The 207,471-nt window shown below is 42.7% G+C and overlaps 1 protein-coding gene, 1 long non-coding RNA gene and 2 pseudogenes across 5 annotated transcripts; 3 read left to right on the top strand and 1 right to left on the bottom strand.

The window, feature by feature from the left end:
• Window positions 1-3,186: 3,186 nt before the first annotated feature.
• Window positions 3,187-181,334, bottom strand: FAM168A (family with sequence similarity 168 member A). Of its 4 annotated transcripts, XM_059708506.1 has the most exons (10): window positions 181,072-181,334; window positions 60,036-60,123; window positions 29,570-29,650; window positions 26,244-26,270; window positions 22,039-22,050; window positions 20,782-20,907; window positions 13,727-13,869; window positions 10,386-10,560; window positions 8,948-9,078; window positions 3,187-8,305 (listed from the first exon to the last, which is right to left on the bottom strand). In XM_059708506.1, exons 2-9 carry the CDS (start codon window positions 60,103-60,105, stop codon window positions 8,966-8,968), a joined length of 747 nt encoding a protein of 248 aa, XP_059564489.1. In that variant the 5' UTR covers window positions 60,106-60,123; window positions 181,072-181,334; the 3' UTR covers window positions 3,187-8,305; window positions 8,948-8,965. The 4 variants fall into 4 exon arrangements, with proteins under 4 accessions (XP_059564489.1, XP_059564490.1, XP_059564491.1 ...); XM_059708507.1 differs by lacking the exon at window positions 22,039-22,050 and having other exon boundaries at window positions 181,072-181,333; XM_059708508.1 differs by lacking the exons at window positions 22,039-22,050; window positions 26,244-26,270 and having other exon boundaries at window positions 181,072-181,330.
• On the top strand, window positions 27,283-29,061 carry LOC132240824 (uncharacterized). Its single transcript, XR_009454411.1, has 2 exons — window positions 27,283-28,678; window positions 28,899-29,061. It is a non-coding gene; the product is annotated as an uncharacterized LOC132240824 (long non-coding RNA).
• Window positions 108,813-109,118, top strand: LOC132241851 (cyclin-dependent kinase 2-associated protein 1-like; annotated as a pseudogene).
• On the top strand, window positions 120,836-121,153 carry LOC132242076 (large ribosomal subunit protein eL36-like; annotated as a pseudogene).
• Window positions 181,335-207,471: the final 26,137 nt, after the last annotated feature.

Here is a 207,471-nt window from a genome sequence, read left to right as displayed (position 1 = left end):
AAGCAGGTGAAGTTAATTTTAATATCAATAATGCATCCTATTTAACCCAGTATATGTCTAAAATATTTTCATTTCAGTATAGTCATTATAAAAATTGTGAATGAGCCACTAATACTTTTGCTTTGAAAGCTGGTGTTTTACGCTTAAACCACATCTTATGAACCAGTGTATTTCCAAGGCTCCGATAGCCACCTGTACTAGTGGCTAGTGGCTCTGTACTGGACACAGCTCTAGAGGAAGTGGAGCCTGGAAGACGATGTGGTAAGACATACTGGGAGCTGGGTAACGTGGAAGGGGAAGCGTGCGCCACAGAGAGGCAACAGCGTACGCACAGGCCAGCCATCAACAGAAATGAGGAGTTGGAGCGGCTGGAAGTAGAACCATCTTGCCAGGTGTGGAGACCGGGTGGGGTGGGCATTAGAAGGCAGCCCGCGGGCTCTCGGAAGCTATCAGCCGTATCCCAGGGACCCCAAGGAGCTCCTAAAGCATGTAGGAGGGGGACGGGCACGGTCAGCCTGTTCTTGGCGGGTGGGGGAGCTGCAGGAGCGCAGGTTCCACAAGGAAGCTGTTGCCAACATCCAGACTAGAGATGGTGGAGGCGGGGCTGCGTGGTGATAGAAACAGATGGGTCCGATAGGTTCCTAGGACAGACCGCCAGGGCTTGGTGATGGGATGCAGGTCAAGGGATTAGGGACAGCTGGGTGGGTAAAGAGGCGCAGTAGTCCTGAGTGTCCTGAGTCATCTGGAAGCACTCAGGTAGGCATCGCTACCAGCACCAGCCTGGGCCGGGGTGGGGGGGGGGATGTTCCAGGGAGAGGGCTCAGGGCACTGCTGGGCTGCTCCAGGGCACTGGCAAGGTGGAAGGAAAGCGGGAAAGTGCAGTACCCCAGAAGGGGAATGGGAGACGGTGGGGCACAGGCCAGGTGCTGCTGCTGCTGTGGAGTCAGGAAGAAGGCAGGGTCCGTGTTAGACCAGGAATGTGGCTGGCGTCATCTCAAGGGCATGGCGAGAGCAGGGCCAGGCTGAGTGGGCTGAGCTCCCTGCAGCAGCCTGACTGTGCCAGGCCATGGGTGGTGAGACCCTAAGATTCCAGGGAGAGAGCTAACAGGAAAGAGGCCCAGGAGTGTGGAGGGGACGCCTGTGGGCCTTTCTACTGGGCAGCAGCCTTGCAGGGCCTGGCCTGGCTGCTTCAGAGAAAGCGCTGCCCTTAAGGGGAGGCTGGTGGACATGCCCTGAGATTCCAGCTCTCCCCACCTCCTCTCACGGGGCTTCCCAGTGGGCAGGAAAGGAAGGGCACCTCTGCGGAGCCAGGGGACAAAGCTCTAGGAGAGGGAAGGAAGGAGACGGGGCTGGACAACAGGAGGAACTGTCTGGAGCACCAAAGGCTGTCAGACTCTGGGACAGGGTGTCCGTTGTGGGGGGCTGGCAGGCATCACCGTGCAGCCAAGGACGGTCCCTCCTTATTTGCCAGCTGTTGGCTGTATCTCAGGATCTAGCTTTTCAGTGTCTCTTCAGCCACCCAACTCCGTTCCACCTGGGACTCAGCCCCACCGGGTGAGGGTGAGGGTGAGGCCGCGGCCGTGCCTTCTAGATGCCCTCTCGCCTGGGGTGAGGCACATCCAGGATCAGCCAGGGTGGAGACTGAGAAAGGGCTTCCCAGGCCAGGTAAGGGACACTCCCACTTTGGTGCCAGGACCTGGGGTAACAAACACTGCTTCCCTCCAGACCCCCCAATTGTCTGCCTGCTAGAAGGTAAGAGGTGTGGCTGGGCCAGTTTCTTTCCCTGTCCTTCGGGGACGTTGAGGCCAGCTCCCAGGGGCGAAGAGGGCCTGAGCTCAGGGGGGGCTGTGTCTGAGGCTCCCGGCCTTCAGGAGCTCCTTCCCCAAACGCAGATGTATCAGACCCAGAATTTAGGGTCTTTTCTGGGCGAATGATCACAGTTTCTTTGCTTGCAAATATAACTCCCCTATGAGAAAGTCCTTGCTCTTCCGTTCCCAAATAGAGGCAGCACCCCATCCTCGCCCTCCCCCCTGGAAGCTCTCCTGGCTTGTCCCCTCTAAATCCTGATGGCCTTGCCAGCTGTTGAGCTCACGGCTGGCTCAGGCCACTGGCAGGGACGGGACCTGGAGGACAGGGTGGGTGCTGGGCTGACCGTTTCTTATCGACCCACACCCTTTCCTGCAGGGTCAGAATGTGGGTGCTGGGCCGTTCTCTGCCTCCCTGGCTGCTCTGGGCCCTCAGCCCTGCCACTGGGACCTGCAGCCAAGTTCCTGGGGAAAAGCCCCTTCCTGCCCTGGAGAGCGGCTGTGACAGCCTGGCACTGCCTGTGGGCAGAGGTGCTCACCAGGTGAGCACAGGAGGGGAAGCTGGGGACGGTGCAATGGCGGCAGAGTGAGGCTGTGGAAAAGGCGGAAGAGGTGTCTGAGTTGTAATACAGCCCAGTTAGCCAACCTGGGCCTGTTTTCTCTCCGGTGGAAGAGGTTGAGTGCTTGGAGGCTAGGAGAGCGTAGATCTGTGGGGGGCCAGGCCCTGGAAGGAAATGGTGGCCACAATGACCAGGAAGAGAAGCCCCGACCTGGACTGGGGTAGTGGCTTTGTCCAGAAGGGAGACAAGAGTGAAATGTTTAGGATGCAGAACTGCCAGCACTTGATGAACATTTGGATGGTGACCACGTACCTTCCTTGGTTTCCCACCTGACAGACTGGCCCTTTAAGCAAGTCAGGCATCGCCTCCTCTGGGGTGGTGCCTGGCATGTGGAGCTGACTACAGTGAGTTCAACTCTGCCTCCCTGGCTGTCACCGTGGTCAGGGTACTTACCCCCTGAGCCGCCCCTCTGAGGACAGGCCTAACAGGACTCACTTCCCATCATGTTGTGAGGATTCTGAGTTACCAGGCATCACGTGCGGCACCAGTCACGTAAGTGAGCACACATATGTCAGCCTTCATCATCCCTGGCTTCCCTGTGCTTCTGCAGGACACACCTTTGTCCAGGTGCTGATGGCCACTACCCAGCCGCTCAGCAGTGAGCCCAGGGCAGCCCCTGTGCCTGCAGGGAGATGCAGCACAGGTGTGGCCTGCCTGTGAGAACAAGTTTAGGACCAACTTGGGAAGAAGCCAGGGACTCACTGGCCAGGAGGTGGTCTGTGTCCCCTGCCCCAATAACCACCAGCCTGGTCACCCCCGACTTTTTTGGGAAACTTTTTTTTAATAGTTAATTGAATGTTCTACAGCTTACAGTAAATATCATAATTACAAATTCTTGGCTTCAATCTTTCAGAATGATCACTACCTGATCAAAACAAAACAAAATCCCCAAAGAATCCAAAACAAAACCAAACCAGATTTACACTTCATATACACAAGCGAGGCCATGGGGCTTTCCCATCTTTGCACTCCAGGCTGTGTTTTGAAAACACCTATAAGTTCTTTGATCAACTACTTGGAAGACACTGGTCAAAGGTTTATTATTATTATTTTAAATGTTTTTCCTTTTAAAATGTGAATTCCAATAAAATTTAAAAATCAGATTCCAACCTGTAGATTAAAATGAATTAAAAAATACAAAATCATATACAATACTCTCACAGGGATGTTACATGCCATGAGAACAGGTGATATGAAACAGGAGAGGGGGACAGGCCCTGGGCCTTTAAAGGTCATTACAACTCCAAGTTGCTAGAGGCCTGGTCTGGCCGCCCCTTGGTGAGGAGAAGCTCAAGTCCCACCCTAGGTGCACACCATCTGCTGACCCGCGAAGGTGGTCTCTGGGCAGTCCCACTCCTCCCGATTCTCAGGCTGGAGGAGGAAGGCTGGAGCCTGCAGGTGCTGGTCTTGCTGGGGTCCAGCTCAAAGATGATGTCACCCATTTGACTCCCAGGGGCTGGTACTTATCTGCAAAGCTGTTCTATCTGTTCTCTCCGGGAGGGAAAACACCCCTGTACCAGGAGCTGGAATGGGTAGGGTCTCACCGCCACGCAAGGAGCCTAGGGACTACGGGTGCCGCCGCAGGAGAGTGGGCGCTCTAGCTTCCCTTCAGGCTTTGGGACAGCCAGTCCTCACTCCCGCGCGTCTCACTTGGCCCCTGGGCTGGACGCAACAGCATGCAAGACAGGAAGTGCCCACCAGAGCTGAGCGAGTGGGAGCGAGTCTGGTTCGGGCGAGGCTGGCTATGGAATGTTGAAGCTGGCCTGCCAGGAATTTTGACGGCTGGGCCCTGGAACCAAGTAATGCCTAATTTCAGAAATGAGTTCTCTAGGAGGGGGCCATGGACAGGTGAAGGACAGACCCTGCAGCAGCCTGGCCTGCCCGTGGAGCCTGAGCTCTCAGGGGCTCAGGTGTGGAATCTGATGTTAGCCTGGCCGAGTTTCTACTGTGATCCTGCCTCCCGCCTGCCCACTCCACTGCCTGACCTAACCCCTCTGGATTGCTAAGCCTGGCACGTGGCTGAACACCACATCCCCTGCAGTGATGTGGTAGAATGCAGGATGGAAAAGCAGAGCTGCCACACACTTCCAACTGCAATCGAGGAGAAATGCCACGGTGAGATCCAAGTTATTCAGAGTGCTGTGCCCAAGACCCATGCCTTCTCGGCCCTCCCGCTCGGGCCATGGAGCAGAGCTGAGGAATCTGACATGCAGGGCTCCAGGCCTGGCTAAGCCAGGGCCTTGCTAAGACTGGCCTAGTCCTGTCTGCACACCACCTCCAGAACTTGGTGACCAAGAGGCCTGCCCTACTTTATGTCCCACGATTCACTTCTGGAGGCCACGCAGAACAAAGCAAGCTCCTCCAAAGAAGCACCCCCAGACCTCCAGAAGTAGATACCTCAAACTTGGAACAACTTGGGTGGCCAGAGGTAAGAGTTGGGTAAGGAGTCAGGACTCTGCACCGTCTCTAGGTCCTGGTCCTCAGCCCTGGGACAGACAGGAAGCCACCCCTTCCTCACCCTGCCACTCAGACCCGCAGGTGCCAGCAGGAAGAGCAGAGGATCTGAAGAGTTCAAGTGTTGGCTCTTTCTCTTGAGCTCTGTGACCTTTGGCAAGTCTTAAGACTTCTGAGACTTAGTTTTAAGATGAGTAATTTGGCAATCAATGTCAAAGTACTTTGTACATGAAAACACTCTGGACAGGTGTATGTCCTTGTTCAATATTTAGGGAAGGGGATATCACTTTAGGATCATTACCAGGAGAGAGAGAGGAGCAGCAATTGTCCTGTCTCATGGGGGAGACATTTTTAAAACATTTTCAAAATGTGGCAGATTGGGGGCACTCCAGCTTCCCAGGCCCCAAGCTACTGAGAGGGAGTCAAATAGAAGGGAGGTGGGGGTAAAAGGGTTGGCTGGTGACTGGAACCATCTATATACCCCCAATGCTGGCCACCAAGCTGTGGTACTGGGGAGAGGCAGTGGAGGGGGTGGAGAAGGATTTACACGCGGGGCCAGCAATGCAGTTCATTGTCATGTTAGCCTGGCCAGGCTTGTGGATCTCCATCAGAGCAAGAGAACGAGGCTCCAACACTCATACTATAAAAGGGGTGCTGGGCCTGGGCTCTTCAGACTACAGCCTTTCTGTGCCTTGGTGATGCCTTGGGGCCTGTCTTTGATCTTGAGTTACATACTAGGGCTAAGAGAGGGTGCAGAGCATAGATGCATCAGTCTGCAAGCCTGTGTACAAGTCAAACTGGAGGGAGAGAGAAAGCAGATAGACAAGTCACTTTGCTTTTCTGAGTTTGTTTCCTAAGTCAAATGGGAGGAATACTCTATTTCACAGGATTAAATCAGAGGATGGATGTGAAATTGTTTTGTGAGCTGCAAGGTACTAGACATTAGTTTTTACTTACTGGTGGAGAAAGAACGAAAGTAACAAGGTCATTCCTAAGTCTCCTCTTTTTTCCTTCCTCTCTGGTTCTACTGCAGCCCATCTGGATGCAGCAGGTTCGGGAAGCCAGTGTTCTGCTCACTTTGGGCAAGTTCCCTTTCCTTCTAGAACCAGCCTCCTCGTTTGTCTAGTGGTATGATAACTCTGACCATGTCGCTGTCTCAGGGCCAGTAAATTAAAGGCTGTGAAGTGCTCTGAAATCTATGAAGCACCTGATAGATAAATGCCAAGATTTCCTGTTACTATTATGATTATTTTGGCATTTTCCGAATATGTATGACATAATCTAAAACCATCTTCACCCTTACAAACCAGAGAGGAGGAGGAGGTATTCGCAAAAAAATGGATTAACACTGGGAAGCCTGGTTGTTTTAAAATGAAACTTCAGCCCCCGGGACAGACCACTCAGAACAGCTGGGCTTCTCCTTACGGGTCCTCCAGGTCCCTGGCAGGCCAAGAAGGTTGGCCCCAACTTCTGACTCTGGGCTGAGGGTGCGGATGGGCTTTGCCCTCCTGGCCCAAGGGTTTCTGATTTTTTTCCTGATTTAGGGAGTGATGGGAGGTAGCGATAGGGATAGGTCCACATTTGCATGAATTTAAATCGAAGAAGTTATTTAAAATCCCAAGTATTATCAATGATGCCACTCTGTACAGTAAAATGTCCTTGCCCCCACTAGGGGGGGCTGCTGGCCCAGCCAAGTGCTAGGTGCAGGGGAGCAAACCAGGCTCCTAGCTGAGACTAGCAGGGCCTCCTGACCCAGGGACCCCTCTTCTCCCAGGCCTCATCCTGGTCCTCCTCTTCTCTCAGGATGAGGCGCTACTGTCCTAAATGCATGGACCCTCCTTTCAGACAGCACACCTGCTCATTCTCCTAGGGCTGGAGACAGGTACAGGACATAAGTTCCGGGTGTCTTCACAGAATTTCCAAATGCTATTTCTTCATTTGCAATTTCTGTTCCTGCCATCTGCTCCCATGTAACCTCTGCCCAGTCTTCCCCCTGCCTTTGGAGTCTAGGGAGGAAAAGAACAGAAACAAAAACCCAGACAGATACTGTTCCAGAGCTCACCAGATGTGGGCACTGCTGACTTAATTTTTACAAAACCAAGCCAATCCATCCCTAGGTAAAATTTTTGTGAGCAACATGCCCCTAGGTAGAAAGGCTGCATTTAATGCTAATTTACTGCAAGATCTAGGGAAGTCCTTTCCTCTTTTTCAGGCCTCAGCTTCCTCATCAGTCAAATAGGGGAATGGATGAGATGATTGCTAAGGTCCCTTCAGTTCCATGAGTCTATGAAATGTTTATTGCTATTGCTTTTCCTTCACTATTCTGACCTTCAGAGCTGCCAGCACCCATCTGGAATGTGGTTCCTTCACTTTGGCCATGAGTGGCTAAAGGTAACCAAGAGCCTGGCCTGCCTGCCAGCCCCAAGGACAGATGGGTGAGCTCTGGCACTGGGAAGGGCAGAAGGAAGGGAGAGAAATGCCATAGGTTCCCATGCTAATCAGGAGCTGGCTCCTCATCAGAGTGGGTCCATGGGGGCTCAGGGGCCAAGGTCTGGGTTACACAGGGCACCTGGCCGTCCAAGGCTTTGGGAGGCTGGGAGCCCACCACCCTGCAGCTGCTTGGCAGGTCTGAGGTCAAAATCACCTTCTGAGGAAGTGCCAGGTCAGTTTACATCACTGTGCAAATCAGAGGGTCAGGCCCAGGCAATCTAGCCAGAGGCCTTACAAACCAAAGCCAGCAGGCAAGCACCTCTCTCCCTCTTCCCTCGCACAGTGCTCCCCACGCCCCCAAGTTCTCTCCCAAAAATCTGTTTTCCCCAGGTTCTCACCTGGGATATTAAGCTGCTATGAACACTCCTACCTAATCAGGTGTTTTGTTCTTGACCTGTTGCGATGGTTCTCAGAAGACATTTCATTTGTGTCAGGACATGGTAATGTCCTAAACTAATCTTGAGAAAAATAAAAAAAGGAAACAATCCCCCAAAGATGGAGCCTGCTCAACAGCTCTGAGTTCCCACCCTGGACCCAAGGGCTACATCTGTTAGGCTTTTCAAAGGAAATCGGAAATCGTGCCTTCAGCTGAACCACTGCAATAACCCCCACTCTCTACCTGCCGCTAGCCCGGGATCCCCGGGGAATGGACGCTTGGGGAAGGAAAGAAGAAGAGCAGAGAGGAAGTGCCTGGTCAGGTAGGAGGAGGGGTGAAGGTGGAAGGGCCGTGGCTAAGAGGAGGGTAGTGGGGAGAGGCAGGAGATTAGAAAAAGCAGCTTTTACATAAACCAAAAATAAAAATCAAAACCGCTAAAGATGCATAAAGTGACCCTTGCACTTCCGTTGTCTCTTCTTGCAAATAGAGGTGGTGCTGCTAGGGAACTGCTCCAGCACCTGTAAGACTTGAGTAGTTGCATACAATGTGTGACTCCAGATCTGGGGAGGAAGGGGAGAGCCGTTAGTGACAGTGGTGTTCCCAAGGCCACTTAGGAAGCCAGGGGACCGCCTCCCCTCCCCTCGGGAGCCCTCTGTGCTTTCCAGCAGAGCTGCCTGCTTCCTGTCCAGTGCAACAGCCCCTGGAGGACGTGGAGGGCAGAGCTGCTGACACCCCTGCCTGCCCCCTGCGGTTCACTGGCACTGCCTCAGAAGCTGCCAAGGGCAAGAGGAACGGGGGTGGGGGAGGTGGGGGGCGGGGGGTTGGCACTAGTCAGAGCCAACATCTGATTGGAGTAAGATTTCAGTTGAAGAATGGTGCCTACAGTTCAAAGAAGTGTGAAGACCGTATGGTAAAGAGTCTAGAATTTAGTACTAGAGGACTGGAGTTCAAGTCCCTGCTTCATTGTTACTGGTTAGGGATGCTGAACTATGTAGTTATCTGTACAACAGAGCTGATGGGATATGAGATAACATGTTAAGTACTTAGAATACATGTAAAGTGACACCATTATTAAGAGTGATATTACTGAACTGAAGCATGAAAGCAACTGGTAACTGTCCCTGCCCCACGACACCTGGGATTCTAAAGCAGTCCTAGTGTTCACTCACCCTCCTACCTCTCCCACCCCAGACCCCACTCACTTGGATGGGCTGCAGGCTTTACCAGTGTGGTGGCACATAGCTGTACGCAGGGGTCCCTTGGGCCCTGTATGTTGGCATGGAGACAGGGTGTGCCCCAATCGCAGTGTGCTGGGGTGCAGTCAGCAGGGTCCCTGAGCACCAGAGAGAGAAGAGCAAAGCTGATGAGGCCATCGTCTTTCACACAGCTGCTCCCCGCCTGGGGCCCCGCCTCCCCACCAGCTCATGAATGACCCCATCTTCCCCACCTGGCCCGGTTTCATCTTAGGAAAAGCTTTTCTGATGCTCCAGGGCAGAGCCTGTCCCTTCTCCAGTGGCCTCCTCTCTGCATGCTCCTGTCACTGCAGAAATACCTGAGGGGTAACTTGCTTATGTGGTTGTGCTTCCCACTAACCTAGTTTTTCCTAAAGGCAGGGCTCTGGTTTGAGCTATTGGTACCTGGTACCCAGGACCTGAACAAGGCTGGCACCGAGCAGCATTCAAAAGCTCCCTGATGTGATCTGGGGAATGAGAGGCCTCAATAACCGTTTCCACTTGGGGCAGAATAAAATCCCAAACTCTTACTTCCCACCCACTCGACTCCTTGTACTCTCTTCCCTCAGAAGGTGACAGCTGATTCTTTAGAAGTTGGGACTCTAAAAATCAGGCATAGCCCTCTTGTCTTCTCATCTCTTCTCTGGAGTATCAACTCCTCCTGACTTCCCTAAACCTGCTCTTCCTCTGGCTTCTCTTCCACCCCATCCTCCAGGCCCCTGAGGGGGGAGGTCTAATTTCTGAAATAAGCTAGAAATGGAAAATGGTCCTTCTGGACTCCTGCTTCTCCCATGCATTACAACTAATTATGAGACAGGTCCTTACGCTCCTGCCTGCTAAGTAACATTCCCCATGCTCTCCTTCCTGGAGCCATTGCTGTCATCAGGGTCCTCATATCATCTCTCCTCTGAACTACAGCCTCCCCGTCCTGTGAGCTTTAAGCCCCCACATCTAATCCTGCCTCCACCTTGCAGCCAGAGGGGATGTTTCAAGCCCATCTCTCCTCTGCCTAAGCCCCTTCTCCGATACCTACAGGTATTCTTCCCCACTTTATCTCTGCTGATTGCTCCAGCCACCCCTCTAACTTCACACCCCTATTTTCTAAGTGCTTTAGGCCATTTCCATTCTGTGAACACGCCATACTCATGGTCTTTCCGTTTGGACTGCCCTTTGCTCTTTCATTTCTCTGGCTAGCGTATATTCACCCTTAAAGGCCTAGTTCAATATGCCCTCTGAGATCTTCCTCCTCCCTGCAGACAGATTTACTAGTAGAGGGTCCCGCCTCTACTTCCCAGAAGCCCCGGCACAGGGTTCTCCTATGATGCTACGTTGATTCCATGACTGTTCCACTCTGTCACGAGTTCCTGGAGGAGGGAGATGAATCGACGCTGACAGAGATGGCCCTCACCTGCTGACATCGCCATGGTAGTGCCAGCCACCATGCCCATGGCCACGCCGTTGGTCCTGGGGGCAGCTACAGGTGCCGGGTAGATGGCGGAGGGAATGCTGTTGGGCTGGACGACCGTGGTGTGGTGGATGACATGGGGCTGGGCAGCGTACACCGGCTGTGTGTAGTAGGCTCCCTGGGGGAGAAGAGGCTGAGGTCACACAAGCTCTTAAAGGTGGGAGGGGTGTGGAGAGGAGGTGGGGGGAAGCCCATTCTTCCAGGCCCCAAGGGACGCACAGGCCAGGGACACGGGGTATGGGCCCGACTTGGGGCTCTGCTTCCGTCTCACTACATGATTACGGACAATGCAGTGCTGGGCTCAGCTTCTGGTCTGAAAAGTCAGGCTCCAACCCTGTCCCGCCTCGTTCCTAGGGCTGCGAGGATGATCTAGTGGGGTAATAGCTCTACTTCTGTAACACTGATTTGGCACTTTAAAATGTTTGTATTTTATTGCAATGTGCTCTATACGCTGCCTAACGTGTAAAGGCAGGGGCTGCACCAATGAGTGAAGAGGACGTGGGCGTGCTGGTGAACGCCAGCGCACTGTGCGCACACACGTGAAGGACGAGTGCCGTGGTTCCCAACGTGAAGCAGACGCCCCACAGGGGACAATCTGAGAATGAGTTATTAACAGTGAATTTTTGGCATTCCTTATGGTTCCAGAGGCCTCATATGCAGGATATAAACATGGATTGTGACATATTTATGCACTTCAGTTCTCTATTGTTTTGAAGCTTTATTTGCTGTTTTTCCATATCACTTTGTATTATTATTTTTTAAACAATTTCTTAGTGATTTCTTCCTCAGTACTTCAACTGTCCTTTCATTCTTTTTTCTCTTTCATGGATGCCATGTTCTTTGGAAGCTTGTTTAGACCAAGTTAATGGCCTTTCAGGCTTCCTCCCCGTGAATAGGAGTTCACTTTTTGGATAATAAGAATTATATGTTGGGGCCAGGGGGGCACCAGGATTTTAGAGACGCTTAGGTGGGGCGTGGCCAAAAAAAGGTTGGGACCCCTGGACCAGTGGAAGCGTCACACCGGTGCGAGTGCTGCCATTTTCCTGGAAGAGGGTCACAGGTGCAGAGCATTTCCCTAGATATCTCTTACCACCTATTCCCTTTAGGAACAAGGTTCAAATGCCTGGACCACATGGCTGCTTCCTCCTGCCACAGCCCACAGGCCTGCTGACCTTGTGGGGAGTAGGCAGGGCCCCTGGATCATCTGAATCCAGAGCTTCTCAAATGTTCCTACTAAATAATGACAAGAGCTTCAGAATGTGGTTTGTGACCCCAGAGGTCTGAGAGCAGAGTGCAAAGCAGCTTACCATAAACAAGAAACACTTATCTCAAGCCTATTGTTCTTTTTAAAGTTTTGCTTTTTACTCTAAATATAGCTGTTTTTTATATTTAAAAAGCTTTCTCCTTATTATTTAAACCTCATGTCAGCCCAGCCAGGTGGCTCAGTGGTTGAGCATCAACCCATAAACTAAGAAGTCACCAGTTCACTTCCCAGTCAGGGCACATGCCTGGGTTGTGGGCTTGATCCCCACTAGGAAGCATGTAGGAGGCAGCCAATAAATAGATATTTCTCTCTCATCCATGTTTCCATCTCTTTATCCCTCTCCCTTTCCCCTCTCTCTAAAATCAATAAAAACATTTTTTTTAAAAAGAGCCTCATGTAAAATTGTCACTCCAGAAAAATGTGCCCTGAGTGTGTTAAAGCCCCAGTCACTGTAGCATTGCCATCCCCTCAGAACACAACATTCTCTAGCTCAAGGAGCCCAGATGGGGCACTGAGGCACACAGAGTGATTTGTCCAAGGTCATACGGCCAACTGGTGGCAGAGCCTGCGCATTAATATGTCCTCCCCACTCAAGCTCACAGACTTTATCAAGGAAGAGTGGATGTGGGGGGTAGGGAGAAATGCCCAAGACATAAGGGTTCTCATCCTGACTCACCCAATAGGTGACCTCTCTGGGTCTTGGATTCCCCATCTATATCTATCTATCTATCTATCTATCTATCTATCTATCTATCTATCTATCTATGCCTAAGCGACCATCACAACTGAACGGATGACCGAATAGGCTGCCTGGGGCGACCAGGCCGGCAGCAGGGTGAGGGGCGACCAAACGACTAAGCAGCAGGCTGCGTGAGGTGACCAGGCCCATAGGGGGGGCAGTTGGGGGTGACCAGGATGGCGGGGGGGGCAATGAGGGGCAACCAGGCCAGCATGGGGGGCAGTATGGGGTGACCACGCTGGCACGGGAGCAGTTAGGGGCTACCAGGCAGGCGGGGGGAGGCAGTTGGGGGCAACTAGGCCAGCGGGGGCGGGGGGGGGGGAGGCAGTTAGGGGCAATCAGGCAGGCAGGCAGGTGAGCAGTTAGGAGCCAGTGGTCCCAGACCGTGAGAGGGATGTCCAACTGCTGGTGTAGGCCCGATCAGACATCCCCCAAAGGGTCCCAGATTGGAGAGGGTGCAGGCTGGGCTGAGGGGGACACCCCCCGCCCCCCGCACAAATTTCGTACACCGGGCCTCTAGTGTGTGTGTATGTGTATGTGTATATGTGTGTGTGTGTGTGTGTGTGTGTGTGTGTGTGTGTGTGTGTATGTATGTATAGATCAGGGGTCCTCAAACTTTTTAAACAGGGGGCCAGTTCACTGTCCCTCAGACCGTTGGAGGGCCAGAATATAGTTTAAAAAAAAGATATGTGTGTGTGTGTGTGTGTGTGTGTGTGTGTGTGTGTGTGTGTGTGTATAAAAGCCCAGCAACTGAACAACGGGACGACCAGAATGACCAGTTGACCAGTTGGTATGATGCGCACTGACCACCAGGAGGCAGATGCTTAATGCAGGAGCTGCTCCCTGGTGGTCAGTGTGCTCCCACAGCAGGAGCAGCTGCTCAGAGGGCAGGTCCACAGCTGCTCCGCTGACCAGGATGAGCAGCGCTCCCACAGTGTGCCGATCCCCACAGGCCATACCCCCACCAGTGCATGAATCCGTGTACCGGGCCTCTAGTTTGTATATAAAAAAGCAGCTGAGCTAGATCTCCAAGAGCCCTTGCCCATCTTGCATTCTGGGCTCCGTTAATCTAAGTGACTTTGTGTGTCACTCCCGGGGGCTGAGGTGGAGTGAGAGAATGTATAAACTGCAGCGATATTGTTTCTGTGATACAACAATGACAGCTGGGCAGAGCCAGGAGCTCTCCTTTCTTTTCTTTCTTACCTGCACCCACCCACCCACTCAGGCTGGTAGCTCCTTTACCTGGAGAAGAGGTGGGCCCAGGCTTCCACATACACCTACCTGGGCATACAGATTCTGCTGAGGATAGGCACTTCTGATGGGATACATGGCCGTCTGATAGGGGTTGGGTGATGGGGAGTAGGGGGGTGGAGCAGTATTGCTCTGGGTTGGTGGGACCTTGTATGGTGTCCCCGCAGTATATCCTGTACCAAGGCAATAAGAAAGACTTCCAATTAGTTGGCAGAACAGCATTGCTGGAAGGTAGCAGGTTCCAGTCACGACTCCCTAGACAAGAATGGGCTGAATCCAGGCTGGAAACACAGATGAGAACAGACAGAGAGCAGGGCTCCACTCAGAGAGCACTGTTCCCAGAGGCAGCTCCCTCAGTCCTGGTGCACAGGGATGCATGTGTAATTCTGGCATCTTTTACTTCTCTGGATCTTAGGGCTCTCATCTATAAAATAACAGATGGAAGTAATGATCTCTTAAAGGACCCTGGTAGCTCCAATGGTCTGGGATTCTGAGCTGCCTGCCATGAGAGGCAGGTGCACACAGATGGGGGACCCTCAACCTGCTCACTTCTTTTTTATACATAAATGCATAATAGTATAACTAACTTTTTGTTGTTGTTAATTTAAATTCTTGATTGTTTAATGTATTACATAACCTGCCCACTCTTTATTGCATTCTCTATCTTGCTGCTTTTCTGTCTCCTCACTAAGCACCCAGGGTATTTTCTGCTGTTTCTTTCTTGATTTCCCCCTTTCTCTTATTTCTTTTTCCCGTTGTAGCTCTCTCCCTCCACCATATTCCCCTTCCTCCGTGCCAAGTTTTAAGGTGAAAACTCCATACAGCCCAGCCAGCATGGCTCAGTGGTTGAGCATCGACCTATGAACCAGGAGGTCATGGTTCAATTCCCAGTCAGGGCATATTCCCAGTGTGGGCCATGCAAGAGGCAGCCGATCAATGATTCTCTCTCATCATTAATGTTTCTCTCTCTCTCTCTCCCTCTCCCTTCCTCCCTGAAATCAATAAAAAATAAAAGTAAAAATAAAAACCTCCATACAAAACACCATTCAAAGATCCTCACCTTGGGAGATGCTGAAAAACTTTGCTCTATAGAGCTGGTGTCTCCTCTCCCCCTGGGGCATGGGGCAGGGCTACCTCTGCCTGAAGGCCTGAAGTCAGGGTCACAAAGGTTCACAGTAATTTGGGACCCAGGCCACGTGGGTAACTCAGCAGGGCAGACAGAAGCTGGGGGGAGGCTGAGATCAGACCCTAAGAAACTCACCATCGCCCAACCAAACTGCTGCCCCAGGCTCTTTGGAGAAGAGACTCAGATTCTATGTTCACAGGACACACTTGAAACAGGCATCACTCAGGAACGAGAATCACAAATGAATGACTGGACTGAACTCAAGGATCTACATGAGATCCTGGGGCTTAGAGAAGGCAGGTCTTTATAGGAAGCTTTCCTCCTTTCTGAGCTGAAGGGACAGTGCCACATCGTCACAAATCTCGCTCAGTCCACATCACAGCTCTGGCTTGGTGCCCCCAATCGCAGATGAGTTGGCAGGATCTGGGAGGTGCTGTTTAGTTGCTACAATGGCACTATAAAATATGTCCTGTCCTCTTCCCAGAGTCATGTCATTTATCTTTCCTCCTGGAGATCCAGTTTGTTCCATGAGAAACCAATTTTGTGGTCAAATACACTTGGGAAATAAGTAGCAAAGAAGATGGAGGGGAAAGAATACATGAAAGAGAAGGGAGCATTGATAAGAACTGGAAACTAACTAGAAGGGGTGGTGTGAGCCAGCTGAGGGAGAAGTCTACAGCAGATTCCTCCAAGTTTCTAGATTGTGGAGCTAATCATGGAAGTGGACATAGGAGAAGCAGATATGTGGGGAAAACAGGAAGTTTATAGTAGCTTTGCAGACTTCTAGAAGCCATCTGAGGGGTACTTCAGCTTGGAGACAGACATTATCTTCTACAAAACAAGGTAGCTGGGCACATCCCAAGAGTACACAAGGGACTGTGGTTCTGAGGGATCTTAATCATTATTTTGCAAGAAAGGAAGAAAGCAGCAATGTAAAATAGAGATAAAAAGATTGGGGTTTTTCATTCCATGACCCTGAGAAGTTTTAGAATGACAAGATGAATTGTGAATCTCCAAAATAGGGATATGCAAGAGATTTTCCCAAATTTATTTTACCGCAGAATCTTTTATTCATACTATTACATTTAAATCAGGCAAACTGCAATTTTTGGTAATCATAGTCTGTTTCGGTAAATAAAGTTTACAGTAACACAGCCATGCCATTCATTTACATAGACTATGGCTGCTTTCCTGCTACAGTGGTAGTTATAAAAGAGACCATATGGCCTGAAAAATCTAAAACATTTATTATCTTGCTGACTCATGATTTAAAAGTGTAAAACAAGGTATGGGGAGTCCTGCCAGAGTGGAGAGCATCTCTCTTCCACAGGAGGGCAAGACACCCCCGAACCCTAAGATGCCTGTCTATGAAAGCTATCCAGCAGAGTAATGGTTGTTAGTCTAGAGCAGCGGTTCTCAACCTGTGGGTCGCGACCCCTTTGGGGGTCGAACAACCCTTTCACAGGGGTTGCCTAAGACCATCAGAAAACACATATATAATTACATATTGTTTTTGTGATTAATCACTATGCTTTAATTATGTTCAATTTGTAACAGTGAAAATACATCCTGCATATCACATATTTACATTACGATTCATAACAGTAGCAAAATTACAGTTATGAAGTAGCAACAAAAATAATTTTATGGTTGGGGGTCACCATAACATGAGGAACTGTATTAAAGGGTCATGGCATTAGGAAGGTTGAGAACCACTGGTCTAGAGCCAGAGAGACTGCCTGGGTCCAAATCCCAGCCCTGCTACTTAACAATTGTAGAATATATCAGTCTTCTCATCTGTAAAACAGGGTTGGGGGGGGGGGAGGTGTAATAATAGAACCTACTTGTAGGATTACTGTGGTAAGTACATTAATAAGTGCAAAGCCCTTAGAATAGTGCCTAATACATTAAAAGCACTTAATAAAAGTTAGCTATTCTTTTTCTCTCACTGTATAGAGAGATAGTGAGCTTCCTGTCCTGGAGGTATACAAGCAGAGACTGGTCTGAAAGACTACAGTAGACAGTAGTTAAACTATGGCTTCCTTGGCATGATCCAACTTGAAAAAGACTCCAGGATTCTAAGATTCTAAAATTTTACAGTCTAAAATGCCATCATTTTATGAGTCTTTAAAGTTAACAAGCCAACAATACTGGCGACTCTCCTTTACGCTTCCCGGAGAATCAGCTCTGGGATTTTGATCCCTGGGAAAGCCTGCACTTCCCCCTCTTCACCACAAGGACAACTACCTTACATAGTATTGAGATCATCCCTCTGAGGAAAATCAAATGGCTCCAAGAGATTGCAATAGAATTTGGTTTCCACATCTAAGAATAACCTTGTCTGAGTATGTTTCTCTTTTTCCATGTTATGAAATGAAGACACACACATACTCAGAATACAAATCAGTAGCCAAAACACCCTTGGCAGCCAAAATGCTGCTGCAGCAGAAGGCCTTGCCTGTTTGTCCAGACAGTCTGAGCAGGGAGAAGCAGAAGTGCATAGCTAAAGGAGGCCTCAGAGATCATCAGACCAACACACACGTCTCAGATGAGAGACTGAACATATGCTGAGCGAGCCTGACTGCTCGCAAGGACTCAGGACTCAGGGCTCTGTCTTCTGACCACAGTGGCTCTCAAGGGTGCTGACTTTATTATAGTCGGAGGCTACAGAAACTGCCCTGGGCCCTGTCAGGGAGTCAGGTTAATTCTTTTCTCAAGACATAGCCTCATTTGGATTAGATAATATTAGAGGGGCCTTCTGAGAGCTGACATTCTAAGTCTCTGAGTATTTCAGTGAAACTTTCATGAGGAAATCATTGCAGAGGACTTTCCACAACTGACTGGTGGTCCTGTTCATGCCTTGAGGATCACTGAAAAATCCCCTGGGCTGTGGCCTCAGCTACCTTGAACATCACCAAATTCAGGGTCATTGCTCTGTGCATCTAAATAAAAGCTGCTACTGGGCTTGATGGAAAAAAAACAAAACAAAACACACACACACACACACACACAACTAATGCATTTTGCTAAAATGAACACAGACTCAACTCACTCAAGGGTGGCCTGATTCTCCTTAAAGGAGTTCTACCTAAGTCTGAAGGTCAGAGAGTTAGGTCTTTGGAATGTTATGCCTTAAGGACATTATAGACTTGAATTCAATGCTCTTTGTTTCAGATGAAGAACCTGGAGCCCAGAGGGGCAGAGACATCCCGAAAACTGCACAGCAAATCAGTGCAGAGCTAGGCCCAGAGTTGAGGGTTTGCCATGCTCTGAGCAGAACTCCTCTCTGGAAGCCAATCTTGGGCATTTGGTATATTAACATTTGTGTCATCATTCTACTAACGGCAATATCGTGAGAGTAAAAAGGAATCTGACACTAGAAGTCCCAGCTTTGCCTTAAAAGAGGCTTATGACACCCTGTTCTTTCTCTCAGGTTCCTATCCATAATTTTAGGCTCCATCAAACAGGATAATAAAGAGAGTGTGTACACTAGCAAGTCCTCTTGTCAATCCTTTTGCACTGTCATAAATCTTATTCAGCTGTAGAGCCCCTACACCTTCAAAGGCATTGATCCTCACATCAAGGATGCGTCTTAGACTAATTGGTTTATTGACATTAGATTTATATGTCTGGACAAAGCTCTAGATCTGATTCTTGCCTTGACCCTCAAGTCTCCTTGGTAGATGAACAAGAGAGTGCTGAATAAGTAGGAGGGAGACCTAGTTACAAACAGGCTTAGCAAGTAACTAAATTTGTCAAAGTGCCCTGAATTTTCTGTGGCCTTAGAAGCCACAAAATCTGTGTGCTGGGAGGAACCCTGATGGGTGTGGGAGGACCAGTTAATCCCACCTCTATTTAAAAATTACACAGGTTCATACATTACTGGCTTAAAAGAGAGGGGACTATGATAAACTATGAGAGGGTAGTAGGATATAGCTACTGGACATTTCAATGGGACTGCAGGAAGATTTCAACATAGAAGGCAAGACCTTCTAATATTGAGACATTCTCACTGTGGAAAGGGTTGTCTCTGAAGGGAATGAGTACCCCATACCTGGAGATGTGTGAGCAATGGCTAGTGGGCCAACTATTGGTCAGGGCAACTAGGGAGGAGGTCCCTGCTGGAGTAGAGGATATTGAGTATGACAGAATCAGGAGTCTAAACAGCTAGAGGGAACCTTAAAGATGACCTAGTCCAGCCCCCTTATTTTGCAGTTGGAAAAACCAAGGTCCAAAATGTGGGAAGAATTATCCAAAGTTATACACAACCAAATCTAGAATCCAACTCTTTTGGTCTTCTACTTCAGGCTCTTTTTGCTGTACTACAGTAGGCATGTCTATAAGCATCTACATCCATACATGTAGATATGAGAGAGAATATATATGTATAAGCCACATATACATGGACATATATAATGCCACAGGTATCTGGAAAAATTTCCTGCTGCTGCCATCACTCTCTTAAAGAGTACAATTCATCTCATGAAAATAAAGTAATAGGGCTCTGGCTGGGTGGCTCAGTTGGTTGGAGCGTTGTCCCATACACCAAAAGATTGAAGGTTCAATTCCCAGTCAGAACACATACCTGGGATGCAGGTTCGATTCCCAGTCAGGGGTGTATGGGAGGCAACCAATTAATGTTTCCCTTCCCCCTCCCCCACTGTCCTCTCTCTCTCAAATCAATAAACATATCCCCGGGTGAAGATTAAAACAAAAACAAAAACAGTAGTAGCAACTTAACCATGGTGATACCTTTTTCTAGTTGTGCTGCTTACCAGTTGGATGGCAACAGGTATATTACCTGAGCCTCAGCTTTCAAACTGAGATAAAAATCCACCCAAATAATAGGATTACAGTGTAGATTAAATGAGAGGGTAATATGAAAGCACAGTTTCCAAAAGGTGAGAGCTATGTTACATATGAACCTCAGTTGATGTTGACATTTAGGAGCAATGATAACTAAGAAGAAATGACACTGGGTATTTTAAAGAAAAAGAACATACCATGTATTCTTCTGACCTACAGTCTTAATAGATTAATAAACCACTGAATCACACTATGGGGCCTAGTCTGCAACATCCCACTCAGTTCTTGCTCAGCCCCCTGCTAAACAACTTCAGACAGGCACTCACCACATCCCAGGCCAGCCATTCCTCTTTTGGGCAGCTCCAACATTTCTACTTACAAAGTGTCAAAATGCCACTAACTTCTCACCTTATATCCTCATTTTACACAGTGGAGCCATTTTGTGTTAAAAATCAGATGTGAAGGTAAAAACCATCAGTCACCTCACTGAGCCTCAAGATGAGTGAGACCAATCTGACTGGCCAGAGGGTTTCTGTCCTCCCTGAGGACTCCACGTCCATACTTTACTCCCACAGTGAAGCTTCCATGAGCATAGAATTTCTCAGGCAGAGGCAATCTGGCCCGAGGGATATTTAGCAACGTTTAGAGACATTTTTGATGGCTATAATGAGGGTTTGGTACTGGGATCCAATGGGGAGAGGTCAGGGGTGCAGCTAAGCACCCTACAATGCACAGGACAGCCCCTCAACAAGGGCGATCTGATCCAGATGTCCACAGCACCCGGTTGAGAACCCCTGTGCTAGCTTAGCTGGAGGAGCCCGCCCTGTCTAAAGGTCCACAGGCAGGTGTTCAAATGTCCCCTCTGTCCTTTCCCTTGAAACACAGTACCAGTCCTTCCCTCATCAAACTTGTTGGCCAGATGAGCACTTCCTTCTCCCTCCCTCACTGCTTTGTGTCTCCCCAGAGCTGGCTGCATGATCAAAGAGGATGACCTTTCCTATATGAGGAAGGCCAATTTTTTGTGTGGGTAAGAGAACCTCTTAAAATAGTGTCTTATAAATGTCACTTTTTAAAGTTCCCTTTCCTCTCTTCCTAAGAGACAAATCAGTCCCAACCAAGAGGAACAGGAAAGGAGGAGACAGGCTGTATTTACTGAAAGCCGCAGAGGATGCTTGGTAAGTTCGGTTCTCGGTCCCGGTGTCCACTGGGAGGTGGAAGGTGCCTTCAGTGCCACAGGAAGTCGAGTTCTGTGGCCAGGCCTGTTTCATCAGCAGAGTTGCTTAAGGGAAGACACAAGAATGGCATTAGGCAGAAATAAGAAGTGGGCACCACCAATCACAGACACAAAGTAAGGGTCTTGGGCTGGATGGAAACATGTAACTCAAGGGGCCTGTTCAGACACACAGGACGGTCCAGCCTTTCTGAGCTGGGTGGTGGTTGAGAGGAGTGTTAAAGTGAGCTTCCAAATGATGTGAACCCCAGGAAATCTGAGCTTATATTAAATTAGGAGAGTCCAAATTTTCTACACACTACCAAAACCACGAAGACACCTGTGAATACTGTCTCCTACTGTGTGGCACTCTGGCCTAAGGCCCTGGTCTATTCCTTAGCCACTTTCTCATGAATGTGTAGCAACTCGGAGCCTTTGATGACTGTCTATTGGGACAGATCAACTGAGTACTCTTTCTTTAAGCCTGAAATCTCATCTGGAGGTGTATTTAATAAGTTGCTTTCAAAGCTCTCTTTGAAATTAATTACCATATGACATGAACCTTGCAGGACTGCCATCTCTTCTAAAGGGATTGAGCTTTAGCAGCTTAGAGGGCCCATGTTGGCACTCCCTGCTAATACCTCCTATACACCCAGCCACGGCCAGACAGACAAATGGCTTGTACACCCGTTATACCTCCTGTTGAGGTGCTACTGGTGTCTCCCTCACTTTGAGATATCTCCTCGTGAATTAGAGATGATCTTTTGGGCCACTAAGAAAGTACATGTTGCCCGCTGGTGTGGCTCAGTAGTTGAACGTCAACCTATGAACCAGGAGGTTGAAATTCTATTCCCGGTCAGGGCACATGCCTGGGTTGTGGGCTCCATCCCCAGTAGGAGGCATGCAGGAGGCAGATGATCGATGATTCTCTCTCATTCTTGATGTTTCTATCTCTCTCTCTCCCCCTCTCCCGTCCTCTCTGAAATCAATATTTAAAAAAAAGAAAAAGAAAGAAAAAAGAAAAGAAAGTAAATGTCAAACCTGAGTAGGTGTGAAATAGAGATGAGGCCCAGTTTGAAAGAAATTTACAGAGACTTCCCAGGCTGACTCAAAGCTCAGCTTGAAAAATGTGAAGGATGATGCTTCATATGTTCTAGAAGTGGGAATAACTTAAAAAAAACACACACACAAAAAACTTACCTTCATGGTATCCTGTGGGGAAGGAGAGAGGAAATAGGGTTTCAAAGGGGGGAAATGCCTAACATTTTAGATATTTCCCTTGATATACTTTCAAATACTAGAGGAGAAACATTCTTGACACAAATTGCTACTTAGAGTAAAAATAATTATTTTAACAGTATCTCTTCTATTCAAATAAGGTCTTGGGAGTTATGCATATGGGTGTTTTAAAGAATATTAGAAGGAGGCGGGGCTGCACTGGCAACAGTCCGATATACTTGAAACATTTTAATAAGGGGCTAAGGTAAGACAGGATGTTATGAGAAGACAGTGTGCCTGTACACTCTAATTCCACCAGGATAAGGAGAGCCCACCTCCAGAGAGGTCCCATAACCCCCTGCCTGTCTGAGTAACTGGTAACGCCTCAGTTCCTTTGGTCATGAGATACTGGGCCCAGAGAAGGAAGTCAAGGACTGCTGTTTTTGCTGATCCAAGGCTATAAATCTGGCTGTTGTGGGCTGATCTTGAGCTTGCATTAATGGCCCGCAATATATACAGTAGATGCTGAGAAATGAGAAGAAAATCATGGGCAGGGAGGTGACACTAAAAGGAGAATTCTGGCCAAAGAAATGGAGACTCAGCAGAATCCCATGCAGAGTCCAGGGCCTTTGCTGGACATCAAGACATGGCTTTGCAGACAATGTAGGATGAGGGCAGTCAGTTTTAAATAATTCTCTTGGGTTTCTTTTTCTGGGATAGGGGTGAGTGGGGATTGGGGATTAATAAAGGATCCAATTAGTGCTGAAAAATCTTATCAAGATGTCTCTAAATTTAGAACCTGCCACTCCATGTGGCTGGATAGCTCTGCCCACCCAAAACACCTCCCTAAAAAGAAAAATCCTCACAGAGACTCTCAGGAGGCCTGAATTTGGCTGCAGAGAATTTGGAGGTCCAGTTCTGGTCCAGCTGTTTCCCCAAGTGGTGAATACTGTACCATAATTTTCATCATAAGCCAAAAGCCTGACATTAGCCTGAAGGACTGTGTGACAAAGTAAATAAATCAAAATTAACCAAAGAGTGACTGAGGCCTACTGCACTCAGCACTGAGGGGAGCGCCACGGTGGACAGGAACACACGTGGGTCATGGTCACTGCACACAGGTACTTATGGTTTAGCGGGGGATGCAACACAGCCACACGCCAACCAGAGAGTGAACAAGACAGCATTACACACAGTAAAATAATGTTTCAGATTAACCAGGAAAGAAGCAAGTGCGACTGTGCCTTTGATTATGTCTTTCCCAAGTGATCAAGTGAACCAAACTATACATGTTCCTGAAGAAGTGAATATCTTCTTCTGGTTTCATTATAAAGAAAACAAATACATTTCTTTATATTTTTAAATACTTAATAATTTAAATAACTGGATAAATAGAAAGACGAAAAACCAAAAAAGAATGTTAGCTGTCAACTTGGCTTCCTCATTCGTTGTGCCATATGATCTACCTCCTCCATGTACAAAGTAACCATTCTGTTGGTGAGTGGTTCAGAGCTCAGTTGTGGGATGAAGACAACCCAACTGAGCCTTTCAGAGGCATGGTAACAGAGGAGGTTGCTTTGACAGGCACGTTTGCTCCTGGATGCCATGAAAGTTACCAACTCCGAGAAAGGTTTCTATATTTAGAACCGGGTGGTAGTTAAATATAAGTGTATACATATGTCAAATATTACTGAGCTGTATATTTGAGACTCGTTGACTGTATATACTATAGTATATGTATTATTCCTCAATTTAAAAAGGAGAGAGCAAGAGTGAGAGAATGATAGAGAGAGAAACAGAGAGAGAACCCTTGGCAGTGAAGGGCCATGGCCCAGTCACAGCATGCTGCCCACATCCACGTGCTGGGTTGTTCACTTCCCTGGATACGGGGCCCTCGTGCCCTCTGACACTTGAACAGTCTGCTAAGCACACTCACAAGGAGGAGAGGCAGCAAGGGACCATCATCCTGAACAATGTAGTAAGTCAGGAAATCTGAATTCTAGCCTGGGCTGTGCCACTTATGAACTGTGAGACCTTGGGCAAGTCACAACCTTTCTAAACTTCCATTTTGTTGTCTTCTAAAATGGCAATAATAATAATTCCCTGATTACTTTCATAGTATTGATGCGAGGATCAAAAATAAAGTGTCATAGCCCTGGCCGGCGTGGCTCAGTGGATCATCTTGTGCACTGAAAGGTTGTCAGTTCCATTCCTGTTAGGGTACATGCCTGGAAGGCAGCCAATTTATGTTTCTCTCTCCCTCTCCCTTCCCCTTTCTCTATAAATCATTTTTTTAAATATTAAAAAAGTATAAAGTATCACCCAGTCTTACAGTTTCTAATCCTGATATCCGTTTACTCTTCTATCCCACAGAGCTCTAATTTAAGCTCTCATCATCTTTCACCTGAACTTCTGCAATTTCTTCCTCACTGTTCTGTTTGTTTTTAAACCTGCCAACTGTAATCTCCAAGCTATACCCAGAGTGCTATTTCTAAGACCTAAACCTAATTACAAACCCTTTTTTAAAAACATTCCACAGTTGTCCACTGCCTACAGGCTGAACTCTTTGTGTGGCATTCAAGGCCCTATATGATCTAGTCCTACGATCTCTCTAGACTCTCTCTTGTTCTCATTCTCGAACCCTGTACCGCCACACAAACTCGTTTGTCATTCCCAGAATGTGCCAAGGAACGTCACAGTTCTGTATTTTTGCCGACAATGGTCACCCTTCCTGGCCCAGTCTTTCCCTAAGTGCTAACTGATAAACATTTATTAATTCATCAATTATGAGCTAAAGACTCATCCATCTGTATTATGAGTCTTTTCTTTTCCCCACTCCTTGACCACAGCCTCCTCATAGATTCCATATGGTCCACTATTTTCCAGTCACTGTAATTCTTAGAAGCTGGCTTCTCTGTCTCTCCTACTAAACTGGGAGCTCCTTGAGAACAGGGTCCCTGTCTTACTGGTCTTTGTAGGTTCAAAGGACCAGCTTAGGGCCTGGACTAGAACTGTGGATGCTATAACTGGAGGCATGAGGGAGCATGAGAGCTTCTCCCACTTTTTATTGAGTGCTCTGTCCAAGTTCATACATCCTGAGGCAAACAAGTGACTCCCCATAAAGGATAGGAGAAACAAGTCTGTAACTAGCAAAACTGAAATAATAAAATTTTAAGAGGACCGGTTGTTAGCATTTAAACGGACCTTACGTGTCATCTGGAATAAAACACATTATCTATAGCCTGAAGACATTAGCAAATTGCCCAAGATCACACAGCACACAACAGTGGCAAAGAGAAATTTTCACAGCTCATCTTCTGAAAGATGCGCCACACACAAATTCAATATTCAGCACCCAAATCATTTAAGGGTATAAGTTGAGAAAGTGTGCAGAGATTTTACAAAATCACTGTCCTGAGCAGCCCAGGTGAGGGTGGTGAAAGTGGCAAGTCCCTCCCATGGTCCCTTCCTGTCTATGACAAAAAGGACCTAGTCAAGTTACACTGCTGGGACCCTCACAGGTGCCCATAAGTTCCTGTGGTGCCTGGGGCCTGGAGTCCACACTGCCCAGAGAACCCAGCTCTGTCCCTCGCTCATTTTGGCACACGTGACCCTCACCTCTCTCCATTCAGGAAAATGCCCTGAAAAAGATCCAGAGCTCAAGATCTGGGCAAAGGAAACAGATTTTATCTCAAGTCAACCAGGTCTTCAAACATGTCAGACTGCCAATGGAGATGAAGAATCTGATCTGGGGGCTGACTGTTTTTGTTTTGCTTTTGATTCTTATAGGCATAATCCAGGTACTCCTCCAAGAGGCTGCCTCAAAGCCAACAGAGGAGCCATAGCAGCCCAAAAATTTTGTTTCACTTGTTTGAACTTAGCAGCCAGTTACGGTAAAGGTTTCTGACCTGGGTCAGATGGGACTCCGGAGGTGAGGAAGGGGAGAGACGCCTTTTAGTGCCATGATCCTTCACTGCTGCCCTAGGGGACGGTTCATGTGTGTCTCCAACCCATGATTTTGCACCATCATACATGTTCCTGCATGCTTTAGGAACTGCTGCTGAGCCACCTGGGGGAGCCCAAGCCTAAGGGATGGGTTTGGGGAGGGCAGGAGAGGGGTTCTACTGTTGTTACGAGATAACACATTCATAGGCCATAATACATATGAGGAAAAATAGCTCTCCTACCATAAGCTGAATGCAGGAACTGAAACTCTGTTGGATAGAAATGTTAGTTGAAATTACCACTAAGAATCTGTGCAAAGTAGTATACATTGCAGTTATAAAAACAGACTTTGTCTCAAGTTAGCAGTTTACCCCAAGCTACACAAGAAACAGAGAGCGCAGAGGGTGCGAAGTGCCTCCACCTGGAGAGGAGTGACAGACTTGCCATCCAGAAAAGCCCACGGAGGGGCACCTCCTTGAATGCGATGGCATCTTCCAGCAGCTGACCCAGAAGCGGCCTGGATGTGAACAAGGCCAGGGTCCCACTCTTTGCCTGTCCATGCTAAGAGTAAATTTCAATTCCCCCAAGTACTGCAGAGGGACTTCATCCATGACAGAGATTATGTGCTAGAGGACATGAAGGTTCAGGGACAAAATCATCATTTTGGCCTCTGAAGAGCTCTCTGTAAAGCCCGAGAGAGCTACAGCCAATGCAAAGGCATTCCCCTCCCTGAGGCTTCCGGGGAAATGTGGTGCAGGAGGACGAGCACAGGCTGTGGGCTCAAACAGGTTGGGTTTGAATCCCAGCTCCACTGCTTTTTAGCTGAGCAGCTTTGGACAAGTTATTTAACTCCCTGAGCAAAACTGGAAACAAGAAGCGCTACCTTACAAGACTAAGGTAAAAATGAAAGCTTGTGACATGCCTTGCACAGTGTCTGGAAGATGACAGGTGTTCAGTAAACACAAATCCTTTCCCCAGGATCATCACATGTCAAATGGGAAAAATACACTTGCACTTTACAAGGCTGCTATGAAATCAAGTGAAACAATCAATGAAAATGACTTATAAACAGATTTCTTGTGAGATAGTATTTCATACTTATCTATATCCGTTATTCTACTTATCCTTTCCTTTCACTTTCAAGTCAGATTTCCATTAATATGACAATACAACACATCCTTTGGCCTCTAGATTCCGAAAACAAGTATCAGTTGGCTCCTGCCTCTTGGGGGGGGGGGGGGGGCGTGGGGGAAGAGTTCTTCAATAAGATCCCCGAAGTCATTAAGAGCTTGGGGGAAAAGCTCCAAGTACCTACACTGCCTTCAGACCACTGAAATGTTGCCCTGCATCCTGGACAGGTGACATATGAGGGTACTCAGAGCTGTGAAAAATAGCTCTCTCTAAAGCAACTTTTTGGTCTCCTTGAAGAAGCCGAGAGAAATTTAAGCCTGACAGCCTGGCTCCTTTGCAGGTTTCTATCCCACAGGCAACTCTCAGCATCACAGTGGCTGGCTCTGGCAGGAAGCTGAAAGTAACCCACACTGTCCTCTCTGTCCTTGAGCCAGTCAGTTCCCCTGCAGCAGGAGCTCCCCCACTGCAGTCAGCAGGCCTGGGGAGTGCAGATGCCAGCCTCCTGAATATGAAACAGACCAGGCAACCAGGATGCTATAACCCTGGTCTCCCCAGTTTGGGGCTTTCTGACACCATGAGCTAATCCCACCCTCTCTAATGGATTTTGTAGGTTTCTGAGAAAATGGTTTGGGTTGGTTTAGTCACAGCTTAGAAATATGTTGAATTTTCAAAATTGGGGAAAATCAAGTTTGATGAGGGCTGATACTTTGCTTTAAAATTAAAGTTTAATTGGTACTTTATATGTGCCAAGAGTTTTCCAATGTCTACTGCCTCCACCCCACCCCGTCTCAGCTCCCTCCATCTGCTCTCCCTTCCCTCTCTGGTCTGGCTGCTCTAGTCTAACCCTCAATTTTCTCTGGCCAGGTCCAAGTGTAATGTTGTGGTTAAGAGCACATGCAGGTGTGGTGGCAGGACGCCTGAGCTTGGGTCTTGGGCTGGTTTCCTGACTTCTAAAGTTTTAGTTTTCCCAGTTGGAAAAATGGGAATAACCTCAAGGGTTTATTGTGATATAAACCAAGTTAATATCCATAACGAGCTCAAAATAGTCCCTGGAGCATAGGAACCATTCAACAAATACTAGCTATTTATTCCCCATCCTCTACTTTCTTGCCAAACTAATCCTAAAACAATTCCACAATCTCTCACCAGAAGTTCTGAACATCATGAGAAAATACCCCAGGTCTGGGGAACAGAGTCTGGACAAATTCACGGCCTCCACCCTCAGCTGGGCCTCCAATGTTACACCCCTACTTCTTCAAGTCGCCATTGCTAGGCCCTATGTGAAGCCTCTCCCACACTTTTCATCTCAGGCAGACTGCTGTTCCCTTCTTTGCTTTTCTCCTCTTATTTGTAGCCCTTCTACAATACTCATCATGGTGCACAGCCAGGAATTTGTTTATATGCCAGCTCCCAAATGGACGGTAAGCCACTGAGCCAAAAATGGCATTCTTTTTTTCTACCCCAGTGTGGAAGACAATCAACAAATAAATTCTTGCTGAATAAATGAAGAGGAACTTACATTAAACCATCTATAACCCTGAGGTAGGTAGCACATTTCTTTTTTTTTTTTTTTTTTTTTAATTGATTTTTTACAGAGAGGAAGGGAGAGGGATAGAGAGTCAGAAACATCAATCAGCTGCCTCCTGCACACTGCATACTGGGGATGTGCCCGCAACCAAGGCACATGCCCCTGACCGGAATCGAACCTGGGACCCTTGAGTCCACAGGCCGACGCTCTATCCGCTGAGCCAAACCGGCCAGGGCAGGTAGCACATTTCTCAGATGTCAGGTAACTTGTCCAAGGCCTCACAACTAGTGAGTTGAGTAATCAGGATTCAAACCCAGGACTAACTGCAGAGCCCACACTCTTTCTCCTGCCCCTCAAGTGTTAAAGCACCAGCCAAGAATCCAAGGAGTGTTGGATCTTTATGATTTTTGAAAAACATGTTATTTGACGCAGCTTGAAAACCAGCTCTTTATCCCCTGGTGGCAAGTCTCTCACTCTCTTCCAAATCCACACACACTCAGAAAGTGTGTGTGTGTGTGTGTGAGAGAGAGAGAGAGAGAGAGAGAGAGAGAGAGAGAGAGAGAGAGAGTTCCTAATGACACCTTCAGAGGCAACTGAGCAAAGAATGGAATTGGACCTTGTTTGGGAGAGCAGGCAAGGTTCTGTGAGGAGGATGCATGTCTCAGATATTCCAACAGAGGAGAAATGGGTCAATCTTAAGCCCCAAGTAGAATGGAGGAGATTCTACTCCTGCCCCCACCCTAAGGCTGAACTGCCCAATTCCCAGAGGGAACTCCCAGGAGAATCATACTTATACAGGCTGAGCCCAGAGTAATTAAGAACAGGAAAAAGCCAGCAGGTGGGTCTGTTTTTCTCAATAGATCCCACCTCCTATCCCACTCGCCACTATTATCTCTACTTTCTTCTTACCTGGAGCGTAACTGGGGCTATTGGTGGGGTACAGGCTGGGGTTGTAGGCAGGGGCTGCTGCTGGGTAGGCTGTGGGGTAACCTACAAGGAGACAAGAAAAGCTCCATTTAGTTGGGCAAGAAGCAAAACATATTTCTGAGGAAACAGAATCCAGGTCCCAGGTTTGGCCTTCAGCCTCTTCACAGGCCATTTCAGACAGTATATGTGATTAGCTTTTACCCTCTCTAGAGAAAAGCCATCACACCACACTCCCATCGTATGCAGATTTTCCTGTCCATTAAAAAAACACACAACAGTATAAGAAATATATGTCTATATACTCACTGTAAAAATGTTCAAACAATATAGAAATGTATATGATAAGAAGTGTAAGTTTTCTGTTGTATTCTGGCTACAATATTCTTCTCCCTAGAGGTAATCACAGTTTGGCATCTATCCTTCCAGACTGTTTTCTATTTTTATATACATACTAGGGGCCCGGTGCACAAAATTCGTGCACTGGGTGTGTGTGGGGGGGGGGGGCGGGGGGAGTGTCCCTCAGCCCAGCCTGCCCCCTCTCACATACTGGGAGCCCTCAGGCGTTGACCCCCATCATCCTCGAATCGCAGGATCGGCCCCTTGCCCAGGCCTGACGCCTCTGGCCTAGGCGTCCGGCCCGGGCAGCGGGGACCCACAGCTGCAGCGGCCCCGCAATCGTGGGCTTCGCTTTAGGCCCAGGCAAGGGACCCCTAGCTCCTGGGACTGCCAGCTTCGACCGTGCCCAGCTCCCATCGCTGGCTCCACCCCTACTTCCTGTTATCACTGGCCAGGGCGGAAAAGGCACCTGATTCTCCGATCATGGCTCGGGGGCAGGGCTCTTAGCTCCCCCCTGGGTTTCCGATCACTGTCAGTGGCAGGGGGCTTCTTCCTGCTTTCCCTTTCGCCTCCCTGCATTGTGCCTACATATGCAAATTAACCGCCATCTTGTTGGCAGTTAACTGCCAATCTTAGTTGGCAGTTAATTTGCATATAGCCCTGATTAGCCAATGAAAAGGGTATCGTCCTACGCCAATTACCATTTTTCTCTTTTATTAGTGTAGATATTTAGTGGTATGCAGGTAAATACTTAACTGGCTCGAGGGGACTGAGGTGAAGCTCTGTTTTGTAGCATTTGTGAAGTTGCATAATAAAAATACCCCCACCTTGGCCAATTTCAAGCTACCAACATCACTGAACGAGTAGCTGGGAAGAGTTGCTCACAATTGGCTCTAGAGAACCTGCATACACCAGATGCAGCCCAACACTGTATATTTTATATCTGGTATAGGTGTTTTGTGTGTGTGTGTGTGGGGGGGGGGGTTGATAATTTTTATTGTGGTAAAATATATGTAACAAAATTTGTGATTTTAGCCATTTTGAGTGTATAATTCAGTGGTATTAATTATATTCACAATGTTGTGCAACTATCCCCATTATGTGTTTCTAAAACTTTTTAATCAACCCCAAATAGAAACTCTGCACCCATGAAGCAATAACTTGCCATTCCCTCTCCCTGTAGCCCCTTGTTAACCTCTAATCTACTTTCTGTCTCTATAAACAAAATCAAACACTACTTGTCCTTTTGTGTCTGGCTTCTTTCACTTAGCATAATGTTTTCAAAGTTTATTCATGTTGTAGCATGGATCAGAACTTCATTCCTTGTTATGGCTGAGTAATATTCCACTCTATGTATGGGCCACATTTTATTTATCCATTCATCTGTTGATGAACATGTGAGTTTTTTTCCTGCCCTTTGGCCATTGTGAACAATGCTGCTATGAACATTGGGATACAAGTCCTTGAGTCCTGTTTTCAGTTCTTTTGGGTATATGCCGAGGAGCAGAATTACTGGGCCATATGACGATTATATGCTTAGCTTTTTGAAGGAACCATCAAATTGTTTTTCACAGTGGCTGCACGATTTTACATTCCTGCAAGCAATGCATGAAGTTTCCAATTTCTCCACATCCTCATCAACACTAGTTACTTTTGATTACAGACATCCTAGTAGGTATAAAGTGGTATTCCAATGTGGTTTTTATTTGTATTTCTCTAATGCTTAATAATGTTGAGCATTTTTCCACATGCTTATTGGCATTTGTATATCTCCTTTGGAGAAGTATCTATTCAAAACATTTGCCAATTTTTAAATTTGGGTTATTTTGTTACTGAATTTATATATTTTGGATAGTAAACCCTTATCAGATATGTAATTTGCAAATATTTTCTCCCATTCCATGGGTTATCTTTTCACTTTCTTGATCATGCCTTTGATGCAAAATTTTTAAAATTTTGATGAAGTCCAATATACCATTTTTTCTTTTGTGCTCATGCTTTTGGTGTTATATCTAAGAATCCATCACCAAACCCAAGGTCATGGAGATTTAGCCTTATGTTTTCTTCAAAGAGTTTTATGGTTTGGGCTTTAATATTTAAACTAAAGGCCCGGTGCACAAAAATTTGTGCACTCGGGGGAGGGGGGGTCCCCTCAGCCCAGCCTGTGCCCTCTCGCAGTCTGGGACCCCTCGAGGGATGTCCACCTGCTGGCTTAGGCCCGCTCCCCCAGGGGATCGGGCCTAAGCTGGCAGTCAGACATCCCTCTGGCAGCCCAGGAGCCCTCAGGGGATGTCCACTTACCAGCGGGGACCGCCTAAGCTGCAGTCGGACATCCTTAGCGCTGCTGAGGAGGCAGGAGAGGCTCCCGCCATCACTGCTGTGCTGGCAGCCATCAGCCTGGCTTGTGGCTGAGCAGAGCTCCCCTTGTGGGAGCGCACTGACCACCAGGGGGCAGCTCCTGCATTGAGCGTCTGCCCCTGGTGATCAGTGTGTGTCATAGTGACCAGTCATTCCCAGTCGTTCTGCTGTTAGGGTCAATTTGCATATTACCCTTTTATTATATGCCTGGTGCATGGGTGGGGGCTGGCTGGTTTGCCCTGAAGGGTATTCCGGATCAAGGTGGGGATCCCACTGGGGTGCCTGGCCAGCCTGGGTGAGTGGCTGATGGCTGTTTGCAGGCTGGCCACAGCCCCTTCAGGATGGGGGTCCCACTGGGGTGCCTGGCCAGCCTGGGTGAGGGGCTGAGGGCTGTTTGCAGGCTGGTCAAGCCCCCCAGCAGGGACCCTCACCCCTTGAGGGTGTGGCCGGCCTGGGAGAGGAGCTGATGGCTGTTTTCAGGCTGGCCACAGCCCCTTCAGGGTGGGGGGTCCTGCTGGGGTGCCTGACCAGTCTGGGTGAGGAGCTGATTGCAGGCTGGCCACATCCCCTTCAGGGTGGGGATCCCTGCTGAGGTGCCTGGCCAGCCTGGGTAAGGGGCTGATGACTGTTTGCAGGCTGGCCACAGCCCCTTCAGGGTAGGGGTTCCTGCTGGGGTGCCTGGACAGTCTAAGTGAGGGACTGATGGCTGTTTGCAGGCTGGCCATGGCCCCCAGCCATCCAAGCTCCCAGTGGAGGCTGACTGGAAGCAGGTATCTGGGATTTATTTGTCTTCTATAATTGAAACTTTGTTGCCTTTAGTGGAGGCCACAGCCAGCCAGGGCAGGCAGGAAGCTTGGCTTCCTCCATCGCCGGGGCAACCAAGCCTCCTGCTTGCTCCAGCTCCGTGGCTGTCAGCCACCATCTTGGTTCAGTTAATTTGCATACAGTGGCTCTGATTGGCTGGTGGGCGTGGCTTGGGGTATAGGCAAGGTATGGTCAATTTGCATGTTTCTCTTTTATTAGATTAGATCATTGATCCATTTTTTGTATGAAGTGTGAAGTAGGGATATTAATTTTATATTCTGCCTTCTAACACTTTAACATTATAAATATACTAGAGGCCTGGTGCACAAAAATTTGTACACTGGCAGGGGGTGTGTGTGTCCCTCAGCCCCACTTGTGCCCTCTCACAGTCTGGGACCCCTCGAGAGATAATGACCTGCTGGCTTAGGCCTGCTCCCGGGTGGCAGAGGGCAGGCCCAATCCCTAGGTGCAGCCCCTGGTCGGGCTCAGAGCAGGGTCGATGGGGAGGTTGCGGTGCCACCCCATCACACACAGGGCAGGGCCGATCAGGGGGTTGGGGCGCTGCCCCCTGTCACACACAGAGCAGGGCCGATCAGGGGGTTAGGGCACTCCGCCCCATCACACACAGGGCAGGGCCCATTGGGGGGGTTGGGGCGCCGCATCCTGCCACACGCAGAGCAGGGCCGATCAGGGGGTTGGGGCGCCTTCCCCTGTCACGAACAGAGCAGGGCGGATAGGGAGGTTGCGGCCACGCCCCCTGTCACACACAGAGCCGCAGGGCGATCAGGGGGTTTGGGCGCTGCCCCCTGTCATGCTGCTCCAGGGGCCAGGAGGCCTCGCGGCTCCGCTGATCCCAGTGCTGGGAGGCCTTGCGGCTCCGCTTGACACAAGGGCAGTGAGGCCTTGCTGCTCCGCTGATCCCGGTGCTGGGAGGCCTCGCTGCTCTGCTGATCCAGGGGCTGGGAGGCTCTGCTGATCCCGGTGCCAGGAGGCCTCGCGGCTCCGCTGATCCCAGTGCCGGGGGGGCCCCGCGGCTCTGCTGATCCCGGGGTGTGAGGCCTCGCGGCTCCGCTGATCCCGGTGCTGGGAGGCATATTACCCTTTTACTATATAGGATAGAGGCCTGATGCACGGGTAGGGGCCGGCTGGTTTGCCCTGAAGGGTGTCCTGGATCAGGGTGGGGGTCCCGCTTGGGTGCCTGGCCAGCCTGGATGAGGGGATGATGGCTGTTTGCAGCTGGTCACACCCCCTTCATGGTGGGGGTCCCCACTGGGGTGCCTGGCCAGTCTGGGTGAGGGGCTAAGGGCCCTTTTCAGGCTGGCAGGTGACTGAAGCTCCCAACCTCTCCTTTTTTTCTATTTTTTAATTCTGGGATTTATTTACCTTCTATGGCTGTCACTGGAACTGAGAGCCGGCTTTAGCTCTGAGGCTCAGCTCCAGCTCTGAAACCTCGGCTGCTGATCTGGGTTTGTTTGGCTTCTATAACTGGAACACTGTTTCTGTTCCAGCTCCGAGGCCGGCAGGCTGAAAGCAGGTTTCTGGGGATTGTTTAGCTTCTATAATTGCAACAATGTTTCTTAGAGTTGCAGCTCAGAGGCCGGCAGCGGCAGGCGAGGAACCCTGGCTTCCTCTGTCACTGAAGCAAGCAAGCCTCCTGTTCGCTTCAGCTGCCTGGCTGCTGGCCGCCATCTTGGTTGGCAGTTAATTTGCATATCTCGCTGATTAGCCAATGGGAAGGGTAGTGAAGCTACAGTTAATTACCATGTTTCTCTATTATTAGATAGGATTCCCATGTAATTAAACATTATTCAAAAACATTTTAATATCTTTATAATATTCTATTATGTAGCTATAGCAATGGAATTAACCATTAACTATTTTTAGATGTTTAGGTTGTTTGCTACATTTCTTTATTATACATAAGCTATGAGAACCTAAATAAATCTTTAGCTGCACCTCTAATTATTTATTTAGGAACCAGTTCTAGAAATGAGATTTCTAGGTCAAAAGACAGCTATTTTTTTTTTAAAGTCAGCTATTTTTAAAGCTCATCCATTCAATAAATATCTGAGTCTCTATTCTATGCCAGACACTATGATCCCTGCCCTCATGGAGCTTAGATTCTAAGAGGGTGTGAGAGGCAGTGGATAAAATATAAACAAACACAGTCTTAAGCGCTATGAAAAAGAAAAAGGGCAGGATAAAGGGCATCAGAAGTGCAACGGTGCTGAGGGTGGGCATTGCAATATTAAATAGGGTAACCAGCATAAGACACATTGAGAAGGTAAGATTTCCATGAAGACTTGAAGGAAATAGAGTTAACCAAGCAGATTGCTGAAAAGAGAGCACTGCAAAGGAAATAGTCAGTGCAAAGGCCCTCAGTTCTGAGCATAGAGGAACAGCAAGGAGGCCAGTGTGGCTGAGTGGAATAAGCGAGGGGGGCAATGGTAGTAGTAAAAGAGTAGATAAAGTAGTAGAAGTTAGTTCATGTAGGGCCCTATAAGCTGTAAGAACTTCAATTTTTACTCTGCGTGAAATGAGAAGTCATCATGAGATACTGAGCAGAATTACAACATGATCTGGCTTATGTTTGAAAGGGTCATTTTGACTGCTGTGTTGAAAAGAGACTCTAAGAGGGGAAGCATAGAAGCCATTGTAAACATCTGTCATCAATAGAAGATGGGGCTCAGATCAGGGCTAGAGCAGAGAAGGTGATCAGAAGTGACATGCTAACAGTCTTCACATACTTTGTCACACTGCTTTCTAGAAAGACTATCAATCTACACTTGCACTAGCAACGCGTAAGTGCCTGTCTCACTGCTCTCTGTAGTTTTTAAATGTCATTGGTATTTTGACTAACCATGAAACGTTGGTCTTAAAAGTCAAAGATTAAATCCCTAAATCCTTAAAAGCTTCTTTGGGATTTGTAAATATTGAGCTTTAATAGTGTATCTTTGTTAATATACAAAGATATTATTAAAATCTTTCCCAGTTCCAAAGAAAATTAATCTCTCTTCCCCAGACCCCATTCATTTTCTGATTTCAGAACTGAGGTAGCCAACTTGTTGTCACTTAATTAGCAATGTGGAGGTCTGCCACTTCTCTAGAAGGAAGTCAGGGATTTAGGCTCTAGCTGGTTTGGCTCAGTGGATAGGGCATCGGCCTGCAGACTGAAGGGTTCCAGGTTCGATTCGGTCAAGGGCATGTACCTTAGTTGCAGGCCCTGGTTGGGACCACGTGGGAGGCAACTAATTGATGTGTCTCTCTCACATTGATGTTTCTCTCTCTCTGTCCCTCCTCCTCCCTTCCACTCTCTCTAAAAATCAATGTGAAAATATCCTCTGATGAGGATTGGGGGGAAAAAAAAGTCAGGGATTTTATCTGGGAACCAAAGTGATACAGTCTCATGCTTGGATTCTATTCAGGTTCATGTGAGAGATTGTGACTTTCCCTTTATGAGCAATTATAGGATCCTCCATCAAGTCTTCCAAGTGGGATTTTATTTCACTCACTTAAATTTGGCAGATAGCATAGAACAGAAATAGTAGGAGCTTTAACCCAATTCTCTTCATTTTATAGGTGACATCCTCAGGCCAGGGTAAAGGAATGGACTTAGGGTCACAGACTGCTAAGGTTAGAAGTACCTTAAAGGCCATTTGGTTCACCTTCACATATGGACTAGAGCCTCCTCTACACAACACACTCATGGGATCATTCATTCCAGCCTTTACATCTCTATTGAGAGTGAACGCCTTCCTTTCCTAAGACGCACCCTCCATTAGACTGCTCTGAATGAAAGTGACTTCTCATACTGCACAAACTCTACCTATAGCTTCTATTCTTTAGAAGAGAACACATTTGAAGACACTTGCATCCCCAATTAAGAACTTATTACACTGTACTTCAGTGGTTTGTTTATATTTCCTATCTTGCCCCCCTCCTTAAACTGTAAGCTCCTTGAAGGCACAGCTAAGTCTCATTTGTCTGTACACAATGGCTCTTGGTCAGTTCCTCCTTCTCACTTCCTGCCCGGTCAACACACTACCCCCAGCCTGGATTAGCAAGCATCTCAACTCAAATGCAGGCTGGGCAATAGTCTTGTGTGGCCAATAAAGAATGTCCTTCCCCTACCACCAACTTCCTCTGTCTAGCAAGGGCATCACAGGTAAGCTGGGCTTCCTCCCCACAACTTCGTTTTGTTTCGAATTTTTTGTTTCCTTGTCCCCAACTGATATTGCTCATCTTGCTGCTTCTGTTGAAGATGATGCTGGCATCTCTAGTGCCTTGCACAGATAAGGTAGAGAATAGGTACTCAATAAAGAGATTACCAGGGAGGTTGTATTCTGGAGCTATGAGAGGTTCAAAACAAAAGAAACAAATCGACAGGGTCCCTGGCCTTGAGAGGTCACTAACTAATGAAGGAGAAAGATAAGCAAACAGTCAGAATGCACTGTGCCAGGCACCTCTTTATCTGACTTAATCTTTATCCTAACTCTATGAAATACTTAGTTCCACTTTAGAGATGAGTGTATTGAAGCTTAGGCTTATCTTACACAACTAGCAGAGTGGAGATAGAACCCAGGCCTGATGAGTGAGAGATCAAGTCCATTCCTACCAACTTCCCTGCCTCTCCTCAAAACATAAGTCTCCTCAGCATAAGCCTCTGGATTTGGCTGCTGTTTTCTTTGCTAAGATTCTTTTATTTCAACTTCAAAACCTGGAAAATATGAAATTACTCTAGAGAATCAATCTGGTCAAAGATGGTTCAGTTAAAAAAAAAAAAAGGCTATTCTGTTCCCACTATCTTAATATAGGTTATGCTCGTGTTACTGAAAAGCATCACACAGGCACTGAATTACAGGGTTAGAAGCGGTACTAGAGGTGACTGAGTCCAATTTGCCACTCAGTACAGAAATACCCTTTGTAATGGCCCACATGGCTGGCCACATGGCCTCTGCCAGCACACCCTTCTAATGGCGGTGTGCCCAAGCCTCTCCAGGCAGTCAAAGCTCTTGCTGGAAAGCTCTGGAGTTTAAGAAATTCTTCAGTCTGAACTAAAAACCTACCTTATAAGGAATCTAACCCTGAACACCTTTGCAACCACTGGTCCTAGATCTACCCTCACAGAATACATCTCCCTATGCTCCAGGACAACCCTCCAGAGATATGAAGATCAGTTATTCCTCCTGAATTTTCTCTTGCACAAATTTAACAGACCCAATTCCTTCAACTGTTCCCCATTCTGACTGCCCACCTTTGTCAGACTTCCCTTAAAACAATGCCATTTTCCCCTGCCCTGTTCATTCTCCTACAGATGTGTTTTCCCCGATTTTTAAAAAATTGAACTGACATAAAACTCTGGTGATAGGTGATCAGTGATGGCCTAACGTGACTGTGACTTAATCCAGATTTCATCATCATCCATCAGCACAGTCTGCATCTTCTGTGCCACACATGGTGCTAGGTTGTTTACATAGAATCTTGTGGTCTAATGGAGGGAATAATATAGGTTATTTATATTATCCTTTAAGCAACATATATAATACATCATCAAATAATGTTTAGATGTTAGTGGAATGCTGAGGAGGGAGTGAAGAACAGGTCTGGGAGAGTTGGAAATGAAGGACTTCTCAGAAGAACAAACATTTTATTCTATTTTAAAAAATATCTTTATTGATTTCAGAGAGAAGGGAGAGGGAAAGAGAGATAGAAACATCAATGATGAGAAAGAATCATTGATTGGCTGCCCCTTGCATGTCCCCTAATGGGGATCAAGCCGGCAACCCAGGCATGTGCCCTTGACCAGAATCGAATCTGGGACCCTTCAGTCCGCAGATTGATGCTCTATCCACGGAGCCAAACCGGCTAGGGCAGAACAAACATTTTAGTTGGCCTTGAAATGAGTGACAGGAGTTTGTCAGAAGTTTGTGAGGGTGGGGACAAAGAAATACTAGTATATATTTGTTTCATGCATGAAGACATGAAAATGTATGCCATATTAGGGAAATGGCAAATAGTTCAGTATGTTGAAGTTTAGAGCATGATGGGGGGGGGGTAGGAAATGAAGATAAATGGATACATTGGGGATATATTGTGAAGAGATCTGAATTCCAGGCTAAGGGATGGAAATTATTAATAAATAACAGGAGTCGCCCTAACCGGTTTGGCTCAGTGGATAGAGTGTCAGCCTGTGGACTCAAGGGTCCCAGGTTCGATTCCGGCCAAGGGCATGTACCTTGGTTGCGGGCACATCCCCAGTAGGGACTGTGCAGGAGGCAGCTGATCGATGTTTCTCTCTCAATCGATGTTTCTAACTCTCTATCCCTCTCCATTCCTCTCTATAAAAATGTCAATAAAATATGTTTAATAAGTAAATAAATAAATAACAGGAGTCTATCGAAGGATTTTAAATTGGGGAGTTTACAAATACTACTCCAGCGGCCATATAAAAAGGGATCCAGAGTGGATGAGACCAGAGAAAGAGGGACCAGATAGGAAGTTACTGCAGTAGACCAAAGGCAAATCTAAAACAGTAACAACTGAATAAAGAGAGAGGGAACTACAAAGATGTTTAGGAGAAAGAGCCTATAAAAATTCATCCTGACAGCAAAATCTCATTTTTATTGCCATGAGCTAAAAGGCTTTGGAATAAGATGGAAATGTTCTAACTGCAGGGCTTATAGGCTTTCTTCTTCTTTTCTTTAATAGGCAGAAGTAAAGAAACTAAATTAAATGGACTCTTGAATTTATTCATTCCAGAAAAAAAGTCTGAATCTGAATTCCTCCTACCAGCTGGGGGCATGGCTGCTGAGAGTGCCCTGTGGAGAATACAGGTCAGCCAGGCAGGCAGTGGTTCTGTAGCACTGGTCTTACCTGCCCACCGGCCAGAACCTAAGGTAGCCTGCACACTGGAGTCAAAGCCCAACCACCCAGCCTCCCACTAGTGAGTCCCAGGGACCGTAAGGGTATAAGTGAAGCCCTGTTCTTAGGGCAAGGCAACTCCCCAAGGAACACAAAAGGGGGGAATATCAATTATGCTCCAGGATGTGTTGCATCTTGAGAGAGAATTTACCTGTCCAGATAAAAGACCAGCAATCTGTGGGTCATTCACCCTGGCTGAGCCCTGGGTGAGCCAGAAAGGCTGCTAAAACCAGAGTAATCTTAAACTTGATATGTCTTTAGTGTAAAAGCAATTCCAGGAGAAAAGTAAATATATATCATTACCAAAAACAAAAAGAATTTATTAGTAGTAAAAGCTAATAATAAAATTGCTCCTAGGTAAGTATATACGGCCAAGTGTGTGCTATTCCTCAGGGGGCAAATTCTTTTACAAATCTAAAAATATCCCCAAAGTTCCCTATCTGCCAGTATGGGAGAAATTTTAATGGAAAGCAGATGGTCTATTCTGTTTCAATCGCCACTCCAGGAGTATGCTGCTGCTGCTGCTGCTTTCCCTCCCCCACCACCCCCTTCACCCCATCTATAAGGCAGATGGGGAGATTCTCAGTACTTTACAGATTGTTTGGTCAATGACTCCTGCCCTCCTGCATTTTTCTTCTAAAAAGAGATAAAAGAGTAAGATGAAATTCTCCAAGTTGATTATTTGGTCCGTGAAGCCCTTTCCCTCCCAGGTCAATCCACTCTTTTATTCTGTTTAAAGAGATTTGGTAAAGGGAAGAATCCTGCTCAGATTCAATGAAACATATTGGGATACTTGGTTTTCTGTGAAAAAAGAAAAGAAAAGAAAGAAAAGAAAGAAAAGAAAGAAAAGAAAGAAAAGAAAGAAAAGAAAGAAAAGAAAGAAAGAAAGAAAGAAAGAAAGAAAGAAAGAAAGGAAGGAAGGAAGGAAGGAAGGAAGGAAGGAAGGAAGGAAGGAAGGAAGGAAGGAAGGAAGGAAGGAAGGAAGGAAGGAAGGAAGAAAAAAGAAAGAAAACGTAGATCGTCACCTCACATTTCTCCAATTCTAGAAAGACCAAAGACCTAAATATTTTTTAAAACACACAAAACTTTAAAACTATTAGGAAAAAATAGAAGAATATCAGTTTGATTTTTGGGATTAGAAAGTATTTCTTAGATGAGACCAAAAGGAAAAACCACAGAATGTTAATTTAATTCATGAAAATTTAAATCTGTATGACAAGATGCTATAACTAAAGTCAAAAACAAAAAAAACAATCACAGAGAAAAGAGATTTGTAACATGTTTAACAAAGGACTAATATCCAGAATACAGAATTCATATTAATCAATAATAAGGAAATGAAAATAAGCCAATAGCATGTAATCATGCAATTCACAGAATTAACTCAAATGACTAGGGAGGAGAAAAGGAAAAGATGTTCGACCACATTAGTAATCAGCAAAATGAAAGTAAAAGAAATGAAATAAAATTTCATACCAATCAGACTGAGCAAATTTTAAAATGTGACAATATCAAGTGCTGATCTGAAACAATGGGAATTAGTTAAAGCATTTTGAAGGGCAATTTTGCAATACCAAATAAAGACATACAACCTTGCAGTACTGTTTCTAAGTATATATGCTTGGAAAATTGAAATTTATAGGATGGGCAGGATTCTGTCAGAAATACTTTCTGTCAGGCAAAGATAAAAGGATTGGCATTCCCAAATAAAAATCTATAATAATAAAAGGGTAATATGCTAATTAGACGGGATGTCTTCCACATGTCCTTCCTGACGAAGCCGGGTCTGGAGGGAAGCCAGCCCGGGTCCCCAGTGCCTACAGGCAGCCAGAGGAGGGAAGCCCAGGTCCTGGGTGCCTGAGGGAAGCTGGTGCCCGGCAGCCTGGGGAAGGAAGACCTACTCTTGCACAAATTTTTGTGCATCGGGCATCTAGTAACAGTATAAGCAAGTCACAGACAGAAAAACCATTTGAGGAATGACCAGGCTTTTTTCCAAAGTGGCTATACCAGCAGTATATGAGAGTTTCAATTTCTACATATCCTTGCCAACACTTGTTAGTATCTGATCTTTTTTAAAAAAGATTTTTTATTGGTTTTTATAGAGAGAGGAAGGGAGAGAGAGAAACACCAATGTGAGAATGATACAACCATCAGCTACCTCCTGCATGGCCCCCAAAGGATCGAACTGGAAACCTCTCAGTACATGAAACCAACTGAGCCACATAGGCCAGGGCAGTATCTGACCTTTTGATGACAGCTATCCTAAGGGTGTAAAGTGGTATCTCGTTGTGGTTTTGATTTACATTTCCCTGATGACTATGATTTGTTATGTTGAACATCTTTTTATGTGTTTATTAGCCTTTTATATGTCTTCTTTGGAAAACTGTCTATTCAGATTCCTTTTAGTTGGGTTATTTGTCTTTTTATTATTAAGTTATAAAGTTCTTGATATATTCTAGATACAAGTTCTTTATCAGACAGATGATGTGCAAATATTTTATCCCATTCTGTGGGTTATCTTTTTGCTTTCTTGATGGTGTCTCTTGACACACAAAAGTTTTAAATTTTGATGAAGTCAAATTTATTTATTGTTTTCTTTGGTTGTTTGCACTATTAGTGTCACGACATTGCCAAATCTAAGGTCACACAAGACTTACTTCCAAGTTTTTTCTTAAAGAGTTTTAATAGCTTTAACTCTTACATGTAGTCTCTGATCTATTTTGAATTAAATTTTGCATATGATGTGAAGTATGGGCACTATTTCATTCTTTCATTTGTGGATATCCAATTGTCCCAGCACCATTTGTTGAAAAGACTATTTTCCCCCCACTGAATTATTTTTAGTATCCTTATTGAAAATCATCTACTGTAAATGCAAGGGTTTATTTCTGGGTACTCAATTCTATTCCATTAGTCCACATGTCTATCCCTATGCCAGAACCACACTGCCTTGATTACTGTAGCTTTTTAATAAGCTATGAAATTGGGATGTTCTCCAAGTTTGTTCTTTATCAAGATTGTTTGGGCTAGTATGGGTCCTTTAAGTTTCCATGTGAATTTTAGAAAAAGCTTGTCAAAATCTGCAAACAATCTTGCTGGGATATTGATAGGGATTGTGTTGAATCTGTAGATCAAATCTTTCAATCCATGAACATGGGAGGATTTTCCAATTATTTAGATCTTTAATTTATTTCAACAATGTTTTACAGTTTTCAGAGTATATGTTTTATACTTGTTTTGTTAAATGTATTCCTTTGATACTTTGATAAGTATTGTATTCATACCATTTGCAACGGCATGGATGGAACTGGAGAGCATTATGCTAAGTGAAATAAGCCAGTCAATGAAGGAAAAATACCACATGATCTCACTCATTCATGGATAATAGAGATCATTATAAACTTTTGAACAATAATAGATACAGAGGCAGAGCTGCGTCAAACAGACCGTCAAACTGCAGCGGGAAGGCCGGGGAGGGTTGGGGGGCAGGAGGGAGGGGGTTAAGAGATCAACCTAAGGACTTGTATGCATGCATATAAGCATAACCAATGGACATAAGACACTGGGGGATAGGGGAGGCTAGGGGACTGTCAAGGGCGGGGGGGGGGGGGAAGGACACATATGTAATACCCTTTGTAATACTTTAAGCAATAAAACAAAAACAAAAACAAAAACAACAAAAAACAAATTTTTCTCATGGACACAGACAACAGTATGGTGGTTACCGGAGGAGAAGGGTGTGGGGGACCATAAAGGATAAAGGGGGCCATATATGTGGTGATGAAAGATTTGACTTTGGGTTGGCATACAATGCAATATACAGATGATGTGACATATAAATGTACACTTGAAACCTATATAATTTTATTAACCAATGTCACCCCAATAAATTCAGTTAAAAATAAAAACAAATTCTTGATCCCCCCCCCAAAAAGTATTGTATTCATTTGATACTATAAATAAAATTTTCTTCATTTCATTTTTAGTATTACAACTATGTGGAAATACAATTGATTTCTGTTTTGTATATTGATACAAATTAATTTGTGTATACGCACAACTGTTTTTTTGTTTTGTATCCTGAACTGATTTATTAGTTCTATTATTTTGGTGTGTGTGGATTCCTCAGAATTTTCTATATGCAAGATCATGTCATCTACAAATACAGATAGTTTTACTTCTTCCTTTCCAATTTGGATGACTTTTTATTTCATTTTCTTGCTCAAATGCCTTCGTTAGAACCTCCAGTTCAGTGTTCAATAGAAGTGGTCAGACTTGCCTTGCCTTGTCCCCAATGTTTAGAGGAAAAGTATTCACGCTTTTTCTATTAAGTGTGATTACAGCCACAGGTTTCTCATTAATGTCCTTTTTCAGGCTAAGGAAACTCCCTTCTATGTGTAGCTTGTTGGGTTTTTGTTTGTTTCTTTGTTTAAATCACGAAAGGAAACTGGAGTTTGTCAAATGATTTTTCTGTGTGTATTGAAACGATTATGTGGTTTTTCTCCTTTACTCTTTTAATATGGTGTATTGCACTGACTGATTTTCCTATTCTAAATGGATCTTGCACTCCTGAGATAAATTCCAATTGGTCATAGTGTATAATATAATCCTATATAATAATAGACAAACATGGTAATTAACCATAATTTTGTTACCCTTCCAACTGGCTAATCAGCGAGATATGCAAATTAACTGCCAGCCAAGATGGTGGCAGGCAGCCAAGCAGCTGAAGCGAACAGGAGGCTTGCTTGCTCCAGTGACGGAGGAAGCCAAGGTTCCCCGCCTGCCGCTGCCAGCCTCTGAGCTGCAACTCTAAGAAACATTGTTGCAATTATAGAAGCTAAACAATCCCCAGAAACCTGCTTTCAACCAGCTTCCGCCTCAGGGCTTAGAGCGGCAGTGATGGCAACAGTGTTACAATTATAGAACCCAAATAAACCCAGATACCTGCTTTCAGCAGCCGAGGTCTCAGAGCTGGAGCTGAGCCTCAGAGCTAAAGTCAGCTCTCAGTTCCAGTGACAGCCATAGAAGATAAATAAATCCCAGAATAAAAAAAAAAGAAAGAAAAAAAGGAGAGGTTGGGAGCTTCAGTCACCCGCCAGCCTGAAAAGGGCCCTTAGCCCCTCACCCAGACTGGCCAGGCACCCCAGTGGGGACCCCCACCATGAAGGGGGTGTGACCAGCTGCAAACAGCCATCATCCCCTCATCCAGGCTGGCCAGGCACCCAAGCGGGACCCCCACCCTGATCCGGAACACCCTTCAGGGCAAACCAGCCGGCCCCTACCCGTGCACCAGGCCTCTATCCTATATAGTAAAAGGGTAATATGCCTCCCAGCACCGGGATCAGCGGAGCCGCGAGGCCTCCCAGCACTGGGATCAGCAGAGCTGCGAGGCCTCCTGGCCCCTGGAGCAGCGTGACAGGGGGCAGCGCCCAAACCCCCTGATCGCCCTGCGGCTCTGTGTGTGACAGGGGGCGGGGCCACAACCTCCCTATCCGCCCTGCTCTGTTCATGACAGGGGAAGGTGCCCCAACCCCCTGATCGGCCCTGCTCTGTGCCTGATAGGAGGGAGCTCCCCAAACCCCTGATCGGCCCTGCTCTGTGTGTGACAGGGTGCGGCGCACTAACCCCCCCCATGGGCCCTGCTCTGTGTGTGACGGGGTGGACCTGCAACCTCCCCATCGGCCCTGCCCTGAGTGTGACGGGGGGAGTGCCCCAACCCCCTGATCGGCCCTGCTCTGTGGGTGACAGGGGGTGGTGCCTCAACCCCCTGATCCACCCTGCTCTGTGCGTGACAGGGTACAGACCCCCAACCCCCCTGATGGGCCCTGCTCTGTGCATGACAGGGGGCAGCGCCGCAACCCCGATCGGCTGGCTCTGTATGTGACAGGGGTGGCGCCACAACCCCCTGATCTGCCCTGCTCTGTGCATGACAGGGGGTGGCGCCACAACCTCCCCATCGGCCCTGCCTTGAGTGTGACTGGGGGTGGCATCGCAACCTCCCAATCCGCCCTGCTCTGTGCATGACAGGGGGAGGCGCCCCAACTCCCCAATCAGCCCTGCTCTGAGCCCAACCAGGGGCTGCACCTAGGGATTGGGCCTGCCCTCTGCCACCCAGAAGCGGGCCTAAGCCAGCAGGTCGTTATCTCCCGAGGGGTCCCAGACTGTGAGAGGGCACAAGAGGGGCTGAGGGACACCCCCCGCCAGTGCACAAATTTTTGTGCACCGGGCCTCTAGTCCTTTCTATAAGTTACTAGTATTTGTATTTATTTGTTGAGAATTTTTTCATTTATATTCAAATGGGATAATGGTCTGCAGTTTTCTTTTCTTGTGATGTTTTCGTATCAGAGCAACATTAGCCTTACAGAATGAGTTAGAAAGTGTTCCCCCCTCTTCTATTTTTCTTTTAAGTCAGGTCCTTTATGTCCCAATTGCATTTTTTTAAAAATATATTTTTATTGAAATTTTACAGAGAGGAAGGGAGAGGGATAGAGAATTAGAAACATCAGTAAGAGAGAAACATCCATCAGCTGTCTCCTGCATACCCACTACTGGGGATGTGCCCACAACCAAGGTACATGCCCTTGACCAGAATCAAACCTGGGACCCTTCAGTCTGCAGGCCAATGCTCTATCCACTGAACCAAACCAGTTAGGGCTTGGTTCTATTTCTTAGAAGAATTTGTGAAAGACTAGTATTAATTCTTATTTAAATGTTTCTAATAACTTACCAATAAAGCTGTATGGTCCTGAGTTTTTCTTTGTGGGAAGTTGTTTATTTTTTATTACTAATTCTATTTGTTATAGGTCTATTCAGACTTCTGTTTCTTCATAAGTCAGTGTTGGTAGTTTGTGTCTTTCTAATAATTTGTCCATTTCACTTAGGAATCTAATTTGTTGTCATACAATTGGTAATCCCTTATAATCCTTTTTATTTTTATAAAGTCAGTAGTAATGTCTCTGGTATCATTCCTGAGTTCAGTAATTTGAGTCTTCTTTCTTTTTTTCTTGATCAGTCTGGATAAAAGTTGGTCAATTTTGTTGATCTTTTCACAGAACCAACCTTTGGTTTATTGATTTTCTCTATTGTTTTTATATTTTTTAATTTCATTGATTTCTGCTTTAATCTTTATTGCATTCCATTTACTTGCTTTAGGTTTAGTTTGCTCTGTTTTTCTCACTGTGTTATGGTAAAAGATTAGGTTGCTGAGTTAAAATCATTCTTCTTTTAAATGTAGGTATTTATAGCTATAAATTTTCTTCTAAGTACTACTTTAGCTACATCCCGTAAGTTTTGATATGTTATGTTTCATTCATCTCCAAATATTTTCTAATATCCCTTGTAATGTCTTCTTTGACCCATTGGTTATTTAAGAATGTGTAATTTACTTTCCACATAACTGAGTTTCTCAAATGTCTTTCTGTTATTGATTTCTAACTTCATTTTATGTTTTTATTGATTTTAAAGAGAGAGGAAGGGAGGAGAGGGAGAGGGGAAGAGAGAGAGAAAGACAGAGAGAGAGAGAGAGAGAGAGAGAGAGAGAGAGAGAGAGAGAGAGAGAGAGAGAAACATGGATGTGAGAAACATTGATAGGTTACCTTCCATGCACACCCTGACCAGGAATCGAACCTGCAACCTGGATATGTGCTCTGACCAGGAATCAATCCCATGACCTTTCAGTGTACAGGGCAATGTTCCAACTAACTGAGCCACAGTGGCCAAAGCTAAATGCATCTTTTCTTTTTTTTAATATATTTTTAATGATTTCAGGGAGGAAGGGAGAGGGAGGGAGAGAGATAGAAACCTCCATGATGAGAGAGAATCATGGATTGGCTGCCTCCTGCATGCCCCCTACTGGGGATTGAGCCTGCAACCCCGGCACGTGCCCTTGACCGGAATCAAACCCGGGACCCTTTGGTCCACAGGCCAGCGCTCTATCCACTGGGCCACACCGACCAGAGCTAAATGCATCTTTTTTTTATGCTCAAGTTGTTAGCACTCACTTTTACACGCATTTTATCATGAAGCCTGCATCCTTACAGCCTTTCTTTCCCAGTTGTGGGCTAAAGGCAAGGAATCAAACATTTTTGGAGTGTGTATATGTTAAACGTTAATACCTGAGTGACTGCCTTGAAACGTAAGCTAAGTATACAAGTAGTGCTCAATTCAATTAAAAATTCGCATGAACACTTAATGTGGTCTAGGTGCTAGAACACAATAACTGCAAAATGAAAGGGCATAATCCCTATCTTCTACGAATTCACCATCTAGAGACCAGCAAGTACAAAAGTAACTCTGGTACTAGGCCTCCTGGGTAAAGGCTATCACAGAAGGAGATACAAAGTGTTGTAGGAGAACAGGAAAAAGAATTTTAGCATTTACTTTTGTTTCCTGTCCCTCCAACCTGGTCTGGCTTTTGAAATGCAAGTTAGCTGTAAGAGAGACCTTAAGTAGAGAGTTATTTATGTCCAGGCATTTATCTCCCCCAATTGTTATAATTCAAACAAGTAACACTGTTGTGGACATGAGAGCAAGTGTCAAACTAAGACAAACTGTAATGTGTTACAGAAATACCACAAGTTCTTATTTATGGGCAGATCTACATTCAAATCTGAGTTCTTCTATTTATTAACTCTGTAACTTTGGGCAAATCACTTCAAATGTCTCAGTTCTAATGTTTTTAAAAATAGACACGCTCTGCCCTGGTCAGTGTGACTCAATCAGTTGGACCATCATCCCATACACCAAAAGGTTGCAGGTTTGATTCCCAGTCAGGGCACCTACGTAAGTTGTGGGTTCGATCACTAGTCAGGGCCCTTATGGGAGGCAACCAATCGATGTTTTTCTCAATCTTCCTAAATTCAATAAAAAAAAAACATATCCTAAGGTAAAAAAAAAAAAAAAAAGACAGTCATTAATCTATTGCTTGGTAAAGATTTTCTGAGTTCCTACTCTATGTCAGGATTAGTGCCTCTTTTTGTTTTTCTTATTTGTACATGGGTTGGCTAGGAGGGTAAGCAGGGCAGTTCTGAACTTGCTTTGTAGGTTCCCATCTAAACATTCCTATCAAGAGTCACGAGGAGTTTCCTATTCTGGCCCTTCTGTAGTAGTGATCCTAGTCCAGGAAGAACAGGGGCGCCCTAACTGGTTTGGTTCAGTGGATCGAGTGTCGGCCTGTGGACTGAAGGGTCCCAGGTTCGATTCCAGTTGGGAGCGTATGCCTTGGTTGCGGGCACCTCCCCAGTGGGGGGCGTGCAGGAGGTAACTGATCGATGTTTCTCTCCCATCGATGTTTTTGACTCTCTGTCCCTCTCCCTTCCTCTCTGTGGAAAATCAATAAAATATATTTTAAAAAAACAACAGGAGCTCTGAAGGCAGGCAAATGTGGATTCAGAAGTCAGTTGTACCACTTACCAGACATGAAATCTTAAGCAAGTCTCTTTACCTGAGCCTCAAGAATACAGGAATATCCTATACCGTAGGCTAAATAAATTAAAGAAATAGCATGCAAAATGCATAGCATAAGTATTTGGCACAGAGTGCTAACTATTTCAATAAATGTTAGTCCCCATCTCTACCCCTTTCATTAAAAGTTCCCTTTTGAAAATGGCTGTGTTTGCCCATGGATTTTAAGGCATTTAATGAAAAGTTTCTAGAGCTTCAATCATGTCCCTTACCTTCTTCCCTTTCCTCTCCCTAACAGGGCATGGCTCCAGGTGATTAGGCCTATTGCCATTTGGCCAATCACAAGCTGGACAAAAGCAAGCTCCTAGTGAGCATGGCTTTTTGTGGAAACACTAAATCAGTCACTGTGCTTTGAATACAGGTAATTTGTATACTGTTGTGTGCATATGTGTATTTATAATCTTTTGTGCACTGTAAAACATTCTTGTCCCTTTTAAAAATTTGTAAATAAAAGTGTCCCCAAGCTTTTGCATTTTTATTTCTCATTCACCTTCAGTCTATTATTTTTGCTTTGTGCTACTGGTTAACAGTGGAGGTTAAAGCAACCCAAATATCTACCAATAGGGCATTATCTGAAACAAATCTAATTTTAAGTGAGAAAACTGAGGCTCTAAGAGGTTAATTTACTTACAATTATATAAGTGACAGTTAAGATGGAAATCAGATCTATCTGATAAAGAAGAATAAATGTAGGGGAATGGTAAACTCTATTTCTATAAGTTATTTTATTTTTTACTCTTAACACTAAGGAGGCATCAGTAGATCTTTCTTTGTACAGTACAAATTATGCTGTACACTCTATTGGATTAAATTAGAAGGTGAACTGAATTATGGTTAACTCATTGCCTCATCACAACAGCTGAGTAATTAGATCAATCTAATTTTCTGAATTTTATTGCTTGTTTTATTATGGCCTATAATCAGTTAAAAGTTCAAGAATCTTACACAAAGACAACATGAAGAGGAAAGAATATCTCCTAACTCTGAGTAGCTGGATGATCCCAGGCAAATTACTTAACTACTCTGCACCCGTTTCCAAATCTGTAAAATGGGAATAGCATTATCTTGCCCTGTAATTAACAAGGTGTATTTAGTTCAGAAATCCCAGCACTAGGAAAAAGGGGGATTCCCCAAGGTTATAAGAAAATTACCTGAGAAACCACATGCTGGCCTCAGTGTTCCCAAGAACTCGGTGAAAGGCAAGACCATGCAATCTGTCTCTTAAGCCAGAGGAAGCCCAGGATAAATCCAGATTCCTCCTCCTCCCTCACTCCTCAAATACAATGTCAAGTCCTAACTTACTCACTCCTATTCCACAAATAGTCAATATCTACTGTATGCCAGACTCTGTTCTCTCTAAAAATGTCTCAAGCATGTCCTCTCCATCCCAAATACCACCCCTAGTTCAATACTGAACTATTTTAAGAGCCTTCTAACTTACCCTCTAACCGCCATTTTCTCTCTCTCTCCAATATATCTTCCTCACACAACCAGAGAAATCTTTCAAAAATGCAAACTGGTGGTCAAGTTCCAAACTAAGATAACAGTTGTTGCCAAGGATAAAGTTCCAAATTTTTCAGTATGCCCTCCAAGTCTGGCCACTATCCATGAAGATGTCCTATTTCCTTTCTTGACAATCCTGGCCTGGCACATTACACTTAACCAACACCAAATGCACAGCTGTTCTAGCATACTCCATTCCACTGCTCTGTTTCCATGTCACTGTTCAGGCTGTCCTCAATTATTCAATTGTCCTTTCCTTGCCTTTCACTTCATTTCCTTATCCTCCCTTGACCTTTCTCTCTCCAGGCTAGATTAGGGGTCCTTCTTAGCTGGCTTTTCTTATAATTCTTATCAAAGTATATTTCCATTTTTTTCAAATATTCATGCCCCAATTTGGTGTATCTAATATCAGTCCAATGATGACCTTCTAGTTGTGGTGTTCTTTGTTCTTACATGGCCCAGACAGGGGCTACTGCTTGGGTTCTCCCTGTCCAAACCTATTCTTTTCAATTTCCTCCCAACCCTAATCACCAAGTCTGTGGCTGATGCCATGTGTCTGACCAAGACAGACTCACCAGTTAACTACCATTTCTCTGCTGACTCAACTCCCAGAGCAGAAAAAGGAGCATAGAGCTTAGGTTCAGATCTCAGCTCTAATCCCAGTTTTGCCATTTCAAAATCTGTGAATTCAGGCAAGTTATTACTTCCATGGATTGAACTTCAGCTTCCTTTTATGTAAAACTAGAGGCCCGGTGCACGAAAATTCATGCACTTGGGGAGGTCTCTCAGCCCAGCCTGCACGCTCTCACAATCTGGGACCCCTCGGGTAGGGTCCAGTCTGATTGCAGCATGGCTCCGTTCCCACAGCTCCCTCCTGCTGCCGCACCACGGGCGGCTGGGGCCCACAGCTCCCTTCTTCCACCACCGCTCCGTGGGGGGCCGGGACCCAGGACTGACTCCCACAGCGGGCCGCGAGGACCCAGGACTGGCTCCCGCCATGGGCCGCCAGGACCTAGGACTGACTCCTGCCGTGGGCCGCCAGGACCCAGGACTGACTCCCGCCACGCTGACCGGGATCCTAGCTTGGTGTTTGGTCGTCTGTCCAGATGTTTAGGTCGTGATGGACCCTGGCTCTTTATATATTAGGATGGAATAATAGTTACTCTGCAGAGTTGAGATGATAATAATACAGTAATAAAAATATTGTTGCCGAAACCGGTTTGGCTCAGTGGATAGAGCGTCGGCTTGCGGACTGAAAGGTCCCAGGTTCGATTCCGGTCAAGGGCATGTACCTGGGTTGCGGGCACATCCCCAGTAGGAGATGTGCAGGAGGCAGCTGATCGATGTTTCTCTCTCATCGATGTTTCTAACTCTCTATCTCTCTCCCTTCCTCTCTGTAAAATATCAATAAAATATATTTAAAAAAATATATTGTTACTTAGTAGTATTTTGCTGATCCACTTTACATGGATCTTATTTAATCTTCTCACCTCCTTCATAAGGTAGGCTCTACTATTAACTTTATTTTATAGATGAAGAAAGCAACTAGAGAAGCTAATTAACTTGCCCAAGCCATTGTGATAGACCATGGGCTGGATAACCCCACACTCATCCCAACCCACTCTGCACTTTGACTACTGAGGTTGGAAAAATGAAATACTTTCTCAGCCTTCCTAGCACTTAGGAATAGCCAGGTGGCCTAGTTCTGACCAATGACATATACACAGAAGTCTCCTGTGGGAATTTTAGGAAAGCCTTACCTTCCTAGTAAAAGAATGAACATTACTGATGTTCCACTACAACCCTTTTTCCTACCTTGATCATAGACACGATGCCTACAGCTATAGCAGCATCTTAAATCAAGAGGGAAAAGTCAGGAGTCTGAGGACACTGGTCTTGAAATCACTGACCCAACAAATAAATACCACCTGCCATTGATCTCCAGACTTCTTTTTATATGAGAAAAATACATATGAGAAAAATATATAAATTTATTTGTTTAAATTACCATTAGTCAAGTCTTCAAGTAGTATCTTTAAGCACTTTATAAGTGATATACAGTAATCAAATAGAGCTAAGATTCAAAACTAGGCAGTCTCACCTATTAAATTATATGAGAAACACCACTAGATGTAGGGAATAGGTACTCAAATGATGAAAATAATTATAATAATATAAATTACTCAACCTTCCTCTTTGAGGCTCCAAGCTCATAGGCAAACTCAGGACTGTCAGCATCCTAAATCACAACATAGTTGCATCTTTTAAATACTGTACCCAGCCTCTTCTCTGCATTTCTAAAGTCAGTTCTCCCAGCTTAGAGTCAACACTAAGGAGGGATGAGGGAAGGAAGGTCTGGAGTCGGGTCTTGGCTATTAACCCCTTCCTATCTCATGGGACCACGAAGACTCCAGGCCTCCCACCATGCAGACGTAATATGACAGTTCAAGGAACTCAGCAAGAACTTACAATCATGACTGCACTTATGATGCAGTGAAGGCCTAAGCTTCTCTCTGACAGCTAGAGACTTTTGGAGGTAACAAGAAGTGTGGTTTTGAGCTTAAACAAGACCAAGGATTATTGATTTTTCTGCCTCTTTTCTGCTGAGAGCAGTAATAGCAAAATTTTGATTTAGACACTTAAATTCAAGTACCTCCCCTACCAGCTGAGCAATTTTCAAGTAATCATACTTTTGACCTCACCCAACATGAGTCCTTTAAAGCCCATTTTGGGGGCCAATTATTTGGTTTTCCTAAGATGTGCAAGGAAGAAGATAGGATTGTTGACCATCTTCTTGAAACTGTAGTTTCTATTCCTGTGTCCAGGGTTTAGAGCTGCCTACTTACAGACCTCTGAATCTATCTGAGAAAGGATCTTCCACTCCTATCATAGCTGACACATGTGTCATACCGAATACGTGGCTTCTGTTTCTAAAGCTGTTTGGAACTCAAAAGGTGTTTTCCATAGGAATTATGACATTCATGAAGGTAAGATTCCCAGACAAGCACATAGAATTGGGAGAGAAGAAAAAGCCTATTTATTGAACACTTACTAAGTAATACATATGAGCATCAGAATCATCTAGGGAGCTTATGAAAACACAGATTGCTGAGAACAACCTCCAGAGTCTCTGATTCAGTAGGTCTCGGGCAGGGCCCAAGGACGGCATTTCTAACAAATTCTTAGGCCTGGGACTACACTTTAGAAGCTATTGACTGCTATAAGGTATAAATCAGTCACTGAGACTTTGGAAACTCACAACTAGCCACCTTCAGATGTTGGAAAAGACTCTCCAACTCTAAGAAGAGATTCACAATACCATGAAATTAATCTTGCTTACAGTCTTTTAAAAACAAACAAACAAACAAACACACAAACAAACCCAAACAACCCTCTCCAACACTCCCTGCCCCTCCTCCCCTAAAAGCCAGTAGTGACAGGTTTCTTCGTGCTTCTCTTTAAGGACCAGATTCCAAATATTTCAGGACCCTGGGCAATGCCTGTGGGTCTTCAGAAGAGAAATTCTCTTAGGAGCTCCAGGCAACACACCCTGGAAGAAAGGACAAGCCTACAGTGGAGGTTCACCACTCTCCCTAAGTGTGTGCACAAACCACGTTATCTGCTACTAAGAAAAGAAAAATATTTAAAAGAATAATTCTCAAGGTTTGTCCAAAAGACAACTGTGCTCACGACAGTAATGATCAGGGGTGAATGGGTACAAGGATGGAGAAGAGAGAGGGGATGAGAATGTATACTAGGGGATGAGTAGAGAAACAAAAACAAACAGATAATTCTGAGATACCGGTAATGGCAGCTTAGGAGCTATCAATGGGATCCAGGTGGACTGAGACACTGATTCCTTAAGCTCTCAGGGTATCTGGGAAGGAAGTGAGGCACAGGGGCTCCTGGGCAGCTTGTGTTTTACCCAAAGTTCTCTACAAATATCATTTTCTGTGTGGAAGCCCTGGCTTACAGCTAACCGTGGATCACGGCTTTAGAGAACAAAAGCATTTATTCTAAACTCTGGGGTTACTTTGCCAGAGATTTATGGACTTCTGAAAAGGCTTCAGTATTAGGGGCCTAATCATTTATTCATTCAGCCAATCAATATTCACTGAGAGTTTACTTTGTGTTAGGCACTGAGGATACAGTGAGTGCCTGCAAGAGCAATGAGTGTTACAGAAACATAAACAATTATAAGGCACCAAATAATATAAACTAAATGTAACTTAGTGGTAAGAGCATGAAACATCCAAATTTAGACTTGGTTCTGGCTCTTCTGCTTTCTGGCTCTGTGACAGGAACAAGTCTTCCATTTTTCTTGATTTGTGTCCACATATATTAACACTTGGATAATAAGGATTAAGTAAAATAATGATGACACAGTTCTCAAACTGGCACAGGCACCCATAAGAGTACTAAACAATACAGGTACATGAAAGCCCTGAAATAAATATGCTGCACTTTTTTGGGATGTTAATAATAGAATTTTTAAGATAAGACAAATTTCAAATAAATTTTAACCTTGGAGAACCTACTCTGGACTATTCCCCCATCAATGCAGGAATGAATTCCTTCTCCTCTGATGTCAAATACACTTGGGTAGGAAACACTGTGCATGGCTGACGATGCATGCTCAACAAATAGCAACCATTACTTTAATAATAAATAGCTATTATTATTAACCCATCCACAGCAACAAACTTACTCTGCAGTGCACGGGCATAAGAGGGTGTCCTCTTTACCCAGGCATCCTTTGTTTCTAAGCTCTGGACTTCTTCAATTCCTGCCCCCAAACCCTATAATTACTTGGGAAGTGGAACTCCAGGTAGCAGGCTAATTCATAGCCTGAATGGGAAAGTGAAGGCAAGAGAGATATGGCTGGATTTGCCCAGTATCTTGCAGTCATTAGTAGCAGAACCAGACCTGGAACTAAGACCTCATGCTTCAAGCCCTAGTTTCATACTTGACTTCTCAGAAGCCTTTCTTGACATCAATCTCTGATAGAGTTGTGGCCTCTCCCCTAAATCCACCATGTTTCCACAGCAATCTGTACATCTATTTATTATGTTAGGTTCTTGGAATACAATGGCACATCCCTTTAAGATAACTCTTATCTTGGTGTACTATAATTATCTCCTTATAAGTGGAGTCCATGGAGGGATTGCTGGCCAGAAACAGGCTTCTAGCTCCTCTAAGGTGAGGCTCCCTAGTCCTAGAAATTGAAAAGATAATCCTCTTCCCTAGTTTATCACTGGGAGCTATGAAAGGAGCACTTTTTTTTTTCCTTTTAGATTTTTTTTTAATCTTTTTTTTTTTTAATCCTCATCTAAGGATATTTTTCCATTGATTTCTTAGAGAGAGTAGGAGAGAGAGGGAAAGGCAGAGAGAAATATTGATGTGAGAGGAACACATCAATTGGCTGATTCCTGCATGCACTCTGACCAGGGCCCAGGCTAGGGAGGATTCTGCAACCAAGGTGCCCTTGACCAGAATCGAACCCAGGACCCTTCGGTTCACAGGCCGATGCTCTACCCACTGAGCAAAACTGGCTAGGGCAAAGGAGCACATATTTTAAGACAGATCAGCTTGCTATAATAGAAAGTACATATAAAGACCCAAGTTCAAATTTTTCCTCATCCTTTAAAAGCTATACTATACACTGGTCAAGTCATATGACCTGAATTAAACTACCAGTTTCTTTAACTGTAAAGAAAGTGTACTACTGAGTGTATGATTAATAATATTATAATTAGGCCGAAACCGGTTTGGCTCAGTGGATAGAGCATTGGCCTGCGGACTGAAAGGTCCCAGGTTCGATTCCAGTCAAAGGCATGTACCTGGGTTGCGGGCACATCCCCAGTAGGAGATGTGCAGGAGGCAGCTGATCGATGTTTCTCTCTCATCGATGTTTCTAACTCTCTATCTCTCTCCCTTCCTCTCTGTAAAAAATCAATAAAATATATTTTTAAAAAAATAATATTATAATTAGTATATATATGAAGTACCTAAAATGTAATTGTCAAGTACTTTTTAACATAATCATTACTGTTACTAACAATAAATGTTTACTCTAATGTACTGTATTTGGCATTCCCACTTGGATCTTCTATATCCAGCAATGTGAAGGAAAAAATAACCTGAAAATTTGCCTACTACATAACACCTAGAAAAACTTGATCAAACAAATACTTTATGTTATCTAACAAATATAGGCAGAGTTAAGACTTTAAGAAAGACAAATATCTCAAGGAGTTAAAAATACAGAGGAAATTAAAAATCAGGCCCTCTCTTAGAGAGCTTGGACTGCTTCAGGAAGGTTTTCTGGTCTCGGCAATCCAAGGGCTTGCTTTTCAAGTCATAGAGTGTGGAACATGAGGCTGTGGGCCTTGGAGAGGCTCACTCGCTCTAATTCAAATTCCCCTGCATAAAGCTGGGACCTTAGAGAATATCATATTGTCAAAAATAAATAAATAAACTGGCTCAAAAGTACAAAGAGACAACAGGAAGCTTAGGTTAAAAAAGAAAATTTCCTTAAGAAGTTGAACCTTGGCCTCCACCCCGCACTCCTGAGCAGCTGGCAGGCACCAGAGATGCGGCTGGCTCAGCTTCGTTTCCTCTCCTTTTTCTCTCCATTTTCCTTCTCCTTCCCCAGAGGAGAAAACAAATAAAGAAGAGCAAATAGCCAAAAAAAAAAAGAAGAAGAAAAAAAAGAATATGAACCCTTGGTCTATGAAGATTGAATTTATTCTAGTTGTGTGTTTATACTACCTGTGTGGTCCTAGAATCTCCAGCAGAGAAATCAACTTAAAACACAGTTCCAGGCTGACAATATTTCTTGGTGATTAGTAGAAACAAAGGCAACCTGTCCTCTCTTCCTCCAGAGAAGTACTAATCACATTTAATTCTCATGACTACTCTATGAATTAGATGATACCATTCCCACTTAGAAAAGAAAAATTAAATTTAGGGAGGTTTAGCAACTTGCCTAAAGTCACCTCACTATTATGTAACAAAGCTGGGATTTGAACCTGGTTGTTGTTCATTCAATCGAAACACATTTACCTAGTTCTACTATGTGCCATGCAAAGACAGATCTATTCCCTATCCAATATACCACACTGCCTAATCTTCTTTGTGCAAACCATTAGATAAATGCAACTATTTTCTTCTTCCTCAAGTTTAGCAGTTCAGTAAGAATGAATGCAGTCAAGAGTCAAAGGAAACCCACAGGATTGCTCTGGGCTCTGTTTCCCAAAGCAGCTCAGTCCTTTTCTGGCAAAGGAACTTGGGCTGCTGAACACTCTGAACTGGAAAGGGAAACAGCAACAGGCTCCCTAAGCTAGTGAGGCATGGGGTTTTGCCCAATGGGCCCTTGTTACTGGAATTAATTTTATTAGAATAAATACACAGAAGTTCAAAGAGAAAATGTTTAACATTAAGGCAGACTTGGGATAATAAAGCTGTTGTGATAAACACAAACGTAAAACATTGAAAGTTAGTAACGACAGTTACAGTTACATCAGGCTCAACCTCCAAAATATTTCTGAATGTTATTTAGGAGCACTGAGAAAAATCCTGATTTACAAATAAGTAGCTGCAAATGTTAGCAGTATTTTAAAATTAATATGCATTCTTAGAAGCTTAAAGTAACACATTGATCATCTTGTATGTGTGCTTTATATAAATAGTTCTAAATATTTTTAAAATATAAGATAATATATTTGAGGAATTTCTGAAGCACCCTTAGTGCTCTCTCTTATAGGACAGTTGGAACGACCCAGGAGTTCCCTGAGATCCCTGCCACCAAGACCATTATTAATCTACTTTTTGAACTTCATTTCCCACTTTTCCCCTTTTCTACTCTTCACTCCAGCTAACCTCAAGTATTGACTATACCTTGAGCATACTTTCTTACTTCCATGTGTTTGTTCATACTGTTACCTTCACCTTCGACTTAAATTCATGATATTTTTGAAGGCTCATTATATGTTAAGCACCATGCTAGCAACTTAATATATATTTTCTCACTCACTTTCACTACCATACATCCAACCCATCTTTATTTATTTGTAAATCATAACAACCGTTATTAAGCACTTTGTACCAAATATATGCTGAGTGCTTTACACTAGCTCATTTAATCCTTACAGCAGCCTTATGAAATGAGAGCAATACTATTGCTCTCATTTTATAATGAAAACACTGAGGCTCTGGAAGGTAAAAAACTTGCCTAAGGCCAAGTAAGGGAGAGAATGCTTCCTGGAAAAGTGCTATCTGGGCCTCAAGCTGAATTCTTGAAGAATAAAGTGAAGCTGTCAGGAGACAACAGCATTCGAGACAGAGGGACAACACGCACAAAGGCAGAGAAGTAGGAAAACAGTTTGGTATGCTGTTCAGGGGGAAAAATAATCAGCCTTCACAATCAGCAGACCTGGGCTCAAATATCTATTTTTATTTTGTATTGTAGCCTCTTACTGTAACTATGACTTTCTCATCTGTGACATGGTGATGATAAGTACATTACAGAAATGCTTTAAGATTAAAGTGCCCAGTCCTGACCAGGTGACTCAATTGGTTGGAGCATCGTCCCATAAACCAAAAGGTTGCAGGTTCGATTCCTGGTCAGGGCACATACCTAGGTTGTGGGTTCAATCCCCAGTTGGGGCACATATTCGAGGCATTCGAGGCAACTGAGTTTCTCTCTCACATAGATGTTTCTCTTTCTCTCTCTAAAAACCCATAAAAACATATCCTCAGGAGAAGATTAAAAAGAAAGAAAGATTAAAGTGCCCAGCACAGGCCCAGGCCCATAGTAGGTACGCAATAAATGAATGTTACCTCCCTTCCTTTCCCTTAGCTGACAATTCAGTGAGCATTAGTCTCAATAATGTGCTTTCCATGTCCACTGGACGCCAGACATATCTCCCTTCTACAAGTTTGCAAGCTTTACCAAACAAACCTTCTGGAGGCAGAGTACACCAAAAGTCATTCAGCAATTTATTTGGCAATGCCCTTAACCATCATTTCTCAAAATGAGAGCCATTCTCATACCACTCACCTGTGTAAGCCATGTTCTTAGGGTTGCCATAAGGAGCCCCAGGCTGCACGGGGCTATACACAGGGTTCATTGTGGAAGACTGAGGATCCTACAGAAAAACAAAGAAAATAGCATTGATTATTAACTGTTCATTCTCCCTGACATCAGTTTCCTCCCTATAATCTAGAGTTTATAGTAGAAACAGGATTAAAACAAAAAGCCATTTGTTTGTAGTTGGCCTTCTGCTAGACACTTTTCCCAATATACAGATGAAGATATTAGGAAACAGATAACACTTGCCTAACTTCAACCCAGGCCATTGTCTCTCAGCTAGTACTGGTCCCACTATCACAGATGACTCTGTCACTAGCATGCTAACCCCTCTCTTGCTGTCAACATCCTGATGTAAAATCAATCAATTTAGCCTTTCTGAGGTCCATTTTAATTTTAAGGATGCTAGTCCAGGAGCTGGGAAAGGGTACACTTATATTCCCTAGGGGAGCCCGAGTGTCTGATGAACAGCACACAGACTTCTAGAAGGAAGAGTAGCAAGTGTCTCATCCACCCTTAGCATCTGCAGAGGACAAGATACTAGTTACTAACAGCTTTTTTTTGGGGGGGGGGGGAGAATTTATCACCATTGATCATTTTAATGCAAATAAGGAAACACAGCCACGATCTCTTTCAACATTTATTCAAGGGAAAGAAATAAACTTGGAAATTTGTGTGTAATAAGTACCACCTGCACAAGTGCTCTGTTAATTATCTTAATGAAGCACATTCTCCATTCTGATTAACGGAAAATCTGCTATTAAGCTCTATTAGCCAGCCAATTTGTCCCACCTTGTTTAGGGAACCATCTTTGAAACACAGGCCAACACATGTTTGAAAACGTACATATTATTTACACTTCATAAAAATGAAAAAATTCCCTCCTAACTAGGCTCACATGATAGATGGGCAGTTTTTTTTTTAGGTCATTAACTTTTCGAGTACTACCTCCAGATAGGAAACAGTCAAATGTTGAAGACAAGCAGTCAAAAGCTGGCTTAATAACAATTGCTCCGCAATTAATTAGTTTAGTTTGTCTGGGTTCTGTAATGAGAAGTGGAGAAAAGATGGGTTCCCAAGGAGAGGAAGCCAAGGAGGTCAAAGAGGAAAATGCCACTGGCCAATTTCTGAGGATGGAACTTCCTGAAATGTACCCAATGCCAATGTGCAGACCTGGCACCTCCCCGCCCCCCCTCCCCAGGGCATCAGACATTATACTACCACAAGTTGACAAACTGAAACTAAAACAATTTGATGGTGAAAGTTAGGAGACTTATATTTCAGCACAACTTAAGGAAAATATTCTTAAATCCAGAGTTATCCTAGGATACAGCCAAGTAACTCTCCCTAACTAAAAGCACTCTCTTGACAGGGTACTGAGAGAATTAAGAGAGGTCACAGATGTTAAAACAACATTACAAAACTATAAAGTTACATGCAGATGTAACTGATGATGGCAGTAATGTAGCAACACAGACTACCCATACACTTCCAATGCCTTGGATCTCTCCTCTATCCAACCAGTTCTCTGCTAAATAAGCCAGGAGAAGGACGACTGTTAATACGCTAAGCAGCACAACTGGCCCTGTAAACGTCTGAGCACTCTCCTACTGAAAAGACTCTATTTTGCTGATTGGACAAAGTATGGAATTGCTTTTCATACCCGAAGAAACTCATCAGCTTTGAAACGGGTCTCCTGCTGCTCCAAAACACGGGCCACGGTCTCAGGAGGAGATCATGCCTAGGCAGCACCCCACAACAGCATCAATTCCAATCCCAGCTAATGTCTGACAGAAATGGGTCTGCCAGGGGCTCAACATTTGGAATAATATGACAGCCACTTTGGGGGTGCTGCTTGCAAACAGACAGGGTTCCTGGCTTTCAAGGGAAGGTCAGCCTTTTACAACAGAATCCACACACTGTTAACAGTTTATGGGCCAGTTAAAAGTGAAAGGAAGATCACAAGCTCTGTGATCAGGCAGATTTAGGTTCAAATCCGGAACTGCCACATATCAAATGTGGGATCACAGGCAAGCCCACTGGCCTTTCTAAGCCTTGGTTTCCTCTAGCCCAGCCGTGGGCAAACTACGGCCCGCGGGCTGGATCCGGCCCGTTTGAAATGAATAAAACTAAAAAGAAAAAGAAAAAAAAAGACCGTACCCTTTTATGTAATGATATTTACTTTGAATTTATATTAGTTCACACAAACACTCCATCCATGCTTTTGTTCCGGCCTTCCGGTCCAGTTTAAGAACCCATTGTGGCCCTCGAGTCAAAAAGTTTGCCCACCCCTGGTCTAGCCCCAAAACAGAAAAAAAATAACGCATACTTTGTAGAGTTGTTGGAAGGTATTTTTTAAGACACGTTCCTTTACATATAGTAAAACTTACCCATTTTAGGTATACAGTTCTATAAGACTTGAAAAATGTATGCAGTTGTAAAAATGCCACTACAATCTATAATAATAAAAGCGTAATATGCTAATTAGGCCAGACAGCCGAATGTCCTTCCGGATGAAGCCGGGGCAGCGAGGGCTGAGGCAGCCGCCACAGTTACCAGGGCTGAGCCCCTTGCACGAATTTCGTGCATCAGGTCTCTAGTTAAGATATAAAGTATTATCATTGCTCCCAAAAGTTCTCTCATCTTGGTAGTCAATGTCCCAACCCCTGAGTCCCAGTCCGTGGCAATCACTGAGTGAAGCTGAGAAAAGGCAAGTGAACAACAATCCAAGTTCACAAAGCAAGTAAGAGACAAGTTCAAGACTAGCACCCCAAATGGATCAAAGACCTAAATGAGAGAGCTAAAAAAACAAAACTCTTGGAAGAAAGAAGAACATGTAGGCATAAACTTTCATGACCTTGAATTTGGAAATGGTTTCTTAGATATGATATCAATAGCACAAATAACCAAAGAGTGGCGAGGGGACAGGTAAACTAGATTCATCAAAACTAAAAACTTTTGTGCTTTAAAGAATAACATCAAGAAAGTGAAAAGACCACTCACAAAATGAATATTTTTGTAGATCATATATATATAATAAGAGATTTGCAACTAAAATATATATAAAGAACTCTTACCTCAATAATAAAAGGGCAAATAACCTGAGAGGAACCACAATCACATCAATTACAACTAAGCCCTAGTCCAGTGGTCGGCAAACTCATTAGTCAACAGAGCCAAATATCAACACTTCTTCAAAACAGACTCACCCAGGCCCAAAAACCAACTTCTGCGCATGGGCCACGAAGTTTCAATCGCACCATACGTGCACCCGCACGTGGTATTTTGTGGAAGAGCCACACTCAAGGGGCCAAAAAGCCGCATGTGGCTCACGAGCCACAGTTTGCCGATCACGGCCCTAGTCAGTTTGGCTTAGTAGAGAGCAACATACACAACAGGCAGACTCAGTGAGCACCAAAACCCCACTGAAGCAAGTCCTGATCCATAGGGGTGTCTCCTACAGAGCAGCTCTTCCACTGTAGTCGCAGCTGGTCCTCACAGCCAATTGGCCTGGAGATCAACTCCTCCTAGTGAGGCCAATAGCAATCAAGGCTCAATTACAACCAGACTTTGCACACAGCCCATACCTAGAGTGCCCAGCTCAGGTGACTGGGGAGGCTTAGCCACTGGGCCCTACAGGACACCTTCTACACAAGGCCACTAAGAATTTCAGCTCTACCTAATACACAGAAACAAACACAGGGAAGCAGTCAAAATGCGAAGACAAAGAAACATGTCACAAATGAAAGAAATGGAAGCAAGCAAACACTTTTTAAAACACTTTATTTTTACTTTATTTTGTTGATTTGAAAGAGAATGAGGAAGGGAGAGAGAAACATCAGTTTGTTGTTCCACCTCTTTATACATTGGTTGTTTCCTCTATGTGCTCTGATTGGGGATCAAACCCATAACCTTTGCATACTGAGATGATGCTCTAATCAACTGAGCTACTTAGCCAGGACTGAACATACATTTCTTCAATGAAGTTATATAAATGGCCAATAAGCACATGAAAAAATACAAATCAAAACCATGAGGCCCTGGCTGGATAGCTCAGTTGGTTAGAGCATCATCCTGATATGCCAAGATTGCAGGTTCAATTCCTGGTCAGGGCACATACAAGAAGCAACCAAGAAATCCTATATAATCAAAGCCTAATATGCAATTTGTCCGTTCGACTGGAAGTTCAACTGGGAGTTCAACCAGGGGGCAGGGCCAGCCGGACCCCACCCATGCACAAATTCGTGCACTGGGCCTCTAGTGCATAAATAAGCAGAACAACAGATCGATCTCTCTCTTTTTCAACCCCTTCCTTTCTCTCTCTCTCTCAAATCAATCAATAATTTTTTTAAAAATTTAAACCCATAATGAGATACCACTTTACATACACTAGGATGGCTATTATAAAAACACACAGAGAGATAACAAAAAAAAGAGTTGGCAAGGATGTGAAGAAATTGGAATCCTTAGACAATGCTTGTGGGAATGTAAAATAATAAAGGCACTTTGGAAAAAAGTCTGACTTCCTCAAATATGGTTACCATATGATCCAGCAATGCCACTCTTAGGTATATACCAAAGAAAAATGAACATGTATGTCCACACAAATGTTCATAGCAGAATTATTCATGATAGTCAAAAGGTGGAAACAATCAAATGTACAACAGATGAATGGATAAACGACATGTGGTATATCCATAAAATGAAGAATTTGGCAATAAAAAGGAATGAAGTATTGATACATGCTACAACATGATGAACCTTAAAAACATTATATTAAGTGAAAGAAGCCAGTCACAAAAGGCCACATATCATGTGATCCATTTATATGAAGTGTCCAAAATAGACAAATGTATAGAGACAGAAAGTAGTGATTGTCTAGATTAGTTCATGATACATGAAACCTAGTAACTTCCAAATCCACATCTTTCTCAAAGTCATTTAATACAATACTCACCTACACACACACCTATTTCCTGAACATTTCTTCCTGAACAACATAAGCAATTCAAACTCACCATGTCCAAAAGTAAGCTCACCATCTTTCTCCAAGCCCATTCTCCCACCCTATATTGCCTGTCTCAGAGTTACTGACAATCCATCCACCTAGCACCTGAGCCAAAACCCTGAAAGTCGTTCTCAATTCCTCCCCTTCTCTCATACCCAGTCAATCACCAAATCCTGACAACCCTACCTTTCTTCCTGCTACTGCCCACTAGGTCAAGTTTCATCATCTTTTGTCTGAACTATTACAACAGTCTCAAGGTCTTTTTCCCCCCATTCCAAACCACTCTAATTCATCCTTGCTATTCTTTATTAAAACATAGGTTGGATAACAGCATTACTCTCCTCAAAAGCCTTGGGAATAAAATCCACACTCCTTCACATGGTGTGAGGATCCTCTATGCTCTATCTGGATGGGGCTCAAGAATCTATGTATTTATGTTCCTAAGGAGTTTTGACATCCCAACAGTTTGACTTCCTGAGACTTTTTTCCCAAATGCCATTTATCTCACATAAGCTTGACAAAGAAATTAAGATACAGCAGTGAACAAGTACAAGAAAAATGCCTGTTTACATTCTAGTTGGGTGGGGGGGGGGGAGAAGGAAAAAATACTTTAAAAAGTAAAATATATTGGGATAACAGATGGCAATAAATACTATAGAGAAATCTCTGAGGGTGGAAAAAATACAAGGGGAGGGGATACAATATTAAATAAGATGGTTTGAGAAAGTGTCATTTAAGCAACGACCTGAATAAGTTGAAAGAGCAAGCCATGCAGGTCTCTGAAAGCAAACTGTCCAAGGAGAGAAAAAAGCAAATGCAAATGTGCTCTGAAGTGGAAGCATGTGTGAATGTGAAATATAGCATGGAGGCCAGTTTAGCTGGAGTGCAGTGAACAAAAGAGAAAAGAGTAGGCAGTGAGGTCAGATAGGTAACGAGGGCCAAATCATGCAGGCCCTTGTAAGCCAATATAAGGACTTTGGAATTTTTATTGTTTTGAGCAGAAGAGTGACAGGATTTGCCTTCATTTTTAAATGTGTATTTGTATATTTGTTTGTTTTTTTCTTTTTCTTTTATTTTTTTTAAAAAATATATTTTATTGATTTTTTACAGAGAGGAGGGGAGAGGAATAGAGAGTCAGAAACATCAATGAGAGAGAAATATCGATCAGCCGCCTCCTGCACACCCCCCACTGGGGATGTGCCCGCAACCAAGGTACATGCCCTTGACCGGAATCGAACCCGGGACCCTTCAGTCCGCAGGCCGACGCTCTATCCACTGAGCCAAACCGGTGCTGGCGTTTTTCTCTTTTGTTTTTATTTTCACTTCATTTTAAGATTACTTTGTTGAACTGACATCAGATGGCAGAAAGGCAAGAGCTGGGAAAACAGTGAGAATGCTATTGAAATAATCCAGATGAAAGATAATGGTGGCTTAAAGTGTCCAAAGAAGCCTCCCATGATAGCTCATCTTGGACAAAACAAGCAGTGGTGGGCCAGACGATGATGGTATGACGTGTAAAAAGGAAAACAGTCAGAGATACTCAATACTTCCTTCCAGATGGAGCTAGCTGGCTTTCATTCTCAGATTGTTCTGCAAGTGGCCTGCCTGCTGCCTTCAAAAACACCTGAACTATTTCTTTAAAGTCAATAGCAAAATCTATGAGCATAAAATGACATCAAATGATACTTAGAAATATCATATGCACAACAGGTTGCGGTATTTAAAATTAGTGTTGTAATTTGCAAGCTATTTTAAAGCTTTTCCAAAAAAATTTACCATTCACAAAGTGCTTATAGTTTACAATGAGATTCTAACACTATTTCAAACCTGATCCTTTAAAAAAAAAAATATATATATATATATATATATATATATATATATATATATATATATTATTGATTTTTTACAGAGAAGAAGGGAGAGGGATAGAGAGTTAGAAATATCGATGAGAGAGAGAGAAACATCGACTAGCTGCCTCCTGCACCCCCCACCCCCGGGGATGTGCCCCCAACCAAGGTACATGCCCTTGACCGGAATCAAACCTGGACCCTTCAGTCCGCAGGCCAACACTCTATCCACTGAGACAAACTGGCCAGGGCCAAACCTGATCCTTTGAAGTAAGTGATGCAAAGGTTAGTAATTTCATTTGACAGATGAAGAAATTAAAGCTCAAAGGTTTAATGTGTATTGGGATGGATACTGTAGAAAAAAGAGAAAGATAGTGTCTGCCCAAAGAAGGTTATGGTCTAGCTGGGAATTTTAAAGGTTAAATAACAGTAACAAGGCCAAAAATAATAAAAGGTCATAGAACTTCTGGAACACCTAAACTGCTTAGTAAACCCTCTCCCCAAAAAGCAACAATAAATTGTAAAACACAAACAAACAAAAAACCCCACAAGCATTTCAGATCTCTGAAAACTAGCTAAAAGCATATATCACATTGAAAAATGTTTATTCAAGGAAAGTTACTGAAGAATATTAAGAACAGTGAAAATCTGTGGAATTTTAGCCTGGGGCTGCCCATTTCCCCCAACTCCTGGTTTCCTAAGGGTAATTCCATCAGGCCAGGCCAGGCCAGGCCAAGAGAACAGTGCAGTCAGAGTGGGTTGAGGTTATTTCAAGCCAGGCATAAAAAATCTGCTCTGGATTGCCCAAAATAGTTGTCAAAAACAATAGAGGGACAATCTGAGGAACAATAGTAAATAATCCACGAAGGCCACTACTGAAGCTAACCTATAGTCATAATACTAGTTCGGGCAGGCAAAAGACCTGCAGATAAGTCAGAAAGACTTAAGAGAGAGTTCAGAGCCTAGCGGGTATTGCTCAGTGGTTGAGTGTTGACCCATGCACCAAGAGGTCTCCGATTTGATTCCTAGGTCATGGCACATACTGGGGTTGCGGGCTTGATCCCTGGTGGGGGCCATATAGGAGGCAGCAGATTGATGTTTCTCTCTCATGGATGTTAACATCTCCCTCTTCCTCTCCCTTCCTCTTTCTCTAAAAATTAATGAAAACATATTTTTAAAAAAGGAGTTCTGGGAACAAAACAGCTATAACAGGTCTTAATAAGACCTAGTGGTCTATAAGGCTAGACACTGCTAACAAGAAACTTGAGAGGGTCCTAGCTATCGACTAATAAGCCGATGTTAATGTAAGGCCTTGAGCATACTGAAAGTAAAGGCAGGTGAAGAACTGTAAATTGTCTGAACTTTGAATGCATTCCCTATAGGACAGACAGACCTATCAGCAGAGAGTGGAAGATTTCCTGGCCTAGGGTTTAAGTCAATCACTAATCTAGGTTTACCCAAGAGTGGCCTTTAGAAAGGCAAGTTTTAAAATTAAAATAATAATTTAAAATATGACCAGAATAAACTACTTGCATGTTAAATAATTTTATAAATGTGCATGGTTGTTTTTTTTTAAAAAAAAGATCAGAGACAAGAGCAGTCATACACTGCAGAGGAGACAGACATTATAGAATAGTCTAAGCAAGTCACTAAATAAGCAAAAAAGGCAGCAACAGCCCACCCCTGCCAGTGGGAGAAGAATCCGAATCAACTACATTCTATTACTTAAAATATGTAGTTTTCATGTCATATGCAAAGTGACAGCAAAGTGTGACCCATTTAGCAGGGAGATGGAGAGGAGACTATAGATATTGTCTCTAAGGAGGCCCAGATGTCAGAATCAGCAGACAAATATTTCAAAGCACCTATCTACACTAATAAAAGAGAAAAATGGTAATTGGCGTACGGCGCTACCCTTTTCATTGGCTAATCAGGGCTATATGCAAATTAACTGCCAACTGAGATGGCAGTTAACTGCCAACAAAGATGGCGGCTAATTTGCATATGCAGGCACAATGCAGGGAGGTGAAAGGGAAAGCAGGAAGAAGCCCCCTGCCACTGACAGTGATCGGAAACCCAGGGGGGAGCTAAGAGCTGGGGGGCAGGGCAAAGGTAGCCCTGGGGCCGCCTTTGCCCTGCCCCCCAGCCATGATCGGAGAATCAGGCGCCTTTGCCGCCCTGGCCAGTGATAGCAGGAAGTAGGGGTGGAGCCAGCGATGGGAGCTGAGCACGGTCGAAGCTGGCAGTCCCGGGAGCTAGGGGTCCCTTGCCTGGGCCTAAAGCGGAGCCCAGGATCGCGGGGCCGCTGCAGCTGCGGGTCCCCGCTGCCCGGGCCGGACGCCTAGGCCAGAGGTGTTAGGCCTGGGCAGGGGCAGAGCGGGAGATCGCGGGGAGCTGGGAGTCCCCTGCCCAGGCCTAATGCCTTGGCCAGAGGCGTTAGGCCTGGGCAGGGGCAGAGCCTACAACCGCGGGGAGCTGGGGGTCCCCTGCCCAGGCCTGACACCTCTGCCGGAGGCCTCAGGCCTGGTCAAGGGGCCGATCCGGTGATTGGTGATCGGAGGGTGATGAAGGTCAACTCCTCTGGCCGAGGCATCAGGCCTGGGCGGGGGGCTGGGGGTCCCCTGCCCAGGCCTGATGCCTGGGCCAGAGGCATCAGGCCTGGGTCGGGGGTGGAGCCGGGGATTGGAGGGGTATGATGGTCCCCTTGCCCAGGCCTGAAGCCTGGGTCAGAGGCGTCAGGCTTGGGCGGGGGGTGGAGCAAGCGATCAGAGGGAGATGGGGGTCCCCTGCCCAGGCATGATTCCTGGGCCAGAGGCCTCAGGCCTGGGCGGGGGTCAGAGCCAGTGATCAGGGGGAGATGGGGGTCCCCTGTCCAAGCCTGACACTTCTGGCGGAGGCATCAGGCCTGGGCAAGGGGCTGATCAGGCAATTGGAGGGTGATGGGGGTCTACGCCTCTGGCCGAGGCATCAGGCCTGGGCAAGGGGCAGAGCCAGCATCGGAGGGGTCTGGGGGTCCCCTGCCCAGGCCTGACGCCTGGGCCAGAGGCATCAGGCCTGGGCTGGGGGCAGAACCAGTGATGGGGGGAAATGAGGGTCCCCTGCCCAGGCCTGACACCTCTGTCAGAGGCGTCAGGCCTGGGCAAGGGGCCGATCCTGCAATTGGAGGGTGATGAGGGTCAACGCCTGAGGGCTCCCAGTACGTGAGAGGGGGCAGGCTGGGCTGAGGGACACTCCCCACCACCACACACCCAGTGCATGAATTTCGTGCACCGGGCCCCTAGTTATAAATAATGTTACAAAGAACTAAAGGAAACCAGATTTAAAGAATTACAGGCAAGTATGATGGCAATGACTTATCAAATAAAGACTATCAATAATTAGAAATTATAAAAATAAAAAAACAAATGGAAAAATTGTATTCTGAAATAAAACATTCAAGAGGGACTCAACAACATTTTTGAGCTGGCAGAAGAAAGAATCATCAAATGTGAAGCCAGATCTATATAGGTTATGCAATCTGAAAAACAAAAAGGAAAAAAAAGTCAAAGACCTATAAGCAAACCAATATACATTAATGGGAGTTCCAGAGAGAGGAAAAAAAGAAATGGGCAGAAAAAAATATTTGAAGACATAATGGCTAAAAGCTTCCCCAGTTTGATTAAACAAACAAACAAACATTAAACTACACACTCAAGACAGACAATGAACTCCAAGTTGGCTAAATACAAAAAGATCACATCTATAAACATCATAGTAAAAACTCTTGAAAGCCAAAGAGAAATTTTCAAAAATAAAAAAACAACTTATCAGATAAAAGGAATAACAATAAGATTAAAATTAACAGCTCACCTCTCATCAGAAATAACGGAGGCTAGAGGCAGTGGAATGATACAGAAAACATGTTGAAGGAAGAAAACCTGTCAACCAAAATTTATAACTCTAATAAAAACTATTGTTTAAAATTAAAGATAAAAACAAAGACATTCCCATATAAATAATGACTGAGATAATTCATTGCTGCCTTTCAAAATTATTAAAGTTGGCTGAAAGGAAATGGTACTGGAGAGTAATTCAAATCGACATAAAAGGAAAAGAAAGAGCATCAGAAAGGTGATTACAGAGGTAAATATAAAAGACTAGAGGCCCAGTGGATGAAATTTGTGCACGCCGGGGTGGGGTGGTGGTGTCCCTCCGCCCAGCCTGCACCCTCTCCAATCTGGGACCCCTCTAGGGATCGGGCCTAAATGGGCAGTCAGACATCCCTCTCACAATCCAGGGTTGCTGCCTCCCAACCGCTCGCCTGCCTGGCTGCCTCATTGCCCCCAACTGCCCTCCCCTGCAGGCCTGGTCCCTCCCAACTGCCCTCCCCTGCCGGCCATCTTGTGTCCACATGGGGCAGCCATCTTGTGTGTTGGAATGATGGTCAACTTGCATATTACCTCTTTATTATATAGGATAGTATAAATATTTTTCTCTTTTTTTCTCTTAACAGACTTAAAACACAACTATAAAACAGTAACTTTATATGGTTGCTCTCCCCAGTGTGGCTCAGTTGGTTGGAGTGTCATCCCATACACGAAAAGGTTGCAGGGTCAATTTCCAGTCAGGGCATATACCTAGGTTTCGGGTTCAATCCCTGGTCAGGTCTCTCTCTCTCCCTCTCTCTCTCTCTCTCTTTCTCTCTTTCTTTTTTCCTCTTTCTCTCCCTTTTCCTCTCTCTAAAATCAATAAGCATGTCCTCAAGGTGAAGATTAAAACTTTTTTTGAAAAGCTTAGATGGTCATATAATAGATAAAAATTTAATTTCTATAAAAACAAAAGCCCAAAGTCAAGGAGAATGGAGTTACACTAAAACGAAGTTTCTAGAACTTACTGAAAGAAAATTAGCTTGCATCTGAAGTAGACAGTATGTGAAGTAGATTGTAATAAATACATAATTTGTAATAAATCAAGACATATTTAATCACTAAAAAAATAACTTTTAAGACTTTATAAATATATCAACAATGCCAGCAAAAAACCACTGATACATGTTACAACGTAAGTTAATTTGAAAAATATTATGGTAAGTGAAAGAAGTCAAAGCAAAAGACCACATTTTGTATGGTACTATCCTATATAATAAAAGCCTAATATGCTAAGTGTCTGGTCATCCAGTCGGCCGTTCAACCAATCAAAGCATAATATGCTAATGATATGCTAAGGCCGCTCAACTGCTAGCAATCCAGAACCCCTCGGGGGATGTCGGAGAGCCGGTTTTGGCCCGATCCTGAGGGCCAGGCCAAGGGACCCCACTGGTGCATGAATTCCTGCACCGGGCCTGTAGTCCTATATCATAAAAGGCTAATATGCAAATTGTCCCCTTGGGAGTTTGACTGACTGGGAGTTCGACAACTCACTATGACATGTGCTGACCACCAGGGGGTGGTACGAAACGAATGAAGGCCCCAACCAGCAGCTGGCAGCCGGCAGCCAGGGAAAGGAAGGCCCTGGGTGGCAGCCAGTGGCCAGGGGAAGAAAGGTCCTGGGCAGCAGCCAGCAGCAGGGGAAGGAAGGCCCTGGCTGGCAGCTGGCAGTCAGGGAAAGGAAGGCTCCGGCCAGGCCTAAGGACCCTACCCGCGCATGAATTTCAAGCACTGGGCCTCTAGTTTTATATGAAATGTTCAGAAAATGCAAACCTATAGAGGCAAACAGTAGATATTTGATCATGTAGGACTTGGAGGAGGAATGGAGATGGACAGCAGATGGGGACAAGAGATTTCTTTAGGGTAATAAAAACTGGATTTTAGTGACAGTTGCACAACACTGTAAATTCATTAAAAAAATCACTGAAGTGTAGGCCTAGCCGGTTTGGCTAAGTGGATGCACCTAGCCGGTTCAGGCCCATAGACTGAAGGGTCCCAGGTTCGATTCCAATCAAGGGCATGTACTCAGTTGCAGGCTCAATCCTTGGCCTGCTCTGGGTGCATGCAGGAGGCAACCAATCAATGTGTCTCTCTCACATCAATGTTTATCACTCTCCTCCCTTCTACTTTCTCTAAAAATCAATGAGAAAATATCCTCGGGTGAAGATTAACAACAACAAAAAAATCATTAAATTGCATACTTAAAAGAGTAAATTTTATCATATGTAAATTATGTCCAAAAAGCTGTTAAAATATAAACTTGTGATTCAGTTAAGTAGTTACACATTTTTAAAAAATATATTTTATTGATTTTTTTACAGACAGGAAGGGAGAGGGATAGTGAGTTACAAACATCAATCAGCTGTCTCCTGCACACCTCACTGGGGATGTGCCACCAATCAAGGTACATGCCCTTGACCAGAATCAAACCTGGGACCCTTCAATCACAGGCCAATGCTCTATCCACTGAGCCAAACCGGTCAGGGCTAGTTACAAATTTTTTATGAGTTAAAAGGAATTAAGTCATTTCATTAATACTCTCATTCATACACATGAACTGATACCTTCCGTGCTATGCTCTCTCTAAAGTGTTACCGATTCAGCCCTAACTGGTTTGCCTCAGTGGATAGACCGTCGGCCTGTGGACTGAAGGGTCCCAGGTTCAATTCTGGTCAAGGGCATATACCTTGGTTCCGGGCACATCCCCAGTAGGGGGTGTGCAGGAGGCAGCTGATCAATGTTTCTTTCTCATCGATGTTTCTAACTCTCTATCCCTCTCCCTTCTTCTCTGTAAAAAATTAATAAAATGTATTTTTTTAAAATAATAATAAAATAAAGTGTTACAGATTCAGAGATAGCAGGACACAATGTCTGTTCCTGGGGTGTTTGAGAAAACAGATATAGAAACTTACATTTAGGAGCAATATAGTACTGTTATTATGCTGACTGCTAGAATTTAAAGAAAGACAACTAAAGGTCAGGTTGAGGGGGCGGGGGGGGGGGGGGGGTGTTATGACTGCCACTAGGTGGCAATATGTTTAGTTAAAGCCAACCTGTAGTTCTCTGACCACTGGTGGTCCGTGAGGTCCGAAAGATTGGCGACCACTGAGTTACAGGATTCCATTTCTCAACCTCTCGCAGTTAGATATGGCTATGTGATTATTTCTGTTTAATAAGATATAACTGAAATATGGTGTAGGACTTCTGCTTAAGAGCAGCTTAAAGAGAACAGTGTTAGCTGGGGTGGTGCCCTTCCTTCTCCTCTTACTCTTTTCTGGTATCTAGTACTAGGACATAATGATTAAAGATTAGCCTTCTTTTTCATGAAATGACCTTGAGAATGGAAGTCTCAAACTAAGGATGGTGGAAGGGGCCCTTGATTTTGTGAAGCAATCATTTGAGCTCTGGTCTACCTATCTCTATATTTTTAAATACTGTTATTTTAAATTTCTGTTATATACAGCTGAACCTAATCCTATGTAACTGGGAGGGGGAGCGATACAGAGGATTTCAAAAGCATGTGTCATTTGATCTGTTTTGAGGGAGAAGGGGAAGGAAAGGCCATTCGTGAAATTGTACCATGAGAAAGCAAGGCACATTCAGAGAATATGGAGTATAGAAAGGCTGGAACATAGACTCTGAGGGAAAACATGACAGTAATTATCACCCTGTCCCACTTCTTAATTATGTCCACTCAGCTCTTATGAAGGACCTCAGAGGCCAGATTGGGCATCGCTATAGGCCATTTTATGATCAAGGAGCTCTCTGAACTTTTCTGTAGTAAATACTCATTGCAGCTATAATTTGCTTGCCCGATTCTTTTCTTTCTGCTACATTTTAAGCACTATGAGGTGAAGGGACCGTATCTTTTATTCATCACTGCATTTCTAGAATTTAAAGGGCATGGTATAAAGCTGGGTGTTCAATAAACATTTGTTGAGTGGTTGAATTAATTAATGGGTAAATAAAGGAAACACTTTATTGGAACTCAACAGCTTAGTATCACATTAACTTTTTCTTACCAAACAAAATAAAGAGAACTCCATTTCAGTGGGGTTTCCCTCCTTAATTCTATCAGTATAATATGCAATGAAGCCCAGTTTTTATAAATGTGTGCTTCTTTATACTGTCTGCCATTTGTAATCAGACTGCACATTAGATTTCTGCATAACCCTATTATAAGTCGAGGAGCATCTGTATTCATTAAACCTCACAAGTACTTGACACTTACTATGTGTCATTTCTCTGCCCTTAGAGAACTTATTTTTTAGTGAGGAAACAGCTATGTGTACGTCTGACTAAAAGGAAGGTGCTATATTAAAATAAAGTGCTTGAAACAGAGAGAGGATGTCATTTTGCTTGGCAGAAGCTTTCATAATGTAATACTTTTATAGTTTGTAAGGATGGTGCAAGAGACAACAATTACTATTTTGCAGATAAGGAAGCATAATCAGAGAAGTTATATAAATTGTTCAAGGTCTTATAGTTAGTGGAAAGCCAGGGACTAAAATCTACAACTTCAGATCTGAAGTCTAGTGTCCTTTCCATGACATCATGCTGTTTCACAATCCAGATGCAATTACCTAAAATGGCTGTAATTTCAAAATAGCATTTTCCTGCCGTCATAATTTATAATCTAGCTATTTGATCTTCTTTAAATTCCCCTGAATACTCTCTTGCCTCTAAGTCTTTACACACGTTGTTCTCTCTGCCTAAAATACCACTTTTTCTATCATTCGGGGATTATTCCTCATCTCCCCTATCTCTAGGTCGGATAATTCCTACTCATCTTTCACACTTCCAACTGTAAAGCCCACGGAGAAGAAAGATTTGTCTTGAAGTCAGGAACACAGTTATGTGCTTGGAAAATATTTGCTGAATAAATTGATTGCATATCAATTTCATAATCACACAATACAATGACCTGAAATTAGCACATCTCTGAAGCAAAGTTATACTTTGCTGGAAATGGATTGCTGCAGGCAGACTTGCCATAACAGCCCAAGTTACAAAAAATAGTGATCCAGCATTTCTAGAAAGACTATAACTCACCAATCCTCACAGTCCCTCTTCAATGGTTGCTTATAAAAGGCTAGATTTGCAATGCAAATATATAAGCTTACTTTGTAAAATTTTAAATTCTTACATAAGGCCTGTGATACAGTATAAAAATACTAGTGCTCCTTTTCCAAAGTACAACTGCGATATTACTTATCACATCTAGCTGCAAAGAGCTAATTGGAAGGGGTCTATGGTCATGACATCCAACAGCTTTATTTATTTTTGTTTAGAAGAGAAAACTGAGGCACAGAGAAGGGAAAGGACTACCGTAGAAATACATGGCAAGTCAGGATCACAAACAAGGCCCTAAACAAAAAACAGGGCCTGACTTTAGACTGCAAACTTTCCATTGAATCACCTTGATACTATTCTCTGGACGGACAGATGAACAATTATATGGAAAGATAGATAAATGAACAAATTAGCTGTATGACAATGCAGTCCCAGTAAAACTCCTCTCCCTTCTGCTGGTCATTAGTCTTGATTGGCATTTTAAATCTATCTGTCATGGGACATAGACTACTAAGGGAATATAAAGTAATGTAGGTATTTATTGAAGGATCCATTGAATCAAAGTGGTCTACTAGAATGTTAGTTCTCTGAAGCAAACCCAGAAGTCCACCAGATTGGAAATTCTCAACATCAAGTTTATAGCACACAAAATCATCATCCCGCTCTAGCTGGTTTGGCTCAGTGGATAGAGCATTGGCCTGCAGACTGAAGGGTCCTGGGTTCGATTCTGGCTGGGGGCACATGCCCAGGTTAAGGGCTCGATCCCCAGTGGGGGGTGTGCAAGAGGCAGCCGATCGATGATTCTCTCTTATCACTGATATTTCTATCTCTTCCTCCCTCTCCCTTCCTCTCTGAAATCAGAATATGTTTTTTTTAAAAAATCATCATCCCCTTTCTTGTAGAAGCAACATATGCAAAGTACTACTGCCTAGCAACTTCGTATAATAATTAAGAACATAGGTTTTTTTGGGTCACAGCAGCTGTGAGGCCTTGGATAGCATACTTAATTTCAGTTCCCTTTGCTGTATTGTGGAAATACTAGTGGTAACCATATCCTAGATTGTTGGAAGTACTAAATGAGACAATGTATGTTTTGCAAGAGCAGATTACACACTTAACAAATGATGACCTTATCATTATTTCATCTGGGGAAACATCCTCATCACATGTGATTTTCAATGTCCCATACTTACAATGTCCATAGGGACATCCGGGACTTTGGAATATCACCTCCTCACGTCTGGGGTTCTAGAAGGGTAATTAGAGACCCTCAATAAGAGTAAGACTCTTGAGACTGTCTGCCATAGAAAAGCAATGATCTCCTCATCTATAAAATGGGAATACTATCATTTAATCTAAAGAACTGCTGTGAAGATAAATAGAAAGCCATGAAAGAATGAAGCAACAAAGTGACAGTCATGTCTGTGTTTTAGAATATTTCATGGGAAGATGTAGAATGGACTGTAGAAGAGAAACAGAAGGTCTGAAATAGAAAGGAAGAGCTGAAATAGAAAAGAAGAAAAAAATATAGAAAATATTTTGGAGTCAGAACTGATAGGATGTAGAATCTCTATATGCAGGGCTTGATTAGGGAAAAGAGAAAAAAAAAGGTTTCAGAAAGGAAAAAAAAAGTAAATGGTTTCAAGATTAAGCATTGAAAATGGCCTTCATTTTTTAACAAGCAGAGGCAAAGATGTCCAATGAACATCTGGAAAGATTAATCTGAGAGATGAAGACTGCTGTGAACGAACTACCCACCAACCATTATGTTTATTTGCTTAGAGGTTAGCAGAAGCAGTCCAGAAAGGGTATAAAGGCAGTACGGAATAATGAAACATGGATGAAAAATAACATAATAGTAGAATACACGGTCAGATGCAATTCAGAGCCAAGGAGGGCTCCCAGAACATGTCTTTAGAGCCTTACCTATTCCTTCCTTCCTTCCTTCCTTCCTTCCTTCCTTCCTTCCTTCCTTCCTTCCTTCCTTCCTTCCTTCCTTCCTTCCTTCCCTCCCTCCCTCCCTCCCTCCCTCCCTCCCTTCCTTCCTTCCTTCCTTCCACCCTCACTGAATTTTCTTTTATACCAGGCCCAGTACTAGCATCACAATATAAAGATATATACATGGGGGGAAAGAGGGATGTATGTAATACTTTCAACAAGAAAGATTTTCTTTAAAAAAGGATGGAAAAAAAGATATATACATGCCCTTAAGGACCTTGGAGTTAACAGAGAAGGAAAATGCATAGAGTCAAATAAAGACACCCATGTGCTACAGTAGAGCCCCAGGTCTAGAGAACATAACTCCATTCACCCCTTCTCCAGGATATCTTCCTTGAATATTATTATTGCCTAACATTTATGGAATGCTTACTATGAGCCAGGCATTTTTCTTAGAACTTTATATATGTTACTTCCTTTACTTTTCACAACGACCCTATAAAGTAGGTACTATTTATTATTCCCATTTTGCCAATGGAGGAACTGAACAGTCTTGCCTCTGATGAACTCTTTCCTCTAAACTCTTGTAATCCTCACAAAGCATTCAATATCATTACACAGTACTTTGTAGCTCTGGTTTTTAAAAAACACTCCTTGAGGACTATTTGTATCTTCAACCTCTTCTGTGAATGTCCCTTTTCTCTCACCACCTTCTTGCTCTAAGTAAAATGTTTCCTCTGCAACCTTCTCAAATTGGGGCTGGATTTCTTTCATTTTCTACTACTACTTGTACCCCATTGTTGCTTCCAAACCTACCTGCATACAAACATCCAGCTTTGAATCTGATATCATCATATTTTAGATCACCCCATCATCCTTCCTTGTAACCATTTACTTCCCCCAAATCACTCCTTCTTATGCTTTAAAGATTGTGGTTCCTAACAAACTCCAACACCATTCTTGGCATAATTCTTGGCAACTTCAACTATACAAATAATAGGTAAACATATTGCCCTAATAGTTACCTGACCTCCTCTCCTCTGTTGATCTTGATTTCCATCCTACCTCAGTTTCTCATTCCCATGGATATACACTTGACCTTGCCATTACCAATAACTGCCAATCTTCTGTAACCTCAATTCCAAATATCTCATTCTCCAACCACTATCTCTTATCTTTCCAGTACACAATACTGTAGTACCCCAACTCTAACAATCTTCCAGCCTATTAGGACATTCAATCTACTGATCCTATCTACATTTCATTTCCATCATCCTCATCTTATCTTCCCTTCCTAATCCTGGCTAGTTTAAATTCCTTGGTCAATTTTTATAAACACTCTCTTGGCCCTCTATACTTGTATTGGATTGATTAAACCACAGCTCTGGTAAAATCCAATTCACCATCTAATCTCTGCCTACATTGGCACAGGTCTTGGAAGGAAGAAAACATATATAACTATATTTACTAAAATTAAACTTTAAACTCATGATCACTATTTTCAAGTGGGTTCTAAATGCAACCTGACAATCATTCCGGATTTGCCAAGGTGATTTACTTTCCTAAACTATCTCATGCTTTCTCTGCTCGTAATCCTACTCTCACACCTAGTGACTTTGCCTATTTGTCTAAATAAAATTAATCATCCAGAAGAGAATTTCCACAAAATCCCACCATATTTACCTACCAAACTGCATCCATGCACATATACTCTAACTTCTCTCCTATTACCATGGACAACAGTCCACATCCAATCCTCCACTGATACACAAGATTCCACCTCCCACCAAATGAAGGGCATTGCTCTGGTCATTTCCCCCCTCTTTCTCCCACATTATCTGAATTTTCCTTTTCTTCAGGACTATTCCTGTTAACATACACTACTACTTGTCTAGTCAAATAAGTAAATAAACAAAATATTTCTTTTCTTTCTTCCTTTTTTTTTTTTTTAGAGAGAGAGAGGAAAAGAGAGAGGAAATATCAACTGGTTGCCTCCCACAGGTGCCCCAACCAGGGATCGAATCTGCAACCCACATATGTGCTCTGACTGGGAACCAAACCCACAATCTTCTGGCATATGGGACGCTTCCACCAAATGAACCATCCAGCCAAGGAACAAATTCTTTTTCTTTATTCCATCTAACATGCCAGCTACAAACCCACTTCTCTCCTTTCCTTCCTTCCCTTCACAACAAAACTATTAGAAAGAGCTTTTATAAAATGGGTAAAGCACCTCAATAGACACTTTTCCAAAGAGGACATACAGATGGCCAACAGACATGAAAAGATACTTAACATCAGAGAAATGCAAATTAAACTTCAATAAGATAGAATCTCACACCTGTCAGAATGGCTATCATCAAAAAATCAACAAACAAGTGCTGGTGAGGATGTGGAAAAAAGGGAACCCTCATGCACTGTTGAGATTATAAATTGGTGCAGCCACTATGGAAAACAGTATGGAGGTTCCTCAAAAAATTAAAAATAGAACTATCATATGATCCAGTAATTCCACTTCTGGGTATTTATCCAAAGAAAACCAAAATACCAATTCAAAAAGATATATGCACCCCTATGTTCACTGCAATCCTAATAATAGACAAACATGGTAATCGACCGTACCTTCACTACGCCTCCCACGGGCTAATCAGCACGATATGCAAATTAACCGCCAACAAAGATGGTGGCTAATTTGGCATACTGCAGGCAGGGCGGGACAGCACCATCCTGCCTGCCCCGCTGCCATCCGGGCCTGCTATTTGCCACCCGGGGTGGTGGGGTGGGACAGCGCCATCCCACCTGCCCTGCCGCCATCCGGGCCTGCTATCTGTGACCCGGGGTGGCAGGCGTCCCGTGTGCGACCTGGGGGCAGGTGGGGGCTCAGGCGAGGCAATTGGCATCGTTTGCCTTTGCCTTAGCCCTGCCCGCCCGCCAGAGACACAGGGCCCACTCCTGTGTGCGACCCGGGTGTAGGTGGGGGCTCAGGTGAAGGCAAGCGATGCCAATTGCCTTGCCTGAAGCCCCGCCCGCCCGAGATAGAGACAGAATTTGGCACCCCGCATCCCTCTGCGATTCCAAGACAGCGAGGGCTGCCTTCAGGCAGCAGCTCCAGGTCCCTCACCCCCACCCCAGGCCCGAGAACACAGTGCTGGGCAGGGGGCTGGTGCAGAAGTACCAGGGCAGAGTTGTTTCATTGTCTCGGTGAAGCTTGCAACTGACCCAAGGAGGAAACCCAAGAGGGGAAAGGCCGGGAGGCATGAATTGCCAGCACTTTAGCCACTTGAAAACAGCTCCACTTGGAATGTGAGGCGGTTATATGTTCAGCTGAGAAGTGAGGGGGCTGAACTCCACCATCGCTGGGCTCCTGTCAGTCCAAGGCCCAAGCGTCCACCATGACAAGGAAAGAACAGAGCGAGGGGCCCGGAGGAAGGGAGGACAATTGAAGAAAACCGTGTCTAGACTTTCCCCAGCCCTCTCCTTCTTTCTGCTGCCTACAAGAGCCCCAGGCCCGGCCACAGTTCTGTCTCCACCTTTTAGTCCCCTATTCTCCAACCTCAGAGGAAAGAAATAAGGAAGGAGTCTGTGCTGCCTTCAGAAAGTATCTCTATACCTGATCGGCCAGTTGCCTTCCACAAAGGGAGGCCAGACTGCGGCTTAGGCCCACTCCCCATAGGGCCATCAGTAGGACATCCTGTGAGGGCTTCCAGACTGTTAGAGGGGGCAGGCTGGATTGAGGGATGCCTCCCGAGTGCACAAATTTTTGTGCACCGGGCCTCCAGTATTATTTATAATAGCCAAGATATAGAAGCAACCTAAGTGTCCATCAATAGATCAATGGGTAAAGAAGATGTGGTACATATATACAATGGAATATTACTCATCCATAAAAAATAATGAAATCTTGCCATTTGTGACAAATAAATGGACCAAGAGGGTATTATACTAAGTGTAATAAGTCAGAAAAAGAAAATACCACGTGATTTCACTTACATGGGGAATCTAAACAACAAAATAAACAAACAAACAAAACAGAAATAAACTCATAGATACAGAGAAGTTAATGGCTGCCAGATGGGGTTGGGGGGGATGGGTGAAAAAGGTGATGTGATTAAGAAGTACCAATTGGCAGTTATAAAAATAGTCATGGGGCCAGCTGATGTGGCTCAGTTGGTTGGGCATCATCTAGTGCACCAAAAGGTTGCTGGTGTTCGATTTTCAATCAGGCCTGAAGGGGAGAGCAGCTGGGGGCAATCAGGCAGGCAGAGGCAGTTAGGCGTGATCAGGCTGGCAGGGGAGAGCAGTTAGGGACGATCAGGCAGGCAGAGGGGTTAGTGGCAATCAGGCAGGCAGGCAGAGGCAGTTAGGAGCAATCAGGCAAGCAGGCAGGTAAGCGGTTAGGAACCAGCGGTCCCAGATTGCGAGAGGGATGTCCGACTGCCAGTTTAGGCTCAATCCCTGTGGGACATTCTTCAAGGGGTCCCCAATTGGAGAGGGTGAAGACTGGGCTGAGGGACCCCCCCCCCCCCCCCGCATGAATTCCGCATGAATTTCGTGAACCGGGCCACTAGTATTATAATAACTATGTATAGTGTCAGATGAGTACTAGACTAATCACTTTGTCAGTTATATAAATGTCTAATCATTGTGTTGTACAACTGAAACTAATACAATAATATATGTTAACTGTAATTAAAAAATTTTTAAAGTATATATAAAAAATGTTCTACATCTGTGCTGTCTAATACAGTAGCTGTTAGCCACATGTGGCTACTGAGCACCTGAAATGTGGCTACTGGCTACTGTATTGAATAGCACAGGACTATAGCAATAGTTAGGAACCTAGATAATAAAGAGAGGCCAAGGTAAAAAACTCAAAGCAACTCCATTTAACTTTTTTCTCACATGTATCAATTCATTCTCACATGTTATACATTCATTCATGTAACAAATATTCATTGCTTACTATGTGCCAGGTACAACTGTAGGTATTGACAAAACAATAGTGAACAAAAAAAGACAAACAACCCTTTCCTCAAAAAGCTTATGTTCTAATGAGGCAATACAGTATAGTGATTAAAAGCAAGGACTCGAGTCAGAGAGCTTAGGTTGAGATTCTGGCCCCAATGCTAACCTCTTAGTGTTCTTTGAAAATCACTTAACCTCTCTATGCCTCAATTTTTAAAATCTATAAAATGGGAATCATAATAATAATACCACTTAATAGCATTTCTATAAGGATTAAATTAGTTAACATATGCAAAGTGCTCAGAACAGTGCCCAACATAAAAGAACTACCTGTTACTATTATTATTGTATTTTGTTATTATTGTGAGTAGGAGTAAGACAATTAACAAACAGCAAAAAATATGGCCAATTAGTGGTATGGCAGAAAAATAAATCAGGGTAAGGGAATACGGAATGCCATATAAGAATTAGAATTCTGAGAAGACAGTCAGGGAAAGCCTCAATAAAAAGATGACACCCGAGAAAATACCTCAAAGAGGATGAAAAGGAACAAACCACACATATATCTGGGGGAAATTTAATCCCCGTGAGGTACTTGGTATTACTAACACATTTTATAGATGGGATAGCTGAGGTTCAGACAAGGAACCTGTCCAAGGTCACATGACTTACAAATGAGAGTCTACTAGAGTCAACTCCAGGACTGTTGACTCCAATTCCTTCACTACTGGACTGTGTTTGATCTCCATTTCTTTCTTCTTTTTTTCTTTTAATATGTATTTTTTTTATTGATTTTTAAAGAGAGAAAGGGAGAGAGAGAGAAACATCAATGATGAGAGAGAATCATTTATCAGCTGCCTCCTGCATGCTCCCCACAGGGTATCAAGCCTGCAAAGCAGGCATGTGCCCTGACTGGGAATCGAACCATGACCTCCTGGTTCACAGGTCGATGCCCAACCACTGAATCACACCGGCCAGGCAACCTCCATTCCTTTCTGTAGTGAAACAAGACCAACAGATTCTTTTTACAACAGTTTCCTCTTCTGGCATTGAGATTTATAGATTCATTATGACTAGACAAGATGTCTGGATTAATAGGTTAAGCCTGTGGTCGGCAAACTGCGGCTTTCGAGCCACATGTGGCTCTTTGGCCCCTTGAGTGTGGCTCTTCCTAAGCCTTAAGAGTACCTTAATTAAGTTAATAACAATGTACCTACCTATATAGTTTAAGTTTAAAAAATTTGGCTCGCAAAAGAAATTTCAATCGTTGTACTGTTGATATTTGGCTCTGTTGACTAATGAGTTTGCCAACCACTGGGTTAAGCAAAGGAGTTAAAGGCACTGGCAATAACCCACCCTGCCCACTCTCACAGGCATTTTCACCCAATGCTTCCCAAGTAGCTGCACACCAGGACCCTCATGTTAACTGCAGGCTGTGCACAGAAAACAGGCATTTATCAAGACCAACAAGGCTCAAACACCAGGAAGGAGAGGTAAATTATACATCAGAAATAAAGGCCACTGTTTCCAACCAGGCCTCTGAGGGGGAAAAAGCTCTGCTAGATGTGCACTGTGGGAAAGCTATGATCAAAAATTAGGTTCAACTTATTGAACCTTTCTAATGTAAACCTGGTGCACGAGATCTATAGAAATAAGGAGAGAAAAAACAAACTTCCATAGGCTTACTTTATCAGTAAAAAACTCAGTGATTCAAAATACTTTCAATAATGTTTTCTCTGTATGTTTTACTTGTGCTCATAAAATCTCTGTGAAAACATTAGCAATTCATTCCAGAATAATAGCTAGTGTTGCCAGGAGAAGTAGTCCTCCCCTACAACTTATTAGAAATGTTGCTTCCGCTCTCTGGGCCCTACTTCACTCATCAGTTAGAAGCAGCAGCTAGATTAGATATTATTTAAAGGTTCTATCGTTAGCCCTTTATAGCACATTATAACTAGAGGCCCAGTACATGAAATTCATGCACTCGGGGTTGGGGGAGTCTCTCAGCCCGGCCTGCGCCCTCTTGCAGTTCGGCAGTTGGACATCCTTAGCGCTGCTGCGGAGGCGAGAGAGGCTCCCACCACCGCTGCTGCGCTCACCAGCCATGAGCCCAGCTCAGGGCTTCTGGCCAAGAGGCGCTCCCCCTGAGGGAGTACACTGACCACCAGGGGGCAGCTCCTACATTGAGCACCTGCCCCCTGGTGGTCACTGCACGTCATACCAAATGGTCATTCCGCCGTTTGGTCGATTTGCATATTAGCCTTTTATTATATAGGATAATGACACAGTACCCCTGCAACTGCAGACTTTGACCAAAAAATTCACTCAATTAACATTTATATAAATTAGGCATTGAAAACACAAACATACTAAATGACAAATCCATGAAGGTGTCACATACATATATTGCTTTTCCTATTCATATATAAATATTTCAGAATTGTGTTTCTATTTATAAAAAACTTGGCTCAAAATTCTGTAGTTTTATTAATTTTTTCTAATCATACTTAAGAGGGTTGCAGATCTTTTATTATATACTACTAGTGGCCCAGTGCACAAAATTCATGCACTGGCGGCGGGGGGGGGGAGGGGGGTTGTCCCTCAGCCTGGCCTGCACCCTCTCCAATCTGGGACCCCTTGGGGGATGTCTGACTGCCGGCAGTCAGACATCCCTCTCACAATCCAGGACTGCTGGCTCCTAACCTCTCACTTGCCTGCCTGCCTGATTGTCCCTAAGCACTCTGCCTGTCGGCCTGCTCGCCCCCAACTGCCCCCCCTGCTGGCATGCTCGCCCCCAACTTCCCCCCCTGCTGGCCTGCTTGCCCCCAACTGCCCATCCTCTGGCCGGCCTGATCACCCCCAATGCCCCACCCCACCGGCCTGATCACCCAAAACTGTCCTGCCCTCTTGGCCCCTAACCGCCTCTACCTTGGCCCCGCCACCATAGCTTTGTCCAGAAGAATGTCCAGAAGGTCTCCTGGAAGGTCTTCCAGTCTAATTAGCATATTACCCTTTTATTAGTATAGATAGAGGCCTGGTGCATGGGTGGGGGCCAGCTGGTTTGCTGTGAAGGGTGTCCTGGATCAAGGTGGAGGTTTCCTTGAGGGGCAGGGTGGCCTGGGCGAGGGGCCTGTGGTGGTTTGCAGGCCGGCCATGCCCCATTGGGGTGAGGGTCCTCACTGGGGGGGGGGGCGTGGCCAGCCTGGGTGAGGGGCTGAGGGCTGTTTTCAGGCTGGTCACACTCCCTTCAGGGTGGGGGTAACCACTGGGGTGCCTGGCCAGCCTGGGTGAGGGGCTGATGGCTGTTTGCAGGCTCACCACACCCCCCAGCGGGGACCCTGACCCCATGGGGGACGTGGCCAGCCTGGGTAAGGGGCTAAGGGTCTTCGGCGCTGGCCCAGGCGGGCAGGAAGCTTGGCTTCCTCCATCACCGGGGGCAAGCCAAGCCTCCTGCCCACTCCGGCTGGCTCCTTGGCCACTGCCATCTTCATCTTGCTAATTTGCATATTCCCTCCTGATTAGCTGTGTGGCATCGCAGAGGTACGGTCCATTTACATATTTGTCTGTTATTAGTGTAGCTGTTTAACAACCCCTCCCCCAAAGAAACTTCTCCCTATTAAATCATAGCTCACACTTATTTCCCCTTCTTTAAATCACTCATAGCCTAATCTACTCATTTAGGACTTTCCCCCATTAGTATATGATGGCATCTCTAATTCTATGCATGCTTTTTTGTTACACCCAATCAACCATTAGTTCCTTGAGAATACATCCAAGATCTTATTTTTCTTTGCATCTCCAGTAAGATTTATTATAATTTATTTATAATTCAAGACTAATTCAAAAGAATGTGAAGTAATATAAAATTAGAATATAAAAAGAAGACAGTTAAAATAAAAATGAATAAAAACCAGCTGGGACACAGATTCTAAATCAAATGATCAAAATTCACCTTCTATATCAGTCATTTATGTGCCATGTTATAACTGGCAAGTTATGGCCTCTCTAATCAGCTTACTCATCTGTAAGTAAACATACATTGCCATATCTCACAGAGAGCCAGTCAAGTACAAACATTAACAAAACCAGCCATGGAGCCAGAAACCATTGTTTGGATTGAAATCACAGCTCCATCACATATTAACTGTGTGATCTTGGGCACCTTAATTAATTTCTTCAGGTCTTAGTGTCTTCCTCTGTTCCAAATGATGATAATACAACTTTTACAACTGATATAAAAGTTAAATGAAAAAATATATGTAAAGCACTTAGTGTTGGACATATAATAAGTACTCAATAAAAAATAACCATTCATAGCAAGCATCATCTCCAGGTTGTTTATGAAAATGTGTTATATAAGTGGGGGAGGAGGCTCTAAAATTTAAAGTGCTATGAAATGTTTGGAATGCTTATTGCTATTACTCATATTGGCATTTTCTTTGACATTCTATGAAGCAAATTAATAAAAATGAGGAAAAAAACGTGTCCAAAGACAGTTGTCTTAAGCGATATTTTTCTAAATATAATTCCTTATAGCTCTGTCTTTTGCATTTCTGGCCTCCTTCCAAATATCTTTAATACTGCGTAAAGCAGGAGTGAAAATGCAATCTATGCCCTTACAGCTGATAGGAGAAATGAGGCCTGGGGGGTTTCTACCAAATTGGGGCAAAACAGCCATGTCCTTTGAGTCCTGCAGAATGCCTAGGAAGGAAGGAATAATTGCCAAGAAGGCCAGTTTAAATGGAGGCAGCTGGTTGGGTTTGGGGGTTATTTTCTCCGGTACTCCTAGAACACAGTGTGTCTCTGGGTCTATGCCTTGCTCGGCAGGATGACAGAAGGTACAGCCAAAACATAAAGGCAGCAGAGGAGATAAAAAGGACACAAGAAAAAAGCCAGTGTAGCATGATCACCAATAAGAACTATTTCGTGAGCCTGTGTTGAATAAGCCAATATGTGCACAGTCACTGTGATATAATTACTCTTTAATACATTATAATCTGTATACCTGAAAAATGTCAACCAATCTCCTAGGAACTATGCTAAAATTGCCAAGGCATTTTTGCTGATTTTACAGCAGTTTAGGAAAAAAATTATGAATCGCAAGTAAATGAAGTTACATATTCAAAAACTTAAGGAAACCTTTACTACATTTGTTTTCATCTTTGACATATATTGTTTGCTGACTGTATTATAAAATACTAGTAGAAAAAATATTTGAACAAAACATATAATGTTAAAATAGAGGGACACCCTTCTCCAATATCTTCCACAAAATCGTCATCTTCACAGCAAAATTGACATATTTAGCAATATCATCATCACTAATAAAAGCAGACTTAGAACTGGATGCCATTTTGAAGCTTTAGGGCTACAAAATCTGAGTAAACTTCATAAAATCATAGTACCTGTAAAAAATTAGGCAGATAAATGCCAGTGGTCAATTTTAGAACTACAAACATTCGGCATCATAAGTAATCTGCACTTAGGTGCCATCTGTCAATAAAGAGTGAACTACTAGCATCTAATAGTGACACTGCAGGAGGAGCGCGATAGTGCTCCTGGCACTCTTGGCGAAAGACAGGAGGAGCGCGATCGCGCTCCCCGGCACTCTAGGGGTTAAATCCTCAAATCTAGAATTCTAGGCTTTTTAAAACTATTCACAACCTCTACTCTCCAACACTCCACTTCGCCTCAACAATGCTCTAGACAAATTGAACAAGTGCTTGGCTTTTCTACCTTGTTTAAAGAGGAAGAGAAGTGTGTGCTCAACATTTTTCCACAAACCTTGTGTCATCCCTATAAATTCAAATCCTAACCATCTTTCAGGCCCAGCTCAAGACTCCCAATTTCAGGAAACTTTCTTTTAAAAGCCCACATTAAGCCCAGTTGTGTGGCTCAGTTGGTTGGAGCATCATCCTGTACACCAAAAAGGTTGCAAGTTTATTTCCTTGTCAGGGGACATACCTAGGTTTTGGGTTTGATCCCTGGTTGGGGTGCATATAGGAAACAACCGATTGATTTATCTCTCTCACATCAGTGTTCCTCTCTCCCTCCTTCCCTGCCACCTTCCTTCCCTCTCTAAAATCAATTTAAAAATACAGATTGCTCTGGGTACTTAGCAGAGGCAAGAGCATGTGATCACAGAAAATTTAGAGTGTAAGGCAAGCATGTCAAACTCGCAACTGGCGGGCTGCATAACTCCTTTATACGCTTGGTGTAAGGCACCTTCAAGGTCAGTCAGTGAGTCAGCATTTTATTTTTAAAACAAGGCTCTAGCAGGTTTGGCTCAGTAGATAAAGCCCAGCTCAGGCTTGTGGACTGAAGGGCCCCAGGTTCGATTCCAGCCAAAGGCGTGTAACCTGAGTTGTTGAATGTGTGGACACATTGGATGTGTTTCTCTCACTGTGTCTCTCCCCGTCCCTTCCACTGTCTAAAAATCAATGGAAAAATATCCTCATGTGAGGAGGAAGGCAGGAAGGCAGGAAGGCAGGAAGGCAGGAAGGCAGGAAGGCAGGAAGGCAGGAAGGCAGGAAGGCAGGAAGGAAGGAAGGAAGGAAGGAAGGAAGGAAGGAAGGAAGGAAGGAAGGAAGTAAACAATCTCTTCCCATCCCATCTCTACACCCTCACCCTTCATGCAGGTAGTCTAGAACCCAGATCACCTGAAAGGTTATGCTGTGTAACTTCCAAAGCTAAACCAAAATGGGCCATTCATCTTTTGCCTGGTTCTCTGAGATACTCCCTAAAGAGAAGGATCCTTCATTCTTTCAAGCTTTCAACAAATACTTATTATTAATTCCTACTAAATGTTAGGCTCTAGACCAGCCGTGGGCAAACTACGGCCCCCGGATCCGGCCCATTTAAAATGAATAAAACTAAAAAAAAAAAAAAAAAAAAAAAAGACCGTACCCTTTTATGTAATGATGATTACTTTGAATTTATATTAGTTCACACAAACACTCCATCCATGCTTTTGTTCTGGCCCTCCGGTCCAGTTTAAGAACCCATTGTGGCCCTCGAGTCAAAAAGTTTGCCCACCCCTGCTCTAGACATTTGTGTTAGGCACTGAGACTGCCATAATGAACCACTCAGCCACTGGACCTGTCCTCAGAGTTTATACTCTAGAGCAGCGGTCACCAACCTTTCAGACCTCACGGACCACCAGTGGTCCAAAGACCACCGGTTAACGACCGCTGTTCTAGAGGAGGAGAGATGAAGGGCAGGTAAGACAGACTAATACATCCTATAATTACAAAGTGTTAAGAGATGCTCATAAAGAAGCAAATGTAGAGATCTGCTCAAGAATGTCAAAATAGCCGAAACCGGTTTGGCTCAGTGGATAGAGCGTCGGCTTGCGGGCTGAAAGGTCCCAGGTTCGATTCCGGTCAAGGGCATGTACCTGGGTTGCGGGCACATCCCCAGTAGGAGATGTGCAAGAGGAAGCTGATCGATGTTTCTCTCTCATCAATGTTTCTAACTCTCTCTCTCCCTTCCTCTCTGTAAAAAAATCAATAAAATATATTAAAAAAAAAAAAAAGAATGTCAAAATAAGACAGAACAGTTCCAAGGTGATGACATTTAAACAAGCCAAAGGGAGGAGTAGTTAACCTTGCTGGAGGGAGGAGCAGAGAAATATTTTAGCAAAAGGAATAGCATGGGCAAAGCACTGAAGCAGAAAAGAACTTGATTTGCTCTCAGAGGAACTGAGAGACAAGAATATGGCCGGAACAAGGTGAATAAAGTGGAGAATGGCACAAAAACTGCAGCATAGACTTTGATCTATGAGTGGTTTAATCATAGATCAGTGAGTGTAGTGTATCAGTAGATTCACCTCTTAAACTTATAATTTAAATATTATTTTAAAACCAGACTTATATAGCTTCAGATATAAAACAAAAGAACTCAAGCAATAATGCTGATACTGAATACTGTATAACTAAATATAGTCACATAGCAAGCACATCATTAAAAAATGGAAATATTTCCAAGATAAAGGAACATATGAAGGCCTTCCTGTCCTTAACCTCTTTAAAATTCCAGGACAGAAAGACAGAATTGACTTTCTCATTGCCTAATTAATGGTGCATTTCATAAATCATACCTGATTTGAACTAGTTTCTTTAGCAGTCATCTCAAAATGTTTCATTGAAACCATACCCTTAAATAGGGAGAATGATCAAGCCTGTCACCAAGAGATGCTCAATCTAAAAAGAAGCAGCCCTTTATAGACTCCAGAGCAGAAAAGGGGCTCCTTACATACCCTGAACAAAGGCTTTGTCCTCTTATCAGATGTCAAGCTCATGATTTAAAAAAAGAGAGAGAGAGATTTTATACAGTATTTCACACTACTGTCAAATATCTGTCCCTGCACCCAAAGACAAATGAAATAATCAGCTGAAAAACACATTATAACTACTTATAACAAGCTTCTTTGGTCTAGAAGAATATCTCTTGCATTGGTTGAAACTAGTAAGTTCCAAGTTATAGATGAGGTGATAAAATTTTATTATGGTACAGCAGTTTCAAGAAACATACGTGCTATTACTTTAATAGTAAGATTGACTTTAGTCTTATAATTTGAATGGACTGGTGGCTTTTTCTGCTCGTGTAACCTAGTCTATGAATGTTGATTGCACTCTCAGAACCATAAAAGGAGTCCTTTGGCCTCCTCTCCAGGACAATCTGAATAACAGGCACCCTATTTTCTTGTCTGTACTGCTGTTGCAACACCTGTGGAACCCTCTAAAGCAGTGGTTCTCAACCTTCCTAATGCCGCGACCCTTTAATACAGTTCCTCGTGTTGTCATGACCCCCAACCGTAAAATTATTTTCGTTGCTACTTCATAACTGTAATGTTGCTACTGTTATGAATCATAATGTAAATATCTGATATGCAGGATGTATTTTCATTGTTACAAATTGAACATAATTAAAGCATAGCGATTAATCACAAAAACAATATGTAATTATATATGTGTTTTCTGATGGTCTTAGACGACCCCTGTGAAAGGGTCGTTCGACCCCCAGGTTGAGAACCGCTGCAAGGAACTGGTCCTCAGGAATAAGAGAGCACCTTCTGGTCATGAGCACTTGACCAGGCTAAGGGCCCCTCCCACCTTTTCCTTCCAACTGAGCCCAGGGTTGGCAGGAGACAAAAATAAAGCTCTGTTCTTCTTTTTGCTCATATTTAGTCATAACATTTTCTCTACTGAATAACAGAACTCTTGTTTTCATCTTTAGAAGTAGGAAATTAGTCTCCAACTGGATAAAATAACCCCACAGCAGCCTCACCAGGAAGAAAAGAAAATCAAGGGAGCTTGCAGCTAAAGCCTATGGACAAGACTGCTACAATGTTAATACTAGTAACAGTGGGGAAGGGGATAACCTAGTATTTGAAGTAAACCACTAGACCACTGACTCATCCTGAGGCCTTCACTCTGGGTTTGAATCTTGTAGTTGGCACTTTAGGCCAAAGAAAGATTATCCAGCACTAGACAATGGCATTCCTTACTGAAAATAAAATTCTCATGCATGATGGATGAAAGATAAATCATTTGCAGAAGTGACCCAAAGGACTATCTGTGGCACAGGAAATTTGGTAACACTAAAGTTCAACAAAGATGTCAAAAAGGGAATTCTCAAGGAAGCTGAAATTGCAGCTGAGAAAGGAAGCAATCCTATGTTACTAAAGGAGAGAGAAAAAAAAAAGTAATAAAGCAATAGCTTGCATTCAAGTTCTTCAACTCCCAAACCTAGGTTGTGAATTCCCTCTCTTATGACCCAGGATATTTTGTCAGGGGCTAACAACTGATTTTTAAACTGAAAAAAACATGGGTCCATTCAATTCCTATAAAAGATCTACCCTTAATCCATCAAAAGAAAAGAAAATGGACATGGCTGCCAAACTGGCATTTCAGAAAAGTTTTATGGTACTTTAGTACCCCAGCATCAGCCTGGGTCATTAGGACTCTTGTTTGCTATGCTAGGCACTTTTCGGTGTCCCAGATGCAGAGGCTGTAACAACCAATATAAAAATACGAAGAGGGGTCTGCTGGGAGCACTGGCTTTCACTCGCAGGAACATCACCAGCAAACACTCCGAGGCAGGTTGGGGCAGAAAGGGGCATTGGTGAGAATCAGAGAGCCAGAGTTGAAATGTCAGCTCCTCTAGCTATTCATTCTAAAACTTTAGGCCCCTAACTCTCTGGGTATTATTTCCATATATGGTAACTAGAGGCCCGGTGCACAAAATTCTTGCATGGGTGCAGTACCTAGGCCTGGCTGGTGATCAATGCACCAGTGTCTGGTATGGAAGGGCAGGTCATAGCTGACCTCTGGGCCCTGGGCAGCACCTGGGCCCCCAGGGCCCCGCGTGCCCCCCCTCCATATGAGTCATCACCCCCCCCCCCCACACACACACACACACACACAGCTCCCTCAGCACCTGGAAGCCGGGTGGCAGCAGGCCACTGGTTGCCATTTGCAGGGCAATTGGCAGGGCAAATGGGTCCCCACCCAGCTCCCTCAGCACCTGGGAACCGGGTGGCAGCCCCACCCACTACCCCCACCACTCGTCGCCATCTGCTGGGTGATTGGGCCTCCCTTGTATCTGCCTTGGCCTGGCACCGCCTGCTCACCTGCTCCACCATTCCATTCTTGTCGGGGCCCATCAGGGCCAGTAGCACCTCCACTGCCACCTTCTGCCAGCACCGCGTTGCCGACGCCCTCCATGTTCTACGCCACCCCCACTGGCCGCCCCCAGTGGTCAGTACACATCATAGCGAGCAGTCGAACTCCCAGTCGAGGGGACAATTTGCATATTAGGCTTTCATTATATAGGATAACCCTTTCCTTCATGTGTATACAGTAAGTTCTATAAGGCTTATAACAAAAAAGCAGCAGTCCCCTACCTGATGCCTGATATCTGCTTTCCAAAAGCAATCCTTTGAACTTTCAGATCTTTCTCTTAGTATTTATCTCTCTCTTTTTTTAAAAGGCTTACACTGGCTTTTTGTCCGTTTTAGTTACTATTTATCATCTTTTTGTTAAGAGAATTTGTTCTTTTATACCATAATCATCACCCCCACAATCACCCATACACATGTACACACACTTTCCTTTTACTAAATAATGCACACAACCATTTGGATAGAGCTAAAGGGCATTATGCTGAATGAAAAAAAAGGTCACACACTGCATGATTCTACTTATATAGTTATCTTGAAATGACAAAATTACACAAATGAAAAACAAATTAGTTGTCATCAGGAGTTAGGGATGAGGAAAGTGCTATGACCATAAAGGGATAGCATGTGGGAAATCGAATATTCTGTATTTTGACTACAGTGGTGTTTACACAAACCTATACATGTGGTAAAATAACACATTGTACCAATGTCATTTTCCTGGTTTGGATACTGTACTATAGTTACAAGATCTAACCACAGTTACAAGATCTAACCATTGGAGAAAATGAGATAAAGGACCTCCCTGTACTATTTTGCAACATCCTAAAAACTATAATTATTTCAAAATAAAATGTTTTTAAAAATTAATATTCAGTTTACATTATAATTTTCACATCTAAGCCATGTAGTATGACTGCCCTGCCTTTCTTGAACTAGAATTCTAGTTTTCCCTAGAACAGTTGCCTCATTTTTAATTTTCCTGGTTTTAATGTCCTTTCCCACAATTCATCTTCAAATTCTCCAAAATAACATTAAGGCTACTTTTTTTGTTTTGTTTTGCTAATCCTCGCCTGAGGATATTTTTCCATTGACTTTTGGGAGCATGGAAGAGAAGGGGGAAAAGAGAGAGAAAGATCGCTGTGAGAAAAACACATCGATTGGTTGACTCCTGCACAAGCCCAACCAGGGCCCGGGCCAGGGAGGAACCTGCAACCAAGGTACGTGCCCTTGACTGGAATTGAACCTGGGACCCTTTGGTCTGCAGGCCGATGCTCTATCCACTTATCCAAACTGGCTAGGGCAAGGCTCCTTTTAACATGGTCATATATATCAGATAATAATTGGTTTCATTTTATTTTTTCTGTAAAACATCTCTCTTGGAGACCTCCAACCTCTTGTTCTACTCTGGTAACCCTCTCTAGTCTCTAAACCTCCTGCATAGCCCTGGTCCTGGAATACACTTTAACCATCATTCTGGGATTTCTCTTGTCTCTTCTATATTGCATACCCACATTTCCTGGATTCCTACCTTCCTCTTTCTTTTCCATCTCATTATGATACATCAAACTACCAAGTTTCCTAAAATAGCATACATGGGGAATATTTTGAGAGGTCTCCCCCCACCATCACCACCACCACCACATTCACATTTGATTGTTAGTTTTGACAGGGTCTAGAATCCTAAACTGGAAATCATTTCTTTCCAGAATATAAGGCAATTCCTCCACTTTCTTCTAGCTTCCAATATTGCTCTTGAGAAGTCCAATGTCTTTGTATGTGATCTGTTAATTCTCTCTGGAAGCTTTTATGATATTCTCATTCTACCCAGTGTTCTGAAATTTCATGATGTTGTTTCTTTTGTTTTTATTCCTTGTATTGAGCACTTGATGAGGTTTTCAATCTAAACATACATGTACTTAAATTCTAGGAAATTATATTATTTCTTTGATGACTTCCTTCACTCTATAATCCAATATCTAATTACTGGGAGATCCAGAGATCTAAAAGAGAAAAACTAGAGGAATTGAAGAAAAGAAAAATTATTAAATCAGCCCAGCCAGCATGGCTCAGAGGTTGAGCATCAACCTATGAACCAGGAGGTCACAGTTTGATTCCCGGTCAGGGCACATGCCCAGGTTGCAGACTCGATCCCCAATGTGGGGTGTGCAGGAGGCAGCCGATCTATGATTCTCATTATTCATGTTTCTATCTCTCTCTCCCTCTCAGAAATAAACTTAAAAAAATATTTAAAAATAATTAAATCAACTCTTTTAAATTTAAATAAATCTGAAGCTTATAAATAAATCCTTTAACTTATTTCTTTCTTCTCCTATTTTCTACTTTGTTTTTATGCTTTCTTTATTTCTGACATATTTTTAAGTATCCAAAAGTTCTTTCTGGTTCTCTGATTCCTTTTTTTAAGAGCCCTATTATTATCTTTAATATATAATTTTACTGATTTCAGAGAGTAAGGGAGAGGGAAAGAGAGAGATAGAAACATCAATGATGAGAGAAAACATCGGCTGCCTCCTGCACGCCCCTAATGGGGATCGAGCCCACAACCCAGGCATATGCCCTTGACCAGAATCAAATTCGGGACCCTTCATTCCACAAGCCGAAACTCTGAGCCAAACCGGCTAGGGCTAAAAGGTCCTATTATTGTTTCATTTAGGCAAGATATTCTCTGATCTGAGGTTTGTTTTCTTTTTCTAATTTTCTTTTGCTTTCTATATGTCTCTCTTGTGCTCTCCCTTCCCCTTGCTCTCTTTTTGGGGAATGGAGTTCATTTTACCTGTTTTTATTTCTGTTATTCATATTAGAGGTTTTCCTTCCATATCAAATGATCTTCGCTTAGTATTTCACATTTAAGAATAAGGTACACACAGATACACTGTATAAGCAGCAGGCATGTTACCTTCTAGGCTTCACTCTAACAGGAGAGAATGTCAGCCCAGTTTTTTTATTGGGGAGGCCCTCAATGTCCGAGTCGGTTTTTCAGAGAGGAACCCTTCTATCTCCCCCCTGAGAGAATAAGCCCACCTATGTCTGGGTGCTAAGAACTGGATGGAGACTTTACTTATCCCTGTTTAGAATGTTACCTCTTCTACTCAAAGCTAAATTTGGTGGTCAAGTTTAGGGCCTCTCTGGTTTTATTTCTTTAGAGAACAGACCTCCAAAGTTCTGCTGAAATGAAGAACTTATATAACCTCTGAATTCCTGTTTTCAGCTCTACCTCTCATTCTAACATTCAAGATGCCAAAAAACTCCAATATCTAGGGTTTTCTAGGGTTCTGTACCACAAAATGGCTTTGTTTATGGTCATATTCCCTCAGTAGCCTTAGCTTTTCGGTTTCCCTAACCCACTAATTCATTCATCATTTGTGCCTCTTTTCCATCTTCTCCTACTCTCTTAGCCTTTGTGAGTTAATACTAGTTTTATTCCATTTAAATGGAGTTTTTAAAAGTAGGTATGATGTACATGTTAAATCCATCTTATTTTTAATCATAAGCCCGCTCATGAAGCTCTTCAAAGGACAAAAGACAGAAAGAATATGAAAGTTCTTGGAAAACTCATAAATATCCAGCAGTAGCATTAGTAGTAGCAATAGTGTGCTATTTTTTAAATAGTTACCCCAATATAAAAAAAACTTTTATCTTTGGTACTCTAGAGAAGTACCAAGTTTTATAAATAAAACATCAAAAATATTTGCAGCATATATATCAAAAGATGAATAACCTTAATATACTTAATAAGAGGATGACTCCCTCTGCCCGCACCCCCCAGCAAAAATGACAAAAGTCAAAGAACCTAGCAGAAAACGTGCAATAAATGATACAAAAAAAATTCACAGAACTTTAAATGACCAGTAAACATTAAAAAATGTTTTAACTTCACTAGTAATTAGGGAGATAAAAACTAAAGCAATGAGGCATTTATCTCTCACTGGATTGGCAAAAGTTGTAAAGAATGATAACATCCAGTGTTGACAAGGTGTGACACTGTTCCCAGTGATAAATAATCAAGAACCTAAAAATAAAAGGACTTTCTTGCTCTTTAATTCTAACGCTCCCCTTGACTCACTATGTGATTCTCAACAAGTCACCTCCCCTATCTGTGCCTCATTTTCTCATCAGTTAAAAAAAAAAGAAAAGAAAAGAAAAGAAAAGAAAAGAAAAGAAAAGAAAAGAGCCCTCACCAGTTTGGCTCAGTGGATAGAGCGTCGGCCTGCGGACTGAAGGGTCCCGGGTTCGATTCCAGTCAAGGGCATGTACCTCGGTTGCGGGCACATCCCCAGTGGGGGATGTGCAAGAGGCAGCTGATCGATGTTTCTCTCTCATCGATGTTTCTAACTCTCTATCCCTCTCCCTTCCTCTCTGTAAAAAATCAATAAAATATATTTTAAAAAAAAAGAACAAAACAAAAAATCATTAAGATTACCTGGCTTGCTTATCTTACAGAAGTGTTGTAAAGAAAAAGCCATGAAAGAACTTTGTAAACTTTATAGCTCAATACAATCCTGCAGCATTTATGAGAAGGAAAACCAGAATATTCTCAAAAATTAACTGCTTAGCCCTAGCTGGTGTTGCTCAGTGGTTGGAGCATCGGCATGCTTGGGGAGGGGTCACAGGTTTGCTTCTTGGCACCAGTCTGATGTAACACACTGATGTAACTCTCTTTCCCCTTCTTCCCCTCCCCCTCCTAGTTTCCACTCTCTCTGAAAAATCAATGGAAAAAATATCCTTGAGAGATGATTTTTAAAAAATTAACTGCTTATTGTTGGATAAACATCCTATAAAATAAACAGTTACTTTTTAAAAAAAAACTGCAGGAAGAGAATTAACAGGAAAAAATCTAGGTCTGGTTTTACAAAATAACTTTAAACAAGTCCTCCGATATCTGTATTTCAGCTTTTGAAGATCTCTAAGGATTCTGTAACTCTGTGACAAAAAGAGAAATGAAATCCCTGAAATGGAACAGCTGGAATTCAAACTTGCCAGTCTCTTGCCTGAAGAGGCTAAGTAGAGATCACAGGCCAGCTTTGCAGAGACATCTAGTTTACTGGTCCATAAAACATTTTTTTTACTGGCCAACCCTCCTTCTTGGCTTAGACTAAAGAAATAGCAAAAAAGAGATCTTTACTTATTTTTAGTGGGGTGGTTTGTTTTAGAGTCCTTTGTGTCTTTTGAGCAGAAATCTTTTATCAGATATGTGTTTTGGAAAAATTTTCTCCCAGTTTGTGGCTTGTCTTTTTATTTTCCAAACAAGTTCTTTTATAGAATAGTTGTTTAAGTTTATAAAGTCTAAATTATTAATTTATTTCATTAAACATCACAAGCACAACTATTTTTTAAAAAGAAGTAGCAAAGAATAGCTCAATCACACCTCTTTAAAGGCCTTTGACAAACCTTCCTCGGTCTCATATACAAAACAATGGACTCAGAAATACAAGCTACTGGAATTTTGAGCCACAACTCTGTCTTTGTACTCCTCTTTCTCTATAGAGAGCAAGTTGGAATAACACAATCAGCACTGCAGCTTGGGAAGGGAACTCTCAGGGGAAACGACTGCATAGTTTTCTCTGCAGACATGACAGTAGGAGAAAGAACACTACCAGATCAAGTAAAAATGTCTATAAAGGAAATGACAAGAGTTCTGCTGAAAGAATTAATGAGTATTTACCCATCCCACAGAAACTATCCTACCCTCAGGAGTCTTTTCCTTCAGGTCTACTAAAAACAGTAATGGCCACTCACTTATCACTCAGCATACACAAATACTACGTGCCAGGCACTCCAATAGACACTTCCATTTACATTAGCCAGTTTCTTTACAAACCAAACCTATTACTGAAGAATTATTGCCTCTGTTTTACAGATAAATAAAGATTCAGAGAAATTCAAAGACTTAGCCAAAATTATGGATCACTATTATTGTCATTCTTATTTATCATTATTCTCATAAAATGATGAGAAAATTGAGGTTCAGACAGTAACTATTAAGTTATTAAATAGCAGATGGGATTGTATCCAGTGGTTTTGCTCTTGAAGTCCATACTAATTCCACTACATTGCCTTTCTTGTTCAATGCTAAATCATAAAATGAAAATAAAATTTCAACTCTGAAGAGTATGCAGTTAAAAATAAATGATATGTACAGACTCTTTCTTCAGTTCCTTATAAAGAATAAATGTCGCCCTAACCGGTTTGGCTCAGTGGGTAGAGCGTCAGCCTGTGGACTCAAGGGTCCCAGGTTCGATTCCAGTCAAGGGCATGTACCTTGGTTGCAGGCACATCCCCAGTAGGGATTGTGCAGGAGGCAGCTGATCGATGTTTCTTTCTCATCAATGTTTTTAACTCTCTATCCCTCTCCCTTCCTCTCTGTAAAAAAAAAAAAAAAAAAAAAAAAATCAATAAAATATATTTTAAAAAAAAAGAATAAATGTCATCATTTATCAAAAGCAGGATAGCAGCAGCGTTTATTGCCAGGAAAATCAAAGGAGAAGGTAACTATCCCAAGAGTCAATGACAGTACCAACAGCAACTAAGGAGAGGTGACACTTATCCAAGGGCTTCTCACTGTCATAATGAAATCACACTCCCATGTCCGCCAATCTCAGCGGCCACCCCAGAGGATAATCACAAAATAACCCGCTGAATAATTTGATTAGGAAATCCTGATTTACTGGCCTCTTCAATGCTTTCAGTGGAAAACTTCTCTTTTAACAGTATCTGTTCCAGGCTATATGCAATACTCTGACCCTTCAAGCAATGAAATAGGGCATCAGGGTCCCCAACTCTGCCTGGCTGATGGCCTGAGAAAGGAATAACTGACTCTTAAGCCTAAATAATTTACTTAAAAGCTTTGTGGGCACTGGCCCAGGAGGAACAAACACACCAGCCTCATAAATTTGCTTCCTAATAATATTTAAGTGGTCTATCTAATTTCAGGCCCTAGAAATGGAAAGTACCCTATAAGGAGCAAGAGAGAAGCCTAATGTTGCAGGGAATGCATCAAAACTATGCTATGAAAAAACAACAACAAAAAAAACAACTTTGCTATGAGCTGCTTGTGTGGGATTTTTAAAAAAAGAGAGAGGGTAATACCCTGCTGCCAAATAGCAACGGTTTCCAAAATGGGGTTTCTGAGACTCAGACTACAACTGGCTTATTTTAAATGGCAATTATTAGCAAAAACTGTCCTTGCAAGTGCTGCTATTTTGCTCTGTTGTTACTTGCCCAGACGTGAATGGCCAGAAACAGAAATCAATTCTACAGATTTCTACTGCCATCAGCTAACAAAAAACTCTGTGCTTGCCCTCACAAGCTGGGAGAAAGGAAGAGGGTGTTGCCTTGTTCAAATTTTAGAACAGCCGCCCTGGCCGAGTGGCTCAGTTGGTTGGATAGTTGTTCCATATATCAAAAGGTTGCAGGTTTGGTTCCCAGTCAAGTGACATACCTAGGCTGTGGGTTTGATCCTGGTCTGGCGCATATAGGAGACAAGTGATCTCTGTTTCTCTCTCACATTGATGTCTCTGTCTGTCTCTGTCTCTCCTCTCCCCTTCCTGTCTCTCTAAAAATCAATAAAAACATCCCTGGACAGCGGAGCATCAGCTTATGGACTGAAGAGCCTCAGGTTCAATTCAGGTCAGGGTGCACTTAGGAGGCAAACAACCAATGTGTCGCTCTCACACTGATATTTCTCTCTCTGCGTCTCTCCTCCTCCCTTCCACTCTCTCTAGAAGACCAATGGGGAAAAATATCCTCAGGTGAGGATCAACAAAATAAATAAATAGAAATCAATAAAAACATATCCTCGGGGGAGGGTTAAAATATATATATTTCAGAACTAGCCAAACTTAAGCTAGCTTTGCCACTTACTAGCTGTATAACTTGGGTCAAGTCCTTCAACCTTTCTGGGCCTCAATTTTTCCATCTGTAAAATGGGGATAATACAATGGGCTGTTGGGATGAAATAAACGAAATTGTACAGGAGATACTATTACAAGAAAATGAACTAAATTTCTGAGGAATATATTTATGTGCGAAGTACCTACCCCAGATGTCATATTATCACACTTTAGGGGAGGAGATATAATTAATTTCACATGAATATTAACAAGAGAATGTTCTCACTGTCCTCACTCTAGCATCTAATGCAAGCTATATACAATGAAGGCACAAGACAAATGGCATTCAGTAAGGTTTTAACTGCTAGGGAGAATGCCTGGCCCCAATCCCTTCCAAGATAATCAGACTTAAGCCAACCTAGAGAAACACCTCAATTCCCCAACCTTGGAGAGACTTTTCTTCATTCAAACAATATTTACTGAGCAACTCTTTAGTACCAGGCCCCTTTGGGAACAATGCAGATACAAACAAATATGACACTATGTCAGCCACTACTGAGCTCATGGTGCAATGAGGAAGACAAATAGCAAAACAGATTATTACAATACATAAATTTTAAAATTTTGCCTTAAAGCTCTAAACCAGTGGTTCTCAACTTTCCTAATGCCACAACCCTTTAATACAGTTCCTCATGTTGTCGTGACCCCCAACCGTAAAATTATTTTTGTTGCTAGTTCATAACTGTAATGTTGCTACTGTTATGAATCGTAATGTAAATATCTGATATGCAGGATGTATTTTCATTGTTACAAATTGAACATAATTAAAGCATAGTGATTAATCACAAAAACAATATGTAATTATATATGTGTTTTCCGATGGTCTTAGGCGACCCCTGTGAAAGGGTCGTTCGACCCCCAAAGGGGTCGCGACCCACAGGTTGAGAACCCCTGCTCTAAACCAATTCTTCACTGCCCTTCTCTGAGATACTGGACTCTGCAGACTACATTTCTCTTCTCAGCTGGTTCATGTCAGGTTCTGCCAATAGAGGGTGCTCGAAGGAGACTACAAGGATAAGTGAGAAAGAAGGGACTTTTTCCAGTGTTTGGTTTCTCTATGAGGCAGCAAATAGATCAGTACATAGGAAGGCTTGGTAAATTTCAACACAGTGGCTCTGCAGGTTCTAAGGTGAGTGCCTTCCAGACAGTTTCTTCTTCACCAACACACAAGCAGCACATTCCTAGGACAGAAGTCTGAAACTCAGTCTTGTGGAGATCTCTTCTCTTAAGCTTCTAAGTTCTTCCTTTGTTTACTACTCCCTCAGCCCCAGGGATAGAAGGTAGGTTTTCTGCAGTTACCACCCTATTACAACTTATTCTCTTTTTAGTAGTTAACCATTTTTTACCTAGTTAACAATTCTTTATATTAAATTTTACCCGTTCAAATTACTAGTGTGGCTTCTATTGCTTCAACTGGACCCTGACTACTATACGTAGACAGGTGCTATATTCCGTCATAGAGTCCAGCCTCCATATTTTATAGATAAGAAAGCTGGTGTTTCAAATATTGGAAGTGATCTGCTGAAGGTCACAGAGTGGTAGAAATGAAACTAGAATAACAAACACTTATTCTGTGTCCAGGCTCTGGTTGGCAGTTGAAAAGACACAAGTGTTAAAACTATACCAAATCCCTTCCCTTGAGGGGTCCAATATCTAGTAGGTGATACAGACATTAAAAAAAAAAAAATAAGAGTGAGGGAAAGAGGGAAGGAGGTATCAGGAATCAGCCTAGAAAGCTTTTTAGAGGAGAGTGTGATTATACTAAGCCAGTGGTCGGCAAACTGCGCAAACTGCGGATCGCGAGCCACATGCGGCTCTTTGGCCCCTTGAGTGTGGCTCTTCCTAAGCCTTAGGAGTACCCTAATTAAGTTAATAACAATGTACCTATCTATAGTTTAACAAATTTGGCTCTCAAAAGAAATTCCAATCATTGTACTGTTGATATTTGGCTCTGCTGACTAATGAGTTTGCCGACCACTGAAAGCTGAACGGAAGTTTTGCAAGACTAGGAAGGAGATGCAGCCTGTTTCAGAGAGCACTTGCATATTAAGGAAGAATACACCTAAGGTGAGCAGACGCTGACACAGGAAGAAGAGGCCTAGTTTACCTGACTCTCCGGTTCTAGCTTAATCAAGCTTCCCACTGCTTCCCTGAAACAAGTTCTTTCATATTTCTGAAATTGTTCACATACTGTTCCCTGTGCCTACAATGCCCTTCAATCCCCTTCTGTCTCAAGAGCTGACCCATCCTGCAAGGGCACAAATCAATCATCATCTTCACCAATCACTCCCAACCCTTGCTCTGGGAAGAATTAATCATTCCCTGTCAAGTGCTCTTTGTATCTCTCTCAATTATAACACTTTCTTACACTATAGTGTAATTGTTTATATGTTCCTTCCCAAACAGACCATGAGATTCCTAAAATTCCCCAGTGTCTATTATTGTTCCTAGTATACTACAGGAGCTCAATAAAGACACACAGAATTATCCTACTAAATTGCCTAGACAAATTCAGCTTTTAAGCCTAAGAATGAATGGATTTTAAAGATCAACATTCCCTGATTCATAATGAATCCCTCCTGGGGTCCAGTTATTACACTGTACTAGAAACTAAGTATTTCTACTTGAGAGCTTAAGTACTTCCTTGTGCCAAACTGGCAATGCAACTATGTAACTTCAGTGCTTCCACTAAAGGAATTAAAGTTTGTTGCAAGTCCAAACACAACAGTTCTTTATCTTCCTCCTTTACATAAATTGGAAAAATAGCCTGAGAATTTCAACCAGCTGAACCCTTCCCAGGAAGAGAAGACTTGGCTGTTTACTAACAGTTCAAACTAATACGCATGTGGCTGGCATATCTTCTCTTTTGGCAGCTCAATCAGATTAGGGAGGAAGTATCATGCACTGCAAGCAGAGAGCAGGATTTGGAGTTAAAAGAAGCGAATGAGTCCCAGCTTCACACTCTTTATTTTACCAGGTGACCTTGAACAAGTCACTTAATCTCTCTGAGCTTCAATTTCCCCAGGTGGGAAATAGGAAAAATATAACCTGTCCCACTGTGCTTCTACCATAAGGATCAAATGTGGACTTTTCCTTATTGCATTGAACCCTGATCTTATGAATCTGACCCTCTCTGAAGGTCGCTATGTATAAAGGGACTGGACAGAGAAGGGACAGAGCACTAAGGTTTGAGTCAGACAACCTGAGATTAGGCCCAGTTCTACCACTCAATTATGTGATGGGGAAAAGTCATTTAATCATTCTGAACCTCAAATTGCCCTATCTAAAAAACTTGGAATAATCTTACTTGCCTACTACCTTGTAGAATTACTGTGAATTTTGAAATAAAAAGAAGATGCTATGGATGAAAGCAATTTACTTTACAAGCCAGAAGTTTTATTACAATACCCCATTTGTATAAAACTCAGCAATCCAATAACCTTGTCTTTCTGGAACACACAGAACTAGGAAGTGAGCAAAAAGGGCCTCTTCCAAGCCAAAATAACTGTCTTTTTTTTTTGTTTGTTTGTTTCTTTTTTTTTTTTAATTAAATCTTTATTGTTTAGATTATTACATTTGTTCCTTTTTTTCCCCCCCCATAACTCCCCTCCTCCCAGTTCCCGCCCCACCCTCCGCCCTCACTCCCCACCCACTGTCCTCATCCATAGGTGCACGATTTTTGTCCAGTCTCTTCCCACATCTCCCACACCCCTTTCCCCCCCAAGAATAGTCAGTCCATTCCCTTTCTATGTCCCTGATTCTATTATAATCAACAGTTCATTCTGTTCATCAGATTATTTATTCACTTGATTCTTAGATTCACTTGTTGATAGATGCATATTTGTTGTTCATAATTTGTATCTTTACCTTTTTCTTCCTCTTCCTCTTCTTAAAGGATACCTTTCAGCATTTCATATAATCCTGGTTTGGTGGTGATGAACTCCTTTAGCTTTTCCTTATCTGTGAAGCTCTTTATCTGACCTTCAATTCTGAATGATAGCTTTGCTGGATAAAGTAATCTTGGTTGTAGGTTCTTGGTATTCATCACTTTGAATATTTCTTGCCACTCCCTTCTGGCCTGCAAAGTTTCTGTTGAGAAATCAGCTGACAGTCGTATGGGTATTCCCTTGTAGGTAACTGAGTTTCTTTCTCTTGCTGTTTTTAAGATTCTCTCTTTATCTTTTGCTCTTGGCATTTTAATGATGATGTGTCTTGGTGTGGTCCTCTTTGGATTCCTTTTGTTTGGGGTTCTCCGCGCTTCTTGGACCTGTAAGTCCATTTCTTTCACCAGGTGGGGGAAGTTTTCTGTCATTATTTCTTCAAATAGGTTTTCAATATCTTGCTCTCTCTCATCTTCTGGCACCCCTATAATTCTGATGTTGGTACGCTTGAAGCTGTCCCAGAGGCTCCTTACACTATCCTCGCATTTTTGGATTCTTTTTTCATTTTGCTTTTCCGGTTGGATGTTTTTTGCTTCCTCGCATTTCAAATCATTGACTTGATTCTTGCGCTCCTCTGGTCTGCTGTCGGGCGTCTGTTTAATATTCATTATTTCAGACCGTGTGTGCTTAATTTCTAGTTGGTTCCCCAATATAAGATCGAGGGTCTTATTAGTTTTCGTGTAGATCTCATTAAGTCTATCGGCAGCTTCTAAACAGTTCTTGAGAGACCTTAAAAGTGTGGTTCTGAACTCTATTTCTTCCATTGACAATTTTGTCCTGTTTCTTTGTCTCCGCATTTTGTTATGCTTCCTTGGTGCACCCCCTAGTGGTCTTTGTTCGCAGTCTTATAGATAAATCTTGATTGTTGTAGCTAATTCCAGGGAGGGTTTGACCTCCAGGCCAAGTGGCTATGAGAATCAGCTGTGTCAGCAGTGAGAGAACTTCTGTCCTCTAGGGAAGTGCTAATCTAGCCTTTGCCTGAGGCTATCCGGTAAATGCCTCTGTGCAGGGCTTGGGCGGGGCGGGTCGCACAGGATCAACAGGGTGGGCCGGAGAGAGCAGTTATGGCGGCTCTCAGTCCTGTCCCCAGGGGCTCTGCCTCTCTGAGTCCCAGCACCCGCTGGAAGGCTCGGAGAGAAAGCTGCACTCGCTCTGACCGAAGCCAGACAGTCCGCTTCTCCCGTTTGAGCCTGGGTCCCTAAAGACTCGCCTGTATCTGGAGCTCAGAGTCTGCGACTCCCTCCCGATTGAAAACAACAACCGCGCCCTCCGCCGCCAGCCCGCTCCTCGCACTCCGCACCTCAGAATTTGACTTCAGCACTGCGCCTCCTCTGAGTGTCGGTATGCGTTTCTCTTTCCTCCTAGTTGTAGGACTTCCACTCAGCCAGCGTTCCTGTGGTTCTGGGTGATGTCCGTTCCTTGTTTTAGTTTCACTTTTGAAGTAGTTGTTCAAAGCAGCAAACTCCAGCGTTAACCTATGCCGCCATCTTGGTTCTCTCCCTCTGTCAAAATAACTGTCTTTACTTCTTCCCGCTTTATTACTAGTAGAGTCCCCAGGGCCTCACTCTTCCCTTAAATACACATCTCAGAAACTCAGTAATTTGGGAGTACCCATATATAGTAGGTGAGAAGTGACAAAGGAAGAAAGGAGAACAATATTGTCTGTTGTGTTTCACAAACAGGAGAAAATGCAAAACAATAATTCCAAACAACCACAAGAATGTAAAAAGCATAGTATTCATCAAAAAGGTGGCCCTTCGCTTTTGTTTATGTTTTAAAATACAGCATCAAAGTAGTTAATGTAGGTTACAATAGCTCCTGTAGTATCAGTATAACACAAAAAGGCAGAATAACTGATGTTCAAAGTAATGAACTTGAATCCTAAGGAAGATTAAATAATATTATGTCTATTCTGTAAAGGGAGATATATAATGAATTTTATATACATTTTGAATTTTTTATAAGGCATAAAGGCATAAAAATGAAGAAATGGAGAAGAGCAATAGCCACAAAATACTGAAAGCTAGAAAGCAAATGAATGAGCAGTAACTGATTTATCAAATCCAAGAAAGATGACTACTAAGCCAGCAGTGAAAAAAATTTAAAAAAGCAACAATTTAACCTGTAAAACCCCTACAAAATTCAGAAGCTGGTAGCTCCATGTTCGGGTTTTCTTTTCCCTCTGGAAATGATAAAATAGAAGATCTCTAGACAAAGAGAATAGCAGGCACAGTTGAAGGCAGGGTTACTGTACTGAAAATAAGAGTCTAAGTAAACTGAATATTGAGGACCTCCTGGCAGTCTTCCTCCCCCATTCAGCTTCTAGACCAGTAGCAACCAGTCCTATAACCTCTACAAAGGTGACTAGAGGATCCTTCATGAGAATCTCACCCACCGTTGTGGAAAGATAAAAATACTAACATTGTAGTTGCCCCCAAAATAGACCAGACAGACAATACAGTCAGGGCCACAATCAGTAAGCCCTGACCAAGTACTTAAAATTTCCAATCAGCTTTTTAGTATCTCCCATTTAAAATTATGGACACCAAAGATCATCAGACATCTAGGGAAAGCTCTAACATGAAACACAGAATTCAGGTCCCATTTATATCAGAATAAATTTGAGGATCCAAATGAAAAGTTATATAAAAGAAAGCATAACAGTAAAGAAAATGATTTAAAAATCATATCCACCCAGCTAGAGTGGCTCAGTAGCTCAGTTGGTTGGTAATCTAGTGCGTCAAATGGTTACCGGTTCAATTCCAGATCAGGACACATACCTGGGCTGCGGGTTTGATCAGTGGTCCGGGAGCATAGAGAAGGCAACTGATCAATATTTTTCTCTCTCACATGGATGTTTCTGCTTCTCTCTTTCTCTCCCCCCGCCCCCAATCTCTTCCCTCCTCCCCTCCCTCCCTCCTTTGCTCTGAGTGTGTCCTCAGGTGAGGATTAAAAATATATATGTACATATATATGCCCTGGCTGGTGTGGCTCAGTTAGTTGAGTGTCATCCCATGTACAAAGAGGTGGCTGGTTCAATCCCTGTCAGGGCACATGCTGGGGTTGCAGGCTTGATCCCTGTTAGGAGGCATGCAAGAAGCAGCCAACTGATGTTTCTCTCCCTCTCTCTCTCAAAAAAAATTATTTTAATCAGATCAGATGGACCTACCCAATCAACCTGAAAATTAGATCTTTCCAAATCTCTGATTGTTCATTTTACTGATGGGTAGTCATTTATTTTGGGATAAAGGTATGATAAAATATAATTTGCTAAGTCTGGCAAGGTGCTGTATTGTTTCTGCATTTATTTTTCAAATTTTAAAGATATGCTTTGGGGTGCGGCGGGGAGCTGCCATCAACAAAAAGTGCAGCAGAAGCAGGGTAGGTGCGGACTAAAACTCAGACACCAGCTGCCCTGCACACCTCGCACACCCCGCCACTCTCTCAGGATGTCTTACAAACCAAACTGGACCAAAAACATGCCTGCCACCTGCCTCAACACAGCTGGGAGCCTGGGAGCGCCCACCTGCCCTCCCCAGTACCGCCAGCAGCTAACTGACCATGAGCCACCATCCTTAGGCTACGCCAGGGAAACTGGAAACAGCCAGGTGCCCCAGAGCAAATACACAGAGTTACTGGCCATCATCAAGGAGTTAGGGAAAGAAATCAGACTCACCTACATGGGAAGCAAGAGTGTGATGGAGAGACTAAAATGAGGCATCATCCATGCTAGAGGGCTGGCTCAGGAGTGCTTGGCTGAAATTGAATGGAATGTCAGGTCCTAGATGCCTTATTAGTGTGGAAGGTTTTCCACTTCTTCCAATAAGTTTATAGTTCATCTGAAACTTGTTTCCCCTCCCTGTGCCTATCCCATGGTTCGTTAGATTCTGAACCTACAGTCTAAGATGGGGAAGAGATTTTGCAGTTGATTAGTATTTACATTTTTAAATAGTTAGGAACTACTCAGGGTATTTTTTTGTTTTGTTTAAATATGTCTTTATTAATTTCAGAGAGAGGAAGGGAGAGGAGAGAGAGATGGAAACATCAATGATGAGAGAGAATCAGACATCAGCTGCCTCCTGATGCCCTCTCCTGGAGATCGAGCCTGCAACCCGGGCATGTCCCCTGACTGGGAATTGAACAGTGACCTCCTGCTTCATAAGTCAACACTCAACCACTGAGCCACACCAGCTGGGCCTCAGGGTGTTCTTTTTAAGCACTGATTCAAAAGATGCACATAAGTTTCCTATCTCACAGCAAACAGCAGTTTGCCTCCAAGATACAATGGTTCTCTTTTGAATACATTTATGTTACTCAAATTGTTCTTTTTTCTTTTCTTTTCTTCTTAAGCTAATACAACTCTTAAGAGTTATGTTTTTAGTGCATACTGACAACATGTTTTACTTAGTAGCCTATTCATGGTCCCTGCTGGTCAAACAGTATAGATTCTGATTAATGTAACTTCTTTTTTTGCTTAAGCATTTGCATGATTGTCAGTGCTTTGAAGTCAATTTTTGAAATGGACAAGTTATAAATACAGAAGAAAGAGCAACTTACCAAACCTCACTTAACAAGGACCCCTGAAGTTTTTCCTAAGATTGTACGTAGATTTCAGTTTTGTGTTTCCTGTAAGGTAATCCAAACATCTGGAAGAAAATTACTAACACTGTTTGCATTTTTGTATGTATTTATTACTTAATGTAATGGAACTTATTTTCAATAACAACAAAATAAAGATATCTGTTGTGAATGGATCTCTATATGTACGGACTGAGTATCCTAATGAAGGCATTAAAGTAAAATAGCCAATGTGTCATAAACAAAAGCATTAAGAGACCTCATTCTGTCTACTAAGCACTTAGGCTACAACATGTAGTTAGAGTTTTGTATGTACAAAATTCTAAATGAACCTAGAGGAGGGAAGTGTCTCACCCCATGGCACCTCACCTGTAGAAGCCAGGGAGGGCTTTACAGAAAACATGGTACTTAAGAGTTTTAAAGAAAAGAGAAGTTGGTCAAGTAAAACAGAGGAATAGGAAAGAGGGTAAGTACAGCATAGCAGAAAGGCTACCATGGGCCAGAACATACATTAGGTGAGAGGCTACAAATAATGCCATGGCAGTGGAGCTCAGGCAAGAACAATGGGAGATGAGGCTGAAAGAGTAGGCAGAAATCAGATCAAGGAAGACCTTATATGTCACAGAAGAAATATGGATTCTAACCTGAAGGCAACTGGGAGCCAATGAAGAGATTTAACAAATTAAGATGATCAGATCTGAATCTTGGAAAAGACCATACTGCTGATGACATAACAGACTGGAGAGGAAGAAGGCTGGTGGCTATAACCTTCAAGCAATGTACTAACTGTTCTTAAAGGCAGTTCCCAAGCTTACAAACCCCAGGTTCTGCTCTAAGTTAACTGTGAAACAAACCATTCTATCTCTAAGAGACCAGTAGCCAGAAACACTGTAATGGTCCCCCCTGAGGAAACCAGTATTAAAAGGCCTCCACCACCAGGTTCTTTTTTTCCCCCTCCTCAGGTCTTCTTTAAAAGAACAAAGATTGTGTTATGTTACCTTATCAGAGAGTACATCGCTCAGCCTGGTTTCAAGGAAGACATGCATCCATCCCAAGCCCTCTCACCCTCCTAATTCCTAATGACAGTGGCAAATTCCAACCACTCTCAGAGTTAATCACACACACACACACACACACACACACACACACACACACACTCACTTGTATACATATCTGATTTCCCCATGTACACTGCACTCCTTAAGGAAATAGAAGATGGAAAGGAATATTTAATTAGCACCAACTTAATGCCTGATTCTTCCCCACATAGTTTTTATTTTTTTAAATTAAATCTTTATTGTTCAGATTATTACAGTTGTTCCTCTTTTTCCCCCCATAGCTCCCCTCCAGCCGTTTCCCACCTCACCCTCTACCCTCACCCCCCTACCCACTGTCCTCATCCAGAGGTGCACGATTTTTGTCCAGTTTCTTCCCGCATCCCCCACACCCCTTTCTCCCCCAAGAATAGTCAGTCCACTCCCTTTCTATGCACCAGTTTATTCTGTTCATCAGAGTATTTATTCACTTGATTTTTAGATTTACTTGCTGATAGATGTGTATTTGCTGTTCATAGTTTGTATCTTTACCATTTCTTCTTCTTCCTCTTCTTAAAGGATACCTTTCAGCATTTCATATAATACTGGTTTGGTGGTGATGAACTCCTTTAGCTTTTTCTTATCTGTGAAGCTCTTTATCTGACCTTCAATTCTGAATGAAAGCTTTGCTGGATAAAGTAATCTTGGTTGTAGGTTCTTGGTATTCATCACTTTGAATATTTCTTGCCACTCCCTTCTGGCCTGCAAAGATTCTGTTGATAAATCAGCTGATAGTCGTATGGGTATCCCCTTGTAGGTAACTGACTGTCTTTCTCTTGCTGCTTTTAAGATTCTCTCTTTATCTTTTGCTCTTGGCATTTTAATTATGATGTGTCTTGGTGTGGTCCTCTTTGGATTCCTTTTCTTTGGGGTTCTCTGTGCTTCCTGGACTTGTAAATCTATTTCTTTCACCAGGGACGGGAAGTTTTCTGTCATTATTTCTTCAAATGGGTTTTCAATATCTTGCTCTCTCTCTTCTATAATTCGGATGTTGGTACGCTTGAAGCTGTCCCAGAGGCTCCTTACACTATCTTCGTATTTTTGGATTCTTTTTCCATTTTGCTTTTCCGGTTCGGTGTTTTTGCTTCTTCGTATTTCAAATCTTTGACTTGATTCTTGCGATCCTCTAGTCTGCTGTTGGGAGTCTGTATAATATTCTTTATTTCAGTCAGTGTATGCTTAATTTCTAGTTGGTCCTTTATCACAACCTCGAGGGTCTCATTAGATTTCTTGAGGGTCTCATTAAGTTTATCAGCAGTTTCTAGAAAATTCTTGAAAAACCTTAAAAGTGTAGTTTTGAACTCTATATTCAGTAGTTTGCTTTCTTCCATTTCTGTCATTTGTGTCCTGTTTCTTTGTCTCCGCATTTTTTTATGCTTCGCTGTGTCGATAGAGTGGCTTTCTGTACTAGGTGTCCTATAGGGCCCAGTAGCTCAGCCTCCCCAATTACCTGAGGTAGACACTCTTGGCGCATCCCCTTTTGGGCTTTGTGCACAGTCTTGTTGTAGTTAAGCCTTGACTGTTGTAGGTAACACTGGGAAGGATTGACCTCCAGGCCAATTGGCTGTGAGAATCAGCTGTGTCTGCAGTGGGAGAACTTCTGTGCTGGAGACACCCCTCCGGGGCAAGACTTGCTTCAATGGGGCTTTGGTGGTCACTGAGTCTGCCCCCTGAGTGTGTCCTTTATGAATCCGAGGAGCTGCAATCTGGATGGTCCCACTCTGACCACCAGGCACACTGGCTCCTGGATCTCTAAGGAGGTGCTAATCTAGCCTCTGCCTGAGGCTATCCAGCAGGAGCCAGCTGTGACACAATGCAAGTTGCCCTGGGGCCTTGGGCCAGCTGCAGTTTGTTAGGTAATTATCAGATTGCAAAGGGCCAGGCCTTTCATATGCAAAAGCCTCTGTGGCTTGGGCAGGGCAGGGTCCCAGGGGGTCAACAGGGCGGAGCAAACAGCTATGGCTGCTCTCAGTCCTACCCTCAGAGGCCCTGCTTCTCAGTGTCCTGGCAATTGCTGCAAGCACCCCCAAGAGAAAGCTGCCCTCGAGTTCCGACCGATGCCAGACAGTCCAATTTCTCCCGTATGAGTCTGGATCCCCAGAGACTCGCCCGGAACTGGATCTCAGAGCTTGAGACTCTCTCCCAATTGAAAAAGACAACCCTATCCTCAGCCGCCAACCTTCTCCGCATGCGCCTTTGTACCTCTGTATTTTACTTCCGCACTGCACCTCTCTGAGTCTCGGTACGCTTTTCTCTTCCCTTCTAGTTGTAGAATTTCCACTCAGCCAGCCTTCCTGTGGTTCTGGATGATGTCCATTTTGTCTTTTAGTTGTATTTTCGAAGTGGTTGTGCGAGGCAGCAATCTCCGGTGTTTACCTATGCCGCCATCTTGGTTTTTCCATAGTTTTTCATTTAATCCTCACCACATGGTAGACATTTATATTCCTATTTTTAAAGATAAAGAAACTATGGCTCAAAGAGATTAAATGATTTACTCAAGATCACAAAGCCAGTATAAGGCAAAGTTGAGACTTCAAGACACATGTCTATGGGTTTACCAATGCTTTTCCATGACTCCATACTATGTTTCCCTTATTTTATTCATTTCTGAATGTTCACTTAACTCAGTCTGTTGAACTGCACTATATGAAATCACTCACTGAACAGAACAACCAGGGAAAACAAAGTGAAAATGAAAGACTTGGACAATAGATGCAGGCACACACAAAAAAGCAGTAGCAGCAGCATTCCCAAAAAGCTCTTTGGAGCCCTAACTGATATTGGCAAGGACAGAAATAGCCAAAACCCATGTTGATAGAACTCCATTCCAAAACTGTATCTCCTCCTCAGCCAGTCCCAGCAGAGTTCCTGGTAAATAAAATACTGCATAGTCAGGCACACATCACAAATGAATTCCATTAAGCAGATGCAATCTCTCTCCCTGAGGCCTTCCCACTCTTATAAAACCACCAGGAACTGAAGAAAGCTTTTATTCTCCATCTGAACAACTGCCTGCAAGCCCTTGGTGGTAAAGGAAAATTGGATTTGAGAAGCAGATGGCTTACCCAAGAGCCTAAAACCTAGATGAAGGAAGGTGAAAAGGAAGCAATTTACTAAAACCAAATATTCCAAAAGAGAAACTACATTCTTTGAAGTAACAGAGTGCTGTCATAGTTATGATTTCCCCTCCAAACTGAGAATCCTCAACTCACCTTGTGGATGGGGCAGAAGCCAAGAGTTATAGACTAACACTAGCTACACTGGTCCATAGATTCATACTAGGTATCACCACAGGTTCATACTAGACTCCAACACTCTAGATTTTTCTAAAAGTACGCATCACTTGTTAGCACCAACTGTGTTTGGTTATGGAGATTTGACTATGAAAAGATTTTGTCATGGAAGAAAAGTATTATTATACCAAATAGACCCTCAATATAATAAGGAGAGGAAGAAACATAAACGGTAAATAAGATAATTTAAGTAAAAAGCCTAGAAATTGAGCTGGCACAAGATAGATGCTTAATCAGTGTTTGCTCAACTGAACTGAAGAAGAGAGGAACATTTATTTAGTTCTTTCTGATTATCAAAAATGACCTAAGCAGCTTTCATATATTTATCTCATTTAATCCTCAAAACAATTCCAAACAAGTGTTAATTATCCTCATTCTACATATAAGAAAAAGAAAAATAAAGAAACATTTGTGTTTCACTGCACAACAAAATATGTGGAGGTAAGCACTTGACCAGGAATTGAAATACTACCCCAGTTTAGTCTTAGCTGTGCCAAACTGCTATGCAGCTTAAACTAAGTCCCTTCCCTTCTCTGGATATTAATTTTCTCACCTAACTCAGCAGTGGTACATATAACTTAAAAGATGAGTTACATTATCTTGAAATTCCAGAAATACAGTCAAGACTCTGCTGGACAAGAAATTTTCCCTTATTGCCCAGTGTTCATTCTGCTCTTCCTCTGGCTATATTCTTGGGACTAACAGCTTACCTCCACCTGTCCATAAGCCATTTCTAAGCCAGAAGCATCCTTTCCGGTGCAGCTCGCCACCTGTGCTAGATGCCTCATTAAGTGTAAAGCTGATACTGTACTTAGCTGGAAGCCTAGTGCACAAATGTTACCTGGAGATGAATAAATCATTCCAGTTGTGTTGGGTTGCAATTGTAAGGGCAGCAGCTGTGGGCCTGAAAACAGATGGTCTTATAAGGATGGAGGACTTGGCTCCTATCTGATTTTCCTAAGGCAAGCAGGTTTGGGTCAGCAGGAAGCCCGGCTGGTTAAGTGCCTGAATACAGCTAGTATCCAGTGATGAGAAAAGATGACAGTAATACACATGCCGTTTCTTTTTATAATAAATGAATATATCGGAGACTGCAATTACCAGAATCTCAAGCCTTTATTTTTGTAACTACTCATCAACTTCTAAATTATTTTCTTTTCAGTCCAACATTTCCTTCCTTGATTTCAATACAAACTTGAGCTCAGGGAGAGTGTTTAACACAGCCTGGGCACAAAAACATAAAGTTAATATCTGCTGACTAAAACAAATTGGAAAAACTGAACTTACTGGATGACTGTGTAATAAGTGCCTAGAACACAGTCGATAACAGCAGGTGTGCTGTAAACATATAGGGTGTCCCAAAAAATGTATACACACTTTAACAGCTGATAACTCAATTTTCCTCTTTTTCGGGTTAAACTGATTTGAAATAATGGGTGAAACCAGACTAAGCTTTGAACAAAGAAAATTTATCCTACAGTGCCCACAGACCCTCTTTTTTATGGGAATACACAAAAGATAAAGTTTACAGCACAAAACCAGCAACAGCCAACAAATTGAGAGCACACAAATACCAAATAAAATGATTCTTTTGTTTGCAATTCCATTGCTTCACACTATCAGCAGTGCCTGGACCAGAACTGTCATCAGTTTGAAAGCAGGCATTGACCAAAAATGTATTCATTTCTGTAGATTCTTTTACATTTTGAAAATGAACTATCCTATATAACAAAGAGCTAATATGCTAATTAAACCAGACAGCCGAATGTCCTTTTGGACAACATTTTGGACGAAGCCGGGGCTGCGAGGGCCGAGGCAAAAATGACCTTCCTGAACGACCAGTGGGAGGGGGGCGGGGCCAGTGAGTCTGTGCCACCAGGTCAGCCATGGGGTCCCAGCACCCCTCCTTCCACAGAGGCATCGGAAGAGGCTGCAGCACAGGCCTGGTCCTAGCACCCCCAGTTCCACAGAGGCAGTGGGAGAGGGGCAGCGTGGTCCCGGCACCTCCGCAGAGGTGGGATGGGACACGACCCTGGCGCCTCAACCTTCCACGGCCCCTCCCCCAGCCGGCCCAGCCCCTGATAGGGCCCACCCTTCCCACCAGTGAGCGGGGGCAGGGCCAGTGCTAAGGAGCAGCAAGCCAGCTTCTGGTTGAGTGGTGCTCCCCCTACTCTGCTCAGCCAGAAGCTGAGCTCACAGCTCGCGAGCGCAGCAGCAGTGGCGGGAGCCTCTCCCGCCTCCACAGCAGGCCAGTAAGGAGCAAGGGCTCCTGGACTATGAGAAGGATGTCTGAGTGCCGGCTTAGGCCTGGGGGCATTAGGCCTAAGTCGGCAGGCAGACAGCCCCCGAGGGGTCCCAGACTGCAAGAAGGTGCAGGCCAGACTGAGTGACCCCCCCCACCCACCCAGTGCACGAATTTTGTGCACTGAACCTCTAGTATGTTAATAAATACTGACTTTATAATCTTTCAAAGTGAATATACATTTTTTGGGATGCCCTGTATGTTTAATATAGTAACATGTCAGGCAACATTCTAGGTGTTTTACATACATTTTCATTTAATTGTCAAGATAGCCTTTATTAACTCTATCTTATAGATAAGGAAATTAAAACTCAGAAAAACCAGATACTCTGCTCAGAGTCACACAGCAAATTAAGTCAAGGGGTCAAAACTGACCTCCTTCCACAACCCCCGACTAAATGACTCCAAAACTCTATATATTTTGCTTGACAATCTCCTGTCCTTCTTGATGTTCCTCAAACACATCTAGCTCATTCCTCCTTCTGAACTTTTCTGTTTGTTTCTTCCATCACATATCACATGCTTTTTTATTTTAGATCATTCAGGTCTCTGCTCAAATGCCATCTCTTCAGCAAGGCTTTTCTTTTTCTTTTCTTTTTTGTATAATTTGTTTAAAATCCTTTTTCTTTAAGATATATTTTTATTGATTTCAGAGTGTAAGGGAAAGGGAGAGAAATAGAAACATCAATGATGAAAGAGAATAACTGATTGGTTGCCTCCTGCACACCCTACACTGGGGACAGAGCCCACAACCAGGGCATGTGCCCTGTCCAGGAATCAAACTGTGACCTTCTGCTTCATAGGTTGACACTCAACCCCAAGCCACACAAGCCAGGCCAGAGAGACTTTTCTTGATCATCCCCCAACATATTCTATCCCTTTACCTTGCTTTATTTTTTATTATTACATTAACATCATATTATTTATTAGTTACTTTTTTGTTTACTGTCAGTCTCCCCCATTAGAATGAATGATCTATGAGGACAAGGACTTTGTCTTGGTCACAACTGTATTCCCAGCACTCAGAACAGTGAATAGTACACTGCGGGTACTCAACACATATTCAATGAATGAAGGAACAAATGAAGTATATGTGATCACAATCTCAGAGTTCTAGAATATTAATGTAACAAGTAATTGCTACATAGCATAAAGAGCACGGGCTTTGAGATCAGGCAGATCTAGATTCAAGTCTCTGACTATGACTGTACAATTTGGACAAGTCTCTAAACTGCTTTAATCTTCCATCTGTAAAATGGGTATAAAATATAAATCACATAGATTTGTTAAGATTAAATGTCATAAACACATGGAAATGCTTTGTGCAAACTATAAAGTGTTATATAGATAAATGTTTATTATGATAACAGGGAAATGTTTAGAACAAGCTTACACTTTACAGATCACACGAAGGCCCAAAAGTATAAAGTGAACTGTCCAATATCCCAGTCTGGCTACTCCTTTGAATTTCTCAATTTCCCAATGTCAGCGTGTCCAGGGCTCCATTGTTAATCTCTCTTCTCTATCTATACATTTCTTAGGTGATCACATCTACTCCATGGCTTTACATATTTAATGATTCCCAGATATATATCTCCAACCTGGACTTCTCTGAATTCCAGACTTGTATATCCACCTGCCTACCTGGCATCTCCTTGGCTTGTTATCTACAGCCATCTTAAATACATTATGTCTAAAATCAAATACCTGACCCCTCCCTACAAACTTGCTCCTTCCAATCTTTCCCATCTCAATATATGACAACTCTAATCTCATAGTTGCTCAGGCAAAAACCTTCCATTGACCACTTTCTTACTCTCATAATCCTCATCTGATCTATCAGCTAATTCTGTCAGCTCTACTTTCAAAACATATCCTGACTCCAACAATTTCTTACTACCTCTTTTCTATCACACTGGCTCAAGCTTTATCTCATTCCCTATTTTTGTTGTTGCTGTTAATCCTCACTGGAGGATATATTTTTTCCATTGATTTTTAGAGAACATGTGTGTGTGGGGGGGGGGGGGGGGAGAGAAACATCGATGTAAGAAAGACACATAGATTGGTTGCCTCCTGTATGCGCTCTGACTGGGGATCCAGCCTGCAACCAAGGTATGTGCCCTTGATCAGAATCAAACCTTTTAGTTCAAGGGCCAATGCTCCAACCACTGAACCAAACTAGCTAGGGCTCATTCCCTAACTCTTTTAACAGCTTCCTATTTTATTCCCCTTGTCATCTATTTATCCTATGCTCCTCTCTTCTCAGAAGCCAAAACAATCCTTTTAAGTTCAGTTCAGATCATGTCCTTCCACTCTGTTCAAAATCTTGCAATGGCTTCTCATCTCACTCAAAATAAAAATACAACGTCATTATGATGGCCTACAAGACACCATATATTCTGGCTTTTTCTACCTGTCTGATCTTAGCACCTAACATTGTTCTTTTTGCTCATACTTCATCCACACTGCAGTAAAATTAAATTTTAACAACAACACTCACGTTGTTTGGAAACCACTCTGAAGTGGCCATAAGCAAAGACTAAGAAGAATATGCAAGCTTCAGATTCCTTAATGTGAACAATAGGAACATTCTTTCCCTTATTGCTGTTCACTGATAAACTCAGTACACCCCCACCTCAGGTTTTTAGCACTTAAAGTTCTCTCTGCCTAAAACATTCTTCTCTCAAATATCAATATGAGTTGTTCCTTTATTTCATTAAGATCTGTACTCAAATTTCACCTTACCAGATCGTATCTAAAATAGCCCCCTCCCTTTCTATAACTCCCTTACCTCCATACATTGCCTAATTTTTCATATCTCTGCCCACTAGAGTACAACTCAAAGCAGGGACTTTAATTTATTCACTGATGTATCCCCAGTGCCAAGATCACTTTATAAGTGCTCTATAATCAATACCAGTAATCGATTCAGCCATTAATTATTCTTTAATTAATATCTTATGTCCTCAATCTGGTCATCTCCTAAACAGATTGAGTATTATTTGAAAATCTCCCTTTTCTGGATATCCTCTCTGAGGACTTTCAATTCAATTAGTGATAGAAGTAACAAAAGGGAATGAATGATAAGATGAGGTGATATTTTCCTTCCTCTGCCATTCTCTTATAATCAATTAACAAATTGATAAGTATTAATAAGCAAGCACCTGTGGGTGTAATCTTATTAAAGGGTATTACATAGTTTAGTAGTAGAAGAGAGATACTTAAAAATAATAAGAAGATGGGACATAAGCACATTAAAAGATACTCTGCATCATTAGCCACTGGGGAAATGCAAATCAAATCACAACGAGATACCACTCCACATTCACCAGGATGACAAAAATAAAAAAGACAAGTCACACCCGGCTGGTGTTGCTCAGTAGCTGAGCATCGACCCATGAACCAAGAGGTCATGGTTTGATTCCTGGTCAGGACACATGCCCAGGTTGTGGACTCAGAGGTAACCAATCAATGATTCTCTCCCATCATTGATGTTTGTATCTCTCCCTCTCCCTTCCTCTCTGAAATCAATAAAAAATATAAATATATATAAAGACAAGTCGTGGAGAGGATGTGGAGAAACTGGATCCTTCATATACCACTTGTGGTAATGTAAAATGGTGCAGCCATTTTGGAAAACAGTCTGGAGTTCCTCAAAAAGTTAAAGTTACCAATTATCCAGCAATTCCACTCCTCAGAACTCATTTCCTCTGCCCAAAAAAGAAAAAATATATATCCAGACAAAGACTTATATAAGAATGTTCACAGCAGCATTACTCTTAAGAGCTAAAAACTAGAAGTCACCCAAATGTCTATTAAGTAATAAATTAGAAACATGGTCTATCCATACAATGGAATATTTGGCAGTAAAAATTACGTATTGATACATGCTACAACATTAATGAACCTTGAAAACATTATGCTAAATGAAAGAGACTACATATTATATAACACTTATATGAATTGTCCAGAACAGGCAAAATCTACTATAGAAAATAGATTAGTAGGGCTGGCAAAGATGGGTGAAGTATGGTGTGACTGCTAAAGTACTGGTTTCTCTTTGTAATAATAAAAATGTTCACAATTCTGTAAATATACTAAAGGTCTTGACTTATACACTTTAAGTGGATGAATTGTATGGTATGTGGATTGGAACTCAATAAGGCTATTTAAAAAAAAACTTTAAAAATATAATCTGGGGTTCTGCCATGGCAGTCATTGAGGAGCAACAGCCATTGAGGAGCAGCAGCCATGGCTCTGTGCTACCCCCATGGCCGTGGGCCTCAACAAGGGCCACAAGGTAACCAAGAACCTGAGCAAGCCGAGTTACAGATGCCACAGGCGCTGCACCAAGCACACCAAGTTCGTGAGGGACATGATCCGAGAGGTGTGTGGCTTTGCCCCCTATGAGCATCGCGCCATGGAGCTGCTCAAGGTCTCTAAGGACAAGAGGGCCCTGAAACTCATCACACATCGACGCCCAGCGTAAGAGAGAGAAGCTGAGCAATGTCCTTGCAGCCATGAGGAAGGCAGCAGCCAAGAAGGACTGAGCCTCACCCTGTCTGTGTAATAAAACCTGTTCAGAAAAAAAGGAAAAATATGTGTGTATGTATGTATAATCTGGGGTTTATTGAAGTTCCATTTATCAACATTCTTACTATTCACATTCAATTTAACATTTACTGACTGCTAGATAATGCTCACTTTATTTTACTTCATACTCACAATCAAATAGCCTATTTCAGGTAAGAAACATACAGCTCATAGAAATTAAATTATTTAAGATCTATAGTAAATTATTAGAGCCAGGAGCTGGTCCTGCATTCCCTCTCTAAATCCAAGGCTCTTTCTCGCCTCTCTCCCCCTTCTTACTAGCAAGCACAATTAAGACCTAACTATAACACTTACTCATAAGAATTATGAATAAACCAAGGACTAAGAGATCATAAAAGCACAGATTTATCATCACAGATTAAGAGAATAATTACCAAAACTATATATCATAAAATCCTATATCCCTGCATTTATTACTTGTCTGCAGTGCTCTGCTGCATGAAAAGAGGGAGCTAGATCTAATTCCCAAAGTCTCCTATGGGGGGGAAGGGAGGAAAAGAAAAAGAAAAAAAGGAAGGACATAGCATTCCCGAGCAAACCAATTAGAGCCATAAGCACTTCGGACTGGTCTGCAACTGACCTTGGCTATTCTTGAAATAAGACATCTCAATAACACTACTGAAAAGCACTTACTAAAAAGCTAGTTATAACAAGGAAGCTTTGGGGGTGATGGAATTGTCCTATCTCATGACTGTGGTGGTGATTACACAAATCTATGCATGTGTTGAAATTCGTAGAATTTTATAACACAAAAAGGGCAATTTTAGTGTTGTTAACTTATAAGTAAAATTTAAGAAAACCTGTACATTAAAAAGTTTTTTATGCATCAAAAGACATTATCATCAAGTCAGTAAAATCTCAGACATCACACGTAGCAGTTATTTTCACCGATACATCTTTTAGAGCAAGAGAAACAAAGGAAAAATAAACAAATGGGACAACATCAAACTAAAAGCTTCTGACAACAAAAGAAACCACCAACAAAATGAAAAGGGAACCCAATGTAGGGGAGAACGTATTCGCCAATGACACATTTGATAAAGGGTTAATTTCCAAAATATACAAAGAACTTACACAACGAAACATCAGGAAGATAAACAGTCCAATTTAAAAATGGACAAAGGACCCGAATAGACACTTCTCCATAAAGGACATACAGATGACCAATAGACATATGAAAAAATGCTCAATGTCACTAATCATGAGAGAGATGCAAATTAAAACAACAATTAGGTACCACCTCACACCTGTCAGAATGTCTACCATCAATAAATCGACGAACAATAAGTGCTGACAAGGATGTGGAGAAAAGGGAACCTTAGTACACTGCTGATGGGAATGCAGGCTGGTATAGCCACTGTGGAAAACAGTACGAAGTTTCCTCAAAAAATTAAAAATGGCCCTAACCGGTTTGGCTCAGTGGATCGAGCATTGGCCTGTGGACTGAAGGGTCCCAGATTCGATTCCGGTCAAGGGCATGTACCTTGGTTGCAGGCACATCCCCAGTAGGAGGTGTGCAGGAGGCAGCTGATAGATATTTCTTTCTCATCGATGTTTCTGACTCTCTATTCCTCTCCCTTCCTCTCTGTAAAAAATCAATAAAATAAATAAAAATAAAAATAAACCCCCTGATTGACCCTGCTCTGTGCGTGACGGGGGCAGCGCCCCAACCCCGATTGGCCCTGCTCTGTGCGTGACAGGAGGTGGCGCCGCAACCTCCCCATCGACCCTGCCTTGAGTGTGACAGGAGGTGGTGCCCCAACCCCCCAATCGGCCCTACCCTGAGTGTGACTGCGGGTGGCATCGCAACCTCCCAATCCGCCCTGCTCTGTGCATGACAAGGGGCGGAGCCCCAACTCCCCAATCGGCCCTGCTCTGAGCCCGACCAGGGGCTGCACCTAGGGATTAGGCCTGCCCTCTGCCACCCAGGAGCAGGCCTAAGCCAGCAGGTCGTTATCTCCAGAGGGGTCCCAGACTGCGAGAGGGCACAGGCCGGGCTGAGGGACCCCCACCCCCGCCCCCCTGAGTGCACAGATTTTTGTGCACCGGGCCTCTAGTATATATATAAGCCTAAGTGGCTGAATGACCAAATGGTCGCTATGACATGCACTGACCACCAGGGGGCAGATGCTCAATGCAGGAGCTGCCCCCTGGTGGTCAGCGTGCTTCCACAGCCAAGCTCCAGCAGTCCCTCGTTCAACCGGTCAAACCTCCTGTGGACCCTCCCCCCCACCAGCCAACCTCCCATGGTCCCTCCCCCCGACCCCCACACCAACCTCCTGCGGCCCCAATCGGCCCTGATCGCCAGCCAGGCCGAGGGACCCCACCTGTGCACGAACTTGCCAGGCTTCTAGTCATATATATATATTGACTGCATTATATATAAGATGTATGTAAAATGTTTGCACCTGGCTATAAAGCAAGTTGGGTTTCTGGGCTGAAGAAACTCCAAGGAGGCTAGTCGCTAGGGGGAGGAAGCTGGGTGTTGCTACATGACATATATATGTATACACACACACACACACACACACACACACACACAGATATCAACACTAATAAAAGAGAGAAAAATGGTAATTGGCGTACGAGCTACCCTTTTCATTGGCTAATCAGGGCTATATGCAAATTAACTGCCAACTAAGATTGGCAGTTAACTGCCAACAAGATGGCGGTTAATTTGCATATGTAGGCACAATGCAGGGAGGTGAAAGGGAAAGCAGGAAGAAGCCCCCTGCCACTGACAGTGATCGGAAACCCAGGGGGAAGCTAAGAGCTGGGGAGCAGGGCAAAGGCAGCCCTGGGGCCACCTTTGCCCTCCCCCCCAGCCATGATCGGAGAATCAGGCGCCTTTGCCGCCCTGGCCAGTGATAGCAGGAAGTAGGGGTGGAGCCAGCGATGGGAGCTGGGCACGGTCGAAGCTGGCAGTCCCAGGAGCTAGGGGTCCCTTGCCTGGGCCTAAAGCGAAGCCCATGATCGCGGGGCCGCTGCAGCTGTGGGTCCCCGCTGCCCGGGCTGGACGCCTCAGCCAGAGGCGTCCGGCCCGGGCAAGGGGCCGATCCTGCGATTGGAGGGTGAGGGGGTCAACGCCTGAGGGCTCCCAGTATGTGAGAGGGGGCAGGCTGGGCTGAGGGACACTCCCCCACACACACACACACCCAGTGCACGAATTTCGTGCACCGGGCCCCTAGTATATATATATATATAAAGGTTAAGTGTCCGACTGTCTGACCAGTAGCTATGACATGCACTGACCACCAGGGGGCAAACGCTCAATGCAGGAGCTACCATGATGCACAATGGCCATTTGAAAATAAATGGCACCATGGACCTGGCACCAACAAACTAACACTCAGCTTCCCCCAAGTGGGACACAGGTCCTGCCACCACCCCAGAGCGACACCCCACCAAATCGCAGCCAAGACCCCATGGCGCAAAATGCAGCCCACAGCCCAGCCCAGCCCAGAAACGGTCGCTGTGGGCGCTGGGTAATGATGTCATGTAGCCACACCCAGCTTCCTCTCCCTAGCGACTAGCCTCCTTGGAGTTTCTTCAGCCCAGAAACCCAACTTGCTTTATAGCCAGGTACAAACATTTTACAGTTTAAACAAATATTTGTGAAGCGTTTTCCTGTGCCTCATCTCATTTGATTATTACAGAAGTCCTGGAGTAGGTAGATAGGAGACTCAGTAGAATGCTATTTTCTTTTCATTAGCAAGACGTGAATAACGATATTAAAATATTTCTTCTAATTAATTTCCTTTCAATGTGCATGAATCTGTATACCAGGACACTAGTATATTGATACGAGGTTAATATCCAGAATATATAAAGAACTCCTAAAACTCAACACAAGAAAAAACCTGATTTAAAAATGTGAAAAGAACTTGAATAGACATTTCTCCAAAGAAAACATACTAATGGTCAATAAGCACATAAAAAGATGCCCAATATCATTAATCATTAAGGAAATGCAAATCAAAATCACAATGAGATACCAACTCACATTCATAAGGATGGCTATTACCAAAAGAAGAAATAACAAGTGCTGACAAGTATGTGAAGAAGTTGGAATCCTTGTGTACTGTTGGTGGGAATGTAAAATGGTAAAGCGCTGTGGAAAAAAACGGCTTTTCCTCAAAAAATTAAAATAGAACAAATGATCCAGCAATTACATTTCTGGGTAAATACTCAGAAGAACTTAAAACAGGGTCTCAAAGAGGTATTTATACACTCATGTTCATAGCAACATTAATCACAATAACTAAAACATGGAAGCAACCCAAGTATCCATTAACAAATGAATGGATACGCACAATGTGGTATGTACACACACCACACACACACACACAAATGGAATTGTTATTCAGTCTTAAAAAGGAAGGAGAGAGAAAAAGGAAGGAAATCCTGAATTTTGATGCATGCTACAAGACATAAATGAACATTGAGGATGTTATGATAAGTAAAATAAGCCAGTCACAAACAAGCAAATATTGTATGATTCCACGTATATAAGGTATTTAGAGTAGTAAAAGTAACAGAGTCGAACACAGGATGGTGGTTGCCAGGGGTTGGGGAAGGAGGCAGTGGGAAGTTATTCAATGGGTATAGAGTTTCAGTCTTGCAAGACAAAAAGAGTTCTGAAGATGGATGGTGGGAAGATTGTACAAGAATATGAATGTACCTAATGTCACTAAGCTATAAACTTAAAAATAGTTAAGATGATAAGTTTTATGATATGTAGACAAATAGCATATGATTTCACGTATATGTGGAATCTAATGAACAAAATGAAACAAAACAGAAACAGACTCATAGATACAGAGAATAGAATGACAACTGTCAGAGGGGAGGGGGGTTAGGGGCTGGGTGAAATAGAAAAAGAGATTAAGCAAAAACAAAAAAATAAAAATAAAAAAACCACAAGACTCACAGACAACATAACAGAGGAAAAGGGGTTGGGAGCAGGTAGAGGAGGGTAAAGGAGGAATAAATGGTAATGGAAGGAGACCTGACTTGAGTAGTGAACACACAATACAATATACAGATGATGTATTATAGAATTGTACACTTGAAACCTATATCATTTTATTAACCAATTAGAGGCCTGGTGCACGAAATTCATGCACTCGGGGTGGCCCCTCAGCCCAGCCTGAGCCCTCTCGCAGTCCAGGAGCCCTCAGAGGATGTCCGACTGATGGCCTAAGCCAGTGGTTCTCAACCTTCCTAATGCCACGACCCTTTAATACAGTTCCTCATGTTGTGGTGACCCCCAACCATAAAATTATTTTCGTTGCTACTTCATAACTGTAATTTTGCTACTGTTATGAATCGTAATGTAAATATCTGATATGCTATATTTGTTTTCCAATGGTCGCGACCAACAGGTTGAGAACCGCTGGCCTAACCCATCAGTCAGACATTCTTAGCGCTGCCATGGAGGCAGGAGAGGCTCCTGCCACTGCCGCTGTGCTCGCCAGCTGTGAGCCCGGCTCAGGGATTCTGGCTGAGTGGTGCTACCCCTGTGGGAGCACACTGACCACCAGGGGGAAGCTCCTGCATTGGGTGTCTGCCCCCTGGTGGTCAGTGTGCGTCATAGTGACCGGTTATTCCACTGTTTGGTCAATTTGCATATTAGCCTTTTATTATATAGGATGTCACCCCAAAAAATTCACCTAAAATATTTTTAATTTATTATATGTTTTTACCACAATTATCCTATACTATATAATAAAAGCCTAATATGCTAAGTGTCCAGTCGACCAGTCGGCCGTTCAACCAATCAAAGCATAATATGCTAATTATATGCTAAGGCCGCTCAACCACTCACTATGACATGCACTGACCACCAAGGGGCAGACTAGCTTGCTGCTGGGGTCCAGCCGATCGGGACTGAGTGAGACAGACCGGACATGCCCTGGAGCCCTCCTGTAGTCCCTCCCCAGCTGGCCAACCTCTGTGTCCCTCCCTGGCCCCAATCGCACACCAGTGGGGTCCCTCGGCCTGGCCTGTGCCCTCTCGTAATCCAGGACCCCTCAGGGGATGTCAGAGAGCCAGGCCGAGGGACCCCACTAGTGCATGAATTCGTGCACCGGGCCTCTATTTATAAGTAAGTAAATAAGCTGGGCATACATGGTAAGGTGATTGGAGATAAAATGATAATAGCTAATGTTTATTGAGTGCTCACTATGAGCAAGTCCATTGTCTCACCCAACTCTGACCATAATCCTGACTATTATGACCTCACTTTTACAAATGAGAAATCAGAGCCTAGTAAGGACAAGTCACTTGCTCAAGATCACATAGTGAGTAACAGACTGAATTAGAACTCAGGCAGCCTAACTCCAAAACACAGGCTATTTAAATAAAATACTATATAAAATATTGCAGCTAGAAATTGACAAAGATAACCACTCAGATTATACTACTCAGTCCTGACAGCCTAAGCTTTACTTAAAGAGAACCACATTAAGAGCACACATACTGTACAAACAATATAAAGATTAGAAGTAAGTTGAAATATCAAGATTAATCTTATAAATAATATACATATGAGCACTGGTCGGGTAACTCAGTTGGTTAGAGCATAGTCCTAATATGTCAAGGTTGCAGGTTTGATCCCTGGTCAGTGCATATACAAGAATCAACCAATGGCCCCAGATGGTGTGACTAAGTTGGAACATCATCCAGTAAACTGAAAAGTCATGGGTTCAATTTCTGGTCAGGGCACATAGCTAGGTTTGGGGTTTGATCCTTGGTTGGGGCACTTATAAGAGGCAACCAATCAATGTTTCTCACATTGATGTTTCTTTCTCTTTCTCTCTCTCTCTCTCTCTCTCTCCCCATTCCCCCGCTCCCTCTCTCCTTCCCTCTCTTCTCCTCTCCCTCCTTACTTCATTTCCTCTCTCTAAAATCAATAAACATATCCTCAGGTGAGGATTTTTTTAAAAAATCAGCCAATGAAAACATAAATAAGTGAAACAACAAATCCGTGTTTCTCTTTCTCCTGCCTCCTTCCATCCCTCTAAAATCAAAAAATTTTAAAAGGACGTTTTTAATTTAATTAATTAAAAGTATCCATATGTAAATTTAGCTGGCCCCACAGTCTTTCCCTTTGGAACCATGCCCCAAGCCAGCCCATAAAAGAAAGAGCAAAATAATAACAGTTCTAAATTATCACAGGCAGGACACATACTCATATACATCTACTAAAAAACCCTGTCTCCAGTATCCCATTTTCAATAATACCCTCCACTACTGTCAGATTCCAAAACCACCAGCCTCGTTTGTGGTACTTTGGACTTCTCAGTAGTTTTCATATTTGCTCTGGGCAAGGAATCTCCCCTTTAGCCCATGGTTCTGCAGAACAAACATGACCCTCTGTATTTCCACCCCAAAACTTATGTTATAAATCTTCCTTGTTTCTACTAAGTTCTTCCCTCATACCTCATAGTTTGAAATTTATTATTGTTTATCTGAAAAGCAAAAACTTCAAAATGCTCCTCAGTACACAAAATGCACTCCTTTCTCTCAAATAAACACAATCTATATGTATAAAAGCCTAAGTGACCGAACGACCGGTTGCTATGATGCTCACTGACCACCAGGGGGCAGACACTCGATGCAGGAGCTGCCCCCTGGTGGCCAGTGCGCTCCCACAGCCAACCTCCTGCGGCTGGCCAACCTCCTGCGGTCCCTCCCCACAGCGAGATGGCCCTGATCAGCTGGATCACCGGCCAGGCCGAGGAACCCCACCCGTGCACAAATTTGTGCACTGGGCCTCTAATATACAATATAATAAATATATTGTTAACTGTATTAAGCCCTTGGTCACATTTCTTTTATCTTTTTTTATTTATTGATTGAGAGAGAGAGAGAAATATCAATTTGTTGTTCCACTTGTTCATTGGTTGCTTCTTGTATGTACCCTGATCAGAGATCAAACCCACAACCTTGGTATATCAGATAGCGCTCTTAACAACTACGCTAGCCCAGCCAGGGCCCACATTTTTTAATTCTTTATATTTCTTTATAAAAATTTTTTAGCCTTTCCAGGAATTCTAATTCTTTCCTTAAAAGAAATCAGTGATTAAACAAAACATGCTCACATTAAACCAAACTTAACTAATAACCTATTATGCTTCTGAATTATTTCTTCATAGGAGGTTTTTCATTTAATCCTCAAAAAGAATCCTTGAGCCCAGCCACAGTGGCTCAGTGGTTAAGTGTCAACCTATGAACCAGGAGGGCACAGTTCGATTACTGGTCAGGACACATGCCTGGGTTGTTGGCTCGATTCCAGTGGGGGCGTGCAGGAGGCAGCTGATCAATGATTCTCTCGCAACGTTGATGTTTCTATCTCTCTCCCTCTCCTTTCCTCTCTGAAATCAATAAATATATATGTTTTAAAAAAGAATCCTTGTTTTACGTATTACCGGCTATCACCCTTCCTCATTTATTTTAACCACCAGTGGAAATCATAGTTAAAATAACTTGCAAAGACTTCACAACTAAAAAGCAAAGGAGAAAAAAAAGTAGAGGAGCCAGGATTCAAACTCAGACCTTCTATCTCAACTTCTCTGAGCCTCAGTTTCCTCCTCTGCAAAATGGAAATAATATTGTTCATCTTCAAGGGTCAATATGCAAAGCATCAGATCAGTGTCTGCTCCTCAATAAACATTAGTCTTTCCCTTTCTTCCTTCACACTTGAATTGCCTGGTTTGTTGGCTTACTCCATTTAAAGTTGACACTTCATCTTTTTCTTAGCTATCTTATAACTATTAGCTCTCATAATGTGTGATGGCCCTGGGGTATCTCAGGAGCACTTCTGGCTCACCTAGCAGTTGGAATATTTGCAGCAGAGCTGTTTTTGCTCAGAGACTTGCTGAGACTACTTCCTCTCCTCTATTCTTAGACAAGCACACATATACAGGTGGAATTTTTTAAGCCATAATTAACCTAATTAACATAGAGTAATAGAAATAGAAACAGCCACAGTGTTCTAGCCAGGCTGCAGGGCAAACAAGAATTCTCTGGCTGGGAAAGTGAGGGGAGAAAATAGCATCTACTAGGGAGAAAAAGAAGTCACAGCCACATAGCAGAAACTAAAGGATGTCTAAAATGGATAGTCAGCACCACCTGCCTGGGCCCTCATCCATATTCCCCAAGATGGATTGGATGCCCCTGATTTATCAAACAAGAACTCACAGCAGACAAAAGTCAAATTATGAGCTTCTTGAGGGCTGAAAACTATGACTTTCATCTAGATCCCCAGGGCGCAGAACGTGGCACAGACAGGCACTCATATTTGGTGAATATATAAGTAATGGGCAAATTAGTAAAATCAGATTGAAAGAGTTCCTCCATCTCTTCCACAGTGTACCAGCACTACACAAGAGTGCTCTTATCATCACCCATCATGCAATCCATAACTTTTCATAAATACCACACACACAAAAGCATACTGTATCTGCAGGCCATCTCCCCAAAGGTCTAGATTACCTACAACTGCTTCTGAAAAAAAGTGACAGCAAATCCCAAATAAAACTTTCATACAGCTCCCACTACATTCAGAATAAAGTCTATACACCTTAATTCGTATCTAAGGCTCTTTCGCAAATTGGCTCTTGCCTTTCTTTTCAAGAACTCTAAATACCTGCCAAGCATGAACCCACTGCCCCTTAAATATATTCTGCAATTCTGCTTCAGCATCTCTAGTTGCCACAGTTCCCACAAGATTCATTACTACAAAAATTTGGTTTACTTAAGTTCTATCCACCTCTCCTGGGACAGATAAGGTCATCCATTTTACAAACTCTATTATAATTGTCCCAGAGTAGTGTTCATTTCCCTTCCTGACTTACAGTAATCATGTCCATAGCACTCATCCTACACTCAATGATAGCATGTTGTTGTTTTTGTATGAACTTACGTCCACATACAGATTAATACAAGGCATGGTATGCTCTTCCATCCAGTGGATCTCATAACACACTTATGTTACTCTATTGCCAGTGGCTAGAAAATTAGCCTATATCTAGTAAGTGCTGCTTGTTCATACAAATATTGAACATTTTTCCATTTGAAAATTCAAGTGTCAACTAATATATGTCATTATTATATTTTTAAAAGGGATTATCAACTCACCAGCCTTCTCAGCAATTTCATATAGTAATGTTGCCTAGCCAGTATATCTCAGTGGTTGAGAGTCACCCCATGAACCAAGAGTTCACAGGTTCAATTCCTAGTCTGGGCACATGCCTGTTATGGGATCAATCCCCAGTGGGGGGTATGCAGGAGGCAGCCGATCAATGTCTCTCTCCCATTGTTGTTTCTATCTGTCTCTCCCTTCCCCTCTAAAATCAATTTTAAAAAACCAAGAACATATATAGTAATGTTGGTGGGGGGAAAAAAGCAGCAGGTGTTAGACCAGTGGCGTCAGACCAGACCTGGGTTCAGCAAGCTTGGTACTTGAGTTCTGACTAAGAGAATTCAGAGTCTAGACTCAAACTATAAGAGAAAGTTTATTTAGAAAGTCACAGAGGTAAAAATAGTGAGCCACAAAAGAAATGGGCTCAGGAAACAATTTACAGAAGCAAAAGAGGAGCCCTTGGAGCTTAGCAGAAAGAGTCAAGGAAAAGATGCCTGAGGGAACAGAGTGGGGAAAGGTGCAGGGTTGCTCAAGAGAGAGTCACACTGGGTGCTGGTCTTGAGGGTGATTTATCTGAAGGTCTCAGGAGAGGATCCCAATTGAATATTCATCAGCTTTCCAGGTGTGTCCTTTCAGGGTCATGGTCTCTACTGATGGTAGGCATGAGGGCAGGAAGTCATTAGTTAATGTCAGTCAGGGTCTGGCTTGTCTGGTTTTATTGCTTATCGGGGCCTGGAACTGAAACGCAACTGAGGCCTAAAGGCATTTGATGCAGACTAGACCCTCACTGTCCTGGGGTTTAATGCTTAAGGGCTGTTCTCCGGGCCCTCTTGCTCTTTCCCCCTTCAACGGGGTCTAACTCGCATGACTAGCAATATGCCAGGAAGAAAAGGTCAGGAAAGAGTCTGGACCGCATGCCCAGCGATATGAAAGGTCAGGGGTAAGGGGAGGTAAGGTTACCTTGGGGCAAGGTCCTTGTTTTCCCAGGTTTGTCCATTACTAGGCACCCAGAGCTATCTGCCCTGCTGACCTGCTGTCCCTGGCCAGCCCATCATCCTTGCTCTGCTCATGTTTACCTCAATAAGTGATCTAATAACAAGAAACATTTATTAATTCCTAAGTTTCTTTCTGAGTCAAAGATAAGCCTATATTGTGTAGCCCGGCCTGCATGGTTCAGTGGTTGAGCGTTGACATATGAACCAGGAGGTCACAGTTCAATTCCTGGTCAGGGCACATGTCCGAGTTTCAGGCTCGATTACTACTGTGGGGCATGTGGGAGGCAGCTGATCAATGATTGTCTCTCATCATTGATGTTTCTCTCTCTCTCTCTCTCTCCCTTCCTCTCTGAAATCAATGAAAAATTAAAACACACACAAAAGACTATATTGTATACAGTGAGGTATTAGGAGTAATTATGTTTTATTATATCTTGATTCTTAGAAAACTGGTAACCTAGAAATGCTTTAAGGCAGTGGTAATTTTTTAAGCTAACATTATGTGACAACCAGGTATATCTACTCATCTTTTTTTTAATTTAATGTTTTTCTTAATTTCAGAGAGGAAGAGAGAGGGAGAGAGAGAAACATCAGTTATTACACAGAATCATCGATCGGCTGCCTCCTGCACGTCCCCTACTGGGGATTGAGCCAGAAACCCTAGCATGTGCCCTGACCAGGAATCGAACTGTGACCTCCTGGTTCATGGGTCAACACTCAACCACTGAACCACATCAGCGGGCTTCCACTCATCTTTTAAGACACATAAAGCTATGACCCTTTTTTAAATCATTTTCCCCACTTCCAGGACTAACTAATCTACTTATTCTGGGTTCCACTTTGCCCCAGATATATCTGACCCAATTCTAGATAGAACCCTAGATATATTTCTATCATAGAACCTACTACACTTAATTATACTTCCTTATTATCATGTCTGTCTCCCTATTGATTTGCCCCTCTAGATCTGTGCTTTCCTGTACAGTAGCCACTAGACACATGAGGCTATTCAAATTTATGTTAATTAAAACTAAATAAAATTTAAATTTCAGTTCCTCAGTCTCACTAGCCACATTTCAAGCACTCAAAAGCCACATGTGGCTGGTGACTACCATATTGGACAGCACAGACATAGAACATTTCTATATGAAAGGTCTACTGGACAGTGCTGTGTAGGTTGTCTATGTTCCCTGAGGCACAAACAGTCTAGCAGGCAGTTTGCAGGAGCTACGCCTAATTTATTTCTTTACCTCAACACTTAGTAGATCACCAGTAAATGTCTCTTAGGAATGACATTGGGTAACAGAGAGATCGTTCTATTTTTCTTGTTACCACACACCACCAGGGCCTCTATACCATATATTCAATGTCCCTTATAAGCTAGAATCAGCGTACTAATCTACCTTCATCCCAACTTGTGTAAAGAGGTAGAACTATAATAGTTAGAGATACTCAGAAAGCCTTTTCTTGGTCCCTCTCCCCAAAACAAATCTCCACTATTATGGATGGAGACATTTCTTTTTCAGGTTTAGCATGAAACTAAACTTCACGTGATTCTAAAAGGAACTTTTTCAAATATTGGAGCAAACAACTCTGCAAAACTAAAAACTGTTAGAAATTTACCACATTTTTGGGGACTCCATGAATTAATATATCCTCAGTATGCTCTTTACATTAAAAAAAAAAATAGTAATTTGGCACACATTTTCTGAGGATCTATTAAGGGTTAGGAACTAAAGAGAAATAAATAAATTCTAGTGGCAGATAGAAACGTAAATTGGAATAATACAAAGCTATAAGTGTTCTATAGGGGAACTGTGAAGAGCACAAAGAGCCTCAGAACCCAGTGGTAAAATGTGGTGGGGGTGATAAGGGGTGGAACCACTGGGAGGTTGATCAGAAATAAGCCCAAGCTGTGTCTCAAAGCAGGCGTGGGGAACCTTTTTTCTGCCAAGGGCCATTTGGATATTTATAACATCATTTGCGGACCATACAAACCTATCAACTTAAAAATTAACCTGCTATATTTGGTCAAACATTTAATTTTCACCCCTAATGCCTTGGCAGGGCCAGACCAAAATAATTTTGTGGGCCTTATGCAACCCAGCGAACCGGACGTTCCCCACCCGTCTTAAAGGGTAATTAAGAGGTTTGGAGATGAGGAAAGGGTGGGAGGTTGTCACAAATAGAAACAATGAAGGTAAGTAAATGTCACCTGGACCGTAAAAGTCAAATAGTTCAGTCTGACTGGAACAACAGGAGAAAGAAGTAAGATTTGAGACTAATGAGGCAGGCAGAGGCCAAATCATAAAAAAACTTTGTAGCCTAAACTAAGGGGTTTGAATTTTATCCTCAACGCTATAGGAACCTCTGAAGGTTTTAAAGCAGGAAAAAGGAGTGCAATATATATTTAACAATGCTCACAGAGAAGCAGTAGGAAGGATGATCTGGGGGAGGTGAGACAGGAACAGGGAGATCAGTCAGGAAGTTGCTACACAAAGTAAAAAGATATTTTACTTTGTTATTTTACTTTGTGTACATTTTACCACAGTAAAAAGGAAAAAAAAGTGATGAGACAGCACCCATCTGATGAAAATATAGTTTTAAACACAACCTATTTTAAATGGGTCTCTCTCCATTAGTCTATGCCTCTACTAGTAAAAGCTATAACACCATGATTTAATTATATAGCACAACTACAAAAGCAACTGTTAAAGTCTATTACATAAGCCCTAAAAAATTACACTGCACTCTAATTCAATAGCCATTCTGGACTTCAAACTAAAACTGCACATTTTTCACTTTTCCACTGCACATAATTCTGAAAACATTTCAGCCAGCTGAGCACATCTGTGCAGTGTGCAACAAGTGTAAACAATTTAGCAGGAGTTTAATGAAACACTTCCTATTCCTTATTAGAGGGGAAAAATTAGAATATTCTAACATGGCAACATCAGATTGCAAATTGACATTTTTAATTAGCTTTTTTTTATACGAACATGCCAGTTTTAAAACCCATCTGGTTACATGGTGCAGCTGTCCTGAATGAATACAGCATTTTCAGTTATTAGGCACTTGGCTAAAGCATTCAGAACTGCCATGTGTCATCAACAGCAAGAGTCTCAAGTATAATACTTAGGAAGTACCTACATACTCAAGCCTGTAAGAGAGGATTTCTTAGTCCAGCAGTGGCCAACCTTTCAGACCTCGCAGACCACCAGTGGTCTGCGGACGACCGGTTGGCAACCGCTGCAGTCTGTCCTAGAGAGGAGGGGACATATGGGGACATGGAATGAACAGTCTCACAATTTTAATAAAGTATCTTTCAGTTTTACCTCTTATTCTCTTAAAGGCAATGAACTCTGATATCACGGATCCCATAGTTCCTTAGCCTAGGGAGTTTTACCTACCCTCCTGTCTTGTACCAACAAAATCTGAAAAGCCAAGGCTTTGGAATTGGACTAAAACTGGATTCAATTCAACTCTACCTCTTACAAACTATATGAATTTAACGTATTGCTTAACCTTCCTGAGACTATTTCTTCATGTGTAAAATGATAATACCTAACCTTGAACTTAACACATTGCTTAAACCTCCCTGAGACTATTTCTTCTTGTGTAAAATAATACCTAACCTTGCAGAGTTGTGGTGAGGATGAAAGAAAATGTATATAAAAAATATATAAAACATCTGGCTTATGTGGGCATTCAATAAATGGTAACTAGTTTTATACTCTCCTTTGTACCTCACTTGTGTATATAACAGTAATTATGCACCATGTAACAAAAGCCTTAAAAGTTTATTGTGACGATTAAATGAAGCAATATAGGTTATGGATTTAGAACAGTGCCTGGCATGGCAGGCAATCATTACACTTTAGTTGCTATTGCTGTTACTATTTCATACCAATATCATAGCATGTTTCACACTGAATTACAATTTATTTGCCATATTCCTCCTATCTAATACTTAGCATAAAACCTCCATAAATATCTGTTAACCAGTTGAATAAGTAATGGATGAATGGTTGAGTGAATGAACTGAAGACATCATAGTTCTGTAAAAAGAGGAATACCTCTCTGAATTTATCACACAATCTTCCCATAGTAGCCATGCAATAAGAATGTATTGTTTTGTGAATTGATGTGTTCTATCAAGCTTGTGTTGTAAATTGAAATATTCTTGAAAGCCTGTTTTACAGATAAGAAGCAGAGTCCCAGAGAGATTAAAGATTAAGATCACTTAGGTAGGAAAGGAACTAGAATCCTCTTTGGTCTTTCAGAAACTAGTTCCAGATTTTTTTTTTTCTACTGGGGCTTGCTCTATCTCCATATTCTAAACATTAACTGTGAGATTGGTCAAGTTTTTCCAAATCTCTGTGATTGCAAGAAGAGACCTCTGAGTTAGAAAATACTACCAATGAATGATGGAAAGGTGAAAAAGGAAAGTGACCAAATAAGGAGAAAGTCAGTGTCTCTTTGAGAAAGAAGCAAAGCTCTGATTTTATTTAGCCTGAACATAGAGGAAGCAATTAAATCTGAAACTAACAAGAGGATAAAGCTATGAACAAATAAGGACAGAGGACAGTAAGAGGGTCAAATATGAAAGGCAAAGTGGGGGTTATGGAATATAAAAGGCATATTATCTCTATACAAAAGGATTATGTTAATCTTAGTGAGAACTGACACAACTACAAGGGTGAAACACAAAGAAAAAGCAATAAGGAGGAAATCCAATCAGATTCCCAGGAGGTCACTTTCATTATAGAATGTCTGTCAGCAGCAAAGCCAAGTTCAATGAATGAAGAAGATGACAGAAACCTAGTGCTAAAGTCTGTGAGTTCCTTGGGAGTATGGAACCTGTCAATTACCATACAGTGTGATAAAGATCATGAAGGAAGGCAGCACAAGAATGTGACAAAATAGTCTAGAGACGTCAGGGACAGTTTCATGGAAGATGACTGATTTCAAAGAGAAAGGCATGAACCTGGAGAAAGGGGAGAAGGGCATTCTAAGAAAAAGTGACAGCCCTAAAAATACAAACAATTTGACATCATGTCTGAGGAAATGACATTCATTTCATTGTTGCTAAAGTACAAAGTGCAAGCAGTGGAGAAAGCTGTGGTCATTAGGGCCTGTCCCTGAGGACCTGAATGCCTCATGTACTGTTAGCCAAGCAGCTGCACATGAATCAATCAATAAGGGCACCAGAAGAGAAGAGGCTCACTCTAGCAGCATTATGGAAAAGATAAGGTGGTTAGCACAGAGAAGAGCAGCCAATCCAGCCTGGGGGCTCATAAAAGACCTCTGAGAGAAGGTGTCAAAGTTGAGACACAAAGGCAAATGGATCTAAGGACAGCGGCATCCAAAATGGTAGCACACTATTGACACCTGGCCTGACACAAACTCTGCAAATCAGGGAAGCTAGTCCCTAGCAAGGCTTCCATTCTCATCACCAGAATGTCATCTACAAAAAAATCTCATTTGTTTGCTCACTGTGACGTCTCCAATACTAAAAATAGTGAGCACAAAGAAGCTGCTCTACAGATATTTATGAAGAAAAAGGAAAAGAGAGCTGTTATATTAAAAAGCAATGGAGCTCTAGCTGGTTTGGCTCAGTGGATAGAGCAACGGACATGAGGACTGAAGGGTCCCAGGTTCGATTCCAATCAAGGGCACATGCCCGGGTTGCAGGCTCAATCCCCAGTAGGGGGAGTGCAGGTGGCAGCTGATCAATGATTCTCTCTCATCATGATGTTTCTCACTTTGCCTCTCTGAAACCAATAAAAATAAAAACATGCATTGAATTTCTCCTAAAAAAAAAAAAAAAAAAAGCAATGGGGAATTCACAATCGCCAGAAGATAGAAGCAATCCGACCATTCACCAACAGAGATGAATGAATAAACACAAAAAAATGCAGAATATACGTACAATAGAATATTATTCAGCCTTAAAAAAGAAAACTCTGACACATGGCACAATATAAATAAACTGTGAAGATATTGTGCTAAGTAAAATAAGTCAGTCACAAAAGGACAAATATGTATGATTCCACTCATATGATATACTTAGAGTAGTCAAATTCATAATGACAAATAGTGGTTATTGGGGACCTAAAGGAGAAGGAAATGGGGAGTTACTGTTTAATGAATACGTAGTCTCAGGTGTACAACATGAAAAAAGTTCTGGAAGTGGATGGTGGCACAACAATGTGAATGTACTTAATGCCACTGTACTGCACACTGTAAAATAGCTAAAATGGTAATTTTTATATTTTTTTACTTACCACTATTTTTCTTAAGCACACAAAAAAAGTTACTTAGAAAGAAAGCAATGGGTAAAACAAAAGAAATGGAAAAAGGGACAAAGAAGTAAGAGTGTCACTCTGAAGACTAAGGCCAATCCTTAGGACCTTAGAGCCCAGGGCAGATAGCATGTCTCTCCCTCCCTTCAACTGCCATCTCCATCCATATCCAATTTAGTAATTTTACATGTAGTTGAGTCCCAATTAAAACAAATACTGCCTGGCAGGTGTGTCTCAGTTGGTTAAATGTCAACCCCTGTACCAGGAGGTCACCAGTTTGATTCCCGGTATATGCCCAGGTTGCGGGCTCAATCCTCAGTAGGGGGTGGGCAGGAGGCAGCCAATCCATGTTTCTTTCTCATCGATGTTTCTATCTCTCTCTCCTTCTCCCTTCCTCTCTCTGAAATCAATAAAAACATATTTTTAAAAATACTAAGTGTAGAATCCCCAAGGGGCAACAAACAAGCAAATCCATGGGTAATCTGAAAGATGTGTTATGAAAGCAGTCTGATTTTGTCTCATTATTGCTAGTAACAGCAACACAACTATAATTTACTTGAACACCTAATATGTGTAGAGCACTATGGTTGGAGCTTTATAAATATTACCCTAAATAATAAAAGACTAATATGAAAATTGTCCCCTCGACTGGGAGTTCAAATGGGAGTTTGACCAGGGGGCAGGGTCGGCTGGCCAACCGCCCACAGCCTCTCCCCCATGCATGGATCTCACCCTTGGACGAATTCGTGCACCAAGCCTCTAGTCTTTAATAATAACAATAGTAATCTTGAAAGGTAAATGTTACTATAATTCTATTTTCATACTAATTTATCTATGTTGATACAGATATAAACAGCACAGTTGAAATTTGAACCTAGGTAAACTGATTCCAAAAACCTCATGGAGTGATCAATTGTCTCAAAAGAACTGGCTTGGCTTCCTTCTTCTCCAAGCAGCTACCTCTCTCTATGCTACTATTGAGGCCTCGATTTGTCCTCCCCTCCAGCTCTACAATAGAAGTTATCACCTTGGAGTACCTAAATTGAGTCATTACCAAATACCTTTCTAAGCAATACCTAATAGCCACAAATGGGGATGCTATGGACATTGAGCCCCTGGAAGAAGAAAGAGAAGTGGCTCACCATAGGCCTTTCAGACCCAAATTGACCAAGCAGGACATACCAGGATTAGGGAACCTTTTTTATGCCAAGGTCCATTTGGATATTTATAACATCATTTGCAGGCCATACAAAATTATCAACTTAAAAATTAGCCTGCTATATTAGGTCAAACATTTAATTAACCCTTTGCGGTCGTATTAAATTTGGACATGGGTGTCGTACTGGTCGGAATTAATTTCCATTGAAAGAGCAGTGATACATAACATGCAAGATTATGAAGGATAAACAAGATTTATTAATTCTTTTTTGGACCTACGTCACTACTAGTAGAATCACTACAAACGTTATCACTTTCTACATCAGAGTCAGTATTCAAGGTGCCAAAATAAAACTCTTCATCGTTACTTTCAGATTCGCAGTACACTTCTTTTGGTAACTTTCTTTTTGCCATTTTGGAGTATTATTTTGAAATATCTTAACAAGCGAGAATGCCTAGTTACAGTTAAACGTGGTTTGTAAAGCTTTATTTGAAATTCTGCAAAGTATCTCCGAAGCTTGTCGATTTCTTCACTCTCAAAAGGCGACTGACTTGCCACCGTGTTTTGCATGGCGAGTGTGGAACGACGGCGTTTGTTTATATTGAGTTTCGATATCTCCAATTTGTCGGGGCAATGTTTTGGTTCGTGACAAGGTCACTTAGACACTTAAGAGCTTTCAGAGAAATTATGAACTGATACATGAATGAACAGAGTTAAGATTCGTACGGTTCCTTGCTGTGGTGGCTGAGAGCAGACATACGACCGGAACGGTAAAAAAGCTTTGGTGGCTGAGAGTAGACAAACGACCGCAAAGGGTTAATTCACCCTTAATGCCTTGGCAGGGCCAGACCAAATGATTTCACAGGCCTTATGTGCCAGAAGTTCCTCACCTCTGACAAAGACACTTAAAACATTTGTAACAATGTTTCCTCCAAGAGGACACTCCACTTGCACTAAGGTATTACTGCTGCTTAACAATGCCTCATTGATTAACAGCCTTCACAGCCTTCACAGCCTTTGCTCCCTTTCCTCCCACATATAATCCCTAGAAATCATTACCAGCCCAGCTCCTTCTAGCCAATTTTCCCTCAACCTCTCCCACCCCGATCTGTATCACTCCCAGAATCACTAACTCCACTGCTCCTTTACCTAACTTTGCTGAGTGACATCAACTATTCAATGAATGAACTAATAACATCTGCACAGTTCTCAGACATTTCCAAATATCCTATATAATAAAAGCATAATATGCTAAGTGTCTTGCCGGGAGCCGGTCCATCCTTGCTGTTTCAAGGGACCTGGTATATATAGCATACGGTTCTTAATATGTTTGCTCACCTTCTTGGCACTGTGTTTTAACCAAGGTCACCTCTCTGAGAAAGGTTGAATCCCCAGGTAGGGATTTTCCCCTGAAGTTAGGGAGGGAATAAAACCTCTTAACTAAGTGCCAGGCGGGTAATTAATCATTTTAACTACGAACAATCATGCTTAAGCTACGTAATCTTTACTCCCTGGAATGGAGATAAGAAACGCCCTAACCTTTGGAATAGAGATTGATAGGATTGGAATCAACTGGTATAAATACAGATGCAACAAGACAACAACAGACAGAATTCAGAAGACAGACCCAAGAGAGACAGAACCTAGGCACAGAACCTACACAGAACGTTCTCTAGAGACAGAAGAACCTTGCTGGAGAGAACATGGCAAAAGATCATGGACAGAAACTGGCTATAGAACTTGGTTGGAGAACCTAGCCAGAACCTGGCTGAAGAATCTGGCTACAGAACCTGGCTGGAGAACCTGGAGAACCTGGCTGGAGAACCTAGCAAGAGAACATGGACACAGAACTTGGCTGGAGATTGTGGCTAGAGATCCTGGCAAGGCTGCTGATCAACTGAACGTTGTCTCCGTGTCCTTCTTCTTCGCCGACTCCGTCCACACCTTTGGGGACCCCTGGACCCGCTGGGGTTGGACCCCAGCATATGGCGCCCGAACAGGGACCCCTAGGTAAGCGCCCCGCACTCGGGACGGATAGGACTCCACCATAGGAAAAGGGTGGATAGTCTTCGCCGACTCCGTCCACACCTTTGGGAACACCTGGAAAAGGATTCCCCTAGGTAAGCCCCCCCCATTGAGAACCCCCACACTCGGGACCGATAGGACTCCACCAGGGTGCTACAGACCCCCCCTATAGAGGATAAGTAGGGTAAGAAGGTGGATAGTACAGAACTTAGATTGAGAAGATGTGCCATACTGAGTCCAAAGAAAGAAGACTCTGTATTGATTCTTAGATTGAGAAGATGTGCCATACTGAGTCCAAAGAAAGAAGACTCTGTATTGATCTTTAGATTAAGAAGATGTGCCATACTGAGTCTAAAGAAAAAAGACTCCGTATTGATCTTTTAACACATATGCTTGCTAGCAGAGGAGTAAAGGTTACTCCCAGTCAGATGGAACATTTTATACAAGAAATATGTCCATGCTTTTCTGAGGAAGGAAAGGTGCTGGAAAGGTAAATGTAGAGGCATGGGAGAAGGTAGGCCCAAGGAGCCTTATCCTTAACCCCACTGCAGCCTTTCCACCCCGGGAAAGTGCAGAATTGGCAAGCTCTCCCTGGGGTGATAGATCAGGACTCAGGTAATAGCGGAAAGCGCCAATCCTACTCTTAAAATGGATATAAGAGAGCATTTCGGGTTTTTCTTTTTAATGCCTGCTTTTAAAAAATAAAAAAGGGGGAATTTGCCGGGAGCCGGTCCATCCTTGCTGTTTCAAGGGACCTGGCATATATGGCATACGGTTCTTAATATGTTTGCTCACCTTCTTGGCGCTGTGTTTTAACCAAGGTCACCTCTCCGAGAAAGGTTGAATCCCCAGGTAGGGATTTTCCCCTGAAGTTAGGGAGGGAATAAAACCCCTTAACTAAGTGCCAGGCGGGTAATTAATCACTTTAACTACAAACAATCATGCTTAAGCTGCATAATCTTTACTCCCTGGAATGGAGATAAGAAACGCCCTAACCTTTGGAATAGAGATTGATAGGATTTGAATCAACTGGTATAAATACAGATGTAACTAGACAGCAAGACACAGAACTTAGGAGACAGAATTCAGAAGACAGAACCTACACAGAACCTACAGACAGAAGAACTTCGCTGGAGAGAACATGGCAAAAGATCCTGGACTGAACCTGACTACAGAAATATGGCAAGAGAACCTGACTAGAACCTGGTGACCGAACCTGGCTGGAGATCTCAGACAGAACCTGGCTGGAGAACCTAGCGAGGGAACATGGCCACAGAACCTGGCTGGAGATCCGAAGCAGAACCTCTCTGGAGAGCCAGACCAGAACTTGGCTGGAGCTCCTGGCTAGAGATCCTGGCTAGGCTGCTGATCAACTGAACGCTGTCTCCGTGTCATTCCTTCTTCGCCGACTCTGTCCACACCTTTGGGGACCCCTGGACCTGCTGGGGTTGGACCCCGGCAGTGTCTGGTCATTCAGTCAGCCATTCAACCAATCAAAGCATAATATGCTAAGGCTGCTCAACCGCTTGTTATGATGTGCACTGACCACCAGGGGACAGTCAACCAGTTGGCCAGTCACTATGACGTGCACTGATCACTAGGGGGCAGATGCTCCGACCGGTAGGTTAGATTGCTGCTGGGGTCCGGCTGATCGGGACTGAGTGAGATGGGCTGGACACGCCCTGGAGCCCTCCCTTGGTCCCTCCCTGGCTGGCCAACCTCCTGCGTCCCTCCCCAGCCCCAATCATGCACTGGTGGGGCTCCTCAGCCTTGCCTGTGCCCTCTCGCAATCTGGAATCCCTCAGGGGATGTCGGAGAGCCGATTTCGGCCTGATCCCACGGGCCAGGCCGAGGGACCCCACTGGTTCACAAATCTGTGCACCAAGCCTCTAGTTAAATCATATAATCCTTACAATGACTCTTAGTGAAGTCAATCCCAAAAAGGTTATACACTAGCCCTAGCTGGTTTGGCAGTGGATAGAGCATCGGCCTTCGGACTGAAGTGTCCCAGGTTTGATTCCAGTCAAGGGCACATGCCTGGGCTGCAGGCTCGATTCCCAGTGGAGGGGATGCGGGAGGCAGCCAATCAATGATGCTCTCTCATCATTAATGTCTCTCTCTCTCTCTCCCTTCCTCACTAAAATCAATAAATATATTCTTTTTCTTTTTCTTAACAGTTTTTTCCACTACTAAGTCCTAATGTAGAAGAAAACGGGCACTGGGGCATTAAATGGAGGTCACTGCCGCAGAAGCTCATTTAGACCATCTGTCAAAACTACTCAGCACTTAAATACACTGTAAGGGCCTTGTTCACGCAAGCAGCAGGACCACAAATACCCTGTGAACCCTACAGAAAGATGTTTCAGCTAGATACAGTAATAATCCAAACATGAAGCTGGACAATCCGTCATCCCCCAGTACTTTAGCTTCTTCACCTGCTACAGTACTATCTCTTTCCACTATGGTTCTCAACATTCTGGCCCTTTAAATACAGTTCCTCATGTTGTGACCCAACCATAAAATTATTTTCGTTGCTACTTCATAACTGTAATGTCGCTACTGTTATGAATCATAATGTAAATATCTGATATGCAGGATGGTCTTAGGCGACCCCTGTGAAAGGGTCGTTCAACCGCCAAAGGGGTCACGACCCACAGGTTGAGAACCGCTGATAAAGCTTGAAAACTCAAACATATTAAACTTAGACCACATGTCATATGACAAACAAGTAAAAGAACAAACACACCACAAATGACATTTCTACACATGCAGTTTATTCTCATTGAAACAGCATGATGTACCCAAAAAGGAGGCAAGGTTTGGGGTCTGCAAAGTCTCCACCACTTACTAATTGTGGGACCTTGGGCAAGTCACTCTCCTGACCCTCAGTTTCCTCACCAGTAAAACAGAAAACGTGAGTATAACAATTTTCTTCATGAAGTTATTAATATAAAGTAAGGGAAAGCACTTGATCAAATCATAAAGCATCATGTAAACATTAGTTATTATGTTTTTTAACTCTTTGCAGAAAGATGTTTCAAAGTAAATTATATGACTTCCACTTTTATAAAAAGTAGAATACTCAATGCTCCAAATCATACATTTCCTTTTGGATTTGAAGAAGATCAAGACTGTTTCCAGGGAAGGCTTACAAAAACAATACCACAGTAAACATTGGTGATTTGTTTTAAGAGCTGGTATGCAATTAAGAGGATTCCACTGTTTCACCAGGCTCTTGTGGCATCCAATTAAGTAATATTGTGAGAAAGGAGCTCTTAATTATGGAAGAAAACTTCCACAAGCCAGTGACAGGTGTGCAGGACTCCAGCTGAGATCAAAATAGTTGACTACAGCCTGAATACCCGCTTTCCTTTTTACCAAAGACACTTAAATTTGCATGTAATTAGTTGAAAAGTAAACCAAACCAAATGACTGCCATATTTCAAACTTTATTACCCTTTATCATGTTAACATCCACCAACTGAGTTTTAAAGAATTAACACCAAAACAGATGTTTAAACCAGCGGTCACCAACTGGTGGTCCGCGGGGTCCGAAAGGTTGGCGACCGCTGGACCCACAGTAAGTAAGCTTCAATGATCAGAAATAATGACCTAGTTGAATTTACACTCAAAAATGAAGATGTTACCATGTCTCCCTAAATTGTGCCTATTGTAAACTGAAGTTTATTCCTTTTTTTTTAAATCTACTTTGTAAATAACTTTAACAAAACCATTTTTATGGAGATGCATTTTTTCTAATTTGACTACCTTTCCTCCAAAATGTATATGTATAGCAAATGCTTTTGTCCCTTGATTTAATCAATAAAAATGAAAATCAAGCCCGACCAGTGTAGCTCAGTGGTTGAGCGTCGACCTATGAACTAGGAGGTCAAGGTTCAATTCTGGTCAGAGCACATGCCCAGGTTGTGGGTTGGGGGCTTGATCCCCAGTGGGGGGTGTGCAGGAGGCAGCTGATCAATGACTCTCTCATTACTGCTGTTTCTATCTCTCTCTTCCTATCTCTCCCTCTCTGCAATTAATAAAAATATATTTTTTAAAAATTAAAGTCAGGCCCTGGTTGGTCTGGCTCAATGGTTAGAAACTCGGCCCATGGACCAAAAGATTGTGGGTTCAATTCCCTGTCAAGGGCACATACCTCAGTTGCAGGTTCCCCAGCCCCCATAAGGGCAAGTGCAGGAGGCAACCAATCAATGTGTCTCTCTCAGGTTGATGTTTCTCTCTCTCTCTCCCCCTCCTCTCTTCCTCTGCTCTCTCTAAAAATCAATGGAAAAAATATCCTCAGGTGAGGATTTAAAAAGAAATTAAAGTCAGGCATCCAACATTTATTTTGCAAGTTACAGACAATGGTTTTAGCAACACCTGCATAAAAGCCAAATAAAGCACACACACCCAAAATCCAAATGGAAAAATAATTTTCCCACAAGTTTGACTATTCTAAGCTAAAAGTATGACCTTGCAAAGAAATGGACTCTTACAAACTAAACCGTTTGTGTGGACTCTAAACACATGACAGGGCAATGATGATGCCATAAAAGCACCCATTTCTTGAAATAGCCTTTTTCAAGCAAAGTTACTCTTTTTTTTTTAAGATTTTTAAAATTGATTATGAGAGGAAGGGAGAGGAAGGTGGGGAGAGAGAGGGAAAGAAACATTTATCAGCTGCTTCCTGCATGCCCCCTACCGGGGATCCAACTCGCAACCCGGGCATGTGCCCCTACCAGGAATCCAACCGGTATCCAATCAAACCAGCAACCTTATGACACCCAATCAACTGCGCCACACCAGCCAGGGCTCAAGCAGGGTTACTCTTGAATGCCAAATAAAAGAGCTCCAGGAAGGTCAGATCTCCAAATGCAAGTATTGAGAAGCAATTTCCGAGAAATATGTACATACTCACATAGAATGAGTCGATATGATAAAAACATGGGATTTAGATTCAAGTACCAGTCTGTCACATACTCCAGTTATTCAAGCAATTATGGAGTAGCTGTTCTCTTCCAGGCACCCAAAGTGCTGACAGTATACGGAAGACATAACAAATTAGTACAATAAAGTGACAGGCATCAACACAGGAGAAGCATGAAGAGAAAACAGTCAATTCTACCTAGAGAAGAGAGCAACAGCTTTATAGAGGAAGTGATGGTGGTGCTAGATTATTTTTAACAAGGCTGTGTTTGCCAAGTAGAGAAGAACCATTTAAATAGAAGAAACAACATGAGTAGAGGTTTGGCAGTGTAAGAGCATATAGTGAATCCCAGAAACTGCAAGTGGTTTGGCAGGTCAGGATGAGAAGCAGAGGTCATTGGAGGTGACCCTGGCAGCAGAGGAAAGAATGAAGGCTACTGTCTGGGCAAGAGATGCTGAGAGTCTGAGCTGAGGCAAACAGTTGTGGGGATGGAGAAAAAGGCATAGATTTGAGAAATGTAAGGTGATGGTATCTACACAGCTTAGTGACTGCAGAATTATGGGAATATAATAATGAAATCCCAAATACCTAGCTTGGGTGACTAAAAGAATGGTGGTCGCCCTAACCGGTTTGGCTCAGTGGATAGAGCGTCAGCCTTCGGATTCAAGGGTCCCAGGTTCGGTTCCGGTCAAGGGCATGTACCTTGGTTGCGGGCACATCCCCAGTAGGAGATGTGCAGGAGGCAGCTGATCGAAGTTTATCTCTCATCGATGTTTCTGACTCTCTATCCCTCTCCCTTACTCTCTGTAAAAAATCAATAAAATATATATATTTTTTAAAAAGAATGGTGGTCATTCACTGAGATAAGAAACACAAGAGACGAAGGTAATGAATTCAGTTTTGAGTCAAACATGTGACTTTAAATCAATCACTTACTACTTCAAAATCAAAATGGTTATAATACCATCTACCTCAAAGGTTGTGGTGAGTATTAAGTAGAATAATGGATAGGGAAGGGGCTATATTATTAATCACTCTCTACCTATGACTCTCTGAAGGGATTACTAATAGTATCCATTCTTCCTTTTGGTACAGACACTCTCCTACCTTTGCTTTCTGTCAAAATTTAACTGAGGCACATAAAACCCAGCTGGAAGCTACATTTCTGTGTTACTTAGAACTAGGTATACCATGTTTCTAAGTACATATAATGAATGAGATGCCAGGAAAAATTATGTAAGCAACTTTCAACTCTTTTTTTAAGACAACTATGTGCCCTCTATATTCTCTCTTCTTCCTTCCCATGGACTAGAAAGTGGATGTGTTAATAAGCTCTTTGAGCATGCAGCTGAGGATACCTTCCTGGGAGAGCAACAAGATAAAAGGTATCTGGATCCCTGAATGATTTCATGGAGAATCTCTACCCACCTGGTTAAAATAGACCTACCTCTTAACTTATGTAAGAGATAAACATCTGTCTTGTTTGAACCACTGAAGTTTTGAGCCTCTCTGCTTCAGCAGCTACCCTGTACTCTTTTTACCCTCCAAGCTTGTAAAACCAGCAAGAAACTGCAAGACAATGTCAAGGCCCTAAAAATCTACTAGATATTGGTAGCACCTTCAAGATCAGAGAGGGGAACATTCATGTGTATATATACACATGTGTACTCACAGATGTAAAGTGAGAAAAGAGTTGGATTGATGTGTGCCAAGCGACAGAGCAGGACCAGATCTGAAGCCAACTAATAAAGATTAAAATTCTAATTTTTCATTTTATGCAATTTTCACATTGAAACAACTCTTAAAAGATCCAGTAATATGTAGATTACTACCTGATACTCAAATCTACAATCTGGAACAATGTAATCAATTATGACATTCCTAGGTGAGGGGTAATTTACATAAACATAACAACCAAGTCAGACTAATGTAAGAAGAGGGGCTTAGAAATTTTCAAACATTTTAAACTATAATTATATACAAAAATAATGCATGGCAATGTACCTGGAAAACCAAAAAGGCTATATGATATGACTGTAACCAAATAGGCTATGATGTGACTGCATTTGAATATATTGTCTAGAAACTAAATGAAGCAAAACTGGCTTCTTCTCAAGGTCTTGAAATAAGGCTTGATAGAAGAAGCTAGAAGGCTGAAACTAGCTCCTGATCTGTTTACTATTAGGATGCTCCTATAAAAACCCATACTTTCTTTCCTTCCTTTCTCTCTCTCTCTCTCTCTCTCTCTTATTTGCAGGGCAGATGAGCCACAGCACTTTACCTTGTGGCTTTGGCCATGTGACACCCCCTTTAGGTCACTATCTGGCTTCAAAACTGCCACAGTAAGAAAATAGTTTGCAAAAGACTGTGCTGTAGCAAAACAGAGAAACCAGTCCCAAGTCCTCCATTTTCAAACCGTATGACCTTGAACAAATCAATTGATTTCCTTACCTGAAATACTGGGGAGGGTGAGAGTAAAGCAGATAATGATCTCTTCCAGATCTATTAAATCCCAAAGTTTATAAATCTTATAATGATAGAATACTGAGTTAGCCTCTTATTACTTTAATGTCAGTATTTCAATGTAAAAAAGATAAGTCACAATATAGCATCACTTCAATGTATTTAAAATACATACTTTAAGAAAAAATAACCCTAGGAAACTAATTTGTCACTGTTATAGCTTCTGCACAGAAATACAAAAAAGCTGACAAGGCAATCAAAGAGTCCAATACAATTAAGTTCACCCAGACATCCAAAAATTTACTTCTTCAAGTATTACAAATATATAACTGTAATCCCTCTCTCATATGAAGGCTCTATTATAAACAGTTACCATATATTGGCTCAGCTATATTAAATGCCACTATAGTATTACTGTAACTGTCAAGCATAATCCAATAGTGACCAAGTATGAAACAAACAAGAGAAACATAGGATATAAAACTAGCAATTTTAGCATCATCACTCTTTAATAACACTAGACTCAGCGAAAGAGAGCACAAGTTAGGAGCTCTCATAGTCTTTCAGGGAATTCTGTTCCTGGTATTTGAAAAAGAAAGACACACAGGTGGTGTTTGTTAAGACTGCCTTTTATCACCCTAACTGGTTTGCTCAGTGGGTAGAGCGTCAGCCTGCAGACTGAAGGGTCCCGGGTTCAATTCCAGTCAATGGAACGTGCCTGGGTTGCGGGCTTAATCCCCATTAGGGGACGTGCAGGAGGCAGCCAATCAATGACTCTCTCTCATCATTGATGTTTCTATCTCTCCCTCTCCCTTCCTCTCTGAAATCAATAAAGATACATATATTTTTTTTTAAAAAAAGACTGCCTCTTATCTTCAGTTAGTCTACATAAAGGAATCTATTTTCCATATCTAAAAAGATTATTGTGCATTCCTAAGAAAGCAAATATATAGCTGTTCCAATAGCTATAATCATGATAGAGGGGGAAAACACGGGAGGTAGATCAAGAAACCTGGGATTTGACTGGCAGACCAGTCCAGATTCTTCCACTCAACAAATATAAGACCCTGTATAACTAGTTCACTTTACTTCCCCTCACCTATAAAATGGATACAACATAATATCTGCTGCAGAGTTTTAAGACTCAAAAAAGATAGCTAATATATTTTACATATATCTATATATTCTTACAAGCTGTTTCTAAGAAAATGTTAGTGTAAGAGTTAAGTATGGAGGCTCTGAAGTCAGACTCCATGGGTACTAATCACAGCTGTATCCCTTCATTAGTTGTGAGAACTGAGCAGGTTACTTTCTTTTGCTTAGTCTCAGTTTTCTCTTCTATAAAATGGGGATGAGAATTAAAACAAAGATTGCACTTGGCACAATCCCTCACATACAGCACAGTGTTTGCTAGCATCATCATCTTTAGCTCTGTGCTGATACAAAGATAAAAAAATACATGGCCCTGCCCCAAAAGAGCTACCAGTTTAGTGCAAGAAACAGATGAGTAAAAAAAAAAAATTAATAATATAAAATACTTTACAAAAAAAATTATGCAGCTATCGGTTAACATTATTATAAATGAAGTTAATATGATAAAGGAACTCAGACTGATTCTGAATGGAGTCTATGGAAATCCAACTCCTACCTACCTAATCACTGCAACACCTTTGTACTAGAGGACAAAAGGGGTTGAAGAAACCTTACAAGTGTTCTTATAATCAAATAAAATGGAGACTTTTAAACTGTCCTGTACAACAACTATTCTACCCCAATACTCAATAGAGAAGGCAATGATCCAATTACATAACACAATCACTTGAAGTAAAGAAAAACTAACATCCCCTGGAAAGAAAAATGAATAAAACTGGTGTAGCTCCAAAATTCAGAACCTGAAGGCTTTCTTCACATTACAAAAATTTTTAGCCAATACACTGAAGCATTCAGATGCATCAATAATTAAACACATTAAAAATTGTGGTTGATGTTCCACTTAGGAAAAATACCATCTACATTACTGAAATGCTGTAAACAGAACCAATTTTCAGGGAAAGAGATAACCTGGATATGACTGCATAAAATTAAGGTTTCTATCTGTGAAAGCAGACCCCTGCTTGCCAGCCACCTGCACCTCTTTAAATGAAAAATTTTCAATTTAAAAGGCATTCTTACATCCAATATCTCATTTGATCCTCACCACAGATGAGAAGATCAGCTCTTACTATCCCAATCCCAAGTCTCAGCCAGAGAAAGTCAATTGTCCCAAGAAATCCAGCTACTAAACAGGAAAGCTGGAACTTCAAGTTTGTATGATCACAAATCCAATGTCCTTTCCACATACGCACTCACTTTTGACCATGAAGATGTAAACAAAGAACAAGCTGTCTAATGTCCCTTAAATAAAGTATCTAGTTTGGGCAGTAAGTTCCTACAGAAAAATGAACTTTGTCAATTTAACAACCTCAACATGAAATGCAGCATAATGGCACTAGAAGCTGGCCATCTTTTAATAAATCCTATGACCAATAATAAACTAAACATCAAATTATCCAAGTAGAGTTAATCAAGAAGGAAGAAAATCAACATTTATTGATTCCCCCTACTATGCACATACCAGGCTCTATCATATACATTAATCCTAACATGCCTGTAAAGTGGGCATCAGATCCCTATTTTGCAGATGAGCAAAATGAAGCTTATCCAAAAAAAGGGTTAGCCAACAAAAGTTAAGAGGTTTATACAAGATTTCCCAATAAGTGACAGGATTTTAAAACCCAGTCCCCTAATAAAAAAATAAAAAAAATAAAAAAACCCCAGTCCCCAAACTCCAAGTCTGAGGCTATTTCCTTCGACTACCAGCCATGAGCAAACTATGGCCCGCAGGCCGAATCCGGCCCGTTCGGCTGTTCTATCCCGCCCGCGGAGCCGAAAGAGCGGAGGGTTCTCTTGCTCTCCCCTCCGCTCCTTCACCAGCAACAGTGTTAACATGTATTAGTTCACACAAACACTCCATCCATGCTTTTGTTCCGGCCCTCCAGTCCAGTTTAAGAACCCACTGTGGCCCTCGAGTCAAAAAGTTTGCCCACCCCTGGTACACCATGTTTTGATGCCTTTAAGAGGATTTTTTTTGAGGATTTAATGATATCTTTATTGTTCAGATTATTACAGTTGTTCCTCTTTTTTCCCCCCATAGCTCCCTTCCACCCGGTTCCCACCCCACCCTCTGCTCTTACCCACCATGTCCTTATCCATAGGTATACAATTTTTGTCCAGTCTCTTCCCGCACCCCCCACACCCCTTTCCCCCCAAGAATTGTCAGTCCACTCCCTTTCTATGCCCCTGATTCTATTATATTCACCAGTTTATTCTGTTCATCAGATTATTTATTCGCTTGATTTTTAGATTCACTTGTTGATTGATGTGTATTTGTTGTTCATAATTTGTATCTTGACCTTTTTCTTCATCTTCCTCTTCTTAAGGATACCTTTCAGTATTTCATATAATACTGGTTTGGTGGTGATGAACTCCTTTAGCTTTTTCTTATCTGTGAAGCTCTTTATCTGACCTTCAATTCTAAATTATAGCTTTGCTGGGTAGAGTAATCTTGGTTGTAGGTTCTTGGCATTCATCACTTTGAATATTTCTTGCCACTCCCTTCTGGCCTGAATAGTTTCTGTTGAGAAATCAGCTGACAGTCGTATGGGTACTCCCTTGTAGGTAACTGTTTTTCTCTTGCTGCTTTTAAGATTCTCTCTTTGGCCAGCTCTGGTTTGGCTCAGTGGATAGAGCGTCAGCCTGCGGACTGAAGGGTCCCGGGTTTGATTCCGGTCAAGGGCATGTACCTTGGTTGCGGGCACATCCCTAGTGGGGGGTGTGCAGGAGGCAGCTGATCGATGTTTCTCTCTCATCGATGTTTCTAATTCTCTATTCCTCTCCCTTTCTCTCTGTAAAAAATCAATAAAATATATATTTTTTTAAAAAGATTCTCTCTTTGTCTTTTGCCCTTGGCATTTTAATTATGATGTGTCTTGGTGTGGTCCTCTCTGGATTCCTTTTGTTTGGGGTTCTCTGTGCTTCCTGGAGTTGTAAGTCTATTTCTTTCACCAGGTGGGGGAAGTTTTCTGTCATTATTTTTTCAAATAGGTTTTCAATATCTTGCTCTCTCTCTTCTTCTGGCACCCCCATAATTCGGGTGTTGGTACGCTTGAAGTTGTCCCAGAGGCTCCTTACACTATCTTCATATTTTTGGATTCTTTTTGCTTTTCTGGTTGGGTGTTTTTTGCTTCTTTGTATTTCAAATCTTTGACTTGATTCTTGGGATCCTATAGTCTGCTGTTGGAACTCTATATAATATTCTTTATTTCAGTCAGTGTATGCTTAATTTCTAGTTGGTCCTTTTTCATATCCTTGAGGGTCTCACTAGATGTCTTGAGGGTCTCACTAAATCTATCGGCGGTTTCTAGAAAATTCTTGAAAAACCTTATAAGTGTGGTTTTGAACTCTATATCCTGTAGTTTGCTTTCCTCCATTTCTGTCATTTGTGACCTGTTTCTTTGTCTCTGCATTTTTTATGCTTCCCTGTGTTGATAGAGTGGCTTTCTGTGCTAGGTATCCTATAGGGCCCACTGGCTCAGTCTCCCCAGTCACCTGAGGTGGACACTCTTGGTGCACCCCTTTATGGGCTTTGTGTACAGTCTTGATGTACTTAAGCCTTGATTGTTGTAGGCATCGCCGGGAGGAATTGGCCTCCAGGCCAATTGGCTATGAGAAACAGCTGTGTCTACAGTGGGAGAACTTCTGTGCTGGACACCCTTCTGGGGCAAGACTTGCTTCAGTGGGGCTTTGGTGCTCACTGAGCCTGCCCCCTGAGTGTGTCCCTTATGGATCTGAGGAGTTGTAATCTGGATGACCCCACTCTGACCACTGGGTACACTGGCTCTTGGATCTCTAAGGAGGTGCTAATTTAGCCTCTTCCTGGGGCTACCCAGCAGGAGCTACGGAGAGATCTGCAGATTCCTCTTCCTTGTTTGGGGTTTGGAGGTGCCTGGATGAGGCCCAGCTGTGAAGCAATGCAAGCTGCTGTGGGGCCTTGAGCCTTCTTTTGGAAGTTCTGGGTCTCTCTGACCCAGCTGCAGTTTGTTAGGTAATTTTCAGATTGCAAAGGGCCAGGCCTTTCATATGCAAAAGCCTCTGCACACAGCTTGGGAAATTCTAGTTGTAGAATTTTCCACTCTGGGCGGGGTCCTAGGGGGTCAACAGGGCAGAGCAAACAGCTATGGCTGCTCCTCAGTCCTACCCTAAGAGGCCCCCCTGTCTCAGTGTCCCAGTAATCGCTGCAAGCACCTCTGAGAGAAAGCCGCCCTCGAGTTACGACAGATGCCAGGCTGTCCAGTTTCTCTCTTTATGAGTCTGGGTCCCCAGAGACTCGCCTGGAACTGGAGTTCAGAGCAGTCGGGAGCTTGAGACTCCCACTCGTTTGAAAAAGACAACAGTGTCCTCAGTTGCCAGCCCTTTCCACATATGCTTCCGTACCTCTGAACTTTACTTCCGCACCTCCTGAGTCTCAGTGTGTTTTTCTCTTTCCTTCTAGTTGTAGAATTTCCACTCAGCCAGCTTTCCTGTGGTTCTGGATGATGTCTGTTTTGTCTTTTAGTTGTATTTTTGAAGTGGTTGTGTGAGGCAGCAATCTCCGGTGTTTACCTATGCCGCCATCTTGGTTTCTCCTAAAAGGATTCTTAAACTATGTACATTTGGAACGCCTTTAACTTTAGTAAAATAATCAAAATATTCCATGTACCTTACTGCTATAATACAAAACTGGATGATATAAAGAACAATCAGGAGGAGAAACCAAGATGGCGGCATAGGTTAACGCCGGAGATTGCTGCCTCGAACAACCACTTCAAAAAACAACTAAAAGACGGAACGGACATCATCCAGAACCACAGGAAGGCTGGCTGAGTGGAAATTCTACAACTAGGAGGAAAGAGAATATCATACCCAGACTGAGAGGAGGCGCAGTGCTGAAGTGAAATACTCAGGTGCGGAGTGCGCGCCTAGAGCGGGCTGGCGGCGGAGGGCGTGGTTGTTGTTTTCAATCGGGAGGGAGTTTCAGACTCTGAGCTCCAGATCCGGGCGAGTCTCTAGGGACCCAGACTCAAACGGGAGAAGCGGGACTGTCTGGCTTCGGTCGGAACTCGAAGGCAGCTTTCTCTCCGAGGTTTGCAGCGGTTGCTGGGCCTCTGTGAGGCAGAGCCCCTAGGGACAGAACTGAGAGCAGCCATAACTGCTCGCTCCGGCCCACCCTGTAGATCCCCGGGGACCCGCCCCGCCCAAGCCCTGCGCAGAGCCATTTGCCGGATAGCCTCAGGCAAAGGCTAGATTAGCACCGCCCTAGAGATCCAGCACAGAAGCTCTCCCACTGCAGACACAGTGGATTCTCATAGCCAGTTAGCCTGGAGGTCAAATCACCCCCACTATTGCCGACAACAATCAAGGCTTAACTACAACAAGACTGCGCACAAAGACCACTAGGGGGTGCACCAAGAAAGCATAAAAAATGCAGAGACAAAGAAACAGGACAAAACTGTCAATGGAGGATACTGAGTTCAGAACCACACTTTTAAGGTCTCTTAAGAACTGTCTAGAAGCCGCCGATAAATGTAGTGAGATCCTCAAGAAATCTAATGAGACCCTCGATGTTATGATAAAGAACCAACTAGAAATTAAGCATACACGGACTGAAATAACGAATACTATACAGACTCCCAACAGCAGACCAAAGAAGCGCAAGAATCAAGGCAAAGGTTTGAAATGCGAAGAAGCAAAAAACACCCAACCAGAAAAGCAAAATGAAAAAAGAATCCAAAAATACCAAGATAGTGTAAGGAGCCTCTGGGACAGCTTCAAGCGTACCAACATCAGAATTATAGGGGTGCCAGAAGATGAGAGAGAGCAAGATATTGAAAACCTACTTGAAGAAATAATGACAGAAAACTTCCCCCACCTGGTGAAAGAAATAGACTTACAGGTCCAGGAAGCACAGAGAACCCCAAACAAAAGGAATCCAAAGAGGACCACACCAAGACACATCATCATTAAAATGCCAAGAGCAAAAGATAAAGAGAGAATATTAAAAGCAGCAAGAGAAAGAAACTCAGTTACCTACAAGGGAATACCCATACGACTGTCAGCTGATTTCTCAACAGAAACTTTGCAGGCCAGAAGGGAATGGCAAGAAATATTCAAAGTGATGAATACCAAGAACCTACAACCAAGATTACTTTATCCAGCAAAGCTATCATTCAGAACTGAAGGTCAGATAAAGAGCTTCACAGATAAGGAAAAGCTAAAGGAGTTCATCACCACCAAACCAGTATTATATGAAATGCTGAAAGGTATCCTTTAAGAAGAGGAAGAAGAAGAAAAAGGTAAAGATACAAATTATGAACAACAAATATGCATCTATCAACAAGTGAATCTAAGAATCAAGTGAATAAATAATCTGGTGATCATAATAGAATCAGGGACATAGAAAGGGAATGGACTATTCTTGGGGGGGAAAGGGGTGTGGGAGATGCGGGAAGAGACTGGACAAAAATTGTGCACCTATGGATGAGGACAGTGGGTGGGGAGTGAGGGCGGAGGGTGGGGTGGGAACTGGGAGGAGGGGAATTATGGGGGGGGAAAAAGAGGAACAAATGTAATAATCTGAACAATAAAGATCTAATTTAAAAACAAAATAAAAACAAATTTTAAAAAAACTGAAAAAAAAGAACAATCAGATATATACATCTGATAAGTACTAAGTCACTTATAGTTTATTACTGAGCCAATCGCTGTAATATCTAAGAACATAATAGAAATTTTAATGTATCTTCAGAATGTCTTACACTGTAATGGAAAATCTAGTATGAGCTTTAAGTCTGGTAAACTGCCCATCACTTATTAGTTGGGATACCTTAATATAGTTACCTCACTTCTCTGACTTTAAGTTTCTGCATATGAAAAATGGAAACAATGCCCAACTCTCAGGGTTCTAATTAAGATTTACAGACAATGTATGTAAAACACCTAGGGCAATGTCTAGCATGAGGTAGCTATTACCATTCTTTGCACTCTGTGGATATTCCCAACAAAACCATGAGGATGAAAATTTAAAGCTCAAACAAATGATCTTTCAAATGGAATAGAATGTTTGGTACCATGGAAAATAAATATTCGTATGACTTCAATTTTTTTTTCATTCGGATATTTTGACATTGAATAGACAAAACCTTTTTAAAAATCCCAGATGACAATCAGAACCAAACTCAGCTATTTTACCTTGAATCTCTAAGCAGAATTTCTTCCCAGTTCAGAAGATCCTCTAGTTACCTAGTAACCACCTGCCAGCCCCAAACTAAAGAAAATTGGCTCTGCACTGGGCTAATTACCCAACCAGCCAGAACAATCTAAAATGAAGTCTGGAATAAAGGGAATTGTCAGCCAGAATGTTAGTGAAATTATCCACAACAGGAGACCTGAGAATCCAAATACCACCGGGCAGTTATTTCCATGAGAATAAAATCACAATTTATGAGCCCTGCAAATTATACCATTATTAAAACAAACATCCCATTGATGCTACAGCTATCACATAAATGGCTTTATTGTACCCATTGTTTCATCCACAGCAGCAAAGAGGTGCAAACTGAAAGAGCGCTACCAGAAGCAGCAATTTCTAGGAAATTACAATGCAGACCTCCATCTTAAGGCTGCCTTTGTGCTGGGCTGTAAACCCTCTGGAGGGGAAGAGGGGAACAGAGAATCAACTCTTCTTCACTGACCCCAAACTCACAGACCGTGACAACTTCACAAGCAGAACTCACCAGTTATGCCCACATTTTCCTGTTTTGTTCTCCCCCTCCCCGCAGTAGCTCCTTCCTGGGCTCACCCAGGAGGAAGAATCTAAACTCAACAAATTCACTTAATTCACTAAGAAAGCAATGGTTAGAGCATGAGCCCAAGCACAGAAGGCTCGAGGGTTCAATTCCTGGCCAACGGCACGTACCGGGGTTGCAGGTTCCCCTCTTGACCAGGGCATGTGAGAGGCAACCAATTGATGTGGCTCTCTCACATCAATGTTTCTCTGTCCTCCCTCTCTCCTCCTTCCCTTCTCCCTCTACTCTCTCTAGAATTAATGGAAAAAATATTCTCAGATGAGGATTAACAACAACAAAAAGAAAGCATTAGACAATTTTCCAACCCAAACAACCACAAACAAAAGAGACTCCCTGGCTCCCACAATCCAAAGTACCTCCAGCTATACCAATGAGAACTAATGAAAAAGTACAAAACCATAGCATTAGCTCCTCCCAGTAGAAAAAAAATCCCTTTATAGTAACCGTTAGCATCATAAACCTTGAACTGCATTTTCAGACTAAATGGGAAATCTGAGACACTAACAACTATCCTGGACCAAACTGCATTATGGAATGGGGAAGGTAAGAGTAATCCCTTCAGTGATAGCTCACTGAACTCCACAAATCTGCCAAGTTTGGAAATAGAAGGAAGGAAGATAGCATCACTGGGTATTTGCTATATAACAACTATTGTACACACATTCTTCCTTTTTTTAAATATGTTTACTGATTTCAAAGAGGAAGAGAGAGATAGAAACATGAATGCTGAGAGAGAATCATTGGTCAGGTGCCTCCTGCACACCCCCTACCTGGATTGAGCCTGAAACCCAGGCGTGCCATGACCAGGAATCAAACTGTGACCCCCCGATTCACAGGTCTATGCTCAACCACTGAGCTACACCAGCCGGGCTGTACACACATTATTTCTTTTTTTTTCTTTTTTTGTTAACCCTCACCCAATGATATTTTTCCATTAAGTTTTAGAGAGAAGGAAGGGAGGGGGAGACAAAAAGAGAGAAACATGGATGAGAGAGAGAGACACATCAATTGGTTGCCTTCCACATGCACCCTGACCAGAATCAAATCTGGGACCCTTCAGTCTGTGGGTCCCAGAGCCAAACCAGTTAGTGCCACACACTCTATTCACTGAGCCAAACCAGTTAGTGCCACACACATTATTTCTAATCCTCACAACAACCCTCTGAGGCAGACTAGATATCCCTTACTGACAAGTGAGAATTTAAGGCTCAAAGAAATTAAATAATTTGTCCAAGGTCACACAACTACTAAATTAAGATTTGAATTAAAGTTTTTCTGAGTTCAAATTCTAATTACTTCTAACGTTTGGTTTTTGCTTTTTTGTGCTACCTATTAGTAGAATCTAATAAAATGTACTTTAAAAAAACAAACAAACAAAAACCTCTAAGATATCAAATGTAAATGCTACCTGAACCTTTTGCCAAGTTTTAATGCTACAAGGCAATCATAGGATGATGCAGATGAACTATGACTTCATCATATAATTAATCTTTAAAATTCTCCTTTAATCCTCTCAACAAATTATGTGGTCTGAACTCCCTGACTTTATATGTGAGAAAACTGAGGCTCCGATTTTATTATTTGCCCAAAGTAGCATGGAAACTAAAAGCGAGAATACTGTCTTACAACCCCATTGCTCATGCAGCTTAATCACAAGGCCAGACTTAAACATAAGCATGAAGAATTTAAAAATTTGCTCTGGCATTCTTTGCTTAGTTATGAAGAAACATCTGTTCATAATTAATAGCATGTGGAACACTGGGTTTGGAGTAGGAAAGGAGTACCAGAAAGCCTTTTAGTGCCTCAAGCTACCTAAACCTAACCTTTTCTGTTTCAGGAACACTAAAAGCTCATTCTCTGGGAGGGGACATGAAGTCTAGGTGATAAAAAGCATTTTGGAGCTCTGACTTCTGGAACACCAACCAAAATCTGGACTGGCAATACTGATTTATAGGGATTGGAGGCCTGTTTTGTGTTAGGCACCCTTATAAGCTTTTTCTATACATTGTTTCTATCTACCTCATGGTCCTTTGGGAAGGTAAAAGAATGCCTATTTTACAGATTAGTAAAATAGGCTGAGAGCTGAAATGACTTCTCCAAAATCGCTGAACTAACACAGCAGCAGAGTGGGGATCTGAATCCTGATGGGTCTGACTTCAAAAGCATTGTTTAAACTATAATTATAGAAAACAGACCAATGGTTTCTTGGATGGGAAATCAGGGAGAGCAGGAACAAAGTATTACACAGGGGTATCAGAAAACTTTTGGGAGCTGATGTATATATTCACTATCTGAATTCTGATGATGGTTTCACAGGTGTATAATGTGCAAAAAAAATTAGCAAACTGACATTAAATTTGAATCATTTATTGTTTACCAATTTTACCTCAATAAAGCTGTTTAGGAGGGGACAAAACACATTGTTATTTTTATAAACCACTAACCAGGACCCCAGAATATCTGTTCTTCAATTGTGTCTGATCACAGAGAAGCCAGGCCAAAGAGTTCTTTCTCAAACCAATTTAGTTCTGAATTTATGTAAATTATTAGTTAACATCACTGCAAGTTTTAAATACCTAAGAGTAACAAATTATTTCCAAACACTCTGCAGCACTTCAGAATACATTTCCACACAAATGAAATGTTAATTACAAAAAAGTAGTTTATAAAAGAACAGAGCAGCGATTTTTAACCAGTGTGCCACAAGAATGTTTTAAAGCATGAAATACCCGACTATTTAGTCAGGGGCACTGCCCTCTTTTCCCTTAGATTGTCAAATAAAAAATGACAGCAGCCAACACAATAGCCATCCAGTGTGAATGAATCAAAATTATACCTTTTATTGTCAGATCAGCAAAAAATATATTTTTTGATGTGCCACAGAATATTAGTAAGTAGTTTATGTGTGTCATGAGATGAGTAAAACTGAAAATCACTAGGATAGAATAAAGGCTTTAGCATTACACAAACTTAGATTGAATCCTATCCTTGGTTCTTTTTTTTTTTAATATATTTTATTGATTTTTTACAGAGAGGAAGGGAGAGAGATAGTTAGAAACATCGATGAGAGAGAAATATCGATCAGCTGCCTCCTGCACATCTCCTACTTGGGATGCCCGCAACCCAGGTACATGCCCTTGACCAGAATCAAACCTGGGACCTTTCAGTCCGCAGGCCGACACTCTATCCACTGAGCCAAACCGGTTTCGGCTATCCTTGGTTCTTTAAAGTGAATCTAGTCAGGTTGCTAAATTTGTATCTAGTTCCTCATTTATAAAATGAAAGTGATAATAACAATGCTACCATTTACTGAAATCATACTATGTGCCAAACTATATGCCAAACTTCCCAACAACTATATACTGTAAATACCACTATATCCCCATCTCATAGATGAAAATAAGTTATAGAAAAATTAAGTAACAAAGGAGAACCAAGATGGCAGCATAGGTAAACACCTGAACTTGCTGTCTCGCACAACCACATAAAACTACAACTAAGCGAAAAACCGGATATCATCCAGAACCACGGGAAGGCTGGCTGAGTGGAAGTTCTACAGCTAGAAGGAAAGAGAAAAGCACATCTAGACTGGTAGGAGGTGCAGAGGTGCGGAAGAGCGAAGGTACGGAGGCGTGCACGGAAATGGGCCAGCAAATGGGTACGCTTTGGTCTTTTTCAGTTGGGAGGGAGATACAAACTCCCGACTGCTCTGAATTCCGGTATGGGGCGAGACTCTGGGGACCTTGGGTCTGGACTGTTTGGCATCAGGCCGGAACACGAGGGCGGCTTTCTCTCAGAAGTGGTCGCAGCATTCATTGTTCCTCCATGGGGTTGAGGGACACAGAGACCCAGGGACCTATCCGGGGCAGGGCTAATGGGCAACCATTGCTGTTTGCACCACCCCATGATTCCCAGAGACACGCCCCACCCAATTTACAACCCCACCCAAGCTGTGGGCAGAGGCGTTTGCATATGAATGGCCCTAGCCTTTGGCAACCTAACCTAACAAACTGCACCTGGGTCAAAGAACCCCAGAGCTTCCAAAAGAAGGCCTAAGGCTTGTCAGCTGCCTGCATTGCTTCACAGCTGCACCTCATCTGGGCACCTCCAAACCTCAAACAAAGAGGAGGAATCTGCAGATCTCTCTGTAGCTCCTGCTGGGTAGCCTCAGGCAGTGGCTGACTTTGTACCACCTTGGAGATCCAAGAGCCAGTGTACCCAGTGGTCAAAGTGAGACCACACCAGATTACAACTCTTCAGATCCATAGGAGACACACTCAGGGGGCAGACTTAGTGAGCATCAAAGCTCCACTGAAGCAAGTCCGGCTCCATAAGGGTGTCTCCAGCACAGCAGTTCTCCTATTGTAGACACAACTAGTCCTCACAGCCAATTGGTCTGGAGGTCAATTCCTCCCAGTGATACCAACAGCAACCAAGGCTTAACTACAACAAGATTGTGCACACAGCCCACAAAGGGGTGCACCAAGAGTGTCCACCTCAGGTGACTGGGGAGACTGAGCCACTGTGCCCTATAGAACACCTAGCACACAAAGCCACTCTATCAACACAGGGAAGCATAAAAAATGCAGAGACAAAGAAACAGGTCACAAATGACAGAAATGGAAGAAAGCAAACTACAGGATATAGAGGTCAAAACCACACTTATAATGTTACTTAAGAATCTTCTAGAAACCTCTGAGAAATTTAGTGAGATCCTCAAGGATATGAAAAAGGACCAATCAGAAATTAAGCATACACTGACTGAAATAAAGAATAATATACAGAGATCCAACAGCAGGCTAGAGGATCCCAAGAATCAAGTCAAAGATTTGAAATACAAAGAAGCAAAAAACACCCAACCAGAAAAGCAAAAAGAATCCAAAAATATGAAGATAGTGTAAAGAGCCTCTGGGACAACTTCAAGCGTACCAACACCGAATTATGGGGGTGCCAGAAGAAGAGAGAGAGCAAGATATTGAAAACCTATTTGAAGAAATAATGACAGAAAACTTCCCCCACCTGGTGAAAGAAATAGACTTACAAGTCCAGGAAACACAGAGAACCCCAAACAAAAGGAATCCAGAGAGGACCACACCAAGACACATCATAATTAAAATGCCAAGGGCAAAAGACAAAGAGAAAATCTTAAAAGCAGCAAGAGAAAAATAGTTAACTACAAGGGAGTACCCATACTACTGTCAGCTAATTTCTCAACAGAAACTATGCAGGCCAGAAGGGAGTGGCAAGAAATATTCAAAGTGATGAATAGCAAGAACCTACAACCAAGATTACTCTACCCAGCAAAACTATCATTTAGAATTGAAGGTCAGATAAAAAGCTTCAGATAAGAACAAGCTAAAGGAGTTCATCACCACCAAACCAGTATTATATGAAATGCTGAAGAATATTCTTTAAGAAGAGGAAGAAGAAAAAGGTAAAGATAAAAATTATGAACAACAAAGTGACAACAAATACATATCTATTAACAAGTGAATCTAAAAATTGAGTGAATAAAAAATATGATGAACAGAATAAACTGGTGAATATAATAGAATCAGGGGCATAGAAAGGGAGTGGACTGACAATTCTCGGGGGGAAAGGGGTGTGGAGGAGTTTGGGAAGAGACTGGACAAAAATCAAACACCTATGGGCGAGGACAATGGGGGAGGTAAGGGCATGGGGTGGGGTGGGAACCGGGGGGAAGGGGAGCTATGGGGAGAAAAAAGAGGAACAACTGTAATAATCTGAACAATAAAGACTTATTTTTAAAAAAATTAAGTAACTCTGAAGATCACACAGCCAGTAAGTGCAAGAGCTGGGATTTAAACTCACCTTGCAAAATTATTTGGAGGAATAAATTTGAAGGAGTAAGTAAAATACTCAGTGTTATTTTACTCAGTGTTAGTAGAGTAAAAATGAGAATGCCCCCTCTATTTTTGAAAGCAAGCATCTCTAAAGTAGTCTATAACATTAAAAAAAGATTTTTTAAATACTCTAAATATTAAACTTTTAACTGATTAAAGCTAGTTGTGTGCACTTCACCCAATTTACCCCTTATTCTTAATCTGCAAAATAATTATTATTTTTCTCTGTTTTACTGATGGGGAAAACACAATTCTGAAATGTTAAATAAACATCAATGGTGGCACAGACATAAGTCCTCTGACAAGAAGCTCCTTCTAGTTCAGGTGTTCATCCAAACCACTCAGCACCACATTCAATGTTTTTTCAAAGGCCACTCCTTAAACATCTTAAGCATTATATCTCTCATTATAGCACAGAACTAAAGTATTGTGAACTCCGGACTTAACTCTTCACCCTAATTCATGATGTTAGCACGTCACAAATGACACCATACCCTAATATACCCAAACTTTTTCTCTTACTTCTAGTTTGGGGTTGGGGGGAACCTGATGCTCTAATCTGTCAAAATATTATTATTAATGAAAAATTGAAAACAAAAACCCAGAATATAAAACTTACATAGCATTTTTATGAAGTTCTTTCATATGTGTAAAATCCTTGCAACTTTTAAAAGGCAGATATCAACTTAAAAATTAGCCTACTATTATTTGGTCAAACATTTAATTAACTCACCCCTAATGCTTTGGCAGGGCCTGACCAAATGATTTCGTGGGCCTTATATGCCTAAGGGCCAGACATTCCCACCTCTGATGTACAAAGACACTGAAACAAGAGGAATGGTACTGCTGGAAAACTACAAATATAGTACAAGGTATGTACACTTCATTAGGACTAGGCAAAATGTGAAATCTGGGAGGATAGACAACAATGAATGGCAGTGGAGAGGGAATTAAGGAGAGGATACTAAATTGCCTTACTTACCATACTAGGGAATCTAGACATCATCTCAAAGATTTTAAGTAGCCGGGGCCGGTTTGGCTCAGTGGATAGAGCATCGGCCTTTGGACTGAGGGATCCCGGGTTTGATTCCGGTCAGGGGCATGTGCCTTGGTTGCGGGCACATCCCCAGTGGGAGGTGTGCAGGAGGCAGCTGATCGATGTTTCTCTCTCATCGATGTTTCTAACTCTCTGTCTCTCTCCTTTCCTCTCTGTAATAAATCAATAAAATATATATTTAAAAAAAAAAAGATTTTAAGTATTCAAGAGTTACATGCTAACTTCTATCTAAGAGAGAGTATACCTACAATGACCCTTGGATGAAGGGCAAGCAGGCTTTCAGATATGCTCTTTTAGAATGGAAAGGTGGTTTTCCCCTCCATAACTCCACAGCCTAATCAAAATGTACTATCAAAACCATAAATCTCAAAAATATAGATAATATTACCACCAATAAAAATAAATGTAGAAAAATTTTAAAGCACATTTCTCCTTTGATTCTGGGGCAAGGTACTATGGAGAAATATTGGATCTTCTCAGCAATGACTAGCATAGTTAGAAAAGATTTAGGAAGAGGCGTTTCTCAGATTCACTGACATTTTTAATTAAAAAAAACTATCAACCTCCATGAACTGGCCAGAGGAATCCAACCTGTTTCATCTAGACAACCAAGTTTAAAAAGTTGGAGAGTCAAAGGCCCATACCATACCTTCATTGGTTCACCAAGAAATCTGGGCAAACAGCCAAAATTAGAGCTTCATTGCCAGGAAGACCAAGTAAACTATAATCAGAATACAAATCCCAAAATACAAAAACATTCAGTATTTTATTTCTCTAAGAAAAATGAGTTAAAAGCCAAAACATTGTTTTTTCTTTTCATGCTCAAAGTCACATTAAATCCCATACTTCATTCAAGAAGGATAATATGAATAACAGCTACCATTTATTAATTATATATGCCAGGCGCTATGAAAAATTCTTTATATGACTTATTCATTCCTCACAACTACCTAAGAATTACCTAGTATGTACTGCTTTACTGCCCTTCCCTTTTTAAAGATTTTTTTTTAAAAAAAGAGACACAGAAAAGTGAAGTAACTTGCCCAAGGTCTCACTGCTAGTGAGGGGAAAACATGGCAAAACAGATATATTAACTATTTCTGAAAAGATCATTAATACTCTAAGGAAAACACATCCCATTTGGTATTTTCAATCCCTAAATATCCAAAATATTTAAATAGTTTTATAGAGTTTATCATTAAGAAGACTGATCCTTTCCCCATAGCAATAGATGGTGACTAGACCCTAGTATGTAACTTTGTAGCACCACTCTACACAGCAGTCCAAAGGAGTTACGTTACATCCTACTCTGTAAAAACTGGTTCACTCATTTAGCACTGACTCAATTATTCAACAAAAATGTACTGAGCCGCATGTTCCAGGTACACAAATAATCAGTGAGACCATGTCCTTGGAAAATAGCACAGCACGTAGGAAAGAACACTCACAGGCTTTTGAGGCAGAAAACTTTGGAGATAAGCCCGAGCAGGCTCCAGATCTCTGAGCCTAAATGTTCTCACAAATAAATTTAATAATTATGACCACCTTACAAAATAATTTAAATAAGACAGCACATGCCTGGCTGGTGTGGCTCAATGGTTGAGCACCGACATATAAACCAGGTGGTTACAGTTCGATTCCCAGTCAGGGCACATGCCCGGGTTGCCAACTAGATCTCCATTGGGGGGCGTGCAGGAGGCAGCCAATCAATAATTCTCTCTCATCACTGATGTTTCTAACTCTCTCCCTCCCTTCCCTATGAAAGCAATAAAAATATATTTTAAATAAGACAGCATACATAAAGGGCCTACCACAATGTAGGCACACAATGAATGTTAATTCTCCTACCTCCAGAACTAAGGTTCCAGGCTGTCTAAGGATGCTGGCTGACAGGGGATTGTCAAGGGCGGGGGGGGGGGGGGGGGGGGGGAGAAAAAAGGATGCTGGTTGAAAGGTAAAATAATGCTCAGTACTGACTTGTCTAACCTACCTCCTCCAATCTCCTCTACCCAATCACAGTGAAAAATCAAAGTCATTACCCAAGATTACTTGGCTGTGGTTTCATCTGAATTTTTTGCCTACAGTAAATAGACACTCCAGGTTAAGGACAGGAAGACCCAATAATATACCAAGAGAACCACTTTTACATACAGCTATACACAGTTCCTTAAAGTCCACTTCATGCCTTTCCTTCACTACAAGGTAGTGAAGAATAAGCACCAAGCCCAATGATTTCCTAAAATCATGACAAAGTTGTAAAACTGCTCAACTCTAAAGTGTTTTGATTCTACTAGCCAAGGAAAAATCAACTGAATTCATGCTGGCTTTCAAAACAGTGTAATAAAATCACCTTTTCCCCCATAAGAAATAAACAAAGTCTTAAAACATAATCATACTAATAAATAAAAACATACCATCTTGTATTGAATCAAACAGTGATACCAAACCAAACTGTATTCTTCACAGACACATTAAAAAGAAAAAAAGCTAGTTTCAGTTTCACTAAAGAATGTTCTTCACCGAGACCAAAAAAAAACAAAAAACAAACAAACAAAAAAAAACCTAAAGGAGTTTATCACCACCAAACCAGTATACCAAGAAATGTTATAATTATATTAATAAATAAAAATATATCAGCTTGGCCCTGGCTGGGTAGTTCAGTTGCTTAGAGTGTCATACCAGTATGCCAAGGATGAGGTTCAATCCCCAGTCAGGGAACATACAAGAATCAACCAATGAATGCATAAATAAGTGAAATAGCAAATCAAAGTTTCTCTCTTTCTCTCTAAAAATCAATATATATATATATATATATATATATATATATATATATATATATATATATATATATATATATATATATATAATCTTGTATTGAATCAAGGCAGAGACACCAAACTGCATTCTTCATAGACCCACCAAGAAAAAGAGCTAGTTTCAGTTTCACTAAAGAATGTTCTTCATGGAGACAAAAAAAAAAGTGAAAGGAGTTCATTATCACCAAACCAGAATCACAAGAAATGCTAGAGACTTCTTTAAGAAGCAGCAGCTCTGGCCAGTGTGGCTCAGTTGGTTAAGTGTTGTCCCATGCACCAAAAGGTCACTGGTTCAATTCCTGGACAGGGCACATGCCCAATTGTGAGTCCAGTCCCTCGTTGGGGTGCATCAGGGAGGCAACCAATTGATGTCTCTTTCTCTTTCTCTCTCTCTCTCTCTCTCTCTCTCTCTCTCTCTCTCTCCTCTCTAAAATCAATAAAATTATATTTTAAAAAAGAAAATAAGGATCAAAAATATAACTGATAAAATAGCAATCACTATATATCTATCAATAATCACTTTAAATGTAAGTAGATTAAATGCTCCAATCAAAAGATATGGGTTGACTAAATGGACAAGAAAACAAGACCCACACATATGCTGCCTAGAAGAGATCCACTTCAGATTTAAAGACACACAGACTGAAAGTAATGGGATGGAAAAAGATATTTTATGAAAATGAAGAAGAAAAAAAGCTGGGGTAGTAATAGTACTATTTTCAGACAAAATTGACTTTAAAACAAAAGTTGTAACAAGAGATAAAGAAGGACCCAGGATTCCACTTCTGGGTATTTATCTAAAGAAACCCAAAACACTAATTCAAAAAGACATATGTATCCCTATGTTCACTGCAGCATTATTAACAATAGCCAAGATATGGAAGCAACCTAAGTGTCCATCACTAGAAAAATGGATAAAGAAGATGTGGTACATTTATACAAAAAATTACTCAGCCGTAAAAGAGTCAAAATTTACCATTTGCAATAGCATAGATGGACCTACAGGGTATTATGCTACGTGAAATAAGAGAGAAAGACAAACACCATACATTTTCACTTATATGTGGAATCTAAAAAAAAAAACAAAATAAATGAACAAATGAAAGAGCAACAAACTCATACACACAAAGAATAAACTGATGGCTGCCAGGTGGGAAAGGGAGTGAGGGGCTGGATGAAAAAGGTGAAGAGATTAAGAAGCACAAATTGACAGCTACAAAATAGTCATGGGGGTGTTAAGTACAGCACAGGGAATATAGTCAATAATACTGTAATAACTATGTATGGTGCCAATGGAATACTAGACTTACCAGGGAGATCTTTTTGTAAGTTATATAAATGTCTAATCACTATGCTATATAGCTGAAACTAATAAAATATTGAATGTCAACTGGAATTGAAAATTACTATTTTTAAATAATATAGTTTAAAATGCTTAATATTATTAAATTTCAATCCTCAATTATACATCTTTTGAATATTCTGTGAAACAGGAAGTACACATAAAGTACTTCTCCTGCGTACCAAACTACAAGAGTTGTCTCTAGGAAAAGCACTAAAAGCACTTGTGCAATTGAGTTGCAAGCTGAACTAGCTGCTCTTTTCATGAAACACCATTTTTACTTGAAAGAATGACTATGATTATTCAGACATAGATGTCTGGCAGACATTTTTTCAAAAATGAACAATGTGAGACTGTCACTTCAAGGAAAACAACTGTCAGTATTTGTTCCAATGATAAAATCTGAGCTTTCAAGCAAAAATTTTAAAAGACTTATCTGATGGGATTGGTGGTGATATTAACAAAAGTGATTTTTGACACTGTATAATAGAATATGTCAACATACAGTAGATCTGCATAATTCAGTGAATCAATATTTACCAAATGACCAATGCATGATGTTGCAATATCATGCAGGGGTAGAAGATCCATTCCAAGTAAAAAAACACTAAAGGATTTTAATGTAACAGAATATGGAACACTCATTGATATGGTTTCAGATTCCACAAGGCAATGGGCCTTTAAGAAACTTCCAGTTGTCAAGTTTTGGAATAGTACCTAAAAAGAAAATCCACAACTATTTTAAAAAGTAATAAAACATTCTTTTCTAGCCACATATATATGTGGGACTGCATTTTCTTTATATGCTACAAGCAAAACCACAAACTGCAACATATGGGATGTAAAAACAGATATGTATCCAGTCAGACAATAATGATATTTATAAAAACATTGCCTGGCCAGTGTGTCTCAATGGTTGAGCATCGACCTATGCACCGGTTTGATTCCTGCCCAGGTTGCAGCCTCAATCCACAGGAAGCAGCTGGTCAATGTTTCTTTGTCATGGATGTTTCTCTCCCTCTCCCTTCCCCTTTCTCTAAAATCAATGAAACATTTTTTTAAATATATATTTTTTATTGATTTCAGAGAGGAAGAGAGAGAGAGAGACAGAAATATCAATGATGAGAGAGAATCATTGATCCGCTGCCTCCTGCACACCCACTGGGGATCAAGCCTGCAACCCAGGCATGTGCCCTTGACCAGAATCGAACCCAGACCCTTCAGTCCACAGGCTGATGCTCTATCCACTGAGCCAAACCAGCCAGGGCTGAAACATATTTTAAAAGAGAAAAGAAATATGTAAAATGTTATTCTAATTTTTTTTGGCCTGGGATACATATAGTTATTTTCATAAACATATGCTAACATTTTTATTAATTTTTAGAGAGAGAGGAAGGGAGAGGGATAGAGAGATAGAAAAATCAATGAGAAATATACATGATCAGCTGCCTCCTACACACCCCCTACTAGGGATCATGCCCGCAAACACAGGCATATGCCCTGACCAGGAATAATCAATTATATCAGCGACCTCTCAGTATATGGGATGATGTTTAATCAACTGAGGCCAGGTCTATATTTTCTATATAAACATAAACCCACCCTGGCTAGTTTGGCTCAGTGGATAGAGTGCTGGCCAGCGGACTGAAGTGTCCCGGATTCGATTCCTATCAGGGGCACATGCCCTGGTTGCGGGCTCGAAACCCAGTTGGGGGCGTGCAGGAGGCAGCCAATCAGTGATTCTCTCTCATCATTGATGTTTCTATCTCTCCCTCTCCTTTCCTCTCTGAAATCAATAATATATTTTAAAAAAATAAAATAAACATAAATCCATACATACACTTGTCTTATGCTCACCTTCAGAAGTTCTGCTAGCACAGTTCTGTTAGAACTAGAACATGTCATTTTTCTTAAAACAAATCTGCAGGTGATTCTGATGTATAGCCAAGGTATTACTCATAGACAAGAGTTTAAAACCAGGGAGCTTTATATATAGTATAGTAAAAAGAACAAGAGCTTTGAAACAAGGCAGATCAGGTTTCTAATACAAGTTTCTCTTCTATTACTAGCTATGTAGCCAAATGCAAACTACTCATTACCTATAGGCATCAGTTGCTTCAGTTTCTTCTTCTGTAAAATGGGCACAATGCCCTATATTCTAAACGTGAGAATCAAATTATAAAAGAGAGTAAAAGCAACCCGCATATATCCCATCATTCAAATATTATGCCTCTTTGTCTTTCCATCCTCATCCTCTATTAATCCTAAGTCCTTAGACAAATTATCCTCTTGAGTCTTGATTACTTCATCCTTAAAATGAAAATAATGCAACATGACAAACTTGTACTCTGTAGATCAAATAAAATGGTACGATTTTATTTGCAGAAGTATAGTGTAACTATATATATACAGATAAGGATTTCTGCTATCAACTCAAAATAAAAGAACACATCAAGAAAACAATAAAAGAAGCTAGAAAATATGAGCATCAGCAGAAACTGTCAAGATTGAAGGACATGATCAGAAGGCAAATCAAGATCATAACATCAATTCAACCAGGGATTGATGTTTACTGTGAAAAACATATCATCCCAGTATTCCTTCAACATGTCTGTATGTAATAAAAGGTGCAGTCTATATCATCAGAAAAGCAGGCATATTCTGAAAGGACCCAGATACCTGCCTAAATGGAGGGAGGAGGGAAAGTTGTGTTGCAGCTTTATAAACTAAGCACCTTCATACAGAGATCAAAGGCCCTTTTTAAAAAAAATTTTTTTTTTGAATTTCAGAGAGGAAGGGAGAGTAAAGGAGAGAAAGGGAGAGATAGAAACATCAATGATGAGAAAGAATCATCAATCAGCTGCCTCCTCCATGCCCCGCACTGGGGATCGAGCCTGAAATCCAACCCAAGCATGTGCCCTCACCGGGAATCAAAACATGACCTCCTGGTTCATAGGTGTGTTTTCAACCACTAAGCAACACTGGCCAGGCCAAATAGCCCCTTTTTTAAAAATGTTAAACTTTTACATAAACAGAGCAGTTTGACAAACAAGATTCTGTGCAATTGTTCTCAATACTAAAGATATGCCTAACTGCCAGAGGAACTAAATTTTATAATAAATAAAACAAGAAATATAAACTTGTTTTAGTCTCTTTGCTTATCAATATTCTACAATTTCAAGTTTGATTTCTGATAACATACCAGAGACTGTCAAGCTATGGCATACTCATGGCCTGTTTTTGAATGGCCTATGAACTAAAAATAAAACATGAGGAGGAAAAGGGGGGGAGATGAAGAGAGAAAAAATGAAGAGAAAATTAATAAATAACAGAGACTGTATGTGGCCTGCAAAGCCTAAAATGTTTTTTCACAGAAAGCATTTGCCAAACCCTGAGCATACCATCTTGCTGTCTTCTACTTTTGAACCTTGTGTTATACATCATCATTATCAAAGCCTTTATCAATCCAATTAAATTCTAAATTCCATTCTAAATTAAATAAAAATCTATATCTAGAAAAACACATATCACCTTACTCCTTATTAGAATACCATTCTACTATTTTGTCATCTATCCTTACGAAGTTCAGTTCAAAAGCTAATCATTCACAAAGCACCCTCCAGGAGAAGTTAGGACTATAAAGGTGACTAGGACACTGTCCCTACTCCCAAGAAACTTAAAGTGAAGGAGTAAAGGGTCCCGGGTTCAATTCCGGCCAAGGGCATGTACCTTGGTTGCGGGCACATCCCCAGTCGGGGGTGTGCAAGAGGCAGCTGATTGATGTTTCTCTCTCATCGATGTTTCTAACTCTCTATCCCCTTCCCTTCCTCTCTGTGAAAAATCAATAAAATATATTTTTAAAAAAATAAAAATAAAATAAAGTGAAGGAGTAAACAGTTAATTTTTCTAATACAGGGTAAGTACTATAACACAGACATGCACTGGACGCTCACTGTGAACAAAATGGGGACACTTATGACAACCTTAAAAATTCTGAAAGGTTTCTTAGAAGAGATGCACTCAACCCAGAAGGATGAATAAAAGGAAAAACAGCATGAGCAAAGGTGTGAAACTGCAAGATATCTGTAGAAACTACATGCTGTGTAGTATTACCAGTAATGGGAGATCAGGCAGAAGGAGTACATAGAGACAGGCCACAGAAGACCTAATATGTCATGGCAAGGAACTTAAGATTTCAAAGCCAATGAAGGAATTTAAGGAGGGGAATGACACAGACATTTATACATGGTTGGGTAGAGATGTTCTGGCTGCTATGTGGACTATGGGTTTACTATATGGGTGATACAGAAACCAGTTAGGAGGCTAGTATACATGTCCCGGTGAGGTTAGAGTCTGAACTAACTTGGTAATAATAGGAGAGGGGGGATGAATTGCAGAAATATTTGCATGGATTTATTTTTGACTCCAAGAAAGGAGGGCGAAGAGAGGACTAATGGTACAGAGTCACACCCTGAGTGACTGGATGAATGGTAGTACCTTTAAGTTAGGACAAATCCACAGAAGATGTGGTTCTTGCTCTCTGTGTGGGAGGGGGTACAAAATAGGAGACGTCAGAATAAGTAGATGGGGAAAATGAGTTCTCTTTTGCACCTACTGAATTTGAGAATCACTGAAATAGATGCATATGGAGGCCAGTAGCTAGTGAAATATGCAAGTCTGGACTTCAGGAGATAGCTCTGAGCTGGAGACAGAAATTTGAGAGTCATCAGTATATAGCTAGAAGAAAAAGCAAATAGAGTGGGCAAGACTACTGAAGGAAAGAATCTTAAAAAGTCCAATGAGCGAAGAAATATCAACATTAACTGAGAAAGCAGAATTAATAAAGATCTCTTCTTAAATTTCTGCTTCGAAAATCTCTTCCTGCTAAACAACAAACTGAAAAGGGCAAAAAGCATGAGATATGTTCATTAATACATTTCATCTAATAGACAAAGTAAAGATTAAGGAATTCAGCAGGGATCAGGCTCTCCGGGTGCAAGGCACAACATATGGAAAGAATAAAAGCATGACAGCACAGCATATTTAGATATTTGCTTATTTGGTTTTTATAGTAGGTGTACATGCTAGAAGGCCTTTAAAAACAGGTACAAACCAAGGCCAACAAAAACACTGGAAGGGAACAATCAAGGAAGACTGTTGTCGACAACCTGAATCATTCTTAACCTCTCCTTCCCTAGCATATCCACATACCCTTCAGATCTCAACTCAAGCATTAACTCTTTCAAGCAACTCTCTTTCCTGATCCCCCAAGCAGATCAGGCCATGCCAATCTCCGTTCTTCCCATGCCTCTTGTCCACACTCCCACTGCAGCATATATCACACTATCCTACAATTATGTGACATGTCTGTCTCCCCACTAGATTGACTATAAACTATAAGCTCCTTAAGAGCAGGGAATTTTAATTTTTGTATCCCATACTCCCAGCACTCCCTATTATCTAATAATCACTCAATAGATATTTGTTGAATAGATGTCTTAGACATATCTGTCACGTCTAAGACTACTAGCTCCTTAGCCTTGGACTGCACTGCAGTTATGGGTTTATGTTCTTTGTTTTGCTTTACTTATAGTAATATTAAAATAAAATTATAATACAAAATGTAAAATGAGCGAGGGGAGATGTATCCCAGGAAAATACTAACAAAAAAATATCCTGAAGGAAAAATTAGCTCTAAACAATTCATAAGTAAAATAAAAATAATAATTGTAACTACCATATTAAGTACAAACAATGTATGCGCCAATGTTCCAGGTTCTTTGTTCTTGTCTCTTTAATCCACACAACAACCCAAAAATGGAGTATTATCTTCCTTCTACATATGCACAAATATTTTGTCTCACTTTACTCTGTCTCTGTAATAAGGTACAGGTAAAAAAAAAAAAAACTAACAAGGAAATGACTATATTTGTTTAAATACTGCATTCTCCACTTCAATAGCTTCATTTTGAGCTAGTCAATACAATTAATGTGGAAACAGGTCCCATAAATTCCTTAGGAGAAAGTCCTTTAGCACCTTCTCCATCCCACTATATCCAACAATCTTCAAGTTTCAAGGGAGAAACTGTGAACTGACCATGTACTACCTCCTCCACTGGCAAAACCCTTTAGAAAGGCAATAAACCAATTATGTCAGGCTTCTTACCTTTGTGTGGGGTGCCCTCCTCATTTGTTTTGTAAAGTAGGAGGGGGGAAACCCCAACTACCATTTATATAGTCCTTTACAGTTTAAGATGTATTTTCACATTTATCTCATCTGAGCCTGATTTTACAGATAAGTAAACTGAAGCTCCAACAGATAATGAATTTGGATTTCAAATCTCTTAGACCAGCGGTTCTCAACCTTTGGGTCGCGACCCCTTTGGGAGTCCAATGACCCTTTCACAGGGGTCGCGTAAGACCATCGGAAAACATATATTGAATATATAATTACATATTGTTTTTGTGATTAATCACTATGCTTTAATTATGTTCAATTTGTAACAATGAAAATACATCCTGCATATCAGATATTTACATTACGATTCATAACAGTAGCAAAATTACAGTTATGAAGTAGCCACGAAAATAATTTTATGGTTGGGGTCACCACAACATTAGGAACATTGAGAACCACTGTCTTAGACAAAAGAAATTCTTGGTGTTTAGGTTGCCAAGCTTCTGATATGTGTAACTGATATGTATACTATGTATCCTATTCATGGTACTCTGTACAGCAGATAACAGACCCTCCTGCACAATCAGGCAATAATCAATGTACCAGACTATTTTTCTGCAAAAAGATGCACAAAAATTTTGACCAAAAGACTTATGAAAACATGATGTGAAACTAAAATGGTATAACAAAGAATTAGTCTCTAGCAAATAAAGAACTCCTACCAATGAGAACTCCTGCTCTTTCACAGCTCACAAAGGCTGCTACTACTCACTCCGATTCCTATTTCCAAGTATGACTGATCCATACCTGGATAACCTAATCATCCATAAATGCAAACTGGCTTCCTCTTGCCATCTAGATTAAGAATTGTTGCTGGGTAATGGGATTACAGACAATGATTTTGTTCCCTTTTACTTTTTTGTAATTTCTAATTTCTACCATGAGCATATGTTAATAATGGAAGAAATAAAGTTCTTTTAAAGTTAAAAATAAGTTAATAATAAGAATAAAGCAAGTCACAAAAGAATACTTACAGTATAATTCTATTTACATAAAAATGCTAAGGTAAAAAATATATTTTTTATGACATGTATTTGTTTGGTAAAACTATAAAGAAAAGCAGGGAATAGTTTACACAAAATTCAGGAAACTAGTTACTTCTGAGGGAGAAGAGAGAGGGAGACTCCATCAGGCAGGGAATTGCAAGAGGCTTTAAAGGTACTAGGAATCTCCCTTTTGTTAAGCTGGTAACAAAAACAGGCCTTCAATTTATCATTCGTTAAGTTGAAAATGTATGTTATATACACTTTTATACATATGGCTTGTTTCACAATTTAAAAAAGAAAACTAAACAGGGCTAAAGAATCAGAATTTGGGGAATGTAACCCAGACTCTTCCACTTGCTGACTATAACCTTAAGCAAGTCCATTTAACTTCTCAGAGGAGTTTTTTCTCCTTATTTTATACATGAAGAAGCTAACAGCTATCATATGTTTAGCACTTTACTGTTTCAAGTTCCTAGACTACAGTACAAACATGCAAATATGTAGGTGAACTCTGAATGAAATGATAATACCAAGTAATACTTCCTTAATAAATAGAACATAATACTAAGAACTCAATGTGAGGACATACAAGGCTATTCACATTCTAGTCTTCCTATCTAATAATGGCAATTACTAATATTTTTTAATGTATACTATATAACATACTGTGTTAAATGCTTTCCATAGATTATTCTGTTCAATAATCAAAAAAAAAAAAAAACTTCATAAGATTAGGTCTCTCATGCCTACTTTACAGATGAGACCATTGTGCCCAAGGTCATACAACTAATAAATGGTGGATAGACCTCAGAATCCACACTCTTCACGACCACATTAGTTTTGCCTCACTTCTCCCACTATATTTAAATCGTCTGTCTCTCCCACTACACTGAAAGCTGTTTTTTGTTCATTTTCATTTCCCCTGGCACTAAGCAGGCAATAAGTAAATAAATACTGAGCAAATATTTCATATATACACAGTGTTTTCAGGACATAAAGTTATTTCAGGACATGAACTGATTTGTTCCCCTTGACAGCTTTATGAAGTATGAAAGTTTTTTTAAAAACCATTTTAACCATATTTGAGTGTACAATTCAGTAGAAGTAAGTATATTCACAATGTTGTATAACCTTTACCACTAAGTATGAAAGTTTTTTAATGACTACTGAAATCACTCAGCTATCAAATTCTAGAATGGGGATTTGAACCCAGGACTCTTGACCCCTAAATTTACAGGCTACTCATTTTACCAAAGTACCTGTCTATTAATACCTCCTTCTGCTCTCCCCTTCACACCAGAATACTGGAAGAACCAAATGAGGTAAAGAGCCCTGGCCGGTGTGGTTCAGTAGTAAGAGCATTGGTCTGTGCACCCAAGGGTCTTGTGCGGGAGGCAACCAGTCCATGTGTCTCTCTCTTTCTCTCTCTCCCTCTCTCCCCTCCTACTTCCCATCCACTCTCTCTGAAAAGCAATGGGGGGGGGGGGGGGGAGAATATTCTCAGGTGAAGATTAACAAAATGAGGTAAAGATACTAAAACACTTTACATACATTTCTATAGCACAGGTGACCACAGTTGGGGGAAGGGGATGGTAATCCACCAAGATATTTCTCCCAGGTGATTACTTTTCATTTGGAGCTTTCAAAAGCTAGGGCTTTATAAATATCCCACCTCTATATCAAGCTCACAGATCCACAAAAACAATGTCAGTATCCCAAAGTGAACTTATATGGAGAAAAGATTGCATTAATTCAATTACACTCTCATCAAATGAACAGGTAATTGCTCAAACCTGATTTTTATTGTAATAAAGCTTCCTCATTAAAAAACAAAAATAAAACAAAAACACTTTCATTCTAAGGATTAAATCTAACCTTCCATCATTCTACCCATTATGGAACTACAAAAAAAAAAAGAAAGAAAAGCATTCTAAATATTGGGTATTTTAATATGCTCAACTATGAAAGGCAAGGAAAATGATTCGCTTGTGAGCCGAACTCTGAGGCTTAAACAAAAAAGAATGATTTTGATTCGTTGGTGCCAATTTTAGTCTTTTTACATCTCTCCCCATTTTTTTCTCAGTTTGAGCTCTAAAATCAACAGCCACTTCTTTAAACATATCATAGTTGATGCAATTAAGTCCAGAAAACTGTTTCCCTAAAGATATTTCTTCCATGCACATCCCTCTCTACTTCCCAGCATCACCATTCTGCCATGAAAATAAACATACTATTAAGCATTAAATAAAATTGGAGATATTGTTTCTGTAGTTATTGTAATGTGTCTACATCAAAGCCATCCCCTAAAAAATAAAATAAAATTCTACATGATTTATCCATATCTGATAGAATTCTTACCACCTGAATTCCTTCAGAAGAAATTCAATCTATAGAAATATAGTCCAATTATTATAATCTTATCAAGTAATGTCAGAAGAGAATCAAATGAAAAACTCCATTAATACCAAACCATCTTACCAATGAATATTTATGACATTTCCATATTTTCTGTCCTATCTGTTTACATAAAGCAGTGGTGCCAAGATTCATCTCAGGATTATTAGCCTGCAATACAATGATGGGCCTAATTGCCTTGCAAACCAGGACACCAATAAATGGAGTCTTCAAGCAATCAATTTTAAGAAGAAAAAAGGCCTAAGCTCTTTCTGCATACATGCACGCTCCCTGACTGGGAAATAAATTCAGCCTCATATTTTTCAATCTCATTCACCAGTTCTCAAGCAAAGAATGCTACCTCAAGCCCATCAAATCTACTTAATTCCAAAATCCAGGACTAATTTTTAATGTACCATGGGGGAGGGCGGAGAGGAGACAGCAGAGACGTCTTATAGAAAGATATCTGTCACATTCATCTTTATCTTCTCCACCTTTTATTTGGGATTGGGTTTTTTCTCCTAACCTTCTTGTTATATGAACACAGATATACCTCATTTTACTGCACTTTGCTTCATTGCCATTCACAGGTGTTGCAGTTTTTACAAATTTAAGGCAAGACCTTCCACCAGCAATAAGACCGCAACTCGCTTGATAGCAATTCTCGTTTATCACTGAGGTCTGGATCCGAACTGCACCATCTCCAAGGTGTATGCCTGTAATAGGACACACACTCGCCTTCTTAATTCTACCCTAACCAAAGCCCCTCTCAACTTCACCCTTTAGGCCGATTTACTTCCAAATATGATACCAACATAAATGAAAAAATAAAAATAAAAAGATTTAACAGCTTAGGACATCTTCCAGGAAAGAGAATCTTTACTGTGCCTTCTCTCTCCCCGACAAAGTCCCCTCTGAAGACTGTCTCTCTCCAAACCACAGCCTCCAAAGCTGTCCATGTAAGTCCAACCCTTAACCCTCTTCTGTCGCTGGGAGGACATCCGAATCCTGCCTTTTCATCCCACCCACCCCTTTCCAGCACCGTTCACTGCCCCTCTCCCTCCGCTCTGCCCCATCCACGCCAACGCCGTGCCTCCGCTCCCTAAGGAACCCCTCCGCCACCGCACCCTCACAGCCCCCTCTCCTGTCCCAACAGCTCATCCCAGACCATCCCTTGGCCACCTTGACCAAGGGACGCGCTCTTCAAGGGACCATCCCCCACCTCGCTCACCACCTGCCCCTGTTCTTTCAGGGAGTCCATCCGGCTCAGCAGCGTCTGCGGTGCCCTCTGCCTCGACCCTGCACCCGAAGAGCCCCCACCAATGCCCCTTCCGGTGGCTCTAATCTAAGCTCACCCTAAACCCCAGCCCGCGGTGCCCCCGCCCAATGTCAATCCCGGCCCGCCCATTTCTAACGGACCCCCCTCCTGCCAGCTCACCCGCACACTCCCCTCCCTGAAAGTCCTATCCCCACCAGCTCCTGCTGCAACCTCCATAAACATTCCCCAGGAAAACCCCAAATTCTGCCTCCTCTGCTCTCCGAAACCACGCCATTCATTAAGTCTCCACAAATTCCATCACCCCTAGATGGCAAACGCCGACTTCAAACCCAGGTCTCAATCCGTGCCAAGCCCCCCACCCCCGGCCCCCACCGCCCCTCTCAACCTGCCCGGGGTCCACCCCGGATTCCGCCCGCCCGCACGAACACCCCGCGAGGGTCCTCGCCCACCCTGCCATCCCACGCTCTGGCAAGGGCCCCTCACCCCGCGCTCCAGCTCGGATCCCAAACTGTCAATTGCTCGGATCCCAAATCCACCCCCCTCCTCCTCCGGGCCCCTCCCCCACGAAAAGCCACCCCGCTCCGGTCTCATCATCCAGCTCGCCCCAAACCTCCCCAGATTCCACCCCAGCCCCACGCTCCGGGGTTCCGGGTCCAGCTATTCCCCACTCAAAGTCCTCTTCCCCTGTCGCCCCCCCCCGCCCCCCAAAAAACACACAAAAAAAACCTGCGTGGGTCCCACCCTCACCCCACCCCCGGCCCCAGCCCGCGCCCGGACAAGTCTCCCCGCCGGCCCGCCGTTCCATCGCGACCTCAGCCCCTTCCCCCAGCCCGCGCTCCGCAGCCCCCGCTCCCATTCTCCCCAGCACCGCCGGCCCAGGCTCCCGGCGAGCGGACCGGGAAGGGGGGGTCTCCTCACCGGCGAGCCGCTGCAGGCGAAAACGGCGGCGGCGGGGGCTGAGGCAACGATGCCCTTGTCTTCTCCGGAGGCTACGGAGGCGACGCACTCGCTCCCTCGCCTGTGTCCAGTAAGGTGGCGGATGGCGCGCAGGGACCGGGAGCCTCCTCCTCCTCCGCGACTCGGCTCTGAAGCCTCTGCAGTAGCTGCCGAGAAGCCCGACGGGTGGGGGAGGGGACGCTCCGCTGCGGGCGAGGGAGGAGGAGGCGAGCGGAGGGGGGGGCGCGGGGGACCTATGAGAAGGGCGGGGAAGGAGGAGCCGGCGCAGCGCCGCCACACGTCCCACAGCGGCGGCGAGAGCGGGGACCACAACTCCCGGCATGCCTCGCGCCGGCCCGCGCGCGGCCTGCGCCGGCCGCCTCGCTCCCCGCGCCCCGGGCCGAGGGGCCGCGCCCTCCGGGGCCTGGGACAATGGGATAAAGCATCGGCGGCGGCTTTTGTAGACTCAGAGACCGCAGGCGAGAGTAGTTGGGGCGCCCCGCGGCCCCGTCCCCGGGTGGCGATGTTCTCAGTATCTCCAACTTATTTAGGCGCGCGCACACACACAAACGCTCTCGCGCGCACACACGCCGCCGCCTTGCCCGCTGGACTACATCTTCCAGCATGCGCCACAGCCTCCAGCCTTCCTTCTCCGGTCCCTGCGAGATGCTGGCAAACGCAGTTCCCAGTCCTGCCTCCATGTTAAGAAAAGGAAGGGAAGGAGAGGAAAAAGGAAAGGAATGCGCCGGCCGGCGGAGGACAGGCCTGAGTGGATGAGGTCACCGGGGAGACTGCGCTCTCGCCGTCCCCGCGGCCACTGTCTCACAAAACCCAGGCAGCCGCTTCCTCCCGGCCTCCCTGTCAACCCAAGGGCGAAACTCGAGTCCAAATGTGAAAAGGACAGGATTCTGGACCCAGCGCTATTACTTTTTAAAATTTACCTCCAAAAGGCCATCGGACAATTTGGAAAAACAAGGAACGCAAGAGGTTGTTACAGAAGATTGTCGATGATGGCGGGGAAACGCACATGTTCATCCACGGGGGCTGCTTGAACGGTATATACAAACAATGCAGTGCTAAGCAGCAGCCATTTAAAATCTATGTGTTGGCATGAGGAGCCATTCACATTTTATTCTCAAGGGGGGAAATGGGTTACACAACAGCATGTTCCAACTGATAGGAAGTTTGAGACAATATTCTATAATCGTAGAAAGATTTCAAGAAAGAGGTTCCCCAAAAATACCAGTGATTATCTTCGAGGAAAGAGTGTCAGATTTTAAGTAATTTTAATTTTCATATTGCCTGAATGTGGAAAAGCAATTCCATTTTTTAAGCTATAAGACTATTTTCAAAAATACAATTTCCATACCCAACAACCATATCTTTGCTGCCTAAAAGCTTTTCGTGGTTTCCTATTGCCCTCAGTGGTGCTCTAGGCCGAGGCCTGTCTGGTTTTTCTGGGAGCTCAACACTACTATTAAAACAAGTGATGGTGTTCACTTAAAATCATAAAAAAAATACATTACATTAGCAGGGAGGATTTTCTCAATTTTCATTGTCTCTTCTCAAAGTTTTTCTGCTTCTGATCTTTCTGAACCCTAATCTCCAACTGAATCTTAAAGCTCAGGACAAAATCCTGCCCTCCCTAGGACATGTTTTAGGCACACTGCTTTTCCTTACATCTGAATTCTTACAGCCGCGGTTTCTCATCTGTGGCCCGGAGTCCACCACTGTGGGGAGAGGGAGTGAGGCTGGAGGAACAGTTATTGTAAAGGCTCTACAAAGCTCTACTTAAACAAAGCATTCTCTATAGACTGAATAAATGTCTTACTCTTAAAACACTTTTTTTCTTTCCGTGTCCGGTTCTCCTAGAATATAAAATGTGGTGTCAGATAATCTCTGATGTAGCATAAGTCTGGTATTCAATTACAGTATTTTAGATTTCATGTCATTATTCTGCAGTGTTGTACAAGAAATACCCAGAACATTTGAGCTCCACTAGCCAGCCCACAGGAGAACGGCAGGCCTACCAGAGAAAGCCCGTGTTGCCTAGGTCAGAGTTGAACAGTCCTGCCGCAGCCCATCCATCAGCTTCACCCCACCTAAATCTAGTTACACCCCTGTCCCTTAGGAATCACTTTCCCAAAATAATATCAGGCGCTGTCTTTTTTAAAACTTTGTATCCCATTTTTCAATCTTATTCTCCCAGCCTTAAAATTCCACCCCCACCTCCAAAAAAACATCCTATTCTACTGTTCTGGGACGTGTTGACTATGTCCTTTCCCCTCTCTGAGTTGCTTTGGCCATCCTCTCTTCTAAACCCTTTTCACTCCTCCTCCTCCTCTTCCCTACTTCTCCAAGTGGCAGAAAGTGGGGGCTGGGTGATGAAAATTAGAAGGCATCTGCTCTGTCCTGTGAGTGAAGGATTTTTTGAGTTAGGGGAATCAATATTCGGAAGCTTACTGGACTAGGAGTCTGAGAATCAGATCCTGAATTAGACTTTGCCATGAGCATGCTGGGTGACCTTTAGTAAGTCCTTTTCTGAACCCCAGTGTTTATATCTGTAAATGGAAAGAATAATGCCTACCCTGTCACCTCATAAGATTATTAGAAGAATCCAATAAAATAATATGTATGAAAGTATATTGACTATTGTAAAGTGTCATTTATAGTCCAAACCCTTCATCTAATTTGAGAATTATCTTTCCAAATCCCTGCCAAGTCTTGGCATATATACTCTTTACTCAGAATTATTATTAATGAATTTATTAAAGTATTTAAAGAATTTAACTCTATTAAGCCAATTTAATGCCTTGATAAATTTTCTATAAAGCACATGTTAGGGTCGCCAAGGAGGAATGCACAAGGCCAGAGTGGTGAGGGATTATGAATTTATTAGGTCATCTGGATACCAGATGGGCTTAGCCCCAAAATGGCACCAGCTCCCAAAGACAGGAGTCAGAAGTTTTTAAAGGACTCTAGGCAGGCTTTTTCTGGGCGGAGAATTCTCTGCGCAGGTCCGGATCCTGGGAGGTCCGCAGGGGAGAGATAATGGTCTTAGCACGTGGGATACAGTCTTAGCAAGTGGAATGTGGTCTAAGCAAAAGGGGATATCGGTTGTGAAGTGGCCTAAAGGTCATTTCCCAGGGGAGGGGTATCAATTCAATTATTTCATCAAACTTAAACAATTTCTAACTTTTCTAGATTTTTATTTTATTTATTTTTATATTTTTATTGATTTCAGAGAGGAAGGGAGAGAAAGAAAGAGAGAAATATCTATAATAATAAAAGCGTAATATGCTAATTAGACTGGATGTCCTTCAGACAAAGCCCAGTCTGCGTGTGGTGAGGGCGTGGGGGCGTGGGGGCGGTGGAGGGCGGGGGGGGGGGGGGGGGGTGGGGGGGGGAGCCCCTTGCATGAATTTCATGCTTTGGGCCTCTGGTCTATGATAAGAAAGAATCATTGATTGGCTGCCTCCTGCACATCCCACACTGGGGATCAAGCCTGCAACCGAGTATATGCCCTGACTGGGAATCAAACCATGACCTCCTGGTTCATAGGTTGATGCTCAACCACTAAGCCATGCCAGCTGGGCTAGATTTTTCTATATTGAATTTTCATCAAAAATATATGCTTTTCTCTCACTTTTACAAAAAAGATTTGATTAATCAAATAGCTACCTTTATCAATTTTTACTGATTATCACTTCAGCCATTATGAAATTTCTAGTCATTATTTCCACCATCTCCACCTTTTCCTGGGAGCAATTTGAGCCATTGTCAGTTTTACTTTGTGTTGATTATTTCTACCAAGTGGAATTTCCCCAGGGGTCAACTTTGCAATGTTCAATTGCCATCAACAAAGATAGGATCATTCCGTTTGCTTTTCCATCCATAATAAATTTTTGCCACGTGTAGTTTTAGCCATCGTCAGTATTATTTTGTATTGATTATTTCTACCACACCCAGTTTTTTTCTGCAACCCAACTGAAACAAACTCCGGGGCAAAATGACAGTGTCAAAACACTAACCTCTGGCTGTTATTATCTGATTAACGAGGACTGTGAGATAGTTTTATCGCAGCTATGTTAATGAGCTGGCTTTGAATGCTCTCTCTCAAAAGCATCTCTTTAGAGCCTTGGCACAAGTGTGGGCTGGAGTATTACTTTAAGAATTGCAGCCGAGACCGGTTTGGCTCAGTGGATGGAGTGTCGGCCTGCAGACTGAAGGGTCCTAGGTTCGATTCCGGTCGGGGGCATGTGCCTTGGTTGCGGGCACATCTCCAGTGGGAGATGTGCGGGAGGCGGCTGGTCGATGTTTCTCTCTCATCGATGTTTCTGACTCTCTATCTCTCTCCGTTCCTCTCTGTAAAGGGTCAATAAAATATATTTAAAAAAAAAAAAAAAAGAATTGCAGGGAAATGGACAACAGAGACCATGTTAGGAGAACCGATCTTTAATGAGCCAGGTGCTGTGCTGGTGTCTAAGATCCATTATCTCATTTAACCCTTCAGCCTAAACGTCCTTCACATGACCCTTTTATAGTAGAGGAAATTGAGACCCAGAGAGAGGAAAAGATTGGCCAAGTTAGGATCAGAAACCAGACCCCGGTTTAATTCTCAGTGCAATTTGAGTAATTCTAAGTTCCTAAGTTACCTAATTTAATTTTTAAGCTTTTGCTATAATCTTGTTGGAAAATGTAATTATAATATTTAAGTTTAGCTAACCTATGAAATAAAAGAAATATTTGCGTGTAAACAAAGCATTCTCAAAGAGCTTTCTATAACAGCAAATGATACAAGGAGTGTGAAATGTTTTGTAAAGAATTCTCCAACACTGGTCCAATGGACATTGCTGCCACTTGTGATGAAGGCTGTTAACTAAACCTGCTATGCCAGCTTGACAAGAGTGCTAGAAAACTAGTAACACACCACTAGCATTTGATAGATGAGTATCCAAAGCCCAGCCTAATATTTAATTCTAATAACCAACATTCAAGGGAGAAGATTGCATCGTGCCTATCCTTTAAGACCTAAATCAGCCTCCAGGGAGCCTCTCCAGACCCCTGCTTAGGTTAGGAGCCCACTTAGCCCCCACCGCCTGCTCACACTTATCACGTTAATTGTCTATGTATGGCCCTCAAGGACAAGGACAAAGGTGAGTTGGTTCATCTCTGTGGCCAGCGCTCAGTTCATCCCAGAGATTCCCACCGTTTAAGGCTTTAGTAAATGGAGGTTGAATTAATGAATCAATCAATCAACATGACAAGTATACAGACTACATATACTTGTCAATTACATTCCTTGTCAATTAAAATGACAAGGAAAATGCCCCCAATAAATCTGGAAAAAAAATTTTAAGTCACATGGGGAAAACAAACATTCAGTAAAGAGCAAAAGTAAATCACAAATCTGCATGAACTGATTACAGCTACCTAAGCTCTCATACAGCAGCAGCAGGAAAGAACCTTGCGTCCTAGGTTCAAATCCTATCCCAGTTGGGATTGGGTGTCCTCAGTCAGGTCAGTTCTTCTCCTGTACCTGTTTCCTTATCCATAATTGACTGACCTTGCCGAACTCCCAAGGCAGATGAAAGAGTTCATTAGGGTATCAGATGCTTTTCGTGCTATAAGAGCTGACAGACGTGAAGGTTGTTACTATCAAAGGTCAGAAGATAATTGAGAGAGAAGTTTGCTGTTAGGAGGATCCTTTATATAAATTATGCTGCTCAAGTTCATCAACTTAAAAAAAAAAACACATACCAAATATAGTGGGTTGAATTGTGTCCCCCAGAAAGATAAAGGCATACCTCATTTTATTGCCCTTCACTGTACTGTATTCCACAGATGTTGCATTTTTACAAATTGAAGGCAAGACCCTCCACCAGCAAAAAGATGACAACTATGCCGGAACCGGTTTGGCTCAGTGGATAGAGCGTCAGCCTGCAGACTGAAAGGTCCCAGGTTCGATTCCGGTCAGGGGCATGTACCTTGGTTGCGGGCACATCCCCAGTGGGGGATGTGCAGGGGGCAGCTGATCGATGTTTCTCTCTCTCATCGATGTTTCTAACTCTCTATCTCTCTCCCTTCCTCTCTGTAAAAAAATCAATAAAATATATTAAAAAAAAAAAAAAAAAAGATGACAACTAACTTTATTGTGATGGCATGCCCTCAATACATCCGGGCTATGCCTGTGTGTCCGAGTTCTAACACCTATACCTGTGAATGTGAACTTATTTGGAAGTAGGATCTTAGCAGTTAAGAATCTCAGGATGACATCAATCCTCGATTTAGGTGGGCCCTATATCCACTGAGGGATGTCTTCATAAGAGAAGAAAGAGGAGGATTTGAGACAAAGAGACACCAAGGGGAAGGCCATGTGGGAAGAGAAAAGCAGAAAGTAATCATGTACCCCAAGCCAAAGAACATCAAAGATTACCAGTAGCCGAAACCGGTTTGGCTCAGTGGATAGAGCGTCGGCCTGCGGACTGAAGGGTCCCGGGTTCGATTCCGGTCAAGGGCATGTACCTGGGTTGCAGGCATATCCCCAGTGGGAGATGTGCAGGAGGCAGCTGATCGATGTTTCTCTCTCATCGATGTTTCTAACTCTCTATCTCTCTACCTTCCTCTCTGTAAAAAATCAATAAAATATATTAAAAAAAATAAATAAATAAATAAATAAATAAATAAATAAAAGATTACCAGTAGGCTCTAGGTACAGCGGTTCTCGACCTGTGGGTCGCGACCCCTTTGGCAGTCCAACGACCCTTTCACGGGGGTCGCCTAAGACCATCCTGCATATCAGATATTTACATTACGATTCATAACAGTAGCAACATCACAGTTATGAAGTAGCAACGAAAATAATTTTATGGTTGGGTCACAACATGAGGAACTGTACTTAAAGGGCCAGGAGGTTGAGAACCACTGCTCTGGGAGCTAGGAGAGAGAAATGGAGGGATTCTCCCTCAGAGCCCCCCAGAAGGAACCAATCTTGCCAATACCTTCATTTCAGATTTCTGCCCTCCACAACTGGGAAAGAACAAATTACTATTGTACGAAGCCACCCAGTTTGTGGCAATTTGTTAAGGTAGCCCCAGGAAACTAATACAGCAATTAAGCTGGAAACCCAAGAAATTAAGTCATTAGCAAATATTTTAAGTCCTCCAAACAGATTCAAAGGAGCCTATTTCGGAAAATGTTTATCGGTTCCATTTCATGTCATCCCTAATAGCAGCTCTGGAAAATTAGTGTTAACATCCATTGTCTTTAAATCTGTGCCTTTTCTCTTTTTAACACGTATCGCATTCTTAGTTCTTACCCTGTCTCCTGGGATGGCTCGTACTTCAAATCAGTGTGAAGAACTTCAGTGTCATACAGAGTACACAGACATGAGGAAGCCAGATCTGGATTCATATCCCAGCTCAGTCACTTAGAGGCTGCAACATTGGGGAAAATCGCTTCTCCTTACTTTACTGCCATGTCCTCAATTGGAAACATTCATTACAGGGCAGTGGTTCTCAACCTTCCTAATGCCGCAACCCTTTAATACAGTTCCTCATGTTGTGGTGACCCCCAACCATAAAATTATTTTCGTTGCTGCTTCATAACTGTAATTTTGCTACTGTTATGAATCGTAATGTAAATATCTGATATGCACGATGTGTTTTCATTGTTACAAATCGAACATAATTAAAGCATAGTGATTAATCACAAAAACAATATGTAATTATATATGTGTTTTCCGATAGTCTTAGGCGACCCCTGTGAAAGGGTCGTTCGACCCCCAAAGGGGTCGCGACCCACAGGTTGAGAACCGCTGTTATAGGGTGTGTGGCTTGTTCTCTGGAAGTGAAGAGGAGTAGGATATGGTACACAGAAGTACATAGGCATCTACTAAGCATAAAAGGGCACTCCCCAAATATTTTTTTCTACATAATACCCCAGATCCTTTGCAAGGAAAGGATCCCAAATAATGACCAGGACATAAGCTGGACTTAATTTGATTTAAATTTAGAAAAGTAATATGTCATTTCTTACTCCCCTAAATTTGTGGAGTAAGATTCATACCCACTACATAATCAAAAGAAAAAATGAAACTGAAAACAGCTAAATTGTACACAATGAAATTACTTATTGACTAAAAATTTATGAAAAATAAAACAAATCTTTTAGACAAAATGTAGATTCATAAAATTTGTCCCAGGAAAAGTGGACTTGATAGGACATAGAAATAACAACCGTAAAAGATAACTTATACTGACAGAAGCTTTAACTATTAAACTGTGATACGGATTTTTATAATTGACTGATAATTCAAATCATCATAATAAAATTTATACAGAAGGTTATTTTTCAGGTGAAAATAATTATAGCTCAATTTTAAGTGAAAATGGATAAGCTGGAAATAGATTTAATAGGCTATGTAGAAAATCAAAGTTATTGAACTGTTTTGGAAATATTTTCTCAGTGCAGTGAAAAGTAAGCAATCTGATATAATTCCATCTAGAAATCTGTATTCACAAGACAAAATCATCCTTAGGGTCAAAAACAGGAGACCAAATATCCTGACTTCTCTGCTGAAGCTCCTAGAGAGAAAATAGAAATGGAAGCAGGCCAGATCTTTGCTGATCTACATTTTACCAAGAATATTTCTCTGATTCTTCCATCAATTTTTCATCAATAAAAAATTTCACTGTGTGCAATTTTACTGCCATAGTTTTATTTTTTCTGTTGTTTATGTAATGGTCAGTGCCCATGTAGTGAAGGCCCCTGCCTTCAGGCCTCACTACTTAACATTCTCTTTGTCCATCCATTGCTCCATCTGTCCACTCAGCAGTTAGCCACCAAGCACCTACTCTGTATCAGGCCATGGCAGAGGAATCAGGCCAAGCCCCTGTCCTCATATAATGGCACTTTCACTTCTTTTTTCTAATCTTATATTGTTTCTTGTTATTTCACTGGTGAGGACCTCTAGTACAATCTTGAATAGAAGTGGTGATAATGAGAATCCTATTTTTATATTTCACCAGTAAAAAATGATGCTGGACATACATGGGTTGTTGTTGTTGTTGTTTTGTGTGTGTTTTTTTGTTTGTTTGTTTTTTGTGCATACTTTTTTTCAGATAAAGTAAGTTCCCTTCTATTTAGTTTGAAAAGGATTTTATCATAAATGGGTGGGGACTTTTATCAAATGATTTTTCTACATCTCTTGAGATGATCCTATGATTTTTTAAAGACTTTATTCTGTAAGTAAGGTAAATAATGTTGATTAATTTTCAAATATCTAATCAACCTGGTATTTCTGGAATAAACACAACTTGGTTGTATAGTATTATACTATTTATAGGTCTTTGGATTTGGTTGGCTGATTTTTTTTTTGATTTTTTTTTTTTTTTAGAATTTTTGCATCTTTGTTTGGCCTATAATTACCCTTCCTTATAATGTCCTTGTTAAGCTTTTGTATCTAGAAATTGCTGATCACATAAAATAAGTTGAGAAGTAGTTCCACTTTTTTTATTCACTGGAAGCACCTGAACCTGGAGTTTTCTTTGTGAGGAAATTCTTTTTAATAAAAAATATCAATTTCTTTAATAGAAACAGGACTGCTCAGTTTTTCTGTTTCTTTTTGTGTCAGTTTTAGTAGGCTGCATTTTTCTAAAAATGTGTCCATTTCATCTTTTCACTGAATTTTCACGTTTGTTGGAATGTAATTATTCATAATATCCTTTCATTACCTTTTTGAGGAATATTGGATCTGTAGTGATGGTTCTCTTTATTTCTGAAGTGATACTGTGTCTCCCCTTTCTTAACTTCATCAGACTTGCCAGAAGTTTATTAATGTTAGTAGCTTAATTGGTTCTTTTGATCACTCTTTCATATCTTTGTTTTCTATTTTATTAACTTACTAGTAGTCCCTTGCGCAATATCGTGCGCCGCAGTAGGCCACCCGCTTCTTCTGTGGGAGCCATGCTGGAGGGACCCATGCTGCTTCCCCAGGAGGCGGGAGGGAGCCGCGCTGCTTCTCCGGGAGGCGGCCCGCTGGCTCCTCTCCAGGCCTGTGCTCGGCCACGGAGGCTGCACACCGGCCCCTTGTCACTGTCTCCGTCTCTGCTCTGGGCCTCACCTGCACGCACAACCTCCTCCTGTCCAGTGGTGACCCATTACAGCGTCCCCACCTAATTTGCATATCTATATATATCTATATGTAGATAGATAGATAGATAGATAGATAGATAGATAGATTCTATTGTTTTTCTTCTGTAACTTTATTTGGATTTAATTTCTGGATGTTTTTTCCTAACTCCTTGAGGTTGATAGTTAGATAATTGAATTTCAGCCATTTTCCTTTCTAATATATACACCTAAAGCCATAAATTTCACTTTAAGCATGGCTTTAGCTGCATTCCACAAATTTTGACATACTTTATTTTTATTTTCATTTAATTAAAATATTTTCCAATGTCTATAGTCGGTGTTTTTTTATCTGAGAGAGCTGGAGGGAGGGAGAGAGAAGGATAAACATTGATGTGCGAGAGAAACACACACACACACACGCACGCACGCACGCACACACACACACACACACACCATGCACCCTGATTGGGATCGAACCTGCAACCTGGGCACATGCCCTGACCAGGAATCAAACCACCACCTTCCTGTGTACAGGACAGCACTCCAACCAACTGAGCCACACCAGCCAGGACTATTGTGTTGTTGTTGTTTAAATCCATGAATTATTTAATAGTGTGTTATTCAATTTCCAAAAAAAATTAGGATATTTCTAGTTTTCTTTTTGTTTTTTATTACTAGTATAGTCCAATAGTGATTATTGAGATCTCTAGATAATTTCAGTTCTTTGAAATTTGGTTAGACTTACAATTATACCCCAGAATATCAATAAATATTCCCTATGTGCTGTCATACTGAACTCCTGGACGTTCCCAGATTTTGTTTTTCCCTACATGACCTTTTGGTCTAAACCACGTGTCACAAACTCAAATCCCTACATTTGAAAAGGACAGAGACAATATAAAATAAAAAGAAGGCTTTAGACTCCTAAACTTGAGCAGAAAATTGACTGAAAAGAACTACACAGCTGCAGCAAACATTGGCTACCTTTCATGAAAAAGGAAGGATGACTCAGAGGCAGAACAATACTCACAGAAAAGTATTCCCAAGCGGGGGCTGAATCATGGAACTGCTCAATTTCAGAATCAATATGTGCCCCACTTGATTTCAGAATTGCTATGGACCAGTGACTCCTGTTTCCTCCCTCTGCAAGTAAGAGGGTTTATAGTGGTGATCCTAGGCCCGAGCTACCATGGTATGTTGGGTGGGTCACTCCTTTGCAGATGTTCAGATAAAGCACACTATACTTGATGAGATTACTGAAGGAACTGTACCCCAGGAGATTCCTTTGCATCTAAACTCGGCTGAAATAATAAAATTCTGGATTTCAGGTTGGTGCTGTAATGAGATGAGACTTCTCAGGGACTTGTGGGTGGAGGAGGGTATTTTGACTTGGGGTAAAGAAGCAGATTATGTTAGCCATCCTTCAAGATGTCCCCTAATAATTTTTACCTCCTGATATTCACACCCCTGACAGAGTGTGACTTCTGACGTTAGGTAAGAAGAAGCTTTGTGGCTTCAGCCTTGCTCTTTCTTAGATCACTTGTTCTGGTGGAAGCCAGCTTCCAGGTCATGAGAACAGATTCACACCGTGAGGAACTGAGCCCTCCTGCCAACAACCAAGCTTCCTGTCAGGTCCTGCAGATGACTGCAGCTCTGGCTGACGTCTACAACCTCATGAGAGCCTAAGCCAGAATTCTTAGTTATGCCACATCCAGTTCTTAACCACTGAAAATATGTGAGATGATGTCTATTGTTTCAGGCCACTAGTTTTGGGATAGCTTTTTATGGAGAAATAGATAATTTATACTCCCATTTGGATTGCTTACACTTGAACTGTTAAAGAAGATCTATTTTTTTAAAAAAATGAAGATCTATTTAGGTCGTGTGAGATCATCATTATAGCAATTAAATGTATATCCTCAGTAATACAAAGCTGTTCCTCTTTCCTCTAAGACATAGACATTTGTGGTTTTTTCTTTTTTTTTTTTGTTAATCCTCACCTGAGAATTTTTTTTCCAATTGCTTTTCAGAGAGAGTGGAAGGGAGGAAGGGGTAGCGAGAGAAAAGAGAGAGAGAGAGAGAGAAAACATTGATGTGAGAGAGTCACATCTACTGGTTGCCTCCTGCACGCACCCCAACTGATGGCAGGAAGCAAACCTGGAACCCTTTGGTGCAGTGGGGGTGGGAGGCTGATGCTCTAACCACTGGGAAACACTGCCAAGACGACTGAGACATTTATTGAGCACCACAACATGCCCGCCCCTTCACCTGGCTATCTCCTGCTCATCCTGTGGGACTTACCTCTGCTATCTCCGTCTCTGAGAGGCCTCCTGTTCCTATGGCTAGAGAGCCCTTCTGTTTTCCTCTGCAGCAGCACTGATTACTATAAGCAATAACAGACTATGTCCACGTCTGCCTTCTGTAGCAGGTGACGAACTCCTTGAAGGCAGGACCCCAGGCACAGAGCCACGCACGGGATGAAGGGAGAGTCAGTGAGTGTTTACTGAAGATTGAATGAGTTAGTAAATGCTAGGGCCTAAGCGACTTTGGAGGGTCTCCGTGAAAGAAACTCCTGTACCCCTGGAGTCTTCAGGGACCTTTGAGGGGGGCCCTTAGAGAACTCCTTTGTTAGGCCCACAATGAATTTAGAGGACAGGCAACTCTCAGGGAGACTTTCCTGGTAGATTCAGAGATTTGTAGTTGTAAGCAACAAAAACACAACAGAAAATTCTGGCTGATTTAAGAGAAGGAATTTATTAAAAGAACATGGGAATAGGCCAATCGGGGGGAAAGGAGACATATGTAAAACTTTAGACAATAAATTTTTTTAAAAGGCGCGAAAAAATGATGATGATAAAAAAAAGAATATGGGAATAAGCACATGAAAAGATGTTCAACATCATTAGTAATCAGAGAAATACAAATCAAAACCACAATGAGATACCCCTTCAAACTCACTAGGATGGCTAATAATTAAAAAACAACAACAGATAACAAGTGTTCAAAAGGATGTGGAGAAATTGGAATTTTACATTCCACTGTTGGTAGGGATGTAAACTGGTGTAGGTGCTCTGGAAAACAGTTGGTCATGTCCTCAGAAAGTTAAATGTAGAGTTACCATATGACCCAGTGGTCGGCAAACTCATTAGTCAACAGATCCAAATATTAACAGTACAACGATTGAAATTTCTTTTGAGAGCCAAATTTTTTAAACTTAAACTATATAGGTAGGTACATTGTTATTAACTTAATTAGGGTACTCCTAAGCTGGCCTTTGCTAAAAACATCCTCAATCTGAGGGGTCCACCTCAGTGAACGTACCCCCACTTCTTCTAACGCCACTTCTTCAAAATAGACTCGCCCAGGGAGAAAACCGACTTCTGCGCACGGGCCACGAAGTTTCAATCACACTGTATGTGCGCGCCCGCACGTGGTATTTTGTGGAAGAGCCACACTCAAGGGGCCAAAGAGCCACATGTGGCTCACGAGCCACGGTTTGCTGACCACTAATATAACCCAACAATTCCACTACTAGGTAAATACCCAAGAGATATAAAAACATATGTACACACAAAAATGTGTACATAAATGCTCACAGTGCCACTATTCATAACAGCCAGAGTGGAAACAACTCAAATGTCCATCAACTCATGAATGAATAAACAAAGTGTGGTATATCTATACTATGGAATTTTTAAAATAAAGATATCTCTTTTCAAATTTTTTTATTTATTGATTTTAGAGAGAGAGAGGAAGGGGAAAGAGAGACAGAGAGAGAGAGATATAGAAACATTGATTTGTTGTTCCACCCACTTGAGGCCCAGTGCATAAATTCATGCATGGGTGGGGTCCCTTGGCCTGGCTGGTGATTGGGCCAATTGGGGCCCTCTTTTCCAGTACCAATCGGGCCGATAGGGGCCAGCCAGCCAGGGGGAGGGACTGCAAGAGGTTGGCCAGCCATGGGAGGTTGGCTGTGGGAGCACACTGACCACCAGGGGTGCAGCTCCTGCATTGAGCGTCTGTCCCCTGGTGGTCAGTGCGCGTCATAGCTACCGTCCGGCCATCCAGTCATCCAGTCCTAATGGTTACTTAGGCTTTTATATATATAGATTGGTTGTCCTGACAGGGGATTGAACCCACAACCTTGGCATATCAGACGGATGATGCTTTAAACTGAGCTACTCAGCCAGGGCCATACTATGGAATGTTATTTGAAATAAAATGAAATGAAGTGTTGGTACAATACGCTACAACATAGATGAACCTTAAAACATTATGCTAGTTGAGAGAAGCTAGTTAGAAAAGACTACATATTATATAATTACACTTATATGAAATAGGTAAATCCATAAATGGACAGTAGGTTAGTGGTTGCCTGGGGATAAGAGGGGTGTTGTGGGTTGAATTATGTCCCCTCCCCCCAGGATATGTTAAAGTCCTAAGCCCTACCTGTGACTGTGACCTTACAAGGGTTCTTGCAGATATAATTACGATATAAATATGTGATGTACCTATAAGCCAAGGAACACCGAGAATTGCCAGCAACTTGAGTGGCTCAGAGAAAAGCATAGAACAGGTTCTCCTGCAGAGCCTAGAGAGAGCATGGTCCTGCCAGCACCTTGATTTGGGACGATTCCTAGTCTCCACAACTGAGAGAGAATAACTTTCTGTTGCTTTAAGCCACCCAGTTTGTAGCACTTCGTTATGGCAGCCTGGCAACTAATATGGGGCACTCGGGAGAAATGGGAGTGACGGCTAAAGGGTATGAGCTTTTTTCCTGGGGTGATGAAAATGTTCTAAAATTGATTGTGATGATGGTTGTACACTCTGCGAATATACTCAAAACTACTGAATCTCACCCTGGCCAGCTTGGTTCAGTGGATAGAGTGTCAGCCTGCGGACTGATGGGTCCCGGGTTCGATTCCGGCCAAGGGTGCATGCCTGGGTTGCGGGCTCGGTCCACAGTGGGGGGCGTGCAGGAGGCAGCTGATCAATGATTCTCTCTCATCATTGATGTTTCTATCTCTCTCTCCTCCCTTCCTCTCTGAAACCAATAAAGAAATATATTTAAATAATAATAATAATAATAATAATAATAATAATAATAATAAATCCCTTTCTTATAAAAAAAACTTTTAAAAAACCTACTGAATCTCAATAAACCTGTTATAATAAAAAAAACTATTGGGTAATTAATAGAATCAATAAGAAAACCTAGAAAACCAGGTATGGAGCCAGTAACATCATCCTAAACCTCATAAAACTGGTATGGGGAGAACCCACAGTTGCTTTCTCAAACACTGGCCATGTCATACTTTTAAAAATTATTATGAAATGAAGCAGGTCCCCTTTTAAAAATATCAACCTGATATATAATTTACAATCAATAAATTGCACTCATTTAAAGTGTATAGTTTGGTGAGTCCTGACAAGCATATATATATCCCAGGTAACCACCATCACAGTCAAGATACAAAATATTTCCATCACCCAAAAGAGTTTCTTTGTGTCCATTTACAGGGAATCCCCCTCTGTCTTCTGACCCAAGCAAGAACTGATCTGCATCCACTTTCAGAGCCTGGTTCTCCAACCCTCCGTCAATTCTGTGAACCATCCAACACCCTTCCAATAAACTCCTTTCCTTTAAGTGAGCCAGGATTGATGTCTGTGTTCACAACCAAGCATCCTGATAAAATAGGGCGAGAGCAGGTAAGGAAGAGGCAGGAGAAAAGTGCCTCAGAGAAAACACGTTTACTCTGAATCCATGCATACAAAGTTCAAAGACAGAAGAAAACAACGGACATATGACTTAGGGATACGCTCCTATTGGGTAAAACCATGAAGAAAACCACAGGCATGTCTATGAAAGTCTGGATTATGGTTTAGCAAATATTCACTGTACCTCCCTCCACTCCGAAGAGACTGCACCTCCTGCCCCATTGAGGTTGGGTGTGGCCCTGTGACTCGGTTAGCAGGTGGGATGCATGCCAGTGGGATGTTAGCAGACATGACACGTGCCCAGCGGTACCTTAACTGTGCTTGTGCTGTTTGACGTGGCTCTCAGGCGTCACTGGGCTTCGGGAAGAAGACTGCGCCCCAGGTGGACTCTGAGCCAAGCAGGACGAGAGACACGTGGGGCCGATCTGGATCCAGTCTGCAGCCTGGGGCCAACCCAGCCAACCCACCCACCAAGCCCAGCCTAGATTAGGGCAAAGCAGTTAACCTACGGACCATGAACGTGAGATACATTTTCATTGAGTTTTGAGGCAAGACATGGCATTTTTACAGCAACAACTGACTAATACAGTAAGCAATAGCGAATTCAGGAAGAGAAGGGAGTGGGTGTGATCAGGGCCTCAAAGGATCAGTAATGCTTTCTTTTTCAAGCTGAAAGGTGGGTCGCAGTGTTTGTTTCATCGCTATTCTTTAAACTACATGCATCCATTATACACACACTGTTATTTCTGATTTTTTTTTCAAAGTTAAAGGAAAAAAAAAAGAGTGAGGAAGAGTTTGGGGCCTCGGCCTACAACAAACTGTTATGTGCCTGAGCGTCGGGTGGGCAGCTTTAAAGGGAGGGTGCAAAGGAGGGTGGAGGGGGCAGGGCGAGGAGTGCAGCGCAGAGATGGATAAAACATGTGCAAAATGGTTGGATCTGGGTGGCAGAACATTAGGAGATTTTAGTTTCTTCTTTATCCTTCTCTGGATTTCCCACATTTTCTGCAATGAACACATATGACTTTTGTAATCAAAGAACAAAAACATGTAATGGCAGGTACAAGTGGTCACTTCCCAGCAGGCCTCTCTCTTCCTTCCCTGTTGATAGGATGAACCATGGCTTTTCCAAGCCAGCCGTGGTAGCAGTCCTCATCCAGTACTGACAAGTGCGATGAAAGGGGAAGTCTCCTGGCTGCGGGTGGGGGCAGAATTTTAAGAAAAAGTCCCCTCCCTGATGCAAAAGAAGAGAGAGAGAGCCACGGGGAGAAGGTTTTGTACATTGTCCTGTAATGGTGTGACATTTGGATTTCCAGCAGCCACCCTGCAACCTTGAGGGAAGATGTTGCCCAGGAGGGTGTCCGAGGGGAGAGATGGCAAGGTCCTGGGTGACAGGCTGAGCCACTGAGCCAATCTAGGGACAGTTCTGCTGACGTCCTGTAAAGGGAGATGATAGCATTTCTATGGCTTGTCACTTTCAGTTACGAAGACTCAGTTACAGCCAAAAGCATCCTCATTGTCACAGAATATTTAAGTGTGAGAAGAGACATATCTGAACAGCCTTAGAGACTCGTTTCCCCGCCCTAGACAGCCCGCTCACCACATCGTAATCGTCCCAGTGGTATCAGCCACTGGATCCTAGGGGCTCCCCTTTCTAACCAGACCACTTCCTCAACAAGGGGCTTTCCGATGTGACATAGTCACTCACACAGCTGCTGCCTCCCCATAGGCACTCCATTTCAAAGTTCCTTTGTAAGTTATATAAATTTCTAATCACTATGTTGCACACCTGAAACTAATACAATATTGTATGACAACTGTAATTAAACATTTTTTTAAAGAAATAAAAACTTCCTTCTTTTAAAATCAGTCATGTCAGCAAAACATTTTCCTTCTCCATTTCAGCACTACTGGAACAGGGCCCTTTCTGCTGGGACTCTGGCCACAGGCGTAATGAGAGTTCTAAGGGCTGCTTGTGCCCTACTTCTCTGCTTCTATGCTCCCCCTATTATACCCTGCTAGAGGCCCAATGCACGAAATTTGTGCATGGGAGGGGGAGTGTCCCTCAGCCGGGCCTACACCCTCTCGCAATCTGGGACCCCTCAGGGGATGTCCCACTGCAGGTTTAGGCCCGATCCCACAGGGATCCCTACAGGATCGGACCTAAACCAGCAACTTGACATCCCTCTCACAATCCGGGACCACTGGCTCCTAACTGCTCACCTGCCTGCCTCATCGCCCCTAACCACTTGCCTGCCTGCCTGATCACCCCTAACCACTCTGCCTGCCTGCCTGATCACCCCTAACCACTCTGCCTGCCTGCCTGATTGTCCCTAACCGCCTCTGCCTCAGCCCCCACCACTGCGGCTTCATCCAGAAGGCCGTCTGGAAGGATGTCCAGAAGGTCGCTCAGCTGTTTGGTCTAATTAGCATATTACGCCTTTTTTATTATAGATTTTATATTTGCACTGCTGAGTGGGGCAGTGGTGTGTGTCCCATGGCCTCTTTGCATGACAAAGCATTAAGCAAAGAGGAAACCTTAAGACAGTGGCAGTAGGGTAGATATAAACTAGAATTGGCCAGTGTCAATATTTACTGATGGCAACGGGCTCTGTCCTCTCAACCAGACTTGCTCCCCAAGCCGCATACAGGGGAAGGCCCAGGTGTGAGAGGTGGGAGGTAATGCCTGCGGCTCCACCAGCTCCCACCCTAACGGACCCACTTTCCATGGCCCTTCACTTACCAGGTCTCATCTCAAGAAATCACAGTTCCTCCCATCTCCCCCAAAGAGTGAGCTTTTACACAAATCACGTCATTTCTTTGTTGACAACTCTCCACTGCTTTCCGTCTCACTCAGGACGCGCTCACTCCTGTCTTCCTTTCTGTGCCTGTCACCCGAGTAGAAGGCCACAGGATCTCTGCTACGTAGGCACAGCCGCGGTCCTGCCAAGTGCTGTGTTCTGAGAGCGCCAAGGCCACATCTCTAGCAGGCTGTTCTTCAGGAGGAAACTTCAGCAGCCCCTCCCCTCCCCCATTCTAACCCATCTCTGCCCCATGAAGGACAGGCTGCTGGTAACTCTATAGGTGCTACCCAAGCCAGGACTTTCAGGTCACCTCGGCTGGAAGGGTTGTTCTAAAACGCCAGCTCACAACTGAATCCAATTTACCTAGTTCTGCACCTTGGCTAAAGCATTGGAAAGTCCTAATTGATCGGGGGCACCCAGTTTGGGTGCAGCAACCAAACGTAGCCACTAAGGGGCAGTCATGCATTTTCTCAACTGCAGGGATTTGGCTTCAACCAGGAACAACAGCTGGAGGTGTTTGAGCCTGATCACAAGCAGAAAGCAGATCTGCAGGTGCTCGGGGGAAGGCAAATAACTTGATGTGCTTTTAAAATGACAGTCTTTAAAAACTTGTCCGACTATATTTAGTGGGATGAAAAGAAACTATTTTCTATAAATTTAATGTTTTAATTGAGATATAATGATATCTAATATTGTTTTTAGGACCTAGACCAGTGGTTGTCAACCTTGGCTGCACATTAGAATCACCTGGGAATCTTTTTAAAATCCTGATTTCTGGGCCTCATCCTCCGGAAATTCTGTTTCTTTGTCACTAATGTTGTGGCCCCACCCCATAACAAAGAAACAGAATTTCCAGAGGATGGGGCCCAGAAATCAGAATTTTAAAAAGATTCTCAGGTGATTCTAATGTGCAGCCAAGGTTGACAACCACTGACCTAGATGGTTTGCTCCGTGGGTAGAGCGTCAGCCTGTGGACCAAAGGGTCCCCCGTTTGATTCTGGTCAAGGGCACATACTTGGTTGCAGGCTCGTGCAGAAGGCAACCAATCGATGTGTTTCTCTCACATCTATATTTCTGTCTTTCTCTCTTCCACTCTCTCTAAAAATCAATGGAAAAATATCCTCAGGTGAGGATTAAAATAATAATAATAATAATATTGTGTTTAGTTTTAGATGTACAACATAATGGATTTTATTTTTTTTTAATATATTTTATTGATTTTTTACAGAGAGGAAGGGAGAGAGATAGAGAGTTAGAAACATCGATGAGAGAGAAACATCGATCAGCTGCCTCCTGCACATCTCCTACTGGGGTTGTGCCCGCAACCCAGGTACATGCCCTTGACCGGAATCGAACCTGGGACCTTTCAGTCCGCAGGCTGACGCTCTATCCACTGAGCCAAACCGGTTTCGGCAACATAATGGATTTTAAAAAAAGTAAACTCAAAAATATATTTTAATTTCAGAGAGGAAGGGAGAGGGAGAGAGATAGAAACATCAATGATGAGAGAGAATCATTGACTGGCTACCTCCTACACGCCCCCTACTGGGGATCCAGCTCACGACCCGGGCATGTGCCCTTGACTAGAATCGAACCCCGGGTCCCTTCAGTCCCCAGGCTGACGCTCTATCCACTGAGCCAAACCAGCTAGGGCGTATTGTATCTTTTAATAAGATTTTGTGGCTTTCTCTGTATAGGTTTTTTTACTTTTCTTGTTAAGTGTATTCTGGAGTATCTCAGAGTTGCTATAAATGTAATTCTACCCCCAATTTTGCCTGTAGGTATTCATTCTAAGAGTGGACAAAAAGATTGACACTTTGCTTGAAGCTTTGTGGCAGGGAGTGCTCCTCTGAGAACTAGAGAAGGCACTGAAGAGCTGCTGCGCCAGCGAGGCCTGGTGGTGGCCAGGGCTCCAGAAGGGGAGCTAACAGTCTGCAGTTGCTTTTTGTAGCTTAAGATAAATTTTTCTTAAAAAAAAAACAAAACTGCCCTGGCTGGGTAGCTCAGTTGATTAGAGTGTTGTCCTGATACACCAAAGTTGCAGGTTCAATCCCTGGTCAGGGCACATACAAGAATCAACCAATGAATGCGTAAATAAGTGGAACAACAAATCTCTCTCTCTCTCTCTCTCTCTCTCTCTCTCTCTCTCTCTCTCTATCAATCAATAAAATTTTTTTAAAGCTCTGTGTTTTATGTTTATCTTATATACAGTCATCTTGCCCAATTCTCTTATTAATTCTAGTAGTTTGTAATTATCTCATGTTTACTGGGCTTACAATCTTTTTTAAATTAAATTTATTGGGGTGACATTGGTTAATAGGATCACATAGGTTTCAGGTGTAGATTTCTATGATATAAGATAGGTATATATTGCACTGTATGCCCACCACCCAACATCAAATCTTCACCATATATTAGGCCCCCAACACGCCCCCCCACCCCCAGGCATACAATCTTAACAGTAAAATGTTTTATCTCCTTTTCTTGGATTGATAGCAGCTATTTTATTTTCTTGATGCTCTTGCTAAACCTGGGTGGAATAACCAAATACTTGTTTGATGGAAGGAGTTGCTATACTTTGGATAATGGAATCAAGAAGTTCACTAAAATGTTTTGAACCCCTTACCTGCCAGGCTCCAGGTCCTCCCTTATGTTAATCCTCACATCATCACATGAGGGAGGCATTGCTCTCCCCATTTACAGGTGAGGAAAGGACACTCAAGAGGTTAGGTAACTCCCCCATTGGGGGAGGCAGGTTGGGAGCAGCTGGCGGGATAAGGAGCCAGGGGCAGAGCTGCAGCCGCCTCCCCTTCTCTCCACCATCCTGCACCCAGTTCTGAAAGGAGTTTTAAGCTCTCCTAAGGGAACCAGCTGCTGAGGCAACAGAGCTAGCGTTATGTATTAATCTGCAGGGATGGCAAATGATGGCTTTGTCCCTCATTCATCTGTTCATTCATTCACTCACTCGTTCATTTATTATCTCTATGAACATTCTTGGAGCACTGAGAACCTATTCTGTGCCAGGCCCTGCCCTGGGCACTGGGAACAGGGATGATGAGGTCCCGGTAAGTACAGGATTAGTCTTGGCTCCAGGTGGGCAGCAAGTGGAAGCACTTTCCAGGCAGAGGGCAGGGCATGCGCTGAGGCCTCCGGGACCACAAAGGAGGGGTTTGAGCGGAGAAAAGAAGGGGCCCTGGACAAGAGTGAGGGTCTTGGGGTATCTGACACAGGGCTGCTGTATCAGTCCTGTCCCCTCTTGAGCCTTTCACCCCCGGTCTGCCCAGTTGCCAGATGCAGGCTTTCTTCTGGGAAGAGACTTGCTCAGTGTTCTCCATGACAGATTGAGTGCAGAAGGACTTGGCGACAACAGAGTGGGCTCTGTGCAGCTTGGGCGCCCTGGCGGGGCTTCCTCCTGCCAGGGACCCGCACTGTTGGCGAACCCAGGGGACACTGCAGAGTTCTATGCAGAAGTACCTGACAATGTGAGACCAAGTCTCCCTCTCCCAGGCATCAATGGGAAATAGTTACATTGGCCATGACAGTAGGTGTGTTAACAGTTCTCTTGGTTTTAGGCAGAATATTTTAGTTAATGAAAAAGAAAATTCTGTATTAAGAGTCAAGGGATATACCTTAGCAATTCAGCACTAGTTCTAGTACAATTAAAGCTCTTGTCAGTTTCACCCTGCAATGAAAGAAGTGCCCCAAGTGCCAGATGCCCTGGACACATCTAACCCCATTATTTGGTACATCTTATGCTTAATAGCAAACCAGCTAGGGGGGAAAAAAAAACCCACAAAACCTCAATATTCAGATCAAGATAAGCCAATCTCTTATAATGTGAGAAAGAAACTATCTGTTGAAGCAGAAACCAAATCTAGAAAAATATAAGTAGAAAAAGCAAAAGCAAACTTAAAACTATATGGGCAATAACAGACAGACTCATAGAGCTCTCCAGGGCGTGTGTGAAGAGTCTAGACCAAGTCTCTGGAGAAATGTTGGGTAAAGATGAGAGACGTGACAGCTTCCCACAGAGGAGAGCATGTGGGTAAAACTTGGAATCAGCAGGTGGAGACAATACTTATGACCAAACAAGAAGAGCCAGGAGGAAACTGCCTTATGTTGAAAAGTCGAGTGTGCAATTAAACACCCAAGATGGAGAGAAAAATCAATGCTACGTCAACATTGCTGGAAAAGAAGACAGGAAAAGCCCACATGACAGATCTCAGAAGCCTTTAGGCCGAGCAAGCCTCGACTGAAGGTCACCATCTTCCGCGAAGAGGAATTGAAGTGACTGAACTTTGTCAAGAGAAAGAAAGAAATGGAGTCTCTTAGGAAATTATCTGTCCGTTATTACTTGGAGCAAGAGGAAGAAAGTTCTGAAGCAAACGACAAGATGAGCGCGTGAATGAAGAGCTGGAGACCTTCGGAGAGCAAGTCAAAGACCTTGAAGAAAAGCTGGAAGGCATCGTTTGTTCTCAAAACTCTGGAACTAAATGGTCAGAGCACTGGAGGCTAAAAGACACCTCTTCCTCTACAGACGAGTATTCTTGCAGACGGACATAAGACAAAGACCAGGCCGGCAGGCTGGAAATTCCAGGCAGGGGCTGAGACTATAGTCCACACACTATACAATCTTCTTCCTCAGTTTTGTTCTCAAGACCCTTCAACTAATTGAATGATTATCAAGAGTAATCTCCTTTACTTAAAGTCAACAGATTGTAGAGGTTAACTGCATTTACAAAATACCTCCACAGGTATGATAGCCCAGCCAGGTTGACACATAAAATTAACTTCTTCTGCTCCAAGGAGCACGGATGCACCCCTCTGAAATGGCTTCCACCAGGAGATTGTTGTCCTCCTCACCTCCCTCATGGGCGGGACTCTTTTCTGGACACTCCCATCCGGGAAATGTAAGTATGTTACCTTCTGGATTCACTAAGCATCCACATAGCCCTCTCTCCTATTCAAACTCCTGAAACACCGCAAGGACCTTAGACCATTTCATTTATTTTCCCCTTCAATTATTTACATATTTTGGTTTAAAAATCTTTCTACAACTCAACATTAAAAAATAAATAATCCAGCCCGGCTGGTGTGGCTCAATGGTTGAGCACCGACTCAGGCTCCAGGAGGTCGCTGGTTCAATTCCATCAGGGCACATGCTGGAGTTGCAGGCTTGATCCCTAGAAGGGGGCGTGCAGGAGACAGCCGGTTGGTGTTTCTCTCTTATCGATATTTCTCTTTCCCTTCTCCCTCTCCCTTCCTCTCTCTCTAAAAATCAATAAAAAATATTTTTATGAAATCCAACTAAAAAGTAGACATATTAGAATAAACATTTCTCCAAAGAAGACAGACGAATGGCTAATAATCACATGAAAAGATGCTCAACATCATTGGGCATTAGAGAAATTAAAACTCAAAACAACAGTGAGATAATTTTCACCTACTAGGAGGGCTATATTAAAAAAGACAGACAAGCCGAAACCGGTTTGGCTCAGTGGATAGAGCGTCGGCCTGTGGACTGAAAGGTCCCAGGTTCGATTCCGGTCAAGGGCATGTACCTGGGTTGCGGGCATATCCCCAGTAGGAGATGTGCAGGAGGCAGCTGATCGATGTTTCTCTCTCATCGATGTTTCTAACTCTCTATCTCTCTCCCTTCCTCTCTGTAAAAAATCAATAAAATATATATTTTTTTTTAAAAAAAAAGACAGACAATAACAAGGATTGTGAAAAAACTGGAACTCTCATAGGTTGCTAGTGGGAATGTAAAATGATATAGCCACTTTGGAAAATAGTTTGACGGTTCCTCAGAATGTTAAACAGTTACCATATGACCCAGAAATATTACAACCAAGAGAACTGAAAACATACATCCATGCAAAAACGTGTACACAAATATTCATAGCAGCATTATTCATAATAGCTAGAAAGTGGAAACCACTCAGATGTCCATTAAGTAATAAATTAATAAATAAAACATGGTATATCCGTATAATGGAATAGTATTCATCTAGAAAAAGGAATGAAGTGTTGATACATGCTACAACATGGATGGACCTTGAAAACATTATGTTAAGTGAAAGAAGCCAGTTTACAAAAGGCCCCATATTGTATGATTTCACTTGTAAGAAATGACCACAGTAGGCAAATCCACACACAGGAAGTAGATTTGTGGTTGCCAGGGACTGGAAGGAAGGAGGATTGCCGCAAGGAAAGAGTGACTGCTAAAGGGTATAGAATTTCTTTTTTGGGTGATGAAAATGTTCTGAAATTAGATAGTAGTGATGGTTGCACAATCCTGTGAATATATAGAACACTGAACTGTACACTGTGAAAGAGTGAATTTTGGGGTATGTAAGTTATATCACTAAATTATTATTAAAAACTTTTACATAAGTGGCTTTTCTTTTGCTCACATTGCAGGATTTTTTTTTGGCAAAAAGAAATAGTATTGTCCTAGCCGGTTTTGCTCAGTGGATAAAGCGTCGGCCTGTGGACTGAAGGGTCTCAGGTTTGATTCTGGTCAAGGGTATGTACCCTGGTTGCAGGCTCAATCCCTGGCCCTGGTTGGGGCTCCTGTGGGAGGCATTCAATCGATATGTCTCATTGATGTTTCTCTCTCTGTCTCTCCCCCTCCCTTCCACTCTCTCTAAAAATCAATGGAGCCCTAGCCGCTTTGGCTCAGTGGATAGAGCGTCGGCCTGTGGTTTGAAGGGTCCTGGGATCGATTCCAGGCAAGGGCATGTACCTTGGTTGCGGGCATATCCCCAGTAGTGGGTGTGCAGGAGGCAGCGGATCGATGTTTCTCTCTCATTGATGTTCCTAACTCTCTATTCCCCTCTGTAAAAAATCAATAAAATATATTTTAAAAAAATAAATAAAAATCAATGGAAAAATATCTTTGGGTGAGGATTTGACAACAACAACAAAAAGAAATGGTATTAATTATTCTCATTACTAGTATATATACTCTCTAGAAAATATTAGTGAATTTGAAGAACCAGTTTACTATTCTCTAAACAATATATAACTGTGAGCTATTCATCCACCACAGACATTTGAAATAGCAAAATACTTTTCTCTCTGTCAATAGTACTATATACCCCAGTTACAAGAGAAACATGAAAGTTACTGTTGGCTTGTTGGTCTCAATAAATTTTAGTTGATTTAAACAGACAGTCTCTCAAAGCCAGGACTGCGGAGCCGGGATTCCTGTTATGCTCTCAGTGCCTCTCACTTGTCAGTCACTCTTCCCATCAGTCTACACAGCTCTGGGAACTAAAAACAGTCTCAACAGTACTCATCCGGCTTCAGGAGTCTATGACCTCTCAGGAATTACATGCAAAATGTGACGTGTGTGCATTTTTCTTTCCGCTGGGCAGAGTCTACACCTTTTATTAGCATCTCAAAAAAGATCATTGACCAACATTTTAGAGACCTATGCCAGGTCCAGCTGCATTTCGATTCTGCAGCAGCATCTGTAGTTTTAGTTTGCAAAGCATCCTTCTCCCCCTTGTTCTGTCAGAGAACCCCCTCTTTGGGAGGATGATGGGGGGGGGGTCTTCCCCTTGAATGCCACACTGCTGCTGCAGAACCTTTCCTTTTCATCTGGTTGCTAAATCCAGAGAAAGTAATCTAGAGTTGTCTGCACGGTTCCCCCCACCACCCCTTCAGGGAGGGGAGCAGCGAGAGCTGAGGTGGGGGTCTGGATCCCTACTTCCCTCTGTTC

The sequence above is a fragment of the Myotis daubentonii genome, chromosome 9 (genome assembly GCF_963259705.1).
Source record: "Myotis daubentonii chromosome 9, mMyoDau2.1, whole genome shotgun sequence".
In the NCBI taxonomy this organism is placed as follows: domain Eukaryota; kingdom Metazoa; phylum Chordata; class Mammalia; order Chiroptera; family Vespertilionidae; genus Myotis; species Myotis daubentonii.
This window is presented reverse-complemented; position numbering and strand designations above follow the sequence as displayed.

Excerpts from the sequence above, each read along its gene's own strand:
- FAM168A (XM_059708506.1), bottom strand. The coding sequence starts at position 60,105 with ATGAACCCTGTGTATAGCCCCGTGCAGCCTGGGGCTCCTTATGGCAAC. Across the intron at positions 29,651-60,035 it reads TAAGAACATGGCTTACACAG|GTTACCCCACAGCCTACCCA; the intron begins GTGAGTGGTATG and ends GTCTCCTTGTAG. Across the intron at positions 26,271-29,569 it reads TAGCCCCAGTTACGCTCCAG|AGTTTCAGTTCCTGCATTCA; the intron begins GTAAGAAGAAAG and ends TCTATCCAACAG.